This window comes from Sebastes fasciatus, chromosome 2 (genome assembly GCF_043250625.1).
Source record: "Sebastes fasciatus isolate fSebFas1 chromosome 2, fSebFas1.pri, whole genome shotgun sequence".
Lineage (NCBI taxonomy): Eukaryota > Metazoa > Chordata > Actinopteri > Perciformes > Sebastidae > Sebastes > Sebastes fasciatus.
The window spans coordinates 13,943,882-14,232,239 of NC_133796.1; the positions used below are offsets into that span (position 1 = coordinate 13,943,882).

The 288,358-nt window shown below is 42.0% G+C and overlaps 5 protein-coding genes and 1 long non-coding RNA gene across 35 annotated transcripts; 2 read left to right on the forward strand and 4 right to left on the reverse strand.

Annotated features, from left to right (window-relative positions):
• Window positions 1-9,722: 9,722 nt before the first annotated feature.
• On the reverse strand, window positions 9,723-172,387 carry celf6 (CUGBP Elav-like family member 6). 19 transcript variants are annotated; one of them, XR_012590264.1, is made up of 15 exons: window positions 171,432-172,386; window positions 160,037-160,119; window positions 66,311-66,359; window positions 53,359-53,487; window positions 49,383-49,462; window positions 37,903-38,076; window positions 36,832-36,979; window positions 35,403-35,552; window positions 34,534-34,596; window positions 33,868-33,948; window positions 31,733-31,789; window positions 29,583-29,726; window positions 24,022-24,171; window positions 19,691-19,765; window positions 9,723-17,353 (listed from the first exon to the last, which is right to left on the reverse strand). XR_012590264.1 is itself a non-coding variant. In XM_074610556.1 (14 exons), exons 1-13 carry the CDS (start codon window positions 171,679-171,681, stop codon window positions 24,044-24,046), a joined length of 1,500 nt encoding a protein of 499 aa, XP_074466657.1. In that variant the 5' UTR covers window positions 171,682-172,387; the 3' UTR covers window positions 9,723-17,353; window positions 24,022-24,043. The 19 variants fall into 19 exon arrangements, 18 of the variants coding, with proteins under 18 accessions (XP_074466657.1, XP_074466666.1, XP_074466651.1 ...); XM_074610556.1 differs by lacking the exon at window positions 19,691-19,765 and having other exon boundaries at window positions 36,832-36,976; window positions 37,933-38,076; window positions 53,359-53,484; window positions 171,432-172,387; XM_074610565.1 differs by lacking the exon at window positions 19,691-19,765 and having other exon boundaries at window positions 33,868-33,945; window positions 36,832-36,976; window positions 37,933-38,076; window positions 171,432-172,387.
• A 40,821-nt stretch (window positions 172,388-213,208) lies between these two features.
• LOC141752610 (protein mono-ADP-ribosyltransferase PARP6) lies at window positions 213,209-235,587 on the reverse strand. 7 transcript variants are annotated; one of them, XM_074610665.1, is made up of 23 exons: window positions 235,277-235,587; window positions 233,651-233,808; window positions 233,060-233,137; window positions 229,314-229,408; window positions 228,183-228,243; window positions 227,884-227,974; window positions 227,642-227,708; window positions 227,229-227,378; window positions 224,416-224,566; window positions 223,896-224,027; window positions 223,580-223,675; window positions 223,190-223,282; window positions 222,757-222,882; window positions 222,315-222,380; window positions 221,868-221,935; window positions 220,686-220,734; window positions 220,409-220,521; window positions 218,930-219,002; window positions 217,101-217,170; window positions 216,119-216,198; window positions 215,724-215,787; window positions 215,061-215,145; window positions 213,209-213,771 (listed from the first exon to the last, which is right to left on the reverse strand). In XM_074610665.1, the coding sequence occupies exons 2-23, from the start codon at window positions 233,651-233,653 to the stop codon at window positions 213,669-213,671; spliced, it is 1,914 nt and encodes a 637-aa protein (XP_074466766.1). In that variant the 5' UTR covers window positions 233,654-233,808; window positions 235,277-235,587; the 3' UTR covers window positions 213,209-213,668. The 7 variants fall into 7 exon arrangements, 6 of the variants coding, with proteins under 6 accessions (XP_074466766.1, XP_074466798.1, XP_074466788.1 ...); XM_074610697.1 differs by having other exon boundaries at window positions 222,315-222,377; window positions 223,896-223,949; window positions 235,277-235,584; XM_074610687.1 differs by having other exon boundaries at window positions 223,896-223,949; window positions 235,277-235,584.
• Window positions 235,588-237,478: 1,891 nt separating this feature from the next.
• Window positions 237,479-259,274, forward strand: pkma (pyruvate kinase M1/2a). Of its 6 annotated transcripts, none has more exons than XM_074610749.1 (11): window positions 237,479-237,534; window positions 247,756-247,940; window positions 248,071-248,162; window positions 252,527-252,658; window positions 252,775-252,961; window positions 253,074-253,344; window positions 253,578-253,728; window positions 253,975-254,127; window positions 255,791-255,957; window positions 257,698-257,879; window positions 257,987-259,274. In XM_074610749.1, exons 1-11 carry the CDS (start codon window positions 237,494-237,496, stop codon window positions 258,091-258,093), a joined length of 1,668 nt encoding a protein of 555 aa, XP_074466850.1. In that variant the 5' UTR covers window positions 237,479-237,493; the 3' UTR covers window positions 258,094-259,274. The 6 variants fall into 6 exon arrangements, with proteins under 6 accessions (XP_074466850.1, XP_074466858.1, XP_074466868.1 ...); XM_074610757.1 differs by lacking the exon at window positions 255,791-255,957 and adding an exon at window positions 256,397-256,563; XM_074610767.1 differs by lacking the exon at window positions 237,479-237,534 and adding an exon at window positions 240,741-240,880.
• On the forward strand, window positions 240,897-241,454 carry LOC141752684 (uncharacterized). The gene is made up of 3 exons (XR_012590289.1): window positions 240,897-240,996; window positions 241,145-241,210; window positions 241,326-241,454. It is a non-coding gene; the product is annotated as an uncharacterized LOC141752684 (long non-coding RNA).
• A 115-nt stretch (window positions 259,275-259,389) lies between the features above and the next one.
• On the reverse strand, window positions 259,390-263,646 carry dhdh.2 (dihydrodiol dehydrogenase, tandem duplicate 2). Its single transcript, XM_074610807.1, has 7 exons — window positions 263,491-263,646; window positions 262,493-262,604; window positions 262,037-262,200; window positions 261,255-261,507; window positions 260,476-260,600; window positions 260,052-260,202; window positions 259,390-259,783 (listed from the first exon to the last, which is right to left on the reverse strand). The coding sequence occupies exons 1-7, from the start codon at window positions 263,578-263,580 to the stop codon at window positions 259,674-259,676; spliced, it is 1,005 nt and encodes a 334-aa protein (XP_074466908.1). The 5' UTR covers window positions 263,581-263,646; the 3' UTR covers window positions 259,390-259,673.
• Window positions 263,647-267,986: 4,340 nt separating this feature from the next.
• Window positions 267,987-272,704, reverse strand: LOC141752639 (trans-1,2-dihydrobenzene-1,2-diol dehydrogenase-like). The gene is made up of 7 exons (XM_074610713.1): window positions 272,395-272,704; window positions 272,158-272,269; window positions 271,894-272,057; window positions 270,931-271,183; window positions 269,358-269,482; window positions 269,011-269,161; window positions 267,987-268,613 (listed from the first exon to the last, which is right to left on the reverse strand). The coding sequence occupies exons 1-7, from the start codon at window positions 272,482-272,484 to the stop codon at window positions 268,504-268,506; spliced, it is 1,005 nt and encodes a 334-aa protein (XP_074466814.1). The 5' UTR covers window positions 272,485-272,704; the 3' UTR covers window positions 267,987-268,503.
• Between the last annotated feature and the right edge of the window lie 15,654 nt (window positions 272,705-288,358).

Sequence of the window (288,358 nt, forward strand, 5' to 3'; positions counted from 1 at the left end):
TGGTGCTGAAGCTGCAGGGAGCCATCTGCCGCTCCCAGCGCCGATTATCCCCGGCCTCTCCCCCAGGGGGCAGTAGCACCGTGCACACCACCACCACTCGGCACACTTAACTCTGCCCCCAGATCAGAGACACAGTGCTTCTGCAAGCCCAAACAGCCGCCGTCGCCCCTCTCGACTGTCTACCTCAGGACAAGTTTTCAGCAGTTTTTATATATATTAAAAAAAAAAGGATATCAACATGGTGTCACAGAATGAGAAGCCGACCTCAAAAGCAAAGCTCTGCTTTGAGTAGGTAGTGCAGCTCCGCCGTGCCCATCGCTTCTGACAATGTTATTAGGAAGATAATTCTCGCAAGCAAATAAACAGTGTGCAACACCCCTGTGAATTTTCCTTTTAGGTTGGGTTATTGTGTGTGTATTTCACTGATATTGTGTCATCTGGTGAGGGAGCAAATATCAGGGTTAGTTAGAGGTGAGGCTTTTGATCTCCTTTGAGAGAACAACTGAGAAGGGTTTATACATGATCAGGAGCAACTCTTTACATTCAGTTGGAATTCACCTACATCAGTCACCGACTGACAGCAGGTGGAATATAAAAATGCAGCATTACATTTGCAGTTCATAAACACCTCATTTTGTCTAAGTTGCTTGAATACCTTATCTGCACCCTCATGTCTGTCAGTTTGACTTAATTTCTCTCCACAATTCAAGTAAGTAATTCAAGAATCACGACTTGTAAGAAGTATTAAAATGCTCTAAAATGTGTTATTATTAATGCAATTTAATGAATTTGAAATATCAATTGTTGGCTGCCTAGTGAGATTGCTTTGATGTCTTCATGTACCCAAACAAAAGGAAAGAAATGGAATAAAAGAGACATTAATTAAGTACTCATTAGATTGTGATTTGCACTTTTTTTTGCTGAAAGAAATAATCAAATTAAGAAAAGAAAATATGTAAAAATACAATAGACTGCTTTACTGCTTTTTGGTAAATTGCTTATTTATTTTTTTATCACTGTTGAAAATGCATTGTGAAAAGGTAATGTAACTAGCCTTGGATTAAAGCTGGACCTCTGGCTCAGTATCTGTCCTTCAGCTCAGCAGCCTCTTCACACTGTAGGCTTTGCTTTGAGCAGAGACCCCTGTTGGTTGATTGGAATGACTTCCCTAATTGGATTCAATTCCTAATTGAAACGTAATAAAAATGCATCAGTAGACGTGGCGCCAACAATTACCTCATGCAAATCTCCTGATGAATTGACGTGAGGGGCGTAATTGCAGCTGCTAAAAAAAAAAAAGAAAAAAAAATGCATTGATTTCTCCTGGAATAACATCAATTCAAATCAGCTCACACTCACGCTTCAGCCTGCGTGCGGAAAGCATTTGTCACCGCTCAGTGTCCCCGTTTGGAGGTATACAGGAAAAAATGGAAACATCTGCACCCTGTCACGCGGGTACCGTCAAAATGATTGTGCTTGTGCGAGGCTGTGTATCAAATGCGCTACATCTATGCATATGCAATAAAGTGTTCTCAACACTTGGAGGAGGGAAACAAAAGGAGAAAACGTCTTTGTTCTTTGCTTCTGTTTTCACTCACATGGTGCACGGGTTATGACTTTCTTTGGTTTGTAGAGCAAACATATTCTGCCGGGGATGTACCACACAGACACACACACGCACATACACACACACACACACAGGGTTGAATACAGCTGGAGTAACAAGAAATAAAATCAGATACACACAAAAAGGAACTATGACGGCTTTGATTCTTCCCTCCACCAAATGTTCTGAACATTATCCGTCTGTCTGCTGATCGGGGTTGGCAGTCTAGAGAGAAAGGGTTAAAGCATCTTCTGAGTTATTGCCTACCGCCGTAGTCATAGCAACAGGTTAATAAGTAGCTTCTCTGATCTCCCTCTGTTGCTGCACAGGTTGCTAAGATACAAATAGCATTGTGGACCCAGTGGACTGAACCGCGAACATCTTTTGATAAGAATGAACTTTAAACATTTAAAAGTAATGTGGAAAGCAAAGAGAACCTGTATGCACTAAGGGATGTAAAGGGAGGAAAACTCCAGCATTACACCTACAACCATAGTGATTGCATCTACCACATCTGACCTATCCGGGCCCGAGAAAAGGAACACAGCAAAACAAAATTGAACACTTGCTAAATCCAGCTACCTCATACCTCGGAGGCTAGTGGTTGGCCCGTGTCTAAAGGTAAACGGGCCAATCAGCTTCGGAAGAGAGTGGCTGTTCCTAGACGCGTGTGCGAAACCAAGGGCAAATTAAAGCATTGCCTCTGAGTTGCATCATTCTCCCCCCACAGCTCTATTAGTAGGCTAGCCACAATGTCTCTTTACGAGAGCTACTCTCAGAGCAGAATTAGGCACACTTCCCTGCAGTGATATGTCTTTTTATGAACCACACTGGCATCATGTGTGCCAGTCCCTACAGGAGCAAGCTGCGGTTGAATTACTGGGAGAAATGCACGTCTGGATGCCTCTATTCCTTCGAAAGTGACGTAATGGCAGAGCAGAGAGTAAGATGTTGAACTTGTTAATGTGATTCCGGCTTGATGAATTGCTCAGACATAAAGATAAATGGGAATCAGGATCTACAATGCTCATTTGAAAAGATGAAAAATAGGTGCTGTGATTTCCTCACCTTTTGTTATTATCTCAACTTTTTTTTTTGTCCTCTGCCCCGCGTCTCCTTTTCTCCCCGTCGAGTAATAGAAGCAGCAAAGTGCATTGATTCAAAAAGACGGACCATCCACACTGACACAACAAACGAACAAACAAACGGACAGCTTGACTGGAGGAAGCTGTGAGGCCGCAGTAGGGAGCACTGGAGTCGTTTTTGATGATAATGCTTGATCCCTCTGTTCTCTCCGTCACTGGGCCTCGTGCTTTCACTTCGGCTCAGCTCAGCTGTCAGCCAACAACGGCTACTCACTCAAGCGCCCGCCGTGCACACGCGCAAGCTCACGCACACACACACACAAACACACTACTCGCACAACATCCGAGGCGGCTGGATTGTGTCCGTGCTTGTACATAATCATTACAAACTGTGATGGAACATATGATATGATAGTCCAATAAAACGTGTGTGTATCATGTTTCAGAAATTAGTAACTATCCATGTGTGGTAATTTGGACGCTTATGAGGAGCAATAATTGTGTATTTGTGTGATTAAGACAGTAATCAGAAAGTAATGACACTTCAGTGTGATTTATGAGAACGGATGGAATTTCACAGCTGAAAGGTGGCAGGTTAAACAACATTGACCCGCCAAATACCAAGAGAGATTTAAACAAAGGCCAGGGCTAATGCATCAGCTAAACAAGGGGGGGCTGGAGAGGAGAGTGGGATGTGTGTGTGTGTGTGTGTGTGTGTGTGTCGCAGAGATCAGACAACGTGAAGTGTCTGGAGGTCATATAAACCCTTTTAGACAAGAGGGGATGATGAGGTTACTGTACTTACTTCTGGTGGGTTAAGAGCAAGTACATACGAGTGTTTCACTAAGGAAGAAAATGCTCTTGGTTTATTAAAATGATGCACTGGATTGTAACAGATTTTGACAGCATAAGGGTCATGAAACTCACCACATTAGTGAAGAAAAAAGAATGACCAAATGTGCAGTTACGTGGCTTTAACCACAACAGTATTATTCTGCGTCCATCTACAGATGAAAGCAACGCTCTCCCCAATACCGATTAAAGGCTCCTCGCTCCCACCGGGCTCCACGCTGGTTTGGGTTCATTCAATCTCAGCCTTGATTACTCGATTGGACTCATTGATTGAAGTGGAACTTTAATGACCTATTATCTCAAGTGTTAATCAGGTGTCGACAGACAGCTCTCTGTGGGACCGGGCAGGGCTGAGGGCCAGAACGGACAGAACTCGGCGGACTCCCGCCTCTCGGATGAGTCAAGGGGTCGAGCGGCACATGGCGCAGACGCGCCGCTCGACAAGTTTCCCTCTGGAGCGCAGTCTGTGCACCGCGGTGACATCATCTTCGGTTTGCCCCGGTCGTCTATGACTCAGATGTATTTGGTGCCTTTTTTTAAACGCCCTCATGTTATCTTCCCTTGTTACAGTTTTACCACCCTGTGAATTACCTCGCAATGAGACAGGAAGGAATTGAGATATAAAAATGTAAGCCTGTGCGAATGATGTGTTCTCCTTTCATTTTGTATCCATGGAATATAGTAACGTACATTTAGAGGAGCTGTGTTAACCTTGTGGAATATTACTCATTGGAAAGGCCAGTGGTTTTAATAAGAATAATGCCCACTTCATTTAGTAGTAGTGGTAGTACAAGTTGAGTTTCTGTTTGTAGTTTGGAATGAAATAGGGCTGCAACTAACAATTATTTTCATTGTCGATTAGTCTGTTAATTATTTGCTCAATTAATCGATTAGTTGTTTGGTCTATAAAATGTCAGGTCATGGTGCAACATGTTGATCAATGTTTCCCAGAGCCCAAGATGACATCCTCAAATGTCTTGTTTTGTCCACAACTTAAAAATATTCAGTTTACTGTCATAGAGGAGTAAAGAAACCAGAAAATATTCACATTTAAGAAGCTGGAATCAGAATTTTGACTTTTTTTCTTAAAAAAATACTCAAACTTTAATCAATTATCAAAATAATTGGTGATTAATTTAATAGTCCCATCTACCCCGACGTCCTCCCTACGCCGCTTTTTATACTTCCTTATGTGGATTGCACACAATTTGATTTTGTGGGATATATGTATTACAGTGCAGAGAACAGCCTGAATCAATTAATTGTTTCAGCTCTAGAATGAAATTACTTGTACACTAGTATTTGTGGTCAGCCATATCCTCATTATCTTATATTTCTCTAAACTGGCTTCATCACAAATTTAAATTATTTTAATTATGAGACTTTTCGAGGCAGATTCAATAAGGAACCTGTGTGTGCTTTGTTGATTCTTTGTTTATGTTATGTTATGTATATTTATTTTGCTGGTTTTTACCTGCATGTTTAATTGTTGCCATGTGTTGTTTTCTTTGTCAGGTTGCTCTTGAGAAATCAATTGAGTCGTGGTGTTAAAGTAAAGAAGGAAATCCTTGTAATTGCAAACCCTTAACTGTAATATGCAACTTTAATTTCACACTCAACTTAAATGTGTCTTTGTCTCTCCTGAGTTTTTCTGTTGATCTTAGCAAATGTACTTCCTGTGGAAAAGAGACGGTTACACCTGTCTGCATCACCTCCTGTATCTCCAACCTAAATCTCTTTTGTCCCCCCCTCCCCACTCGTCTCCCGCTGCGTCCCTCTCTCTTTAATTATCTCCCTTTTCAATCCCAGCATCTTCAACTCTCATCAATGCTTCTTAATTTCCATCAATACCACTGCAGCCTAAGCTCTCCCCACACCTGTCCAGTCACCATGGCAACCTCACCTCTGACAGCAAAGAGCTCTGTAAGACACGGCGTGCTGTATTCCCCTTGATTAGATATTGATTAAGCTTTTGTAATACATAATAGGATCAAAGGGATTGTGTAGCGTTGCTTACCCAGGTCTTCTTCACACTTTCATTTAGTTATAATCTTTTGTTATTTCAAAATCTGAATGTTAAGAGGGATGGGATTGAAATTTTCCCTTTGTCGTATAGCCATCCAGAGCCTCCTTCAGGAATCTTTTTTTTCATAATCATTTTTAAAACAGAAGTAGAGTCTTAAAGACACTTCTATGCAAATCTGCAATTTAAAGACAGCGTTGACAGCACATTCAGGTTTCTGAGTGGCGTAGCTTATGCTTAGTGTTTGCTATGTTTCCCATTAAAGAACATGCTAATAGGCCCGTTGGAGTGTGCAGAGGCTCCCGAATGCTTGAGTGTCCCTAATGGATGCATTGATAGATTAATGGACGATAAAAGTCAAATGCTAAATGCATGGTAAGTGACAAGTGATAAGTCAATATGGTAAATATTTGTGTAGGACACAGTTAAGGAGTTGAAAGGCCATTTTTCACGATTACCTACACACAAGCCATTCCTTGGTATAATAAATGCACATGGCATGAATTTATATGTGTGTTAAAGTGATGACCTAGAGTGCATCTCTGTCAATTATATATGTTATATAATAATGGTGTCAAAAGAATAAAGAAGACATGATAGAATATGTTTGCTTCATCATAAATCATTCAGTTGATATTTTCAAACAAATGTACCATGCAAAGAAAAATTGTATAATAATATTGTCATCTATTGATAATGATGAATGTTCACAGTTATGTTTTTATCTTGAGCTGCTAGATTTAAGGTACAGTTCGAAAAGATGTTTAACGTGTAACACAGAAATTAGATGGTAGAAAAGTTTTGTTGTCACTAATGGGTAGTACTTTTGGTTACCTGTGCAAGGCAGAGTTTGAAAAATCCAAATCCCTGTATGATATTTTCGCGTCGCATGAGGACGCATTTTAGGGTTTTCATGTGTCATTTGAACGCCTTTTTTTGCGTGTCATTTGTACGCCACGCAACAAAACTACGGTAACGTCTGCAGTTAGGTTGAGGCAACAAAACCACTCACTTAAGTTTAGGCAACAAAACCTTGGCCTTAATATAAGTACACAAACTAATGCACGGAAACAACATAAGTACAGAATACATGTTCCAAACGTCCCTAAAAAATTACAAAACAAAACACCAGTCACCTGGTTAAATGTTGTGTTTGTTGGACCCATCCACCTCCTCACCCACCTGCCATAAGCGGCTGTTCTCACTTTTGATTCTACGTCACTAGCTCTGAGCGTAACATATTTCCACGGATGCATTTACATTGCAGTCAGTACAGACTACATGGTGTTAAGGATGCACCAATACCGGATCGGATATTGGACCGATATTCACTCAAATAGCTGGATTGGTGACAGTGAAGGCAAACTATTCAATTCAATTATATTTTGATATACTACAATATACTGGAATTGTAATGCCTGCTTAAGATTTGACCAATTTGTTGCTGCATTATAAAGGTTTACATATCAATTGTAAATCCTGTTAATTTAGAAGATTTTTTACTTTATTTAATGATTTATTATTTTAATAATAATTAACAATTCAGTAAATGTATGTATGTATATATTTGTTAGGAAAGCAATGTTTAAGTCACACCTGATGTTGCCTTACACAATAAGAATTCCAGTCACTTCCACACAGTGAGGCATACAGTTTATTAATTAAACACTAGTATCGGATCGGTATTCAGTATCGGCTGATACCAAAAGCCCAGGTATCGTTATCGCTATCGGGACTGAAAAAGTTGTATCAATGCATCCCTACATGGCATACAAATGACATGCCAAAAGCAAGAAAGGCGTTCTTATTGCATGCTAAATGCCTTTCGCATTATCATGTCTTTCATACGCCTTTTTGTACGAACAGGCTGGATTTCTGAAATTCACTCACTGCCCTCAACACATAAAGTACATTTGTTGATGTGAATGATGTAATTCTAAAATCCTGCAGACACTTGCTTGAAGACACTAGAGGAATTGAGAAAGATCTTTTAAACACATATTTATTTTTCTAATGTTTGTCCGTGTTGTCAGCTGTAATATTTGAGCTTCATAAGACCACCCCATCCCAATCACCAGCACCAATAAAGTAAATACACACAAGAAAACACTCCAGCCAGACAGGAGGTTTGTGTTTGTGTCAAATTTACACTGAAGATTTAGAGGGATACAAGGTTGAGAGAAGTGAGAAAAACGATTTTTGCTTTCCCACACTGAGAGCAGGGGAGTCAGAATTGAGGATAAATCCAGGAACTGCAAAGAACCATGTTTGGAACAATCTGACCTTTTTTTTTAACAACTCAAACAAGGATAAAGACAACAAAATGTAATAACTTTCCCCCTATCCAATCCATACTTCATGATTATCCCTCACTCCAAAACATTGGAAAAAATGGAACTGTCAAAAGAGTCTTGTTGTTCCATTTTCTTTCCCTTGGCCCCCCTCCTGGAGACAAACAAACAAACCCCTGTTAGCACATTTCATTAGCTTTAGGGGTTACAGAACAGATTGAGTATCGACAACGGTGGCTGTCGAGGCTTATGGCTCAAAGGCAACAGTAGAGGGAAAATCTCAGGGGTAGGAGATGCAATCGAAAGGACCAAAATAATTCAGCAGGACTCACTCGAGGAACAATCCAGTTTGTCATGTGGAATCATGGAGTGTCTGCCGCACAATGAGAAAGGGTCCCCGGAGACTCGGCACGGGAGTCAACATGTGAATAGCCAAGAGTTAGTGCCCCAACTGGCCACTCGTTGCCTTTTTTATCACCGGCAAATTTAGCAACCATAAATCTGTTTCCACACCAATGCCACTACACGGACGCGCCAGAGAGGCCCATAAACAAGAAATGATGTTTGGTGTCTTGGGATGGTTCGGTCATTGATGTTCCCTCGGGTGTCATACTCTGCTCTGGGAACAATTACTGTCAGGGAGGTTTGATGTTTTCCCTCTGTTGTGATGGACAGTTGCGGATGCTGGCAATTGTTGAACCGTGTTGATTTACAAAGAAACAAGTTAAATCATCTCACCCACTGTTCACAGGGGGGTTCGGGTTAGTTGTGAGACGCACCATTGTGAGGACTTTTCAATCCGCCGTAATAGGTTTTGAGGCGCCTGGTGACTGCTGACCGACTCCGAGGGTTAACGAGGGGGGAGGAGACTCCGGGCCATAAAAAGGACACTGACCATAGGCTTCAATGTGACCTGAATCCTCCTTATCGTAACGTCTCTGTCGATAAAACGCACCACCAGGAAAACCTCTGATTAATCGATTGACCTCCTGTTTCTTATTCACAGACGATAACCAGCAGCACACATTGCACCTGATTTTGTTTCCACTGTAACACCTCCGCGAGACAAGAGCTGAATATCCATTTCCCTTTAATCAATTCACAATTTATTCCCCTCCCTCTTCCAATCTCCCTTCCATTTATTATGCATTATTCGCCCTTTTTAAACGATTTTCTACTAACCGTCTCATCTAATTTGGTATTCGGATATGGTTAGCGCTGTTAGCTCAATTAATACAATGACATGTCCTAAATGCATTCTCTCCACAAGCCAAGCGACAAGAGGACACCGCACACTTCACGTCTTTGCAAACGGGGGTCATGCATGCACCGCCGTGATAGATCCAAACCTTCAGGAATTATTTAATCAAGCTATGTGAATAGATTAAAAAAAAGGAAGGACAAAGCAGGCTCAATCTTCTACAGGACTGTGCTTTATTTTAGTCTAAGCAGAATATAATGAACTAGAGAACTACAGAGTTCAGGAGCACTAGGGGAGATATCACCCCGAATCAGGGTTAACGGACCCGAGCCAACGCTATTTCAAATTACATCTCTGTTTCAAACAAAAAAGAAAACAGTTTGTTCAAGTGAAATAATCAAAAAAAGAAATGATTATTCCATTCATTGTGAATTTAAATACCCAAATGTATTATGATTAATAATTTTGCATGAGAACAAATGAAGAGGATGGAATTAAGATAATGAAGCTGGGAATGCAATGAAGATCCATGGTGCAAAATCACCTCTGACTAAATGTGGATTCTTTAAAGGCTCTCATTGAATGCTTGATTGGAGCAAACTGCTCAGTTAGCTGAGTTTGTTTACATTTTGGTCCTTGTAACCAATGGAAATGGAGGTGGATGACCACGTCCGTATTTGTGTCAGAATGGGCTTGAGGCTAAAAACTGACTCTGGTGAAGTGTTTGTCTTTACAACAGATTTTTTTTTTTTTTTTTACCTTTTTGAAGATAGAGCATTTGGCATCCCCAGAATACAGTGTGTGTGACCACTGCTCACAGGTAGTACTGTCAGAGAGAACAGGCTGGGTTTAAGGCAGTATTCCCTCCTCACATTAACAAATCAACCTGACTGGAGTAAAGCAATGTGGCGCTATATACTACAATGTCTTCAGTGGATGGAGTCACATTAGATAACAAACCGTGGAAGAAACTTCCCATAGGTAAGAACAGAGAAGAAGAAAATCAGAGATATGTCAATGATTACAACCAACCCTTCAAAAAAACCAAAAAAAAAACAACAAAGTAGAAACAACATTATGACAGAGATAGACAAGAACAGCATTGCAGGAAACCATCCATGGCTTAAAGACAATGAGATATGACAGCATCGGTCTCAAAACCAATCTGACTGCAAAGTTTGATTTTTTTTTTTGTCTTTTTATGACTTTTTTATTTTTCTCAAAACAACAAAAGGCCTCAAATGAGATTTCTTTTTGAACATGCAATGCTGATTCATTTGAACTCAGTTGTGCAATGGACTCATTCTCTTCTGAATCCACATGACCGGTACCATCAATCATCCTTTTACAGTGCAGTTTTGTTAATTCTTGTATTGATTTAAGAGCTTTCAGTGAGCAAAAAAAAAAAAAATCACTTTGAATTTGCCCATCCACAAGGGATTTCATACAGGGATTGTGCGGACAAAAACAAATGATCAAAGTGTATCCGAATAAACCTCATGACAATGGGTCTATCCCAGCTTCAGCAGATAATAAGAAAACAAAAGAGAAAGTAAAGAAGCGTTTAACAACATGAGTATAAAATCCCATTTTTGAACATCAGTGCTTCACTATACAAGAAATAACATCATTTCATCTTCTCGTTTTGGATAAATTATTTCATAGGTTCCTTCTCTTAGTTTCACTGAAATATATTAACTATTTTAATTTTTTTTTTTTTAAACGTTTGAACATGATCTATTGTACGGCCTATAAAGAAAGTTCAACAGAATTGAAAAATAAGCTATATTGTATGTACAGGAGTAACGCAGCTGTGTGGTCAGGAGAGCTGTGGCAGATTGGGTCAAGCTGGCAGGGGGGTTCTGCTGGGTTCTCCAATAGTCGCTCACTTGTTCCTCCAATCTCGGCCCAACCGTGTACATGTGGGTTCTACCGTGTATGTATTAAATGTTTGATTCCAAAATGATTTATGTACATGTTGAACAAACTGTAACCTGGAGTTTCATTTTTGTAAAACTTCCTTAAATGTTGTAAATGCCAAAACTTTCACTTCTTCCAAAGAAAGTGTCATAGTGGCTGAAGCTTTTTTTTTTTTTTTTTTTTTTGTCGCACTGTCAAGCGGTAAGCATGCAGATGGATGAACTTTACTGTCACTGTCATATCTGTTCATCAGCCCCAATTGGACTAATCCAATTACCGCACAGGCGATCTTTCTTCTGTCAGAAAAAATCATGACATGTCGGTGTACACAGAATCTTAATTAACGGATCACTTCGGGGCTGTGGCTTAGGTTTGACACTAAGTCAAATACTCTGTAAGCCTCGGTCCGACGCTTAGGGTTGTAGGATGCATGTTCACAGCCCAAACTTAAGGGGCTTAAAAGAACTAAACCTCTCCTAGATCCCTGCACTGCTGTGGATACATTTTATAGTGACATCATTGTCCCACAGAGTTGGGCTTCTCAACACAAGCTGCTATACAACCGTCCTCTGTTTTTTTGTATTTTATAGGCTATTTACATTAAGGAATAAAAAAAGTCTTTGTCTTCATTATTGTCAGCCATGTTGTTAAGCATAATCGCACACCTCCAGCGATTCACTGTGCGTTGTCGGGTGAAAGATGGCATCTTTTTTTTTGTTTGTTTGCTTGTTACTTGTTGGAATTGGATGGTGATACTATAGATCCAAAGCACAATTTTGGGTGGTTCGTCAGCCCTTTTTGCTGGCTCAGCACTCCCCGCGGCGGGACGCGGTCTCACAGCACTGACCTCATGTTTGCGATTCTGCTCGACCTCCCTCAAGATCGGGGGTAAGGCAAGGCTCTGAACCTCTCCACTAATCATGACATCATGGCGCCTGATGCCCTGAGTATTGGGAGTGATTTTGTGGAGTTTCAGTTTAGCACACAGCACCCCCACCCCCACCACCACCACCCGGTGCCTATTTCCACCTCCACCTTTTTCCATACAAAATCCCATTTCCACAGCAAAACCCTCTCCGCGCTATAAAGTGAGATGACGGAAAAGCTCTCTCTCCCAAAGCAGCTATTAAATGAGAGGCATTAATTCCTTCCCTCCTGTCCAACAGGTTCCTTTAATTATCTCTCCACTTTCAGTCAATTACATTTCACTTCCTTTCCTTGACAATCACTGCTATTTTAGGGTGAGTGTTATGCACCCAGGGGGTTGGAGACTCGTAGACATGCTCTAGCAGTTCCCTGCTTGGCCCGCCACTGGCTGAGGCCCTCTAAGGATACGTGCTCCTCTAGAGGACTGACCTTATGAGCACTGGTTGTAGCGGCAACTGAGGAAATGGGTATACTACGCATATAACCCCCAATTTCTTATTTAATAATGATACAGGGTCAGAGTGGGTACATGCATCAGTAGCCGTGTTTCCATTCACATGTTTTTATGCACATTTGAAGTATCACATTAGAAAAGCAGCATGGAAACAAGAACATTTCGATAAAACACTCAATTGCAAAAAGCTTTACGCTCGCTTGAGGTGGTTTTTGCGTTAAATGGGTGATGGAAACGCCTTTGCCGAATAAATTCTGACGTAACGAACATTTAGCTCATATGACTGATCAGCTGTTTCCGCTGTCGGCATCTTCTCGGATATTCCCATAATGTGCAAATCCTTGTCTTCATCTTGAAACATGACCAATACTAGCTGACATGAAAGAATAATTAATACTCGCCCAATTCCTAAAACATCCTTCCATTTTTTCTCTGGTAGATGGTTGGATGCATGCATGGCCAAGCCGACTTGTTTTGTTTCCGGCTCACCCTATATCTGACCGAACCATGCCGACCAGCAGAGTTTATTTGCTACAAACCAGTCGATGCAAACGTGCCTAATTCGCCTTACTTTTTTTGCGACATTTCAAAAGTTTGCTTAAAATTCACTTGACAATTTAATGGAAACACGGCTAATGGCAGAGAAGGAGCATCCATATGCTTTTCGGGGTATGGACATAATGTTTGACATTGCCTTGTTGGTTTTGCCTGGCATGCTAAATGTTATTCTCTCACAATTAATTAGATTCATACTAATTCCTTTAGGATAAAATGCCAAGTTACATTTTCTATTTGCAAATTAGAGGACACAAATCAAATGGCATTTTGGCAACAGCTTGGCGAGTGCCTGCTGGGTCGACATTTGTCATTGCTCTTAGAGGTGAAACATGGCCTGGACTGAAAACCAGACCAGACTGGAGCCGGGAGCCGGGCAGGCAGAGACTCGATGTGTCAATAAGCAGGGGCAAGGGAAGATCTAAAAACAATCTTTTCTTGTTTTTCATAGTTCCGGAGCATGTCTCAGAGCTATTTCTGTTTTTAATGCACGTCCCTTCAGTAACAACCTCCCCGGGGTGTAAAAGCAATAACAGCAGCACCCTTGTTCAAAGTGTTGAAGTGCTGATTTCACATTGCCTAATTTAGCCCTGGCATAGCAAGAGATGCTACATGAACACTGCACTGTTAGCCAAGCAGACAGCAGGATACTAGGCTAGGCTGGGTTTTTGGCTCACTGGGGACTCAACCTGCCATTAGCAGTGGGAACTAGTACAGCATCTGATACGAGACGAGGTTCATGTTCAGCCCGACGGAGGCCCCCACCCCCACTCGCAGAACGTATTCTAAAGATGGCCGAGACAAGCGCAGGAAATTTCATTGCTCGTGGAACATTAGATTTCCCGTCGATTAGTTAGGCGTCAGATGAATAATGAGCACAAATGGTTTGCAGAACATGGCTTTGTTTTGACCTACTTCACTACAATTCACGTAGCTTCCTGTGTTTCCACCTAACGTCCGATCAAGGGCTGAGGAAGGAGGGCTGGGGTTTTATCCTACTTTTATTTGCTGTCATTTTTGATGGGCATCATTTTGAATCTGAAGAACTACTGTGCTTCACAAACATTCTTTCAGCATTGAACAATACTGCGCTTTGCAGGTGTCCCAGCAGGGATACAAGCAAGATAAAGCAAGATGTGTATTTTGTAAAATATTGTGGTGTCCGAAGAGATAGTTGAGACACAATTACATGCTGAAAGAAGAAGAAGCACAATAACACATGCCTCACTGCAGCTGCTTCTACAGAATTGAGGATTTCCAGCAAAATGGTTGGCCTGGACCCAATTTTCCGTTTGTGCTAAAGGAAAAAGGAAAGAGTTTCATACATTTTATCGTCCACTTTTCTCTTTTAATTTTTCGTAACGTCAATCTACTTTGCCGCATTAACACCTTGCCATGATACGGAAGGTTTTATCCCACATCCTCCGTCGCCTCTTCGGGTAAATTCAACGGTATTATTGGTGCCAGGTCAGCTGTCAGCAGCCTTGCCAGGGAGTAGGCACAGACATAATTCTCTCTAATCTTCCTTCTGTCATCCGTGTGCATGCAGGGGACCATCTCTCCCGTCATTTGGTCCAAGTGATTATCCCGGTGATTTTTCACTTGGTTGCTGCTAATGTATAGAGGCTGGTGATTACAGTGTGATTAGAGGGAAAGGTGAAATAGCATGTCTAATACGGTGCAGGCGATAATTGAAGGGTGGCGAGTGCAGACATTAGCCAGGTTCGAAAATGCTGCTCTGAGGGGAGAGCTGCAGAACAGTTGGGCTTAGGTTTGGAGAGGCATGGCTGCTCTTAGGACAGAGGGGGAAGAGAAGGGGGTGCATGGCACGCTGATATCAAATCGAGACCTTCTGCTTATTTAAATGAATTGTAGTGCATTAAAGAATCTGCTGGCACATTTTATCAGTGATTTGGAATAGGTCTGGGCTGCTTTTCTCTCTAAAGAAAGCTAGAGAAAGAGGGAGGAAACACTAAGGAGGAGAGTCAGGAACTGGTTGGACTGGAGCCTTCCAGACATATGTCCTATTTTAACCCTTTAATCCTGTTCTTAGAAAGCATATAGCACAGATATATTGCGTTTGTCACCAGGAGCTTGATTACAACTTCTAATTATCCGGACTAAGTCATTGGGCATCATCCTAGAAGCATCAGTTTCTCGAGGATCTTGATGTCATGTTTTGGTTGTTGACTTCCCCTCCTTCTTGCCTAGCCATGCCTCTTAACCGCCAGCTGCCAGTGCTCAAAGGGCTGGTGTACGGATGTGAGCTGGTGTTCGACAGAGAAAATTGGGAAGTGTTGCAGAGTGACTGAAACAGCATCGCTCCTCCCTCTAGACTCATTCCAAACATATTGATCTGCTTTTAGAGAAGAGCCTGCAATCCAGAGCTCTAAAACAGTCCAAAGAAAGGCTACGGGACTCTAAATCAAGACATGACAGTACCGGAGTGCTTTACTCCGTCCTGCCTGGCGTCAGCGTCAGAGAGGCTACAAGCGAGCTGAGCGATGGTTAAGGGTGACCGTTAGATCTAATTTAGATATAGTCTGTTTAAGCAGTAGCTTTTTTTTTCCATGTATAATATATGAAGAAAGCAGGTCAGGGAGCATGTTAATAGCGGGATTTACATTATATTTGACGGAGCTAAATGAGCTCTAAAAGCCTGCACTCCTTTGCCATCAATACAGTAAATCGAGTTTGTCCTCCGAGAAATGTTTGTTTGTATCTGCCAAGAGACAAGAGGCGATTTTTCTCAATCTGGAGTTTTGCAGCAGCTCCAGTGGACACACATATCCTTGGCATGTCACTTATATATAAGTCCTGCTTGTTTACAGCGGGCATACTTTGTTTTTTTGACACAACTCCAACGCCATAAGGGACATTTCATTTGTATGCTGAGTTCATTCTGCTGGCAGTTTCAGTAGCTGTCACCTTACTCCTCCTCCCTTCTTGTTGCCCTCACGACCATCCATTTGTCCGTCTCTCGTAGTAGAACCGTCACCTTTTAACAATTTGTGGCTTCATAATTCACACTCCTTGTTGCAATACAAAAGGTCAAGAAAGAAACAGAAGAAAAACAAAAAACAAACAAAAGACACCCCCCATGTCCATTTTGCTTGGTCTTTACAGTGGATTGTCGCTTGAACACAAAGGCTAGTGAGAAGCCTTAAACGTCTGCACCCTGTCCAGCACAGACATTATAATAAGTTCTGTCTTTTTTTTATCACTTGTCATTCTTTTTTTTTTTTCTTCCAGAACAGTCTGTTCATAGCTGTCAGAGAGTGCGGTGACTTATACATCATGATGAGCGAGATATCCAGTGGCTGATACCTTAACATCCAAGAAAAAGAGACTCGTTGCGTACAGGGGCAGATGAATGTTTTCCTTCCCCCTTCCCGTTCACCTTTTGCCCCCTTTTCATTACGACTTCAAGTATTTTTTTAAACAACAGCAAAAGTTAGCAAATCTACATTTTTTTTTTTCTAATCTACTTTACTATTCTACAACCTGGTGCTAAACCAGCATCCAGAGCAAAAGATCAGCCCCTACACTACGATGCCATGTCTTTTTTTTACACATTATTTCCATGTTCTTTTATTCATACTTACAGTAGGCCACTGGATATTGATTTAATGATTTTTTTGACTACGAGTAAATTGTAATACTTGCAGCTACAAGGTATGAGTTTTTAAATATATATTTATATATTTATATATTTATATTCTTTTAAAAAGCGTTAAGTCCTTTGGTCCCTATTTCCTAAGGAATGATGCATGTAAATTATCCTGGATTCTCCTCTTCTCTCCTCTTCTTCTTCATCTTCTTCTTCTTCTCGGTTTCTTCTTTGATCCAGAGCTTGCCCTGTCACAGAGCACAACACCTGTGTAGGCACAAAAACCAAAATGGCAGCAGGCTGGTGTGTGTGTTTGTGTGTATATGTATGTGTGTGCATGCGCACACGCACGTGTTTGCGTCAGTACTTGAGTTGGCATTTGCACGTATTTATACATGTACAAAGTATTTTTTTTTGTTTTTAATTTTTTAAAGTGTAGCATCTTTAAATGTGTATGTTTTGTTTGTTATATGTGTGTGTTTATCTATATCCTGTGTCAGTATGCATGCTTTGAGCATAATGAGTCTATAAAGGTTTTTTTTTTTTCCCCATCATGTCTAAAAAACAGCAGCAAAAAGTTGGTCTCTGCAAAAAATCTTCTTCCACAGACGCCAAAGCAAAACAGGGAAAAAAGAGGCATTTGCGAAGAAAGAAAAAACTAAAATTAAATAAAAAAAAAAAACTCTGGGATCCTTCTCTCAGTCTCCCAATCTTTCAGCGGGTTTCCAGCAGGATCAAGGGGCCACCCTTCCTTCATGATATGTAGCAGAGCAAGAAGTCTTTGTACTTTTACTGCACTTGTGGAAATAAGGTGTTGTGGCCCTTCATCCTGTGACACAGATAGAGAGAGAGAAAAAGAGAGGGGAGAATAAGGAGAGTGGATTCAGTGAGGTTGTGGCAAACATGCTCAGGGTTGCTGGCTCCTGGTTATCACACAGACTGACAGGCACAGCCAACAGCATGAGAAACAGACGGGGAGGAGAAGGGAAAAAAAAAGAGGAGTGTGTCAATCAAAACCAGAAATAAGTGGGCTAGAGGTGGGGTGGGAGATTTGTGTTTTAACCATATGGAACAGACATCTACACTGTGACAGCGCTAATCCAAGGAAGGCCTAATTTAAACTGACTACATCTCCCTGCATGAAAAGAAAATACAGCTGAATGTTGCCTGAGATGTCGCTGTCATTCATCTTATTGTTAATCCAATACAAAACAAACTACCAAAAGAACAAGAAGGAAACATAAAGAAAACAAGACAGTGTTGAAAAAGTGTAATGATTATATGACAGAAAAACGGATGGTTGTCCATTATGGGAAAAAAAATACATATTCCAAGAAATTGCCTCTAAATAGGATCCCGTGGAAAAAGCAACCTAGCATCTCCCCATCTTTTGTGTTGACTTAAAAATGCTGCGCTGTCACTAAATGTGTCCGCGCCGCCGAGCTGCAGATATAAAAGATCTAGTTTACAGCCTATCATCCCTAATATGTTCTGAGCTATGATGTGGGTGAAGAAAGGCTACGAAATCACAGCAAATCACTCTCCGGGAGCGAACATGAAAGGGACTGACTTTGCGATGGGAACACGCGTGCCCTAGACGCTCTTTGTTCTACCTTTCCATTCCTGTAAATGAGCTTGTTACCATTTCATAATAGGTCTGCTTTTTTCAACGTGAGAGCTGCGAGATTCTAGCTTATTTCCTACGTGTGCCTAAGCGAGCCCGGCCATTAGCGGCATAAAACAGTCCCGATTATAGATGCCCTCTTTCCTATAGCGCTATATACTACCGCAGAGCAGAAAAGCACACAATGGCTTTAAAATAGATTTTCTTTTTTTCTCCAAGTAAACAGCTTCTTTGAAAACATCACAAGTATTTCACCCTCCGACTTTGTCAGATAATAAAGAATTCATTTTCTCTTTTTCACTAGCTTTTTGCCCCATCGTTATGCCCTCCCACCACGCCGCCACCTACTTAGATGGTTCCATAAAAGACACCTGGCTGGCAGTTAAGAGGCATAGTTGTTGCCAGAAAGACCTCATCCCTCCCGGCTTGCCCGGCTAGACACCCCCCTGAGTTCATTGGATAGACTACGGGAGAGAGAGTCGCCTGCAGCTGCTTCTGAAAGAATAGGGCCGTACAGGTTCGATGGAAACGACTAACTCTTATCAGGGTTTGGCCTGGAGGGATGGAAACAACCTCGCTTGCAAAGAAAGGACCTTTTTCATTGTGTATCTGTTTTGCTGCCTTTTCTCTTCGCAGGCTGAGTAACAATTATCTCAGATACAAGCCACAAAAACACAATTTATCTGGTGGCATAATCCCACTAAAAAACAACAGTTAGCAGAAAATACTCCTCCCAGGTATTTGTATTTTGTCCCATTTCTGCGCCCTGCTTCTATGTGTACAGTACGGCTGTACGCTGGACCATATTTTGGCCATGTGGGTCGGCAGCGCTGCCTGCAGCTCTGCTATCACGGCGTAATTGGTTTGCACCCTCATAAATAAATAAATGGGAAGTGATTCTCATGTTAGGCAAACAAAACAATCTTGCAGAAGTACTCCCTGTGCAGACGGAATCCACGGAGAAGTGGAGTGTCAACATTTGCCTGTGCTCTCTGCGTGAACGTTGGGAGATTTAATTGGCTACACAAACATAGAGTCATCTTGGCCATCTCTCAACTAAACAGCTGTCGATCAGGGGAGCAGAAAAATTTCCTTTTTGCTAATATTCAGACTTTTATAAAAAAAAAAAAAAAAAATGTTTGCTGGAAAAACAATTGATGTGAATGTGAAGAAATAGAGAAATGAGAAAGAAAATACAGTACATCCATATACACATGAACCCCACGAGAGAAAGTAAAACATCACAAGGGCACACGGTACAATAGCACAAAGGGTTAAAGGCCACTTCCAGTTATAATCCACCAACCAGTCAGCACATCAGTTACATGTATGTACAACAGGTACCAGCCAAGAAAGGCGTCGTTTTACTGCACTCCACAAATTGCCAATATACAATATACAGTATATATATATATATAAAGGAGGGCAGAATATAAAGAGATAGAGTTGAGAGATATCAACCAACGCCACGTCATGCAACGCAGTCACAGTCCCACCACATGACGTCATCCAAAAGAAAATGACACCATGGGTTCAACTTACAGCTGTGGGAACCTGGCCCCATGACAGGTGTGGGGGGAAGGGGGTGTGGCTATAGCGGAGAAAGGCCACCTCACACTTTGATTGGCCGTGTCAGGTTGCCAGGTTGGTGGTGGGGGTGCAAAAGAAGGAAAGAAACAGTGGGATTTTCTTTTCCTTAAAGTCAGAATTCAAAGCACCCGTTTCCATATTTATTCCACACTCTCACGTACTCTGCCTGACAAATCAAATGAGGTTATTATGGTCATTACCATAAGAACTAACAAAAAAAATGACAAGTAAAACAGAAATAACAGAACAAATAATCGTCAACACAGCACAAAAGAAGGGCCTTTTCTTTTCTCAACGTTGTGATGAAATATTCTCAGGCTGACAACATTTGCAGGTTAAAAGGTTGAATTGATGTTTTTTATATTCACAAAGATAACCCTTAAGGCAGAAATGCATATTTCAGAAACGTGTCCTGTCTACAGTAATTGGATTTGCCTTGCATTGTTTGCTACGAGGGTGGCCGTACAGTGAGTGCTTCAGCTTTTTTTGCATTAAGTTTATCTTTAAGACACAGAACGCAATTTCAGAGTAGCAGGGCTCCTGAGACCAGCGGAAGAGAATGCTGTCTGATCGTGTTTTTAATTCAACTTCAAAGCGAAAAATCGTCAGTGTTGGAGAAAAAGAAAGGGGACTTCTGAAGTTATCTACATATTGAAGTTTTTACCTATAAGGAACAGACAAAAAAATCCATCATTCAAGTTTCATCAAAGTTTGACTTCGTTATATTGCAGTTGGATTTAGAAAATTAAACAGCTCCGGTTGAACTTTCGCTCAAGAACTCAATGTACTGTCTTCAACAATACAAGGCAATACAAGAAAAGGAAACAAAAAAGTTCTTTAAAGTAGATTGGTCAATTTTTTTTTTTTAAATCCAACTTCTTTATATAAGATCCCTCATGGTTTTTAAAAATCTATAAAGCAGGAGCTGGCTTCAGAAGCCCCACAAGGGTATTTTTTCTTTAATGTTTTCATGGGATTGCTCTTGGTTTTGGTCTATTGGTTTTCCTTAACTCAACAACAGAAGTGGTGTAATAACAGAAGAAAAACACAGAGATGGATTGAACCAGTCCAGAGACGAAGCAGGACATGAAAGCACACAGTCACACACACTCTCACGCACGCACAACACAGACAGACAGACAGACAGACACACACACACACACACACACCCTGACACACACACACTTCGTGATAAAATGACAGAATGTTATTGCGGGAAATGTCTGTACTTGGAGACATTCTGAGTACGTCTCAATGACCGTCTTGTCATTCAATGCTGTTGCAGGATATTTTCCATTTGTCCCTCATTGATGTGCCACAGTAAATCAAAACCCAAACCCTTAAAGGCCCCCCCCCCCGCCCCATCTTCTCAGGGTGTCTGCTTTGAAAGCCTCTCTTCAATTAGCAGGACACGGCTCTATTCAAACACTATCAGGAAAGAGATAAAGGGAGCATCTATCATTTGTATTGCATACCACCTTCCATTAATGCCATCTTGTGGCTTTTAAGGAGTCAAATCTAAAACAAACAAATGGTATTACTGTGCTTTTATTTATGGAGGAATATAATCCAGGCTTATGCTATTGTAATGAAAAGTTGTCTAGGCAATTGGGCGAAGAGAGCATGCATCTATATTATTTTTGCACTGGCAGCTGCACTTTGTAACAGATGGGTGATGATTCTTTGAATCAAGCCTGACACTGTGAAATTAGTCTTTATTGAAGGATGGTGCCACTTTAAGTAAACCCTCTTTTTATTATTTTGCATGAAAGCTCAGGCTTATTAAGGGTCCAAACAAGGAACTGTTAGATATTGAAGATATCTGGTGGCTGATTAACTGTCGGCACACGTACGTAACCGTACATTTGTAAGATCTATTGTTGGTTTTAATTTGTGAGTGCATACTTAATAAAAAGCAGCCATTATTAAAAAGTTAAAAACAGCAGATACATAGTTCACAACTATTTCACAATGGAAAAGCTTGATTTCAGTAGGTTATGTTTTAACTTAAAAATTTTCAGTATTAAATTAACACCGTTGCTGTGGATCTGTATACACTGGCATCGTTTAAAATGAACCCTTTCATATAGTTTTGAACACTTTCCCCAGCGCCACACAACGTTCACGCTAACAAGCTGTGGCCGTGCTTGGCTCGGGCTACCTCGATACCGCGGCTCCAGTCTCCAGATCACTACTGGCTCCAAATGGCTCCAAATGGCTCCAAATGACGTAAAAAGGTCAAGATGACAGCTCCCGTAACTGGGATATTGTGGCTTTTTTTTGTACAGTGGGAGGAAGTGGAGACATGTCGTCCATCTGTAAATACAGTCTATGGGTAAAATCATAAGCAGTCAAAGCATTCAGTTCTGCCTTCCTACAAAGTTACAGTTAATTAAAATGAGATATGAGGGCAAGCACTGCACTCACTGGATAACCAACTTAACATTTTAATACCACTACATTCCTATGCTATGTTTTTGCTATTTGTGAAAATTGACAAACAATAAATGACAAAATATGAAAATGTATTATGATTGTTTCAGTTGAGGGGAGATTGGTGAAGCATCACTTGAACTAACCAAATAGTGCTTAGTGGGGTTGGTGCTGTTCTCCACCATTATATAAATACGAGCCACTGCAGTGTGTAGGGTGAGTAAGTGCTTTTCCATTAAGTATCATTTGTTGATTTATTTTTGTGGGCACAAACTTTTCTTTCAAACGCCATACATTTACTCACGTTCATCAGTAGTCATGTAAAAGGTTGTTATACTATAAATCTGCTCTGTATTATTGTGCCATGAGTTCTCCTATACGTAAAGGTTGGACTGAAAGGGCCTCTAGGTTTTGCTAAGCAGCTGACAGAAATCTAATTCAGAGCTATTGTGGGAGAGAAATTACTGCTATCTGGTTTTATGAATTTGTAGCGCAGCAACTTGCATTGATTCTCAACGCCATCCTCAGTAGACGGGTAATTATGCACAGCTGGGTATTGATGATGTCATCAATTTGCAGTGGAGCGTCCTGCAGGTACAAATTAGATTTCAAACCCCGGAAGAAACAAAAACAATTCAGTGGAGCAGGGCAACCTGAGACAAATCTCAAGAGGCTGAGTCTGTGAAGAGGAAACTAGCGCCCTGATGCTTTCACAACTAATATGTTTAATAAAAAAAAAAAACACTTTGACCTCAAAAAATACAAATTTCACATCAGGACTCATGGGGAAAAAGTCAGTTAACGACTATAGAAATAGAATTTTAACTGTTTCCATAGTTGACTACATTTAATATTAAACTAGTTAATTCATACATTTTGCAGTTTTATTAATTTGTTGTATTGATATGTGTAAATTTCAACAAAGCGTATTTTTATGCAAATGATGTGTGATGGGGTGTCTACTGGTTGGAAGACTGGAGAGTTGTTGTAGTTGGATATAGTAGTCCACACACCACAAACAAGTTGCAAGTTATTTTTTTTAAGAAATAATAAGTGCTTTAAATTTGATTTTACGTTGTTAAGCTCTTAGTTATTAATGTTTGAACACAACTCTTTAAAGGGGGGAAAATAGAACCCAGTACCAAACTAGTATCGAAACTTCTCTAGTTACACGATACCTGCAACTGATCCTTTTTGTGCCCAGATCTAGTAAGAGAGGACTGTTTTGCTCACAGCCAATCACCGCGAGCGTTCTTCTATTTATTGTGACGTGTGATTGGCCCACTACCGCAGCAGCTGCAACACATACAGCCGAAATTGCCTGCTTGCACATGCCTCTGAACACGGAGATGTCTGAGCCAACAGCTAACGGTGCTTACAGCGCTAACAATGGCAACAAGTGCTGACAGAGCTAACACATAACATTGGGGGGAAACGGAGGGTGGCCGTTACCCTTCCATGACAACGCGTTCATGCAACCGTAGGCATTGTCAGTGGTAACCGATGTATGAGCGCCGTGCAGTGTGGTGGCGATTGGCTAGCTAGTGGGACACGCACACACAGCTTCCATTCACAAGATGGAATGAAGTACTCTATTGGTATCGGTATCACTTTAAGGGTACTGGTATTGGTGCTGGCGTTGTAATTTTTTGAACGATACCCAGCCCAAGGGAAAACATCTGACCAAAAATATTCAAAATTTTTGCATAAATTGAGATTTGAGCACTCTCAGACACTCACATCCACTGAAGCAACAAGATCTAAATTATCCCAGTGAAGTAGACAGGTTGGTTTGACAACAGGCATGGCATAGTATGGCACATTGTATTACGACATGGGTGTTAGTGTACCTGGGTATGGACAGCAGACGAGTCAGTAAGGTCGGTTGGCATCCTTTGGCCGCTTTAGCTGCACCTTCAGCCTCTTCATGCCTATCTGAAAGCCGTTCATGGCCTGGATAGCGGCTTGAGCACTGGACGGGTTATCAAAACTCACAAAGCCTGAGAAAAGAACGCAGAACGGGAGAGAGAGAGATGGGAGCAAAGAAAAATGGGAAAATGGAAAAAAAAGGAAGAACAGAAGAAGAATGGGGGAGAGATGAGAGAGAAACAGGAAGAGAAAGGGAGAAAAGACAGGCGAGATGAAAGAGAAAAAGAGGGGAGAAGAAGACCCTTTTTAGCTCTCGACAATGACACAACAATAGCTCTTTGTTTTCTCTTTTCAGCGGATTAATTGAAAATCTTTGAATTAAAAAGATTACACAAAATACCACAAAGGCTAATAACACAGATATTAAAAATCAAACGAAGAAGAGCTATTAGAAGTCGCGAGTTGGACTTGAACGGTGAACAAAAAAACACATGAAAAGGTGTTCAAAGATTAGAGAGAGAAAAAAAGGAGTCTCATGTTGTGTGTGGATTTTAAGAGCAAAGCCTGTAAATGTTACCTGAATGTTTGAGCCGTGCAAGAGTGGCAGGGCTGCGTGTGTGTGTGCGACTGAGCGTGTATCTGAGTAAAGAGTAAAGGGCACGGGGGTCGTGACGAGATGCTAGGAGCAAGGTGTGTAGGACGGAGGTGCCTGCTGCTCTGAGTTATCACCTGGGTGTCGAGGCGGAATGAGCCCACAGCTTTCCACACCGGGACTCCTTGCCTGGTCTTATCAGACACCTCCGTGATTGACGGCCCGAATTTTCCGCCTGCCAGCTGATTTGATCACACCGCTATGGGTCCAATTTAATTTGGGGGGAGAGGGCAGGCTTTTGTCAGTGCGGGTGAGATAAGGCTGCTGCTTTTACAAACCCTTTAAACAAACTGAGCAGGGAAGGGCCTGTCAGTTGGCAGAGATCCCCCTCCCAATCCCACAAATGCACACACACACACACACACACACACACACACACACACACACTATCCCTGACTTTAACGAATCTCCATTCCTCACATTTACATCCACATGCCAAAAAGGTGATGGGATGCTGGGGGTCAAAACACGAAAGGAGAGGACAAAGTCTGCACTGCAAACTTTAAGTGCTTGTACATCCCAATAATCTAAAACCAGAATGAGATATTTGAACACGTTTCCAGTTTTAGCGGTTTTCTCGAGACAAAGTAACTGGCTGGTGTTTCATATCTTTGATGCAGCACTGGTGCTGTGCAACTCAATACCCCGAACGCTACTAGTGGTTGAAGTATGGCTCTCAGAGCAGCCATCCATATAGGCACAATGTCTGTACGTGTTGTAATGTTATGCATTTTTAATAAAAACACACACAAAGTTGCAAACATTATTGGGTGACAATGGGGAAAATGTAAGTTGAGGACCAGGTTGAGAATGCTGCAGTATACTGTAAGTCTCACTTACTGTGTAGTGGTGCTGTGCACTGATGCTGTTTGGTACAATGGAAACACTTTTCTGCACTAATGCAGAAGTGGCTGTAGTCTAGAGATGAGGTCCAGATGTTGAAATACCCTCATAGGTTCTGTGCAACTACCTCTGAACTCCCTTGGAGCAAGTTAGTCAACCTCCAGGTGATCAGTTGAAGCTGCTTAGTAGCTAAAAAATTGCCTACAAACTTAACAGTTTTAATACATTTTTTATTCATTTATTTATTGTGATGATTAGCAAGTGTTGATTGGAGATTTGCTTGTTCTTTTATAGCAAATATATGGCTTTATGGTGGCTGTTAAACTACACTATGTAAAGGGAGGGTCCATTATTATTGGTCTTTTTGAGGTTTTTATATCATTCTGTAGCTTTACCAGTGGTCTTCCTTATGTATTCAAATCTGAACATTCACATTTTGGTCTAAGTACATATGTTATCGCGTCAAAATGCTATTTTTCCAAGCCCGACTAAAAAGATTTTCCCATGTGACCTGATGTATGTTTCTGCATGATGACGTTCTACATATATATATCTATCCTTATCTATACTCAGTGTGTATTACTTACAGTAACTTGGTTGGCTCCCGGTTGCTCCCAGTTTGGAGAAGCAGACAGGAGCACCGGCATGGAAGCTAAGCTGTATGTACTGCTGTGGACGCCATGTTAGTTCAGATACGAAAGTCACACAATAACACAAGCAAGCTATCTGATTGGTGCAGCGGTAGACCAACAACTCCCATGTTCTTTGAGGTAAAATTACTGTTTTTGTGAGTGAAATCTGGTGGCTTTGAATAGAGCGAAATAACGGCTTTTGTTCCGTGTCGGAAAGGGCTGTCTTGACCTACCCTTTATAAGGATGGTGAATCTGTGCACAGCAAATTTATGAATGTACAGATGAAATGAAAATGCACAGGCAACTTTCCCCGACCTAAAAGTGGGAAAGAAAAAAAGGTATATCCTGTTTTCAGAAGCCTTTTAGGTAAATTGCATCTCGGCGTGTATATTTTTTCTATCATATCTAAAAAGCAGTGGGCTTCCTATATTAGGTGTGTTTGTGTGTGTTTGTGTTATTCCATTCTCAGAAGACCTTTTGAAATTCATGTTCAAGCTAAATCCAGCTAATTCCACTTAACAAGGTAAGCTTTGAACACTTTTAAAAGTCAATATTGAGTGACTAAACGCAGAGGATTAAGACTAATGTTATATCCATAGAGTCCCAGGTTAGATTAAACACAACCATATAGCTCCTCAACAGTAGGTGTCTTTGGGGTGCACACATTTGCCTAATGGATGTTCTATACCTTTCAGTGACTCAATAATGCATCACTAACTAATAACACAGGCTGTATTAATAATACCTAAGTCACTTGTGCTTTCTCGTCATCTTAACTTTTCAAATTGCTTTGATGTGAAATGTTTTCTAAATCCCTAAGTCCTATCTTCATCTCACCCGCACAAGTGTCACATATTCATATCCGTTTTTATCGCTAAGCAAATAAAAATACTAAACTAAACAGACATCTGTCTGAATTGACAGTGATGCATCCCTTAAGAGTATACTCCAAATCCTACTCCAGAAATACATCCTTTATAAGAACATGCGTCGAGTGCTCCTCCGGTGACCTTTTCATCATATTCAAATTTCCAAGCTTCTCTGTAAACACTCCGTCTCAAAGAGTGACGTCTGGTTATCTCCTCTCCAAATCCCAAAATGTAGTTCACCTGTGCTGCTGCAGAGAAATCAGACCATGAAGCATACAGATGTTTCTGTTGAAACTCTCATGAATCATTCTGCAGCGGCAAGCGATTTTTCAGAGGTATTTTATTTAAATTTATTAATAACACTAACTAATTATTTAACATACTGTACCTACTAAGACACTGTGATATGCTGCTTTTTAAAATATTGTAGATAAGTTAACCTTTACATTAACAAACTTGACGTTTTTACAGAATGTAAGCTGTATTCGGATGATGAATTTGAGGTTATGCTTTTTAGATTTTAATTATAAAAAGAAAGAAAAAAGTGGATTATCTAAATTAGAAGATGGTGTGCTATGCAAATGAAAATGGGAAAATTAAAATCTTGGTTAACTAAATGCTGACATACTGACCGGATTGTTTGTATGTAATAGATATGAATGAATACCAAATAGATATGAATGATTACTGATAGTATTACTGATTTTTTTAATTTTGTCCTATTTGAGTACATACTATATATAGTCTTTGGCTTTCTAGTAGTTTGTATAAAATTTGTCTATTTGGCAGAGGTGTGCATTCGAGTCACATAACTTGGACTCAAGTCACAAGTACGATGACTTTAGACTTGACTCGACAAAATCAAAAAAGACTTGCAAGTCGACTTGGACTTTAATACCAATGACTCATGACTTCACTTGGACTTGAGCCTTTTGACTTAAAAATAATTTAAACCTTTCTCCAAGCCCAAAGATTAAAACGTATGTTATTTAAACAACGTGCCATAAATCAATTATTTTCCCTTCATTTCCTGAATCAATAAACGTTAACACTATTCATTCCCAGCAAGTTGACACCTAATACTCTAGATATTTTTCATTCACACTTGTCTTAACAAAATTGTGTTAATGAATGAATACAAATTTAAAAAAGCATTCATGATTGTTGTAAATGCAATATATTATTACTCTGTTGTAGGGCTCCAATTAACGATTATTTTCATTGTCGATTAATCTTTCGATTATTTTCTAGATTAATCGATTAGTATTTTGGTCTATAAAATGTCATAAAATGGTTAAAAATGTTAATCAGTGTTTCCCAAATAGGAATGCACTGATCCGACTTTTTCAGTCCCAATACCAATAGTGACACCGATCCGATATCAATGAATCAGTCCATCCATCTATCATAGTGTACTGTATATGGATATATATATACAGTCTATTATCTACACGTGTACAGTGTGTGAGTCTACAGTGCCCATTAACCACATCATCAAGGCTAAACTCACACATTTTTAAGATGAAGTGTTCCAAGTTCTTAGAGGCCTAATAACTTATCCCCCTTAATGCACAGCATCTTCTGCCTAATTTGTTCATGTCTTACAAAGGAGCCCTGGGGCTTCTGCTATAAAAAGGAGGGAGAAATCTAGTCAGAGAAAAAAAAAAAAATCCCCACAAAAGAATCACGGGTTAAATTGCTGTTTTTCAGCCAAGATCTTAATTACAAGCCGTGGAAAATAAGCCGGTGAGACTGATGAGGTCACCGCCCCTTTGTCCTTCCCCCTTGTTGACTGACGGATAGTGATAGCGAGAGGCATATGTTTAGAGGAGAGCACACAAAGGGAGAGAGAGATGGACAGAACGAGACAGACGAGGGGAAGAGAGGAAGAGGAAGCCTCATAGGCATGCCATGTTGAAGAGAAACTGAAAGAAAGCCAATGCTGGGACTCTCTCTCTCTCTCTCTCTCTCTCTCTCTCTCTCTCTCTCTCTCTCTCTCTTCTCTCTCTCTCTCTCTCTCTCTCTCTCTCTGCCTGCCTCCTGGGTGCTGCTGTCCAACTGAATCAACAGTAAGGCCCACACCAGTCTATTATTATCTCTTTAAGCCCATGGATTCCACCTGCACCGCCTCCACCCTGATGAACTGGTTTGCTGTGTGGGAGGTGAGAGAAGAGGAGGGGAGGGGGTGGCGGGATGCTGCCGGTTGCCCGGCTGGAGAACTGAGGGGGGGCGTCTGGGAAAATGCTTTTCTCTTGGGTAAAGGAGTCTGGGAACGGCAGAGAAGGGGAGATGGATCCTGATTGTATTAGGAATGCTATGATAGAGAGGGTGATGAATAGATGTGTGGGGCAAATGGCAATTGTGGGAAGATGTTTGGGTCAGTAGCTATATGATGGATTCATGGTGGGTTTGGCCTGTGTTATTGTAGGCGATTAGAGCGTCCCTCCCGTTTCAATTGCCGAGCCCCACCTTCTTACCCCACCTGTGCATTGCTCTGTTCATTTTCTTTCCCTTCCCTTCCCTTCACTGATGATTTTTGACTCACCGAAACATTTGCTCTGATTAGTCGCTCGGTCCACAAAGACTTTGGCGGAGATGACGTTGCCGAAAGGCAGGAACATTTGCATGAGCTCCGCGTCTCCGAACTCCTGGGGCAGGTGATAAATAAACAGGTTGCAACCTTCTGGCCCTGGTGATGAGAGGGAGACAACAGGAGGTTACGTGGGAGCATAAACAGCGAGAGAGAGGCTGACCATAATAATAACACGGCTGGAAAAATGACTCAATAAAGCCAATAATCCGAGGAACACAGGAGCCATGTAAACACCAAACTCTGGTTATGATACCTTTGGCACAAATATTGGTTGTATTAAATCTAGTTATTGTGGAGTACACACACACCATAATCCTATTTTTAAAGTGTTATAAGGTCACACGTGTCGTTTGGTCGTCTCTTTTTGTGGTTTCTATTTGAATCCCATTGCACATAATAACTTTAAAGATAGGTGGAACTTTAATAAAGAATATTAACACTTAAATGTGACTATTGTCTCAGAAAATGTGCCGGCAATTGCGGCACACATGTAAACAGCCGTAGCAAAACGGAGATAGAAGTAAGAGAGAGAAACAGCCAGAGATAAAAGGTAGAGACAACAGGAGGATGAAAAAACACAGAGGTTGATTGGAAAAGAAAGATAAAGACGGTTATATTGAGAGAAAGAAACACTGAGACACAGAGGAAGAGAAGAGGAGGAGGAGGAGGAGGAGGAGGAGGAGGAGGAGGAGGAGGAGGAGGAGGAGGAGGAGGAGGAGGAGGCAGAAGAGCATAAGCCAAGTTTTTGTCCCAATTACTCTGTGACAGTAGGACTGTCTTCCAATCTCTCTCCATCCCTCCACACTCATCCACCCAGCTGCCACATATTGTACAGGCCAATCTGGATAAAGGGAGGGATGAACTGGAGAGAGACAGGGAGAGAGAGAGAGAGAGAGAGAGAGAGAGAGAGAGAGAGAATCATGGAGAGAGGGAGAGAGAGACAGAGAGAGAGAGAGAGAGAGAGAGAGAGATGTGATGGACTCGGGGACAGTATGCTTGCAGCTGGCTGCCTGGCTAGCATTCTCTCCTGTCTCATTGCTCTGGGTGATAGCATGACGAGATGAGACTGGGGCTGGTGAGAAGGCTGATAAGAGGGCTGCAGTGGTGGCTGGCTGTACTGCTGCTATGCCTCGGCAAGATAGAGGACACACACACACACACACACAAACACACACACAGGTTGACAGAGTGGGGATTTTTTTTATTTATTTTTTGCAGTTAAAGGCTGAATCTCCGTTCTGTCTGTTTAGGTTTAGATGTCTTTAAAAAGAAGTGGTTTGTTTGAGGGAAAGAAATGTCCCCAACTGGTGTGTGAGGACGGTTGATGGGTTGGGTGAGCTGCACAGTTGTTTCACTACTCCTTGCAAACATAGCACCACTTTTTTTTTTGATGATTGCATGAAAACATTTCTGGCTTTTCCATGTATGCAAGTCTGTCCGTCCAGCTCTGTGGGGGGAAGGTTATTGAACTATTGCATGTCAAGTTAACTGTGACTGGATAAGCATGAGTATAAAATCATACAGTCATGCATCTTGTAGACCGCTTACACTCTCACCCAATAAAGAAGAAGAATGTTGCAAGCAGGGTTTTTTGTGACTCAAAAAACATTAATACACCAACCATGAATCTTAAATATAGATTTTTATTATATTTTTTATATATAAATTTATATATATGATATTTATTTTAATAGGAAAATACAGTTAAACATGTGCCAGGAAAGGAAATATTATAATTGATAATTTAAAAGAATATTAACATACTATTATAACATATTATGACTTATACGCACAGTTTAGGATGATAATTAGTTTGGTATGATTCACATTTGCAGAATTTATTATTATTTATCTTTGTAAGGGGAACCCCACCAATTTTACACATCAAAGTCGCTTTCTTGTGGAGTACTACTGCATGTGAAAAAAAGTTGTATAAAGCCTTTTGAGCTGCGCAAAGTCTGATAAATTGCCTCAAGTGATGTCACTTGAGTCAGGGTCAGTTAGAGCTGAAGCCTATATGTCTTAAAATGCTGTGTGGAGTTAGAAAGAAGTTAACTCACCGGACCTCTGTGGCTACATTAGCTGGTACTAGCATAACACACCTGAATCTCTGACCGAACTGTCGGCAGTTAGAGTTGGATTGTAGATAATGTAGGCACCTGGTTTTGACAAGAGAGAAGAATACGTAGAATTCACCTAAGATCACCTTGAAATTATTCTGTTCATGCAATTACAGTCGGCAGTGATGTATTCAACCGAGTGCTCTTGAAACGGGTCTTATTATTGCCGTCATGGACAGATATGATTGTAAAGTTGGCATGGACCTTGAGCAAAATTTTAAATGTTCTATGCAGGTAAAACCTTGAGAGTTTGCTGCACTTACTGAAAGCCTTTTTAAAATCCTTTTTAGTTTATCCACAACCATTTAACATTAATGCATTACTGGCATAACCATATGTTGATATTTGCTGTGTCAGTAAGTGTTGCTGTACAGTATTGACATGTAACGCATAGCTGTGCTGCCTAATGCCGCATTTCCACTGCATGGTACGGCACGGCTCTACTCAACTTGACTCGCTCTTTTTTGGTTTTCCATTAGCAAAAGTTGTGGATAGTACCTGATAGCCTGTGCTATTTTTGGTACAACGTTGGGCGCGGTTCCAAGCGAGCTGAGCCCATACTCGAAGGTGGAGTTAAAATACTGCAGACCACTGATTGGTCAGAGAGAATCATCAATTTTGCTACTGTCAATAACGAGAGCAATTTTTTTTTATTCGCTCAGCCCAGACTTTAAAAAATGTTAGCCCACTCCATTACGGCGTAAACTATACGGCTTACACTATACGGCTTACACTATACGGCGTACAACTGATAAAGTGCAGATGGTCCTCTGTTTGGTTGCAGATGAAAGGATTCATTGATTGTCACATTGAAGATGATGTCATGGCAGTTTCATGGGACGTCGCTACGGCGATCAGCTGAGAATCCTGCCTACACTGAGGGGGTACTATCCACAGCCAAAAACAAAATAGAGAAAAGGACCTGGTACCGAAAGTGACTTAAATCGAGTCGATTCGAGTAGAACCATGCAGTGGTAATGAGGCATAAGATGCTCCGCTGAAGTGAAGAGGACACATATTTTCAAAGAGTACAGTGAAGATCTGTCTGGTTAAAATAATATTTTTGGATTTGGGGGGATTTTCTTTGTTGACAGAGACACACACACACACAGACACAGACTGATGGATCGTATTGCTGCAATTGCTAGCTTTCAGAGGGAGGTTGAAGCTGAGGCTAGACTGTGCCTGTGTATTCCGGTTTAGGTGTCTCTCGTTAAATGGCAGGGCTGCAGACTGTGGCAGTGGACTGAGACAGGCTGGGAGTGTAGCCAAAACCCAGAGGAGGCCAGAACTCAGACAGGCCACTGGCTCAACCAAGAATAGCTCTATGTGTGTGTGTGTGGCTGTGTCTGAGTGTGTATGTGCAACCATGACTTCTATAATTCTTGCTAATGATGAAAATGTTCCAAGGTAGCCGTGAGAGATGAGTTGTCCTTAACGACTGTGTGTTTTTCCTATGGTGTGAAATTATGCCTGCATGTAAAGCCAATAAGCTGCTGACATGCGAGGACAAATTTGTGTCTGTCTATACTTTATTCATACACTTCTGCACTGTGACCCTGGCATGCACTCACTCTACCGAAAAATTGCAAACATACACTAACTTTTCCTCTCGGCAATGTTGGAGACACTCAATTCCAGAGTTCCTATATTGAATATTCATGCCACTCTATGCTGTCTCATACAATCATATAGATGAATAATTGAGACTGACGAATGGCGTCAGAAAGGGTGATTTACCATCACAGTATATCCTATGCTTTATTACATCTGATGCTGTGGCATAAGAACGAACACTACACTAGGAATGGTAATAAATGATTATGCATGCAGCTAATTAATCTGATGAATATTTATAACCACTTAAACACATTGTAATGGACTGATTAAGCAGTCCAACGCTGCGAGTTTGAATTAGTGCAGTTTTTGAATAATGACACTAGTAACTTTCCATCTCACTGCTAATGTTCTTCTCTTTAAATGGGGAGCCTTTTTCTCACATTTTCCCCAGCCAGCTTTCTCCCTCCCTCGCTAATTCAAAGCAGCACAGCTACATTAGAATGGAACATGGCAATTATCACCTTTTATCTTGGGTGGGCGCGCTTGCTCGCTCTTACCTTCCCTCTGTTGCTGGGGAATGATGGTTGGTTGCTGGGGGAACGCTTGGCTGATTGGCGCATAGGCGGCAGGGTAGGCTGCTGTTGCAAAGGGAGAACCAGAGTGGAATTTTTCACATCTCCATTTTCATATTTGACACAACAAAACTCAAATCATTATTCCATTGTTCATTTGCGTCCCCTAGACGTTGCATAAATAAATTGCATTACGACTGGGGAGCCCGGGCTCGTTCGGCTGGTGGATCACTACACAAAGAGTATGGCAAAAAGGGGGAGCAAAGTGCGGTTCAACTAAGCAGACGCACAAAGAAAGAGAGGGAGACGTACACCGTGTTAATGAGAGCTGATGTCAGGCAGAAAGCAGTGGTTATGAGAGGTCTGTCATCTCTCATGTAGGAGGCTGTGGCAGGTTCAGATCCTCAGCTCTCGGTGTACTTTTGGAATTAAGTTTTTTTTTTTGTGTGGGTGTATAATCAAGTCAACTGAAAATCCTTTTACAATCCTAATGTAAAGTAGCCTATAATCCGGGAGGAAATTGGCTGGTCGTCCGGCTATCTCTACCTGTCATAGTGTCTACTGATGTGGCAAACAGAAAGGGAGAGGGGAGAGGGAAAACGGACAGATGGAGGAAGTGAGAGAGCAGAGGAGGCAGGAGAGACAGATCACCTGCGTAGTGTTGGACGCCAGCATAAGCCTGTTGGAGAGGGTCGGTCACCGTTGGACTCTGTGCTGCAGAGAGACGAAAAGAGAGACAGAGAGAGGGGGGGGTGAAAGCAGGGAAAATTAAAGTAGACAGAGAATGGTCAAGACAGACACAAAGAAAGATATCGAGAGAATGTTAAAGAGCGAGACAGAAATTGGCTTAGCTGTAGAGAACCATCGGGGGGGGGTAAGATCACACAGGGAGTGGGAGAAATTTGGGTTGTCATATCTCAGTTCTTCAAAATGCCTGTTCGCCCCAGATGTTTGCATCAAATATTAACAACATGCCAAACAAACCACTTTGTAGTTCATTACAGTTGCAGCTGCCTCTGCATAATGCAGAAACGGGGGAGTGTGTGTCTGTCAATTCTTCAGGAATCATTCCCACACAACAGTGAGAAGCCGAGGACGGGCTGAGACGCATCAAATTAACCGTAATGGACTGATGGATGAACTGATGGATTCATCATGATACTAGCGCTGGCTGCTCAGAAATCTGCCAAAGACACTGTTGATTGACCCTCAAGCCTGAAACGCTTCAGTTCAAATCAGAAAAAAAGACTTAATGAGAGTGTGAAGTAATAAAAAAAAAAAAAAGGACTCGTCAACTTTTAAACAGTACCATGCGGTATAATTCAATTTGTCAACGCTGACATGTTGAACTTGCATCGTGGCAATTAGGTGATGTTCTTATTCAGATCAAGTGCAACACTAGAATAAATCACATACCAACGCCATCAGTACAAGCAAGCTAATCGTAGGTGACAGGGTCAGAGCTCTAGATACTACAAATGTAGCTCATGTTTCTTTTATGTAGACCTTGATTGGCTCACCTGGGTAAGGGTGAATACCATTGGTGTAGATGGGCTCGGAGTTGGGCTGTCCGTTGCTTTGAGGCGGGAGGGCGCTGAATCCGTTGACCCCGATAGTGGTGGCTATGCTGGGCACGGCTGTGGCAGAGATGCCAGGGGGTGTGCTGGTGCCTGCAAATAGATACAGAGTCATTACGGGAACTGCAGGGATTCACATGCTACGAGAGGAGTATATTTTTTTCACAATGTACTAGTGTATAACAGGCACATGATTGGCCCTCATGAGAACAAATTCATACCTTTTGACCCACCATGAAAGTGTAGTGTAGTTTGGTAGAAATTGGTACCAATTCAGCCTGGACTAAAGGTACAGGTACTAAAGGTAGCACACTGATTTAAGGTGCGAGTGTGACGCGTGGGAAAAGGCACTCATCCACCACTGTAATAGAACATAATGAAGGTAGCTGATTTTCTGAACATGTTCCCATTATATTAGCCTTGTTTAAAAGGTATATTTATGTCACTTGGGGTACATAACTGCACTTTTGAAGTTACAAAAAGTAGTGGTACAAACTTGACTCACAAGAAGAGATACCTAATGTACAGTATGTTGGATGTAGAGACCTTCTTCTAACTGCCTTTTCCTCCTTGTGGTGATATTCCAAGTCCATCACCTTGTCAGTGCCCTTTTGTGCTGATGGATTTTTATTATTTTTCTAATCCAGGTGAAGGGCATTTAAGTCGTGTAGGATTATGTTTGATAGGCATTACCCGGTGTATATGTAGGCCTCGTGGATTACAAATGCCAGGTACAGCGTCAAGCCACTTTATTTAATACATTTGCAATGACCCTGCCTTCAGGCGGGCCTGCCTACTTAGTGTCGAGCCATCAAAGCTCCTCGTGACAAGGGCCAAAAAGATAGTTCAGACCGGGGTCCGGGATTATCTCGCACAAATCTTTGCTCTTATATTGTATAAACCAAGGACTCTGCATCCAAAGTCATCGGATTGGCTGTGTTCCCGGAAAACACACACTGTCACAGAGGCACACTGAGGGAGAGAGCGACAGACAGACAGAGAGCGAGAGAGGGATAATGAGAGAGAGGAGGAGGAGGAGAGAGACACACTGTAATGTGGCTGCCAATGAGTGTCAAGGAATGCTGTACATCTTCTCCCATCATGCCCCATTCAATATAAGTCTCTGCCTCCTTTAATTCAACACTGGCGATGTCTGCTCCAGCCCTAGAGAATGGAGCCTACATCTTAAAAAATGTAACAAGGGCAAAAGCAGAAAGGCCTTGAATGAATACATTACTACTGCTTCTATAATTCTTACTAATGATGAAAATGTTCCAGGGCAGCAGTGAGAAATGGAGAGAGAAACCCTGCATGTGTGTGCTTCCTCTGCTCTTGCACCCGAGTCAGTTGGCGTGTGCTTATTAGTGTATACCTGAGGACGGTGTCATGGGAGTAGCCACCAGGCCGTTGACATTGAAAGCTGCCATTTGCTGCATTTGCGCGGCAGCGATGGCCGCCATGGGGTTCAGGTAGGACCCTTGTGTTGCCGCCATCAGGGCTGCTTGCTGTTGCATCATCTGCTGTAGGATTAAAGAGCAGTGGGGAGAGAGGCGAGTGGCGGGAGGGATGGAGGGAAAGGACAGAAAAAGGAAAGGAGGGTGAAATAGCCGCAGGACCAGAGCGTGTTTACTCTCACATCTCTGTTTGCTTGGCCCGTGCCTTGTTCTTGAACAGAGTGGTTCTGTGTTGCCCTGCAGCGTTGCTTCCCAGCTAGTGTAACACCGCTCTGGCCTTGTGCTCATTATACCGACACAAGATAAAGGCTATGTGGGGAGATGAGTTTAGCAAGCTGGAGACTATGTATATCTATATGTACTATATATGTAGAACTCCACCGAGTTAGAGGGGAGATTGTGCGTGAGTGGGCGATTCTCACCTGTCAGGGTGAGTTGTTAGCTACTGGGTGAGTGCAAAATCTCACAGACTCCTAACTCAGGCTGTGACTTTCATGTGTGAATATGAAATGGGGGATGGGGGTGGGTTGGCAGGGTAAGGGGTAGTGGGTGAGTGGGTTTGGGTTCTTGGTAATGAAGTGCCCCTCTGTTTGAGTGTTAAGGCGTAAAATGTGTAAGTAGATGAAACGTTAAAGCTCGGGTTGGCAGTTTAAATTCACAGGCCAAGTCCGGAAATGTAGGAAATGGAAAAGTGAATATGAAATGGACGCTCACAACTGTATGAAAGTAACACAGTGCAGTGCTGAGCATACATGATAAGCAGCTTCCCTGGACAAATGAAGGGATAAAAAAAACACAATGCAAAAAAGAAGCAGTGCATAATTTTCCGTAAAGCCTCTGTATATGTGTACTCAAACAGCCATTTAGCAGTGTGAATCACTTAAGGAGTTGTTTGCCGGGAGTGTCACATGCCTAGTGGGAGAAAGGGTGAATTCAGACCTCAAATCACAACAGTTTTCATTTTTCTTTTTCTTTTTTTTAAAGCTCACCGTCTCCTCCCCCGCCGGGCTGAGACTTACAGCATGAGAGTAGGCGCCATAGGCCCCAAACTGGATGGTCATGGGACTGAAGATGCCAAGCTGGCCCGCCATCTGGTGCATCCGGCGCAGGGTCCTCTCCTTATCGGTGTCTGCGAATTTGACCACCAGACTGGACGAGGCACCCTAGAGGGGCACGGATATTTACAAGGTTAGTGAAACTGAATTTCCTTATAAGTTTTGCAGATCATTTTTTTTTAAATTTCAATGTCTTCATAAAAATTGTTTAATGGACACTTTGCAGTATATTACCATGTTTTCCAATGGCTGCATGGAGATTAACAACACCAGATAAACAAAACAAGCAATATGGATATAGCTAAAATAAGTTGATTGTGCTGTCAAAGTTTCAACAAAGTAGGACAACTAATGATACAGACTTTTGAAACTACCATGGTTACTTTCAATCAGCAGTGTTTTGCAGATTGCACCTGCCACTTCAGCTGGCCAACCAGCTAATGAGCTTGTGTTTGTTACCCACAACTGTCTGTGAACATCCCTCGACTGCATAAATTGTTATTCACTGGGAAAAACTGAAAGAGGACAACAAGGCAGTAACATTCTGTAACTGCAGTCATTTGGAAAGCTCATATGAATTTCCTAAAGCTAAAGGCGAGCTTAAAGTGAAAATACTGATCTTATCAATACTGATGTCACTGACTGGCATTGTTACATATGCCTCACAAGTCTATTGCTCTTAATTATGTGATACTTTAACTGAACACTATCAGTCTGACCATAACCTAAATATAGGCCATTTAGAAACAAGGTTGCAGTACGTGCATTACTTTTGCATCTTTTGTTGTGTGGTTGAAAATAGCTTTCTCACAAAGTGTGTGTTTCCCTCGGGAAATTACCTACAACAAAATGCTGGCTCCATAATAAAAAAAGTTGTAGAGCTGATCTGTATCAGTGCATCAACCTTCTTTTATTAAAGGTGCACCGTGTTGGATTTGGCGGCATCTAGTGGTGTAACCCTTTGATCACTCCTCGCTTTCCAAGACTGTGGTAACCTGAGCCGCCGAGTGCAAAACCGTGGTGACACCGCCTCACTCAGAGGCCATCCTTACCATAATAACATTACTTTAGGAGCAATGGAAGTCAGACGGCGGTTGGCTGGCGGTACCAAGGTTTTGCACTCTGAGGCTCACGTTACCGCAGTTTCACAAGCGTGTCGGAGAACTACGGTGGCCTTCAGGTAACGTAAAAACGCAAAAGCCAGTGTTTGGTTTGTGTGTTTTGGGCTACTGTAGAAACATCGCAGACTCGTTGAAGAAGACCCGGCTCCCTACGTAGACACAGATTCTCACTCCCAACTCATCAAATACCGCTGCTTGGTCAGTGCTCCACAGCATCGGAGAACAGGTTGTTTGTAGATATGAAGGGCTCATTCTAACTTAACAAAAACACAGTGATTTTTAGTTTCAGGTGATTATACACTAATGAAAACATAGTTATAATATATTCAATTTCTGCTAATAGATCCCCCTAAATGTTACACACTGTTCCTTTTAAAATGTGATGTGAGCCCTCTACATCACCACGAAGGAGAAGCAGTGGTGAGCATGTCATTCTTTCTGTCATCGTGATGTCCAGTGTATGCACCATTCAAGCCTTCAAGACCTAACAACTCTACGCCAAGGCAGCTAGTGGCAGTGAATGTGCACCTCTCATGGCTGCAGTCATTTAGCTGTCAGCGTTAAATGGAAGAGAATAGTGAGTGATATTTGCTTTTGTGAACTTTCCAACTCCACTGTATACACTGGCAATGAACTGTGATCCTAACCAGATCCCACAGGAGTCCCAGTCCCCCAGTGGCGAAGCTCCACTGAATACAGTACTAGGTAATTAGGTCTGACAAAAGCCTTCGGCATGTGGAGGGCGAAGTATTGACTAATGGCTCTGCCTTATGGCAGATATAGTTCCGTATTGATGTCCGTGCTCCTGAGTTTGCATCCAATTAAATCATTTGAGAGACAGAGACCAGAGTCAGTTCCTCATGTGACATCCAGGCAAGGAGAGTGTCTCTGTGTGAGTGAAAGACAGAGAGATATATACAGAGAGAGAGAGGAGAGAGAAAAGCAGCCACAGACACTGTCAAGAGGACCAGGCTCCTATTTAATTACAGGCAATGCATGCTGGGAAAGAGCACGGAGCACCACCAGGACAGAAGGACACAGGCAGCCAGGGGGCAGTCAGGATATGATTAGTAAGATCATAAAAGCAAAGACATGGGGAGAAAAGGACTCCATAATCATAACTTGGATTCATCTTTCACAAAATGTCTCATCCTGACAGGGTCAGTACAAATGCAGGCTTTGATTTAGATTTCCATATTTTCGTTGGGTGTAGAAAGCGAAAATGCGAGTGCAGGGGACACGGTGACAGAGAAAGACGAGGCTGACCGGTGTGAGTGATGCACCTGTTTTTTTTTTTGTAGAAGTCAATGTGACTCTCAGCATAAGAAATTTAAATTGACAAAGCTCGAGTGCTTCCTACAGGAGGCACATTATTAAAGCAGAACTATCCAAACAGAAAATCATAGAAACAAACTTCAGCCCTGTGAAGCTGAATATGGCAACAGCACAGTAAGACCGTGTGTATTTGGCCGCTGAATAAACACAGTCTCAGTCTCACTGTTGTGTAGCCTAACTTCATGCTCTTTCATAGTAATTCATACTAAAAGTGTGCCCTATTTTCGTAAGCGCTTCATGAAATTTTAAACAGGAACAGCTAAGCGATATGCCATCGGGAGGGCAGTTTGACAGGGTGATCTGGTGCTCCGTGGTTTGGTTAGTCATGGCTGTTGCAACCAATCTTACATAATATCTAGTCATATATTTATCCTGCCAAAATGTATTGTTTTTTTCAGTCGTATCCTTCCCCCAGCTACTGGTTTTGTTTATCTTTTCTTCATAAAAAGGAAATATGCAATGGAATATTTTCTAAACGCAAAAAGCAAACAAGTTCTTTTTCAGAAGCTTTGCAAGTATTGACTAACTCATGTGGAAAGTGTCTTACACACGTTCTATTAACACAGCCGAGAGAATGTGCTGGCCGGAGATAACCGTGAGAAAGAGGCTGGGGAATGAAGGAAGGCATCAGCATGGACCCCAGGGACAGTGCGTCTCAGATGGGATCCTATCAGAGCCAGCCAGCACCCCACCTCAGGCCAGAGGAGACCCATCTGGTGTTTCTCCCTCGATGCCATTTCAATTAGCTAAATCAATATTCCGACGTGGCGGCGTTAACGGCACAGTTTTTTCCCCTTTCTAATTTCATTTCATCCCACCTCCTGACCTTTTTCAATTCTTTCTCAACTTTGCGGGCCAGTTGAAGGGACTGGGCTTTTGGGATTTAATGAGGCTGGCACTGAGCAAACATCCTCCTCCAGCATTGTTGCTTAAGCCTTCCCACAGCATGGGGGTCTGGCATTTAGATCACATTCATTTTCTGCTTTGAGTGTCTGCGTATTCTTACATTCATTTAATACCTCATGAAGAATGCATTGTGAGCATCGGGACTGTGAAAGCCCGAGGCTGCCTGTACTCGCTGCACCGTGACTCGAGATGAGGCGAGTCTGGCCCAGTCTGACTTCTCCCAGCAGAGAGCTCTGCTCGTAGACGACAGCACGGGAGGAGACCCAGTCTGCACTGTCTACACTGAACAGATTTGGCAGCAGCATTAAAGCACAACAACAGCCTCTGCGGGTGTTGTCAGCAGTGTCACTCATGTCAGAGCCTAGCATGTCTGACTTTCATAGCATAAAAGCCAAAATATTCACCACTAAAATAATAATAATAATAAAAAATCTCTCTCATCCTCACCCCTGAACAGGTGAATTTCATATCCTCACATCTCAAGCGGAGGTATTCTGACTAGATCCAAGGCCTAATCAGAAAAGACAGATTTCAGAGTGTGATTCCCCCCCTCACGGATCAAGAGTTTCCTATCCGCATAAAGAAAGAGTAATATGTGGCCAGGTAATGAAGGAACAGGTGGCAGCAGACAACAGGCACTGGATGCAAAGCAGCCACTCCTCACCGGTAGCAGAAAATCACAAGCTGACAAACAAACAGAATAATAACCTCCACCGGCATGACTCTCATACCTGGAGAGAAAATGAATTTGCTGAATTTGATAAGGGCCAACAGGGAGCCTTCACTTTTGACAGGTACAACTAAGGCATTTGTCACGGGTTCAAAAACTAATCTAATTCCTTGAGCAGCACACTTGACTTGTGAAAATCTCCCATATTGGATTTTGTATATGCCGCGAAATGTGTGGATAGAAAAATACACAACGGTAATTGAGGGATTAGAACTCAACTACACCAGTGAAATAGCATTACGCTTTTATCTCTGCATTACTGTGGTACAAAGACACTGGTGTTAAGTGTGTACTAACAGGTAAACAGACACTCATCTTCTATCCTCTACAGAGGCTTACAGCAATACAAAACAACGCCACACTCGTCGAAGGGAAAACTGTCATTTGGAACAGCATATTAATAATTGACACCAAAAGAACCTTCTTTCTCCCCCGTTCAGCAAACATATAACAGCTACTTTTAAATGACAAGTGAAACTTCCAAAATTTTCTCAGGTTTCTACAGACTCTAAAAGCGTTAATCGAGAATCTGTAAGAAATTAATTGAATACACCATAACAAGTTTGTTTGGTAATTGGATGAACCCCCCGTGGGCTCCACGTTCAACTCTCTGAACCTTGCTACATCTCTGCTAGCCTCATGGGAGGACTGTCTCTCATTAGCACTGGATGATGCTGTCTTGGTCTTGCCTCGCTGTCCACCACATACTGCTGCTGCTGCCGAGCACGCTGCATCAAGCCAAAATACGCGGAAGACCAATACTGTCATTCTTAACGGTATTTTACCGCATTTTGTAAATAACAGTTTCCACCAAAATATGTAACGTGCACAAAATTCCATGTAATATGTCCGCTACAAGCCTGCTGAGATCCTACAGTAGTTTCATGTGGCATTTGATGAATCATGTGTTACAATGACAACGCTCTCTGGCTTGGTCTTATCTCTCATTAATCCGGAACTATAGTATCACACACACGCACGCTCTTGTTGCTGCCAACACTGGCGAGCTCCACGGGCCCTGTCAGCCACGCTGTGACACCGAACATGACAGTGTCTGCAATTTGCCGGGTGCTGTCTGCCTGCCCCCGGCTCTGCCATTTGAAGTTTTGCCACCTGTGCCTCTACAGCCTTACTGTAATTCAACAGACGAACTGGTGAGAGCGCCTGTTTCGTGCCCAATCGCCTTTTAAGTTAATTTTGGAAGCACCTGCAATGTGCGATAAACATCAATTAAAGCTATGACCCGATATATCAGCTCATGCCCTTCGGTGGCATCCCTTGCCCTTAAGCTTCATTAAAGCCTTTCATTTTGGGCCAGCGTATATTTTGGTGCAGGTATTATTTATGGCATGTGTGCGTGTGCCAGGTAACACAGATGCTGGAGAGAGAACATTAAGAGGGAGAGAGAGACAGCGAGGGAGTGAGAGACAACTCTTTGTTCAAGGTTCATCCAGACCTCACAGCTGGCAGCAGGCAGTGAGCGGAGCAGCCCACTCTCTGAATCCTGCCTCCTGTTAGTCTGTTGTTGACGACATGTGGCAGTGATATTATCCAAATTAACTGCATCCCCCATCGGTATCAAAGCCTTAGTTGGATACTAATGGCCACCTTGCCTATTAATCTGAGAGGAAGTTGGATTTGGGGAGAGGAGGATAACAGGTGCAGGGATAGAGGGAGAGAGATATGGATAATATAGATTATTAATGAACTTTTGGATGGCTCTTGATCCGCCCCAGGTCTGTTTGGGGCTCCATATGTTGCCTTGGACAGTTCATCTGCAGCAGACCTCAGGTGGCTCAGTGGCCCAACCTAATGCGACTGTGCCTGGACTACAGCAACACAAGCATGCACAAAGTGCGCTAAAGTGGTCCGCATGAGCCAAATCTGTACAAGAAAGCAAAAAACAAACCCAGAGGAGTCCAATTATGTAAATCTTCTGAATGTAAACATATTCTGTTGATTGAGTCAACAAGATATTTTGAGTACAAGGTAAATATCTTGATTATAATCAAATTTCAGTAAGTGGCCTGTCATAATTGTTCGCGATCAGTGTGCAACATGATTATTCTTTGGCTCACGGCCCACTACTTATTACATTTTGCCCCCTTGTGGTTTACACACCAAAAAGTTTGGTCTTTACTGAGCGCAACAACCACACACACAGTTAAACCGACTCTACCACTTATTTCCCTCCCTCGCTACTTCAATGTAATGCAAAATGAGGCGGCATCAAAAAGATGTGTAAATTACATCTGGCTTCCAGGACACTATCTGGCTGCCAGGAAGCGTCCGTAAATATTTATTGCGGAACATCAGTGAAGTGTGTGAAGGTGCGGATGTCTGCCAGAAAGAGTGTGTGCTCGTGTGTGTGTGTCCAGCTGTGCAGTACTCAACATACACCCACCACTGGCAGGGAGATGCTTCGTAATTCATCATTTCTTTTACATAAGCCTTTTTGGTGGCCTTGTTCAAACCCGACAGAAGTATATCCAATGCATAATTAACTGCAGCTTGACAAGAGGTACAGGTTTGGTGGCCTCATTCTTCAACTAAACAAATCAACACCAACTAATGCTATTCCATGCATCTCATAACTACTGTATACCAACTACACAACAATAAAAAACTATATTCAACACCACTAAAAAGCACATTTAAATCCATTTAGTAGTGCAATACAGTCCACTGACCATAGAGATTATTGCACGATTCTTTTGCATTGCATGTGAAGTCCTCTCATTATGTCAACATGCTGTGTGATTCTGTGTAATGTGCATTGTGTTGTCACCAGAGCCATGGGAACAAACACCTGTATTTGTGTATTCCTATGCAATCCAATTTACAATTAGTAGTATTTACAGCTTAACATTATTTTACAACATATCAAGATAAATATCCCGGGTCTTGGATAGATGATACCCAGGCTATGCAGAATAAATGTAGAATAGATAAAAGTTAATGGGAGGCTGATAAACGGCAAGTGTCCAACAATATTACTGTGTGAAGGACTTAATGTTGAAATATCAGGAAGCAGTTAAGGAAGCAAAAGCGGCTTATTAATCTGACCTCATTTTGAAGATCCATCCTAACTCTAGGGTGCTTTTCAATATTATTGACTTACTTGTTAACCTCCCTTTTAGTCACTGTAATGAAGCCTCCCTTGATGAGTACTTTCAAGTGTTTTAAGTGTTTAATATTCTTGAACAAAAAGTAGCCTCTTGACAGGAGCCAAACTGCCACTGTTAATGATATGGCTGTGATGAGCTGTTTTTTAAGTCATTTCTCTCATGTTGTTGGAGGAGACTGGCTTGTACCAAGTCTACCTGTCCCAACCATATTACAAAATATTCAGAAGCCTGTATGTTATATATTATCTGTAGCACTCTTTCCACTGGTTTGATATATTTTTTTAAACATGCAGTTGGTCTAAGAGAAAGTTTTTACCTAGTTCTTCTCCTACCTCCTACCTACCTAACAATATCCACCCTTCATCTTTATACTCACTGGTTTATTTTTTTTTTACATTTACAGTATTCATGGATGTTTCTACTTGGACATGTGAAAAGCGAACAAAAAAATGTCACATTATGCTGATGACACACAATAATATCTAGGTGTACAGAATTCTAACACTACCTGTCTAGCCATTCCCATTAAGTGTCAAAAGTTAATTACACCAATTCTGAAATAATCTTTTTTTGGCCAACTACTTCAATTAAATTGCTTCACCATGGAGATGACACACTGTCTCCCAATGTAAAGCCACTAATTTCACGCAAATTTTCATTTTCAGGAACAGGTTAAGAGAGCTGTTCAAACTATTAACTTTTGACAGAGGACTATTTCCCCATGCAAAGAGAAACATTTAAATCCATAAGTAATCACAAAACAGTCATCCATGCTTTAGTTTGTTCTACTTTAGCTCAAATTATGTCTCCGACTTGCATTTTCAGAACTGAATTATCCTCAACTCTATCATTGTATCAGAGACATTTTATCCCATATTACCAGAGGTTTTGCTGCAGCTTCCTATTGGCTTTTTCACAGTCTGCTTAAAACCATTTGAGAGCTAGATTTTGAACAACCTGCCTGAAAACGCACACACATTAAATCAGTTGCACGATTCCTTAAAGCTACTTGTATGCGCTTGCATTTAATCAATTGTTTAACCTTACTTTAATGATTATTTTATTCATGTGACTTGTATGCCTCATATGTTTTACTTTTATTTATCTTTCTGATATTTCATCTTTTCTTTCTTTCAGCAGTTTGTGGACCAATCCAGGACTAAAATGCCAGTGAATATTGAATTACAGTCAACAGGTGGCCAGAAAAGTTTCTCCAATGGGATGCTGTGTTTCTTCTGGACATGTAAGTAGGACAATTGTTAGCTTATACTTTAGCTATAAGAACCTGATAAGCTTAAGGCTCTCTGAAAGTTTGTGTCAGGCACCTCTGGTTCTGAAAAGTGAAGCCAATGCAAAAGTGCCTTAAACTTGCATTCTTTCCACTAGCGATCAAGAGGCAACTCCTCTGGTTGCAAAAAAGAAGTCTGATTGTATATTAGTCTCTGAGAAAATGGACCTACTTCTCATTTGATTTATTACCTCAGTAAACATTGTAAACATGGTGTTCATTTAGTAAATTATGGTCCTATTTAGAGTCAAATAGACGATAAAACAGGGTATGCTTTAGGGCGTGGCTACCTTGGGATTTGACAGTTCTCTACCACGGCGTTGTGTGGTCTGGAAGTTGTCCGTGTTTTTGTCTTAGAACTTTAACCTTTTCAAAGTGTGTTTTCAGTCCATAAAGGTTAATTGTAATATTTTGGTTGCCTAAAAATGTCTTATTCAGCTTTCGATTGTACTTAGGTCCATCCTCTTGTGTCACTTCTGGTTCCAAGAATCCATAACTCTGTCATTACATTTTAAGAATGAGTTAATTAATTAATTGTAATGAAATAATTATTGGCTAGTTTTCCAATTAAAATGTTGTTTCTATTATAAACTGAAATGTTACAAAAAGCATTATGTGCCGTTTAATCGTTCGAAGTATCAATCGAAATGAACCAAAGAACAAACTCACACCTACAGTATAATTTTATGCTTTGCTTGAACTATACTGTATATAGTTCTTTCTCTTTTTTGGCCATTAGTCCACAATTTCAGTTTCAACTTTAGACGTACATAACATGATATTTACAATACAATGTCTCATGAAGACACATTCAAGGTTCATGTGCAGTGCACAGTAATCATATCTTTATAAGACTGTGAATGTAAACACTCTATCTGTCTGCTGAAAAGGTAGTGTGAATAGCAGGAGAAGGAAATGGATATTGAGTGAAAAGACAGATACAGAGTATGCAGCTGTGCGCTGTGAGGTGGCGGATGCTGACTGTGGGATTCTTTTGTGTGTGATAACACACGGGCGAGAATGTATGTGAGACTGTGGACTGTTGATGTGCTTTGAAAAGAGTCACTGTGGTGACTGTATGACTTTGTTCTTCTACCACTGCATGGGAATAGAAGCTGTGCATCTCAATAGACCTCCATTGTATTCAAGGTGTAACCCACCACTTAAGAATAGGGTCTGTTAATTGCAGCAGTTGGATTTAAGTGTGAAGAGGAGGCAACTTTATAATAGGGAACCTGTGGGTTAATACGTGTCAAACTACTAGTGAATTAGTTATGAGCAAGACCTCACTTTAGAATGGGGAACATATTCTGAGTTAGGAAAGAAGTAATTTAAAGTAGGGCTGTGCAATTAATCAAATTTCAATTACGATTTTGGCTTTCAACTATTAGGAATACAAGACAATCAACATAAAACGATTATTTTGCTGCATTCCGTTTCGAAATGATGCTCTCGTTTTGCGTTGTGTTATAAATCCAGCGCACCCCTTTCCTTTACAGCGGTGCGCTTTCGCCCGCTCGGCAAATCAGGGACGGCCGCTTGGTGTGGGAGGATCCCCTCGTGGGAACTCTCCCCAGTGGAGGCTATCCCTTGGTCGGCTTGGAAATGCCCGGGGTGAAGGTGGTGCTTTACAGCACCCCTCGCCCGGACCTTGCCGCTTCGTGCTCGCTGTCCCCTCTGTCCCTGCGGGGAAGGACGGAGCTCCCTGCTGCCGGGGTGACTGTCAGCGGCTGTGGCGTCTGCAACCCACCCGACCCATCTTGAAACACTGACCCCGTCTGTCTTCCCATGCTTTGTGGGTGTGACTTTTTTGCTTTGTCATCTTTGTCATCATCAACTAATGTCTTTATGATTAAATTGTTTACTAGAGCACAAAATTGATTACAAGAGCACACAGTTCTTCATAGATCTAGCCTCTTAATTTTGCTCTCAAAATCACCAGATTGATGCATTTGACTTTAAATGTAGGCTACAAAATGTTCTTTCTAAATGCCTGATGTCTCCAAAGTCAATGAGTAATCAAGTTAAATAATCGTGTTCTCAATATTGACCAAAATAATCGTGATTATGATTTTTGACATAAACGAGCAGCCCTAATTTAGCGTTATTTGAGCAATATTAACACTTGTTTGTGTTTTGTGACATAAGAGTAGATCATATTTTTTAAGTGTTATAAAGGGAGAATGACTATTCTTGTTGTACTACCACCTTATAAGGCTCATACTGAGCAAGGCTTATTAAGATCGTAATTCATGTACAATAACTTCCTGACTTACTATCAATAAACAGGAAATTATTTGGGGAAAACTCTTAGTTAATGGCCTAGTAGTTGTAGAATATTATCATGCAGAATAAGGCATTAATAAGTGTTTCACAATGACGAATAAAGAGCCGATATGCTACTAATATGCACTAGATGTACTAGTTAATGGTGAATGTGTGTACCTTAAATATAAAGACATACTACAGAGTAGTAGAGAGGACATTCTGATATATTTTGTCTGTATGTTTTTGTCTGAAATGTATGATTTTTTTTCCAAACACATTCAATATTGAATTTTAAAAAGAGTTATCCACCCTCCAGTGGCCGTATGCATGTGGAATAGAAAAAACGTAACTAAAGGGAGGCATAGTCAGTGTCTTTCTCTTGGCAGGATAGAAAACAGAATCAAAAACGTCCACTGATCTTTGTTGTAAACTTTTTCCCAGTCTACCTCAAACATTTCATAAAACTGGCACCACGGGCAAAACAGCTGGCATGAATAGACATCCAATTGACATCATATCACTTGGAAAACTTCCCTTACTACTGTCCATCAAGTGTGAAACTGTTTGCAACTATGTTGAAATACGCTTGACACCAAAGATTCAGCTGTCATGAGTATGTTTCAAAGTGTGTTACTTACAGGCATAGTCTGTCCACCATGCAAGCTGTTGATGGCGGCCTGCGCTTCTGCGTGGCTGGAGAACTTGACAAAGGCGCATCCTGTATGCACAGAAAACAAGAGAAATAGAAGGGAGGGGCACAACATCAGGGAATGGCCTTGAATATGGGGGAAAAAAAACACTATTCATTACCATTGTTTTCATGTTATCTGGTTTGTAAATATATTCTGCCATTTGTGTGTTCAGCGCATAACTCTGAATAAATCAGTCTAATTGTAGTGAAAGCATTAGCTGCGTGGAACATCCTGTCCCTCGCCCACTTCTAATTCCACCCCCTCCACTTCGGAGCATGGAGCCAAGGCATTTACTATCCTGACTTGTTTGTGATTATTAATCTGTTTAATATTTACACATTGTGATTTGTGTGCAGTCACTCATAAAAGAGATTATGATGACAAAGGCATAGTATTATAATCTGCCCATCTAACCGAATCTTTGCTCGCATGTAATTTCAGATGGAGGTGGGGGGGGCTTTGCTCAAGGGGCATTCAAATCATCTTAAATCTGTTGTGTAGTTAATGCACAAAAGGAAAAGTCAACAGAAAAAGTTGGCCGGAAGACAAGGGAGCGGGCGTTGGCAGCAGCGTTCTGGAGCCTCGTTGCATTAACATTTCAAATGAAGTTAGAAATGATTCAAGTGGATAATAATAATGCACAATATGTGTTTTGGGAGGTTGCGTATCCTAACCACATGATTAAATAGTGTATCAGTGTACTGTAGGTAAGAACGGGCACTAAATTACTACAACATAAAGAGAAGTGAAATACTGTGGAACTGAAATGTGGTAATTTTCCAAAAGCCGTTAAATTAAACAGGAGCTATTTCTCTAAGCTTTATGGTCGTTATAGACTGCACGAGGTATTCTGTTATGTCCTATTCTTATCCTTGCCTTCAGGTAGCTCATGTGTTAAGTCAAGAGATACCTAATTAACAAACTCGTGGATTAATTCTGCCCCCTTTTCATTAATCGAGAAGCACCGGTGTCTCAGGCTTTTCCTGAGTTCAATCCCTGGTTTCTTGAGAACTGCTGATACCTATTTAAAACGGTTACTTATGTTCATATACATTTATTCACTCTACATTCCCAACGGAGTCGTGATGATTCATTTAAATTATAAGCACTGATAGGTATGCTCAGTGGGTGTTCTGTGTCTAGCATTCACTTTTACATCTCAGGAGTCAGCTTTGCTTCCCAGACAAACAAATTAATAATTTCCTGACAAAAATAAAAAGAAGAAGAAGATTGAACTGAGGAACATGCAGTATGTGCACAATCAATGGAAGACAATTTCCACCTCTACCTGAGGCTTTCCGTCCACATTCCAGCCACACAATAAATGGTAGGCAGGTGAAACTGTTGTGTGCAGAAATGTGGTGAGTAGTAAAGGCCACAAGTTTCCTGTACTGTCAAATGTCCTCAAAGCTATACAGATCTACAGAGGCAAACAGATAAGTCAAAGAAGCCTTTGATTCTGTCACAGCACTCTAGCACCCTTTTACTTCACTTGAACGCCCCTCCGGGTAGAGGCAGGAAAGGTCTTCATTTGTCCAACTGAAATGTGTCAGCCTACAGTGTGCCATTTCACTGCGAGTCCGTCTTTGAAGGAACAAACGCATTTAACCTTTGTAGTTGAAATAATAAGGGGCAGTTTGTTCTCGCAAAAGCCTTTTTGTTTTGCAAGGCGAGATAACGTGCTGCTGGTTCCCTAACAAGGCTATCGAATATGTGCCAGAATCCCAGTGACCCCAGCAGCTCAGCCCAACCAGAAAGACCCTCAAAACTGCAGGGCTTGGCCGTACACCATCAACGGCAAAGTCATGTCAAACATACAATGTCCTCAAATTTCTCCACTGAAAAAAAACAATGTTGTAGCCTTGCTTTTCCTGACCTAGGAAAAAAAAAAGTTCAGGGACACGGAGCACAACATCTCAGAAGAATTGGAAGTGCTACAGCCTCATAAATTATAGTGCACATTTGAGTTTTTGAATTTGATGGCTCAGAATGAGTTGGGGGGAAAAAGAGAGATTGTATTGCTTTCAAGCGAGAGGATCTGCACTGCCTTTTGAATTCCCGGGGTAATAATATGTATGCATGAATTCCATCCCGCTGGATGGGTGACATTTATAACACAACTTAATTATAGACCTAAAAGCCATCTCTCTATTTTTCCTGACAATCCAGGGCTCCATTCAACTCTGGCAGCAAGTGTTGCACTTTGAAAGTACTTTGAGGAGCAGCGCCACAGAGAGATGGATGTTAAACTTCTCGGCCTTTTTATTGGGTGAAGAGGGGCGCTGAAAAGCTTCTGAGTAGCATAAATTTACATCAACAGGGGACAAAGCCTCCATCATGGAACAGATAGCACTGTCAATTTCAAGGTCTGTCTCATTCAAATTACAGGAACCTCATCCCAAGCGAGGCGGCTGGCAAAATAATTTGCCGTGACATCCCGTAATGATTGCGTGGGACTGTTGCACAGTGAGTGATACGACCAGATACCTATATATGAGACCTTTTGTCTGGTGCTAGCATTCATACTTAACATTGCTCTACAGTTTTTCTATTTCATGGCAGTGAGAACTTGAAGAAAAGGTAATGATGAAGCCAGTGATAATAGAGACAAATACCAACACAGGAAACGTATGGCATGTGAAGAGAGGAGAAAGAAAAAGAGATGGGGTGCAGGAGGGTGAAAAGGAGTGAAAGCGCGAATGAGGGAGAAAACTAGCTCCTGTCTGACACAGCAGCACCGGCCTTATTTCATTTCATGTGCTGTCAATCAGCTTGAGGCATCTGAGCAGACAGGAAGAGAGGGAGAGGCGGCAAAAGAGGAAACAAGCCAGGGAGAAAGAGAGGTAGTGGGCCGGTGGGGCGACGCAGAGCAATAGACCCGGGATTAACAGTGAGAGGAACAGATGTAGACACAGATAGGCGTGTGGTTCACTATAGCCAGCCTTTTCTCTTTGATATACTCAGAAGGCTCCCACATTATCAACCCCTCTCCCTTGCCTTCCCACACATCCTTTTCACACATCCAGATGCTTCATATAGGAGAATAAATCACAGTCAACAGACAGAGAGGAAAGGAAGGTAGAGGTTCCAAGCAATATCACCGCCGTTATCGCTCCAAATATGGCTGTGAGACCCATCAAAGGATGATGGGGGAGTCTCTCGCTCTCTCCGAACAATCCCACCTGCATCGCACATTTCACAGCCATCTTTAATTTGACCACGCTCTACTAACTAAATAGCACATATACGCCACAGACATGAATGCATAAGCTGTTCTAAATCTGCCGCACAGTGAGTGACAGCGGCGAAACCCCGAGCCCGGCTGCTTTATTTACAGTAGGACATTATCGTCCAATGGTGTCTCTGGGGAGGGATGACGGGAATGTGGGAAACAAACATGATTACACCCCTCCGCTTTTCAGATAACAGGAAGAGGAGGAGGAGGAGGGTGAGCTGAAAGACGAGGTGTTGTGTGATGGATTTGTTGAGTACAAGCCCAGGGTGAGAGGAGCTGCCGGGATGAAGAGACGACATAAGAGGGAGTTCGGGAGGGAGAGAAAAAAGGAGAGTGAGAACAAAAAAGGGAAGGGGAATACAGAGAGTAGTGAGAAAAAGGAAATTGGGAGGGGAGGAGGTGTCGGAGCACGGTGACAATGAGGTATGAAAGAAATGCGAGCGAGACACATAAGAGGTGGTGGAAAAAAAAGCAGAATAGCTGAAGGGGAGGATGAGTTATTCAGAAGAGGAGAGTGGATCGCAGACGATGTCAATGAGTGCACAGCAGGTGAAGCGTGGTTCTAAAAATGTAAGGAGCGGAAAGAGAGAGACAGCACATGTACAGACAGACAGACAGACAGACAGACGGAGGGATTAAGAGGGACAGACAGGGAAAAAAGAGAGTGGGAGGTGTGTGGGCTCTGACCCTTACTGGCCCCATCAGGCCCTCGCAGGACGGTGCACTCCTCGATCTGGCCGAAGGTCTCGAACAGCCGCCGGACGTCGTCCTCGCTCTGCTGCTTGCCGAGCATTCCCACAAACAGCTTCCTGTCTTCTAGATAGGAAGAGAGGAAGGGGGGAGGTAGGGAAGGAGGAAGGGTGGAAGAAAGGAGAGAACAGACAAATGCTACAGCTGATGGCACCGTTCTGCTGAGCTGAGAGGAACAACTCAAACCCCCCCTTTTTATCAGCAGTCTGCTGTGTTGAGCCTACGCTGCTGCTGCTGCTGTTGTTATTGTTGTTGATCTCACTGATGTGTGGTGTGCCACCCCACCCTGGTATGAGGGAGATATATTCCTGTTTCCAGTGAGTTATTCAAGTCTGCCGCGGTGACGTTTGATAGAGATGATGTTTGGAGCGCTGTGGGTTTCAGGTAAAGGAGCGGCAATATTTTGCACAGGTAGACAAACTGTTAGATCGTCTGGATGCTTAAGTCACTGAGTTGAAAGAGAACATGGAACAAGAACATGGTGTTACATTTCCTCATCACCAAAGGAGTAGGTATTATAATAAGCCAGAGTAAACTCTGCAGCACAATCCATCCCATGATAAACTAGGGAAAAAATAACAAAACTGTCTCAGCCAGTGTTAACCGGTTTGAATTAGTCAAGACTATACTTTCACATCCGCTCCACTTTCTGCTGACCGTATGTAAAATATGTTGCAAGGCGACAAACTTCAGGCACTCACATTTCTTCAGAATGTTTATGGAAATGTTGAAGTCGGGGAATAAATACTTTGGAAAGTAGTCAAGTAGAATTAAAAAATTAACATGATTATGCGCATTGCCCAGTGTTGGCCGCCCAGAAATAACAGATGAAGCTTTTCAGTGCAACGTTGTTTGTGGATAATTATCAGCCAAAGGTTTGCAGATTTGTCTTCTTTTTTTTTTCAACTCCAACAAACACAAACTTAAATTAAGCTATAGATTCACAATTCAGAGAATTTTTCTTCCTACTATTTTGTGCACACGCTGCATAATTCTATATAACTGTATACAAGTTAAAGGGTAAAGGAGATTTTTTTCTCTGCACAATGTAAGCTAAGTAACCATGACCTATAGTTTTCACAACCCAATGATGGAGAAGGATGTTTGCAGAGACTATGAAACTATGAAAGCTCAAAGGTCTAGTTCTCATGACTTGAAACAAAAGAATGGCAAAGCATCAGGTAGTTGTTATTGTGATGTATACTCCTGACTAAATACATCTGTTGAATTTGTGCTTTAGCTGTCTTATACTTTACACTACTAGGAATAGATTACCTCATTTTTTGGTGTCAAAATGTCGCTACGGTGCTTGTGGGCTGCTTAGAGCAGGATCTACTTATTAATGGCCATGTATTGGTGACCAATTCTATACAACAGGGGTCTTCAAACTTTCTTCCTCCAAGAGCTTATTTGACAAAATGAAAGTGGCTGAGAGCTACTCATACCACCAAGTTGTATATCGCCAATAGCAATTTATTTTTTTTTTTCTGTTTTGCTTATATGGTCCTCTAATAACTTTTCAGTCATCGCCTTACAGTCCCGCCATAGGCGAAGGGCTTTAGGGTTTTCTTTAGAATGGTTCTTTCTTTGGTGAAGTGTTAGAGACCCCTGCTATACAATAAGATGGGTGCACTTAAAAGCAATGCTAGGTATGAATCATGGAAATACCAGGGTTACATTCTGGCTATTAAACTGACATATTTTGTACACTGTATCCGTAGGAAAAGGTCAAGGGTAAGTGGTCAAGGAAAAATGTTAAAGTGAGGAAGCAGTCCCCTTTGTACAGTCTAAATATAAGCTGAATCTAGTGTGATTTAACATCTGTTTTGACGTTGAGTGCTGACTATATCAAAATTCATGACCAATATTCAACTGGAGTGAAGTTTGAAGGGCAGCTCCACCTACACTAATACCTCCACTGTCAGAGTTGCTTCCTGAGCTCCAGAGGGGGGCACTCTGGCTCAGACGTATGGCCTCTATACCTCTACATTTTGGCCAGCCAGAAAGCTGGATTTTTCTAATTAATCTTCCCAGTGCCCTGGCATTAGACAGTGCATTCATCTTCTTTACATCTTTTACATTATGCATCCCCTATTCCGCTGTGTTGTGGAATGAAATGGCTACTAGCAAGAACCCATCGCCAGAACTGATGGAAAGTGGCAGGAAGAGGAAGAAGAGTTTATTGGAAATGACACTGTTGATCTTCAGCGTGAGTCATTTGACTGGTAGGGAGCGGGCGAGGAGCGGAGGGCGAGAGCATCACCTGGGCCTCGACAGATGTGACGCCTCCTGTACCTGCCAGGCCCCATTAGACGCAGCTGTTCTAAAAATAAAGCGCCAGGGCTTCCTTTTTTTTTGCAGCGGGGAAATCAGATCCTGTTCCATTCCTGTAAAGTTCAAATGAGACACGTGCCTGCTACCCGCTTGGCCACACAAATGAGCACCTGCATAATCAATAAGGCCACGTTGCCCGGTCTCTACTGCCGGTGTTGTAGCTGTGGTGTCGGTCCGTGTTCCTGTAGTCACGCCTCACACAGCAGGGCTTCTCACACCCGCCAGCTGAGCCTGATGCTACTGCTCATTACTGTCCCTCCACCCCTCGGAGCTCCAAGGTTGGAAGTGAGCGAGAACCATGAGGAGATCGCCACACAGACAGCCACTTATACTGTCGACTGGGATTTAGCAAAGACCGACAGGAGGACAGACATCTAGCTGGATATCGGGCATCAGCGGAGGAGCTGCGTAGCTGTAAAGTCAGCCCTGAACAGGTGTTGGAGAGAAACGAGCCTGACCCCTGTCCATGGCAGCAAAGGTGAAACATGAAACGAGGCAACAGCCGCGTCCAGAGCACACATGACTTTGCCTTGATTGTCCCTCCATCTTTCAGCTTTTCACCAAGGTGTCACTGTTACAACTTAAACGGGCATGAGTGCGGTTTTACAGGCCTCCTGCAGCGTGTTAATGTTTTGGGACAAAAGTCTCATCTCGGTCCTGGCCCGAGGAGATCTAATGGCGGCTTTACAAGGCTAATTAACAAGCCATGAGCGAAGTAATGAACTTTCAAAATGTGCTGGCAAACGCAAAAATAAATTACACCCCAGTGAAGGCTTTAAAGGAAGTGCGAGTGTACTTGGGAGCCTTCCTTTGGGAGAGCCACGGTGAGAAAATGAATTTGGAGCTGCTATCTTTTCATTGCCTGACCTCAGGGCGTCTCAGTCGGCCCACTGCATGCCCTGGCCAGAGTATAGATTGCTATTAATTAGTCCACTTTGCACCTGTCTCCAAAGCAGCTCTTATTGGATTTTGCATGTTCTCGCTCATCTCCTATGGCCGCCTGCAAGCTTTAAATTAGCGTTTTATGAATATGAATAAATATCTTGTAATGCAATCTCTGCACAACGACTCCATTAAAAGTGGTTAGAGGAGAAAAAAAAAAGAATATTCTTTTAAGTGCAGTCATGTATTTGCATTAAGAGGGGTGAGGACCTTCATATGGAACTGTCTGAGGATACAGAAGTATGACAGAACTCATTGAGCCGACTGTTTGACCTCTTGGTACTTATCTCTCATTGAGAGGGGGCTCATCTTATCCCTCTAACAGAGCTGAGCCACACAGCTGGAGAACATTTGAGCTCTACAGCACTTCTGCGCTCTACTGTGAAGAGACCTTTGTAATCTGCACTTTCAAACCTTGCCACTACTTTAAAATAATAATGTGTGTGTGGTAGTTATGAAGCCTGGCTACATCATTTTGATGGTTTTTTTTTGTGTCATTGAATCCTCGCAACACCACTAATTAATCCCGGGACATATATTCTGTATACATTAATTTATAATTAGCAGATTCAAGGGTACATAGGCTTAAAGTTGCTTAAAGGGCTGTCAAAGTTAATGTGATAATAACTCGTTAACCACTAATTTCTTCAACGCATTAACGCAACTTGTGATTGTTAGGTTGTAGCGGGCTCAGTATTAAAGCTAGAGTGAACATACTGGTATCATATGAAACTAGAAAACCTAAGGAATTCATTGGTACCAACCATGTCATTTAGCCTGTCGAGAAGGAGGCTAAATAACGCTCCAAACGTCTGCTAAATTTTGGCAAGAAATAAAAATGTCATGGTCATTTTCAAGGGGGTCCCTTGACCTGAAAATGGGTTCTATGGGTACCCACGAATCCCCCCTTTACAGACACTTCCACTTTATGATAATCACATGCAGTTTGGGGCAAGTCATAGTCAAGACAGCTGTTGTTGCCTGAGCTTGAGTTTGCCATGTTATGATTTGACCATATTTTTTATGCTAAATGCAGTACCTCTGAGGGTTTCTGGACAATAGTTGTCATTGTTTTGTGTTGTTAATTGATTTCCGATAATAAATATATACATATATTTGCATAAAGCAAGTGTATTTGCCCACTCCCATGTTGATAAGAGTATTAAATACTTGAAAAATCTCCCTTTAAGGTACATTTTGAACAGATAAAAAAATGTGCGATTCATTTGTGATTAATCGGCATTAACTATGGACAATCATGCGATTAATCCCGTTTAAATATTTGAATCGATTGACAGCCCTACTTAAAATGGAAGAAGATATTTTTTATTATATGTACAGTACTGTATATGTGTACAGTATTAATGCCTGTATGCATGTGTGTGAAAACATATAATATTATGTTCAGGCCTTTGCCAGTGCACACTCACTTCCTTGTCATTTTTTCCTCATCTCCCGACTGAAGGTGGGAGCAATTGTGTGGAAAAATGGTTCCATGTCAGTCTCCAGCCATGTCCAAACCGAGGTGGCATGTGGACAGCACCGTTTTATGAATGCAAATAAAAAAAAAAGGAGATCAAAAAAGTTATCAAAACACTACTGACATCTGACAATTGCTTGTCTCAGGAAGCCTTTTCATTTCAGCGCCCGGTATATTAAAAATTAATGGATTTTGCACAGACGCCATATGCTGTCAAGATTGATGCTTCTCTCCCTGGAATAAAGTGCTACTTGCGTTGTAGGCTGCAGTATATGCATGCATATAGATTGTGCTTTTCCCTTCCTCTCATCTCCTTTTGTCTCTCTATTGCCCTCCCTGTATTGTTCTCTTTACCCTTTATTGTCATCCCTCACTCTACTCTTTCTACTCTTTCTCCAGGCAAGGAATCAGTTGCTGTGAAGTCTACTTTTCAAAAGTTTCTGCTTTTGTTTGGCAATAATGGGAATATTCTCTTTAAATAATTACTCCCCTTCTCCTGTGTTGTGGTAAATATTTATTTTTTATACATTTTTTTTTCATGATTCTATCATTTATTGCCCGCTGGCAGCAGTCAGGGAAACTTGGTAGTAGTAAGTGTTCAGAAAGCATGGACAGCTGCATCTAACGATAAAAGATGCCTGCTAGGCCGCTGGGTGCATTTCAAATGCAGAGTAATGTTCCAGGCAGCACAACAGAGAAGTTGTGCTTCTTATGGTCTCATTAGAAAAGCCTGATGCTGGTTGCGCTGCTGCCTGGCAGGCCTGCCACCAGACACGCTCACACATGTAGGCGTACAGAGCTTCTTAATATTGAGTTAGACTTTGTCTTTCACCATTTACTGTATATACTTTATGTGCCAGTTATGTAAAGGCAGGAGTCTGTTTGGAATCAAAAGGTGCCATTTGCTCTCAGAGTAGATAATGAGCATTATACATTTGCACATCATTGAGAGAGAAAACAGAAATCCTAGAATAGACACTTTTGGGATGATGTCAAAAACACTCTTTTGTGATCTAGCATTGTTATAATCTGGAGTTAATATTCCTCAGGCCATGAGACTTTTGCATCCTTAACAGACATTAATTTCCCTTGCCCCAATAACTTAAGGGGATAATTCACCTTTTACAAGCCTCATTTACTCCCAAAAACTTTACCTCAATGCCACTTTTTGTAGTAACATTAATAGATTATCTTTATCTTTCTTATGAAAGAAATGGCGAAAGCAGTTAATCAATTGATTCATTATTATACGTTCGACAAGTAATCACTGGCAGTCAGTTATATTTATTCATTAATAAAACTGACTAATTTGTGGGGTAGTTATTAATATAGAAAAAATGTTAGTTGCAGCCTTAAAAAGAAATCAACCGAGGGAAAGTAAGTGGAGGGAATAGCACTGTATCAAGTACAGTAAAAGGACTCGGAAAACAGAAGACAATGCTACACATCCACAAATTGAATTTCCCCTTAGGGATCAATAAACTGTTATATTTATGTTCTTTGCCAGCATATGCTACATTCTATTTACAATTAGTTTAGACATACCGCAGAACAAAAGTCACAGATATATAACATTTTTGATCATAAAACTTGCCAGATCACAAATTTTATTTCTTGTCATCTTAGAGTTATGGCATACTTTTTTGTTGTTGTTGTTTTGAATTAACTAAAGTATAGCAAAGAGAGGTTTGCAAAGTGAGTGAGGGACAATTACTTGTGATAATGGCAATGAGTGAAAAGGATTACTGAAAGCTATTGGGGATAAATGGCTTTCAGGATGGAGCGGAGAAAAACAACATACAGACAAATGGAAGCATTTTAACTTAAAAATAAAAGTTTACGATGCAGCATAGACATGTATCTCACATTTTGCAACTGCTGGTCAACATTAAAAATATGCCTACAACCTTTCCTTAGCATGGGAATTGGCCCACAGTGAGATGATTTCAGCCGGTACAGTATTTCAAAGTAAAGTTGGAGTTGTAGGGATTTTTTTTTTCAGTTTGATGCTCAGCAATGTACTCATGATCTCTGCACCTCCTGTTGTACATGCCGATGTTAGCAGGAGCTCCAGGGAGGTTGCCAGACATGGGTTACCTAAAAAACTCAGCTTGCTGACATTCTTAAGTTATGAACCTAGAAATATTAGCTGTTAGCAGGGGCGTGGGAGTGTAATATTCATTATCACTATCAGCAGTCTGAACAACTTTTAAATTACAGGGGATCATTTTAATTAATATTAATAATAACAAATAGTGCTTGATAGAGATTTAAGTACAACATGCCAGTAGAACACTGAAGAATTTCAGAGTTATGCACCCACTCAACCAATTTACAGAGTGAGACTGTTCATACAGTAAAGTGTCCTGTTGTATTACAGCAGCAACTGTATATTAGTAACAGTGACAGTAACAGTGTTTTATTTCAAATCGATATAATGTTAGAATTAAAAAAATGCTCAAACTTGATGTATTATTCACTGTCACTATGCAGATTTTAAGTTAATGTAGAAAGTGTAACAGGCCATTCTCATACACTGTCCGCAGCTATACCTACTTAAAGTTATGCACTGTAATACGTATAGATCCCATGAAATCAATTCATATGTAATCCACGTAATCATGAATCAAGAAGTATAAAGAGTGACAAACACTGCATAGGGAGGTGGTCAGGGTGGATGGGTGAGTAAAAAAAACAGACTTTTTTACCGCTGTTTGTACCTCGTGTGAAATAGAAGGCAACGTCACGTAACTTCCGACTTAAGTTACGCCACTAACGGAGTTATTTTAACCCAAAACATGATCTTTTCCTAAACCTAACTAAGTAGTTTTGTTGCCTAAACCTAACTAAATTGTTTCCTGTGAAGATGGAAATTTATTTTGAAAGGACTGTATAGACATGTAACGAGTGGAAATTTACACATGGACATTCGTAGGATAACAAACGAAAGACAAAGAATAACTTTTCGTAAGATATATGAACCGTTGTGTTAGGATACGTTGAAAGTAATGTAGTGAGGTCATTGTAAAACAACCTACATGATATATGTGTCTGTTCAGCTGCATTTTTCAACCCCCACAAGCATTCCTTTTGCCTTTACGCACCATCTTCAACCACTTAATAAGCCCCATTCTCCTTCTAACTCATGTTTAGTTCCTACCCAGCTAACAGAAGTAATTAAAACCCCATCCCAGTGAAAATGATGTGCAACCACACACTAAACCTTTCTGCTGCTGGTCCCAATCTGATGTATGCAAGTGGATTATCCAGTATAGTGAGGTGGTAAATGGAATAATCAGAGGAGAACAAACATTCACATTGTCAGTGTATCAGGCACGATGAGAGGATACAGGCGTCTTGTTTGTAAATGCATTACTTATACCACTAGAGCTGTCACATCCATTTACCCAGGGACGTGGGAGGGGAGCTTCAAACCTTCTGGTATTCATGATCAAAAACCAGCACTGAAAAATTGAGGAAACTTGTGAGAATTTGCCTGTTGCGGCTTACGTTCAAATATTTGAACTCCTTCTTTTTCTACATTAGAAACCTCTTCTCTGATGGCCCATTCGTGGATCTCTGCAACAAAGTAAATCAATGCCTTAAAACCTTAAATGTATACCCTGCAATGGTCACCGTTGGAAATCCTTGAATTATTTTAAGTGTCCCTATGTCTGTGTGCATTCCTCAGCACACACATATCCACCGCTACCAGGGGTTCTTCTTGACTTTTCCGAGTTTTGCAAGATCGTGTCCAGAGGCACAGAGGGATCTTTTGGCTTCATTTGCATGTAAAGTGGAGCGCGCTCTTCTGTGGGCATGAGGTGCCTCCAGACAGCCCCTCCTCCCCTGTGGCCTGCCAGACTGAGCCAGCCAGCAGCCCTCACTCTTCCCTACCTGCTGGGGTGGGGCATGACAGCACAGCGCGCAACATCTTAAGGTCCTGTCAATCTCTTCACTGCCCCGGCTGGGGTCAGCCTTCTGAAGAACAGCAGGTTGGCAAGGACAAACACGACCCATTCACAAAGACTTCCCCTCAGCCAGACGGACAAAAGGCATGGGTAAGATATTAAAAAGGCTCGCACAGGGCTGCCGAGTATAAAATGCAGGGATTGCAATGCTCCTGGCAGTCTATAAGCATCCAATAAAACAAAAGTATGGGGAGCTAATAAACAAGTAGGGTAAAGAGACTGTGTGCAGACAAATGCACTGAGAGTGGCACTTTGTGAAAAAGTCGATGTTGATGGAGGTTGCCGGGCATTTGGGGGGAGTGTTGAAACCATCTTATCAGAGTTAATAAAAGGAGAGGGTGTTGCCGGCTGACCCGTCATCTCTCTTCTCATCAGTGTGGTCTCCAGTCTCACAGCAGTGGCTCGAGGAGTGGGACCTGGCTCCAAGATTGTGTTTAGATAATGGCCATCTCCAATCATAGATAATCTGGCCCCATCTTTTCTTCACAGACACAGCGGCAGACAAGGTCAGGGGGAAAAAAAGATTCCTGGCGAGGCGAGGAGGAGATAGGGACGGGGCGGCTCTGAGATGATTTACTGCTGAGATTCACTCAGCTGCCTCCATCACCCTCCGTTAACTTTCTCATCCTGTCGTCTCTTCCCCTCTCGCTCTTTTTGTCTTCCATCTCTCACTCGCTCGCATTCCTCCATGGGCCTTGTACTGAATCCCCCACCTCTCTCACTATCACTCGCTCCATCTCTCCCTTTGCACATGCAGTACCAATGAGACTGAGAGATGGAGGAAGCGAGGGATGCAACAGAGAGAAAGAGCAACTTTTCCTCATTTCTGCCCCCTTTGGATTGAAGCAAATTGCTTGGGCTTCAAGTGGAGATATAGTAGCGTGTCTGTTCCTGCGCTGACCACAGAGCGAGTGAGCAGGAGACTCATGCCTTGATTGTGCCTCAGTATCGCTGAGTTGAACTCATGGTTTGATAGAATTGGGCAGGAAAAAAAAAGCGGTGGTAAGCGCATCAGATAAATGTGGACTTTGTGGGGAAGAGGTCGGCTGACTCAAGGAACAGAAATAGATTTAAAGGCTGTGAAGCTCCCCTCCCATGCTCCATTCTTTCTTGATAATCCACGGGAAAAAATAAAATAAGACATGAGTCATCGTAATAGACAGCCAGAGAATCAGCTCTGTTATCCACAATGGCAGCTGAGCGGGAGGATTGTGCGGCGCCGGGGCCCCCCTAGTCATTTTCTGAGCTCTGGTTTTACTTCTCCTCCTGACACTCCCATATCCCCAGAGAGAGGACGTCTCTCAGGGACACCGTGAACAAAAGAGGGGCTACCGTAGTCTCCAAATGGAGTAATGGGCCCTAATGCCTGCACAGGCACGTAATGGAGACCTCTGCACAAGTTCCCATGACAGATAATTGCTGATGTCTTGGTTGTGATAAATGTGACTCCATTCTAGAGGTACAAATGTCCCGGTGTAGCCCTGGGTTTGACAATCGAGAGGCCCCACTGGGACTGGTGTACCTGGCTGCTCCTCAGCCTTGCACAGATGAATCCCTCGCTCCTTTCTCTCCTTTAGTCAGTCCTAGCTGGGCTGTCTATTTTCCTTTAACCACAGGCCTTCATAGTAAATCTCATTTCATTGTCAGCCGTGACTGTGGTTTACTTCCCTGGCCTGCCTGCTGACTTCCTGTTGCCATTAACGCTCAATATCTCTGTTGGGGCCTGTCTGCTTGGTCTTATTTCATTCGGCGCTGTGTTCTATCCTGTCCTCCCATATAGAAAGTGCATCTGACAGACTAGCAGGGGCTGTGCCAGCCTAAGAGCTCTCTGTATTTCATTCACACTGCCCGTTCATCTCCCTTCTCTTTCTGCTGAAAAAAGGGTAGTAATTGATATTGGGACCCATCCATCCTCCCCTCTTAAGTCCAGAGATCCAATTTATCTTGGTGAGAATGCCGATTGGCTCTCGCCCAGGCCTTGTCGGTCAGACTTTGCCTGTTTTTAGATGGCCGTTAATTAAAGTGCCGCTATGACAAAAAATCGGATCTGCGCGGGGGTGTGTGTGGCAATAGAAATGGGCCATCTGATTCACACTTGACCACATAAATCAGCCAAGTGGCTCAGTCTAATCTGACCTAGGCAGTCTAAATCACCACTCTGAAACGCAAGCACAGGGCAGACACAGACCGGTCCAATTAGATCCAATTCCACCCATGTAAATCTTTAACAGGCTTAATCTGCATTAACCTCGGTGATGTTAGCCACAAATGGCTTCAGAATGATCTAGTCAATCACCATGTCAGTCAGACTAAAGATGGAGGGAGGGGGAAGCTGGGCAAGAGAATCTGTACAATGTCAAAGTACAATTGGTACAATTTAATGTCACGATTCTTGCCTTAAACGGGCGGGTTTACTTTTTAAAGAAGAACATTCTTCAATTTAACTGGTAGAATTGCCCCCATTGATGCATTTACAGTATGCCAATGGAGTTCAGCTTTCTCACGTCACATATTGAATTGAATCTGACTTGGATTTTCTGACTTTTAGATGATTCAACCTCTATTCAACAGTCTATATTATACTATATTATCCCAATGTAATCATGTGACAGTACTATTAATGAGGCAGACAGATAGATAGGCAGCTCGGTGGCTACCCGGTCTTATGGGAAGGCGTATAAATATCATGACCTTAAACGGACATTCAGCGTGTCATGAGTACGCATTTTAGCCATTTCACATGTCATTTGTTCGCCACACCAACATCCACAGTTAGGTTCAGGCAAGAAAACCACTTGATTAGGTTAAGGAAAAACATCATGGTTGGGCTTAAATGGACTTGCATTTACTGTATGTAGCGCCTTTCTTGTCTTCTGACCACTCAAAGCGCTTTACACTACATGTCAGCATTCACCCGTTCACACAAGCATTCATTCACTGATGGCAGAGGCTTCCATACAAGTTGCCAACCTGCCCATCAGGATCTATCTAGTCTAAATACTCATTCGTACGCCGATGGCACAGCATTCGGAAGTAATTTGGGGTTAAGTATCTTGACCAAAGACACTTCGACATTTGGACTGGAGGAGTCAGGGATCAAACTGATGGGTGGACGACCTGTTCTACCTCTGAGCCAAAGCCGCCCCAAATATGTGACAATCGTCATGTAACAAAACGTCACTAACGTAAATTACAGAACAAAACACTGGTCAACAACCAACAGTCTGGAACCCCAGCCTCTTGGTTAAAAGTCCGGTGTTTTGTTGGACCCGCCCACCGTAAGTGGTCTTTCTCGCTTTTTATACTATGTCACTAACTCATACCGTAGCATTTATACGCGGATGCATTTACATTGCAGTCACTACAGGATACTTGGCATACAAATACAAGCAGAAATCAAGGAAGACTTACTTATTGCACGCTAAATGCCTTTTGTGTGCGAACGGGCTGTAGGTGGACAGTTCGAGAAGTAGGTAGGTATGTGTACTATGGGTACATTTATAGTAGATATTGTATAGATATTGTAGATATCGACTCTTACTTCTAGACAAAAACAGATACTGCATATACCACAGCATACCGAGGTTCCTAACTCCTTACATAATGATACGGCCCACTTTGAGAGACTTATGCTGTCTTTTCCCGTCATATAGTGGCTATTAAATTAATACATTCACTCAAATTGATACTGCCTCTCTCCAAGCAATAGCTCTGGGATGTTTCTATAAGTTTGTGTGTTCGTTCTTATCTGTGTCTGTGTATGTTTGGAGTGTATTCCACTGCCTCTTATCTGTAAGCAGACTTTACTATCACTCCATGGAGATCAGGGGATGGAGATCCTCCACTCCCCATTATTTTCCGTTCCCTCTCTCTCTTTCTCTCCATGTCTCTCTGTCTTGTCTTTGAACCGCTCCCAGTGACTGTGAACCTGAAACAGCCCCTCTGCTGGCACAGATGGGAAGTCAATAGAAGCAAGTGACCTATATTACGGGCTACTCCACTAACTCCCAGTGTGTCTCAAGTGAGAGCAGAATATTAAGGATTGCGTGTGCGTTGTTCCAGTGTATTTGTGTGTTTGCATCTGTGTGTGTGTGTGTGTGTGTGTGTGTGTGTGTGTGTTTTAAGGGGTGTGTGCAATGGAGACCAGGAGAAGGTTAATTACCTCCTCGTCCTTCGCTGTCGGCTGGCTTCACCTGGATGGGCCGGTTCATCTGGAGAGAAAGAGAGAGAGAAGGAAGAGAAGGGAAATCCCAGGTTAGCACCAAACGATAGGAGCAACGGCTACAATATGTGAAGTGGGAAGTGAAATGTGGCCGTGTTCCCGGCGTTAATGTCTTGAGTTTGTCCTGCTCTGTGAGCTAAACGCACAAAATCAAACAGTGACGATGCCGTAAAAGAGATGAATCTGTTCGGTGCTCCATGCCAACGTGTTTAATTAATCCAGGGCACTGCCTCTAGAGATGCCTGAATTCCCCTCACAGTTCAGCAGAATTAGCACTTTTCAATGACGGAGCCACACTGGGTGTCAGATGGCACTTGGAGATTAATGCCATTACATCAGCCACTCCCAGCCCCACAGGGAGAGGTCCGTTCAGGCTGGCCCTTGCTCTTCCTGTCCCCTCCTGGCTCCAGACTCCCAGTCACCAGCTATATCCTGCTCATCCCTGACCCTCGGCAATTCCTCTTCCTCTGCCTCCATCCCTTCCACATCTCTACCCAGAGAGGTGGCCAATGTGCCACTGGTCTGGACAGCCAACCCCACCTTTCCCCAGCCTGCTCCTCCTGGAAGCCATTGAGAGCCACCGAGCAGCGTAGCCGTGAAACAGCTTGTGAAAGGTTAGCAGCAGGGAATCGATAAACGACCTTTGAAGAACCATTTTATAGTGAGGTGAAAGCAAAACGTCGCCAAGCTAACATAAAAAAACCCTTTTAAAAACTGCATGGCGTGAATAAAAACTCCCCTGGCTCTCTTTGCTCCCCTGTCTATATGGTTTCATTTTTTTCTCCCTCCCTGGAGTTTGAGGATGAAAACAGAAAAACACTCGATCTTGTAACTTCTCTGCAACAGGAATAATATCCCCATCTTTCCTTTTGTGAAAAGGGTAGGTGTTACGAGCCACCCTCGAAGACCCTTGCTTATTGCGGCTACCCACGCATGTCATATTGGGCTTTGTGTTTTATATTTGGCATGGTGTTTTTCTGGCTTCAGTCAGCAGTGGGCCTATCTTTCTAACTAGGCCACGCAGACAGGTCCAACATGCGAGTGCCAGTGAATGGCACACGGTACTGCCCCCTCAGATCAGTCAGCTAGGGCAGAACAGTGGGTGTTGGGCCCTCAGGCAACGCAGCACTTGACAGCAGTTGACCACGGCCAAATATAGACCTAAGACATGTATAGACAAGCGTATACATGGTGACACCCTGGGGGACGTAATGTACTCGCCTAGCAATATGCTGTGACACTGGAACAAAGCTTAGAGAGATGACGGACGCATCACAAAGACAAGCGAATGAAACTGCACACACACACAGAGACACAGACTTAAGTGCATACAAATGGACCCGCGCACACACACACACGGATGTAAATGCTAACTGTAACTTCTTCTGCTAATATGTGAAAATGTAGGTAAATATACACCATCATTGTCATTTTTCCTAAGGCGGACAATGTTGATAGTGTTCGACTTTGCAGAAAACTAACAAGCAAAAGCGATATCACGAGTCGTCACTAAATTTCCTTATGTTCTCAAGGGGGAAGGAGTCCAGATGTTTGAGCTACAGCCATTACTGTGTGTGTCGGAGACTGGCTTACTGAGGCTCTGGGAGAACAGAGTAGACATAGAGTCCTTTTGGTTTGTGTTTATAGTGTGGATCAAGGGCTGAAGGGGCCCTCAGCATCATTATTATCATCTTTGTATGGCATTAAACAGCCAGACGGGGACAGTATCATTCTTCACATGTTTACATTTGAGTCTTAGGCAAAGTTAAAGTAGGGTGAAACATTGCAGGCTGTTCTCATTCACTGTTCGTACTTAAAAGTAAAAGTAATGCACTCTCATTTGTATATAACCCACGCAATCGTGAGCCAGGACGTACAGGGCTGCATCTAAGATGTCAGGTGACTTATAAAGGCAACAAAGTTTGTATAAGGAGGTGGTTGATGTGGATGGTTGGGTCAAACAAACACAGGACTTTCTCCCAAGAGGCCGCTGTCAGTGTCCCGTGTGAAGCCAAAAGTCAACATTGACTTATTTTACCTAACCTTTTACATAACTTAACTCCACCTACTTAAGTTACGTAACAAGCGTAGGCCTACTTATTTTATGTAACAAACATTTATTTGAACCTAAACCATGATCTTTTTCTAAAACTAACCAGGTATAGTTTTGTTGCCGAAACAGGTTCTGCACTGCGGGGGCTTGTGCAGGCGCACTGATCGCTCATGTTGCTCGTCATTCGTATGAGAAGGCACCAAAAATGAGAAATAATTTTTCTTACAAACCTTTCAACTCTGTCTCCCATACAACTAAACAGCATCCTCAATCATGTTTTGAGTGAAACATATTTTCTGCCGTTTACAGTCGCAGTTTTAAACCATTTTCAACATGTGGTTAATGTTCTAAATTGAAACAAAACATAACAAAAAATGCAACAAACTAAGCTATGGACGTAAATTAAAATATGTGAACGTTGACATTTGGTTTCACACAGGACATGAACAGCGGCTTCCTGGGTGGAAGTCCTGTGTTTGTTTGACCCATCCACCACTCCGACTTCCTCCATACGCGGACTTCCGCAGACTATCATTATTTGTGATACGTAAAAACAGACGTTATCCGCGACAAAATACGTTTCCCTCGAAATGTAATTCACAATGCAGTTTCGTTGTATGGGAACATCATTTTTAGGAGACAGAGCTGAAACCGTCACATGAGGATACTTGGCCATTGATGTATGTGAGTATGGGGTGGAGAGAGTTAAGGTCAGTTGGAGCATTGTAAGCAGTTAGTTACTGTAAGGTGTGTTATGTGCACATATTGTATATGTGTGTGTGTGTGAGAGAGAGTGTCTTAACAGCAGCTCAGGTTTGGGGGAAGAATTTGTCTCACATAAGAGGTTTAGAGTAGCCCGAAGTCCCAAGATCCCTGTCCGGTGATCAGTCAGCTTCCAGGTCTTAAACGGCAGCGATTGGTCAGGAGGCTTCATTAGTAGCCCCTGAGCCACTGCAGCAACAAGAGTCATTAGACAACCCAAAAGTACACTTGTGGTTGCTAGGCAACCGAGCGGAGGTGACCGGCAGGCAGGCGAGGCAAGCTGGCCGTTGGTCCGTGGGCTGTTAGCCAACCAATTGGCACTCCTTTCTTTCTTCTTTCTTTCTTCTTTTTTTTCTTTACTTGGTCCAAGGAGGTCATAGTGAGAGGGGAGGAAAAAAAGATTCCTCAACTCCCACCTTCCAGCATGTCCCACTTTCATGTCCCTTTTTAGTGACTGTGACAATGAGTTTTCAGAGCGAGTCTGCAGCAGCGTCTGCTCCAGCTTCCTGCCAAATTATGGAGTTCAGCTTGATGCCAAACTATGGAGCTGTGAGCAGCGCTCACATGCATATGGCACCAGTTAAGATGTCTGCTTCTTTGAGCTACTCTACAGTGTCCTCTACATACATTTTCTCATGCAAACGGGAAATGTATCTACTGCACAGAAATCTTGAAGTTCACTTTACTTTCATGCTCTCTCTCTCTCACTGTCACACACACACACACACACACACACACACACACACACACACACACACACACACACACACACACACACAGACACAGAGGCACAAAAAGTCTAGGGGCTCAATAACAGCAGGTGGTTTAGGTGACATTTTAATCCCTTATTACTGAGTGCAGGATTAGCCAACAGATCAAGGCAGAGTTAATTATATGAATTCATCAGAGGCTGGGCAAAGAGGCAGCCTGCTTTCCCCTAGGGCCAGGACCCACCCCCACCTCCACCCCCTCACCACCCACCCTTTGCCTACACACATGCATACACACACTAAGGAAGAGGACAAGTGACATACTGTCCGTCTGAGAAGCTATAGCTACTTCCTTATTAGCATTGCAGCGGCAGAACGCTAAGATAACACATACAGTTGAGCTTCCAGAGATGCTGTAAGACAAATCGCATGTACTACCTTTCCGTTGGGCCCATGCAAAATGAACTGGATAGACATTGGAGAGATGGACTACAGGGGTTTTTCATCCTATAGACGTGTGGCTGCCGAGGCTGAAAGGAGTTCAACACAACCCCCCGTCTTGCTTTATCTTTGTCTCTCTCTGCCCCTTTGGCCTCCAAAACCAATATGCTTCCCACCACAGCCCCTTAATGGGTTGATCAATGCTGACAAATAGGCAGCTCATGCCGTCTTGCCTGGGAACTCACAGCTCTGTGCCTGTGTGCTGCTGCACCCAGAGAGGCCATCTCTCTTTCTCCTCATCTCTCCCTTTCTTTCTGTCTTTCTCTTTTCTTTCACTCACTTTTTTTCCCCTCTCCATATTTTCCCTTCCTTCATGCTCTATTTCCTTTATGTCTATACATTCATTTTTTTTTTCTTCTTTGCTCTAATCTCCAGAGGCAAATCTATATTTTTCATTCTGTTATGATGAATAAAAGTCAGCTGAAGTCACGGAGGGGTGGAGAGCCAACAGTGTGGAAGAGAGGAACTTGCTTACATTTTGCAGTAAAGGACTGTGTGTACATGTAAGTTTCAGAGTGTATGTCTATCTTTGGCTCGTCTGATTGATAACAGTTCAGTGGAGAGAAAGCGAGACAAGGACACCGCTGGCCTTTGACCGAGCTTGACCATGCTTTGTGAATACCACTGCTCACAAAGCCAGCAAGGAGAAATGCTATCTACCAGACACTCTAGATACAGAAAAATTTTCTCTGAGAACCATGACAGAAATGTCTTCGTCCACCGTTGAGTTTGGTTGTAACTCCAAGACGACTTCTTTTGTTTTTAGATCACTAGCAGTATCCATTGTGAAGATGAACTTTTTAGTGATCCAAGGTTGGGGAAGATCCTGATTTGTAAATTGAAATGCATTTATTTTTTCTAACTCTATGTCTATTGTTATCTCCTATTTCATCTACTAAACAAGTTGGTAACAATTAGTAATTCTCATTGCTGATTTTAGACTCATTTTAGGGGTGCTCAAGACCACATCAAACCCACTGACACCCGGGGGATCACCAGCAATCCCGGCTACTAGGCTGTCTTAAAGCTAGATATAGAGAGATATTGGTATCATATGAAACTAGAAAACCCAAGGAATCCACTTGACGAGGGAAAACTGGCATGGCGATTTTCAAAAGGGTCCCTTGACCTCTGACCTCAAGACATAAAGATTTCCACCATAACTTGATGCAGAAAAGGAAGAATTGGTGCATCAAAATTCACCGGAAGGCAGGAAATTAAGGGTATGACGCTCAAAATTTCCTGGCGACCCCCAAACCCCTCGCTGGATATGTGTCCCCCAAAATGTTGAGACGAAGCCTACGTCCTTGACCCCCGTATAGGTCTGATCCTAGAATCGCCCCTGGTTCTTCTCAATTTTAGGGACATGATAATCAACTATAATTTCTTAATATTCATGCTGTATGCTGATGTCCTCTGAGTAGATATTTGGTAAAGTGAGCACTGGGCTGAACCCACAAAAGTCCCGCTTGTGCAATAAATATCAAGTCACTCGGAAAAACACAGCGAGCTAAATGCGTACAATATAAAATGAAAGCTATTTCCAAACAATGGTTTAACAAGGCTCCAATGAAAATCAGCTTTGCCATATTGGGCCCTCTTTAAACTACACATTTACAACAATCCACACGACTTTTGTGAAATGCGCACATGATGCGCAATGAAGGCATATCCGGGCACACCTGCTATTTTTGTTCCTCAGTGAGCATCCACGCACGGCAGGCGTGTTGGGTGAAGTGGGATATTAATAGGAGAGCTTGGTGATGAATCATTACCTTCTCAGCCAGTCACATTACTTCATCTCATAACTTTTAAACAGCTGTGCCAATCACAGTGGCACACGACGAATATGGCTCACCAAATGGAGGGAAGAGTGTGCCAAAGGCTGATGATGAACTTCTCTAAGATTAATCTAATTTTGAGGGGATACTAAACGTCCGGTCACAGATTTTTCCATATGTTATATATTGTTTTATTGTGAAAGAGTCACTGATCCATTTAAAAGGATAGTTTGGGTGTTTTTGAAGTGGGGTTTTATGAGGTACTTATCCATATTAGGTGTATTACTTACAGTAGATGACAGTCAGCAAGCCCCCAGCATTGAGAAACAGACGGGAGCACCAGCGCCAGAGCAAGCAATACAGTGCTGTGGACGAGGACGGCAGAAGAATGTATTTTAGCCACTTAAAAAAAAGGCCCACAAAATGATATCCGTTTATCCGAAATAGCTGTCTAAATAAAGCGTGTACTTAAACTGATATTGATGTTTTTTTAGGTGAGCCTTTCTTTTAGGTGGTTAAAATTCGGTTTTCTGCCGTCCCCGTCCACAGTCCTGTATTGCTTTGTTCCAATGTCGGTGCTCCTGTCTGTTTCTCGATGCTGGGGGCACGCCAACCGTTATCTACTGTAAGTAACACACCTACTATGGATAAGTACCTCATACAACCACACTTCAAAACACCCAAACTATCCCTTTAATAGCCATATGTGCAGTGGAACTGTGCAGTACTTTAAAATTAGTACAATAAAAGTAAAAAAAGTAAAAGTAAATTGTCACATTGTCATTCTGGTCGCCTTTCGTTTAGTTTGTACTGAGGAAATTAATAAAGATAGACTCATTTAGTTTTGGCTGCATCGACATGCAACAACAAAGCCCCTACTGCCAAAACTGTGATTGAGCATTACTCTGTTTGAGCCCTGCATAAACTCACAATTCCCCAAAATATTCCTGCTTACATGACTTCCTCTGGAGAATTGTTGAATTGTATTTCCCTTCCAAAACAAATAACTTGTTTCCTGACTCGCCACTGTCAAATTTTTACTGAAACAGTTACAGCCATGTTTGCGCTCTACCACATCATGTTGCTCACCACAGCAACATATCAAGCTCTACTACTATTTGAAATGCATTGAAACATCCTGCTGCTGCTATTGCCTCACTGTGACCCAGTGATTGGTGAGAACTCATGTTACAAAGTATTGTGATGTAGTGAGACTATTTTTCCGATTTTTCATGAAACTTTAAACTAAGTAGACACATTTATTCTAAAGCTATGACCTTTTCAAATAACTAAATACCAAAAAAGGAATAATGGTAATTCATTTTCCTTTGTGTGTTATTTCATTTTTGCTGCTTTCATTTCATCTCACACATCAGATGCCGTTTGGTTTTCAAGTCATCAGGTACCATTCTCTTGATAAGCCATCCGTTGTTTGATGCCTCTCATTATCATTCTGCAGTTTCGCCGTCAGTGAATTCATTGGAGCTGTTGATGCCATTTACAACCTTTTAAGCTCAATTAAAGATTTTTATTGCAGACTAGCTTTTCTTAAAGAGCCAACAAAGAGCCGGTGGCGGTGCCTTAGATGGAGAAGCCTCATTCCAAAAGCAGATATATGGATGTTAAGACCCTGACCTTTGACAATTATAAGTGCCCTGACCTCTATCATTGTCATCAGTGCCTTTGGAGCTATAGGGAATTAAGATCATTGTGCTGTTTCATTGAATGGAATTGGCATTTTTGTCAATACTCACTTTAAAGTATCATGATAATCTTGTAATTGGTTTAACTGTTTTTTGTTGTTGTTGTTGCTGTTGTTGTTTTTTATTTAACTATGTCACACCAGCCCAAGTGAAAGGATAATACACTGTGATTCTACAGCAGCATACTGCTAAATCACAGTAATCAGATGGACAGTTACTGTGAAGTTACAGTTAAATACAGTGATTCTACAGCAGCATACTGATAAATCGCAGTAATCTGGACATTAACTGTGAAGTTACAGTTAAATGCAGTGATTCTACCGCGGCATACTGCTAAATCACAGTAATCGGATGGACATTTACCGTGAAGTTACTGTTAAATAAAGTGATTCTACAGCAGCATACTGCTAAATCACAGTAATCAGATGGACATTTACTGTGCAGTTACAGTTAAATACGGTGATTCTACAGCAGCATACTGTTAAATCACATTCATATATTGGCATAACTACTATGAGGTCACAGCATACAGCTGTCATTTCACAATAACTTACTGTAAAAATGATACAGTATCATGCTGTGAAAGTAATGCAACTAGTACAGTCAAATAATTTTCAGTTTAGTAAATTCAAACAGAGAAAATATTTCCTTGACAAAATGACACTTGTCCAGATTGGATCATTTATATATTGAAGATCTACTCAGGTAATACAGCAAAGAAAAAAAAACAGCATTTTGAAGTACAATTATCTCACTGTATAGCAGGCCTATCTCACTGGCGTGCAAGCTCCCGGATCCTGCACAGCCTGTACTGTACCAGCCCAAATTACTCTCTCCATCACCCATCGCTCACACGTCAGGACATCCTGCCCCTCATTTCTGTGTGGAAGAGAAACAGGGCCAGCGCAGCGGGAATGAGTCTTTCTCTCAAATTGGTGCGCGAGTTCACAAGCAGCCTCCCTGTGAGGCCAGCGGAGTCAGGAGAGGTGGGGCCATGCCGTGTGTGTTGGAGGAGATGGGTTAGAGCTGGAGTGATCACACGCTGCCTGTCTCCCTTCGAAAACACATGAAGGAGGGCTGTGTCTGCGTCGCTGTGAGGAAGAGGGAGAAGGGGCGCTGACAGCTCAGCAGAGGGTGGCTGGCGGTGAAATGCGGCCTATTTTTAGCTCTGAGACCGAGCTCCTATTTAAAGACTAGGTGCTGGGGGTCGGTTTGGGAAGGAGAGGGGGCCGGCAACAGCAAAAAAAATGTTGCTCGTAACCATCTAACACAGTTTTCCCTGGTGTGATGCTGCGGCGTCATAGGGGAGCATCTCTGTGTTTGTGTTTAGTCTCTGTAATCTCTGTCCCGTTCTCCATAATTACCTGGCAATTGATTCCCCCTGGAGCAGGATTTTGGCTTTTAATTTATCTCTATGAATCCGGTATTGGCTCTTTGGTCCTCTGAGAGGCCCAGCTGAGCCTCTGAACCAATCTACACCGCCCCACCCTGCTTGGCCCAGTCCAACCCAATCTAGTCTCAGGGACTGTAGCCCAGCCTGCATTCATAATGGCCCTACTCTCCCTTCCCATTTTTATTTTTACTCCACCGGTGCCCAGCAGGCCTCTTGTCGAGGTGGGACGGAGGCGGACAGAGACAGAAAGTGGATGAGAAATCGAGCCATCAAGTTATCCTCTGCTCCATAAAGCCTCTGTTCTTCCTCTGACTCTAGATGGATTGCTGTGTAGATCACTGCAACCAATGGCCAGTGCACTATATTACATTTATTGCCCCCTTTTTTTCCTCCCTATCGCCCTCCCTCCTCTTCCCGTGAATATGAGGGGGGGTGGAAAGAAGGACAGGGGGAGTCGGGGTAGAGGTGCATCAGGAGGGAAGAGGGGGGGGGGTGACGATTCGACACAGTGAGACAAGACTAACAAATTAGTCAAAGTGACAGGGAGTTTTATGAGGTCTGCTCTTGTGAGGCGACTGCTGCTCTCTCTCTCTTCTCTCTCTCTTTCTCTGGGCCACAGGGACACCGTGCCGGGGCCGTGTGTGTGTGTGTGTGTATGTGTGTGTGTGTGTGTGTGTGTGTAGGGGGGTACATATTTGTGCATTTGAAAAGGAGAAGAGTGAAGGAAGTCACGGAGAAAGGAAGGAATGGATAAAGGAGCACCTAGAAAGTGTAGGTAGAGAAAAAGAGAAGGGAAATATAATGGATATAAGAGGCTCAGGGATTAGGAAAGACGAAGGCAGAGGTTCTGCTTCGCTCTGACGTCTGCTTTTAATGTCATGATGTAACAGCCACTCTTGTCTTCAGTTTTAACATATTGAAAGGGGAGGAGAGGTATTTATGAAGTGACTATTTCTTGACTTTTCATGTTCATGTTTCAGGCCCTCCTGTGTGGAGTTTGCCTGTTCTCCCCGTGTTAGCGTGGGTTTTCTCCGGGTTCTCCGGCTTCCTCCCACAGTCCAAAGACATGCAGGTTAGGTTAATTGATGACTCTAAATTGCCCGTAGGTGTGAATGTGAAGGTGAATGGTTGTCTGTCTCTATGTGTCAGCACTGTCCAGGGCGTACCCCGCCTTCGCCCAATGTCAGCTGGGATCGGCTCCAGCCCCCCCGCGACCCTGAATAGGATAAGCGGTTACAGATAATGGATGGGTGGATGTTACAGGCAGAAGTACCTGGGTGTCCCATGTGTATTAACTGCTCTAAATTGCAAGTATTTAAATCCATTTGTGCCCGCAACTGAAATTTATAATGTGAAGAAATCAGCAAAATCTGTGAAATGGTTTTCCTGAAAAGTGAGTTTTTTCTTATCATACTATATCTAGTCTTTTGGGCACATGAGACTACTGTTTTTACAATAGACTCCATTCGATTTTAGGAAAAAACAGTAGTCCCATGTGCCTGAATACTAGATATAGTGCGATAAGAACATGGCTTTACCTCAGAAACTACAAGGAGCACAACCGTATCTATGAACTCATAATAAGTTCAATATCAAAGCTATGCACACATATGCATATGGAAAACATTTAATAGACACAATATGAGCGTTTTTCCTAATTTTTCAAAAATTCTGATTGACTATTAATAAAAGTGTTAATTTCTTTTTTTTCATTGGATCTAAAAATTTCAAAATTGTATTGTGGGATACTTGCCCAAAGTATGACTGTACCAAATTTCAAGACTTTAAACCAATCATAACAAATGTTGTGGCATATTTCCTTATCATACTAAATATAGTCTTTTGGTTTTTTAACATCAGTCGACGCTCCTACTATTTCAGGACAAAAAAACTGTGAGTATGTCTATGAGATCTTTGCAAAAACAATCCAAGTTGATAATAGTGTGCACACTCCGCTGCCGATGCATACACCCAAACACAGAAGGTTAAATGCTCCGCACACAAACAAAAAGCCAGAGCAGGAATCGCAACAGTAACCCAGTGGCTCCCCAGGAGCATCTATCACTCTGCAAGGCCACAGTACAAATGTTTCTGAGCCGGGCCGGGAAAACAGCTAAAGTGGCTCATGGTATAAAGAGGAGTGGGAGAATAATAATAAGTGGAGGGTAATGACACGCCATGCATCTGTCAGATTTATGAGTGTATATCCTGCATTGCTCCTCTCATATACCTGCCGGGCCGGGTCCCGTACACACACCACAATGCTGATGAGAGGAGTCAGCGGTGAGCAATCACACAGCGCAGAGCGAAGGGGAGAATGGAGCTGGACTCGCTCCGCTATGGGCAATGACAACATCCAACAATTGAGCACTAAGGGCCCAGAGTGCACACACACACACACACACACACACTAACACACACGTCAAAATGGCCTGCACAGAATCACAGAGAACAAACAGGCAGCCGTGGATGGGGCTCAGAGAAAAGAGCCTGTGAACCATATACCGTATCCGAATCTATAGATATAGAAAGATGTATATCCATTTAATCATCATTATGCTTAAAAACAGATGGCGGCGTCGTGCAGTGTTAACTAAACTGTTAATTCTGTTTCTGGAAGATGCAACAGTGCTTTTTTTATTCATCCGGCTATATGTTCTGCCACACTTCCTGGTTAGCTTCTGTTCTACTGTAAAAAAGGTAACATTGCACCAGTGAAGAGAACAATAACAATGCACTGTTAACAAATGCAAATTTCAAAATGTTTTATGAAGTAGGAAATGCATTTTTAAAATGTTTGTTTAGCCCTTAGGATACGCATAATCAACCCAATTTCTGTATTGTTTACAATAGAAAATTCCACAGCGTCTTTATGATGTAGCCAGAGGCTGATGACTGGTCCTTAAACACCATACTGTTTATACAGACTCACAGTCCGACTCTTATGTTCATGGCTATTTTTGTTGTTTAGAGAATAGACCTTTTTGTCTGCCAATGGTGGGTAAAGTTTCACATTTGGTGGCTATACATTGTGGTTCGGGGTTGGATGAGTTTGTCCAGGTGTTTAGTTTAATCGTTGGTAAAGTGATGTTTAAAATCATTCATTCAATGTTGTAAATTGAGATTTGTTTTATATTTTCATTCATATTAAAGACACAGATGAAAAACTAAACATTTTAAGAATTTACAAAATGAAATGACTTGATTAACTAGCCAGCAATAATCATCTAGCACATCACCATCAACACACATGCACATACACACAGCCTAAAAAACAAACAGCATATAGTGACCTTAATGTAAGGCGGGGGTCGCATAGTGTTCACACAGACATTCATTTTGGACTCAACGGAGCATACACACTCAAAAACAGAAAGCTATATGCAGCTTGGTGACACATACTCTCTTTTACCATCACAATGATACATAAGTTCACACACAAACACACATTAAGCCGTTTACCCGTACATTAGACAACCTGTGCCTCAGATCAGATCGACCCTGTATGATTTTATCACGATTCCCAGCAAGATCTAATTTTACAGTAAATATATCAGCATTACACGTGTCAGACACACATTGTGTAGGTAGTGTTGGGTTAATAATGCTGTCATGCTTATGTATTTAACTAAGAGAGGATGTCACCACATTGACAGCTCTCTCTTTTGTAGCAGGTGCATGTGTGAATTGCCTTAAAATAGCAGAACCAGGTGGTATTCCATGTAAAGCAAGTCAAACAGGTGCCATAGTTAGATGTTATTAAAGGTCCTCTATACGATATTCAGAGCATTAATATAGCAGCAAACAAAAATTTGCTATTTAAAGATATAGAGAGGTAATGTCTACCTGAGCAGAGAATGAAGTCACTGTTTGTGGTAATCCGTGCTTTTCCCTGCTATGTTGACATCGCCGAGCCGGCCACGTGTGCCTTTTAGTGCATGTTTTTGCATGTGAGCGTCCCCCACTGGCTAGCTCAAGGCCGCCGCTCTACACTGCTCTCATACGGCGGTTTCAGCTGATAAAGTTGTCCCGGCAGATGGCGCCGTCTCGTAAGCGTAGCACCCACCCTCCAGTTCTCCCTCAGGTAAACACTGTTAGCTCTGTCAGCACTGTTGCCGTTGTTTTCACTGTTAGCGATGTTAGCACCGTTAGCTGCGAGCCGCCGGTTCAGCTGTCGCCATGTTGAGAGCTTTGCAGAGGCAATAGATATGCTACCAATCTTGCATTTAGTGACTTTAAAATGAAAATAAAACAATCCAATACAAAAATATCTCCAATACATATATATCCTTATCTTTTTTTTCAGTTTCATTGCGATATTTGCCTCTTTTTGTTATTGATTTGTTGCACAATTAACTTGTGAACGTTTTCAAAGATAATAGAGTTTTGTTTGTTTTGGGCTGAGCTGCGTTTCAAGGCTGGCACACACTTTCAATTAAATGTGATTCTGTGTTTTTGGAGAAGATTTTTGACACTTCAGTTTTTGTTATTGCCACTGATTAGTTTTAGATATCTCCAGGGAGCCAGAAAAAGTCCTCTAACATGTTACCAAATGACTATTTTACATGTTGGGCTATTGATTCTATTAGGTTTAAGATAAAATCTCACACACACAGGCTGCTCATAATATGAGGAACGTAGCCTATTACACACATATCATGCACGTGGCAACACACACGGATTCATAAACACACACTCGCTGGCTGCTGATAGTAATGGAAGGCACAAGAGTGAAGACGCTCGTCAAACAAACACCATCATAGTCAAATGGTCTCGTAAATACACACAGCAGAGCAAACACAGAAATAAAACAATAATAATGGAACGGAAGATGTGTTTTTGTAATGAGCAATAGAAGACTGTTATTACACAAACAAATGCAGACATGAGGATAACTAAGCGCATGGAGGCATACGCACTAATGCATACTTGCTCAAACAAATGCAGACACTCACACATGCCGGCAAACTTGTCCAGAGATGCCTTTAGACGCATACTAGCACACACACACACACATGAGCACGCAGCCCTGGAAGTGTGTTCCAAGACGCCGTTAGCACAGAGGGCTGTTTGTGAAAATGATCACATCAATCGAAGTGATAGATAAAAGACTGGGAGCAATTGATAAAGTGCCACAATTATTTGGAAGATGAATGGCTGAATTTGCTTTTGAAATTGGACTGGATCTCAGTGCAATGGAACAGAACTCATCATCATCAATGAGCCTGCCATTAGATTGCTTTCTGTCACAGCCCAATATCAGCCCGGACAATTGGATCCATCTGCCAAATGGGATCAAATAGACCCACTCACACAACATCAGAGGTGATGTATAGTGACCGTGTGTAAAACATATTACACTGCAAATGCACAATACATCATTGTGTATGTTGTTGTGTGTGTATGTGTGTGTGCTTGGGTTTGCAGTCGTTGTGGACGAGCATGCTCAATAGAAATGATTTGAGATACATTAAGGGAGCACGAGTACGACATGGAGGGAAACGATGGCTCTGGCTATGCAAGGAGGTAAAGAAAATACATGATGCTTAAATGCCACAAATGAACCCATCAATTCATATAATGTGTGTGAGATGATTGTAAAGAAAAGGTATAGTGTGAATGGCTCGAGATAGATGTGCAGTTAAAGGCGGGCTTTAACAGTAGGGAGAGAGGGAATCATTTTCTCACATCCTCCAACAACACCAGGAAATTTTTTTTGCTTTCTTTTATTATTATTATTTAAAAGAATATTTGCAAAGTTGCAACTCATAAAACTTGCACTATCGTATCGCATAATTTATTTAAGCCTATAAATCCTTTGGCTTTTGCAGTTATACGCCTCATAATGATGCATTGGTTAACACGGCCTGAATATTTGAGCCACATAAAAATGGTAATAGATTAAACCAGGGGAGTGTGTGGAGCTGCAGTGTGTGTGTGTGTGTTTCTGTGTGTGTGCAAGTGTGTGAGCGGAGCTATCAGTAAAGAAGTATTACTGCAGCTTACGCGGGCCTTAGCGAACAGAAGGGAGCATCAGAATGCACTGTATCTTCCCCCCGCATACACGTGGACAAAGCAACAGAAGAGGGAGGAACGCAGCAGGGGGTTGGAGGGAAACATACTAAGTAATGTATTGTGCTGGGAGGGAGGTGACAGGGGTCCGACGATTCAGAGGAAGCGTGCAAATGGGCCGCTATTAAGGGAGAGGGAGGCTGAATGATTGTTTATGGCCACAGATCTGCCCAGAGAAGCCATCTTTGTGCCTAAAATCTGTTATTTACTTTTTCTGTCTTTACTGTCTGGGGGTATCTTTGGCATCTACTACATTGAATTCACATGCACTATAAATCACACACACACACACATCTGCTACAACCTGTAAATCTGTCAGTGAGGATGACACCGTAGTTTTGTCTTCTTTTTTTTTTGCTGTATTCTTTTCAATATGTTTCTCATGCTCTCTGACACACTTGTGTTATCTCCTGAATATTCAGTACTCTCTCTTCATATACTCTATATCTTTTATTTTTGCTTCATAATGACCTAATTACAAAATTAAATTATATTCTATTCTGTTGGCTTGTATTTGTTTGTATTATATTCTGTTGTGTTCTAGTCTACAGCCTGGAGCGGCTTTTGTAATTGTTTTAAATGAGAGAGAAGTGTTTTGCACGCTGCTTTTGCGTTGCTAAGCGCCTCACGTTTTTAGAGGAGCGCCCTGAACACCTCGAAAGCGGAAAAGCGTCCGACGTCATTAGTGTTTTGTTTTTTCATTGTGGTAACTTTTGCTGGATACCTCAAGCTTTATGACTTTACCAACCGTAGTTACCATGATCTGAACCAGTGGGCAACCTCTGGGTCTGAGAAGTGAAGCCAATGCAGAAGTGCCTTAAACTTACATTCTTTCTAATAGCCTGCAGGGGGCGACTCCTCTGGTTGCAAAAATAAGTCTGATTGTATCTATGAGAAAATGACCCCACTACTCACTTTTATTACTTGAGTAAACTTTGCAAGCATGAGTTTATGGTCTTAATCGCTATAGTATCAAGCCGTCCTCAATACAGCAGGATGTATTGATTAATTATAGTCCCATTTAGTGTAAAATAGACCATATAGCTGGGTATGATTTAGGGCGAGGCTACCTTGTGATTGACAGGTCGCTACCACAGTGTTGTCTGGTCTGGGAGTTGTCCGTGTTTTCGTCTAAGAACTTTAATCCTTTTACAGTGTGTTTTCAGTTCATGAAAGTTAACTATAACCTTTTTGGTCGCCTAAAAATGTCTTAATCAGTGTTCGGTTGTACTTAGATCCACCCTCTTGTGTCTCTTCTGTTTGTAAATAACCAAGATGGCGACGGCCAAAATGCTAAACTTGAGGCTTCAAAACCGCAGTCCACAATCCAATGGGTGACGTCACGGTGAATGCTTCTTTTATACAGTCTATGATCTGAACAGAAAACAGCAGGAGGCAAATTAGTGCGGTAATTGTTTTCATTAATTTTATACTGTACTTTTAACTATTGGGGTCGCGCATGGTTTGTATATAATGTTAGCACTCAGTTGGAGGTTGAGGTGATCAAGGCTTGTATCTGTCTAAAGCAGTGACAGGCAAAACTTAACTGGAATGTAATTTAACTTTTCCAAACACAGATACACATTCATACGCCTACACTGTACCTTTTTCCACCCACATATACAATAAAATGAGCTTCTTTCTGCTTGTCTGCGAGGGAGTATGTGTACACTACATCCTGATATACCCTTCACCATCAAGTCTTTTTTTAACTCTCATTGTATCTGTCAAACTCAAGCACACAAAAATGCCCACACAGACACACACACACCCACACACCCACACACAGACACGTATGCATGCACGCGCACATGCACTCGGAGCCCCGCGGTCAGTGTCTGGGGGAGCTCTGCGGGGACCTGTGCTGTCAGAGAGCAGACCACAGAGTGTCCCTGGTCCCTGCTCCACCTGCTGTGACAGCTAATTAGGCCCAGCCACAAAGGCTGGCCTGTCTGGGTGCTGGAGTGGGTGTCGTGGCATGGCATGGCAGGGCATGGCATGGGATGGCATGTGGGATAACGGGGCCAGCTGATGAGGTGCCCTGCCGTGTTGTCCGGGGACACGCTTAACCCGGGAACACCCACGACCACAGCGTTGTGTTCTCGTCTTCGTTAGGGTCCCCTTCAGTCATTAATTACGCTCACGCACTTCTATTAGTCCTCCATTTAGGCTAATCAACAAGCAGGGCCCTCCACTGACATCATTAGCTCGCATAACAAGCGGCAGCATTTGGGGAGGGGCCCTTCAGAGCCGTTTGTGAACATTAACCCTTTGTCGGCAGTAATGAGCCACCCTTATCTGGTGGTGCACCTCGGGGCCTTTTGTCCTGCTCCTGTTGTCCGACACCCTCCCAGCATGTTCTTCTTGCAGCGCTGTCATTAGGAGACAGCAGCATGCTAGTGCCAAAGCTGTGGTCGCTCCAGGCAGACAAGGAAGCTTAAATAGCATGGCAGGAAGTTAACACTGCAACGGGGCCAATGTATTTTTGGGAGGGTTTGGGGATCAAAGGCGCTGAGGAAATGGGATGAGACAGGGCAGTCTAAGCCCTTTGGGTGTGTGTGTGTGTGTGTGTGTTTCTTTGAGTGTGTGCGACTCATATTAGATATGAGGAAAGGAAAGAAACACAGGTTGGAGATGGTGACAGGGAGCTCAGCCGCTTGCCTGGACCAGCAGGGAGCATGGGCAGGGAGAGCGGCCCCCTGAGGGACTGTACAACCTCCTGGGGTGTGAGCTGCTGTTTGGACGCAAAATTAGACACACACACACACACACACACACACACAGATACACAGACTGAGTTCAAATTTGCCAGTTGTCCTCAAGGAATAAACATGCCTTAACTTAAAAGTGCGTTATCACTTTTTGATTGTCACACTCCAACACATCCTCATTCGTATGATATCCTATGAAAAGTTATTCCTCATTTTTCATGCGTTTTCCTTTGAATGTCCAGCAACACTCATTACTTGCATACAGTCATTTCAAAATAAAGTTACTTCCTCACGGGAAACAACTTGGTTAGGTTTAGGCAACAAAACTACTTAGTAAGGTTAAGGAAATATCATCTTGATTAGGTTTAGGCAATTTCCACTCGTTACATACACAGTCTTTTCAAAATAAACTTTTGTCTTCACAGGAAACAACTTGGTTAAGTTTAGGAAAAGGTTTGGGTTAAAATAACTACAGTGGTGGCGTTACTTAAGTACTGAATTTGCATGACAAATAAGTCAACGTTTGGGTTAAAAATGAGTAAGGAAGTTACGTGAAAAACAGCATTTACTTCTAGTTTCACAAAAGATACGAACACCGATCTCCTGGGCGAAAGTCCAGTGTTTTTTGACCCACCCATCAACCCTGACCTCCTTCCTACGCGAGAACAGCCTGCACACTCACGCCAATACAGGCATGTTAACACACACAAACCTAATCCTAACTTTCATGCTGCTGCACATATGTGACCCTTGCATCATAAATATACATGCTTCTGTGCACTTATGTATCAGGGTTTCAGAATACCAGATGCATGCACACACGTGCTTTTACATAACTATTGTATGCGGTAGCTGGTACTTGTCACCCTCCACATAGTGTCACCTATCACATACATTCACACCAGAACACACATCTAACTTGTGTTATCTAACATGCAACTGTGTATTTAATTAATGCCACCGCCCACACAGATGCACGTGTTCACCCTTATGTGACTTATGCGTCATAAGTCAGTACGTGTGGTAGAAAATCACCGCCTTGAACGTGTTTGTGACATTGACTATTCTGAGGCAGAGTGTCCATGTCGTCGGCACAATTTAGCTTCCATACACAAACACTGTTCACATTAATTTACCTTCAAGCTAACGTCTTAGGTGTCCCTTTTGCTTGCTGTAACTGCATCAAATTGTCTAACACATTGTTTGCTGTAACTAGCTTGTATAAAAGCCACGGGCAGCGCTGCTCTGTGCGGCAATTTGGATGTTGTGTTCAAAGTTGTAACTTTCCAGATCATCACACACATTCAAAACCACAGGATATTTTCATGTGAGCCGTGTGGGCGAGTTGTTGGCCATGCAGGGCCAAATACAGACACCAATGCATATGCATAATGGGCACAGAAGCAGGAAGCAAGACAAACTAACTGTACTGCATGTGCTTGGCAAGCAGCTTTCATTAGAATGAATGAGGCATGATGTTTGAATACGTCATCCATTGTTTAATACATCCATGGTAACTAATCACCTGTGGAGTATAGCTGGGAGCAAAGAACTTAGCAGGCATAGCCCAGCTTTAAGGACCACAGCCTATGTTCAATAATTCACCAGATGAGAGCCGTGGACCGCGCTAAAAGTAAGCAGAATGAAAAGTACAACAAAGTCAGAGAATCCTTCATTAGGCTCATCTGTGCGGCTTCAAGTTGAATCTGAAGGCACAATCCCCGCCAATTACTGCATCCCAAAACTTGTGCTCAGGGCAATGTGTAGCCCTCTCCGTCCTTTACTTATTAATCCCTGCCAGGCCTGCTGTATGGTGTCCTGATTGGCTGTTCATGGTGAAAAATTCATGTCATCTCATTGTCTTCCTGTCTCGCTCACCTCCCTTGTAACCATTGCTGACCAGCAACTGAATTTTCCTGTCTTCTAAGCTGTAATTTAGAAGGGTATGCATGCGCCGCTGCTCTCTGCAGGCTATTGAGGCAGAACCGTGAAAAACAAGGCTTTAAAGTTGCTACGGAATAATGTAGCCGTGTTGGTGAATGCTATGTGACACATAAGCCGCGGTGCAACTTTGAAGTGCGAGGCATTTTAAAGATGTCAGTAATGGCGAAAGCAGAACTTTTCCTCCTATTCTCCGAGTAAACACACAAACTGCAGAGCAATTTTCAGAAAAGGAAACTGTGGTGCACAATGTGAACAATACGGAAATATGTTAGCGTACCTATGTTTGTTTTGATTCATTTGTTGGTTCATTTTGCTCATTTGCAAACCCACAACAAACAAGCATAAGCACACATTCAATCATGCGTGCGCACGTGTAATTTGTGTCGAGAGGTTCGGTATGAAAGGGGTTAACACACTATTTTCTAGCTCTTATCGGCACTTGTAAAAGGATAAGGAGAGGAAAAGTGAGAGATGGAGGGAGGGGGGGAGCGAGAAAATGCCATTTGGGGGGAGAGCCAAGTGGGTCTGCTAAACGAGTGGATTCTTATGCAAATACATGCTAATTTATGCACACAAGGCAGTGGCAGCGCCCGAGGCTGCTTTGATTGGCAGTTGCAGGTCTGTGTGTGCTGAGGAGGGACGCTTGGCTCCGGGTGCTTCTGTGAAGTTGGGCACGGCTGCCGCTCCATGTTCTACATGCTCTGGATCCACCGTCTGCACACGTCTGTAGCCTTAGCCTCTCCACCGGACTATAGGCCCAGCAACCGGCAGGGCTCCCGTCCAAAAAACTCTCCACACACCAAGAGCTCGGCTCAGCCAGCTTCAATTCCTCCATGGCTGGAAGCAGCCAGGGCATCATTATAAAATCAATGCCCCAGCTTCAACTTGCCTGGCTGCGTTCGTGTGTGTGTGTGTGTGTGTGTGTGTGTGTGTGTGTGTGAGCAGGAGGGGCAGCGTTCTGGGCTTGTTTGTGTTGATTCTTCGGGGTGTTTGTGAGTGGCAGAACAGCAGAGGCGCCGATGCAATGCTCTCCACGCTCACTAATGGGCTGACAGAGAGGCTCTAGGTCAGGGCCTCCCATTACTTCAGGAGGCGAACTGGCTAAATGAATAGGAACCCGCACCTAGCTACCCACCCAGAGGAAATGTAAATGCCATTTGTTTCTGTGGCAAGGTGTTGTCATGCAGAGCAGTGGCACATCTTGATAATGTAAACATAAATTCCTGAATACGGTGATGCCAGAGTAATTGGGTGGCTGTTATTTATCATTTTTTTGGCAGTTTTTTTTGTATTTGCCATGCAGGAGGAAGAAAAACAAATTTAGCCAGGCGAGGATGAAGCCATTACTCTGTCTATTACTCATTCACAGAGGCCCCCAGGCCAATAGAAAAACACTTGGAAATCACCAACATAAAATAGAATATGTTTCCTAAAATATAGTGCATTTTACGCTACCTCATAAATATACTCTGCCATGATGAGGTTTCTTGGAATGAGACAATGGAGGCATTTTTTTCCCACTATTCCTCTACAATAATGTGCATGCATGGTAGTAGTCATGCATATGTGTTATAAGCATCTCATTCTAATGTGCAACCATGCTTGTCCAACACACACCACATTTTTCGCGTACATGACCAACACAATTCCTGCCTTTCCCCCCCAGCTTTTAACACGTGCCAAAGCAAAATGGGTATTTTTAAGGTCTGCAATTATATTCTCCGCAGTGTGTAGGCAGCGAAATTACTCGTTTGGCACCCCCAGCACCCCAATCCCACACTCCCCCATGCACCCTATCTCAATGGGAAATAAAGCAAAACCATTTAGACAGATCTGGAACAAACACATCCAAAACCTTTTGTTTGTCACACCTGGGGACCACAAATGGATTTCTCATCATACAGTAGATTGAAAATGTATGCTTATTTACACCAGCATCCCTCTCATTCCAAATAGGACGGCGATTTTGCCAGCCATGAAGTGGCCCCTGTATCTGTCCATGCTGTCCTCACTCAACTGATCTCCCCCGTTCCAGCTTTTGATGACACCAGAGACACAATGTGATGCTCCCTCATCACCCGTCACACGTCGCCCGGAGTTGGCTTTTTGAAATAGCACACGCGTCATATACATATTTCACCCCCCCCTCGCCGCTGTAGCAGCAATGAATAATACATCTTTTATGATATTATTGCAATAGATTTGTAACACTTGAAACAGAATGCAATATGCAGTTTATCTCCATGCATGGCGAACACAAGGTGCTTCCGTGGCGTCTGTCTGTGTCACCAGGCGAGAGGGGAAGAACAGAGGAAACAAGCTTGCGTTACTCCTGACAGTCCATCAGGTTCCCGGGGCAATTATTCTCCCGGCTGAGGGGTTGGATGCCGAGGCTGGTGACGGCCTTCGTGGCGTGTCTACACACTTAAACAAAGGATGTGTCATTTTTAACATGTCTGTGTGCTTTGTGCTACTCTTTTCAACTCCGCATATGTTAATAGCGGCTCATGTTGGAACACATTTGGTGTTTGTGTCAGCGGCCAAAATCCTGGCTGTAATACCAGCCATATCACTCTACAATATCTCGTCTATACTCGTACACAACAACACAACATCAGAAGATATTAGAATGTGGCAGTGGCTCCAGTAACTCTATTAAATACGCAAGATATCATCATTGGAAAAGTTTGCTCGCCATACTTTTTCAGGGCATTTTGTTCAAGTCACTAACCTTTCAAGACCTGCAAATTATTACATTCATTCCCCATATTCTGTGTTGAAAATCTGGCATTATTAAAATCCCCCTTTAATCATCAAGCGCCTTTTGTTTTGCTGCCGTAACTGTGGTCCATTTTGAAATTTAATTTCCTGAAGTAGAGGGTCGAGAGCCGATGCCATTTTAAATGGAATAATTGAAGTGGTTTTTTTTTTTCTTTCCCGCTTGTGTGAGCAGCGGTGTTTGTCGCCGGCCTGCCTCGTCCTCTTAAGAGATGGAAGGGTGAAAGCGTGCTGAAGGCCTCCAGAAATCCCTCCAGCCTCTGTCGTTTAATTTGACGAGGGGGGCGTGAGGTGAGCTGGAAGAGGAAATACGTCTCGCTGTAGCTGTGTACCACTTGAGAGCTCATTCACTGCCTGGGGCTATTGACCACACCGTGTCAGGTTCTGTGCTAGAAACGCGTCCCCACACAACACTTAAATTGCATTTGGACCTCGGCTGGGGTGAGCAAATGCCTGGCCAGAAATCAATGGGAGGATACAAGCCTCGGTGGACACGGGAAGGCGTTCGCTTTCATTCCAGCTATTGATGAATGCCAGGTACATTTCATCAAACTACTGTAGCTCACTGAGTTTTTGTTGACTGTACTCATGCAGAATTTGAGATAGGATAGAGAAATATTTATTGTCAAAAGTTGGGATATGATTTCAGTGTTTTTCTTTCAAATTCCAGGTGCTGATGAGCCTATAAACGTCTTGAGGGAGATGGGTTAAGCGTTTAAAAAAGAATAAGTAGATGGACAAATAAACATTGTATCCCAGCGTTGCTTCGCTGATCTGTGACTAACTGGATAGCCATTAAGGTTTAAAAATCCCAGAGTGTGAAACAGACTGGAACACATTGAGCTTCGGCTCAGCATAATAGATTTTCATTTCCTTAATCAACTTCCTTATTCATCCCTTTTTTTTTTCCAAGGAATTAATATAGATCAGTGTAAATGGGAGCCAAATACGTGAGTGGCAGCATGCTAGGGAGCAGGCTCAGTGGAGGAGAGCAGGCTTTTCTCCTTCACCAGGAGCAGCATCTGTTGCTCCCCTGCTCCAACGCTATTTACAGATAGCTGTCATTATTTACGCCTGATGAGATTCTATCCAATTTGCCAATCCGCGCTGTTCGCAGAGACGCGGACAACACGAGCGCTTAACAAGGAAGTATCACAGTGAGGCTTGTCAGTCGGTGAGGCATGCAGTTTTCCGATTCATTATTGGTCGAAACAAAACCATTTGTTTCTACGTAACAAACACAAAAGAATCATTAATATTTGTTTCTGTGAAGGAAAATGGCGGTGCATTCGCATGCCCGTGCGCTTACACATATGCCAGGTTTGATAAGTTAAATAGCAATTTCTAATATTGGTGGCTGTACCAAAAACATACACTCGGTATTTCCAACTGCTTAGTCACCGTTAGCATTCAGGAGACTGAAGCGCCCCAGTAAAGAGACAATATGCAAACTGAGATAAGGATTACACAAAGCTCTTAGGATAAAATTCTCTCGTCACCATGTAACAGCTCCCCCTTCACAGAGCCACCAGAGCCACATATTATGTACACCTCTGCCTAAATACTGTGCCTAAACCTCAGATGAATCCTTGGAAAGTTTGATGTGCCAGCTTTCAGCTCTAGGCTAGGTGGGCGAGTGCTATTTTTTCAAGTGAAATAATGCACTGTGAATATTATGCGCGAGTGACTTTTTTTGTGGATTTTGGGAATCATATTCTCTCTCTGACTTCAGGGACTTCACAGAAAGAGGATTTATTTATGTGTGTGTGCAGGCGTGTGTTTATGACGGTGTGCAAAAAGACAAGAAGGAAATGACAAAAAAACGCTGCAGTGAGAGGAAGTGACAACGAAACAAAAGAACAAGAGAAGACCAAGACAGAGAGGAGAAAGTGACAAAGGCGACGAGAATAAAATGAGGCGACAGAAAGAGAGAGAGAGAGAGAGAAAAAAAGGCATGTCGAAAGTAAAATAATAGAGGAAAGGAGAGAAAAAAGGGGGAGAAGGGAGGACACACAGTTCCAGACAGAGAGAGAAACTTTAAGGGGGATTGGCTTTGGCAACATAAACGATTTCTCTATGATTGCAGTTCTCTTTGCAAATAACATATAGTGTCAGTTTTAGTCTGCTCTGAGCTGCAGATGGATGTTTTTTTTTTCCCCACATAAGGACAATTCAGATGCCAGAAGAATAAAAAAAATATACTAAATTGTCAACTGTAAAGAAATAAGTTGACTTTTCAAACACTCTAAACTGTCATGTGTCAACCCATCAGACTGCAGGGAGATTAAAACAAAACATTTGGCTTTTAGAGGTAGAGATTCAGCGCTGTCCTCCATCAATACTGCCTGAAGAGATGTCAACAAAATATTCCTCTAAGATTACACCCACGGTGCCCCCACAACTTTTTGGGGTTGCTAACAAAGTTGCCCTTTGTATCACAGCATCTAGACTTTGCTGAGCGCTGAGAAAACATGCGTCTGTCTGTGAGCGATCTTTTAGCACCAGCTCACCTTTACTGAAAGGGAATGATTAATGCTGAGGTGTGCTCACAACGAATTGATTCCTCCAGAAGAACACACAAATAAGAGGAAAAGAAAAATAGTTATAGTTAGGGCTGTCAATGGATTAAAATATTTTATCACGATTAATCGCACATTTTTTATCTGTTCAACATGTACCTTAAAGGGAGATTTGGCCAGTATTTAATACTCTTATCAACATGGGAGTGAGCAAATATGCTTGCTTTATGCAAAGGTATGTATATACTGTATCTACTATTGCAAATCAATTAACAACACAGAACAATGACAAATATTGTCCAGAAACCCTCACAGGTACTGCATTTAACATAAAAAAATATTCTCAAACATGGCAAGCCCAACAGGCAACAACAGCAGTGTGCTGACTTGACTATGACTTACCCAAACTGCACGTGATTATCATAAAGTGAGCATGTCTGTAAAGGGGAGACTCGCGGGTACTCATAGAACCCATTTTATTCACATATCTTGAGGTCAGAGGTCAAGGGACCCCTTAGAAAATGGCCATGATAGTTTTTCCTCACCAAAATTGAGCATAAGTTTCGAGCATTATTTAGTCTCCTTGACGACAAGCTTGTATGACATGGTTGGTACTTATAAATTCGTTTTTTTAGTTTCATTTGATACCAGTATCTTCACTCTAGCTTCAAAACTGAGCCCGCTACAACCTAAAAATCGCAAGTTGCTGTAATTCCTTAAAGAAATTAGTGGCGTTAAAACGAATTTGCGTTAACACGTTATTATCACGTTAACTTTGACAGCCCTAGTTATAAGTTATATGAAGTAGTGACATAATTATTTCCTCTTCCCCCATGCTTGTCTGTCGGCAACCAAACACACACTACACATCCATCCCCCTTTACCAGAGGATAACCCTGTGATGTTATACCCTTGCAGGGTGCAGCATCTATAAGCTCCTTTTTTGTCTATTGAAGAAAAGCGTTCCACTCTGGTAGATTACGGTCAGGGGCGATTAAGATCTTTGCCTCACTGAAGCAGGAAAAAAAAAAAAAAAAGGGGGACGTGCTCTGTGTAACCTAAAAAAAAAGAAGACGGAGGAGATAAAACAGATGAAATCCTTCCTTCACTCCGGAGCCCCGGGCTGCTCGGTGGGCGTGGCGATACCAAAGCATGAGCGGCATCATTGGCTTCTCTCTCTTTGAATGACTCCGTCTTTCTCCTTGTCTCTTTTTTGTGTAACTGTCTCCCGACTGAATCTCCTCGTCTCTTTCCTCACCTTACTGTTCTCAAAAAAGAAAGAAAAAAGATCCCTCGTGTGTCTGTCCTTCACTCTGATCATTCGCCAGTCAGAATATTATCAGTGCACAGTGGCATCAGATGTTGCATTTCATCATGTTGGAAAGTTGACTTTTTGGAGATCTAATATGAGTTCAGTCTCTTGTTGCACTTGTTGTAAGTCAGTCTGAGTGAATTTATCAGCAATATGCCTCAAATGTCAAATGGGTCCTTCTCTTGACCACCAATTTTTATTAAAGTAGACCTATAGGATCAAAAAAACACCAGTCTTTCGCAGAGGAGACCGATGTTCGTATACGTGTGAAACCAGAAATCAACGTTGATTTATTTGTCACGCAACTTCCGTACTTAAGTAACGCTGCTTCTGGAATTACTTTAACCCAAACCACGATCTTTTCCTAAACCTAAGGAGTTTTGTTGCCTAAACCAAGTTGTTTCCTGTGAAGACGGAAGTTTATTTTGAAAAGACTGGAGCGGAAATTTGACATGTGCGTCACATGTTGCTGGACATTTGTAGGAAAACGCATGAAAAATGAGGATTCATATTTTCGTAAGATGTCATACAAACCGTTGTATGAGGATACATTGCTTAGTTTGCTAAACATGGAACTCTTGTTTTTAGACAATGTAAGTACTATGTCTTTTATAATTTATCCTGTACATATATAAACAATATATCATTTTTTAAATAACGCATGTATCATGTATCATCTCCAGGAACAAAAGTCACAGAATACAATTTAGATTACAAAATAGGCAACACCTTAAAAGGTTTCACAAATAGCCAGCTCAAAATAAAAGTCAGTGAATACATTTGGATTAAAATTTGGATTTTACAAGGATATCAGTTGTCAGCAAAATGTGTAGACACCAAAATGAAGCCTAATGAGTGAGGAGTAACTTTTTTTTTTTTTTTTAAGTCGAGGCAAACATTAAGATAAATAGTGCAGCCCTCCCTGCATATGAAAACCTCTCTTTGCTGATTTTATTGATCGAGAGCTGTGCAGACCCTGCTGCAGCTGCAGTGACTGATTTAAGTTATCTGATGACTGAATGTCAATTATTTAAAGCTGTGAGCCTCATCAAGTGATGGAATCAGCTGCTTTGCTGTCACAGCAAATTCCTCCAGTGACACCAACAGAGAACGAGCTCCTTTAACAACCTCATCATCTCGCTGAGGATGCTGAAATTTCCAAATCAAGAGGCAGTTGATTTTCAGCCCCTCCTAAAAGCCCATCATCACTATTTTGAAATGAGTTCTTAAGTCCCACGATACTTTTATCCCTGCTCCATAATTTCTTGTTAAGTTGATTCAAATGGTGTCACTCAAAAAAATGGACTCATAACGAAGCATAAATACTGCATGAGCAACAGAAATGGCTGTCTTGGTTGGTGTCTTGCTCTGCTTTTGATGGTGGGAAGCCAGAAACATTTTAAGCTAAGCTGCCTACTGGCATTATGGGTAAAGAAATCATTCTGCTCTGCTGACGTGATTGGAATAAGAGTCGAACTACAAGTACCACTGAATGAAGTTCATAGCAGAGGCCATCAACTTTTGAGCTCACCATGCCCGCTATTGTAGGAGCGCTGTCTTTTACCATTATTCGGATCTGTTCCATGTCCATGATTTCACTAGTTGTGTGTCCTTACTGGGGAATACACTGTAGACCAAGAGAGTCCTCCTGAAACCCCTGTTAAGTTCGTAGTCATTCCTTCATCATGGATCTTTCCTTGGCCGCCAGTCCTGCCTCTACTCTACAGTATTACCCCATTGCTGTTTTATTTCTATCCCGTCTACCTCTCTTTGTTTCTTCCTCACTTTGGTTACAAATATTACCTCATGTTAAAGGACCAGTGTTTAACAATTAGGGGGATCTACTGGCAGAAATGGAATATAATATTAATATGTTTTTTTTAGTGTATAATCACCTGAAAATAAGAATTGTTGTGTTTTCGTTACCTTAAGATGATCTGTTTATATAGGGAGAGGGTCCCCTCTCCACGGAGTCCGCCATGTTGCACTGCCATGCTTCTACAGTAGCCCAGAACGGACAAACCAAACACTGTTAACTTTTCCTGCTTGGGCCGTTACGAGCTCCCTTCACCGCCACTCTCCCTCTCTTGCTTCACCGCTCACTTCCCCAATACGCACACACTCTATGCACTGACTCTGCTCCAAATGGCTCTAGAGAGGGTCATTTACGTTTTTGAGTCAGCCACCGTAGCTCTCCAACACGCTTAGCACACGGGAGAGGCTTCAGTTGGTTGCAATCTCCTCACCTCACCGCTGGACCTTTAAGTGTCAAGGGGTTGTGGGAAGATGAATGACATTTCAGGACATTTAGTAAACAATCCACTAAAATACCTCAGGGGAGGTAGGAAAGTCACCAGCCGCCAAGTAAGTGATTGTAAATATGTTGTCAATCAGTTACTTTTGACAGGTCATCATCCATCATTTGTAGCTTCTCTATTGTTAAAAAAAAGCAAGCTGCTTGGTAAACTTGTAAAAATACCTGGTGAATTCACAGACATATCAGCCACCGTGCGGTAGTTGTATTCCTGTCCAGTATCACACAAGGAACGTCCATATTTTTAAAAAGTTCAAATCTACTGAGTCCCCCTTTCTCAAAGCTCCAGTGCTTTACTGTTGGCCTACATAGAGAGGCAGGGTTTTGGTAGGCATTACATCTTCCAGGCACGTTCTTGAAGCAAGGGAGAGATGGCATGATAAAAGGTATTTTTGTGGCTCCCACCCTGTGCTTGCCTCTCGTGCCCACACTGCAAAAAATAATCATATTAACAATTTAACTGGGGTTCTGTGTTTAACAAAAACCCTCGCTGGTTATTTTCCCAATCATTGCGTTTCAATTGTTTACAAATTTCATTTCAAGAAGGAGCTCATATTGTTACATATTGAAATGTAGCAGGATAATGTCAGCTTATTCAGAGAAGAGACATGCGATTGCATTGGAATCAAGTCAGATCATCTCGCAACAATGGTAGTTTTGCTCTCGAAGTTTAAAAAAAATAAGACTCAACGATCGAGATTAAATGACTTGTTAAAAACAGCCTGTTTTCTCTGCTTGTCTCTAGTGCCTACACTCTCTCTGCTCCTTTCTCTCAACCCGAGCAGGGAATCGGCCATATGGCAAAGCATCCCTTTACTCCCGCGTGCTCTCCATCCCACCTCCCATCTTCACTGCTCTCCAGCAACACACACACACTCATGCGTACAGGAAAAGAGTAGAGTAAACCACAGGGATGTTATGGGTCCCGGCACAATAGGGCATAGCAGGGTGGGTGACCAGAGCAGATGTCTCTCCCTTCCCCTCTGCCTCTCCTCTCTCACCCAACCCTCCTGGCAGTGCGTGGTATCAACCCATGCCGGGGCACTAGTCCGGGCACCGTGGCGCTCCACATTGACTAAAATGTATACAGAAGTTGTCCGTGGAGATTAAGCGTCTCTGCGGTGTCGGCAGGATGGGGTCAGAGTTGGCTGGTAACGAGGAGCGGCAGCACAAGCGCAGGGCAGACAATAAATCTTTCCTGTGTGCCAGCAGACCCGTGGACCTACAACTCACTGAATGCTTTGTTTTTTAAATGAGCCGAGTTGACCTTAGCGGTGCATTAATGCACATTTCAGATGCAAAGACATTCTCGCCCAGCAAAAAAAACAAAAAAACGCTCCTGGCTATATAAAAGGGAAAAACAGGGAGAGAGAGGAGAGCGAGAGAGGGTTTACTATTATGACTGTTCACCTTTTTACCCTGGCTGCAGAATTAATTTCAGCATTTGAATGGTAACGCTGGTGTTTGGCTGAAAGATACTGCCAGTGCAATGATCCTCAATAAAGAGCTATGAGTGCTTTACATGGGAAGAGACATTTGCCATTTGCAGTGGGAGGTCCATTGGATCACTTGCTGAGGGCTTAGGGGGAGAGAAAAAAAAACAGTAAGGCTTTCATAGGAAGCTGATAGAATAGCCTCAGCACATAAAAGCTCTGTCATACTAGGACAGAAAAAAAAACACTATTCTCTGTACTCAGATTATGGGTTGTTTATGCTCCATTTGGAATTCAAATGGTATTTCACACTGACAAAGAAACAAAGCTGCGGAGATAAAGGCAGCTGGTGTTAGAGTTGTCATTGTGGCAGTGATGTTGCTAATGTCTATGGCGGGTCCAGCCGTCACGGGCAGATGGCTGCTGTGCAGAAAACACAGCGTGAGCGCCCAGCACAGCGCCCCCTTCAGGCAAAGTCATCCATGCAGTTCCTCTAAAGAAGCAGAGACAGAATGGGAAATGTTCGCCAGGCTGAGCCAAGCTGTCGTTTTGTCATAAACAGATTATGATTGACAGTGATATAATTTCCTCCACCATGCTGCCTCCTACCCCCCAACACCACCCACCGCCCATCTTGAGATGTATGTCCGTCCTCCAATCAGCCGTGCTGACACTGCCTCATCAGGGCTCCCCGGCAAGGCCGGGAGTTCATATAGCCTTGCGAAACAGGATGCCAAGATGAAACGAGGGATGAAGGGGACACCAAAGGAGCACTAGCTGGGGCCAGATTAGCCATTATTTGCCACACAAACCCTCGTGATGCAAGGCCAAGGTCAGAGAAGCAGGCAGGCACAGCTGGGCGCAAAGACTGAGGCATCCCAGCGGCAAATGGCCAGCCTTTGATCAGGCGTGTCATTTTCTGTCACGAAGGTGACCCACACAATCAGACCATGTGGACTAGCCCAAGCCTGCGGCCGTGGCAACGAATGATGGCTAACATTCATACTCTCTAAGTAAAACTGAGAGGATATCTTTATTTAGTGTCCTCATAACAGAGGTCACGCTCTGAGAGAGATCTGAATGTCTTACCAAAGCCTGTTTTACTACATCTTCCCGTTTTCCACACCCTAGCCTCTGCTTTGTGAATGCTCATCACAGAGACAGACAAAAACAAACTGAGACACACTAACTGTGCCCCCTACAGTAGACTAGCAAGCATCCCATGATCCCCTCTGCCCTCAGTCTACCCTTCTTCGCCTTTTCAACTATAGGAAGGCAGACTGACACTCAAGTTAATTAAGATTTTAATCCAGGGTGAGAGTGTCAGTGGCATGCCACACAACAAAGGCAAACTCAGGCCTATCAAGACGGGACAGTGAAGGGAAAGGAGATTTGGATGTGCGCTTTACAACATGACAATATTCACCCTTCCTCTCAGAGGTCAGATGGAGTCGGTCACTTTGTAGAGCGATCAAAAGTCCTCAACATCTAGGTCTGTTTCTCCAGGCTGAGGCCTCTATGTCATCTAAGTTCTACGCCATCTACAGCTGAAATGATGAGTTCATTTCCAAACACAGAATGCATAATCAAAAGCCATGTCTGATGTTGTAAACATGAGGAAACAAATTACCCACGATGGTGGGGGAGCGACGATCCAGCACTGACTAGAGGAAAAGGAGGATGAAATTGACTTCGAGACATTTGAATGCCTCCGCTTCTTCAGAATTCTCTCGCAACTCCACTTCAAAACAGGACAGCTTGCGACAGTTGACGTGTTTTGGAGATGAAATATGAGCCTGCACAAAGGGCTGATTCATTCCTCATGTTTTTCCACTTAGTTCCGAATCGGATTTGAGGCCCTTTTCTCTATCAGTGTGCCCCCGGGTTCAGTATAGCCAAGAGTAAGGCCGTCTGGGAAATGTAGTTGGAGTGAAAATGCAAGCGAACCTTCCCACTGGCCTGATATCAGATCAAGCAGCGGGCTGCAGGAGAGTCAGGGGCCTATCCCATATTAGGAGGGTTCACCTACGTGGCACGGTGTGTATGGTGGAATAAGTGGGACAACTCCCGGCAGGCCGTGAGAGCACTGGCCAATAAATGATAAAAGAGCAGGACTAGTCCCCACGCCGCCTTATTGAAGTTTACCTTTGTACATTTACACTGAATTCCAATTTGCCCTCGCTGCATTTTTTAACTCGTACCATCTCACCTCCGGAAGTCTGGGGACCGTCAGACACATCCAGAACCGTTCTACCTCACTGGCCTTTGTCACAGTGAAGATAAAAGAGATCAAACTGATAACTACAACTATCCAGAAGCTGCTGTTGATAGAAAAACAGCATTTCCCCGAAGACATAGAAGTATTTGGCACAAGATTAAGTTGTTAACATATCTAGTTCTTACAGTTTTCTGGATCTCTGTAGACACAGATTGAGCAATTAAATGTTTGATAAAAAATTTTATTTGAGCCAAGCACACATTTTCAAAATATTTGAGAACAGAGAGGTGAGAAATTGATGCCATAGTTTTCCCTTTGAAAGACAGTTTTAGCTGCTAAGTGCCGCAAAACAGTCCTTTAACCCAAGATTAAAGGAACCAGACCCTCTTTAGTTACTGTATAGATTGCCCAATTCAGTGACATAACTTCTTGCCTATGTAAGAACTTTTTCATTTTGCACTGATGAGCAAAGTGTATTTACAGTATAGTGTTTTAAGCTATTAAGCTATTTTCAAAGGCGTTCCTTGACCTCTGACCTCAAGATCTGTGAATGAAAACTCTGAGATGAACAGAGTGAAAACCGTATCTTATTAGATAAAACAGATGTTGACAAACTCCATAATTTGCAGTTATAAGGTAATAAATTGCAATATATTGCAATATATCCTATCGCAATACTCAGTATATGGCTAAATATTTAAAATCACAATAAGATCATATTAAATGTTGTTTGTAACCCCATATACCCTGTAATTCAGTTTAGTTGAAATCCGTTTTTTAACCTTAAAAAAAACTAAATAAGAAATATAAGATATGTTTAAATATGCTGTTGAACATGTGAAATAGGCAAATTCAGTGCAGCAAATGTAAGTACACATCCCCCCTGCTTCATTAGACCTAAACAGACATAAGCCTGGTAATACTCTGACCCACTCGGCTGACCCGAAAAACTCTAATCATATTTGCACTGATTCCCAAACATAAGCACTTTACTCGGATATGCAAATATGACTCCATACGAGACAAACTCTCTGTGATTTTTTTTTTTTTTTGCTGTTCCAGCCAGCTCAATACCTTTCCACTTAATATGCTGCCAAGTTAATCAACGTTGGTTGAAATCCGAGAGATCACAGGCACTTTAGCTGCTGACGCGCCCGACGTTCCTCAAAGGCAACGGCTGATGGATCTCCTGTGTTCATTATGGAGAGAAAGAGCTCTCTTTAATCAGCCTGGGAGTCACTTATCATAAGGACGCCTTGCCGCACGCGCACGCACTCACGCGCTGAACGCAGACGGATGAACCTTCGTGTAGAAAATCACACATGCAAATACGCATACATCAAGATGCCTCGCCGCACACATACAGTAGGTTATCGAGACGCTTCCACCCGGGCATACAAAGGAGGCAAAGTGGCCCGGTGTGATCACAGAGCATAAATGTAGAGATACAGAATATGTGTCTCGTACTGTCACGTATACACACACTGACGTCTTTAAGGTCCTCCCAACCAGCAATCCAGGGCAGTTGAGGAAGATATACTGTATGTGCACATATCCTACAGGACCGAATGCTTAATTACAGTGCTACACACACACACACACACACACACACACACATACGGCTGTAAGTACAGCGAGTTAGCTGCCATACCCGGTCTCATGTGACAGGCTGCGAGAATGTGATCCTGTGGCACACCGTGTTCAAGACTGAATAAATATTTGAGATTTTGTGTTCAAATGCTTGTCAGCGGGATGTAGGTAAATATATATTTGGGTCTGTACTGTGTCACTGTGTGTAACCGCGTGTCTGTTTAGGTGACTGCGCGGGTGTTTGTGGTGTGTTTGTGTGTGTGTGTGTGTGTGTGTGCCAATCTCTTTGGATTGTGGACAGGCGTACACTGATTTAATCACTCCCCAGGCAGAGTGTGGGGGAGGCAGAGGAGGCTGTGAGGCAGATAGGAACAGACAAACGCGACAAGGCGAAAGAAGGAGAGAGCATGCTCGCCCCACGGGCCGGCTCTGCTGCACAATAAATACAGACTTGTACACATACTGCACTGAAGGTACACCTACATGGACACATAAATACATACATGTATGCATGCACTTCAACCTCTAGACCAATATTAAAGCACAAAATCATGCGTGTGTAGACGTGGTCGTCCGGTGTCGGCGCATGCATGTGGTTTATTGCATGCAACCTTGCCTTTGCGAGTGTGCATGTGTGTCTGTGTGCAGTCCGGATGCACGTACTGTATACGTTTAGTCCCAGGCAGAGGTCACTAATGGAGAACAGGGTGGTAATGGGCCTGGCAGTTCAGGTTGTTCTGTAATCGCATCACGCTTAACTCAATAAGGTAAAGGTCAGTCTGCCCCCCTGGTAGACGCCCTGTCCCTGCTCTGACCCGCTGAGAGACAGAAGGCATGGCACCGCAACCTCAGGGCCTCTGGAGGGGGGGCTGCATCAAGACTTATTCAGTTACAAACTCCCTTCAAAGGTCTGTCTCATTCTCTGGGATTTAAAGCTGCACAAGATGATTTAAAATGCAGGTAAACAGGTGAATAAAAATTTGATACCAATTAATCATGTAACATTGTGTCAATATACTCAGCCCAGTTGCCAGGGAAAAATGATGGCATTGTACGTTTCTGCAAATCACGGCTATGTTGAATGTCAACGTTTTTGCATTCAGGGAAAAGGGCGTATACTTAGAGACCGTTATTTAAAGTTACACGGTATAATAACGATTATAACAAGCGAGAAAGCCCACTAAGAGCGGGTTGGAGTGGAGGTGGATAGGTTAAACAAGCACAGGACTTCCACCTAGGAGACCAGTGTTTGTGTCCCGTTGACTTGATGCTTGTAACATAACAAAAGTCTGCAAGACTTCACAGACCGGAGGAAAACAACCAATCAGAGCCGAGCTGGAGTCTTACCGTCTCTGAGCAGCTGTCAATCACTCGCAAACTTCGATCAAACGGTCAAACTAGGCAGCGCTGATCAAATATAAATCAATATTCTGTTACTGTAATGCCTATTTCTCGCCTCAAATGTTTTCAGAAACATCTTGTAGTGTACTGTTCAGCTGTAAAATGAGAACGTTTGTGACCCGGCAGCCATGTTTAGATCAGTTGAAGAAATGCCAAGCACCGCCCACCAGTCAGAGCACAGCCAATAGGAACACTTAATAGAAACGCTCTCTCTGAAATAACCTCTGATTGGCCAAAGTCTTCCGGTTAGATTTTTTTAAAGCCTGAAAACAGAGCCATGAGGAGGTGCAGAAGTCTAGCTATCTCTCAGAACACTTGAATTACAATATGCTGAAAGGTTATTATGGAATTTTTGCCCAATGTTGCCAAAAACTTTCTGCCTACTGTAGCTTTAACTCTAGTGCAACTTTAAGATTAAATTGCACTGCAAAAATTAAGGTTCTTATTGGCCCACAATATGTACTGCTAAGATTAGACAAATCTTTACATATTCCTTTTCTCTTGCTTGAATAACCTGTTCAGTGAAGGAGATTTTACCCTCCGTTTACCTTTCGGTAGCTACTAAATTTGTTCCTGTTTGTGTTTGCTCGACTGAAAGATGTCGACAATACTGAACAACTTGTTCTGAGAACTTTTCAATCAGAAATACCAAGAGACTGTTTCTGTGTCTTCCTTGTTCTGTTCCCTCCCTCACTCTCTCCCTCTCCCTCACTCATCTCTCACCCATCCCTCTTTCTCACACACGTCATATCAACACTAGTCTCCCGCTCTGCTTTCTCTCTCTCTGCTATAGATTTCATTTAGCCTGTGAAACATAAAATATAGACTTCCAAAACTGCTTTGAAAAATAGGACGTTCTACGAGGAGCAAGCATCCATACAACACAGATTTGATAACTGTAAAATTGCAAAAACACACTGTTATATCAATGGAAATAGATTATTCTTCCTCCCTCTCTCACCGTCTTCCTTTCTCTCTCACAGCAGCAGTGAGTGGGTTGGTACCGGTGTTGACAGAATCAGACCATGTGATCAATCAGAGCACAGCGGTGACAATGAGGACCGACGGGTGAAAGATTACACACTCACACACACACATAGCGGAAACCTGAGACTAACGGCGGTAATTAATTCGGAACTTTCTGTAACACACACACACACACTTCATAATGGCTAAAAACAGGAGTAACTGGAAGGTAACAGCAGTAAAAAATATGTCATCTTCCTCAGGAGTCATCTCCCTGAGTCGCGGGTGTGTGACATGGCAGGCTTGCAGGTGGGGGAAGGAGCTTAAAGAGTGACCTGGGAGTCTCCCAGTGAAATGCCTCTAATCAGCCCCGGGGGATAACATCCTCTCTGGGCTTCGGCTGAGCTGGGAGCCGGGGGCAGGCAGGCACACGGCAAGTCTGACAGACTCTCTTGCCAGAGATCAATACCCAGACTCCTTTTAAAGTGTGACATGTTGAGAGGCAGACAAGGAATTCTACTTCTCAATTCCCAGGGAGGAGAGGTTTTTTTGTTTGTTTTTATTTTTTTTATTTTCTGGTGAAATTGCCTGACACATAGTAGGTGTGTGAACATCAGCATGTGGTTATCGGTGCTGTGTTGCTTTGGATTACATCAGCCTGATCTACATTGCGGAGTGTGAATGGGAGGGACCGTACATGTTCAATACTGGCACAGATAATGTGAATTGGGTGTCATTACTGTATTTGGGTTGAATCTTCAACAAACCAGTGTAATTCTTCACGTCTAATACATAAAACTTGTGTTTATGTGTTTCAGAGCAGTGTTGAGTGCTAAAGGTTAGCTTCCTATACAGACTGCAATACAATTTTAAACAATTTAAAACAACACATACATTTTACTTTTCAAATTAAGGTTCATTAACATGTGATGGAGTAAAAAATTAATTACTAGAATTACCACGTCTGCAGAGACGGTATTATCTGCATTACATACGTACATGTATCAAAAGCGACCGAACGACTGTTACTGGTACGTTAGTACTGACAATCTATAATAGGCAATAGCAGAAGCTTGTTCAGCTCACAACTAAACAGGAATGATGAAAAAGTCAATGTAGACAGCAGCTACTGCACTAATACCCAATGGTACAACTAAACAGTTCAAAAGCAACAGAGAAACACTGGCAACTCCGCCTTTTTTAAGTAATTCTGATGTTTATCCATGTTTTGTCTCAGAGATGTCTGCATTATTTTGAATATGCTTGCTTGAATCTGATCTTCATCTGTTTTTTTTTTGTTTTTTTTAAAGTTTGGTCTTTCTTTAGGTGCTGCATGTTTCTTTGTCTGTTCAGGCATGGTGGCTATTGCTGCTCATACAGTACCACCTAGTAGTTCATCTTCTCTTTTTCATATAACGCAATCTTGCTTCTTCCGTAGCTGTGAACCACATCAGCTCCTGGGATACGGAGGGTTTTACTATTCAAGTGGACTGGGTGTTTGGAACAGCAAATGCAAGCGCTCATGAACTTATTATACAGCATGTTTCATTGTTAGTGGATGTTTTAATTATAGTAACATAGTAGCAGGTGTTTACATGTCTTCAACTTTAATTAAATGTGTAAAAAGTGGACCCTAGGTCCAATAATTGAAATATTCAACAGTTAAATGCCGTAGTATTAAAAAGTCCATCAGGAGAATATAATGTCTGATCAGTGGTGCAAGAAGCACTCAGATATTTTACTCAAGTAAAGTATTATCCGCCGAATATACTTGTAATATCTATATATATATAGATAAGTATCAAAAGTAAAAGTACTCATCCCACAGGAAATTGGCCCCGTGTGAGTTATTAGATTATTCGATTGTTAATACTGATGCAACAATGGGTACGTAGCATTTTACTGTTGTAGCTGTTGAAGGTGATGCTTGGTTTAACTACTTTGTACATAGTTTGGTCATTTGTAGTCGGGTCGTCTCCCTCATAGGGTCACAAGGTCAATTTTGGGTGGGTCATGAGATGATTAATGGAGTAGGAAAGAAGAAAAAACTAAGTTCACCCGCACAAATTCATATTCACAAATTCTCAAATCTTTGTCTTTTTGTATAACTGAAACAGTTATGTAAATGATACCATATGATAAATTTAGACTGGATTTAGACTGGAGTATAAAGTAGCTTAAAATGGACATACTCAAGTACCTCAAGTACTGTACTTACTTGCTTTCCACCACTGGTAGTGATTTATCAGCCAAATATAAAGAAAAATGCATTTCAGGTCATTTCCTGCGGATGTTTCAACATTCTGACACTGATATTTGTTGTCTTATGTGGCAAACACCCATCTGGCTCCCGAGTAGGCAAACTGTAAAAAAGTCTTTGCCAATATTTCTACCTGATCCAGGCCCGCTTGTTCCCCTGCATAACTATCTCTGCCATCCATCCCATCTGACATCTGGCACCGGCTGACTGGGCACAACTCAGCCCAGCTCGACTCCACAGCTTTAGGGGAGGTCAGCGACTGGGGGCTGAGCGCTGGGGCCGTCAGGGAGATTGTTCTGCATACTGAGCAGCCTGATTAGGCAGAGGAGCACAGAGGGGCTCCAGCCCGAGAGGACCAGTGGGGAGACAGGCGTGACGGCACACAGTCCTACAGCTTCCTGCCACCACTGACCAGGTAACCGATGACAACTCACAGACCATCCTCCCTAGCACAGGAGATCAATCAGTGAAAACTTTCCCTCTACTCTGGTTTTTGGGTACCACCACTGTCATCGAGAGCTAAAACTCAAATTGATGGGGTAAAGTTTTGTGAAAGACAACTTTCTGATTGGTCACTATGATAAGAGACAAATGCATCTGCGGTTGTTTTATCTCTGCATGCAGAGGGCAAGAAAATATCAGCGCGTTAATGCATACATTTGCATATCCTAATAGAGGGGCCAGCGTATTTCGCTTATGAGTGATTTGTCTCCTAAAACACCGTCTACTCACCAGTGTCCCTATGGAAAGAGCAAATTGATAAAGATAATGAGCCCATGACAAGCTGGCTCACATCGAGCCCAGCACAGCTGACTGCCCAGAGCAATGCATCCCCTGCTCTGCCTCCACGGACACGTTGCCAGCGTGACGGATAATTTGCGTAATACCTCTCCATCCCACCTCACCCTACCGCTCCGTCTAATCGCACCAAAAAATCATCAGCATCTGCATGGAACATGCCCAGGTGCATTACGGTAACTGATGAGTGTTATCACGGTAAAAAAAATAAAATCAGAGAGATGTAAATCAGCCAATGATTGGGGAGAAATCGTTGCTGCAACACAGGGTTTATGAAGCGTCTCTGACGTACACTGATTTCTTTTGATTCTCTCCGCTGTGTCTTCTTTTCCCAATGAGGTGAACAATGGCAAAGGGGGGACTGGAGATGAGGGTTTGCATTTAATGGCTGATGTGAAAAATAGGTGTGCAGGGGACGACGCATGGTTTTCTCACATCGTTCCCCATGGCTCATTGTTGTTTGCACTTTGTCAGAAGGGCCTGTCATGCACAAGCACGCACACAAATATGCCAACATGAGCGAACATATGTGTATTTACGCACAACCATATAATACCTGAGCACCCACGCATTAGGGAGAAGAGGAAGAGCAAGAGAAGGAGAGCAACAGAGTGAGAGCAGGAGAGGTAGAGGGGTCAGCCATCCGCTGAGATGATAATGAAAGAATAATAATAGAGTACAGGATGAAATTACTGAGCTTTACCCACAATATCTTCTCTCATTAGCTCCAGCACTAATGTTGCCGTTTATGCTTGTGTTCTACACCAGCTCCCCCTAATTAGGCGTGGGCTTCTAAAAATAAACAGCAAACTAAATAGTGGCGTGAAAGTACATGCAAATCTGTTGATGTACAGGAATAATGGTGGCGGGGTAGAGGAGGGGTGGGGGTGGGGATTAGTGGTGCGCTGCAGACTAAAGTAATTGAGTTGGGTAGTGTTGACACCCGGTCGCAGTCAGAGTGCCCATGTTGTGGAACGTGCTGCGTGCGTGTGCGCTACAAGGCTCAGCCGGTGTTTTGTTTTGTGTGGCTGGTGTCGTGGTAAAGGTGTTAGCTCGGGATAAAAGGCTGGAGAGGATGCATAGATACTAATCCCTGTGTTACTTTGAACAGAGAGGAGCAGGGTGGAGTCTTCCTCCTGTGAAAACAGTGAGGACAATCTGTTGCAACACCTGAGCAGGGCAGAGAGAGGGCACAGGGCTTGGCACAGCGAGGACGAGTAACTGTCAGCCGTCACTCAGATCCAAGACCAGAAAACTCTGTTCAAGGGAAAGTTTGGGTGTTTTGAAGTGGGGTTGTATAAGGTACTTATCCATTAGTCCGTGTATTACCTACAGTAGATGGCGGTTGGCACGCCGCCAGTTTGGAGAAACAGACGGGAGTTACCACACGGAACCAAAGCAATGTACTGCTGTGTACGGGGCCGGCAGCGAAATGTATTTTAGTCACCTAAAACAAAGGCCCATTTAAAAAAAATCAATATCAGTTTAAATGTACGCTATATAGAATATTTTCACCATTTTACCTTGCCATCAGACAGCTAAACAGTCTTCTTCTGACGATAACTGAAGCCGTTATCTAAGCTCTTGCCAAAGCAACCAGACTCCATCGGGGGAAAAAAACAGCAACTAGCATCTCCCGTGTTCTGCGAGGTAAAATGACAGTTTTTGTCAATGGAGTCTGGTGGCTTTGGCGAGAGCATAGATGGATACAATGGCTGTGTGACGGCAAAATAAATTTGTGAAAATATTTTAAATATAGCGTACACTTAAACTGTTATTGATTATTTTAAGTAGGCCTTTCTTTTAGGTGACTAAAATATGTTTTGCCGCCGTCCCCGTCCGCAGCAGTATATTGCTTTGGTCCCGTGAAGTAACTCCTCTCTTTTTCTCCAAGCTGGGGGTGTGCCAACCATCCTCTACAGTAGGTAATACACTGACTATGGATAAGTACCTCATACAACCCCACATCGGAATTTTCAAACTATCCCTTTAAGAACAAAAAAAAAAAAAAGTTAATACTGCTGTTTCAATTCTGGGTCACAGGGGAATAAATCATATCCAGAAAGGCAGGAAAACACACAGCCAGTCCAAAAACTGTAATATTTCTTAGTCTTCAGTGTACCAACACCATGTTTTTGGCCTGTTGGAAGCACCCTGAGGTGCCTTGGCAAATACAATCAAAACATACAAGTGCCACATATAAAGTAACAGGGCACCTTCTTTTACCTCAAAGTGACAGTGCTTACTGTACCAGGGAGCCATTGTGCTGCCTTCCTGTGTAATTTTACTCAGATGAGTTTACTATAACACAGACTTTGAACCCTTACAAAACAAAGCTCATTCAGTAGCTCTCAAATGAAATCCAATATGAGTGAAAATGAGTAGAATGTTGACAGTTTTATGATATGTGTGAGATAAGGTAATACAGTGGCTTAGAGCAATTTTCACAGTAAAGTGCCTGTTTAAGCACGACGAGGGCAAAGTAGGGCCAGGCTCATCTTGATAATTCCTTTCTTAGCCTTGTCACTCCAGCTTTACGATTTAAAGGAATTCCTTGATCTCTCCACGTCGTCTTGGTTATTTTTTTTCTTCCGCTGGCATTTATCATATGTTTTTCACCTTCACTTAAATGGAGGTTTTATCATATAGAACATTTTCTCAAACATCGCTGACTTCTGCAGGGTGTAGCCGTCTGTACTGGTAGCAGTGTTTAGTTACTGTAGCATTGCTTACAGTAGTGAAATTGCTATTTCACACTGTAGTTTAGAGTAGCTGGAAGATGTGACAGCATCAAGTGTAGTACTTAAACACTACATTTAACTTTCATTCCCTAGTGTTGTGCTCACAGGATGCTATAGCACTATGTAGAACATTCACTGTGTACTATTTTCTCTATGTAGACAGCCAATATATATATAAAAAAATCCTGAATCATGAATGTATATATTATGTATATATGTGTATTGCTAGATTAGTGGCCGTGGTCAGTTTTGCAAAGAATGTCCTATAGTAAAAATAATCCAGGTACAATGCATGGCAGGTTGTACAACTGAAACTTTGAAAATATGGTTTCTCTCTGCCTTCAAAGCAGTCTGGCAGTCCAATAATGTAATAAATCTATGAAAGGCAAATTTATCTAAAGTTTGCAATAATCAAAAGTAGGGGGAGAGTGTTAATTAAAAATATAAGTGATCACACAACGACATAGAAATGTTGGTTTCTTTTATGGTTGTCAACGCAAATTTGTTTTAATGCAACTCATTTCTTGATGATTTTTAGGTTGTAGCGGGGTCCGTTTTAAAGCTAAAGTGAAGATACTGGCATCATATGAAACTAGAAAACCTAAGGAATCCATTGGTGTCAAATATGTCATACATTTTGGCGAGGAAATACTGGCCTGGCCATTTTCAAATGGGTCCCTTGACCTGAAAATGGGTTCTATGGGTACCCACCAGTCTCCCCTTTACAGACATGCTCACTTTATGATAATCACATGCAGTTTTGGGCAAGTCATAGTTAAGTCAGCACACTGACACACTGACAGCTGTTGTTACCTGTTGGGCTGCAGTTTGCCATGTTATGATTTGAGCATATTTTTTATGCTAAATACAGTACCTGTGAGGGTTTCTGGAAAATATTTGTCATTGTTGTGTGTTGTTAATTGATTTCCAATAATAAATATATACATATTTTTGCATAAAGCAGCATATTTGCCCACTGCTATGTTGATAATAGTATTAAATACTTAACAAATCTGCCTTTAAGGTACATTTTGAACAGATAAAAAATGTGCGATTAATCGTGGTTAATATGGACAATCATGTGATTCATCACGATTAAATACTATCAATCTAGTTTCTTTACATTACTTGTATTTATGAGAACTGATTATGTCCTTAGTCTGCGCTTCATAAGATGTTTTCTACAGTTCTTTAACACTAATAAGCCATTTTAGAAAACCTATAAAAGAGAAAACTTTTACACTCAATGTGACAAAGGAAGAGTTAAGCAACCAAAGGTCAGGGCTAACTGGAATGACAGGGTGACGATGAGTCTGTCACTGGTGTGCTTCTTCTGGTGCTTTAAAAGGCGCTTTGCTATGAAAATAGCTCTAATCCATGTGTATGTATTCTCTACCTTATCTGCTGCATATCATAAAGCTGTCAACATCCCGGCCAATTCTCATTTATATTAGATGTTATTTGAGAGCTATTGAGTTTGATTTTGTTCTCTGAGCAATGTCACCGGAGGACACCAAATCTTTGTTATGGTAATTACAGCTCAGTGACATTATGCAGATTAAACAAATGAATGGACCAAAGTTTCAGCATGCAATGCACTTGGGGAAATGCTGTGTTTTGTGGAGCGAGTACAGCTTGATCGGAATTCAAATCAAAGCAAAGCGTTATGACCAAGAAAATCACACCGCCTAAAAACTGTTATGAACGTCCTCCCAGGGAAATCTGTGACATCCCGGGTGGAGAAATACTGAGAAAATAATAACACTCAGGCACGTCAGGATAGGTGAAAAAGTCCTCTCACCTATCAAGAACAGCCTTTATCTTACCGCTGAGGCAAACATCTTTTTTACAAATCCTGCTCGGGTCAATAGGTAGTTGAAACCTCAAATGGATAAACTGTACTTTGTAGATTTACCAGCAGCATTACTCATTTCTCTCTGCAGAGGTAGTAGCACCATTGTGGAGAGTTCAAAGAGAGAGACGTGTGGTGACTAATTTCTGCCTTGAATGCGGTCCATTTGGCCTCGCTTCGAGCCTGTAGCTCTGTCCATTACTGCGGCTCTGAGTCACAAACCTCCACCCCGAGGCAAGAGTCACCCTGGTGGGTGGAGCGTTCAAACACACAGACAAGCAGGCATACATGTACTCGCATGCACACAAACACTTTTTGTCTACTTCTCACACCATCACACACACAAATCTCTCTCCCTTTCTTTCTTTCTGCTTCTCTCTCTCTCTCCCTCACACACACTCACAGCCTTACTTCCCCAGGAATCCGATCTTTTTATAGAGCGGCTGTGTGTGTTGGCGTGGGCGGCGGTATGGCCGTGCTGTTTCACCCAGCTCAGACTGGATCTCAGATCAATATCCTGTCCCCCGCCGGCCAGCTAGTTCAGGCCGGACAGACTGCTTCTGAAAACGTGTCCTTGTGGTTTCACGTCTGCCGTCTCTCATAAAAGAAGTCTGGTGGTTATTTATTTAGCCAGCTCTAATACATGCCAAATTGAAGGGACACAATTTTATCACATCTTGTTTGTGAATTATTGTTGCAGTGGTATTCAGCCACTCTGAATATGCGTAATAGTGACTAAAGTGTCTAAAGTGTAGCACATATGGAAACATGCTAGTAACAAAAACAAGTGCTGAATTCAGAATTCAGCTGTTTGCTAATCTGGTTCTTGTTGGTTTTTGCCTTAGTGGTGTTATCACCAACGTGGATGTGATGCATTACCTTGTCTGTGGTAAAATATGTCCCCTTTTTCTCCCCTCATGAATTATATTGTAACATGAACATGTAATCTTACAGGGAAATAATTGGATGTTTTATTTATCATGGGCACTTTGGTAGCACTAAATAAATTATCTTAGATATAATATTGCTGATTAGCTGTGGGTCTTTTGGCAAACCTTTTCACAGACTTTATATATGTTTAAATCCAAATCTGTTCTGGCTTATTATTTTATACAAAGATAACATCGTTAGGAGGGCCGAAGTATCCAACTAAAAGAAAAAACCCGGAGCAGAACCAGGACAGTGTCAAACAACGCAAGTGCAAATGCCACGGTAACCACGATAACCATTTCATGCAAAGGAAACCGTTCATCAGCTGCCCATGAACATTGCTTTGTTCACTTGAGGCGTAGTCCATAGTCACAGGGGCCGTATGAAGAGTATTTCCTTATCAGACTTGGGAAAGACACACTCACTGAACGAGATACAATAAATTCATGTGTCGTTATTCACTTTACGTACGCAGAGTAATTACAGAGGATGTTTTTATTTTGCTTTTTAACTCACATTTTGCACAATTCACATGACAAGTTCTCCATATATGAATTAATTTAGGAATCATTTCAAGTTTGTTTTTTTTAGTGAAGTATTAGTGTTTATACAATTTTTCGTAATTATTTTAGATAATTGTCACCTTGTGTATTGTAAACTTTGGTGAAGTGCTAAAAAAACATTTGGGTAGCTAAGGACAATAAAAAAAAAACTGTCCTGCTCATAAGACAACCCCGACAACACCATTTGCAACACCATTTTTCAACAAAGACTTTTTAAAGATAGATAAAACATTTGAATAAAACAACAATGCAACAAAATACTATATTTAAAATCGTTACTGCAATATAAACATGCAGATCAAGATAAAAAAATATAGATAAGATTAATTTCCATCATTCCATCAGGGAAAGAACTAATGTGACACCAAACAATGGTCCAAGCCTTCTATAACCAACATAATGTTTCCAGTTAAGTACAGAGACTTCAGCTTGATCACCATTGAAAAACAAACAAACTTAGCTACTTTACCAAAACCACATCTCAGCTCATATGAAGCACCTTTCAGTCTATGAGGCCTTTGAGGTTGCCAACATGGCCTCTGAGGCTCTAAAATCTCAACCCCTAGGGTTGGATAGATTGTGCAGCTAAGCTGAGCTGAGCTGCAGAGATCTCTGCGGCTAGTTGGGCCCTTTCACAACCCTGTCAGCCCCTGACGGCCCTTCATGATCAAGGTGACTTATGGGGGAGCGTCTGGCGCTGTGACGTTGCGGTCGGGATCTCATTCCCTGACAGATTACAGTGTTGGACAAGCTGCCACTCGGAGCAGTGTGGCTGTGATGGCTCTGATAATTGAAGTGCTCAAAGGTGGATGGGTTGGACAGATGAAGCGCAGCAAGTCAATGGATCAATACGTGAGCTCCAGGTGCTGGAGCTAAATGGGCCAGTTGGACTGGGCTCTAGCAGAAGCACGGGGCCTTTTCTGACCACATTGTGGCCTTTTTATTTAAAATCTATTTGTCACCCACCAAAGTTTGGTCCCATTATGTGAGTGAACAGCTCAGCGCTAACGCCCAGGCTACACTGCCTACCTCTACATGTGCGTGATGGCTACCACGCTGAACTGCTGCGACTCGCACGCGTGCGGTATCCATACAGACTGCTGCTGGTCTGCCCACCAGCCCTATGAGTTTCTACATTGAGTTTGCCTTTGATAATGGCCATAAATAATAGAATGTTTCATTTCATTATAAATGTTATTTGTATGTATTTTAGACAGAAAAAGGTCAAGAAGCATGCGCTCAATTTTAAATAACCTAACCCAAAGAGAGAGAGAGCCCTCCATGTGGAAAGCATAACCGAGGCTTTACCTGTTAACATGGACGCTGAAATGAAAAGCATACGCGCTGCTCAGGTAGGCTGTGTGGCCAAGTCGTGATAAATCCCATCAAGCCACATGTGCCCCAGGCAACATAAATGATGTACAGAAACTGACAGCAGAAAAAAATACACCTTTACAAATGATTTGACAGCCAATATCTTCCAGCCAGTATGTGGCATTTCTAGAAGTATTGGTCGGATTTAGCCTTTAGATTCTGCTATTATTGTTTTATCTCCCCCAGTCCCATTTCACTGATATAACCATCTATTTGCCTATCTCCTTCCTGGCAAATAGACAAACAGACTGCTCAACATTCATTGTGTGGCGGCAAACAGATTTCATAATCGTCACTGGCGTTGCTCACAAGTCAATAGCTATGACTTTATCAGCAGGAAAACACACAGAAGGTTTGTTCATGGACTTAATTGAATAGGAATAGCTGAGCCGGGGCGTCGTGCGCGCAAAGTCATTTTCATATCGCTGAAATGTCACCAGCCGATGGGGTGACAGGCTGCTCTGGCCACCTGTCAAGCCTCCCCCTTCGACAAGCGCCACCAAAGAAAACACCCTGAGCCCGGCATTAAAAACAGACTTCTGCACAGAATTGAGCATCAGAATCTCTGTATTCACCGACTATAAAGGCACACGTTTTTCTTTATGGCACTGACGAAACGTTATCAACTCGCACAGTTACAAATGCATTTGTCAGATGTTGCACAACAGCATTCGGTGCGAATGGACAGTGCAGGACAAACAATACATTGCACACTATAAATATCACTTTACAAACATGTCATTCAATCAGTAGGTGCGCTCAGGCAGAGTAAAATGAGAAATACTAGCTGTGCGGTCTGCCAAACGGAGGTGTGCATAGGGAGAGCAGCCGCAAGGATCCGTGGGTGCAGAGGGATGGCCGGGTGCGAGTGAGACAGAGATGATGATTTCTAATCTATACAGGTCTCTCGGGAATGAGAAGATCAGTCACCAGTAGGAGATGGGCCTAACCAACTAACCGTAGCCCTAATACACACCCCCACTGGTAATTTACACTCATCCATGCCATGACTGAGCCTGAATGAAGGTGAAATGCACGACGATGTGTATGAGAGGGAGATTTATCCCTGTCGTTAGATGTTAAGAAGATACTTGGGTGGAAGGACAAAGAATCACGTTTAACCTTTTACATTTACCTGCTGCTCTTAGCCAGGGCCACCTATCAGAATAGGCTTAAATTGTTATATCACCGACATGACAAGCAACCGATAATAAGTACAGTACGCGTATGTGAAAGGGTCAGAACCATATGGCAGGGCCCTAGGATGACAATATAAAAAGAGTTGCACAAGAAAGGGAAATAAAGAGGTAGAGGAAGAAGGAACTGACAGGGTCAGATGAAGATAAATGCCAGAAGCTGGAGGCCAGAGTTGTCGTCGGGCTCTACAAGAAGAAGAAGGAGCCCAGGGTGTATATAAAAGAGAGAGCCAGAAGGAGTTAAAGAAAGAAAGTAATAGAGAGTGAGGGTGAGAAACAATTTCCACAGTGGATGGGGAGCCATACGGAGGCAAAGAAAGAGAGGCGATCCAGGGAGGGGCTAAAAAGTTAAAGCAGAAACAGGGAAGTAGTGCGAAAAGAGAAACAGCCAATTAGCAGGAAGCCAGCAGGTGTGCTTTCTCTCCGGAGCCCCCCCACACCCTTACCCCCCATCCTTGGTATGGGGTAGGGGGGTGGGCTAATGCTGTGCGGGCCTTAAAGAGCAGGGAGTTGCTATGGCAACCGCCTGGCACGCTCTGTCTCCAGGGAAACGGAAATGTCACAGCTTAAGAGGTCTCACAGAAAGCAAGTGAGGAAGAGAGAAGCAGAGAGAGAGAGAGGCAGGGGGAAAAAAAGATACAGGTATGCGCGAGGAAACGCAGCGACGGGATCGATGCATTACTCCTTATCTTCGTGGCAAGGCTGTCACATTATCTATGGAGTTTCTCTACAATCAAATTAATCATCTGGCATCGCCCTCCGATCCTCCCACTCACCCCTTAACTTAGTTTACAGCCTGAACAGATGACAATGTAGAAATTGGGTAATTTAGAGACAGTCCCTTAGTAAGAAACCCAAGTCGCCCGCACCTGAGCACAATGCAGCCCATTGCCGGGGCCTTAGAGAGCCAATCAACCTTCATTTATTTAATCAAATATTTACTGTCATAAGCAGCCGAGGAGCCTGAGGGTGTGGTGGGAAAGCGAAAGCCTGCGTTGGCAGCGTGTGGCGAGGATGAATGTGACTTGTGTTTGCTGCTGAGCAATGGGCTGACCCTCCAAATCACACATTAGCCAGGGCCGACCAGCTGAAAGCCCATTAACCTGAATGGCCGCTGATTGCTCCACTATTAACACAGTCTGACTCCTCTCCTCCAGGGCTGTACCCACTTATACAGGTGCTTCAGCACCCTTCAAGGTCCTGGATTAATCAGGGTAAACAAATGTTGTTTCTTTGTCATGGCGGTGCCACTTTGTTTGATGTATGCCGCACATTACGACTCCAACTTTTCTCTCCAAATCCTTTTGAAAATGAATTTACTAATTGTGCCCATCTGGCATAATTGACCTTTTGTGTGTAGCCTGTCGTGATTCGAAAAGGTTGTTTCAATTGTATTGGAAAGTCACAGAATAAATGAGAGGTGTGTGTATGTGTGTGTGGGTTGGTGTTAGCGTGAGGACAGTGGGTTCTCGGGGAAAGGAGATGGCCAGCTAAATGGAGCATTTCTCCAGCATGCTGCTGCGTGCCTGAGAGTGTGGCCCGGCCATGCCTAATTTATTTCCTCTTTTGTCGTTGTTGTCTCCATTCCTCGGTTGATTAAACCAACCTCATGCAGCTATGCTCAACAAATAGCCTAATTGAGTACGACCTTGGCAAATGATATATCAGCCCTATCCTCCAAAAACACCACCTGCACCAGACGCCCATCTCCCCAGCCCATCGCTCTGCGGGCCGCCGCACCAAGCACAACAAACATAAACAGGGGATTCGCCTCCTCAGCCAAAGTCATTTCTTGCACGACCTTTCCCACAAATCACCGAGATGACACAGGGCTGGATGGATCACTGAAATGGGACACATTTGTATCACTTAGACCTTTCATCAGATGCAAGCAGATACTCATCTATTATTCCCCTTTTCCATTTGCAACTTTCACCCCACAGCCTGCACACGGAGGGCAAAATAAGTGAACAAAACATTCCTATCTCTTGCTCCATGCAGCAGCTGCAGCAGGCTTAAGCAGCACAGGATTCTCATTAAATTTCCATCCTGTCTCTGTGTTTAGATGGGAGCTGGAATGAGGGAAGGAAAGGAGAGGGGGCTGGTAGTTTGTGTTCAAAGGGGCCTGCTGTAGAAGATCTGATGGCTCTCTCAGTGCAGTCTCTGGTGGGATCTCTCACAGGATACAGATGCCTGCTCCGAGATGGCTTCATACCTAATGAGTCTGAGCTCCAGCAGGGCTGCACACAAAGCAGCGCTGCCCTCGATTCTCTGTTTGTTTGCCACCAGCCAGCCCCACCCTCGCTGCCGCGCTCGCTCGCTCGCTCACTCAGCACTGAGCGATGTGCCTGCCCACAGCTAGTGTGTGACACTGATGTGTTTCTCAGGAGGGATGCGTATCCTGCAGGTAAACACCTGGAGGCTGAAAAATCACCCTCCGAAAGCAGGCGACAGGGGCTGTGCTGTAGCCAGGGACTGTTAACAAAGTGAGACTCATCCCTCTGCCTGTCTCCGTGCCGGCTTCGGCCTCGGCACTGAAGCGCTGGACCACAGGACCGGGTTCTGTGTGGTGGAGTGAGGATGAGGGAAAGAATGCCTCAGATGCTCTGATCTGAATGGCTTTCAAGTTTTTTTGTTTTTTTTGTATTGTCCAATATCACAAATCACAAACTTGCCTCACAATCTGTACAGGATGCAACACCCTCTGTCCTTTACAGTACAACCCTCTCATCGGATAAGGAAAAACGCAACGAAAATAAAAACCTTTTTAACAGGAAAAAAAATGGAAGAAACCTCAGGAAGAGCAACAGAGTAGGGATCCCTCCTCCAGGACGGTCGGACAGACATGCAATAGATTTCTTTGAATTTCTTGTGCAGTTAAACTCACAAATCAGTAACCACAAATTAACAAGATGTGTTGGGAATATATAAATAAGTTAAGCACGAGTATGTGGTGGTAGGGCGTTCGCTAAATGGGATGATTCCTCACTCAGAGATCCCAATATCACTTTGACAAATTTACTTATTTTTGGAACAGGATTGCAAACAAAACATTGGTGTAAAGATCTAACTTACCTGTGAGTAAAACAAAAAGGCTTGTTAAAGCTTCAGTAGGCAGAACGTTTGTGGCATCATTGGGCAAAAATTCCATACTAACCTTTCAGCATATTGTAATTCAAGTGTCCTCAGAGAAAACTAGACTTCTGCACCTCCTCATGGCTCTGTTTTCAGGCTTTAAAGAATCTACTTTGACCAATCACGGGTCATTTCAGAGAGAGAGCGTTCCTATTGGCTGTGCTCCGGCTGGTGGGCGGTGCTTGGTATTTCTTCAACTGATCTCAACATGGCTGCCGGGTCACAAACTGTATCATTTTACAGCTAAACAGTACACTACAAGATGTTTCTGAAAAAAATTGAGGCGAGAAATAGGCATTACAGTAACAGAATATTGATACATATTTGATCAAAGCTGCCTAGTTTGACCGTTGATCGGAGTTTGTGAGTGATTGACAGCTGCTCAGAGACTGTAGGCTCCAGCTCGGCTCTGATTGGTTGTTTTCCGCCAGTCTGTGAAATCTTGCAGACGCCATTAGGAGCACCGGAGGACACTGGAGGACATCGGAGGACACAGAGGCACATGTTGATGTTTTTTCAGATTACCTTTCTCATGTCCTACTGTCAGGATATAGTGACTGTTTTATAAAATAACTTTTTGTTAATCCTATTTGCTCCATTTCTACCCACTGCAGCTTTAAGGGATTCATGTTAAAAAACAATTAAAAGCACATGGTCAATTTACGGACTGCATCTTCATTCATGTAGAAGAGATGTGTTGTCAGTACTTAGGTATGAGGAAATGTGTCCTTGCATGTTGGAAAGAGCGAGCTCATGCTGCGGTGACCTCTACTAAAGACACGGAGGGGACGGAGGCTCGGTAAACAGCAGATCTTCCTTCCAAGTCCCTCAGAGCCATGCCGCATCTGGCCTGGAGGTGGGATGGGGACGTGTTGATAAAAAATACTGTAGGTCACACTGCCAATATATAGCCTGAGAGGATGACAGGGAGGGTACCACAGCGAGGAGAGGAAAGGAACGGACGCGTCCGTCTGTCCATCATCCTCGTCCTGCTGGGAGATTAGAGGAGAGTCGTAGGAAAAACAAAAAGAAATCTGGTCCACTCTTGCCGTTACACAGAGGTCAGGCGCTGTTTTTGAACACTTGAGCTCTCTCTGCACTGCTGATCATTTCAATGACAGCATCCACAGGCATCCACTCTTAAAATCAAATGGGAAAATCACACCGGGGGGTAATGCATACTGTAGCTCATTAAAATTTCACTTTAGAGCTCTTTTGACGAGCTTCGAGCTCCAAGACAGCATGCCATCGAGGGTGTAAGAGAGTAAGTCCCTCAAGGCCACTCGCGCAAGACAAACTGCAGGGGGGTGTCTATGTTCTCTGCCATCCGGGCGATTGATGCATACCTCACTGAGGGTCCCATACAGTCCGCAGTCCCCGTGCCATTATTATAAGCCAGCCTAGAGTGAGTCATCATTATATAGGCGCCGGCTGTCCCAAGGCAGAATGGCTTTAATCAAAGCCTGTGAGGAGCCAGCAGTCACCGGGGACAAGTTTCATTGGGAGTTAAGTTATAAGAACGAAGGCGCCATGCAATCTCAACTCCTCCCAGATGGGATGAAGGGATTAAACAGTGAGGAAGTGGCGAAGATGGATGGAGAGGGAAGGACGTTTCTACATCGCCTCTCCTCGTCTTTACCTCGTGGAGCCGTCATGATAGCTGGCCCGGCCTGCTTATTTATTGAGAGCTTTCATTCATGAGCTGACTGACTGGGAGCATTTAAACAGACCTGCCCCTCGGCATGCCTTCGTAAACCCTTTTTTTTAAGCAGGCGCTCCTTCATAACCATCAATCAGTTGATAATTTCATCAAGCACCCCACCACGTCACTGACAGTCCACACAAGGCAACACAAGACCCAAGTAGTGTATCGCTTTCACCACTTCCCCTGAAAAATATGCCGGGGGATTTATTAAAAACACTTCCCGTGGTTAACAATTTACATATGGCCAATATCACAAGACTTCATTAAATGAATAATCTGGGATCACATCTCTCCTCAGATGTTTGTAAATCCAATTATTGCTTTATCAAATTGGATTTCGCTGTTATTATTTTTATTTTTCCAGGGTGTGGTGCCTGGCAGCGGGATGATGAAATTGGTGCAGTTTAATATCAGCGGCGCTGATAAATGTGTTTGGTTTCATCACTGCAGCTGTAGACAGTCCAAAGGGCAGGCGCGGTGCTCCAGAGCATGGGCCACTGCTGGGACGACTTCGGCGTTAATCATATTACAGCGCTGCTTCAAGGTGTGCAGAGGACATTTGCACACAAGGAAATGTGTGTAGGACAAAACGGATAGGCAAGACAGTACCCCAAGCCGCTGCAGGGAGGAGTGCTGCACAGACAGGACAGTTGTGTTTACTGTTTAAAGACGCGGAGAGACCATAACTTTCTACAGGGAGCGTAATTAGCTGTGAAGCGTCAAATAGACAACAAAGAGCCCAACATGAAACCGCCTCTGATGCGTATCCTTGAACTCTCAGCGAGGAGATGGTATCTTTGCAGAACAAAAAGATCCCACATCTCCGTCTCTCGTGTCCTCTGATCTCTTCTCTTTACACTACCATCTACATGTTTTCAAAATAAAAACAAAGGCAGTAGAAAAGGAAGGATTCTCCACGGGGCCAGCCTGATAAAATAGTTCCTCACAAGTTTTCCCTGGAAGTAGAGAGAGACAGTCCACAGAGTTGCTGTGTCCACTCTGAATGACACTCCGGGAGCCCTGCTCCCTGGGGAGGCTCTATACCACCAGGCACAGGAAAAAAGAAAGTGAAAACACCCTCCTGCTTTCTTTTCTGCTCGCATCTTTGATGCTCCCCTGGAACAAACCTGGGTTTTCTCTTTCTCTTTGTAGCACCACACAAATGAAAACATGTGAGGAGAAGCAGAGAAAAATGAGGCACCCTAAGGTGGAAAGAGAGAGTAGAGAGTGAATGGAGGAGCACCGGGGCTGTTTTTCGTACAAACAGCAAAGCCAGAGAGAGGAAAGTGGAACAACTTGTTAATGTGCTGCTGCCTACAGTACAACCTTGCCCTTATACCTAATATCCCCCAAAGTGTGAATGTGTGTCTTGCATACATAGGAGTGCATGCATGAGAGGGACCTGTCTAGTGACCCGCGCTGACCTATGCATGAACAAGCTTTACTTCAAATGGACAGGAGTGGTGGAAATATGGAGTATATGGCTGAACCCGGTATGGTATGTTAAATCCAGCGATACACGTTCACCAGGTCTGGCGAGGACACTAGGGGACGCGCTGCTCCACTCAAGTGGTGATGTACCCGATCGTGGAATGCTCCTGATTGGTCCCTAGTTTTCTGCTGGCTGTTTCAAACAGGAAACAACATGGCAGCTTGCTCATCAATTTTGTGTTATTCCGTCCTAACAATCCGCCAAAATCTACTTCTGAAAACATTTTAAGCAAGAAATAGGCGATGCCACTGCTGAATCGTGTTTAATTTTTGAATTAGATTGTATAGTTTGACAGCTTGGTCCAAGTTTCATGAGCCGGAGGCGTCGCGCTGGACAGGCTCATTTGCATAAAGAACTGTTACCCGTCTTTTCATTTTGAAAGCGCAACGGCTAATGAGGAAACACCAACACTCGGACGACGAATTGTGTAACTTTATCACTGACAGACTTTTGCGTTTGTAGGGTGGCCCTCTGTGGTCCAGCCAAAAACGTTGTCATTTCAAAGTTCCTTGCGAGTGAAGATAGATAGATAGATAGATAGATAGATAGATAGATAGATAGATAGATAGATAGATAGATAGATAGATAGATGGATTGTAACTTTATTGATCATGTGGGAAATTCAAGAGTGGACACACTAAATCGACATGGAACATCTTGCCGGCTAATTAGCTAGACATGGTAACAGCTCTCAACTGTTGTTTCTTACTATATGTTCTGTCCCTTGACTGCAGAAAACATTGAGTCTATGAAACATCATTATCCAAAAACAAGACAGAAATGAGATAATTCAGGAGAGAATAAGGCTGTAACCCTCTAATGTCTATTTTCAAATTATCTTCACCCCTACATGCCTCTCTGCATGTATCTGTCCTTGATGATTGTACTCTTTACTCCTCTGAACACAAAAAAGCAGGGTTCTGCTAATGCAGATAGCAGCTTAACGACTCCAAATCAGGGGAGAAGCAGTGCATCGGCCCGGGAGGTCGATAGTCTAGTCAGACCGAGCCATGGCAGCATCAACATCAATCGGATAGACCACTAAAACAGTGTCGTAAAGGATGCAGGCTGGGAATTAAACAGGGACAACAAGGTAATGGGCATGACAGTGAAGAGACTCTCTCACACTTCAGACTGCATGTACTGCTATGCAGTGATGTAATGTAACTTAAGTACTGTACTTGAATACAATGTTGAGGTACTTGTACTTTACTTGAGTGTTTCCATTTCCTGCTACCTTATACTTCTACTCCAGATTTAGATTAATAATACAAAATATAATCAACAACTAATTTATCATGTGTTATGTAAGGGACAATGTACAGCGAGCCGGTCATTGTTGTGAAATAATCCCAGACAGGGTGAAGCAGCACCTGCTAGCTATACATTATCCCACTTATTACACGGCTACTTACTTAAGAAATCAATAATTTGACACCAAAAACGGTTCGCTAGAGTCCATGTTCAGAACTGTCCCCATAGCAACGGTCTGTTATACATAGCAACGGTCTGCTATAAAGAAATAACAGATCGAAGAACGCTTGTGATTGACCAATCACAATCGAGTATTCAACAAAGCCGTGTTATAATATCAGTTAAGATAAAGCTTTATTGCTCCCTTGGTGAAATTCACAAGCTACCCAGCAAGTAATAAAACTAATCTCCTTCAACAGCTGCAACATTAAGGTGATGGACACAGTAATGCATCAATAATTGTAATGCAATAATATAATATATATATTATTCTGAAATGGGCCATTGAGAATCAGAATGGGTACTTTTTTTACTTTAAGTATATGTTGTACTTTTACTTAAGTCAAATTTTGAATGCAGGACTTTTACTTGTATTTGAGTATTTCTACACTGTGGTATTACTACTGAAGTAAATGATCTGGGTACTTCATCCACCATTGCTGCTATGGACTCACAACACAAAGATGGAAATAAAACATGGAAATATAATGCAAGCGGCACCCACGCTCATTCTGCCCTTGGATTTGCATCACCAAAATTTAAAGATTAAAATTTTTGACAGTTGAGACAGCGAAATGCAAAAGTTGACATAAAATAAATTATCACATGCAAAGTATACACAAACAACAAAAAGGACAAGAATTATGCCGTGAAGCTGACAGGCGCAAATATAGACTTGTTAAAGGGATAACACGTTACCAATACTCAAACACGCAGCAGCTCTATGCCATCTCCTGAGACCTGAGGGTGTTTATGATATAGGCGTTATATGTGTCCTCTCCTGCCTGGCAGAGGGAGCTGTGAAAACGGGGTTGGGGGCAAACAACAGGGAACAGTCTGTGCTGTATGGCCCACAGATGCCTCTACTCCCAGGCCCTCCTCCTGCCTGGCTGCCAGACATCCATAGAGCTCGGGGGCCTTATCCAAAGAGAGGCTCACAATGTTATCAGTGTCCTCTGCCTTCCCTGTGCCCAGTCCACCATTGTCTATTTATTTATCCTGATCCTGAAAATAAAGAGGGGAAATGAAAACACACCTTTTTTCATTATTTTTTTCTTCATTCAAGTGCTTTCCACCTGACTAAAATTCATATTTATGCTAATACGCGGCACCTCTTTTCCGCCTCTGCCTCACATGGGAGATGGGAGCCAGGCTAGAATTAATGACATTGCATCGGCGGTAATGTTTGCCGCGTTTCATTAGCTGGTATATCTTTAATTTCCAATAAACACAGTAATTAGGGAAGGTATCCGCGGAGACAGGCCCTGGCAGGCTGCTGCCGTGGTAACAGCTGTAACCGAATCTGCACCGAGGTAACAGCAGTCAAGGAGGACTTTCAGCTTAACCAAATCCTGCCTCGCAGTGGGAAGGGCCCCGATTCAATTATATGAAAATGAAGCCCACCGCAGATATCAGCCCGGCAGTTCACAGAAAAGTGAGAGGAAAGAGAAAAAAAACATATGCAAGAGCATCTGCAGAAAAGACGGACCCATCCATATGTATATAAACGTATATGGTATTCAAATAAAAAATAAATCCATATTTCAAAACTGATTTTTTTCCATTTATGTATAAAAAAATATCAAATGCCCACATAGGCGTAGTAGACTTTCATTCCATCTTTTTTTCTTTAAAACCCCTTTCAAAGCAGTATCTCCCTTTGCTTCAGCTTTCAAAAGCCTACTCTTTCAAAAAGCACTTAAGAGGGAGGGGAAAACATTCACAAAATGTTCCAAAAATCAGCCCCTCACATATTACACTGTCTCTGGCTCACTGTGAGCACAAAGGGCAGTAGAATGGATTAATCCTACACATTATAGTCAAAGGACTAGTGAGACTCATGTACAGAGAGGCAATTTACCATCCTGACCTTTCAATCTCTAAAATGTTCCACATATCCACCCCCACCCCACACACACACACACACACACACACACACACACACTTTTGAATGCTCAACTCCAACGCAAGTGCCGCAATCATCTGAGGATTTCTTCATCTCAACATGACTTGATGAACAGAGTGAGATAAAAATGGAGGAAGAAAGAACGTCACAGAGAGTAAAGCGAGGGACCAGATAGGAGAGAGATATAATGATAGAGACAAAGAAGTAAGAATTTCTCCCTGAGAAAGGATAGGGGCCATGTAGGTAACCGAGTGGCTGTGCCGCAGAGGAGAGGAGAGCTATGATTGAAGCTGACACCACCTGCATTCCCAGTTCTGACCTCCCAGTCAGAGTGTCCTGTTTATTTAGAGACAAACAAATAGTGAACCACAAAGAGCTAATAGGCTGTGCTAGGTACTCAAACTCAGTCACTCCAGTGTGAGGCGAGGATACTGAACACAAGCTGAATGGGACCGATCTCACAAGGGCTGAGATGTGTTACCTAATGAGTGTGGAATAATAGACGTGACTACATTTCAGCTATAAAGAACAAATTTCAGAATAGATCAGGTACAGTAAAACCTGTATTTAGATTTGAAGGTAAGGATGCAGCATTGCCACATACATTTAATCCATTGTGCATTTTGAGTCTTACAAGATAAGTCTGGCGATATTCATTTCAAATTGTTTTTTTATTATCAACAAATCCCATGAAAAGACCAAAGCCAACAATGAATTGATCCAACTAACAAAGACCCCCATTGTTGTCCAAAGCTGCACCCGATTCAACTGTTATCAGGCTATTAAAAAGGCATTATCAGTTGCTATAAACACCATAGATGTGGGTCAATACTACCCACTACGTTGTAAAAGTGAAAGCGAAACTTAAAAGCAACACGTTCTAACACGTAAAAAAACGTTACATTGTGAACACAAACAAAAAGGCTTCTTTACGTTTTGGCAACAAAACTACAGCCTCTTTAGGCTTTAGGTTTTTTTTTTTTAAGATTTACGACATCAGTAGGAATGAATTGGGAAAGTCAGAATGAACCAATGCTTAGTTGTTGTTGTTTTTTCTTGTCTTGGTGTTTGATTAACAATAAGAAACATTTAGAATAACGCCTTTAAATCTTAATCACACAAAACATTTTTTTCACTAGCGAGCTTTTTTTTTTCTTTCTTTCCCTTGCAGCTACCTCCTCTAGGTTGCACAATTGCTTTTTTTTGCCAGGTTTGACATCCTCTTGTCAGTTCCTGTGCCATCTCTACCTTTGTTCCTCAGATCCTGCCCCTCCCCTCCTCTGTTCCTCCTCCAAGAGCTGTACACCTCACCAGTATAGCAGATCAGACAGAGGCTATGGAAAGGTCACAGCTCAATGGTGGGTCCCTGGCAGCCTCTCCCGCTGCCCTCCACAGGATTAGTCTCTGCGTTGAGGTTATGAGGGCCCTGGAGCAGCCTTGCTTCCCAGTAGGCTCCCTGAAGCCCCGAGACTAGTCTGGTCTCCCAGCATGCGGGATCCATAATGTCAGACATCTCCATATCCCCAGTAATCACCAGATCAACTTAGGGAGCATGTGCTGGGCTGTGATTAGCGACAGTGGCTTACCAGTCCTGTTCAGACTTCGCACAGGAGAACAATAAGAGTTGACGTCTCCATCTGCTGCCATGAATTACTTCGGTGGCCTTCCTTCGCTCCCCTCGCTGGGAGAGATTCACAAGGAAGGGAAGAAGAGCTCACTCACTTTGGAAAAGCTCGCACCCTATAAGTCAGAAAGCAGCGGGCTCAAGCTGTGCCTCCTCACCCTCCCATCTCAGTTGATCTTTGGGTGAGCATATGGCCTGAGAGTCGGGAAAGTGCAGCATCTCGGCATGCTGGATTAGGGATGGAGTAACAGGCTGCGAGGGAGTGGTGATGGGCACTTTGGCTGGAGCGCGCCGTAATCTACCCAGCAAGGCAGAGCACAGATGCTGGGCCAGGCAGGAGGCTTACTCCTCGTTAAGGGTCCATTACAGAAAAGTCCTCGTTAAAGAAACACCACTGTGAGGAGAGACCGTCCGATAGATGAGCAGGAACGCAGAGAAGATTTGATTAAATATAAAATTAATCGCCCCACCATTTTTCAGTGGGAACATTTCCCTCTATTAAAAACACAGCAACCCGGGTGGGAGGACTAACTTAAATCAAAGCTCGTAAATGTGTTTCCTCAAAAACCTCCATGGTCTCTTTCCACCTTTTGTTTGACTAAGTTTCGCCTACCTTTTCCACCCGTGCTTTCTGACAGGCTCATTTGAGAAAATGCTCTTGGTGAGCAAAGCAAGGAGATGTGGCGAGGGAGGGAGAGAGGCCTGAGGAATTCTGCTCAATTGAGCACTGGGGAGGATGTTAACATGGGGCCCTGGCACCTCTGCCAAAATGAGTTAGCCGAACTTGATGTTTCAGGGTTGATTAAGAGACAGGGATGGGAATAGGTTTCAGCTCTGTTTAGTAAGGGAGCAGCAGGTGCAGGTTGGGTGATCGAGCCAAAGTGATGACGGTGTTGACTAGCGTCAGTTTGTACACTGCAAGAAATGTCTTCCCTAACAAAGGATCACCACAGCATTGTTGTCTAATAGTGAAATGCAGAGGAACTCTTCTTTTTATGCAAATTAACTCTTTACTGTAAACCGTATATTGGTTAAGGTTATTCATTGAGCATTAGCTACTATCTAACTATAAAGCAAGGAATCTCTGTCTGTGTGTGTGTGGGTGTCCTTTGCATATCTCAAGAAGCGTTCATCTGATCAACTTCACACTTGACTGTGGTATGTCTGGGGACCCAAGGCCATGCAGTGTCGAATTTAGTGCAGTTTGAACATGCGACACCTTCAGTATTGATAAACTTTGAATAAGCAAGCGAACAGCTCTTTGTTCAGCAGCGGGGGGCGGGGCCTCAGGGATCTGCAGATGGAGAGTCGAGCATGTTGTCTGCAGCAGGTAGACCGCGGCTCATTGACTACAGTTCACTTTTGCTGCTGGATGTTGATATACTAATGTTACAAACAAACTCTGCCTTACTTCCCTGGAGTCAACAAGCGATGAGCAGTTCCAACTCACACAGGCTCCACCCTCTGATGGACTCTAAGGGTAATACTACCCTCCGATCATGAGCACACATTCGCCCACATTACCGATTGAGTCCAGTAGAGGGCTCCGCCAGTGCTTATAGAACTAGGGTTACAATATCGTAACCTTCGTTCTCGACAACGTTACAAGCAGCACTTCTGGGGGCCAAGCAATCAGCCCGCTCCGAACAGGCAGGCGTTTCGAATTCCACGTGCTGCAAACGACCATGCCCTCCCTACAACGCTGCAAGCAGCAATACCGGGAGCCAAGCTCAGCACTGCACGAGTAACAAATAAAAGTTGAAAGTTGTTTTACTATGAAAATGCAATCTTAATACAGTAAGTAAATGGGTTTTGATGGAATCACATGACTCACTGCTCTTTGATCAGTTTGCACAAATTGTTGTAAATAAATAGATAATTGTATGGCAGCAAGACTTGTATTTTGGCAGGAATTATATAATTATTATAGCAACTCAAACAGCCCCCTTTTGCATGGTTGCCTGGTCTATAGAAAAGATGAATGTGGCTACATTGAGCAAACAGCCTTCTTCTGCCAGGACAGAAAGAAAGTTTGACTACATGCCCACTGTAATAATCAGTCGGAGGATTTTCACCAGAATAAAATCCTTGAACCTATTGAAGTGAAGTGATTGCATTGGAAGTTGAAAGTAATGCCACCCTACAATCCAAATGGTTCATTCATTTGACCAACAATGAGATTTAATGATCAAATGCGATTCAATAACATTTCATATAGACATTTTCTGCAGTGAGGAAGCTGAAAGAGATTCTCCACAGAAGCACGTAGGCCGAACTGATGTGAGGAAGATTATTCCTCTCCCTCTTTTTCACTGTAACAACCTCCCTGAGCATTTCATAGCTGCATATGCTGCTGCTTAAAGCACCGCTGAGATTTATGCCGTTGTCAGCTCACAAGGGTGCAATCAGGAATAAAGATCCCATAAACCCCTCTGATGTGTCCACAGGTACAGCAGTACTAGGTTATTGCTTATGGCGGATAAAAACCACGCAACTGTATGTTTGCTATTTTTCCTTTTTGTCTTATTTGAAGTGAAAGCTTACATAGTTACATACAAGTTTGGAGTGAGTTTCATGACCCCGTAGACTTTAGAATCCTGGTTAAACCTCATGGCACTGTTTCACCAATACATTGACGTCAACAAGAAAACAAGTTTAGCTCTTTCCTCTCCTTCATCCAACAACAGCTCTCTGCTAGTTGAGAACGAGGCGGGGACGGGGGAGAGAAAGAAGCCGTAAAGATTGCAGACTGTCAGAGAAAGAGAAAGAGATTAGGATGGACGAGAAAGCATGCACGTCACGTCAAAGCTTTAGGCCCCTTTGTTTTAATCCTAAGTAATGCTGATTTCCTCTGGGTTGCTGAGGTTGCCAAGAGTGCCACTGTGTGTGTGTGTGTGGGCGTGTGTGTGTGTGTGTGTGTATGTACAGTATGTGTGTGTGTTTAGATTGTCCACTCGTGAAGTCAAGCCAGGTTGGCATCTGCTGCATTGTGTATGATTCCAGTGTGAGTCCGCATGAATGTGTGTGAGTAACCCCACAGATTATCCACTGTGTCCTATGTGTTTGTGTATATATATGTGTGTGTGCCCACCTGGCTATCCCTCAACGGGTTACATAAGTATGTGCGAACCCTTCAGGGGACTCCCTAGCTCTGGGTCCAGCTGGCACCATGCACTCCCTCCTAGCGCCTAGCTCTTTTTCCTTTCAACTCCATCAAACACCTGTCTTTATGTGTATCTCTTCTTTCACCTGTACACTACAATGTTTTCTTTATTTTAATTGATTTATTTTGCTCTCCAGATAGTCTTAAATGGGGTGACTAACGGGGCTTAGCTGATACAAGCCCGCATCGCTGCCGAGACAATTCACTTTTCCATTCTGTGTTTTCATGGTGAGGTTGTCTGTTGTTACGGCTGGCTAGATAGCATCTACTCAATCCAAGCCTGGCTCAAATATGTGGTCAACACTGATATCTGTAGCTGTCCGTGTACCTGCACGGTTTGATGACTGATGGGAAAAGTATTTGCGTGAAGGCCGAGGTATGAGAGGTGTCTCGGCCCTGTCTGTGTGAGATTGCAGAGTAGTAATCAAAGAGGTGGCACGTCTTGGGCTGAGCAGGAGGTTGCACTGCAAACACCGCCCTCCACCCCCCAACCAAACCCCCCTCTGGGCCTCTCAAGGGCCGTCTATCCCACTCCGTCGCATCACCGTGGCGACAGCTCTCCCTCGCCTCCCCATCAATCCCCTGGCCGGTCGCAGCTACCCGATCTCGCTGCCAGCTCCTCAGCCAGTCAGCAGCTGCCCAACAACGCCAGGCCTGACAATCGCTTACCCTGCCGGCTTCAAGTCTGTCAACCCCGGGCCTGTCAAATTACTGTCAGCGTAAACAGTGGGGGAGGGCGGGAGAGAAGGGGAGAAAGAAAAGAGGAAGGGGTGAAAGTGGATGGGAAAGGAATGGAGAGAGCAGGGTGGGGCATGCTGGGTGGGATGAGATGGGGAGAGTGTCACACGTATACACACACACACACACAACGCTGACACATATATCACTCTTGGCCCATCTTCTTCTGATGCTGGCACTCGCTCACTCCCATCAACGTCCCCCTCCCCTCTCCTTTTCCCCATCTCTCTTTCAGGTAATTCCCTCGGTCACATCAGTCCTACTCATCTCTCCGCGCTTTTCCTCCTCCCATTCCTCCCCCCTCTGCCCCTCCGCCACACATGTCCCATCTCTATCCCCCCAGTCTCAAAGCACCAGCTCAACATCTCTTTGATTCAAAAAAAAAAAAAAAAAGAAGACGAAGAAGAAAGAAAAAGTAATGGGCAGAAAAATGAAATGACTTTCTGGGCCCTCACGTAAAAGCGTGGCTCGCTCTTCAAGACAGGCAATATTCCCTCAATTATTGCCACTCACAGAACCCCTCTTCGCCAGCGGATGAAGTTTTAATTCCGGGCCTCGAATAAAATGGATGCCCTAGATATAATGTGGAAATAACTCCTCAATGTTTCAGGATTTGCATGACAGTGCACTGTACATGTGAGTGCTATATATACACACATGCGCTGCACATACACGTGTGTGCGTGTGTGTTCTCACATACTATAAGTGAGAAGGAGATGATGTGGAAGCTTCATAATGATCTGACAACCAGCCGTGGGCTCTCAGCTGTGAACTCTGTCCTCACAACTGGAGTCTATCAACTCTCAGTCGTATTCACGTGTTCAACACCACATCTGGATAAGACTGGTCTGAACATACATTAGCAAATATATCAATAATATCTCAGTCAATCATGCGGCTACTTTTTAGATTATTACCTATTTATAAAATAAGAAATGCCCATAAACCAACTAGTTTGTCAATAAATACAATCAGTTTCCACTGTTTTCTGTGTGTTTAGTTTGCACGAGCATGTAAGTATGAATTCACACTATAGATTCTGGCATTTAACTGAACGAGTAATGTCTTACTGTAATTTGGCTTCCTATAATCTAGCTCTAGATCTATTTTAGTTCTACAAGTAGTTTCTGGTTCTCATTTGAGTTACATTTCCATTCTTGGTTCTAGTACTAGTACAAGTAGTTATATTTCTACTACTAGCTATTTCTAGTTATAGTTATTTGGAGTTATTTTTTTAGCTCTTAACTTCTTGTAATGTTTCTAGTGCTTGTAGTAATTATATTTCCATTTCTAGTTTGAGTTCCAGTTTTATGTCTAGTTCAAGCTTTAGCTCTAATTGTGGTATCATTTTTAGCTCTCGTTGTAATTATATTCTTTTGTAGTTTCAGCTCTAGTTCTAGGACTGGTTCTAGTTATATTCCTAGCTCTTGTTTTTTTTTCCATTTAGTTCTAGCACTAAATGCAGTTCAAGTTGTCATTTTAGTTATATATCTAGTTGTAGTAATATTCAAGCTCTTGTAGTAATTACTATATTTATATAATAATGCTAGTTCTAGTTAAATTTAGTTCAAGCTCTAGTTGTAGTTTAATACAAGTTCTAGTTTGAATTTTGTTTACAGTTCTACCATTTTTACTATATCTAGACATATTCATTTTTGATTTCTTATATTAATTCTAGTTATATTACTAGCTCTCATTCTAGCTGATTTCCACGTCTAGTTTTAGTTCAAGCTGTAGTCCTAGCTTTATTTGTATCAACGTATCCTCATACAACGGTTCGTATGATATCTTATGAAAAGTGAATCATTTTCCTACGAATGTCCAGCAACAGTGATGCATGCGTCAATTTCCGCTTGTTACATGCATAATCTTTTCAAAATAAACTGCTGTCTTCACAGGAAACAACTTGGTTAGGTTTAGGCAACAAAACTACTTAGTTAGGTTTAGGAAAAGATTGTGGTTTGGTTTAAAATAGCACTGGAAAAGTGGCGTTAAGTACGGAAGTTACAGATAAATCAACATTGACTTCTAGTTTCACACAGGACATGAACACCGGTCTCCTGTCTGGTGTTTTCTGACCCACCCATCCACCCCAACCTCTTCCCTATGCAGCGTTTGTCGCACTTTGTACTTCCTGATTCACCATTACATGGATTACATACATAATTATTTTGTGGGATATATACGAATCACAGTGCATTATTTGTCATAGGTATAGCTACCAATGGTGTAGAACCTCCTGCTTGTATATATCTAAGCCTTTTAGTGGATGTAGCTCCAGCTCTATATCTAGCTCTAGCTCTGTAGTATAGCAAAGTCCAGCCTCTTTACTCTATCGGACTGCCTTTTTATGTATTAAAACGCTGGTCTAATTTGCCATAGTGACTAACCTCAGGCACTCGGGTTTCTGATTGGTCAAGGGAGGGGAGTGGCCCCCGCTGTGCATAGATGAGTGCTCAGATAATTGGTTGAGAGAATTGGGAGTCGTCAGCGGCCACTCTACCAGAAATGGGTCTGGCCAGCTGAGCTCCCTGCTCCTTAAGTGCCATTTTAACACCGTCATTCCCCCCGCCTTTTAATTGCAACCCGACTTTTGAGGGCATAGACGTGGCCCTGGCCTTCCATCAATATCTGACGCGCACGTACGTAAGCAAACATACGCATTCAGGGGAAAGAATGTGTCAGACCTTTACTGATGATCCGCACAAGACACACATGCTGACAATAGAACAGAAATCTTTCAGATCCGCACCGCTGACACACCAGAGGGAATGAACATGGCAGAAAATTCAGCTTTGTCTCCGACTCATGGAGAGAGAGAGCAGGGAAGAAGACAGGCTTTGTCTTGGGTGTAGCTGTGTGGCTGTGGGGATCGATAGGTTTAACCAGCAGGGGCTTGGGTCTGTGGAGCAGGAAGAGACACAGGCAGGAGGTTAGGGCTGGGCAGAACAGCCTGGAAATGCTTTATCACCACTGCCAGCAAGGCACTGTCTCCCATCAGGGGCGCAAGAAGCTTAGGGGCTTGAGAGGCTATGTGTATGTGTGTGTGTGTGTGTGTGTGTGTGTGTGTGTGTGTGTGTGTGTGTGTGTGTGTGTGTGTGTGTGTGTGTGCCGTGCAGGAATATGTGTCTGCGTGAATGCATGAACTGTGCGTGACAAATATTACATTATCATCCGGGGTGTTTCACTCGCATGCTGATATTGTTTGATTCAACCTGGCATCTGTGAAAGACCTCAGGAAAGCCCTGTGCTATTGTTTCTGTTTTGCCCTCCCGTACTCAGCTTCAGATGGAGCTATCAGAGAGAAATGAATCTAAACTGTCTGGTACAGGAGGAGAAGAGGAGAGAGGAGGCAAGGGGAAACCAGGTGAAAGCTGTAATATCAGGCAAGGTGTGCTGCTTCTCCATGCTGACATTTGCCCAAAGACCAAAAAGTCATATTATTCTCCTATCTTTCTCCACTATTTGGATCAAAGAAGGAAGTTGTTCGAGAAGAGAAGGGTGGAACAAAAGGAATTTGAGGCGAGCTGACATGCAGAGAAAGGAGGATTAGACGTCTCCTACACAGGAGAGCAGAAAAGAAGAAATGAGAGTTGTGGAAGCAAGAAGAGGTTGACGCAACATGCTGACCTGTCACAGTTTAGTGCCCAGGGCCCCACTGGTGACAATGACATCACCCAGCTAAGGGCAAAGGGGTGCAGCTTGGTACAAATGCACTATTACTACTGCAGTGGGGCCAAGCTGTTGCACCAAAACAGTGCAGGCTGTAAAAACGGATGTACATATAGGGAAATTACACATACGAAAACTCTTCATAGATGTTATTGTGCATGCTCAGTTTGAGTTAGACGAGAAGATCACTGCATGCTAAAGAAACTCAAAGTGACAAATTAATCCCGTGTGAGTTATTCATCTCAAATACCGACAGTTTTGGTCTCTGACAATTTCATTCATTAAAGCCAGACAAGTCGTACAGTAATTGAGCTGAATAAGTTGGCCTAATGTCTCAGTCCTCCAAAACAAACAGCGCTGTCATAATTTGTTTTTAATCGGATTGCATTGTTTTGGCTGATAAATTTATGCTAACTTGCATTATTATGAGTAATGAGAGGAGCGGAACTTACTGAGCGGCGTTCCTCTCTCCCAAAACAGCAAAAGAGAGCGATTGTGATGCAAATCAGCCTGTCTCGCTGTTCGTTGATTTAGGGGACACCGTCTGATGTGGATGCTGCAGTCTTCCAGCGTGATTTCTACCTTTCACCTGAATCAGACTGCGTGTGTGTATCAGTGTTTTAATTAAAATGCGCTCCTCAGCTCAATATTTGGATTAGTTGAGGTTTAAGCGCAGACTGTGAAATTTAATTTGATGATATTTTCAGGTATAACAAATGAACAGGTAAACAACTACGAACCTTTCATGTAATCCTCTCTATTTCCAAGTGGCATTTGGGATGTTAAAATACCTTCAAGAAAGTATTCATATGTGCAATGTTGTGTATTCTCTGTAGTATACATCAGTGGACTGAATACTCCGTGAAACCATGTTTATTTTTCGTTCACTGAGTTTCTGTGTGTGCTGTGGAAATAAGCCTGGTAGATTAAAATGAGTCTAATATGAAATCAATCAACCACAATCCAATAACTGAATATGTTGCATTTATTTAATAAATTACAAATCAAACATATGCACTTAATGCTTATTCTAATTCTGCTAAGAAAGGCAAGCATTATTTTGTAATATCTAAGTGCATTAATAATAACAGGCTTAATTTTTAAACACAAAATATAGTTGGGATATGGCAACGGTTGCTGGGTCAAGTAATCACTTTATCCAATTTGCCGTAACTGTTGCAGTCTGTGTAATTTCTATTTTCATGGTAATTAGTAATGAAGATGCATAAAAACAGCTTTTCCTGAATAAAACAGAAGTCAGAAAATGTGCCTTACTTAACTTTAACACTGCAAAAAATAAATAAATAAATGGAATAAATGAATGTACATTGTGAGGCTCAGGCTCTTGTTCCACTTTTCCAAATCAGTCCACGCTGCGTTGGAAACAACTAAACAGTCGACTAAATGAGTGCAAATCAACAAGATGTCGGAGCTGTCAGACCTGCCTTATAACACCAGGAACCTGCTCAAACACTGACATGAATGACTTAAACAGTTTTGCGCTCCGCTCTAATTTCCCTATTTAACTCTGTGGGTAAAATGAGAGAACAGGATCAACTGCCAAGTGTCGTTCCTGTCTGTCTTAAAAAATTGGTACAAAACTAGATTCACAGATGTATGTAAAAAAAAAAAATGTCTTTTTAAAACATGTGCATGAGCAAAATGGTTTAAAGATCTGGTTCCATCCAAATAGTTTTGGCACTTGTAAAAAAATGTATGCACATTGAGGGGATGTTATTGTACAGCTGTTCCAATTCAGGACTAATCCAACAAGTGTTGGCGTCACAAAACTGCAAACTGAACATAAATGTATAGACTGTATAATTCTGCTCATACACACAAGCTATGAAAGTAACAGATTGAATGTATGGGGATTATCGTCATTTGCCCATAAATATCCCGTCAAATTTAGTTTTTCCTTTTAAGAAACACATCAGTTGAAAAATGTAACACCTAAAGCACTGCACAAAACCAAATTAAACTGTGCTGAAAGATGTAAATGGAAGGAAACCCAGACGCTCCAAAAATAAGGGTGACCTGTTTTGAGGCAAAATATAATTCTACTCCAAAGCACAAAGAGAGCAGGACAGCCTGTGCACTTATTTTACAATATAGTCCATAAAAAACATGTTTAAAAACTCTAAAATAAGATACCTTTTGGTGTTTTTGAGTAAAAGTCTTATCCTCATACCACTTACTATATGCACTGAGACCAAAGGACTGAGCTCGCACATTACATACATTCCACCTTCTTAAATGAAAATTAAACTATCAGCTAATTAATCAGCTGCAAAAAAAGAAATGAGATGATAATAAGACCTTTCCTGTGCCTGAATATTTGAAGCCAAAGTGGATCTAAATAACCCAGAGTTAAGGCAGCAATAGGACCCGGGCAGCTCAGAACCCTGATAAAGGTTTTACCTCCATTACGGGGGCTAAAACGAGGCTCGGGCCAACGCAGCTCTGGATTCCAAGCACGCCTCTGATTTGTCAGCTCTGGGAGAATGCTGTAATAGTGGACATAATGGCACAAGGAGGGTTGTTGTTGGAGTGTGTGTCTGTATGTGTGTGTGGAGAGGTGAGATGAGGTGTGTGTGTGGGGAGACAGAAGGAGTGAATGACGGTAGAAAAATGTCTGCAGATGGATGTTGAAACAGCCATACATCCTCGTTAGACCCCCTGTCTCCCAGCGGCCAGAACGGTCCCCTCATCTCCCCCACACACACACAAGTACACACAGTCACACACATACACACACTCACACAAACACAAGCATACACCATGCACAAACAGCCATCACTAGCTATACATACTGGATTGTTTTCAAAATTCCAGCGATGTTAAAGTAGACACACACACACACAGACAAACACATACTGTGTATACGGCTGGATATCAAACTTCATTACTGTTTATGTACCAACTAAAATGTGTCAAAAAAAGTGTTACGAACAAAAAGTTGCCGTTGCCTCATCAGATTGCTAGTCTTAGTTTACTTTTTCTTTGATTATTCTGATTTAAATTATAATTTTGCTGGTTTTAGACTATATTTCATTTGAAGTTCTTATACAATATTTTCATAATTAGAACAGAAGACTACAAGTCTGCAGCCATGAGCCATTAGCTAAATGCTAATGTCATCATGAGGCAGAAACCTCTGGGTCTGTAAAGTGAAGCCAATGTGGAAGTGCCTTAAACTTGCATTCGTTCTAATAGCCAGCAGGGGGCGACTCCTCTGGTTGCAGAAAGAAGTCTGATTGTATAGAAGTCTATGAGAAAATGACCCTACTTCTCACTTGATTTATTTCCTCAGTAAACATTGCAAAGATGAGTTTATGGTCTCAATCGCTAGTTTCAAGTCTTCTTCAATACAGCATGATGTTCATTTAGTAAATTCTAGTCCCATTTAGAGTCAAATAGACCATAAAGTTGGGTATGCTTTAGGGCGTGGCTACCTTGTGTGTTTTCAGTTCAAGAAAGTTAATTATAACATTTTGGCCCCCTAGAAATGTCTTATTCAGCATTCGGTTGTACTTGGCTCCATCCTCTCGTGTCACTTCTGGTTCCAAAAAACAAGATGGCAACAGCGAAAATGCCGAACTCGAGGCTTCAAAACCATAGTCCGCAAACTAATGGGTGATGTCATTATGACTATGTCCACTTCTTATATACAGTCTATGGTCAGCATGCTAACAGAAGTAAAGGGATCACCAGAGTGAGTAGGATTTATTCTAAGTGGAGCATGAATGTGTGTACCAAAAAAAATAAAAAATGTCATCCCACTGGTGGCACTAGAGGAAAAGTCAGGGGATCACTAAAGTCGGTAAGATTCATCCTCTGGGGACCATGAATGTCTGTACATCATTGCAAGGTAATCGACATGACGGTTGTTGAGATATTTCATTTTGCTCATTGATTGACGCTGTTTGTTGTGTGTGAGGGGTGCTTGTGTCGGTGCAGCGCTGTCCGTAGTGCTGAAAAAGAGCAGAGGAGGAGAGAGAGAGCTGCAAGCAGCAAACAGATGTTTCTACTTGCCTCCCCCTGTTGATTTTGACAGAGAATCGTTCATAAATTCAAAATATATTTAGCGCTCTGATAGTGTGTGAGGGCTCTGATTAATAAATGTATTCTTTGATTTTGAAACAGTAGCCTTATATTGTTGTTATTTTGCCTTTCTGAGTCCATCTCCAAAATGCTGCTCTGATGGGCCCACAAATTTGGATCGTGTCTACATGGTGATTCATTCACGCACATCAAGGAGATTGATTGAAAGCACATTAGTTATTTTAATTTTTGTTTTTAACAGTATTATTAATAGGCTGGTATTTCTACCAAAACAGACTATATATCATGATTTATTGGAATAAACCAAGCAATTATATTTACAATCAGACATCCAGCACCCCCAAATTGCCCGAATAGAATGATCCTTTGTTCATAACCACATTTAACCACAGCTGCAACAATTGGACTGTGAGATTGCCAGTCGAATCAGGCTCCTTAGATCGAATTGTCGAATAGTAGACTATTTGGGGTCACCCCCTAAAATATACATATATACTTTATATATACAGATAATGCATGTTCAAAGCCTCCAAAATGTTTTTTGCGACTCACATCAACACCATTGCAACTGCTTTATCTGTTTTTATCCTCACATATCCTCTATCCTATCCTCAAGGATACCAATCTGTCTGTTGTGAAACAAAGATGAGGAAAAAAGTGGCTTTGACACCAACTGCCACCCCTCTCTGTAGCCGGAGAGACACCACCCACCCGCCACCCGACAGTATCCACTGGATAACCCCCCCCCCAGCATCCCCATCAGCCTACCGAGTCATGTCCTTTCCCATGCTGTCACCCCCTCCTCCGTCCACCCCCAGCGCAAGTCACTTGCCCTAAAGAGAGCTGGCAGAACAACAGTGAAGCAAACAAAGATACAAATGGCCGCTGCCGACAGCTCGCACTCGCATCTGCATTCATTACCTCTCATTTTTCGCGGCGCACAAAAAAACGTCTCGCGGAGCCGCTGTTGTGCGCTCATGACGGGCTTCGCGGCGCCGTCACAGCACCGGCCTTCAGGGCTCACGGCTTCCACGGTTGAGACAGTCAGAGGTCAGTAATGAATATACATGTGTGGTCTGCAGCGGGGACGATACTGGGAGAAATAGAGCGAGGGAGGAAGATGAATATTGAGTTAACGTGCAGAGCAGAGTAGGGCTACATTCCCAGTTCCCCAGTCACAATGTCCTCTGCTGTTAGTCTCAGTCTGGCTTGTGAACATAAATATTTACACGGCTGTCACGATCAGGATTTATAGGACATCCTCTGCTCTTCCCGTAAGAGAAATATAAAGTGTGCTTTATTCCCTATTTTCTTTTGCAGAGGTAAAGTTTCCTTTTTGCACAATGGCAATGAAAGCCTCGCTCGCTCTGGGATGTCTATGCAACCCTGTTTTCTCATACTGAGCGCACAGGGTATGAATATTGTCTCATTATATTGACAGTTCTCATCCTTGCCAGTTTCAATAACCAGCATTCAGCAAAAGAACTGCTGTAATATAAACAGTTTGGATATTTCCAACTGATGGGCTGGTGAAGTGAGGGAGAGGCAACAGAGGCAATAAAAAACACAGACAATATACCTATTGTCTTTCTTTGTAATACTGGCTGCAATAACAATACTCCAGGCTAACCCGTCTGATGTTTATCTTTGTGTGAATGTATGTGTGTCCAGGCTAAATGTTTGTGACCATTACTGGAATATTCTCAATTGACGCAGCACCAATGCAAACACCTTTCTCTCTCTCTGTTTTTCTCTCTTTTTCCTCCTGATTCCATCCTAATCTGCCAATGCCAAATCTATTTTGTCATGTAACTCCTCTGATAGGTTGGCATGTAATTAACTCCTTGGCATGCACTGTGGGTTGTCATTTGCATGGTAATAAATCTCTGCTCCTTACTGTAGGCGGGGGAAGCATACAGAACTGTGTGCTTAGCTTCAGCAAACATCCCTGTCTAACCCTTATCAACTCCCCCTGTCTCCAACCTGTTTGGTCCGAGAGGAGTAATCGTCATTTCCAGGTGGCAGGCCATATTGATTAAACATTGCGGTTAGTTTTTTATGAATGTATTTAAGGGAGAGCGCTGGCAAATGAAGCTTTTGGACAACTGACTGCTATTAATCCGACGGAGCGTTTTGGAGCCTTGTATTTATTTGTTCCTACAAGCCTTCTGCCATCCATTACAAAGTCATTTCCTTTTGTCCACTTTATCAATTTTGAGGCTTCATCTTTCCTTGAGATCCCTGGCTCTCGCCCAGCTTATATATCTGCCAAAGCCACAAAGAAGAGGCCAAGCCAAAGAGTGTGTGTAAGTATTTGTGTCCCTGAGTGCACATGCACGCACACAAATAACAGGGCGAAGAGATGAGGCATTTGGGGCAAGAGAGGAGGAGTGTGTGTGTGTGTGTGTGTGTGTGGAGGGGGTGGGGGGGTGCGAGGTGATTATATGTGTGTGTTTTGAGAGATGGATGAACGGAGTAAAGATTGCACTCATCTGTCGTGGTACAGTGCTCCCATCAGGTCTAATGAGTGTGCCGGGGTGACCTCAGTCTCGTAGGTTCACAGGCCTGATTAAACATCGTCTCCGAGTCGGCTCAGGGGATGCCGGGCAGACCAGCGCCGGCTCCCCGCTCTCCTCTTCTCTCCCCTCTCTTTGCTCCCCTCCATCGTCCTAATGGCTCCTTCTGATCTAACCCCATTTATCTCCATCACCCCACCCCTCACACACACACACACCTCCTCACCCCTTGCTACCCTGTGCTTCACTCCACCAGCGATACTCCCTTTGTTTGACTGTCATCTGTCTTTATTAATATTTTCCCTTCTCTTGACTTGTGTGCGGTTATAGCGTATATGGTCGACAGTTACACGCTTTCTCTTGACTGTCATCAGTAAAGGTGTGTGCTGACTCTGACTTTTTCCTCATCCTTCTATGTTTATTCAGAGCTAGTACGCCATAATGAGGCTGAGGTTGATGATGATTAACTGCAACAGGATCCAGGAACTGGCGTAACTCACGATAAGACAGCTTTCTGTAGAGACTTTGATTTATTTGGCCGTAAGGTGCGGCAATATTGGGCGTTCCTCTGAGCCGGAGGCCGCGCGGGGTCACGAGTCGGAGACATGCAGTTAAGACGCAGCCAGCCAGCGCGTTTTAATCTTTCTCTCTTCACTTTGATCTCAGTAACTTCAGTCGAAGCTCGCTCAAATCATCGCCAAGACGTTTTAAAGAGTTGCAATTAGGGCCAAATAGCCCGCCATTTATCAAGCTCCTTTCATGTCCACCATTTTATTTTATGAAAGCAATCGATTGTCTGGCTTGGAGGCGCGCAGCCCCAACCTGTGCTTGTGCTCTATACAGTAGGTGAGAGCGATGAGCACAGTCAGGCCATCGCTCCGGCAGTGAGTGAGAGAGATGGAGGGGGATCTGGCTGGCTGGCTGGAACACCATGACCGACGCTCCTTTCGCATTTGCACCAGAGTAATCAGACAGCCTGGTCTGGTAAAAATACAGCAGCGAGTCAAAATGCCAGGAGCTCCGGGCATCTGTGTTTGCTTTCGGGGTGGGGCTCGGCTGTTTGAAGAGAGACAGAAGAAGAGAGGGTGAAAAACAGGCAGAGGTCAAAAGAAAGGAGAGAGGAAAGAGAGTACCAGTAAGAGAGCAAACAAAGCCAGCATGCGCTACAGTTGTGCGTTGTTTATTTACAGTTTTGTGTTATTTACATCACCGCTCCAGAGGAGTGCTCGGCTTCTTTGCAGACAGACGGCGAGGGAAAGATATGTGGCCGGCACAGACTTAGACAAAGAGAGAGGGAGGCTACACACACACACTCGCAAGCACACCAACACACAGCCGACTGGGATTTGTTCATCACAGCAGCAAAAGCCTATTCAGAAAAACGATGTACAAAATGAGCACCGTTCATCAATATTTAAATCCTCAAACTATGAAATGAAACGTATTTAATACATAAAATATGCATGTGTTCTTTAAAGATTTGGTCTGCGGGAGATGTGTGTGTGTGGTTTTTTTTTCATGGCAAGTAATACAACAGTCTTTTACATGCATATTTATTAGCAGCCTATATTAATGGATTAATGAGAGGAAGAGATTCAAGTGCATACGCAAATGTCCACGCACATACACAAAACGAGCAAATTATCTTATATCCACAAAGTGTGCACTTCCATCCACACACACAGTGAGACACACAGCAGCAGAGCAGAGCTCCAGCAGTGCGGGGCAGGAGAGGAGGCTGCAGGGCCCTGACCACATAATCATCTCCTAGAGAGTGATCATCAAGGCCTCCAACATCACTGCACAAATACACCAACCTTGGACCCCCTGGCATGATGGGAGGGAGGAGGGGGTGAAGACAAGAGTGTTTACAGGAAAAAAGGAAGGGAGGGAGAAAATAAAAAGAGAGGGGGAAAAAAAAAGGAAATTAAAAAGTGGACAGCTGAAAGAGAGAGGTGAGATGGGGTCTGTTTGCAGGGGGGGAAATGGAAGGAAGGCGGAAAATTAAGGAGAGAATATAAAGCACAACAAAGATAGAAAGGGAGAATGAATGGATAGCTGTTATATTGACAGGGAAGGGGAAAGAAGATGAGGAGGAAAAAGAGATATTATGGGTCTTCTTTGATGGGTTAGGTGGAGGAGAGGGAGAAAATTGGGAAGGGTGAAAGGCAGGAGAAGAAAGTGAAAGGGGGTCCGTGTTTACAGGAGAGGAGAAAGGAAAAAATAAAGTAAGAAAGAGACAGGCGAAGGAAAGAATTAGAGGTGAAAATGGGGCTGTGTTGACAGGAAATGGCCTAAGAGTAAAGAAAAGAGGAACATGATGAGAGAAAAAGAGCAAAGGGGAGCGAGAAAGAGGTGGGAAACAAACATAAAGAGAGAGGCAGAAATAACGGAGTGAGTGTATCTGTTTGCCACGCATGAATGTACAGCAGCGTTGCCCTGGAAACGGCAGCCGCTTGCATTATGAGCTGATTAGTTGCCCTCCTCCTCGAACTCCCCCCCCAACCGAGTTGTCTTACACAACAGGGTGTGTGCATGCTACCTGGGACACGGTCTGATGAACAATCTCACACACACAATAAACTCAGCCTTTACTCCTGGTTTCTGCCCATTGTATTCACTGTAGCCAATACCTTTCTACGTCGACATCTCAATCTTTCACTCTCCGCTGGACTCTCTGCCGCTCCGTCTCTCTCTGTGTGTGTGTGTGACGTGGCAGGGTGCTAATCTTGGCCCTTATCTTTGCCCGCAGCTCTGCTCACATTCCCTTCTCCACAAGCACCTTATCTGCCATCACTGTCAATCAGAGCAGATCAGGCTACCTACAGCTGAGTCTGCTCGACCACCCTCCTCCCCTCGCCACCCGCCGACCAGCCTTCCCTACATGTCCATTACCAACACTCGCACCACGCATCCCCCCCAGCATCTTTCTCACACACACACACACACACACACACACACACACACACACACGCGCACGTACACACACGCACGTACACATGCAAACTTAAAAAAAAAAAACATTATTAGGAGAAACACCAACACCGGCATCTGTTGTGCACTTAAATTGACTTCCTTTGTCAGAACCTGATTAGCATGTCTGACCACTAAACTCCTGCATCCTTACCAGCTAATTACCAGATCGGTTCTTGTACCAGCTCATAGCAAAAAACAAGGGTGAAATTTGATTTTGATTAGAATTTGCCTCAAGGGAGCAGAGCCAAAGTGCAGCAGTAATTCAGCAGCAAGCGTTGCAGCAAACAGAAGCTCTTTTGCAATCACCATTGGCTGTACATATATTGCAGGGTCACTAAACAAGTTTGCTTTTATTGTCAATTTCATACATCAAGTAAGAAGGAAATATAAATAAGAAAAAGTAAAATATTTAGGCATATTTAAAGTATGTTAGACTTGTCTGGGCTGATACAACATATACTACAGCAACCTATAACCTTATTATCATCATGTTTCACAGTAATGTAGTAAGTTTGATGAGGAAACTAGATAAATTAACAATATGTTTTATTGCTGTGTTCAATATTTTGATGAGGGACAATTTAGTATAAGAGTGTGTGTGGTGAAATGCAAAATTATTTTAGTTTAAATCACATTCTTTAACGCGTTAACACAAATTCATTTTAACGCCACTAATTTCTTTGAGGCATTAATGCAACTTAGCTTGTAGTGGGCTCAGTTTTAAAGCTAAAGTGAAGAAGACTAGCATCATATGAAACTAAAAAATCTAAGGAATCCATTGGTACCAACCATGTCATACTAGCTTGTCCCAAATAAAACTAAATAACGCAACGCTAAATTTTGGTAAGGAAAAAATGGCATGGCCATTTTCAAAGGGGTCCCTTGACCTCTGACCTCAAGATATGTGAATGAAAATGGGTTCTATGGGTACTCACGAGTCTCCTCTTTACAGACATGCCCACTTTATGATAATCACATGCAGTTTTGGGCAAGTCATAGTCGAGTCAGCACACTGACACACTGACAGCTGTTGTTGCCTGTTGGGATTGAGTTTGCCATGTTATGATTTGAGAATATTTTTATGACAAATGCAGTACCTGTGAGGGTTTCTGGACAATATGTGTCATTGTTTTGTGTTGTTAATTGATTTCCAATAAATATATACATACATTTGCATAAAGCAAGCATATTTGCCCTCTCCCATGTTGATAAGAGTATTAAATTCTTGACAAATCTCCCTTTAATGTACATTTTGAACAGATACATTTTTTTTTGTGATTAATCACAATAAGCTATGGACAATCGTGCAATTTATTGCAATTAAATATTTTCGATTGACAGCCCTATTCTGTGTAATGAAAGTTTTTGTTCTGTACTTAACTGCATCATCAGAATGTTGAACTTGTTAATGTAATACTGTTAACAATTACATTTTCCTGACTAATTCTCATTTTGCACGAAGCATGCTCAGAAAAGGCTCCATTATCCTACCCAAGGGAAAAGCCAGTATACATGTTGGATGGATAAGTGATGTTATTTGGTTTATGAAAGTGCACTCTCACAGAAAAAAATTCCCTGAAGTAACACTACGTTATATTTGTCGTAGCTGTGTAGTCATGTGCATGTACACAGTACAGCAATGACAGACATGCAAATGACCACACACACTCCAGCCCATCGGCACTCTCCTCCAATCAGGCAGGGCCGGTGACCTCCCACCGTGCGTTCACGCTGGGAAACCCACCCATCTAAATACTGTGCACACAGCCCACCATTCACCCACCCACCCACTAATCAGGAGCACTAATCCAGACCGCCGACATTTTTGGTTCACAAGCCTCGCCGTGAGGGCAGCCGCACCGCAGGTACTACAAAAAAGGAGAGAAAAATAAAATAGCACAAATCCCTTTTGGGCAGGTTTAATATTTTTAGGCGAGGGCACTTTTATGTGGGGGCAGGTGTGCTCCGGCTCCCTAATGCTGAAGTAATTGTAGATAATGGAGTTTTAAGGACAGCTGCTGATGCAGGTTTAAGTAGGATTTGGGTAGAGATTTATTGTGGAGGGGAAATGGGCGGAATGGGTGGAAAAGTTGGAGAGGTGCGAGCGCGAGGGAGTGAAGGAAGAGGTGGTAAAGGAGATGTAGAGGTTATGGGAGAGGGGGGTCTGCCTCGGCTTAGCCCAGCAAAGGTGAGAAGCAGGAGGAAAGGGAGGGGAGGTAGTAAAAAAAAAAGATATGGCTCTATCTTCTTGCAGAAAAAAAAGCTCTGGGAGTGAGAGGCAAAAAAAAAAATTAAAAATGAACTCATCCATAGTTTAGTGTGAAACGAGAGCCCGTCTGGCCCGGTGCTTCTCGAGAAAAGGGGGTTATAGAGGGCACAAGCTGGATGACTAATTGGGGAGGATACGAAATGAGGCTTGACTCAATCTACACCCTTGAATCAACTCTGCCCTACAGTATGCGTCAAATGGGCTCCCTAAGTGGTGCTTTTCCATTGATTATACCCTTTCAATGTTACGCTCCAACTCCTTGTTGGAAAAATTTGACAGAAAAAAAAGGGTGTGTGGGGGGGGGCAGTTGAAATACCGGTCAATACTTAACGGGGGCAAACCAGAAAAGTAGGAAAGCAGAGAGTGAGTAATATCATATAAACAGATAGCCGTGAAAGCGATTTGAGAGAAAGAGAGAGAGAGCGAGAGAGGACAGAGGTGTGTAAAAAAGTACGTTTGGCTTGCCGTAAACGCAGCGGTGCGTGGCACTTCGCCTGGCATGGTACTCACACTTTATGAGGTGTGGAGGGGCCGTCTCCCTCGCCTGTCTGCCCGTTTTAATGATACAGTTTAAATGGAAAAGCTGGAGCTTCAGTCGGCACCAAGGACTCCACTCCTTCTGGACCACACACACACACACACACGCACACACACACACACACCTAGATGGGCACGCATAAATACATACTCACACACACGCATACAAGTTGACCCATGCACACACATCAGCATGATCTCAGGGAATTTGTACTTATTTGTATAAATTAAGTAGGGCGGCCATCCATTAAAATATTTTATCACGATTATCACATCATTGTCCATAATCGTGATTAATCGCAAATTAATCTCACATTTTTTATCTGTTCAAAATGTATTTCGAAGGGAGATTTGTTAAGTATTTAATACTCTTATCAACATGGGAGTGGGCAAATATGCTTTCTTTATTCAAATGTATGTTTATATGTATTACTGGAAATCAATTAACAACATAAAAACAATGACAAATATTGTCCAGAAACCCTCACAGGTACTGCATTTAGCATAAAACATATGCTCAAATCATAACATTCCCAACAGTGAACAACATCTGTCAGTGTGTCAGTGTGCTGACTTGACTATGACTTGCCCCAAACTGCATGTGATTATCATAAAGTGGGCATGTCTGTAAAGGGGAGACTCGTGGGTACCCATAGAACCCATTTCATTCACACATCTTGAGGTCAGAGGTCAAGGGACCCCTTTGAAAATGCCCACGCCAGTTTTTCCTCCTTCCAAATTTAACGCAAGTTTGGAGCCTTATTTAGCTTCTTTCGTGACAAATGTTATTATCAACACAAAACAATGACAAATATTGATAACTTTGGCAGCCCTAAAATGAAGATTTTGTGGTCATTTTTTCTTAAGAAAAAGCAAAACCACGACCTAAACCTTACATTAACTTTAACCAAAATAACCTAACCTTAATCAAAATCAACATAAATAAAAAGAAAACAAGTAAATTAAAAGTTGATGTGGTGGCAGGTTTGTAAATGTTAAACAAATACAAATTAATAGTGATCTAATGAACAAAATGGCATTGTGTTTCCCATCGAAGATTGTTTGAACATCTGTAGATTTAACAGGACAAATAAGAATATTACTCACATTCCAACACAACACACACACACACACTCTGTACACCCTCCACATGTTGTATAGATCATCACAGGCCCGAGGTAGAGCCTCGGATGAGAGCAGGGAGCGACAGCGCTGAAGCCAGGAGGTGAAACTGGCTGTCAGAGCTGTGAAGTCTCCTCAGATCTGCCCCATGTGTCTGGCCACTGTACAGACAGAAGAGACGGTTTTTACCAACACCCCTCACCTATCACTGTAACCTCTCAGAGGAGAACATACCGCAGTAATGCAATATTGATTTGACAATGTAGTGTGTGTGTCCCTGCACAGGTGTGTGTGTGTTTGGGTGAGATGTGTGCTCGCCAGTCGTGTGTAGAAGTGACTAAGTTGTGTATTGTTTGTGTGTGTGTGTGTGTGTGTGTGTGTGTGATAGGAAGGCGGCTATGCGAGCGATGCATTAATAAGCAAGAGGTGAGGTGTTAGCCTTGGTGCTATTTCCGACACCTCGCTGTCAGAGCTTTCCTCTGCCATGGTGGGCCTGACTGAACAGAAACTAGCGGGGGGCCTGTGCACCCCCATTTCACCTTTCACTCCTCTGTATCGTCATCTTGCTTTCTCTCATTTTCCTTCTGTCTCACTGTCTACCTGTCTGTGATGAGGAAATCATTATTTTATTCTAGTATTGACAGCTACAGTTGCACTGAAAAGCGTATATTACCCAGTGAGTAAGCAATATGGGAATTAAGCCTTTGAATAGATGTATTTAAAGCTTCAGTATAGGCAGAAGGTTGTTGGCATCATTGGGCAAAAATCCCATAATAACCTTTCAGCATATTGTAATTCAAGTGTTCTGACAAACACAGGTCATTTCAGAGAGAGAGAGCATCTTCAGCTTGTGTTAACCACAGACCTTATTTTAGGCATCTAACCAAAAACCCATTCAATAAACCCATTGACCTCCAGACGAGAGAACTGGAAGTGCTAAACTGCTAACTCATTTCTGGGTTTTATGACTCATTTCTGTTTCACTCTATTCAAATTGATTTATTAGCCTTTATAGTTGCAATGTATTCAAATACTGTATATCTTAAGACATGAATGTATGAATGAATAATGGTATGAATAACTCAATGCATAGTTGCGGATAAGTTTTCAGTTTATTATGTTTGCCCTTTTCTTTTAGTTAGAATGATGAAATTCATCGATCACAAAAAAGAATTACTGTAACCACTGAATAATAATGAAATAATTTGCTATGTCATTGCAATTCACTGACTCTAGATGGCCAAAAAAAAGAAAATAATAAGAAAATAGAAATATCATGCCTACAAAATGTGTGTAGCGCTGCACATTATTGCAACAACAAAAGCAATTTGTGTTTGATTTGTAGGTATCTTTGTTTCTTTCATGTTATCAATAGAACCTAGGCATGAAATGGTATAACATGAGGTTGATGCAATACTTGTTCCTATCGAGCAAGCAGTCTGTCTCCATTGCTGTAATTCAAATTGTCCCCAGTAGATGTCCAGTAAGCCTTTTTAGAAATGTAGGACAAACATAGTGTAAGAAAGAGAAGGATAACAACTAGTGAATTAATATTCTGTATGTTCATAATGCTACTTCACTTCTTTTTTTTTCTCCTCACCCAGAGAACTTTCTTTTCCTGTCTGTGTGAGTCAGAGTCTGCAGAGGATAAAAGACCAATACTGTACTGACACGAGGAAAGGAGGCATGGCAGCACAAAGGGCTAAGCAATGAGAGAGAGAAAGAAAGACTGCAAAGAATATTTAGATTATCTTACTATACATCTGAGGACATTAAAGATAAGGTCACATTTTCTCTCTATCTTACTGACATTCCCTTAATGTACATTGAAACAATTTTCCAATGGGAATGGATGAGAGAGAAAATTCAGATCCAAATCCATTCTTGTTCTGTGTTGAAAATACTTTCCAAAGTTCAGCTGAAGTTAATGTGAGACTTCAGAGGTCTGAGTTAAAAGTGCGTATCTTCCAAAGTCAGTCTGTTGAGTACAAAATCCCCTATTTGCAGTGTTACTTTGCAGAGCTGTGGTGAAGAAAATGGTAACACAAAGAGGGAATTTCTTACAAAAAAGACTTTGGAAGCTACCCACTTGTACTTAGGAAAGGATCACCTCGAGACCAGTATGAACAGGAGGAAAGATTACAGCAAGCAAAACCTGTTTCAATGTTCATATACTCTCTACGGGCACACGACTACTGTTTTAAGACAGACAGAAAAAATGTGAACAGATCCATTAAATTTACCTATGATTACTGCACATTAACCATGACCCTTTCTTGATTAAGAGGAAGTCTGATCTAAACTATAAAATGAAGTCCTAACCCAGCATAACCTTTTTATCCTTCCAGATTCTCATTTTAATGCTGCTACATGCAGTTGTTAACATCAATTAATCGTTCATGATTGATAATTGCCAAAAATACTGACATCCTCTAATCCCCCTATGCTGCATTCTCACTGGCTGAGATTTAGTGGGTTTTATGGCAAAAAGAGGAGCAGCTATTCCAGTACTAAATGATAAAACACTGTTATCCTCTGAGGTAAAGCAAAAGTTTTGAGGAAACTTTTGAGGGAAAAGGAAAAAAGGAAAAAAACAAAAAGCAGGAGGGGTTACAGGATATAAACACAGCAATACCCTGGCTTAAAGGATCCAATTTTCCCATATTTGTGTGTCTAACTGACTAATAGGGACAACCGTTTCTGAAACTGGTCCAGTATTGAGGGAGAGCGCAGCAGCCGCCAACCGTTCATGGGCTGCAATATGGTGCTAGTGGGGCAAGCTGGCACCGTCATTTAAGTCCACTAAAAGTGAATGTTTTTGTCATGAAAGGCTCTGATTGTTATTATAAGTGTCTGACATCATGGTAGGAGTTTCGCTCAAGGAGAAGTCTCGTTCTGAAATCTGGCGAGGTGAAGTGTTGCCGGAAGACAACGGTGGAATAGTGAAATACATCGATGGTGGAAATGCGAGTACCAGCCGGGCAGAGTTTGTTGTGTTGGAGTACAGAAAGTTTAGCTTAGTGTTATCTAAAATATTTACAATGTCATGGCTGAATAGTATGAGTATATGGGCATTCAGTTTTCACAACAAGACTTATCCTTGAGCTGGACACAATAACAAACAGACCGGATCGAGCAAAAGGTAGGAAAAAGTTGTATTTCTCTGTAGGGTCCTTTCAATAATGTTATCACACACATAATAACAATCTGAGCCTGTCAGTGGCAAAAACAAGCACTTTTAGTGGACTGAACGTTACATTGACGCCGCTCACTGCCCTCACAGCCTGTTTAGCGGCTACCGGTTACAACATTATCCCTCAATACTGGACCAATTTCAAAAATTGTTGTCCCTATTAGACACAAAAACATGGTAAAATAGGGTCAGTTTGAAAAATACATTAGTTATCCTTTAAGATAGAGATACTTGTGAGTCTTAATCATAGTCTCAGTTCTTTATGTTGATTTTCCCAACAAATGAGAGACAGTAGCCTATGAAAAAAATACCAAACATAGCTCCCTTAATCCCAAACCAAAGAACCATAAACTGCCCTCTTGAAGAAGCCAAAATGACTGACCAAATGCCCCTTACTTCAAATGTCCATATTTCAAACTGGTTCTTATAAGAAAAGAAATACAAGAGCACTCACATGCACATCACTCGCACACACACACACGCACACACAGATAGTATAGTATATAGACTGACTCATAGGAGCCCAGAAACAGCAGTTGTTCCCAGTGCAATAAAACAGGCAGACCAACTAATGGAACCACCCACACACCAAACATACTTTTTATCACACACCACCTTCACAAACACACACGCACACACATATATACACACACACACTGTTTTTGTCCCAGCCCACTCATTGCTCGTTAGCTGCTGCTACATCGGGTGGTTGTTTTTTTGCGTTGCTGCTGTGACACAGTCTGGCTGCTGCTTCGCTCTGTCTGCTGCGAACGCACCACCCAAAAATACTTCACCTAACAAACTCTCCTGATTACAGTTTGACTTTCTCGCTGTCTCCTCCTCTCCCTCCTGTCTTTAATCAGCATGTAAACAAGCGCAAGGTCATTTTCTTTCTTAAACGAAATGGGGGAGATAAGAGGAGCGTGGCGTAGTTAATCCTTTGGACACGCTGATGGAGGAGTTTGTCCTGGTGATGCTCGGGTGTTAATTATGCAAGAATGCATCTCTCTCTCTCTCTCTCTCTCTCTCTCTCTCTCTCTCTCTCTCTCTCTCTCTCTTTCTCATGATGACTCATCAATTCATCTCTTTCCTTTTTTTACTCTCTTTTCCCTGTTTCACCCCATCCCCCATTTTTCTGTCCCCTCCTAAATATGTCAGATGTCCAATCGCATATTTTTCACCAGTCCTAAGAGGTGCCTCCAAGGTCCCCTCTCTCTCTCTCTCTCTCTCTCTCTCTCTCTCTCTCTCTCTCTCTCTCTCTCTCTCTCTCTCTCTCTCTCTCTCTCTCTCTCTCTCTCTCTCTCTCTCTCTCTCACTGTGTCACTATGTGTGGAGATCTTTTTCAAATCAGCACATAGTTTACACTAGTCCACATGATTAACTTCGGTGTTTGATAACTGGGCCTGCCAGAGTGATTTGCTGAACTCAGCAGCATCATGTTGTCTTTAGCCCTTGTTTCGTCTTTGAACAAATACATGCAGATTGCCTGGATGTCTTCGGTGATTGCCAGAGTGAGGTGTGAATTGCAATGAAAGGCTACTAATTTACTTGACAGGCAGGAGAGGGACGAAAAAGAGAGGGAAAGGGGGACAAACTAGCAGGGGGGGGGGGGTAGGAAAGAAAAGTAAGGACACGAGAAATGGTTCAGTTTTCGACACCGTTTCTCATTACCAACTCATTGTGGGGTGCCAACACCTGTTTCTATTGAGACATCATATTGTCTGAAACTAGATGGAGGCATCCCTTTGAATATCACACAACTTTAAAGGTAGATTTTACACCTTGATCTTCTCAAATTGAATGAGATGGGAAGTTAATTAGCCAAATCCACAGCAGTTTTTTGATGATTTGGAGTTAAAGATCCAGCCTCAAGTATTCGTTTTTGGTTCCTTTTTGATTTTTCCTCCCAATTGTTATTGCCAGACAGCCTGATCTTGATGCAGCGGAAAGTTTGATGTTTAATTGGTTTAGGAAATGCCATATTCCAGCGTGCAGCCTAACTGAGACAGCGATCCGACCCGAGTAAAAGACTAAAAGCATCATTCTCTGAGGTATGACAGCACCCGGGCCTCATTTCCATCCCTCTCCGCTATATTTCTCAGCCTTCTCCTCTTCCCCAGTGAAGCAGCAATGTTAACAATGCTGTCCCCACATTTACCAGTTCTGCCTCATTACAGCTAAAGAAGTGGATAAATTAGCACAGGAGAGCATGCATGGCGGAGTCTGACTCCACCTGTCAGAGAGGGAAAGATAGTGAATGTGTCGACGTGGAGGAAGGGTGTGAAGGAGCTGCTCAGCTTACACGCTTTCAACACACATTAAAACAAAACCCATCCAGTGTGGCTGACGCTAATCTTTCCAAAATCATTACCTGTGGTACACCTTTCAATATTTTAGAATACAGGCAATCATGCTCTGTAACGGTTTTCTCATTTGTCAATCAATGATTCATATTGCTGTATCTTTCATCTTAAAGAGCTATTGTTTTGTTTTAGCAATCATTGGGAGTGGTTTGACAAGTTCGGCTTGTTGCTTTCAGACATTTTGTTAGCACAGAATAAAAACTGACCTATGGGAGGGTCTCTCTAATTGGTCTGTGTATCATACGTTCTATTATACATAATGTGTTACGTGATGACATCACTAGGTTACCTTTAAGAAAAGGCATTACTTCAATCAAGGCAGTTCAGGAGCAGTGTTTCTGTGGGGCATAGTAAATCCCTTTGGTGTGGACTTTGGACTTTGTAACTTTGCAGATCTTTTACATGCACAAAAAACTATATACTGTAACGCACTAAAGGAAAGACAAAAAGTACAAAAGCATAACAGGTCCTCTTTAACCTTTACAGTCCGGTTCACCAGTGTTGACAGACGGCCTGTAGCCTGCGTAATAATCATAGAGGCATTATTGAACCAGAAATATTCCAAGTTACAGGTTAAAGCAGGCTGAGCATTGTAATGATAATAATAATGTAATGATAATTTAATAGAATGAGGAATCAGTTCTTCTTTGTATGTTGACTTTGTGATTTCCTCTATATATAGTAATGACATTTAATTATGTATTTACTAACTCGCCATATTCTCTTATTCCCATTAGGCTTCCTTCCTAAAATAATCCCCATACAGACTACTGCTACCTTATTGTAATGTATTTTTATGACCTTGTAATTTACATTATCCATTTTTAGTGTGGATCATGATGCTGCCTATTTGACCCCTTCCACCACTTACGTAAGGATGACCATTACTGGGGTTTTGTTGGTGTGATGTTTTCTCATGACTGAAAGTTGAGGCTATGGTTTGGTAAAATTGTATTAGTTATTATATTAGGTATTGAATTACTACTGGAGCTGCTTTGACTGCCACTAGATTTTACTGTATGATGTGAGTATATCAAATCAAATCAAAGAGTCAAAGAAACAAGAGCGTAATTGTCTCCTCCTACACTATATAGAATGAAACACATGGATGCTCTGCTTTCGCAGTGTTTTGCAAGAGTAGAATGCACTTTTACAAATGTTGGATCTCATTTTGAAGGAAAAGTTCCGACTAGCTTTGTTCATGACTCCATCTTTCAATAAACTGAGGAGCTGGGATTTTTCACTGTTATACTGTATTGCAGTACAAGTCCAAGATCAAGAGGACAAATGGGCCTGGTTGTTGGCATCCTCTGAACACCAAAACTCTCCTGCCCTGCAGCCTTTATAAAGCACTATCTCTCCTGCTCATTTGTCCGGCGCCTCTGGCCTGCCATCTTTATGGGCTGGTTAAGGGCTCTCTCACAATCAACTATGTTTTTCGCCCTGTCCACATTCGCCAGTAAAAAAAGCCAGGCGTTCCACGTTGTCCACCCGCCTGCCTGCCTGCCAGGATTAACATTTCGCACTCTCCAAGGTTGAAAATCCCATCAGATGGAACGAAATTAATTTTTGCACAATATTCAGGGCCACCAGCCACATAATAGGAGACAATGCCGAGTGCATCCCTCGATTGTGATTCCATTCACTCCCTAATCGGCAGGATGGCCGCGCACGGTGCAGCAGCGTAGTAAATGCTTTCATCCCAGGGGGATTAGAAAAACAATGGCCCTTTTTAATTTCTTTTCTAAAGCGGGCAGCAGAAAGAAAATGATATAGACGTAATTGATGATGAGGAGAGCAGCGGGAGCCTTAGCAGAGGTCTCACGTCCAGTGCCCAAGCATTTTTTTTTGCTTCATAATGGCAACTGCTCAGGGGCACTGGAGGTTGACAAATCTGGCACGAAGGACAAATTGATCGGCAACAGAACGCAATTTGTCCCTTAAAAGAATGGGTAAAGGCCCTGTGTGGCCTGAGTAATTAGTTTAAACTGCAGCATGTCTGTCCAGGAGTGGACCCGCTGGAGAGGAGCTCAGTGTGTCCTCTGATAAGACGCCCTGATGCTGCAACACACACTCACACAGCTCTCACCTGGAATACTCCACACAAAGCCCTTCCTACTGAATATATCAATTAGCACTTTTTCTTTTTTTAGATATATAGGAATAAAGGAAGGGTGTTAGGCATGTTAGTGCATTTAAAAGTGTGTTTTTTTTGCGTTTATTTATATGCATGTGTAGGTTTGCATATCTTACCACCTCATAAATTCCCTTGAGAAGTCACTGTAGAGAAGTCACTTTTACGTGAGGTAAAATCCGCTTTAATAAAGACTAAAATAAAGCAACAAACTTGGAGAATATTTACACATCAAACTTTTTTTTGCACTCATACTCACTGAATATCTGAGGCATGTGTGATTTTAAGAGAGTACAAATGTCAAGGGGGAAATATGCTGGTGGCTTGTTCTCACTGAGACACAGACAGAGACATATGGCAGGTCTACGGTGGCTGCATCTGTGGTGTGATGCGGGGAGAGAGAGTGTCAAGAACATGGATGCACTGGTCCATGGCAGTGTGCTTATTGACACATAATACTGGTATTGCACAATCTTCCCCCTGACCCATTTTTGTGCGACACGCACAGAAGTCAATTTTCTGCACTTTTCATGCACTGAAGAAGAAAAAAAAAAAGGGAGAAAGCCAAACATTTCGCTACTCACTTTGGTGGAAGCTTAAAGCTTACCCTTTCAAATTTGAAGAGAAACACTTCAGAAAGTAGGGGTTGTAACTTTTTTTTTCTCTCTCCTATCTTCTTCACTGTTGCGCTCGGCTGCCTCGTCATCAATACAGGGGTCAGGTGCTGCTGGTACTCAGAAAGCAAAAAAAAAAATGTGGATCCCTCCACAGAAACCTCTACCTAAAATGACAAGTATAAGGTTGGGGTGCACTCAACACCTTCCACAGAGAAATTGTGGAAAAACGGAGTGGGGGAATGAAAGCGGTAGAAATATGATTAGGCAGGAGAAGGCATTGGGGGGAGGGTAGGAAGAGAGCATAAGTGAATGAGAGACAAAGAGAAGCTGGATCTTTTTTTCCTAGAAAATTTTAATTGGCTTTCGGGCTTCAGTAGCACCCAATTAGCATGCTTGTTACATGCGAACACCAGGAGCTAATTGGCCTGAGAGGAGAAAGCGGCGTGGCCCTGAAAGGAGAGAACAGGATTCATTTGAAGGTTCGCGGCTCCAATAGCAGCATGCTGGGAGGCTACTTGGCAAACAGTCGTAAAAGACATTTTGGTGCAAATATTATTTATACATTTGTGCTGTTTTTATTGCCAGATGGTGTTGCAAAAAAATTGCCATAAAGTTTATAGACAGAACGACTTACCTGGATCTACACAAATTGTCTTGATGTTAGAAAGAAAATGTTCATAAACTACTCTTTGGCGCAACTCAGTATGTGAACGTCCTAGGAATTAATCAGATCCGGGGAGAAATCATTCACAGGCATGACCTAACCTGTCCACATGCGGTGCCACGCTGCCCTACATCGGGGGGATATGCTGAATGCGCACGTAAACACAACAGCACCAGAGCTCACCAAGGGCAAGAGGCTGAATCTCTGATTACATTTACTGTACAAACCGTAGCAGCGGGATCGGGTGCACGGGACATCAAGAGCTCATTACGCTCTTTACATGCAATTAATCAAACAATGTAAACACTGCTCGCCTCAGCCACAACACAGAGCCAGATTCTCTGGTGGCAAGGCGAATGCGGTACGCGCAGACTTAGTAAATAAAGGAATGTGAATTATGGAAAAAAATGTAAGATTCACAGCCAGTCTGGAGATGATGTAAGAGTCTGAGCTTCCTGCTGAGACCACACAAGCAGATATATCTGCCTCCTCTCTGTCACACTGCTACTGTAAGCCTTCAGTCTCCTCCTTTTGTGAAACGCACACAGCGTGTTAATATGAAAATATCCACGCTGCGGGAAAAGTGACACTTTGGAACAATGGAAGTATTACATGAAGGACTGAGGTACTTATGAGGCTGCGCATGTACATGTTCCTTCAGCTGTGATGATCTGGGATCAGTTGGAGAGACAATCTCTACTAAGTGAACTTTTCATTTTTAGAGTAAGAATTTGTTGCTTAAATTTAGCACTAAACTTTTTTAATAATAGATTATAATTTTTAAAAATTGAATTGTGAATTATATTTCGAAGGAAACATATTATGTCGTGAAATACATTTGTTTTTGACGTATTACAAATACGTTTGTCATGATAGTCTGAGGATAATCGGAGTGGTGGATGGGTCAAACAAACATAGGACTTTCACCCAGGAGATCTCTCTTTTGTGTCCCATGTGAGACTTAAAGTCAACGTTCACTTATTTAGATTTTCGTCCGTAGCTTAATGACGAAACAAACAGTAATTTTAAGCAGTGCCTGAAATGGACCGAAAAAGGTGCCAGTACCCAAATTCAGCAGTTGCATGACATGATCATTGCATGTGTCTTGGATATATTTATATGTATATCTTGGTAATATATACAATTTCAAATGTATTTTAGGTCTACACACGACATACATTTCCACAGTTTGTACACAAATGTATATTTGGTTAATAAAAACTTTTTATATAGCTATAAATAAAATTGTACACAAATATAATATTGCATATATGCTACAATAAAACCAACCTGAAATATGATATTTGTTGACCTACAGATTAAATTATATCATGAGAAGGAATACCAAAGACATTTTCAGCACTGTTTTCTCAACATTAAGTTGCGTGTGTTTAATGTGTTTACACAGAGACACAGTTACGTGGGTGTGCAGGGACGCACACCTAGACTCGCAATAAAAAGTAAGGGTACTCGTGGACAAAAATTAGAATTGCCGGTCTCAGTACTGGTACCGGCCTATTTCAAGCCCTGATTTTAAGGCAAAGTAGGATTTTTTTTACTAAACCTAACAATGTAGTTTTGTTGTAATTTTGTAGGAGACAGGGTTGGCCTGCACCCATTCTGCCCATGCAGTCATTGCGCGTCACCAGTGTTCCACAAGCTGTTAGCTAGACAGCTGTGAGTACTAACAATAACCATGTTGTTTATTACTGTCATAATGATAATAGCGGGGGAGTGGCTTTGGAGGACGGGCTGTCAGTGTTGCCAACTTGGTGACTTTCTCGCTAGATTTAGGACTTTCGGAGCTAGTGCTGCTAGCTACTTTCATCGGAAAATAGTTGGCAACACTGCGCTCGACTTTTCGGTTGGATCATTTTTAAACTCTTGCTAGTTTCTCAGGACAACCGACCTTAGCTCTAACTTGGTCTGTTCTCTCTCTGTCTCCGCTAACCAAGCTTCAGCAGAACCTACTTTAGCAGACAGGCAACAAAAATGGAGACATGGGACAAGAACTGTCCGGGAAGCTCTTATCACCTCTGCACTCTGCCCAGTAGAAACTACTTTCCTTTTGACAGATGTCAGAAGGAGAGTGAGTCAGGCCATGTTCAAAATGCTCTGGCTTTGTCTGTCGCAGACCAAAACCGAATGGTCACCGAGACAACGGTTCGTCAAATTCTCAACTCCCTTTCCCCATCCTCTTGATTTTTTTCCGTAACAGCCACATCTGTAGGCTCTATTTGAAGAAACCTTTGCAAAATATTATCGTCTGGATCAAACGTGGGAGTTAAATAAGTGAAATCCAGCATTTTCTTTGCTCCAGAGCTTTGCAGGAAAGTACATTGACTATAGGTCTAAGTAAGTGGGGAAGCCATACAGGGACTTCATGCTGGATAAACATGATGAAATAGGCTGAGGGCTGTCAGAGCTCCTTTAAAGCTACTTCAATTTGCATTTTTAACCTCACATGACTTAACTGTGCAGCTGCTATTGCAAATGTGATTTACCTGCGTCAAATACATTTCTAGGCATGTCTGTATTATTTTGTTCACCCAACATTTTATTGTGAGAGAACGACTTTTAAAGGAAGATATTTTTTTAATGGCAGATGTCTCATTGGAACAATATTTGCATGTAGGTAGCCTGACAGTCACAGCGCCATAGTCGGACTGCACAGTGATGTCTGCAACGCTGTGTGGAGGAGCCACTGAAAGGGCAGCATTATACGACAGAGCATCAGGCCATGACAATGACAATGAGGCTTGTCCAGAAGTGTCACCTCTCTCGGTTTTTATCTGTCTCTGTCTCCCTCCAACTCTCCTCGTTTTCTCTCTGTGTCTGTCTCATACACGCATCAACACCCACACACTGCCCCGCACACACACACAGAAAGACAGAACATCTTTATTAGCCCTCTGTATGCAGGCTGTGCTCAGCCCCAGATTGCAGGACTGACCCCTCGCTGTGAGCTGTACAGGGGAAATGTTTACCCAAACCCCACAGAACATGCCATTAACCTCTTTCTAGATGGAAGACAAACAAGAATCTCCCTCCGTGAGGGCAATAAAGACGGGAGCACCTATCCAGGACCATCACGACAATCGTCTCATTACGAAGCTGCGGAAGGCAGCAACGAGCCAGGGAGCCCGGTCTCCCGGGGACTCTTTCGCCGCGGTGTACCTATGTGCCTAACATTCAGCGAAGTACCTCTGAAATGCAGTGAAGTGCAAACAGCTGATTAACCCAACAGTGAGGAACAATATAAAGCCCCCCCTCCACAGTCCATCAGTCACCTCTGCCCCCCTCTTTTCAAACCAATCCCTGTCCCTACTATTCTTCCTCTCCTACTTCCTGTCTCTTCCTTCCTATCTTCTTCTGTCTCTCTGTACCCTCCCCAGAGATTAAGACGGATATCCTGAGGCTCTGATTAAAGCCCCAACTTGGGAGGGTGTCTTGGTTCATGGTGAAAGGAGATGGGGGATGGAGTGGGCAGCGAGGAGCCTGGGCACTAGAGCAGTTTCTCGTTCTTAGGGACCCGCGGGCGTAATTCAATCACACCTCGATAATTCCCCTGACGTGAGAGTCGAATCCCCCTCACGCACATCGAGTACAGATAGACACAACGAGCTCACGCTGATCCCAGATTGAGGGTCTCCTCCTGGGTGGGCTTAAGAGCCCACTACTGGGTACGTTTTACCTGTGTCGTTTGAAGAGGCCATTATTTTAATTGAAAAAGTTACCTGCCCGCCAAAGGCAACCGACGGAATACGGGGAAAAATAATCTTTAAAAAAAAAATTTAAAAACGGGAGAGAATTAAAACAAAAACACCAGATGGTGATATACATGGTAAAAATTATTGTTTATACTTACTGTTTGATTATATGTGATAATGAGAGTGGGATTCCTCAAGGCAATTAGTGTCTGCGGCAGCCATATTGTGAGAGGACAGGGGAAGGACGGCACAGGCTGTTATGAAGGAGCGCTTATCAAATATCTCCGCCGGGGTGATTAGTGTAATAAGACACTGCAAGGTGAGATAGGCCACTCACACTCTTTTAGTATGTCTGCTGGTGTGTGTGCATGTGTGTGTAGGCGGGGGAGCAAGAAAGAATGTGTGTGACGGCGAGCAAGAAAAAGAGGCTGAGAAAGTATGAGTGACTCTTTCCATCTGTTTCCATATCGGTGTGTGTGTGTGTGTGTGTGTGTGTGTGTGTGTGTGTGTGTGTGTGTGTGTGTGTATGTGTGTGTGTGTGTGTGTGTGTGTGTGTGTGTGTGTCTTAACGTATACTGTGTCCCCATGTGCCTTGGCGTGTGCATGTATGTGCGGGTGCGTGTGTGATATAATCCCTATGTTAATGTAGGTTCCCATGCCAGGCCGGCTGGCCCAGGGGCTTTAGCCTATGACAGAGGGCAGATCGGGGGCACTTACCCCTGGCAGAGTCTTCTGTTCATGGAGGGCGCTCTGGGCCTTCAGTGCTGACTCTCTGGCACAGTATGTTAGAAAGGCACATCCTAGACAATCAGGGAGGAGAAAGAAGAGAGATTATTCCACAAGAAATCACCAGTTATTAAAAAAAAACAGAAGAAAAAGTGTTACCGTGAATTAATGGCTATGTTTAAAGAAAGACTACATGTATAGTATAGTATAATCTTAAAGCTCGGGTTGGTTATCTTGAGAAACTAGCAAGAGTACGCTAGATCAGTCATTCCCAAAGACTGGTTCGGGGCCCACAGGTGGGTCACAGGAGATTTTTTTTTGGGTCACCAAATACATTTGCAGAATTACTTCCGTAGTCTTATATTTAACATTTATTTTAGTACTTTGAGCCACATGAGGGAGCCTGAACGTTCATATTATTCTGATAATTGTGGCCTACTTATAATATTGAATCTAATATGAAAGGCTATACATGCTGTTTGTTTTACTGATGAAAGAAAAAAAAAACAAGAGGCTATTAACGCTACCTAAATGCATGTATTTGGTCGCATTTATAAAGTATTTAAAGTGTATAATGTTTTCAATAACATGCATGAAACGAAGTTGTAATTTATCAAACGTATATCTCTTCAAAATAGCTTGTTTACCTATTCAAGATAAGTGGATAAGGTGATGCGGAAATGGCTGTAAAATGGTCAGGAACATTTATCTATGCACAAATTTGTCTGTTATGTTGTGTCATGATGGTTTGTCTTTTTTAAAAAGTGGGTCCCCAGAAAAAAAGTTTGTGAAATACTGCACTAGAATTTAAAAATTATCCAGCCGAAAAACCGAGCCCAGTGTTGCCAACTCTTTTCAGATGAAAGTAGCTAGAAGCATTAGCTCCAAAAGTCGCTAAATCTAGCGAGAAAGTCGCCAATTCAGCAACACTGAGCCCGTCGGTTAAAGCCTCCCTCCAAAGCCACTCCCTCAAAATTATCATCATGAATGTAAACAACAAACATGTCTATTGTTTGATTGGACGGGTTTATTACAGTCCTGCAACAGCCACAGATAACAGATTTTTTCTTTTTTTGTCAGAGCATTTGATTTATTGATTGCTGTCACATGTAAAGAGAATTTCAACAAATATAACAACAGATGTTTTTGAAGATTACCAACCCTAGCTTTAAGAACTTTATAGTAGACCACAAAACGTGAAATCCAAAACTCATATCCATGTCATTATGATGATCTAGGGATTTCAGCATAAAGTACGCAACAAATTACAATGTCTAAAATACAAAAAATACTGATTGTAAAAGCTAAGAGCAAAACAGATTAAACAAAGATAAACTCTAACTTTCTCCATCATCTTTACGTAAGTCCATTTAGATTGCACAAAACAGTCAAACACAGATCTTGATTTTCATTGGATAGCTCTACCATGAAAGTCCATTTCTAAATGCACCGTGTAAAGCCAGCCTAACACCTCTCCATTGATGTTTGTTCAGAGATTAAGCATCCCTACAGTCGACTTCCAAAAACCACATAGCAAACTTCCAAATGGACCCAGAGATTTGTGACTTCACTGGAGTAATTTCAATCTACGCAAGCCATAATATAAGACTTACTGGAGTTTTACAAGCTATTGCCAAAAACATGAATTATATTAAAATGGAATTCATATACTGCGCTGACAATTGGAATGTGGCTCTCTGAAGTTAATAGCTCTGTAGCCTCGGAGAAAATAACAGGCTGGTTGAGAAATAAGATTAAAATTTTACACGTTTCAAAATATGACGACCCCTTCAGATTAGATTTACTGAACTCATGCATATGTTCACTGTTTGAGAATAACATGTTTGCTATATTGTTTGTATTTTTGCAAAATGAAACGACAAAAATATTCAACATACAAGTGTAAAAACAGGTGTTGCTGGAGGTTAAGTCTAAATTGTGAGTGATGATGGAAAATGCTTAGTCACCCCAGATAGGGTGTTATTGCTTTCTTTTCATTAGTACAAAATATGCATAGTGCTTTCTGATGAATGATCACTTTCATAGTTATTGAGCCGGGCGCAGGAGGAAAAAGTCAAACATCTTTTTTTAGCTGCCAAGTAATTAAAATCCTCTGGTGATGAGCTGAAACTGTACCCCCGCAAATCTCTGGAGACTTTTCTTTAAGTTGGAAAATCCAGGAAAACAGAATGAATATGCATCGATAAATAAGTCCCTAACAAAAATGTGACAGCCTTCATTAAAGGGTGACTGGTTGCTCTGTTACGCGCTTGGCAGAGCTGACAGTGGGTGACCCCGTTCAGAAGAGGTTTTGCACTGTGCAGCATAATTTCCCATTACTGCATGTCACACCTGCTGCCAAGGATTCCCATGGGAGGAACGAGACACACACACACACACTCACACATACAGATGATACCCGGCATGCAGCACATAGCACCCATCGCCCCTAAAACCCAGCAACACACTCTGGCGCCCGGCCAAGAGAGCTCCCTTTCACGACAACCTTCACCCACCTCCACAACTAGGCAGTTACTCAGGAGGAAAAATCACCTAAACGACACTGATGAAACAGCACGCCACACAGCAAAGCAGAAAAGTTTGGGAGCCTGGGGGAACACTCTTCATCCTTTGTGACATTACAAAACTGTGGGACATGAGCCGAGGCCTCCCCGGGGTGGCATGTCCTAGCAAAGGCTTATGGGAATCGTAGGCTGTTGCTGACACGCTTCTCCTAACCTTTTTTGAGGGTATTGTTCACCGTGCCGCTTTGCTGCATATTGCCAAGAAATTTTGTAAACACCTTGAGAAGATTTCATCACATAAAATTTGCCCTACCACAATTTGGCATATAAACTCTGGTAAAGTTTTTCTCAACAAAGTTTAGCAGTAAAGTTTTTTTTTGTATTATTTGATCATTGTCCTTACAGGAAAGTAGCTTTGGTCCAATGAAACATAAACTTTGAAACAATCCCACTTTGGGGTGCAAGAATGAAAAACATAATTTATAAAAAAAATAAAAAATTTAATTTAACAAAATATTTTTATTATTTATCTTTTCACTTTTTAACTAAGTACATTAACACAAGTAAAATGTACATTTACTTAAGTACAATTTTTAGGTGGCTGTAGTTATTTTTTCTCCATTTTAAGCTACTTTACACTTCGACTTCACTACATTTATTTTACAACTGTAGTTACTAGTTATTTCAGATTAAGATTTGACATGCAAAAAAAAATCAGTTTATAAAATATGTTGCATGACATACCCATCAGTTTATGAAGTAATTCAAATCCACTTCTCCTAACCAACTATAACATTAGGACTTACATGTTAATGCATCAGTAATTCTATAATAAATAATATACTACTATTTAAGAACATTTTATTTCAGATCCTTGTGGACTTTTACTTATATTCCATACTTCATTGTAATGGATAATCTTTGTAGTGGTGCTTGATTTAATGATGTGAATATTTCAGGTCCAAAAACTGGACTAGTGTTGAGTTTCTATGCTTAAAGCAAGTGAAACTCCATCTGAAACAAGTGAAGCGATCTCTCGCCACTACAGATGTGTCTAGTTGCCTCAAGAAAAAAAAAGCATGTGATACTATTAGTTCAAATGATTTGTTAAACTGGACTTTTTGTGCAGTGTAGCCTTTAATATCCAGGCCAGCTGCGTGGCTGCCTCGGCTCCCTCGCGGTGGTGGAAAACCGGCGGGACTTTAGGAAAGCTTCATATCCAACAATGCTGGCTCAGGGGACATCTTAAGCCCAAAGGACTCAGTGACTGAGAAAGCCAGTTGTGGAACAGATGAGCATTCAGCTCGGAGAACATGAGGAGAGGCACCATGATACGGTTTGAGGGGAGGTAACAAGGACGTAGCAGCTGGTAGCAGGTTAGGGCTGTCAGCTTAAAATGTTAAATTGACTAATTGGCATGGGATTACATTCGCACTTGCAGGTTATCCCACATTGTTGTCCTCTTGGTGCAATCATACAAATGGAGCTTTCAAAAACATGCCACTTTCATTGGTCTGTGGTAATGTAGCAGCAAGTGATTTAGACTGTCAGCACAACATTACGACAAAACAACTTTGACATGTTTGCTGTGATGTATTACATAACTTTGATAACTTTTGAGTCTTTTAAATCTTGTAATTATTTAGCAATAATTTAAAGTGCAGATTATTTGTAGTTATAAGGATAAAATGTGAAAAAATACTAGTTTGGTCCTTTAATGCTTCAATGTTTCTCATTTCTGTTATGGTACTAGTGCTTAAAGGTGCAGTGTGTAGGATCTGGCGGCATCTAGTGGTGAGGTTGCAGATTGCAACCAATTTAAACTTCTCTCGTGTGCCGAACGTGTAGGAGAACTACAGTGTCCAACGTGTAAACACGAATGGCCCCATCTTGAGCCAGTTGTAAGAGTATAGCGTAGGTAATTTGGAGAATAGCAGAGTCAGTGGGTAGAGTGTGTGTGTGTACGTGGGAAGTGAATGGTGAAGCAAGAGAGAGAGAGTGGCGGCAAATGTGTGTGTGATGTGAGCGAAAAAGGTGAGTTAGTGGAGCAGAAGACAGAGTTAGTTTAGCTTTGAGAATATCAAGTGAATGTTCACTGGAAGTTCCAGTTTGTGCAGAAATAAATGCTGCAGCTCCTCAAAACCAACCGAGGTGAGGCGCCGTGGTAGCTCACCTGGTAGAGCAGGCGCCCCATGTACCAAGCCAATGCTGAGTCCTTATCGCAATGGCCCAGGGTTTAAATCTGACCCGCGGTCCTTTGCTGCATGTCATCCCCTCTCTCTGTCTCTCTCTCTGCCCCTTTCATGACTGTCACTGTCTCTATCCATTAAAGGCAAAAACGGCGGCTTAGTGGAGTGACAGGGGTTAATAGATCCCTAGCTAATAGATCCCCCTAAATGTTACACACTGTTCCTTTAAGATACCGTATTAATTTTCAGCAAATAACTCAAATAACATTTAAAGCTTCCATTGTGAATTAAAGTTTGAATTAACCATAGACTGCAGGAGAAAGCAGTTGCATTTATTAAATGGAAAGAAGAAGAAGAGTAGGAGAACGTGATTCTGCTGGTGGTTCAACAGAAGGACTGGTGGCTTCCTGTGATGAGCAGGTTAAGTGGGGTGAAAATAATACTTTGGTAATCAAAGACAATTTACCGCACTATAATTTCAGAGAAGGACAAAAGTTCAGCAAATTATGTTGAAGGCAAATGAAAAAGTAAACCCTGTAAACTAGTTCAAAGAGAAAGCAGGAAATGTGTCTTTGCGTTTGCGAGACACGTTTCGGGTAATTACTTAAAGAACCCCCCCCACCTCCCTCCCTTTGTAACGCTTCTTCTAACAGTTTGTTTTAAAATGGAAATTGCATGCATCCAGGCATTAAGAGTAAATTGTGCTTTTTTTAAGGCATCAGGTACCTGTAATTGAAATAACTCCAGAACAAATTTGTATAAAATTTCAATTCATTAGCAGCGAATTCATGAATCATGAGCAATTTGCTCTCCTCCAGTCTCCACGCACGTGTCTGATCCAAGAATGTTCATTAAAGTGGGAAAAAGAATGCAAATTAATTTCCAAAAAAGATGTGGGCACAAAAGAGTATGTAAAACAACTGGATGCTGCTGAGTGTGACAGCCTGACCCTCTCATGGGCACTGAGACAAATACGATGAGAGGATTCATCAAGCGCTTCATGTTTTCTGTGTTAAGCACGCTATTACCTGCTGAGCATCTTTCAGTCCATCTACATTCGGAGCGGTTAGCTGTCTGGTTCACACGCGGCCCCCTTTCTAATGATCAAAGAGGTCATCTGTAGACTTACGCTACACCTGTCACTCAACGTCCACAAAGTGTCAATCACTGTCCAACACTTCCTCTACAACACTGTAGATAAAAGCCAATACAAGCATGGATCTGTAACTCAGAGTAGCCGTGACTAAAAGTCGCAAAACATTATTTTTTTTTTTCAAGCAACAGAATTGAATTTCTTAGAAAACCACAAAAGTGTCTACGAATTGAAAAGTCACTTTCAAGGATTTGTTGTTACATCCTATGACTCATTTGCAATTAGATATTAGTGCCCTACTGTGGTTTACTTTTGACATCTCACTGCCTGAGAGGGTTTTTTATGTCAATTTGGCAGGCTATTTATAGCCAATTACACTGCATGGACCTACCGAGGAGAGGAGAATGGATGAGGATATTTAACATCTCTTTGTATCTCTTCCTCCTGGCTGTGTGGTGCAGCTCCGAGTCCCTCCTCTCAGCGCCGGAGACGGATTGATAGATAACGCTACTCAAGCAAAAGATTTGCCCCCCACCAACATTCAGCGTGTCTGAACAATGCATGCGTTCTGGCACTGACACTAAGTATTATGATAATGTAGTGCTCAGCGAAATGATGGATGTTAAACAGCACGACCTGGCTGCACGGCGCACCGACGAGCGCCGTGCCCGCCAATAGTGTCAAGTCATCCCACGCGCTGCATAAGGCTCCCTGACGACACACAAACTATCAACATTAAAGGCAACAGTGTCTAACAACTACGAGGCTAGGATATAATCATCTGTTAAAAGAAACGGATGAGAAAAAACGCTTTCTGAATAGACATCAGCTACACTAATCCACTGAAGTGTACAGGAAAATATAAAACACAAAATTCTCCAGATATTCAGACAAGTCCCTGGAGAAACCCGAAATGCCCAAAGTAAGAATTCACAAAGCACAAAACATCTGTTCAGACTGATGCATTACAATCCGCATGAATTAGTCATGAGCAAACATGACATGTTTTGATCTGCCCTTAAATCCATAATTATGGTGCAGTTCTGTGTCACAGGACTCGGGCTGCGATAAAAAAGGTAGTGCTGCAAATCATCCATTAGGTACGGTTTACTAACTGATGCCAACAGCCATATATATCATCTATCCGAAACAAATCAAATCTCCCTCAACCACGAACTGAGCTCAAAGAGGGATTTCAAAGTAGTAGTCAAACTAAATTCATGGCACTGCACTAAATCTTTATGAACTTTATGTTTTTAGGGTTCGTGGTGCCAAGCTGATTATATCCTCCCCCACTCTTCTGTCGCTCTGCTGTGACAAAATGTTTGTGTTACTGTTTATGATAAAAAAATGTGGATTGAATTTGTGACACTATAATAACATTGGGAGCCTCCCGGGCCTTTGGCATAATAGCTAGCCAATATCCATTGGCATATTATGCATTTTTGTGAACCAAACAGAACACAAACTTTTTAAACCACTATGCAATACATACTGTATAAGATTATTGCAAAACCTTATTGTATAGAGGTGGAGGAAATAACTCAAGCCCTATACTACTCTATTCTTGATGGTTGTTACACAGCTATGTGTACAACACTTGTCTGTATATTCATCGAAGTAGTACAACATCGGCTTGAAATTAAATTATTCACTGGACTGAAGAGTGTGTGAAGTTGTGAAGATGTTTCTCAACACCCATCCTAAGGATTTCTACTGGGTGGCAGACAGTAACCTGACATGTGACCCAAACATCTACAGGTATCTACCCTCATATGACATCATGATGTGAACAACCCAGAGAGGTTGAAATGTCAAGAACTCCCCACCAACCAGTAGAAATAATGAAACTTCTTGGATGAGTCACATAACGTCTTCAACTGTAAAACTATAGTCCAATGTATCATTCAATTTCAGCCTAATGCTAATACTTATACTAGGTGTGTTTTTTTCAATCGCGTTTTGAACTAATAGGATGTTTTACCGTATAAATATGATGAACCGCCAGCAAACTGAAAATCATTTCACTCTTTAGAGATCTTCTTTAAACCTGCTTTAACTATTTTATTTGGCCCTTGGCAGCAGCAAAAACAAACCGTTGTTTATTTACACGTTATGTTTCTGGCGTTTCTGACCACCTGATGAATGTAAGTCCAATATTTACTCTCCCTTTAGCTCTGCTTTTAGTCTCCACTATCTCTTTAGGGAAATGTATGGATGCTCTGATACGTTAAGCAGCTAGTCGCTAACATAGACTGTATATAAGAAGTGGATATAGTCACCGTGACGTCACCCATTGGTTTGTGGACTGCTGTTTTGAATCCTCGAGTTTGGCATTTTGGCCGTCGTCATCTTGTTTTTTGGAATCAGAAGTGACACGAGAGGGTGGAGCTAAGAATGCTGAATAAGACGTTTTTAGGCAACCAGAAAGGTTAGAATTAACTTTCATGAATTGAAAACACACTGTGAAAGGGTTAAAGTTCTAAGACGAAAACACTGACAACTCCCAGACCGGAGAACGCCCTAAAACTACCCTGCTTTATGGTCTATTTGATTCTACATGGGGACATAATTTACTAAATGAACATCATGCTGTATTGAAGAAGACTTGAAACTATCGATTGAGACCATAAACTCATGTTTACAATGTTTACTGAGGTAATAAATCAAGTGAGTAGTAGGGTCATTTTCTCATAGACTTCTACACAATCAGACTTCTTTTTGCAACCAAAGGCGTCGCCCCCTGCTGGCTGTTAGAAAGAATGCAAGTTTAAGGCACTTTCACATTGGCTTCACTTTTCAGACGCGGAGGTCGCTGCCTGGTCACCAACTTTGTCTGGAATTGTAACAAGTTGTGCTCTACCGTATACTATTTAATATAAAACTTTTACACAACTATAAACTTCACTGTCAAGTTTGGGTTTTATATCCTTATTGATTTCAGCCGGTAAATGAGGAGGAAAATGTTTAACAGTAAAGCAAGAACCAGCTTTCTTGTATTATTATTTTTTATTATTACATTTTGTTCACAGGCTTTTTTTAAAAGAGGAGTTATGTACAACTTGGTACTTTAATATACATTATTTCTGAAGCAATTAAATTTCACATTGATGAAGTCTGTGTAATACGGTTAAAGCTGCGGAAAATAGCCAGTAAACCTTGAGATGAGATTGCTTGTCAAATTAAATCACATAATGTATAAGTTAGAAGTCTACTGATATACAGTATAAGACTGATGTACTGACCTTGGTGTGTTGTTTGCAACAGAATTCAGTTTAAAGAAACCAAAGTACTTTCACAGTACAGTCAAAGTAATTAATTCTACATTCAATTCCTCTACAAAAGCTTTTCTCTGATTCAGGATGGGCATCCATTCAGTGCTTTAAAGTGCTCTCCTTGAGTGACACAGCAAATGATACACTATACTTCTGTTTTGTTAACGACACTAATCCCATTTTCTTACTCTAGTACTTTCTTGCTTCGGTCTACAGGTATCACACATCGACGCAGCGTGAGGCATGAACACGGTTTAGGTGAGTGGCCAATAAGAAAAACTCATCCATATAATGCATTGGTGAAATCTTATTAAAAGTGCACGCTTGTGCTCCCAAAGTGACTTTGAATGTCACGCGGGATGAAGTGGGCATAACGCATACATCAGAGTGGCCTTGGCGGAAGAAGATTTGAACGGGCACACAGTCTGGCTTTGGAACAGGATTATCCGTCCCGAGGCAACCATCCTCCAGAGTGTTGACATTCAGGGATAGTCGAGGACAGGCGTAAACAACATCAGAAATATTGTTTTAATCGATCATTGGGGCTCCAAAGAGGAGCACCGGAAAGAGGAGGAGCAGGTTTCAGCAACCGGCGATGCTGATGCTGTGCTGGAGGAACAGGTGGTGCACGGAGACCTTCAGGGTTTGCACACACACAAGAAAGCAACGCTGAGCCCACACTCATTTCTTTCCCCCCACAAGAGCGCTTTGACTTGCGCTGATCAATAAGATCATGAACTGTAGCCACTGACTAACATATCATACATAATTTGCCTGCCTTCTAATGAATAGATTATTTATTTATTTTTTACAGATTGTGAATTCAATGTGTGTGTGATTTAAAATTCCATCTAAAATTGCAGCATAATTAACAAAAATACTATCAATCACAAACAGCAGTGGCATAATAACACAAGCTGATAATAAACTAGGTAGGACAGCCGGCTTATGTGTGATGACACGGATAGTGCTGGAAGTGTGACCTTATTTTGGCTTTATTAATAAATGAAATAATAAAATGAAGAAATTAAATGATAAAATGAAAAACACTAGCAAATAAAGGTTTTAAAAGCCAGGAATTATAATAATAATAGTAATAATACTAACTTTTATTATTACATTTTTAGATTTCCCTTAGCCACGATAGAATGAGATTAAACACTAGTGGAAGGTGCAATTCAAGATTTGTAATAAAAAAATTAAAAATCTAAATGCAAATAGGAATAAAGCCACTGCCTTTTCAATAATGTATATATTATAAGTACATTAAATTCATATTATATTTGGTTGTACATTAAAATGTTCAAATATAATAAGATAAGTGCAATAAGTTGTGTTTAAAACCAGACTTTGAATTTTTGGGACTTTTATTTGTGCCAAGCAGCACCATTATAACTATCATTAGAAGTGATCGATCTCTGACTAATTACTAAGTGAATACTGATCGTGTTGGACAGTGAGTGCAGGGTGGTGAGAACAGAACAGAACAGAACAGAACAGAACAGAACAGAACAGAACAAGCGAGAGAGAGAGAGAGAGAGAGAGAGGACACGATGCATGCTGGATCTCAGCCTCTACTATTATCCTGCTTTTGTACTTCCTGACTGCAAACCCGCCCACGGAGCAGCAGCAGCAGCACAATACACAGCTGCCATGTAAATAGTATTTTCCACCCTCTAATGACGTCCGAAGAAGAAGAAGAGCAGGCTTACATACATATTATAGCCCTCTGAAAGGTCAAAGCAGCATGCCAGCACCACCTTAATCACGGATGCTGATTGCCTGATAATGGTTTGCACTTTCCGCTCTCCTCCTGAAAGCATTTTGTTTATTTCTTTCTCTCTGTGCTGCAAATGGACTCTGTGATGCAGAACAGTTTTTTTTTTTTTTTAGTTGTGAAGATTAATTTTTTTTGCAGCTGTATGAATAATAACACGGAGCTTCTTCTTTTGCCTGCTGTCCCGCCCCCCTTTTAAACAGCACATGAGAGTCAATGTAAACACACAAAGGCGTTTTTTCAGCTGTGTAGTATTCACGTGGATGGATGGTGATGGTGATGCTGCTGGACTCACTAACAATTAACCCTGAGCTCCACGTGTTCTCCCTCTCACACCTCACATATTTGTGTAGGCGTGTATGTATGCATGTGTGTGTGTGTGATGCTCTCACTCTGTCCCGAAACATCTGGAAAATTAACACACTTTTCCTCCTCTGCCCTCTGAATCAGGACGCTCTTTGATTCCTCTCCATCTCTTTCTATCTTAAAGGGACACAAAAGTATAAAGCATAAAAAAGAAAACCAACCTTTATGCATTCCCGTGAACCTGTCTTTCAGTACAGTGAGTTCGTATATCTTTCCGAATTCCTCAAACAGCGGTTTCAGGTCCTTTTCCTCCAGGTTTCTGGGAATCTGCCCGATGAAAAGCTTGATGGCGTCGTGGTCCTTCATTGGGATGGTGTTCTGGCCGATGGTGAGCCCGTTCATCCTGCCGGCGCTGTTCGTGGTGCTGAATCCATTCTCTTGCTGCACTCCGTTTGCAGTGACTGTAGCCATCTTTCCTCAATGGGGCCGGCGAGCTGCTCTCTCTCTCTCTCTCTCTCGCTCTCTCTCTCTCTCTCTCTGTGTAGTCAACTGCACACAGTGTGTCTCCCCTCCTCTTCCTCACTATCCCCACTACTCCTCCTCCTGGTTCTCCCTCCCTATACTCTCTCTCCTCTTCCCTTGTTTTTGGAATCAGCCCCTTATTTTTATTTTTTTTTTTCTTATGCTTTATGTCTTTTCATTTTTTAAAGCGCCTCTGCTGCCACTCTGACCGTGACGTCAGCTCGTACTCTTAAAGAGCAGGCAGGCCACGCCCCCCTTTCATCACCTCATTTGCATAATGAGCCCAGGCCAATGGGAGAGCAGGGATGACTGGAGGGTCCCTCAGGGTAGAGTAGGAATGCAAACATTTGTGTAAGAGTGGAAAAGCTTGGGACATTTAAACAGTGCCAAGGCAGCGTTTTGTGCTATTACAGTGTGTCCTGCTTATGTCAGGTCATTTAGTTTTAGTTTTAGCAACGAGGCACAATCGGGGGTCGGTTTTCGGGGGGAATAAAATGGTAAATGGACTTGCATTTATATAGCGCTTTTCTAGTCTTCCGACCACTCAAAGCGCTTTACACTACATGCCAGCATTCACACACTGATGGCAGAGGCTGCTAAGGTGCCACCTTTACCCATCAGGATCTAATCTAAATACTCATTCACATACCGATGGCTATGCCTTCAGGAGCAATTTGGGGTTTGCTCAAGGACACATCAACATGTGACCCGGAGCAGCCAGGGATCGAACCACCGACCTTGATTGGTGGACAACCTGCTCTACCCTCTGAGCCACAGCCGCCCTAAATAGCTTTGTAATGGCAACTCATAGCGTAGATGCTCTACATCAGTACTTTTAAATATTTAAATAAATCTGGTGAATCAGAATTTAAAACTGCGGTTATAAAGAATATGTCCTTTATTTTGGGTGATTTATATCTTTAATATATTTTAATTCTTGTATATTGTACATTGGAGGATTTACAATATGTAGACCGTGTCCTCATAACACTTCTGGTCTGCCGGACCCAGGTGTGCTGCTAAATAATTGCATTCATCTGGCATACTGGGCATAAAACAGTCCCTGTCAGATGTTTAGAAAGAAAACCAGCAGGGCTGTATAGGTCCCGAGGACTATTCATGAAAGACACGTGCTGTGAAGCCTCGCAGAGATGTTCTGTACAGCGGTGGTCCTCAATCCTGGACCTCAGGATCCAGGGCCCTGCTGGTTCTCATTCTAGCATCTAACAGGGACTATTTTACACCCGAGACGCCAGGTGAATGCTATTAACTACCTGGGAGGTTAGGAAACCAGCAGGGCTGGGATTTCTGTGGGATGAAAACCACTGCTCTAGGTATCAGGCTCTACTGGGCAAATATTCTTATATTTAATACTATATATTTTTCATAGGCCTAGTTAGGAGCTCTTTTAAGCATAAATACTTTATAAAATTTCAAATATCACATGAAATAAAAATTGTTCTGAGTTACTATTGCTCTAAATATAGCTTTAGCTATTGATCAAGAATTTAGCTTTAGCAGATTAAACTGTTCCCAACATGGAGTTTAAAGTGATAGTTTGGGTGTTTTGAAGTGGGGTTGTATGAGGTACCTATCCATGGTAGGTGTATTACTTAGAGTAGTAGATGTAGATGTAATAGATCTTACTGAAAGTGAAACTATGCTCTCTCCAAAGCCACCAGAATCCATTGACAAAAACAGTATAGATAAGTTTCACTTTCAGTTCAGTTTGCTGTCGGAAATTATTCTAAATATACACTTAGATGGATATCAATTGTATTAGGTTAGCCTTTCTTTTTGGTGGCTAAAATAAGTTTTTCTGCCGTCCCCGTCCACAGTAGTACACTGCTTTGCTCCGGTGCCGGTGCGCCTGTCTGTTTCTACAAACTGGGGTGTGCCGACCGTCATCTACTGTAAGTAATACACCTACTATGAATAAGTAACCCATACAAACCCCACTTCAAAACACCCAAACTATCCCTTTAAGTACAGATCCTCATGTTGAGGCAGGACTATCATCTTTTTCACAAGTCCTCATATGATCTCTCTTCATTTTTTACAGTATGCTCTTCTCCAACATAACAGTGGGGATTTTGTTAGCTCGCTGGTACTTTACAGACATCAAGCATATTCATCAACGGTCTCAAACCTCAGCTTCTTTCATTTAAAAGGACGATTTGGAAAGAAAACGGAAGCTTGGTCAGGTGCTCCGATCAAAGGCATATTTGGGTGAATAATTAAAAAGATAGCAGCATGCTGGAATGCAGCACGCAGCAGCCTTTGGAGTGTAGCACCATTTAAAAACAAACTCTCTCTCTCCGCTTCACGAAGACAATGTGAACAGATGGAGAGGACAAATAAGGAGAAAGCACAACACTGTAGTTTTGATGTCAGCTCAGACCTCAGGATTCAGTGCTGCCTTATGTGTCACTGTCCGTGGTGCTGAATCAACACTGCCATTCAGAGACCCGTGAAATAGATTGTTGGAGCTACAATTTTAACAGAATACATGTTTGCACTACAAATTGTCTAACACCCTCTCTATCTATCTGCTGTTTCCAAACTGGCCTGTCCTTTACTTCGCACAGGGAATGATGCATTCACCGCCACTCTTCAGAATAGTTTTGTTATTCATGCAAGTGAGCATGTGCACTGACAGTGTTGCATTGCTCGCACACAGAAAGGTCTAATTAGTGCAGATGGGAATATAACGTCAATACAAGGGCAGTCCGCCTCACACTGACATGAGTAATTATGCTTGATATGACGGCATTTATGTGGATCATATCGTGTATCAGTGATCAATTGGATGTGTGCAAATTGATTATGGGAATCGTTAATAAGGGCTGCACGCTAGCATGTAGAGTAATAAGATCTGCCCTGTTTAAGGGTCTTTGAGAAAGACATGGAGTCTGTGACACCTCCGGAGGTGTTGTTCTGTAACTGAGCGTGACCTCTGATCCCTTTGTGGATTTGGGCGAGAAAACGTGGTATCAGAAGAGGAACGCACAAAACTACGTGTCCAGTGTTGAAATGCATTGAACCGACACGCTTAACCTCTGTTAGGTCAGAATTAATTGGCTAGTAAGAAGATGTAATTAAATAGTAGTGATTATTTTGTTCTGTTGCTTCTGCTAATTAGGAGACTGCAGCTGCCTCGCAATAATATTTAACATTTGTAGTGCCACATGAGTATCTATCTGTATATCTATCCATATATCTATATATCTATCTGTATCTGTCTGTCTATCGACTCTAACAACCCTATTTCATGTCTGCAAAAGGTAGTAACTCACCCAAAACACTTTATTCATGCTTCAAAACCTTGTTTCTTTGTCAGCAAACTGGCCAATAGAACCAATATGAAAAGTTGTTTTGTCATTGTGTGAGCTGTACTGGGCAAAATATGTCAATGCTTTTTCACCATGGCAGTCAATCCTGGAAATGTTTCTTATATACAAGTTTCTGTTTTACTTGTTTGTTGACAGTAACTGTTTACTGTACTATACCAGAATGTCAGTCTTTTCTAGCCGAAGGCTATTGTAGCAGGTAAAAGTTTACTGGGAAAAGTCAATACTGTGCAATACCATCTACACAGAAAAAGGATATGCACATTTGTGTTTACAGTAAATGTATTTGTGTAGCAATGTGTTACATGAATTATGAACAGAAAATGCACCTTTGAGCTTTCATATATAGTCATATACAGTGAAGGGAAAATTTGCCATAAACAAAAAAACGCAACAATGAAAAAACCTGCGGTAGTTTAGTAAAAAAAAAAAAAATTGTACCTCCTCACAGTAGGCTATATGTATTACCATGTCATAGATATTTATGGAATATACATGTATGTCTGACAGATTGTAGTGTACAACAGTTTCACTGAGATTCAACTTTTGAGTTTTGATCAGCAAGACATGTGCGGTAAGTGGTTATTGTGCAAATTGTACTTACATGTGCCAAAACATGTGCAATTTGAATGAATGAGAAATTCTTATCTGTCATGAACAACAAACTAATTGTTCAGAGATTTGAGCTTATTGTTTTGAAAACATAATTCTCATTCGGGAATTGAGCCAAAGCGAATGAGGAAAAACTGTAAATGATTGATAACATCTTTGTCATGAAAAATTCAACAAAATCAGCATCTCCCATGAGTCAGTAATTGAGCTGACCAGTTTCTGCCCCCCGCCGATACCAAAGCAAATTTGACATTTAAATGCCTTCAGTGAGTTACTTAGTGTTTATGTTATCAGAGGATTCTTATCTACCATAAATAGACAACGGGGTGGCCACCTTTTTCAAAAAATATCTTACAGTATGATAAGCGCGTGCATTTGTAGGGTCACCCCCAGTGGGAAGTGTCGCGGTGTACCCGATGAACATGTTTGGTCACGAGGTAGTAGAGAAGTCAGCTTTGATGGATTATGAGGCCTGTGTGCGTGTGTGTGTGTGCGTTCACCCCCGATGCCTGTCAGAGTGAATGGTCTTTGGGGATAGTTGTATTCTGAGAGCAACTAACAGTAACATCTGGCACTGCATTGGCTTTGTTATGAATATTTATTTATTTCCTATTTAATCATGTCTTTGTAGACCATCTCAAAAAAATCCTGCCGAGTTTTTTTGCTCTGAGTGGGGATCAAAAACACAACGGGTCTCCCTCGTCAATACCATCAGGGCCATTCTTTCCCACAAAGACGAAGCTAATTCAGCCTCTGCTTATTGGCTTTGTGATTTTTTTTTTGTTTCCTTTTATTTTGTCATTTCTCTGCGGGATAGTTTGCCTGCACAGCTGTGAAGACTTGTGAAAGTGCCTGGCAGGAGGATATGCAGGTACTGCATGATCTCTTCAATTATGCCTGTCTGTAAGCATCCTCTTTGTTCGAACACAGGCAAGCGTATCAGAAAGGTTGACAGGGTTCTTCTTCTTGTCTGTGCCAAGCTCAGCACCTGGATGGTTGAACAGGGCACCTCTGCCGATTGCTCTCCTTTCAGACAAAAGCGCAGTCTGAACAGTTCCAGCTGTGTTTGTGAAGTGGCTGTGAACTTGCAAGAAGAACCAAACGGAGGGAAAGAAGTCCCTTAAGGATCTCGCGCACCTAGAGACGCATTTCCCTCAAATTATTCTCTTATTATTTCTGGATGGAAACTGTATTCGCCCATTAGCAATGAGCAAGGATTTTTTCCCTCAGTAGGCCGGCTAGAATTGGAATCGAGAGGGGGCGCGAACATGGTGAATGTGTCAGCACAATCATTTCCAGACTAATGCAAAAAATATTTACCCTGAGTATTTCACACAGTACAACTGCTATTTTCCAGTATTGAGTGAGTGCCGTTTCTGTTTTTATTACCAAAATTATTCACCCCGCTGTCAAGGTGACTTGTTGGAATGTCACAGACACACCACTTGAAACAGCTCCCAAAAAATATAGTCCCTTGAAGGAGCAAAAATCAGTGACATAAGTCATGCAATGTGCATAACAGCTTGGTGTCATGCACAATTCCTTTATACTGTGTGTTCATTATCCCATTAAAGTGGATATATGGAGTGGGCCAGGTGGAACGTAGTCATGCATGAACATTTTTCACTGTCTGTTCTGTAGAGTGAGTCCAAAAAGGAGAGCAACCATTGATATTCATGGCGCAGCCGGTATGAGGTGTGACAGTATTTTTTTGTGAATCTGCGAGTGTATATGGTAATACCAGAGCAGCCTCAAACCTCAACTGCAGTCTCTGCCTGAGGGAGGGGGTGCACTGTCCTCCCCCCTTACACACACGCGCACACACACACACACACACAGGCTCAGCAAGATAAAGAACCACTCACTCAGAAGCCATAATTTTCTCTTAAAACACAATTTCTTGCCAGTTCATTTGCTTCTGTGCTGTAGGGAAAATGCAGGAGTGATTGTTGATCCAGCCCCGAACAATGTTTTTGCTAAATTAAGTTTTGCTCATTTTTATTTTGAAAAGGCGGATTACATCTATATTTTCCCTTTTATGGGCGATGTTTCGTCTGTGCTGCTGTTGATGTTCCGTTGAATGATAAGCAGGCTTCTTGCTGCATGTTTTAAGTTCACTAGTGATGCAAGGTAGTGAATAAATGAGAGAAAAACAAAGAAGAGGTCAGAGAGACCACAATGAGTCATCCGCTTTCTGGCAGCTAATGAATCCCAGAATACTCTGTGCAGGCCTCCCATGAGTACAGCCACATAGGCATTGCTTCCATCGCTGTTGCATGTTTATGCAGTATTTTGCTTTCGCTTTTTGTTAAGTATTAACTGTAGATCAGTGTGTATGTATATTATGATTCTGCATCTTTGTAGGTGGTTGGTTGGAATGATCTCATTGGTTATCTCCGTAGACTGTATATAATCAAATTGACACATGTTCTATTACACAATCGTGACGGTTATGGAAGTTAAAGTTACATCTCCTCTCTTGTACAAATCCCGAGCCTCCGACTGTGTAACTACTTAACTCAGCAGCTGTCAGTCACAGCTGTCATCATGACGTCTCACCCCCTTTTTATAGCATCAAATAACTAATTAAAACCAAACTTATTAGAAAAATGAACACTTTAACAATATACATCAGCGTGATAAGAACTACCTAAAATGACAGAAACCATCTTTGGGAAAAATCTATTTGACGTGTACTTTGACTTTTTATTTTGGCCCATGTTCCATCCACTAACATGGAGGAGGCAGGCTTTATGAGCTATACTGCAGCCAGCCACCAGGGGGCAATCAAGATGTTTTGGCTTCACTTTTGGGGAGCTGTCATGTCGTTCATCTTTATATACAGTCTATGATGGAAACTATGACAATGCAGCTTTGTAGTTGGTTGGTTGAAATTATCTCATTGGTTATCCCTCAACATCTACTATAACGGTGCATTTTAAAAACAGGGCTATCCAGCGGCTGAGGTCATCTTATAATCTAAGACGATTGGAAAAGAAAAGACAAGTTGAATATATAAATACGTGGTGTTCAGGGAGTGGTTGCAAGTTCTTGCTAAGATTGCAAGTATTGCTGATGTGCCCATTGAAATTGCACCACAGTCCGACAGAAAACTGCAATACTACTGTGCAGCTCAGTAGTGATACTGTAATATAAGTGTTGTGTGTAAATATGTGGTGTACATACATGCACTCATTCCCTCTCCTCCTACTCCCCTTCCCTTAGGCTGTTGTTGCAAAACTGATGTCACTTTTCTGTCAACCTAGATTCCTCTGATATGGATTATAAAGGACCTACGGCTGTTTGAGAGAACCATCTCTTCCCAACAGTGGTTCATACAACTTTTTAAAACTTAAAAAAGTTACTGTGTGTACCGTGTAATAGCATTTACTGTAAACAAAAAAAACAGCTCTATCCCTAAAATAAAGATAGTTTATCGTTTATAACTTCAGTGGAAGTTGCAGTAGTGTGTCAGGGGTTTAGTATATCATTGTAGAGTATCCTTTTGATGCAAAATGTATCAAAGATCTTTTTCAAAGCCACTCAGAACTAGTATTGTTTCATGGCCTTACTTTGACAAGTTGACCTAGTTATTGTATCTTGCAAATGTTTTAAAAAGTTTAGCACACACTAAAACACACACACACACACACAAAAGTGCTTACGTGCACCAAAAGTTGAAAACAGTTGCAGGACAATTACATTGCAGTGGACTAACAAAGACCAAGCCTCAGCAGAATGCGGTGTAAAACTTTATTGCAATATGGATGGCGAAAGAAGCTGACTGGTGAGTAGAGGTGATGGGGTCAGGGGATGATGGGATCTGGTGGGGGGGTGAGACTCAGGGTGCAGGCAACTTCTCGGCTTGGAGTCTTCAGGCTACCCCTGAGGTTCCTCAGGAGAGAAGACTTTGGAAAGAGAGTCAAGAAACGGGGAGGGAGGAGGAGAGTTGTAAGAACTTGAAAAATCTGAGAAGCCTGCTCTCTGTTCCTTAACTTGCATTGGTTCAACATTTTGGGAAACTTGCCTAGTTGCTTTCTTCTTGGGAGTTTGATGAGAAAATCAACCATAAAGACTGGAAACAAGGAAACAGCTAGCCTGGCTCTGTCCGACGGTAACAAAATCTGCCTACCAGCACCTCTAAATCTCACTAATTAACACTTTATATCTGTTTTTTAATGGGTACAAAGACCAAAGTGTGAAAAACAACAAGTTTTGGGGTTTTCTTTGAACAGGAATGGTAAATTCCTGGAGCGTTGTCCTTTTGGTGAGATTGCACATAACACCCCTGAAAGCTACAACCTCTACTTTTTACACTTTGGTGTTTGTGTGGATTAAACTAACAAGATGCTATACATGTATTGATTAGTTAGAGGTGCTGGTAGGACAGAGCCAGGCTAGCTGTTTCCTCCAGTTTCCAGTCACTGTGCCAAGCTAACTGGCTACTGGCTCCAGCTTCATATTTACCATACTGACACAAGGTGATATTACTCTTCTTATCAAACTCTCAGCAAGAAAATTAATAAACTTATTTTCAAAATAGGAGACAGTGCAAGTTAGCCCCATTCTTCTGAAAAAAAGTTTCTTTATTCACTGCATCAGTAAATGTACAGGACTCTGTAACACATGCCACACATGTTAATGGAACAGGGCAGGCTGTTCTCATACACGGTTCGTAGCATACCTACGAAAAGTAATGCACTGTAATTTATATATGTATCCCACGAAATCAATTCGTATGTAATCCACATAATTGTGAGGCCACATAAGGGTGGAGGTTGGGGTGGATGGGTGGGTCAAAAAACACCGGACTTTTGTCCCAGGAGACCGGTGTTTGTAACCAGCATGAAACCAGAAGTCAACGTTTTTCAACGATTTATTTGTCACGTATCTTCCATAATTAAATTATACAACTTCCGGAGTTATTTTAACCCAAACCACAATCTTTTCCTAAAGCTAACTAAGTAGTTTTGTTCCTTAAACCTAGCCAAGTTGTTTCCTGTGATGACGGAAGTTTATTTTGAAAGAACTGGAGCAGAAATTGATAAGTGCAACATTCGCTTGAAAAATGAGGAATAACTTTTCGTAAGATATCATACGAACAGGATAACTCCAAATGTGATGACTAGCGGTACCTGTAACCATGTTATGAGTGACATTTATTTGAGTAGATAGACACTTGGGGGTTAAAAATGTTTTTCTTTTATAGATCAGGCAAAGGCATCATAATGACTACAGACTATAAAAGTTATTGGTATTTCAACAGCTTGGAAAGAGAAGACTTTTCAAAGCTGTAGTCATAAGTGCCTTTAAAATAAACACCCCTCTGAGCTTGTCATTACCAACAATAACATCAGCGCAATGTCATCAGCGTCTGAAAACATCAGAATGAAATTGCCGTTTCAATTTGCAGGAGTGTGGTTTGACAGATGTTTTTTGTATATATAAAATTAGAGCAGACTGAAATGTAGATGATCCGCAGTGTCCTTGAATTCCAAATCAACACTCTTTAATACCACCTAGCTAAGGAAGGGCCCCTGAAAGCATGGAAACCATTACTGTTACATTATGGAAATTGGCATCAGTTATCTGTTCATAATCATCATGACACAATAAAAAATCTAATTGTGAGGAGGCATGATTGAAAGATTAGCTTAGTAAAATGCCAATAAAGAGTCTGCCCTCACGCTTTAATGGTAAAAAATAAAATAAAGTAATGTTCTCACTAGTGGCTGCTTTTTTTCAGAATGCAGTAGACGTATACTGCAAATAAATGTACAGGGATTTGTCTTAGTGACATTGGCGCAGAGACATTGACAACTTACAGAGTTCCACAGTGCATACTGAAGCAACAATGGCACAAGGACAACCGGACTTTATGCACCATGCGATGCAAAAGACGATGAAATATGTACTTTAGAGAGTGGCATACAAATTCCTCAGCATAGTTTGTAAAGTAAAGAAATTGACCAAGAGATCACGCAAAACACAGTATAGTTATGGCGGGTATACAGCTGGTCAAATATAATACTCCATTCTAATTTGCAGTTGCATCAGTGAGATACTGCCTAATCTGAGGCTGCTCACATCTGTTAAGTAGCTTCAATAGCAGTGATGATGAGACCAGTGTACAGTTGGACTATCATGCTTAGTCAGTGATTGTGCAAATGACAAAGTCAACACAAAATGAAATTCCTTGCATAGACCCGTGCATACAAAGAAAGAAAGAGGCATGTATTAAAGGTTCTCTATAAGATATCCAGAGCATTAATATAGCAGCAAACAACTATATGCTATGTAAAGATATAGAGTAATGTCTACCTGAGCAGAGAATTAAGTCAATTTCCTCTGTGTGTGTTGTTACAATCCGAGTTTCTCTGTGCTTTGTTGACATCGTCGGGCCGGCCTTCGCGTGCCTTTTAGTGGACGTTCGTGCATGTGAGCATGGCTCGCTCGCTCTGGCACTGGCTCGCTCACGGCCGCCACTCTGCACTGCGCTCCTTTGGCGGTTACAGCGGATAACGCCGTCCTGATTGACAGCGCCATTGCAGAAGCGTAGCACCCACCCTCCAGTTACTGCTGTACAAAATTAAAACTAAATTATTTCTCTTCTATTGTCATATTCTACCGAAATGGCCGGTGTTGAACATTAAAATATTATAAATATAATAAGTGTTTTCAGTCCACAATGGCAGCAGCGTCTGTTGTCAAAATAACACTGAAGTTTTGTCTCTTTGCTTCTATACTCTTTGACAGAAATGCTCCCAGTCTCACATTTAGCCCCTTTAATGTTGAAGTAATAAAACAATTAAAAATCAACACTTTGTTATTGATGTGAATTCAAATGACTCAGCAATACAAAAAGTCCCCACTCCCAATACAGGTGTGGGTTTAACAACTTCTTGAATGGGGGGAGACCGCTAACCTTTCTGCCACTCACCCCACCACTGCATGATGTGATGCCCCTAATTTCCACAAAGTGTTGCCCACGCAGGCACAAATATATGCACATAAGTGCAAGTTCACCCTATATTTCTGAGAGTTAGACGAGGACACGGTGGACCCTCACGCTGTGCAGCGCGACAGAAAGAGCACAGTGGAGCTTACACAGCACTCAGCTATTGTCAGGCTCGATGCCATGCCTTGCACCAACAGCTTGCACTCTGTTTCCATCAGATGTAACACACACAGTCTGGCACTGCAGCCACTCAAACCTTGTTAGTTGCTTTAGCCCCTGTTTACAGAGACTGGGCATTTTGTCATGTTGGATTTTGTTCATCTTATATGCGGTAGGGATTGTTTGATCAAGGAGGGTATTTTGTTTTTTTGTTGTTGTTTTTCGCTGTAGGCTGCTTCGACAGCTTGAGGTGAGCTGATCTGGATCCTCCCTCGGCAGCACCAGAAACACACATTGTTAATGGGCGTCTTTATGGCGCCGCAGAGTTGTCATCACAGTCTGTTTTTACTTTGGTGGAGGCCCGGCAGGATCAGCCGTGTGGCATTTGAAGCTCACGCCGTTGACTCACAAACAGCGCTGCTTCACAGAGCCTACACAACTAGTTCACAAGCTGTTCTGTCGCACATGTTGCCTTCCATCACGCCGCTTTGGAGAGACCGAAATAAAGTAACGCGCTCCCTCCTAAATCTATTTTTCATTAGCTTTTAGCGCTGCGTTGTGCAAGCTGTTTGATTTCGGCAGTGCTGCCTTTAGAGCTTTGGCTCAACACATCAAAACTCCTACATCTCCTTGCAACTCCTAAAACCTTTGGAGGATCCTTTCTTGTTTTTGAGTCCAGAAATAGGAAACACATAGGCAAACACATATGCCAAAGAGGCATTTTAATAAAGTGTGTGCATGTTTTAGTTCACAGCTTCAACAGAAATAATTAAAGGGAGAATTATGTGTTTTGATAACATGTAAGCATACACTGCAATGGTATTAACATAAGAAGAAGAAGAAGAAGAAGAAAAAGAAAAAGAATAATAATGACACAATATTATTTCAAATGTTCTGCACCTGTAACTGTCCTTGCTCTCTTTCTTGTGCTGAATCCTTTTCAATTTCCCCACTGGGCTACGTATGTTGAAGCCACAGTGTGCATCTGAGTGTGTGTGCATGCATGAGTGTGTGTGCGTGTGTGTGTGTCTCTATATGATTCACACACCAGCCTGAGTATGTGGCGAATCGAAGCCCACCTCTCTTAAGATGTCGAGGACCTCAGGGGCTCAATATAATATTGTTGTTTTCTACTTATTTTCTAAGAATGTTCCATTCCCAATAGTGCGCTTCAATCCCGTATAATGCTGTTTATTGTGCTGGAAGGACAGGATATATTTGTTTTGCAGTCTAAAGGATGTATTTTGTGTCTCCAAGCACTGAAGGTTATACATTGAATACCGTATAACTGCGCTGACGCAGAGTACAAATAAAGGTCCAACCGCTAGATGTTTCAGTTCATAAACTTTTTATATATTTTACTCTTTATGAAACATTTTCTTTTTTCATATTCTGTAACCCTGATGAAGACTGCAGAGCGGAAGCATTCCGGTTTATTATTTAACTCCATTTGTCACCCAAGTGTTGCTGAATTACTTATTGCTGTTATAGTTTTCATATCCAAGCACCACTTTCAGAGGCAATTTGTTTCATCAAGTATTATATAAACCTATGAGCTAATGTTGACCTTAGGCTGAAACTACCTTAGAAATAACATGTAGTTATGTTTCATGAGTGGGTACAGTTAACAGTTGTTATTTGGTTCTGTAAACAGCAAGCCGCTGTGTATTCTTTCGGACAGTCTGTAGCTGCCTTGAACTTTTGCAGTGCAATTAATTTAACATGTATTTTACCTGTTCATCCTCTCAAAGAGGTGTTTTTATTTATTTATTTACCCATATGTCTGAGCATATTACACTACAGTATGTTGTAGCTGAGAGTACAGTGCATTAATTAGAACCATAACAAAGGGATAGGCACGGATGAAGGTTTTGGATAATTCACCTTTAGTTTAAAGGACCAGTGTGTAACAATTAGGGGGATCTTTTGGCAGAAATGGAGTAAATATATGAATAAGTATGTTTTCTTTAGAGTTAGAATTTTGTTTTGAAATAATAATTTTTGTGTTTTCATTACCTTTTTTCTACTAGCCCATTCACACGGAAAGGGGTATAAATGCCACGATAATGCGCAAGGCGTTTAGCGTGCAATAAGTACACCTTTCTTGATTTCCATGTGTCTTTTGTACACCATGTATCCTGTACTGACTGCAATGTAAACGCATCCATATATTATGCTACGGTAAGAGTTAGTGACGTAGTATAAAAAGCAAGAAAGACCACTTATGATGGGCGTGTGGGGAGGTGAATGGGCCCAACAAACTCTGGTCTTTTAACCAGCTGACCCTTGTTCGACTGGTGTGTTTTTTTTGTAAGTTACTTTAGTGATGTTTGTCATGTGAGTTTCTCATGTGACGATTGTCACGTGATTTTTTGGTGATGTTTGTGACGTGTTTTCCATAGTTGTTTCTGTACATATCTTACTTAGATTACTTCCTTATTTTAAGCCCAAACATGACATTTTCCTTACCCTAACTAAATGGTTCGGGTAAGGACGTTTGTGTGACGTACAAATGATGCACGAAAAGCGACCTAAAAATGACACTCGAAAACGGTAAAATACGTACTCATGACACGTGGAATGTCCGTGTAATGTCGTGGTATTTATACGACTTCCTGTGAGACCGGGTTGATATCTACATAGGGAGTGGGTCCTCTTCACATAACCAACCGCCATGTTGCACCACCATGTTTCTACAGTAGCCAAGAACAACAAACCAAACACTGTTAACTTTTCCTGCTTAGGCCGGAGTCGATAACGTTACTCACTGCCATTGCCGCCACTCTCTCTCTCTTGCTTCACCACTCTAAGCACAAGCTCTGCTCCAAAAAACCTACGCTACTCTTACAACAACTGGCTCAAGAGAGGGCCATTCGCGTTTTTGCATCAGCCACCGTAGTTCTTCTACACGCTTGGGAATGGCTTCACTTGGTTGCAATCTGCAACCTCACTGTGCCAGATCACTGATCCTTTAATATGTACAGGATGTTATGAAAGTTACAAAAGGAGAATTAAATTGTCAAAAACAGTGATGCTATTACAGCACTTTATATAATGCTGAAGGAGGTTATAGGAGAGGTATTATGGATGATTAAACTAACTTTTCAAAAAAAAAAAATGTCTCGCATAAAAACTCTTCTTTTGCTAACTAGTCGCGTACTTACACTTCAAAGGCATTAGGTGAAACCGTCAACCAGCGAGCTGGATTGCATCCATTGTTCTCCTCTGATGGATCATTTGCAACAATCCAGAGATAAATCTACTTTCTATTTTTGGGCTCTGACAGCCTCTACCTGTACCCAGCCGCCTGCTAGCCCCCACCCAGACAGTGACTGGCCTAATGTCTGGTCGCAGTGGCTTCCTTGAAGTGCTCCTGCAAGTTAATAAATTCTGGGCCATCTGTTTCCATACAGCCCCTTTCCATTACCAGGTGCCCCCCCTCCTTTACTTGGACCTCTATCTAATTAACTTTCCTCTCTCTGCCTCTCTTTGTGCCCACATTCAAACTGGGGGAAAGAGAGGTGGGGAGAGTGAAAGAGGGGAAAGGTAAATTTGTTTAACCTGATGTTTTGAGGCAAAGTAAACAGCGCGGTAACCTATTTAGCCACAATGCTATTTTGTGTGATTTAGCAATGATGTTATTAATAACCATGTGAGTCTGAAGGGTACTTAACCATGCAATAAAGAGATGGGGCATTGAGTGCCACCGCTCTGCCTTCGCTTTGGAGAGGAACACTAATTGCTAGTCGGGGAATCTAATGAAAACCCTCCAAACAAATAACAAAGCAGACAGTGAGGAGTGTATGAAGTAGAACAAAGGGAGGAGAGCAATGCAAGGAGAGAATATATGAAATGATGATAATAATAAACACTGTTGGTATAGCTATTAAATGCAGTTAATGCTTCACAGATGGTGAACCGACAGTGATTCAAAGTCACAAGGAGAAACGGTAAAAATGCCAGCCGTGAATTGAAAAAAGGTATTAGAGATCAATAAAAGAAGTATTTATAGTAAGGATAAGGTAGGTAAAAAACAAATAATATAAAAAGCCTTTCTGTGAAACATGTCTTGGGAAGAGATTCAAAAGCTGACCCAAAGGGACAGGAAATGATCTTATTTCATCATCGGATGGCTTTTTATCAAATAAACATGAGCAACAAGTTTCTGCTCCCACAGATTTTGTGTCCTTCCTTTGGATGAATGCTGTTGTTGAGAACAGAAATGGCAGCGGGAAGAAAAACGGCTCTCCGACGCTGAAAAGGACTAAGCAATGCCCACAGCGTATAACGCTTTTAACTACTTTTTGCTGTCACAATCTAACTGAAAGCATCAACCATCAAAGCCATTAGGGTGCCAGAGTGCCCCTGTGGTTTTGCCATTAGCCCGTAATATATTGGCAACAACATGCCACGGTGGCGCTACAGTATCAACATACATACGCTGAGGAAAAAAGGGTGGCACATAAATAGCGTAGCCAAAAGAGCACAACTCTCCGCACAAGGTTAGGATTCCCCATTGTGGAGGAAATGTAAGTTATGTGTCTACATTAAGCTGTAATGTTCTCGGGGAAGATGATGCCACTTTTTATAGCGAGGCTGTTGACTATTCATGAAAATCATGAAGGTGGCTGTAGGAGATTAGATTCCTGCTGTTTGCGGGAAACCCTCGTAAGTCCAACTAGTAATTTCCATGTTTCTACCTGAGCCGAAGGTTTATGTGGTTCTTTATAGGAAGTGCCAGCTGTGTGACCCCGAGGCCCACAAAATCTATTCATAAACTACAATAAGGATGCATGGTTGTCAGTGGGACAATACGGCTGCTTTTCAAAAGATACAAGGTTTCTACCCAGTGGCAGCGATATTTCTGACACATGTTCGAGGCATTTCATTTGCATGAATCCCATGCATATTACATCGCTCCGACCTGTTGGCTGCCACGGGAATTGTCATCATCGGTTGCAGGCAATAACAGTAAGTTACTGCTGCTTGTCATATGCCATCCTGCTTCTGCCATAATTTATGTGCATAGGACCATTGTCTTGCGGCCCAGGGGGCATTTTGTGTGCCGCCGATTTTCAGCTTTATGACGCAAGGAGCGGAGAGCCTCCACCAATTTCAAGTGTACCAAAACCTGGCGCATGAACGAGAAGCTCCTCTCCGTATGAACGTTTAACGTTATCTCCCCAAATTGAATCTGCGCGATGCAGAGGGAAATACATCGGCCTTGCTGTTGACAGAGCCAGAGAAGGCTACATACAGTGTGAATAAAATGGAAGGAGAGCGATCAGGATGGTTTACATCTCTGAGGAGCTCATCCGGAAGGGCATGTCCCTCATTACAGCTGTTTTGGAGAGAGGTCTCGTTTTGCCAACGCACTCTCCTCTGCGTCCTCCACCTGCAGCGGGTCAGGGAGGGAGGGAGGGAGAAGTCTCTGACATGACCTCCAGTGAAGTGAGCATGTCGGGAACCGCTGGAGATTGGAGGCGGAACCAATGGCGAGGAGGGAGAAACACATGCCTCGCAATCAGCCATGAAATGCAACCTGGCACCAATTGGACTGGGCCTGCAGGGATCCTCAATAGGCCTAAGCCTGCAGAACAACAGGGATGGAGGGACGGGTAGAGGGTGAGGGATGCGGAGGGTATGGAGAGGGTTGTGGGGTGCGAGGTCATTCTACCTCACAGGGTGTTTTATTAATGTAATTAAACACGGGCGAGCTCCCTGGCTCTGCATCATACCTGACCTCCACAGCAGAGGGAAGGAGGGGAGGGAGGGAGGAAAAAGAGGGAGAGACAGACAGGGAAAGGGAGGGCGAGGAAGGGAAGGGAGGGAGAGAGAGAGGGAGGGAGTGTGCAGGGGATAGAGGTAGGGATAACAAGGACATGAGATTGGCAGGATAAGGCAAGATGAAACAAGAGAGGACAGGGCTAAGCAAGAGGGATGAAAAAGAGATGGATGCAGCATGATGCATGAGTAGGAGGGAACGATTTGAATTTAGTCAGAGAATTAGTGCATGGGACAAGGCTACTGAGCCATAGAGGAGTCAAGGCCAGGGCATTTGAGGAAAGACAGGTCAACATGAGGGCAAACAACGGCCTCTGGGCCTGGTGCGAAACGTGGGGAATGTCATGTAATCATATTAGACACAGCTCACTGCTCTATCTAAACACAGGGCTGTGCACTCTCAGCATAATGATAATGTTGTAGAATATTTCCTTTTAATCGCGCTTAAGCTTAGTTTTCTTTAATTTTCCGATTTGTTTTTTCTTATTACGCATTTAGTTATTTCCTGTTAATAATTTAAATAGGGACTTTAAAGCCCCATGAAACTTGGAATCAAATATTAAGTATTTCGCTCTGACATTGAATATTCACAACTAAATAAGCACCTATCAACTTCTTAGCTATTGTTTATTATGAGTTTAAAAGCCTGTACACACCGGGGGCATGATGAATAAACAACATGAAAATGTGAAATACTCGCCTTCCAATATTATATGCCTAGGGCTTTTATTGTGAAAGGTAAGAATGGAAGGAGTGGATCTAGTCTGTGTTGCCCTTGTTGAGGTTGAAAGGAGTAATAAAGTTAGCCATCCTGGTTCGGACTACAGGGCCTCTGTGTTGTTTCATAAATATAGGTGCAACTCAACTGGTTCTGCACAACGTGATTGGTTGATGCCTTTATTCAGGGTCAGAAAATCAACCTTGTTCCGGAAAAAAATAAAACAAACAAAATTGCTTATTTCTAAATCACAAACCGTCTCTAAAGTCTTGGGCCTGTTATCAAAGAAAAAAAAGTTCAAATAAGTCTTTCATGCTTTTTCTTATCCGGAGTTGGCTCATACATAAAGGCCACGAGCCTTCAAACCGCAGTGTTACTGCTTTATTGTTCTGTTTGTTTGGCTGTTTCTTAATTCTGTGTTTCTCTACTTTCACATTGCAATAGCCATGTAGCTTTAACCATATTTTGGCCATGCTTAAAGGGCCAGTGTGTAGGATTTAGGGGGATCTATTGGCAGAAATGGAATATGATATTCATAACTATGTTTTCATTAGTGTATAATCACATGAAACTAAGAATTGTTGTGTTTTTGTTAGCTTAGAATCCACGATGTTGCTCCGCCATGTTTCTACCAGTGGGCTACCTCCGGATCTGAGAAGTGAAGTCAATGCGGAAGTGCCTTAAACTTGCATTCTTTCTAACAGCAAGCAGGGGGCGACTCCTCTAGTTGCAAAAAGAAGTCTGATTGTATAGAAGTCTATGAGAAAATGACCCTACTTCTCCCTTGATTTATTACCTCAGTAAACATTGTAAACATGAGTTTATGGTCTCAATCACTAGTTGCAAGTCTTCTTCAATACAGCATGATGTTCATTTAGTAAATTATGCTCCCATTTAGAGTCAAATAGATGACAAAGCATGGTATGCTTTAAGGTATGGCTACCTTATGATTGACAGGTTGCTACGAGGGCGTTGTCTGGTCTGAGAGTTGTCCGTGTTTTCGTCTTACAACTTTAACCCTTTCACAGTGTGTTTTCAGTTCATGAAAGTTAGTTATAACCTTTTTGGTTGCCTGAAAATGTCTTTTTCAGAGTTTCGTTGTATTTAGCTCCACCCTCTCGTGTCACTTCTGGTTGCAAAAAAACAACAACATGGTGACGGCCAAATACCAAGATGGCGACGGCCATAATGCCAATCTCGAGGCTTCAAAATGGCAGTCCACAAACCAATGGGTGACATCACGGTGACTACGTCCACTTCTTATATAGTCTATGGTTTCTACAGTAGCCCAGAATGGACAAACCGAACACTGACTCTAATGAGTGACTTTCTCATTTTTTCCATTACCTGAAGGCCATCGTAGGTTCTCCGACACACTTGGAAAGGGAGGGGTAAGCGGAGGGGTATTCAGTTGGTTGCAATCTGCAACCTCACCACTAGATGGCACTAAATCCTTCACACTGCTCCTTTAAGTTGCAACATAACTATAATATGCCTTGTTAGATTTGCAGGTAAATAAAACCTGATAGAAGATACTTGAAATGTTGATTCCAGCATCATTACTGTATGTTTTCACCCAAAAACTAAGCCCAGAGTTTATGTCTCTTCTGTTACTCCGTTGTAGGAGAACTCAGTCACATACAGTATTCAGGCAGATAGACGGACATGTACCTTGAAATATAGAGTAGAAGTATAGAGCTATGTACTTAGTCAGGTCTTCTGCAGAGTGGTGCTGTAGGGAAGGGTCGGCGAGAATTCACCACTGTATGTGACAGCTTGAAGTACACCCCGTCACAATCCATTCCTCATCTCCACGGCCCGCATTAGACGCCTTGTCACAATAATTACATTTCTCTGTATTAATTGATGACTTATAATGGAAATAAGAGCAGTCAGGGAATGTATCAAACCACAGCTACAATAATAGCGAAGGCAATAACCAAACAAATATCAAATGGACAAATGGGGGAGAGTGTTAGACGTGATGGATGAGGGGAGCAGGTCCAACCACACGCTGTGTATGTGGTGAGGAACTTCTGCTGCTCTGCATTTGACAGGCTTGTTTCACTGTGTGTGTGTGTGTATTTATATATTAAACGGGAAAATGCAAGAGTTTGTGTGTGTGGCCATGCACGCATCTAGAATTCACTGTTAGTATGGACTAGAGACTCTGCTTCGAGGGAAATTATAACAACTAATAGAGCAGGAATGAGGAATTTGTAATCCGTGTCAGAATTGAATTACCATCCAATAATGCTTATTTCAATACACAAAAAGCCATAATCCCATTCATCTCTGAGCTTTCCTATTGTCATCAGCGTTTACACAGCAGAATATCAATGCAGAAACGCGCAATCATTACATTATCGATATGAAAGCTCATTCGTCCTTTGCCCTCCAAGTTCAGCGCGGCTTAATGAGGTATGTCTGTTTTTTTCAGGTATAAATATTTACAACTGCTGCATAATGGCTATGCGCAAGATGTCATTAGAATGTATGCTTTCCTCAAGTGTAATGGACTGAGAAACCATCACACACAGTTAACGATGCGAGCACAAAGTGTGTCCACGTACACAATTAGTAATGCTACGATGTGCTGTAATCGTCTGTTTTGACTTTGCCATTTGTCTTATTTTGTCTTTCTGAGAAATGCTGTGCCACTGGCATGAAAAGAAGGTGGAGAGGCAGTGTAGTGGCGCAAAAGACTGAGAGTGAAAGTGGAACCTTGACCTTTTGTCACATCAGTCCCACAGCATCCTCCCATATACCTTCTCTTTTCATGCCATATTTTCTAAGAAAGCTCGGAGCAGCAGTCTTTGTGAAAAGGCTATGGCATACGGCATAATATGGAATATTATAGACTGCTGACATCTCACAATAATCATGTCAACTCAGATAAATAACTGATTTTAACCTTGGCTCTGGAACAGCCACGAGGACAGTATTGCTGGCATCTAGCAAAGACAGTTATTAGTCTCTGAATGACTTGTCCACTGGTTCTTTGTTGAAAGGAGTACAACATCCAGGATCCTGGGATAGTCCGGTAGATGCACCAACGTGTTCTCATCCCAACTCGTCACATAACAACGCTTTGTCAGACCCCTCAGCGTCACTCTTAAAGGCCGCAGTAAACACGTGCGTAATGTAGAGAACTAAACAAAAACACTTGCTTAGGTTCAGGCAATAAAACCACTATAGTTAGGTTTAGGAAAAAACAATATGATTGGCCTTAAAACTACTGTTATGTTTGTACAGTGAAAAAGACACTGAATGTTGTGAACACAGGAAACAAATTAACAGCTGATTGTAACGTGATGCACAGAACACGAACAGCGGTCTCCTGAATGAAAGCATTGTGTTTGTTGGCACCACACTCCCGGTGCACTATCCCTGAGCATTTAATATTGACGCGGTTGGGTTTACATTGTAGTTAATGGAAAGCCCAGTGCGTCTCATACCGTATCTAACGCCGACGGCTGTGACAAAGCGTCAGTATTTGACGCCCTGGGAATGAGAATGGGCTGGATGCACAGGTAGTTGTGGTAGTTGTGCTTACATACTATAGGACAGGTTGACTGCAGTTTTCCTCCAGCGAATGATAAAAGTGAGTGATGTGGCACCGACTACCAGGGAGCCTATCGTTGTTATAGTTCTGATCAATCAGGAACCAGAACCAATTACACATACAAATACAGAAACTGATACCTGGTGTAAACCATAAGTGATCTCTGTAGCTGATAAAATAAAACCATCAGTTAAGACAAAGAAAGAAAAGGTAGTGAATCAATTGAAGGCAATCCCAGAAGTACCCACCCACTGTCTTAATCTGTTGATTAGAGTGCCATGATCAATAGTGTGAAAGGTTGTACTAAAGTCATATAAGACCAATATGGTGCACTCTCCTGAATCAACAACTACCAATAAATCATTGATAACCCTCACAACAACATGTGAGAACGAAAACGGACTGAATCAGCTCTTCTAAAAGTAGTCGAAAAACAAGTTTTTGTCCATTGTAGGGATTTTAAGGTAATTTCAAAATTGGTCTAATTTCCTTTTTACTTACTGTAAGTACCAAGGCCAGACCATTTCAGCATCCCCTCCTAAAATATCTGGAACACATCCAGATAAAAGAGAGCTGTTTTGAATAGAAAGCAAACCAGGGCCTAAAGCCCTCATAACCTCTCTGAATAAATTTTGTGGAAATGCTTTCAAGGGGACCAGAGGAGGTCCTCATATGTGACGTGGAGAGTGTGTGAAGAAATCGGCCCAAAGCGATTCAACAAATTAGGGAATGGGCGAGGGAGGTCCGCACCAGAAATTAGAGGAGTTGGAGGAGCGATATTAGTCCTTCCTCAGACTGAGCAAACCTTGGGAAAATATTCCAATACTCTTTTCATGTCCATCAGATAATGCAAACATTTGGACGCCGTTTCAGGGTCCCAGTGATATCACCGATATTCTGCACTCTCCCTTCCAGGAAATTAAGCTCCATGTGTCACACAGTATGTTAGCACAGCCGTGACAGCTTCCTCTTGGGCTGAGTCTCTACCTCCTATCAAACTTGAAGAGATAGTTTTTTGACATAAGATGGTGGTATGAGTTGCTCACTGGTAGTGATATAAATGCATGGACATTAGCTTAGGTTGAGTATTCTCCGGAGAGATATTTATCTCAGCAAGCCAGCAGCTTGTCAGATGCAAATGAACTGCATCCAGTTAAAGGCAGGGTGGGTGATCTTGAGAAACTAGCAAAAGTACACTAGATTTTTAAAAAAAGGTTCAACCGAAAAACCGAGCCCAGTGTTGCCAACTCTTTTCCAATGAAAGTAGTTACCAGCACTAGCTCAAAAAGTTGCTAAATCTAGCGAGAAAGTCACCAAGTTGGCAACACTGACAGTCCATCGCTTCAGGCCTACCTCCAATGTCACTCCCCCAAAATTATCATAATTAATGTAAACGTATCATAACGAACGTAAACAATGAACATGGCTATTGTAGGTACTCACAGCTGCCAAGCAACAGCTTGTGGAAGACTCCGGGGACGCACAATGAGTGCACAGGCAGAGTGTGTGCAGGCAGGCTGGTAGGTAGATAGATAGCCCGTCCAATCATTACATTCGGACCAAGTGAAATGATTGACTGGGAGTCCAGATACCATATTATTATTTTTTGTTTTGTCAGAACATTTGATTTATTAATTGCTGTCAGGGTGTAATGAGAATTTCAACTAATGTAACAAAAATGTTTCTAAACTAACCCTACCTTTAAACATTTTAAACCGTTTTAAACTTCAACACAACACCCAACTAGGAAAAATAGCATTATAATTATTAAATAGCAATGTTTTAGTGATCAATAACTATGTTGTCTCTGGTGGTAATTGTGGATTCAGTGTTTTGTTTGAGGACAAATTCAAAGCTTTGTCATCGCACACAAGACCCGCTGTATTTCTGTCTACAAAGTATCTCCAGGATTTACTGTATGTTCATATTGGATGAATCCGCGGCGCACGATTCACGCCCAATGCCAGCGCTCTGTGCCATTGTATACTGACTTGGATAAAACACAAAATATGTCTTCTTGTTTTGCCAACATGAGTCAGCACGTCTTCAGCAAAGACATTATTATGGTTACTAACAATAGCACAGATAGCATTACTGTTGTTATCAGGATATACAGAGATGATGTGGCCATTTGCTTTTACATTGATGGCTGTTCTTAATAGTGGTATGGAAAGTTTCTTACAGGTTTTCATTTGATAAATACACATTTTCTTGTATATGTAACATTTTCAATGTGAGACATTTACGTCATACATTGAAAAATGAAACTCGTGGAGAGGGAAAAGTTAAAGTGTTTTTCAGAGTGAGGGAGTGAAATACGCAGTACACAGAGTGCAGGGCATTGACCGCCTACGTAGGTCAAGTTTTAGATTTCTTCACAGCACTCCAGGTGTGTGTACAGCATTAAGTATGCTCAGTGAATGCTGCCAAACACAGTTTTGATATCTGGGGGAGCACAAACCCATCACTATGCTTCATGTTAACATATTTAAACTTGATAATGGGGAATTTGGCAGTGCTAATTCGATATGCAATATTTTCTCGTCAAGCTTAGTAACAACGTTAGCTTCATGGAAGTCAAGCACAAATGAAACCACTATGACAGAGTTGGGATAGGTGTATAACATTTTGGGAATCTATTAGCAGAAATGGAATATAATATTCATAACTATGTTTTCATTAATGTATAATCACCTGAAACTAAGAATCGTTATGTTTTCGATAGCTTAGAATGAGCCCTGAGAAACTGCGGTAATGTGAGCCTCAGAGTGTAAAATCGTGAAACCGCCAGCCGCCGTTTGACTTCTGTTGCTCCTATAGTAGTGTTATTTAAGGTATGGATGGCCTCTGAGCGAGGTGAGCGGCGATACCACGGTTTTGCACTCGGCGGCTCACATTTACGCAGTCTTGGAAAGGGAGGAGTGAGCGGAGGGGTTCTCAGTTGGTTGCAATCTGCAACCACACCACTAGATGTTTCTAAATCCTACACAATGCACCTTTAATGGTAAATATGCTTTTCTTTACGTATTAATGTAATTAAGTGTTGATGCCACAGTTTGCAAAACATAAGTCAAAGTTTTAAGGTTGCCCGACTTGCAGGTGGTGAGCCCCATAATAATAAAACCTGCGTTGCATAATGTATATTGCTCCATTATTTAATCACCTTTCCTACCGTCACCATCCCATGTTGTTTTCTAAAATGCTTACTTACTACAGTGCTGCTAAACAATGACGCTGTTACACTGCATATATATAGTTGTTGTCAAGTTGTCGAATGTTAGCATTGCCACTAATGTAATGGCTTTTAATGGCTGAGGATTTATTGTAAAAGTGACAAACCCACAACACTGTATTACTGAAATTCTGCTGATATAAATGTTAGTAAGTCAATGATAAATGGTGGCAGCCTTTTCACTCAAAAATAAGCCATCAAGCCTCCAGTTACAAGTTTCAGTGAGTCATGGAAGGATCCTTTGTGATTAATTAAAGAGCGACCAAAAGAAACGGGGCAAACTGCTGGCAGAGAATCTAAATCCCCACTTAAATATGGCCTTACAACCTAAGTTTTTCTTTTATTTATACATTAAAAAGGCTTGAAAGGATAAATACATGATTTATTAACCATCAATAAAGTCACTGATGCTCAGTTTTGGAACCCTGTATGACTACGTCTTATTGCAGTGTTGAATACATTTGATGCATGTTTTACAACACATCCCTAAATGTGCAGTATATTAGAAGATGTGTGATGATCAAATGTTGTTTCGATTTTTGGCAATTTCAGATACCTGAGATTGCAGGTCATCAGGTTACCGGCATTAAAATTTAAGTAGCACAAAAACCCCACCATACAATTGGGAGACTGTAAGAATCGATATTTACATCAGGAAAATCAATTCAAAAAGAAACCAAGACGTTGGCAGGGGATACATAAACCCTCTAGTTGTGGCTTGCTAAAATTACACCACAATCCCAAAAAAAAGATTTTTTTATTACAAGGCACTTATTTATATTTCCTTTTCTAAACATGAAACCATAAATACTGCATGTTTGCCTCTGGTGATAACTCTGGCCTCGTTTTCTGTCTTTCCATATCCGTACGTTGCTGTCATTGCTGGAATATGAGTTCAAAATAACACATTTGCATGGGGTGCATGAATATTCTCTTGAGACTGGCGGGCCAGTACTCCACATAAAAATGGGAGATGACAAGTTGAACATCTGGAAGGAGGAAGGTGACAAGGAGACAAGTTAGGAGTTATAGGGGCATCTGTTCTGGCTCTCTTTCCTTCCCCAGCCTCTCTTGGAGCAGAATCGCTCCTTCTTCCTTGTTTCTGGCATCTTTATCCGAGAAAGACAGATGGATTTGCTTCTCCCTGGATACGCACTTAATCACACACACACACACGGACACACACCGATGCCCATGCATGCATGTACTGTATATACACACACATATAGATTGATACACAACCAAAGGCACAAATAACTTACAGAGCACAGGCATAGTGACTTTGACAAACAAATAGACTCCAGCGGGCACACACTCATATGTACACTCAGGGCTTGGGAGACAGACAGCTGCGCAAATACGCCCGGCCCTCATTCTTGGGATCTGAGTGGCGCTCCAACCACAACAGCAAATATTTCCCCTGCTGTCATCTTCTCTATTTTCTCTCCCTTATTCATCGGAAGTGTGCCCGGGAAGTGGCAGGAGAGGTTCTTGGTACGGCCAGGAACCACAGCATCCCTCTTTTTCCCCCCATTTCCCTCTTCTTCCTCCAGCAGCCAGATGCTGATTGGGGCGGGGGGGGGGACGAGGTGGCGAGGTGGGACCCTACCTGTCCCCTGGGGAAGATGAAATGTAAATTTTGCGACGTGGGCTCATTTGCTGCAGTCTGGAGCTGTCTGATAGGACCTGACTGGAGGCTTATTTGATTAGCTTAATTCCATCCTCGTGTGGACCACCGCAGCAATATTCCTGGAACATTTGTTAGAGCATTAGGCCCGAAGTTAATGAACAATTTGTTCCGTTGAGCAACGAACCACACGGGCCGTCGTGAGCCGTCCGCACGCTATGTGAAAAGGTTTTCGTACCTGGCCAAGAAATTAGATTGAACTTACGACAACTTATTTTATTTGTGTTCAAATGATAGAAAAACTGCTTCCTCTGTTCTTGGATGATGCCTTAATTTGATGGCAAGCACGGGTTGTGTACTATCCCAGGGTCCTACTGTGTTAACTTGTGAATTACATGTTGTCCACCGCTGTGCATACAAGCTGAATTCCCTCCTGGGACAATATATAGTATTTTATCTTACTGTACATGTTGCATATAAAGAGGTTTGTTGAAAGGTTCATAGCTTCTCAGCATGAGCTCAGACATTACTTGTGGCAAAGTCATTACACACACTCACCTTACATGGTGCATCGTTCACACCCTCTCCATATGTTACATTTTAGCATACATCTCCATGTGAGAAATAGCATGAGTCACAACACCATCTAAACAAGAGCAAGAACAGTCAAACATGGCAGTGTATGTCACAATCTCACACATATTAACAGTAGCAAGAACAGTTAACTATGGCAGTACGTGACATAATCCTACACAGATTTTAGTACATTAGGGGGCATATCATGCTCAATTTCAGGTTCATTTCACATCATTTCACTTGCATTTTGGGTTTCTAATAGAACATGTTTACATGCTTTAATGTTCAAGAAACACATTATTTTTTTTGTCTGTCTGAATATACCTGTATTCACCCTCTGTCTGAAATGCTCAGTTTTAGCGTCTGTCTCTTTAAGCCCCGCTCCATAAGGTCATGTCTAGAAGATAAGACGCAAACCTCTCGGGAGATGGTTAAGGCTAAGATAGGTCATCGGGCAACGAGTCTTGCAAGAGGTTTTTGAAGTTTGAGGGTTAACTTCTCGACACGACCCCTCCAGAAAAAGCCCAGTCTGCTCTGATTGGCTTGCAAGGAAAATATGGTGCACCTTTGCAAAGGTAGTTCTCAAGCCGAGGGTGGAGATACTCAGATGGGGGGGGCGGTATATTCTAATGAGCCAAATGTGAATGGCTTGTTGAATCACGCGTTTTCAGATCCACAAAAAACTGACTGTAAAATGTATGTGCACAAGCACTGAAAAAGTGAGTTTTTCATGATATGTCCCCTTTAAGAACTGAAGGAAAATACAGTCATATTGACAAAATATTTAATTTGATTACATTTTAAACCCATTTTATCCCAAAATAAGTGCAATTGGAGACCAGCAGCAGAATGTTCTTCACAGAAGGAATTTACAACCTTTAATATAAATGTAGCGTTACTTTTAAGAACAATTTGCACTAATGTCAGACCAGGTATAGGATCATTGTTATATGTTTACAGCAATTGTGAGTGTTACAGTGATGACATCTTTTTGAAGGCAGATTTTTACAGCTAATTTCAACAGAATATTTGTGTTTGATTTAGGATACATAACAAAAGCTGTGTTGTGAACAAAAGGCTTATATTCATTTGTGGTGTTGCTTCATGTCCCACTGATGATGCCAATGCTGCTAAAATGCATAATGTCAGTACATAACATACTGTACATATCTATATTGATGAACAGACGAAAGTTTCACTGTAGATCAACAACAATGAGCTTAAACCGCCTCACACAATGATACTTTGCTGATGTTTGGATGATTATGGATTGTAGCTCACATTCTGTGGCATCAGAATTCACGGTTGAGCTCTAACAGGTGTGATTTATATCACAGAACAAAACACGAAACTCCTGCAGGCTAACAGGTGTGTTGACTACAGACCTTGTTTTCTGCATAAATCAAAAATGAACAAAAGCATCTGGTGAGGGAGCCAATGGATCAAATAGTAATACTCTATTACTGTAATTGAATAGGATTTTTTTATGTTTAAAATTGAGCCATATATCAAACTTAAACCAGTATGTTGCTGTGTTTCGTCTTGATTTAGTTTGTTGGCAAGGGAGCTTTGCAAAGAAAAGAAAATCCAATGATATGATAATAATAAAAATGCATATTGCATATGAACTATTTGAATTCAGATAATCAATGAAATATGACCCAGAATGTCCAAGTTGAATAATACATCCATGAATTTGAAGGCTTATGAGAAGCCAAAACACTATGAGGAGCTATGGAAAGTTACCATAGCGACGATCATTTGTCCTCTGTCTCAGTGATTTTTTTAAGGTAAACAGTAGAATTATCATATTCATGGCACAAAGTAATCTCTTCAGGAATGTGCCAAAACAGTGCATTGCTGGATGACACTGCATTGTGTTGTGGCAACATTTGAGCCAGGTTAAACTTTCTTGCCAGCGTCCTCTACATTATTACCCCCACTCAACAAACCAGTCTCATTCAAATGAACGTGGCGGCTGCATGTTTTGATGGAACGCTAAAGACGGTCTGAAAACAGCCATAGTCTGGACCACTATAGCTGTTATGTTACACATTTAGATCATAATTGTAGTCTGTACTGTATATAGGCCTTTTACTGGCAATTCTATTTTGCAGACTGGAACAGTAAAGTGAGCTCTGCTTACCATGTGGCCAATATCAGAAACGGGAGCTTGTTAAATCGTAAACTGTTGTAGCAAAGAATAATCTTTGAAACAGCCAACAATTCATCGAACATTAGCCAGTGAAAGCAGGCTTTTTTTGCCTTCACTGCACTGAAACCATACCCAAACTTATTAAATAAAAACATATTTGTTCATCTTGGAATTCAATCTTTCACACTCAGCATTAGCATTTCCTTAAAAAAACAAAAATGGCACTCGGAGAGCGCAGACCTCCGCCAAGCTGCCCGAGTATGATTCCCCCCCCCCCTCTCCGTGCAGTTGCGCCATCATCCACGTGTAGTTTTGTTTACAATGAGATCAGCTGTACGTAGCAGAGCACCGTAAAACACTTCATTCAAACTGGACAGAAACAAAATAAAACTCACCTAAACCGTTGTCGTTACTCTTTCCAACAATCACCAAGTGTGCTTTGGTCGAACTCACCTGAAATTTCACAGAGTTTAATTTGAAAAAACACTGAATCTACAGGTGTCCCTTCCCCTCCCTCCACCCCCCACTCTCTCTCTGTCCCTCTCTCTGCTGGCAGAAGGAAAGAAGCTGGGTTATCAGTTACACTGCGCATTAGACTGTGGTGTTAATGCACAGGCTGAGCGGAGTTATTAAAAAAAACTCCTGAAGCTGGATCATGATCCGGATCGCCACCAAAATGTAATGGGTGGTGCATTTTGCCACACTCCACACCTCCAACAAATTTCATTCAAATCCATCACGGACTTTCAGAGTAATCCTGCAAACAGACAAACAAACAAACAAACCAACAAACCAACGCCGGTGAAAACTTAACCCTCCTTCCTAGGCCTTCGGCCTTGGCGGAGGTCAAAATCAAACAAAAAGTGTGTCTAACCATTTGATACCTTGCTTCCTTAATCACACAAGCATTCAGTCATATTTATCAACCTTGCCATGCCATACCACCGTGGGATCCAGCACTAACTAAAAATAAATCTTTCTGTCTCCCTCCTATGCCTCTCTCTCGTTTCCTCTCTCTACCACCATCTCTGCAACTCCTCCTCCGTTCTTCCCATCCATGCATGTGTTGCTCTCTCTCTCTCTCTCCTCTTTCTCTCTCTGCCCTTCCTCCTCCGGCCTGCCACGCTCTCATTTGTCACATTTACAATGGAAACATCCAAATTTACAGATGCTATCAATTAATCACCTCCGCTCTAATTACAATCCAATTAACCTCTGTTTCCATGCGCCATGCTGCAGGACGGCCAGCACCCTCCCTACTCAATCACACTGCTCAGAGAGAGACAGACAGAGAGACGGAGCGGGAGGGAGAGCAGAGTGAGATTTAATGGAAGAAATACGAGGGAGAGAGATACTGTAGATAGACAGATAGATATACTTTGTGGCCAAAAGTATGCGGACAGTTGAGCTTAAGGAAAGTCTTAATGCTACAGAATATAAAGATATTTTTGACCACAGTGTGCCTTTAACTTGGCGGCAACAGTTTGGTAAAGCACCTTTCTTGTTTCAACATGACAATGCCCCCAATCATCAGCGTAACATAATTAGGATTGGACCCGGTGCAAATTTTTTTCTTGGGCTCTCGCCCCAAACACAAGCACACACTTGTGCACATACACGCACGTACACACACACAACCACTCCAGACAATTGCTATGCCACCATGGAGAGGCTCACCATGCAGCTCCCATACTGCAAACCAGCCTTAGATCAGCACCACGGACAGCAGCCGAAGTGCCAAATTTATCAACACTAACATAACAGCCTGCCCGGGATTCAGCAGCCAAATGTTATCACAGACACATATATTTCAGTAGGTGCACATTTTCCAACATATGAGACATAACAATTACAGTGCTATAGATTTAAATCCCTGATGCCACTCCATAATAACAAAAATAAACCAGTACTCACCCATTAGAAGTCTATCCTACAGGCCATGTGCTCCGCAAAGTCATTAACAACACTGCTTAAGAACCATGTCCTTTTTTATTGGAATGTCCTGGCCGTGAGCATCGCAGCGCAACGTGGCATGCCGTTTTGAGCTCAACTTTTGTCAGACGCCCAGCTGTTTCTATTTATTCCTGTCGCTCACCTTGAAATCGCCTCACTGGACTAGGAGTGGCTGATTGGTGAAGTTGAAATGAGGAGTTAACTATATGATACCTCCTCATAACACTACAAAAACCTCAAGAGCTGAAAGTTTCCTTCTTGCTGTTGATTATATTGTATGTCATTTCCAGTAAATATCACAATATTAAACATGTGTTTTTTGATTAAAAAGAACAAACGAAGGAAGGTAAGTGGTTGCATCTCCAGTCTGATCTCGAGCGCATAGCTGATAGGTAGCCTACATGGTTTGTTTACATGACATAACAGAAGTTGTTGAGCTTGACTGGCCTGCACCTGCAGACCCTTGACCTCAACTTTATCCCACACTCTGAGATGAACTGGAACTCCAGCTGTGAGCCCATGATACATGCATGCATACACGTAGGTATAAACCTACATAGATGGAGCAAAAATGAGAGAAAGGGAGATAAGAGAGGAGACAGACAGTCATGGAAAAAAAATGAGAAATGATGGGAGGGGAAAGAGGAAAAAAAATTAAGCTCAGCTCAAGAGCTGATGTCTCAGCGGAGGATCACAGGTGCGACTTGTGCGGAGACAAAGGAAGAAGAGAAAGCTAGAGGAAGGTAGAGAGAGACGGAGGGAGAGGGAGACGGAGGGAGGGATGAAGAGCTGTTGCTGCTGTTGTCAGGAGGATTGAAGAAAGAGGAAGGATGTGTCCATTACAGACGAGACTGTTCTCCTGGTGCCGTGGGAGACCAGACTGTCACCATGAACCAGCTGTGTGTGAGTGAGTGTGTGTGTGGCGTCTATATGCATATGCACAGAAACACACACATAATATGCCCACACATATTTTTAATGCATTTGATTAAACAAACACATACAGGGCATCCATACAAAAACAGCACACACACACGCACATAAAACACTATAGTTCAAGTGTGTGCAAACACATTAAGATGCACACACACGTACCATACGTGCATTAACATCATGTCCGTGTGCACACATACAATAGAACACACACACACTCTCATCCAGCTCTAACACAGATGGATATACACCACCACTATTAGCAGCCCTGGATTTACAGTGGCCCGTCAGCCTTCAGCTTTTAATGCCACGTGGGGCCTGTTTTACAGCTCTGCCCCAGGGCCCCAATCGGCTTTCAATTAGCAGGTGAGCTGCAGCCCTGTTCCCAATCAATAGCCCAGTACAGGCAGGCTGCAGGCACCCTGGGGCCCCCAGCTTGGAGGGAGGAGAGAGGAGGAAGAGGAGGGGGGAGAGGAGAGAGGGGAGCTGGCAAGGAAGGCTGAGGAGGAATCATGCCATGCTGCCGGGCAAGAGGGCTGTTTGAAGGGGACGGACCTGTCACTTCCTTTCTTTCTACACACAAACACACAGCAAGAAATGCACAAAGGCACAATTATTTGTCTGCAAATTGAATCTTCAGATCTTGCTTTTCTTTAACAAAACCAGCCTAATAAACTCACTAAGCGAAGAGTGACGTTAACGCACTGTTGGCAACCTTGGAGGAGGAAGCTGCCCTCCAGTCCACAAGTTACATAAGTTGTAACAATGGATGTTTTGAATTCATTTCATTTAAAGGTCCAGTGTGTAGGATCTGGCGGTATCTAGCGGTGAGGTGAGATTACAACCAACTGAAGCCTCTCTTGTGTGCCAAGCGTGTTGGAGAGCTACGTGACCGATGCAAAAACGCAAATGGCCCTCTCTAGAGCCGGTTGTTGTGAGAGTAGCGTAGTTGATTTGGAGCAGAGCCAGTGCGTACGGAGTGTGTGTATGTGGGAAGTGAGTGGTGAAGCAAGAGAGAGAGAGTGGCGGCAACGGGAGCGAGTAATGTTATCGATTCCAGCCCAAGCAGGAATAGTTAACAGAGTTTGGTTTGTCTGTTCTGGGCTACTGTTGACCCGCTCCCTATGTAGATATAAACAGCTGATTCTAAGGTAACGATTCTTATTTTCAGGTGATTATACTCTAAAGGAAACATACTTATTAATATGATATTCCATTTCTGCCAATAGATTCCCCTAATTGTTACACACTGGTCCTTTAACAGAACCATTTTCAAAATCTGCAGTTCAGTTTGAAAATGCATAGGATTCATGCAAACGTTAGTTTTGCCGGCAATAATCTCTCTATACAGAGATAGTTTCTTGTGCAGTTTACCCTGGTTGAAGAGTTTCCCTCAAAATATGTGACGGTATCTTATCTCCAGAGATGGCGATTACTCTGCGCTTTTCAAGAAAATGTCAGTTAATTTAGGAAGGCACTTGAAAGTGACTGGGTTGTGTTAGATACAAGTGAATTTTTCTCACAAAAGCTATAGACTTTCACTGTGCGAGACGACTGATTTAAAGACAGATAATAGGATGAAATAATACGAGATGGACATTTTTGTCAGTATATCTTTCATCAAGGGGTCTGGGAAATCAGACTCATCCTTCTTTCCAGGAACATCAATAAAAGCAGCATGAGTCAAGTCAAACTCGGCTGATAAACTGCCTGACAAGAGCACCACAGTTTCTACACTTTGTGGTCAGGAAATTTTAATGCCTCTGTGTTGGAAAGTTACATTATTTATGACTACAGGACTGAATACAAATTAAGTGACTTATTACAATTTTTGCAGGGCTCACACACACACACACACACACACACACACACAAACACACACAAATATGCATCCGCCTGCATGCACAGCTGTCAAATCCGCACTCTCATCAGGGCTCAGCTCAGTCCAACTCCGCAGAGAGGAGGAACCGGGCGAAACAAAATTAAGTGTTTCAATTCTCGTCCACCTCCTCTCGGAGATGCCATGGCATGGCAAAATAGCCAAGTCATTTTAATTAGACTCACAGAGCACCACATGCTTTGGTCCCTACCTCCAACCACATGAAAAAGAAAAAAAAAATCCCATTTCCCTTAGTGACAGCAGAAAGAGAGGGAGAGAGAGAGGGGGGAATCTGCCAAAGCTGGCAGCTTGGCACACAACCGGCATTCACTGAATAACAGAACAGAGCGCCATTTTTACATCACGCCGTACTGATTGTCAGCAGAGCAACCCCCATCAAGCAATTTTCTGTCTCCATTTCTTTTGTTATTTATTTATATTTTCCTCCTCTGTGTTTTGTAACCTTGTGAGAAGCTGGTAACAAAGGCAGCATCGTGCACAGAGGAGAGGTTAGAGGAGATTGGAATGCATTGAGGAAGAAGAGGGAGGAGAGGAGCTACAGGGTTACTGGAGTGACATGGGTGTCTTTGAAGGCCTCACAGCAGGGGGAGTTGGGGGAGGTTGGCAAGGTGGAGGGGGGTTGGGTAGATAGGGAGAGAGGTGGGAGAGATAACCGGGTCCCCTCTCCAACACTCTGCCCCTGCGTCTCTCTCCCTGTGCCAGGTTTATCGGAGGGGAGCAATGAGGGTCTTTGAAGGCGTCCCAGCAGGAGGTGTGTGATTGTGTGTGTGTGCATGTGTTTTCACCTGAGTGCGCTTATGTACAGATGTATGCGTGTGAGATGTGTGCGGTAAATGAGGATAAGTAAATGAGTTCAGGTGTGTATACAACCCTATTCATGTGTGCCTGGCTGCATGTGTGATATGGGAGAGCAGCCCGCCACACTAGTAGCCTACATCTCACTCTGAGTGGTGGAGAGGCAGAGCTATAGAGCCGCTGGAAGGCGGAGAGAGACAGGCAGCTCTTCCCTCCACACATCTCTGTTCAAAGGCGCCATCAAAGTCTGGCAGAAATGTCAGTGCTGCAGGCAGGGGACCGGCCTCTGAATGTCAGTCCTTCTCAGGTCAACACCGAGAGCCAGCCTGCCTCGTACAGACAGAGAGAGAGAGAGAGAGGATGGTGGTGGGGGGTTAGACGGACACGGGCAGTAGATGAAGATAAAAAAGGGAAAACACGGCGACAGTGATTAGGGGGACATGATAAAATGATGGAGAGAGAGCGAGAGCGGGACGAAGTTATGGAAGGGAATGGAGTGATAAGAGGTAGATTGCAGGGCAAAATAATAACAGAGAGCATAAGAGAGCAAAATGTTGGCTTTGGCTGCTTGTAGCGAGACTTAGTTTCTTTCATTCTGTCAGTGTGTGTTTCGGCGGGTGCAGCAGGATGTCAAGTGACTTCAGGGCAGAGATCTTTGAGTGAGAGAAGTAATAAGGAAAGAAACGGAAAAGGAAAGCAAAGCAGACAATGCAAAAACGTCCTTGCTTCTGTGTGCATCTGAAATGCAGGAATACACTCGCAGAGACAGATATAATAGCAGACAGACACACAGAAATAGACACAGAGAGAGAGGCGCACACATACAGACACACACACACACACACACACACTCGCTAGTGATTGTCCCAGTGCAGGCCATGAGGAGCCTGTCAGATTACAGGAGGGTAATTGAATGGTAAGGGAGCAGACAACACATCTAGCGCAGCCGGACTCCAGAGGCGGCCGCCACCGTACCAGAGCTCAGGGGAAATTCAGGGCCCACTTAATAGTGAATTGGAGATGGGACATTGCATGTGTGTGTGTGTGTGTGTGTCTGGGTATGAGTTTGTGCGTGAGTGCTCGGTAGGTGCGGGACAAAGGAGAGAGCGCCCCATGGCAGCAGCGAAAATGGTCACTAAAAATCTGAAGAAGGCTGATTTTGAGAAACTACTTGACATGAGCAGAAGAAGAAAAACACTTTGAAAAAAAATAGACAAGTGTCACAAAGCAGAGAGAAAGAGACATGGAAAGAAAGAAAGATAGGCAGAGAAGAGAGACAGAAAGAAAGGCAGAATGGTGCAGATGAATAGAAAAGCATAGAGGGAGAAAGATAAGACAAAAGAGGAAGAGTTTGTGAAACGCAGAGGCAGAAAGACATGAAGGGGGAGATAGAAAAAGATAGAAGCAAGAAATGAAGGTTGAAGGAGAGCTGCTATATGATGAGCTTGAGTGTCCATCTGCCAGCGAGCGTCTCTAATAGCAGAGGAAATTGACAAGTGAGGGGAGTCAAAGAAAAGCACTGTGGAGCGCCACACGAGGAGAGGAAGACAAGTGACAAATGAATGAAGTTTCTTAGTTTTTCAGTATAATGGCAATGAACACTTGTTTTATTCCCATGTGAATAGGGAGAGACGAGCAGACATGACACACACACATATTTGGATACTGACTGAAGGAGGTGGGAAAGTGTGTGTGTGTGTGTGTGTGTGTGTGTGTGTGTGTGTGTGTGAGACAGCCAGGCAGCCGACTTCTGTTGGGTAGACGGGAGCCCAGACGGGAGCCCAGCGGCAGTTAGTGGGTAGAAACTAACTTCCCTCTGATGAGAAAGACAGAGTGGGGAGGATGTAGAGAATGGATAGAAAGAGAGAAAAAAGGAGTGGAAGCGAGACAACAGAGAGAAAGAGAGAGGGAGGAGGAGAGAGACGGGAGGAAAACAAGAAGGTCTGCTGGGTGTAAAGTTTCCCCTGGATATGATATGTGGATATGGGGATGTCATCAAGCCTGTGAAGTGGAAATAATAAAGAATTAGGATTGTCTCTGAAGACAGGGGAATTAATCCAAAATGAATTACGAAGGGGGGGAGAGAGGAGAGAGGAGAGGGAGGGGGAAAAAAATCAACATCAGCTATTTCCTTTTCCTCTGCTTCGAGGCAGATAGGGGGCGGTTTGTGCGAGTACTGTGAATCCCATAAAAATTAAATTAATAACAAAGGGAAAAACACACACACACACACAAATAGAAGCGGAAAAAATGAGTAGTACGGGGGTGGAGAGAGATAGTCGTATAGAGAGCAAGGGTACAGATGGAAAAAAAAAAAAAAAAAAGACAGAGATTTGAGGGAAGTGAGGGTGGGCACTGTTGCTGCCAGATTGCACTGCTCTTTTGTTCCCCCTCGTCTTTCTGGAAAGGGCTGCCGGTGTTAAAGAGGAGATGCCGCCGAGGCCATTGTAATAAATGCCACTTGTAAATTGCGGAGTGGAATTATACAGCGTGCAGATGGATCCATACGCCTGAACAAAACGTGGCCAAAAAACCGGGAGCGATAATTAAGACTTAGGGGGTGAATGACAGAGCCATTTGTGACGACGGAATATGGCGTCTCCGAGCTCTCTGGGAAACAGAAGGGCTCGGAGAGGCTCGGTGTCACAAAACATTACCCACACAGCTGTTGGCTTTATGAGCAGCAATGGTGTTCCTCCCTCCCTCTCCCTCTCATCCTACTCTCTATCTCTTTCTACCCTCTTCTTCTCCACCCCTACCCCCCTTATACACACACACACACACACACACACACACACACCAGTCTCACCTTGGTCACCACACTGTGGTGCTGTTCTTTCTCAGTTTGTGCCATTTTAAAAACAACCACCCCCTTCCTTCCCCCCCCAAAACACCACTACCATCATCTCTTCCATCCATCGCCACCCCCTGTTTTTCGCCTCACACCACCATCCTCGCCATCTCTGAGGGACTAGACAAGAACTTGTACTCCATCATTCATATCCAGGGAGAAGGAGGAGGAGGAGGCACTCGGCATGCACACAAATATAGAGTAACACCCGGGCTGAAAATTCAATAAAAGGCACCGACACTGACAGTGCTTGGTACTGTTTTGAATGGGAGTTGGGCTTACTGGGGCTCTGGGCTGACTGTAAAGTAGGAAAATCGAATTCTGTTGTTTTTCTTCTCGCTCTCTTTGTTAAAAAAAAAAAAATCATTTTTGTGTGCCATCTCCGCGCTCACAATGTCCACACAAGTCCTTGCATGCTACACTGCTTGTGAGGTTCAGGAATCATGTCTGTGCTTTGTTCCTACTGTAGCTCATTTCAAGCATTTCTCTTTAAAAAAGAAAAACCCCACTGGTTCCATTACACTCCTGGGAATTCACCACACCTCCCCGCTCAACAAGTGCAGCCGCACCTGAATACCTCTTTTGCTTTGTGTCACTGCATAAATTGCCGCCATATCTCTGCGCAAACGCACGAGAAACCCCTGCACATTTATCCTACTTTGGCGAATAAAGCGATTCTGATTCTGATGTGTCCCCCAAACTCTGCCCTCTATAGTCCCCGTCTCTCCGTTAAGTCCATCTATCTTTCTGCCTGGCTGGCCAGCCTGTCTTCTGGTCTCGTCTACCTCTTTGTCTCTGTCCCGGGGGCCTCCGCGGCGTGCAGAGTAGCCTGCGAAGTCTTAACTCAAACGAGACCCCTTCGCGCCCCGTTAAACCACCGACCTTCTCTGTCACTCCTGTCGCCCGCTGCTGCCGACGACGGGGGCCTGAGCTGCAAGCTAAGAGACCCCGAGCTCAATAAAAGTGTGGGTGATTAAACAACTCCCTGTAATTGCTCCTTTTGTGCCGAAATCAAACGGTCACACTTATTACGGAGGCAGGAGAGAGGGAGGCTGGGAGCAGCCGCTTCCGCCGAGGGCCAGACACCCTCCGTGACCTTCTGCCCTCCCGTCACTACTCCTTTATCTGACCAAACAACCACTGTGTGTGTTTACCGGCATGTGTGTCCTAATGTCCAGTGTGTGCACCATGTGTGTTAAGTATGCAAAGAAAGCCGTTGAAACCAGGCAAAGTAGAATAACACCAGAGCTCCCCTCAGTGGCGGATGAGTGAACTACACGAGAAGGATCTAAGCGATGTGCAGTTGTGTGCCACCAGCCAGCTGGCTTTGGTAATGGGGGACAAAGCCAAACCAGGGGACCGTGTCCAACATGAAGGCCGGGTTTCAGAGATCATAGCAACACGTGAACCATACACATCATCTGCTAGTCACACACATACACAGATATCGGTACACGGGCCCAGCCACAGGGCCCTGTCAAATGGGTCAGCTTACAAAGGGAGGGGCCCAATTACCGAAGCCACAAATACACACATAAAGTGCCTTTCAAGGGCCTGTGAGTGCTTCAGCTTCCCCATGATTATGCCCGCTCTCTACACACCCAGCACTTGTCGTACACATACAGGGCCTCCTTTGCCAAAACAGCCATCAGACTTGACTTTTTTTGCAGCGGAGTGGCGATGAGATGGTTTGAAAGAGGAGAGCTTTCTGTGGTCAGAGAGAGAGACAGAGAGAGGGGGGACAGAGTGAGCAATTGGCTGGTCAACAGCTATTAGTGATCTGCTCTCTCTGAGGTGAAAGCACACCCTGCCATATTTAACCAGGAGAGATTAGATTGGAGGAAATCAATGGAAACTTGAATGAATTTGTGACGCATGTGGTTTTAGCAAGCCTGTAGGTACTGCAGTATATAATGTCGGTGTATTGGTCTGGCCTGCTGCACTTCCTCCAGAACTAAATCGATGACTTTTAAAAAAGAAAATCTGTTTGATTGGGGAAGTCATGCCTAGGGACTGTGATGTTATGTTTCTTCCATTTACTTTTATTCTTTTTTTTAAGTTATATGACATGTTGTATGAACAATATAGTTCAGTTATCACTATACCCCTCCTTAAAATTCCCATAGACATATTTTGTTTATTATTCTTTCAAATATTTCTATTAGGAAGAATGTGCACATCAGTAATACAGACTTTTGTGAAGTGGATAGGCTAATTTCAGATATTTAACAACAAAAGACAAACAATACCAGGAAATAAAGGCAAAACAAGACAAAAAAAGAGCAAACGCATGCAAAAATAATTAATAAAAATAAAAGAAATAAACCCACATACAATGCCCAGGTATACTTTATAAAATAAATAAAAAAAAAAAAAAGCTTTTGGATGCTCCTAGTATAACCAAAATTGGATCTGGTCTTATTTGGACTTTAAAAATCTTCAAAAATCTTCAATAATTCCTGTATTTTAGGTCCATTTCGTATATTATTCATCCCATTTCCTTTCTTTAGGGGTAGCATTGAGGTATAGCATTTCCACACGGGAATCACTATAGGAGCAATTTTCTTAAATGCAGGACATAATGGCTCTATGAATAGAAGTGCTGATTGCAGATAATTGATTTACGTCACCACATGAACTTGAGAAGAAAATTTGATTTACATGGAAATGGTCCAGAAACTCCGATTATACAGAACATCATACTTCACCTGTTATTGCGTCAAACTTTTCAATTAATTATAAGTGTGAAAGTGTGGTTTGAGTTTCAGACTAGACTTCAAATGGAATAGAGAAGTCAGGTGTTCTGTCAGTGTATATGTCGGTGGAGTAATGGTGCCCCCTTGTGCCCGAAACGCTTCAGCCAAGATAGACACATTTAATGGTTGCACTCATTTTCCACAGAGACATCAAAGAAAAGGAGACCGTATGTAAAACTGTGCAAAATCAGGCTTTATTCTTTTTTTTTTTCTCCTGCATCGTCGCCTTTCATCATCATAATCACCATCATTGTCGTCAACATCATCTTTGAAAACATTACTCACCAGAGACAGACAGCCGGAGAATAGATTCTCAAAGAGACTCGCAGCTCAAGTCTCTTTGGCAAAGAAAAAAACAAACAGCCGTCAGCTATTAGCACAGTCCCCCGCAACACAATGAGTAAGCTGTACATGTCCACTTCTTTCAGGGCAATACATTTCAACGAGGTCTCCAATTGTCCTTATTTACAATTCGCTCTCTTTCGGTAACTCAAAGTCCATTCAGTAGTCCGAATTTTTTAGTTCCAGGAGACACTGAAAGCCCGTCTCAGTACAGACATGGTTAAGATGTTGGATATTATAGTCTTGCTGACTCCATAAATACTTTCTGCAGGTCCAAGGACAGTCCCATTTTCTCCAGTTTAGGCAAACGTTGAATAAGTGCAATGTCTAGTATAATGTCAAGAAAATACAAACCCACACGTACATACATACATACATACAGTACATGACTAACTGATAATCTTGATTAGCTATACAAGGTTGCCATTCTCCAAGGTGAAACCGTAGAGTTAATGCCGATCGATAGCATCCAGTGTCCATCAGGTAGGGGCTAGGAGGATGTGAGCTCACCCGGACTGGATACTGTCAGTAGATAGTTTGGTAAAGTTGTCCATGATTTTTCTGTACAGTGGATTTTGTAAATTGTGACTCCAATGAGAAGTATAGTTCATACACAAAGAGATTCATTTTGAAATGAGATATCCACCACTTAAAGAAAAAGTGAACAATATAATGGTGCGCTACAGATTATGGTAGTTTTTTGAAAACATAGAACATAGGCGACAGATATAACATGTCCACAGATTAAATCCACTGTTTGTTTTTTTATATTATTTTATGACCCTTGTTGTCACTTCCATCCAGTCAGATATTTTTTTTCTTTTTTAAATTCCCGTTTGTTTGACATTTGGGGGGCTGTGAGGTTTTGGAAGTGCATCGTCGATGACATCTGTCTTGATTCTGCAGTGAAAAATCACTGTTCTGTTAATGGCTGGATTTGTACATTTGATGATGTTATCAAAAACAAAGTGCCTACAGTGTATGTAGCGTGAGTTCAAGCCACACCTCGCTTATTGGATTCTGGGAGCGAACAAGGACAAAATGACAGAGCAGTGCTCGCCCCTCAGATAACCATGTCACAGACCTTAATTCATGTCATTAGTCAAAGAATATTAAATAAACGGATCGGAGATAATGCCTTTGCAAACACAATAAGAGAACAAACTTCTATGTGCGGGTAAATCCATCACTTATTTGCCACAAAGGAATGTAATTATCGTTTGGAATGATTCTTTTTTTTCTTTTTTTTACTAGATATTCACAAAGAGAAATGATAAATAGAGATAATTAGTCCAAAAGATCAGTGAAAGTGCTGCAAGAAATAAGAAATCCCAGTCGACCCAGGGGTTTGAAAGTGTGTGCATGTGTGGAGAGCCATACCAGTGGCTACTTTCTTTTTTTTTTCTTTAGCGGTGTGTTAACTGAGACTGACTTTAACCAGGTCAAACCTGAACTGAAGGTTAAATGAACATGTAATGTGTAACCACTCGGAGAAGAGGAACAAAGAAGGGAGAGGAAAATGAGAGGACCAGAACAAAACGACTTTTAGAAATAATGTGCTCAAGAGCTCCCTCGGCCTTCAGTTATCAGGCCTGAGGTCGGCTCGCCCAAACATTCGCTGTCTGCCTGCCTGTGTGCCTCCGCCAGAGAGAACGTATGGAGAACCGCCATTAGCTGGAGTAGATCTGGGTCCCAATCACACGCATGATCTCCTTTTGCACCTTAGGCTCCTGGGTGTTGATGTTGGCGTCTCCTACTTGGCCATCCTCATACCTGCACATATACAGTAGATGATTTGACATGTGGTTTCAACTTTTCATCAATAGCTGCTTAAGGGTGTTTTCACAAGCCAACATTCAGTCTGTTTATAACAAACTCTGGTGCGGTTCGTTTGGGCAGTCGTGAACACAGTAATCGTTCTCTGGTGCGGACCAAAACAAACGGTATGAGACCACTTGCGAGAGGTGTTCTCGGACCGTTTCCAAGCGACTGGTCCGGATGGACATACGGACGGACGGATAACCCGAAAACATAATGCCTCAGGCCACGGCTCTCACCAGAGCAGAGGCATAAAAACTTTGACAGCAATATATCAAAGTCTGCGATTCCCTGCATAGAAGTGGCAGGTCACGAAACGAAAAAGATTAATTTGTCCCTCAGCAAATACATGTTTTTATTTGGTCCGCTTTAATTTGTGCACTGTGAAACCGAACCAGACTAAATAGAAAACAAACGAGACTAGACAAATGGACTAGGCTTGTGTAAGCCCTCTTGCTCACTCCCTCAATTTTTCTGCTACTTAGTGGTATAATGGCCCCGGTAAAGATAAACCACTTTAGTTTATTGTAATCTCTTCAGCAAGACATAACACTGATGATAAAAAAGGTAATATTTCCATAAACAAACAAGCCTCTGTGAGTTGCTGTCATCTGTGAAAGCAAGTGAATTACAATAATTTTAGAACAGGCATTGTTAGGTCTGACACAACAGATCTTCCTGTTTTTATTCTAATCTCATCAACATTTCTTCAAGCTGAAAAAACACAACCATACGCCGAGCACAAGGTCAGAATTGAATTATATTTAGCTGTGATTTAAATTTGATTGCAGGCCATCTCAAATCTAATTTCCGACTCAGAAGACAGCAGTGGACACGATAATAGACTTTGCCATCTGGTGAATGCCCGTGTCCAAAGCCCTAACACCGGCAGCCAGCGTGGATGCCATGTGTTATTTGCTGAGCGACAAAACAGTTTTAAACATCATATTGAAAGGCTATGATCTGAGAGGAACCCAGTTGAGTGGAGCGGTAACACCACTCAGCCATCACTTATTCACTGCTTATTTAAAATGATGATGAAGGAAAGCTGCAGCATATACTACCATATTCTTCATTAAATCACCTTCATCATGTGTGGTTTAGCAGGAAAAAAAACAAGCAACCGGAGTGATGAACTATGTCTTTTAAGTGTGATGATTATTTTTAATATTTGCTGCCTGGCTGCTATGCCAACTACTTTGGTAATTATGCATTCTTTCAGTAAAAGTGTTGGTAATACTTACACAAAAAAGAAGCGAGTACAGACGTGGTCGGATACTGGACACACCCAGATGTTACCATGTTTCTGCAGATCCTTAGATGTGATAACTGTTGAAGAGAGAGAGAGAAGCAGGTTTCAACACAAAATGAGTGCTTATTCTATCATTACGATTATTATTGGTTGTAGTACTGTAGTGGTGTTGCTGTTACACAAGATGCACAACAGCTTAAGGGCTTTAACTCCGTTATTATCTGAACTGATGCACATTATTTCTTTTGTTTATCTTTAATTATTTTCTCCTATTATGATGATGATTATCATATTATGATAATTGCTATGACTTCTTTTTTTTGAACGGCACATTAATACAGTAGTCACATTACCCGGTTTTATTTAGATTTTAATGATCTAACTTAATGGCATTCTCTTCCTGTTTTGCTTTTCTTCTGTAAATGGTTTACGAGTTTGATAAAGGATTTATTAAAATGTGTGCATTAGGTCATTACTGTAATAATAACTTAATTAATATAATAATATCATTCTTTATATTTTTGTTTTCTTATTTAAATGTGTATTCATTTAGAGACAGAAACACATCAAAGTGTATTAATCGAATATACTAATGCAACATATTCACACATTATCTCAGCTTTAACACATATGATACCTTCTGCTTTGTGATTACCTTCGCACAGAGCGATGCAGTTCAGATTTCGACTCTGAAGAAACCTTGATTGTATTGGACGGCTCTATTGAAAAAAAGAGATGACAGTTAAGTCCCGCCAAGCTGCGACAGTAAACACCATGACCTCACTGAGCTGATGACGGTATCCATGGTAACACTGAGAATGACAAACACTGAAACTGCACAGAGTAATAGTGATGTAGTAAGCAGATGATAGTAATGTAATAGTCACAACTAAGGCACAGTGAATGCAGGAAACAATTGAACTCGGTATACAAAACATTCTAAAGTATGTTTATTTTTATTTGCATACTTTGTGCAGGATTCACAGTGGCCGACTATCTTTTAAAAAAGATATGGTATATCTTTATATGTAATATGTCCCGTTCCCTCACCTGTGGTATGGTGTTCATGCGGTTGTAACGCTGCACCAGTTCATCTTTGGTGGGCATGCGGTGCTGTCCTTTCCCCATTCCTGCAAGAAGCAGCACAAAGAGAGCAAACAACCCTGAGTCAGAACGACCTTACATCGAGTCACTCAAGCTGTGAAATCACCTTCCTCTAGTGGTCTTGAGCTCCTTGTACAGAGAAATTCTTACCCACAGTGCTAACCTTCATATGAAGGTTGGTCCAAAATACTACTGAATATTATCGACACAACAAGGTGATACAGCAAGCAAGCACTGCCATTATCAGAACTGCATGCTTTAGATTTTACCATTAGTTCTGATAAGTAATTATTGGTTTTGATTGAGCAAGAACAGACTAAGCCAAATGGATATACATCCATCATTTATTTGAAGTTTTTAGCTCGGAATAATTAATTCCACACCCATCTATAAAACTGGAAAACCATTGCTTAGAGGCTTGTTAATAATCCAAACCGGTGGGCCCCTTCGGCAACCTGCTGACCTCTTGTCCACGTGATCAGCACCAAATCCATATCGGAACCTCAAAACCAACCTATGAATATGTGTTTCAGTGAAAATACACAAGGGAAAGTAAGGTAAGGACTTAAATGCATCTTCACCCCCCACCCCATGAAAAGAAAATAATATAAAAAAAGCCAACAAAGTACAAAATATCACACACAGATCCACTGACAGCTCCATTTCACACAGCCACAACGTAATGTATGGTATGGTAGGCGGCACACAAGCTCAGAGAAAAAAGGCCCAAGGCCCAGCACCCCAATACGGACACACAACACAGAGCAGCACAATAGGATAGCATGGAAAGGTCCCGCAATGTGAAAATGAAGTGTTCCAGGATGATAATCAGGCCATGTTACACACATAGAGCAGTCAACATGGTGGAATAAAAGGGAGGAAGGGGGGCCGGAGGAGGGCTGAGTGGGGAGGAATGAGCCGTTCCTACCTGAGTATCCAAAAGATATGCTGGAGATGGGGCTCAGATAGATGCCCTTTCCATACGCTGCCCCATGCAGCTTGGGTTTGAAAAGAGCAGGAAGGAAGGAAGGGTCACTGAGCAGTTGCACAGGACAACCTCACACCCACACAAATGTACTCACACATACAGTGCAATACATACTAGTCCTAGTGTAGTTAAATCAAAGGAAAGCACGTATAAGTCAGTGTATTATATGTTTCTGTGACAGTTTATCTGGCAAACAACACCAACCAAGCAGGCTAAACACACACACACACATGTGAAAATCCAAAGACAGCGGATCGCAAAGAGCCAAAGACAAAAAAAAAAAAGATAGTTTTATTATTCCAGTGATCTGAAACAACACCTAGAACCCACACAATCACACCTTTAAACTGCCAACGCATTTTTCTCCTCACAACATAACGTAGTCTGGAGAAGATCACGTGATGCTCTTGAGTTTTGTGAATGAAATCTGTGTGTGAAATATTCAGGTATTCAAGCAATGCTGACATGAGCAATGAGGCCATGTATGCTGGCTTGAAGGTAAAGATGGTATGAGGTATGAGGATGACTGATAATGATGTTGAGCCTCCACACAAGAATGTCCGGAATGAGGGAAACGGAAAGGACCACAGGTGTAAGATGGACAAGTGTTCATACGCCACAGTGGAACCAGAGGAAGAACAAAGAGCAACTTGATAGTTTGGGAATGAAATGTGAGGGAGATGGAGGTCAGGACGTTGGAACGTCTGGAAGAAATCAAAAGGAACGATAGACGAGAGGTTTTGTGTGATGGTTGGAGCTGGAGGCAGACATATACTCAGTCCTCCTGTGAAACACAGTGACAGAGGAAGGCGGGGTGTCAATGCTCAAGGTGAGACGGAGAGGAGAAAGAGGAGGCGGATGAGCACTGAGGCGAGATCAAAGATGTAAAGTTCAAAAAAGTTGGAGAACAAAAGAAGGCATAAATGAAACGCATCAGCATGATAGAGCAATCACGGCCGACGTGAACGTCTCAAAAATCCTTGAGATTTCACATTTAATTGTTTTTCATCTATTCTCAAGACGTGCCGGTGTATCTCCGAGCAGTCATTATCTGCCGTATTGTGCAAATTAGACAATCCTGCGTTCTCTAGTGCTCGCTTCTTGATCTTTTTTTCTTTTTTTTATTATTATACAACAACCTTGGCATAACAATATAAAGATCCAGATGGATGCAGACCTGAGTAAAAACCGGAATACACTTATGGAAGAAAAGTATGGTTTTGCCTTGAAACTTTATGGTCCTGATTTGGTCACTTGTACCCATTTGGTATCAACTAAGTTTAAATGAGGCTACTATTTGACCCATAATGAGTGGTGCCAGTTACTGACCTTTTATGGAAGCCCTCCTCATTCACCCACAGGAAGTCTATACTCACTACCATGGAGCTTGTCCTTCGTATCCTTCAGCTTCAGACCTAGTCTACTCTGTGCTCTATGTGGTTAACCCCAACAAGGCACACAGTCAGCCTCCCGACATCACAGCCGACACCACGGCCTCCTCCCTTTGTCCCAGAAAGGGAAGAGACGTGCTGTCCGCTGCTGTCGGCGGCGGCAGCAGAAAAAGCCGCCGACATCGGCCGGGAGAATCTCCCAGTGTGCCCCGCTCGCTAAAATGCCAAATCGCAAAGCCGACGTAAGGGAAGCTGGCATCCATTAACTGCAAAAATGAATCAGCCGGACAGCGAGCCTGCTCTGTCAGAGAGCAGGTTCACTGTCCGAGAGGAGATGCATCGTAAATTCCAGCCAACTGCCAGGTTTACAGTACGTACCTGCAGTTTGGTATAAGAGGCATTGACTAGTCCATTTCTCAGAACAGAGTGCCAGTTCTCTATATGGGAACCACTAGAGCAAGTGTAGAGAGAGGGAGAGATGAGAAAGAAGAGATGACACAAAGTGCTGCGTGACTATAAACAGCGTGCGCAACCACTGATGTGTAGTGGGCCAGATCCATGCTGTTCAAAATAACACTGTGGCGCATTTTGTCTGAGGAAAGGATTATTTCATTTATTATTATATTACTTACTGTATTTGAAAATGTCATGACTTATTACTGTAAAGAAAATCAATGAAAGTTGTTACATTACCTTTACAGCTTTTTACTTTCTATTCTTACATAAGTATTTTGTGAAACCTACAATTAGAAATCCATGAAGAGAGAAGATTGAAGCTCTCTCCTGCCCACCACAAAGAGCTTCTGTAGTCGTCTATTTATACAATTTGTGCAAGGACATTTAGGGACATTCTGTTACATCATCATAGTTCTCCAAATTTATATCATTTAATACAAAAAAAAAAAAGTATTAACAGATGAAGATCAAAGATGACAACCCATCACTGCAGCACAGGATGGGTTTTTTGTCTCCCAGTGCAGGTATCTGGACTGTCTTAAAATAAAATACAACAGGAACAGAGAGTGGTGTCATGGGTGCTGTTATTTTTAACTCGTGTTGAAGCAGTATCAAGTTCTTGTTCCAACAGTCCAATAAATAAAACAGGGAAAAGTTATTTATTTCACGTATCAGCCGTTGAAGGATTCCCTCCTAAATCTTTCCATTTGTCATTAAACTGACTCTGAACATGTATTTATATTTTCTATGTTTCTATTTATATCAATATAAAATGATGGCAGCCAAGCTCACATACAAATTTGGCATTTCCTGCTCAGAATGATCAAATCTGTAGTATTAACCAGCATAAAGAGAGACTGTTAGCACTCCTCATGTGCCCAGATGGGCCGTGTGTATCTAAAATATTCAGCAAAGCCCCATCTGCTACAGTACAAATCTCGATCTCACAGATAGTGCTTGGCTCCATGTGCTGGCTTAGCGAGGTGGTTTCTCCGTCCAAGAGAACGGTCGCCGCTCTGTGCTGTTGTTTGTTACGGTTCCATAAAAATCTGCTATAGAGTGGCTCCTCCATCCGCAACAAAATGACCAGGTGTTACACACGAGACGTGTTCATGTTTGACAGTGTGCCCTGCTGTAATGCTAAATTATGCATGCATTTTAGTGACTATGCTTGATTTGAGATCAATTATTTACAGCGGGTGATTTCTCACATTATATTTGCCCAACAGCCAGAAGCTTAACAGTATAATAACTACAAATTATTCTCTGATATAATGATTTTAACTCTGTAACTGTAGCTTTACAAGCTATAAGCTCCGAAGTAGTCATTCGATTAAAACATAAGGAGTTTCGACTGTATGAATGCTGTGTCAGCTAATGAGAGGAGCAAAGTGGACTCACTGGAAGGCGAAGGTGCTGCCATAAAGCTTCTTGGCAGTGCGAAAACGAGCCTCCTTGGCCGGGGGGCTGCTGAGCAGCAGGAACTGGTGGGAGGTGTGCATGAATTTCAGTTGCTATCACAATGAGATCATAAGGGACGAGTGAGAGCAAGAGAGAGAGAGAGAGACAAACAGACAGATAGAGAGTGAGTATGAACCATTTATATGACATAATGTAGCAGTAATAAGAAACTAATTTGATATAGGACACTTGAGGCGATGTCATTCTGCTTCCCTACCCTACTCAGAGGCAGCTTGACGATATGAGACCTGTTACTGGAAATAATCCTGCGAAATAGACAGAGAGAAGATCGAAACATGAATGAAATAAGGTGAGACAGAATTGAATGGAGACATATCATGCTCATTTCCAGGTTCATACTCGTATTTTAGGTTTCTACTAGAACATGTTTACATGCTTTAATGTTCAAAAACGCATTATTTTTCTCATACTGTCTGTCTGAATATACCTGTATTCACCCTCTGTCTAAAAGATTTAGATGTTTTAGTGCCTGTCTCTTTAAGACCCTCTCCTGAAAAAGCCCAGTCTGCTCTGATTGGCTTGCGAGAAAAATATGGTGCACCTTTACAAAGGTAGTTCTCAAGCCGATATATTCTAATGAGCCTGCATGTGACATAGGAAGGGGAGCCAAATCTGAATGGCTTGTTGAATCACATGTTTTCTGATCTAGGCAGCCCACAAAAAAACTGACTGGGTGGTCTTATTTCACAGTTTGTGGGTTGGTTGACACTCCAGATACCTAAATGTATGAGATCAAGCACTGAAAAGCAAGCATTTTGACTTGTCAAAATAGGAAAAGCACTACTAATAACATTAACAATGGCTCCAGTCTATTCAAGTGTCCCAGTAAGCCATGACAGTGTGACAATTAATTTAACCATCATTATTTACAGCTGTGCTTTTCCTGCTGTGAAATGTCAAAATGTCTTTCATGAAAAAGGCCTATTGGCATAAGACCATCAGCATTATTGTGTTGTCCATGATCATTTATCTAATATGGTAAGTTTATTTCTGTTGTCATTATACTGAAATTTCTAACTTTGATACAATACTAAAGTATTGATATTCGATAGCATTGTCGATACAACAGGGAAAAATTGACAACATTGAGGGCATTTTTTTTTTTTTAAAAGACCAATAGCGTTGTTTGTGTTTACTCGTTGTCGGAGAGAAAAGAGAGCAGAAAGCACAGCTGATATCCGTGTATCTATACTGTCGAAAATTAGTATTGAAACCTTTTCAAATCTTCGGATCCATATGTATCGATACTTCGATATTTTTGACAACACTATTTGATACGCTCTCTACTGATACGTTGTGCTGTATGTTATTTTCTGAAATGAAGTCAACATGCAAAGCAGAATGAAACCCATTTTCCGAACAGATCCTCTCTACTCACCACTGTAGCAGGGGGTGGGCCAAAGGGTCAAGTTTGTCCATCTGTTTCTTGATCTCTAGATATGAGCCCTGAAAAAAAAAAAAACACACAAGCATGTGTTGTTTTCAGTTTTTTTTTTTTTTCCAAAGCCAAATGAGCCAGTGTTTGAATCTAGACATATTATGTGTTTTATACATAGTACAGATGCCGTCAAGCCACAGTGGGTAAACAAACAATAGAAACCAGAGCGATAGAGAAGATAAGCTAAGCAGTAACAACTGTCACTCTGATAAACAAAGACCCCACCCATGCTGCTCAAGGACTGTGCAATGGACATTTTCAGTCATGGGGTGGACATAGAGTGATGATCTAATATAAACTAAAAAAACCTTATTAGATCTTAAACATTATACATTAAAGCTAACTGTAGCCTAGATCTCTTTTTTCCCTCCCATCTCTTCCTTGTACCTGGGTCATTTCCCGAATGGACATGACGCTGTCCAATGCTTTCTGCAGTCTCTCATAATTCTTCTTCTGTGTTCATCGGTTGAGCCAAACATCCATTGTATGCAATGAGAGAGGGAACAACATACAGACATCTAAAATCACTTGTAGAGGTGAAAGTTGGCTATTCTAAATTCTTCCTATACATTTTATAAAAAAGAAAATTGCACTCATTGCACTATACAAAGATGCAACTAATAATATATAATAATAGAGCATCACAGTTACATAACATCATGCAATTATTTTGTGGATAATTACAATAATATTTTCTAGTTTTGTTCCGACAGCAGGAGTGGTTTTAATAGAGTAGGCGTTGTGTTTCACAAATGGATATGTCATCTCGGAATGAGATTTGTGTATTGATTTAGTTGGTAATCATGATTTTAGTAGTGAGGATGCTGACCTTTGGGTTGAAGGCCAGAGTCTTGGGGTCATTGGGGTCAACGACTGATGGGTAGGGCTCAAAGATGATGCTTTTACGGGGAGACTCGAGAGCAGCTCGACACATAGCCACAAGTAGGTCCACCACCTGCGGAGAGAGGGATTTTACATTTACATTTTCTTCCTTTGTGTGAAGCTGTTATCGACTGATTCTAATGCTTTTATCGACTAGTGCGTTACAACAGAAAAACCTGCCTCAGTTCCAAAAACACATATAAACTACAACTAATCAGAAATCATTATTATAGTCAAACACGTGCCAGTGTTTTATGCTTGTGTTTCGTTTGTCTTACATATATGTTACGCTTTTATTCATTAATCTAAAATAAGAAATTAGGAAAAAAAATACAAATAATCTGAATTATATCATATATTATCTGTTGTGTTGTTGTCACCTCTGCTCCGGTGGCCACTTCCTCTGCAGCTCCGGACATCACACCCAGAGTGTAGAAGGAGAACACACACAGCTCCCTGGTGCACACAGCCGGCTACATAAACAAACACACACACATACAGACAAAGAGGGATGAGAATACACTCGTTTCAATGTGCACTACATATCTACACAAAAACAAGTATGCTAATGCACACACATACGCACACACACTGTTGTTATCACTCTTTATCTTGCTGCCTCACTACTACAATTGTGGAAAATCCATTAACAGGTTCACATTACTAATAGAGAGAGAAAACATCACGAACATGCCATTCATGACTTTTCTTTTTAACCGTTATGTATTTCTAAATCTATACTGTATGTTTCTCTTTCTCATCTCCGATACCTTCAGCATGGATCCATTCTGAAAGACGTGCTGCTCGTCGCACACCACGCAGTACTCGTTGAGCGTAGGGATCCTCTGCTCTGAGTACTTCATTATCTGTTTGGAGAGAAGTTGTGTTCCCAGTTATCACTCCCACCTGAAGGACTGCCATATAAAGGCTAGTTTTGCAGCAGAAATGTCACCAAACAAAAATTTTGAACTGCAGTTACTAGTTAGACTGGCTCATCCTGTTATGAGACACAACAATGTAATGTGGGCCCCACCCCTTGTCACTGCCAGCTACCAGCAGATAGCTCATATCTCTGTGAGGTCTAACCTGCACTAAGAAGCCATACTCCAAGGTAGGGATGTTCTTGCAGTGGCCGCCCGCCTGGGATGAGAAAAACAATTCAATCAGCTGCCTCGTGGTAATCTGCGCAGGGGCCCTGGCCGCCGGGACAGCCACAGTCTGATGAGTCAAGTGAAGACAAAGCATTATGGGAAACGGCGCAGCAGCCATGTTACGGTAGGGGTAAGGAAAGGCTCAGGTGGGAACAGTGCAGGTGGCGGGTGACTGAGAAGAGGGTCAGAGTGGATCATCACAGTGGATTAAAACAGAAATATACATTACAATATCATGAGTTCATACATCAGCAGTGATACAAATGTAAGGAGTGTAAAGTTTAGAGCCTCAGAGTTGTGACAAAAACACTATGACCACAACTTGACATGTGAGTGAGACACGGTAAAGACAAATAAGTGGGAGGACAGTGGCATTTTGTTAATTCAAACTGAAAGATATCGGACTCCGAACCTAAGAGATGCATGGGTGCTGATTCGTTCAGACTGGCACTAACCTGGCTGTTTGGCGGATAGCTGAAGAGCTCCCCTTTGGGGTTCTTCATGGTACATGAGATAGAGCGGTTCATCAGGCGGGTCACTCTCAGCTCCGGGACGCTCAGCTTCCCTTTTAAAACTGTGTCTTGGATCAGAGGAAAACTCGGAGACCTAGAAAAAAAAGCAAGAAGCAATTCATGCGCATCACTTCATTGGGCATTTTATCTACAATGAGAAAATTATAATGTCATTGTGTGTGTGGAGGGTTTGGCTTCAAAGGCCAAATCAGGCCAATTTCAGAACTTATTATTGTAATGTTGCCTTGAGTAAAATCTTAAAGAGGATCTATTATGCTTTTGTGCTTTTTCCCTTTCCTTTAGTGTGTTATATAGTTTTTTGTGCATGTAAAATGTTTGCAAAGTGACGCCAAACGGAGTTATTCTCCCCCACAGAAACACTGCTCCTGAACTGTCTGAAACGCCTCACTTTATGTCCCGCCTTTTCTTCGGTAACGTGGTGATGTCACCAAGTAAAACATTTTCATAATACCTGCCTAGCGGCTAGTTTGGCACGCCCTCAAACAAAGCTAGTTATACGGAGCTGGAGCGGAGTCCGAAGAGTTTGGTTCGGTTGACCAATCACAACAGAATGGGCCAGCTGACCAATCTGAGCAGACTGGGCTTTTTCGAGAGAGCGAGACAGGAGCTTAAACAGAGTGTTTCAGACAGAGGGTGAAAAGAGGTGTTGCAGGACAGCCAGTATGAGAAAAATAAAGCGCTTTTTGAACATTAAAGCCTGTAAACATGTTCTAGTAGAAACCCAAAATATAAGTATGAACCTGAAAAAGAGCATAACAGGTCCTCTTTAATTATCAATGACATCATTTGCAACATCTCCTCAGCTGTAATCTTGCATGGTAAGACTGCAATGTGTTAACACAGTCAGTACCTGGCTAATTTTATAGCGACACGTGTTAAAGAAACTTACACTACTACTTCTACTAGCTCTGACAACTGAAATCAGTTTGGGCAGTAGCTCAAGTCACTACCTGTTAATATACGAGAACCAGTGTTCACTTCCACCATCACTCTCGCTACATTATCCATGTACACTCTTGACATGAGAACTCCTGTCACGTTGTGAGGATGTCAAGACAGCCTAGTAGTTAGCGAGGCTGACCTCCATCGAGTGGGCCGAGACTCAATCCCTGTGCACCCATAACTGTCAAAGCATCGCGGAATAAGACAAGAAGCCAAGAAGGGTACTTCCTTTTCCCTTGGGAAATCAAATTTTGAGTCGAAGTCAATCTGAAACATGCAGTGTCAGAGATTCCTTTTCCCTGCTTGTCTTCTTTTGCTACAGTTCATCTTTCACAGACAAAACCTTGTCAAAGTATTTCCATCACTATCCTCCAATAGAAATATCCAGTCTTGGGAAAATAGCTCACGTGTATGTAAGTAAGTAAATGTATTCATATAGCACCTTTTTAGATCAGACATCACAAAGTGCTTCACAAAAGAATGAAGGAGAAAGACAAAAGAAAGAAGTAGAGACACAATGTGGAAGTAATAAATACGTCTCCAGAATGAGGAGTTCAGAACATTTTGTGCCTAGGTGCAGATTGAATCTCTGAAGTTTAGGAGTGCACTATATACTGTTCTAATTCTTTAGAATTAAAAGTCCAATAATAAGCTATAATATGCTGTTTCTGAATGATAATTAACAATCATTTGTAAATGGATAAACTTAATCCACGGCCTTCTGTTACTTCCTAAAAACGTCTTTGACAACTGAAGAAAGACGAATTTTCTTCTAAAAATAGCTTTCACTTGAGTTACAGGAACACTTTCAAATATCTGTCTACCACGGGAAAAAAATGAAAGAACATACTGCAACTGTTGTGCCAAAATAACACCAAAATAGCCTGATTGTTTTCTGTACTTGAAGTTAATTCATCTGTGCTTTTCTACTTGACTGATTGCACTTGAAAACAGTGAAAATAGGACAATCAGGATGATAACTAATGTAACCGTGTTTTGTAAACATCAGCATCCAAACCAAGCATCACAATGACAGTATAACTGAGCTCCATTGCTGTATTATCACTGGCCAAAATTTTTGTTTAAAAATGATTTGATTTATTGGAGTGCCAGTAGAGTGCTGCAGGAATGAGCCATAAAACCTGGAAATGAGCTAACACATTAGCACTTCCAGTTCCCTCGTCTTGAAGTCAATGGGTTTTTTTGAATGGGCTTTTGGTTAGAAGCCTGAAATAAGATCTGTGGTTAACAGAAGCTGAAGAGATTTTAACATTTTGTTCTACGTCATAAAATACGTCAGCTGAAGCTTCTAGGTGTCTTAAAAAAGGCGGTTGCTAACAAGTGGCTAAATGAGACTACTAAACGTCCTCACGCCGAACACCAGTCCGCCTTCAGCTTAGTGGTGGTGATGTGAAGTCGTGCGACCGTGATGTAGTTCGTTTATAGCCTAGTGTTAGCTTTTTACTTCTGGCGATTGAAGATACGCTTCAAAAATCATAACAGTGGTGTTCATTTGTGAAGATTATCTTGCTGAACAAAACGTGTAAGTATCATAAATGTTTGTTTGCCACAGAGCTTATTTTCTGCAGTAATCCATAACCCAATGGAACAATCCAATTGGCTGTTTGTTGAGGGAACCAGGGCGATGCTAATTTCCTGCTTGGCCCATAAAAACACATCATCCCAGCATCAGTCTTTTACAAGCCTAAAATGTGTAGCATGCTGTATGTTACACAAAGGCATGGTTGAGTGGATGCCTTGATGGAGATGCACAGTGAGAGAGAGAGACCTACTTGGGTATGGGGGAGAAGATGCTGAGCCCGGCGCGGAACTTCTTGATGGTTCCTCCGGCTTTGAACCAGCTGTGCCTCTTCTCCTGCTGGGCCTTGAGGAACTCATTACTGAGGTGCTTCCACTGCTGCGAGGTGAACGTGCTCAGGATTCTGCCATGTTACAGATAAGGAGAGTCAAACAGGAAGATATGTGAGTGAACCTGGCAGATGGTGAATTATGCTTTAAATCTTGCTGTTGGTGTGCATTATTATTTGGTGTGAGTGGATTAGGCAACCAAAAAGCGAAAGATATATAATCTATGATTTGTTTTTCTGATGTTGCACATTTGGTTATGCAAAATCTGAGGTTAAAATAATGAAATCTACTATGTACAATTCCACTATAAAAGATTATAGGTGCTCAATCAACTTACTTTTTGAGCTGTAGGCCCAAGCTGAAGCCTTCTTTATTGGAGGGCTGGAACACTTCTACTGACGGCTCTGAGTAAAGATGACTAATATTATTACACAGTGCACAGATACACACAGCCTCTTTTCTTTCACTCTCCCTCTCGTGTAGCACATATTGTACTCACCTCCTACGCTCAGTGAGTGGCACAAATACCTAAAGTCCCTCCCAGAAAACCAAAATCCACACTGACTGATCTTTACTCACCAGGTCCATCGAGGTACTGAGAAAGAGAAAAGCGCAGTCTCAGAATAATGGGCTCTGTTCTGATAACTTTCCAAGCTGTTGCAACCTCCTCCTGAGTCAGACACACACACACATACACACATACACACAAATATACAGAGTTAGCATCCTAATTAGGGCCATTTCTCATTACATGAATAAATTATGAGCACACGATGCATTATAAATGATGTGTTACTTTGCAAAATGTCAACGTTGGAATAGTAATGGGCAAGGGAGGAGGAGGAGGTGTGTGCGGAGAGAGAAGAATGCTGACTCACATCTAAGAAACCGATGTTAATATGAAGATCGATGTCCACGTCATCAATGGTTCCATACTCCCTGTTCGGAGACACAACAACAGACACAGGTCATTTATCATAAGTAATGGGATGCATTACACTCCAACCCTTTCAACTGATTATCCCTTGAGGGAGAAAATAGGGGTTATTTTTTCCTATTTTACCAGACAGTGCCTAGTTAAAGGTTCCCTATACCATATTCAGAGCATTAATATTGCATCAACTATTAGCTATGTAAAGATATAGAGGAGTAATGTCTACCTGAGCAGAGAACGAAGTCGCTCTCCCTCTGTGTGTGTTGTAATCCGAGCTTTGCCTTGCTTTGTTGATGTAGCCGGGCCAGCCGTGTGCCTTTTTAGTGCATGTGAGCGTGCCCCACTGGCTAGCTCATGCTGGCCGCTCTGCACTGCACTCATACAGCAGTTATCGCTGATAACGCCATCCCAACCTATGGCACTATTGCGGAAGTGTAGCGCCCACCCTCCAGTTCCCCCCCCCTAGGTTAACACTGTTAGCTCCGTCAGCACTGTTGCTGTTGTTTGCACCGTTAGCGCTATTAGTACCGTTAGCTGCAAGCCATCTGCTCAGCTGTCGCCGTGTTGAGAACTGTGTGGCAGCACTAGATATGCTCTGAAGTTTGTATTGAGCACCTTTAAAATGAATACATAATATCTTTGAACTGTGCCCGTGTACGTTTTTTTTTCAAAATATGTCTCTAAAGCTGTGTTCACACTGTGAGCGACACCGCAACATTCTACAAGTCATTTTCAATGGAAGCACAGAAAGCTACAAACTGACGGCCGACACTTGTAGCTACGTGACGCGCTACAAATAAAGTTGAGCTGGTCTCAACTTTTTTCAGCGCTCCAATGATGCAGTGAAGCATCAACCAATTTTTGTTTCACCATGTTACGTTCCATCTAAAAAAAACAAAATGCCGTTAGCCAGTTCCCAGTGCTATTTAACAACACAACTACCCCAACGAACACTTCAACGCCTACTCGCCGACAATGTAGCCTGCCACGCTGGCCGTTTTGTTGCTTTTGTTGCTCGTGGTAAGAACATAGCACAACAGATGTGTGTGTGTGTTTCGATGTATCTGTGTTGTACCTAACAGAGACAGCACTGTCAGTGTAGATGTCTTTTACTGCCTCAATATCTGCATCCAGTTGAGGGTGGCGGTACAGGTCAGCAGCGCAGCTCCCCTGTAACAAGCATAACACTGGTCACAATTACAGCACAAGACACGCTACAGTGGTTTTGTCTGACGTAACCCCACAGCCCTCTCAGATGAACTCAAGCACCCTTACAATGACACCACCCGTCATGTTAACATCACTGTAAATGTGCCAGTGTTAGCCAAAAGGCTCATTTTCAACTGTTGTCCCTTGGCCAAATGTTAAAATAGACATTAAACAACAACAATTAACACAACATGTAAAAATTTGAACCGGATAATCAGAACACGGACAGCTGAACAGGATGAAAAGCTTGAAGAAGTAAAGCAAGCATCATTCAAAGTAGGAAATGTAAAATGCAGGCAACTAATACAAAACAATGTTAACATAATATCACATTACATTACTAAGACAGGTAAAACCAGAAAGGACATAATCTGACAAACACAGACAAAAAGCTAAGCAAATGTGAGCAGACAATACAAGGTCCAGCTGCTTTTTCTTTTTTAAGATTATATGCAAAGAGTCGCTCTGTCATATATTTAATGGAGGGATGTTCCAAAACTATAAACAACAACTAGGTCTCCCTCTTATTCTAGATCTGGTTAATCTCTCCACAACATGTTTCTGGAAGATGAATGTGGTAAATGGAGGAGGTGCTAATCCATTAAGAATTTTGAATATTAAATAAGCATTGTGAAATTGAATAAGATTTCCCTAGCAAAGGAGACCATTTTCATATCATCACCACAGGAAGTACATGTACATTACAGTAATAATGACAGCTTTTAGGTTTATGGTCCACGATCTAGAGAGCTTGTTTATATACAGATTGTAAAGGCTTTAGTATTGTATCAATGGTAAGAGAACAAGTGGTTATACAGTATGTATACAGTTAATGTGAGAGAATAACAGAATGGAAATAAATCTTAGTCGCTTCAAATTTGAATTTTAAGGTGATTTGAAATGGGATGTTATTTAAGACGATTTATTATATAAAAGTGTATATTGTTAGAATATTGTGTAATGAATGTTTCTATTCCAACCATTTATCCATTATAATTACCTAACTATTTGAACTGTTTATTCATTATTATTAGCTATCTATTTCAACCATCTATCCAGTGCTTTTAGCTGTCTATTCAGGCCTCTCTGCTCACTTACTAACTAGTTTTTTTAACCCACTCTTAATCGCAACACATACTGTAGCTTTTTTTTCAAATCAGCTCAGCTACTCAGTCTGTCACTTCTTCAACCACACTCCAGACCAGAGTCTCATGGCATTTGCACATCATGAAATGATGACATGACATGTTCCATTTAGTCAGCCTTTCCCAGCTCTGATCCAACATCAAGCACATCTTACATTTGCAATAAAATCAGAGAGTTACATAATGTGACATTTGATAAAGAGGAAGAAACAAAGAATTGTATTCAGGAAATAATTTGTACATGTGCATGTATTTTTTGGCATTTCACATCCTGTGATTTAGTACGTTCTGTGATTACATCAGCACCTGGTTCCTCCATGACTAGCATTTTCAAATACTAATAACTATAGTTTACCTAAGTCTGTCATACGTGTTCCTAGCGTCTAGACTTGAAGTCAGACTCTCGTCTCCTCAGCTCTGAGTGTGTAGAACAGATCCTACACTTTCATCCTTATCTTCACTACGCTGCTTTCATGTTCTCTGACTGCATAGCAATGAGCTTTAAGTCCCAGACTGGATTTACATTTCAATCACTAGGCTTGGAAGATAGCAGTAAAAAAAGGATGGCGAACAGATTAAGATCTTATATGGAAGTGAAGCACTGAACTTTACAAGATGAGATGATACATTAAATGAGGGCCACGGAAATGAATTTGACAGTGTTGCTTGGGATTGATACTTAAAGTGGCAGTCTCAAAGATTTTCATTTAAATTAATGTCTGTTAAGTCACTATCTATCGCTGAAGGAGGTAACACAATGGTGATTGAGCCTATGGCCTACTGATGAAAGTATTGCAATATTTATATATTGGCAGTATTACAAACTGGGTGACTGTGATGACATCCTTAAAGGAACAGTGTGTAACATTTCTGGAGATCTATTAGCAGAAATGGAATATAACATTCAGAACTATGTTTTCATTAGTGAATAATCACCTGAAACCAAGAATCGGTGTGTTTTCGTTAGCTTAGAATGAGCCCTTCATATCTACATAGGAAGCAGGTCCTCTTTTGCGTTTTTACGTCTCCTGAAGGCCACCGTAGTTCTCCGACACGCTTGTGAAACTGCGGTAGTGTGAGCCGCCAGCTGCCGTCGGACTTCCATTGCTCCTAAAATATTGTTATTATGGTAAAGATGGCCTCTAAGCAAGGTGAACGGCGTTACCACGGTTTTGCACTCGTCGGCTCACGTTACCGCAGTCGTGGAAAGGGAAGAGTGAGCGGAGGGGTACTCAGTTGGTTGCAATCTGCAACCACACCACTAGATGAAGCCAAATCCTGCACACAATTCTATTGGAGTGAAAAACAATGGACTAGTGCTCAGAGTTCAGCAGTCTGGAGTCTCTTTGTTGATACATAAGCTTCAAGTTTTCAGAATTGTGTGCATAGTTAAATTTTTTGTGTGCACACAATGGAGAAAAACTGTAATACAGCATTTTTTTCACCGGGAATGTCAACACAGACACCCAGTTTGTAATACTGCAAATATATAAATATTGCAATACTTTCATCAGTAGGCCCTTGGCTCAATCACCACTGTGTTACCTCCTTTGGTAATAGTGACTTAAAAGACATTTATTTAAATGAAAATCTTCAAGATTGCCACTTTAAGGTTGCATAGGGTGATAGTATTAAACCTGTATTGTACTTTGGTGGTAAATGTTATTAAACCTGTATTGTACTTTGGTGGTAAATGTCATTTGCTATTTTGCTATTATCAGTTGGCAAAAAGTCTTACTTGAGACCAAGCCCAGAACGCTGTCAAACATTGACATATTCTTACACTTTCATTCTAACTGAATATTCTGCTTCAGATTAATTAAAGTGTTTGCCCTGCCAGCAGTGAGACATTAAAATGGAAATGTCAGTCAGCCGGTCCATCTGTTCTGCACTACTAGAGCAAAATATCTGAACAACTATTCACTCAATGCCGTGACATTTGGTCAGAATATTCATTATCCCCCAAATGATTTTGGTGACCCCTGACTTATTATCTGGTGCCAACATCAGGTCAGAAATCCCCTTTGAACAACACCTAGGTCTATGACAATATCTCAAAAACTAGCAGCTGGTTTTCTGTGAAACTTGCAGTGGTTATTCATGGTTAAATGGTCCAATTATTGGTTGTTTTTTTTTGCTGCCAAACATATTACAGCAGAAGTAGCACTTACTACTACTACTACTATTACTACTACTACTACTACTACTACAACACTTACTACAAGTTGTTAGTCAGTAAAACACATCCTTTCAAAGCTCTTTTACAGTTTGTTGGGAGCTAAAATAATAGTATTTGTAAAAAAAATAATAATAAACTAGTTTGAGGTTATTGTAATGTCAAATTAAAACGATAATAACAATGCTGTCAAGCATAATTATTGAAAACAAAATGACATTGTCCTGACAAACACCAGATTAAACACAGAGATGTAATGTAGGAAGTGTAATACAGTAGCCTCTGCTGTACCTGAATGCCATACAGGAACTGTTCCGACTCGTTCTCCCCGTCCGACTCCTCATCTGTCCAACACTGGCCTTTGATGTCCTGTGGGCCCACACATTGTGAAAAGGCCATTATAGTGGAGCGGAAAGAAATTGCAACCTCTCTCTATCATCCTTTCATCTCACATCCGTTCTCACATCTCCCTATTTAGCCTAGCGTTCAAAACAACCGGCTTCAAAACACTGCTTTTTATAGCATCTCAAAGAGAGAGACGAAAAGGCGCGATTTATTTCCCAAAGACAAGATATTCTCTGAATTCAGCCTTCAAAAGAATACTCAGTTTACAATCAGAGTTTAGTTGATAAAATATATATATTTGTTTTCGTTAGAAAAATAACCATGTCTCATTTCCAGCAAAACAAACCTACAGTATTTAACTTGTTTAATATACTTAGATTAAGCCAATACAATATCTAAATGTCTATGGAAAGTTTGCACTTCTGTCCACAGGAATGTAGTTTTATTTAATTATAAATCTTAAACAAACCATGAATGGATGACAGGGCTTAATCGTATGCAGTGATTATTACGCCAATAGAATCCAAGCTGTCTTACCATTGGGTCTGCTGTTCATAGGGCTCACTCAGACAGGTTTAGGCCTTTGAATACTGCCAACCATTGCAGCGTATTTCCAGGTGGAAGGAACAAGAACAGAAAACCGGAGGGCTCTGGCTGACCACCTCTCTTTCTCGCACTCTTCAGAAGAGCAAAACCTGGGAGAAATAGAAATAGAAATTCAAATTCAGTAACGGAAGAAAACATGAAACAAAGAGGCCATTTCCAGTGATGCCATGCTTTGTAAATGGTGCCCTCCTCCTCTTTTCTTTAAATGGTCTGCACTTCACCTTGCCATGTATCCTAGCAACAGCCATCTCTGCCTCCTTTCAGAGTGGCATTAATCACCGTGGAGAGAATGTGTGGGAGATATGTGCTGTACGTTCAGTACCCAGGATGTCTCCATTTCATTGTTTTGTTTTGCTTTTTTTCCCAGGAACTTCATCTATTAATACCAAAGCACCAAAGGTTCGCACACCTTTTATAGACGCACACTGAATGATGTCAGTGCATTGTTAGACTGACGTCTTTGATTTGCTTAGCAAATAAATGGAAGGAAATCATTGAAACGCCATGTAATTTCCCGGGTTAGCATACAAGAGAGTACATTGTGGGCACATGGGCACAATTTAACATATTAAAATAATGGTTGCCTATAAATGAATAGTTACAGCGGTCATGATGAGGGAAAAAAAGATCTTTTTTAATTTCTATACGGTCCAGATTTAGAAATAAATTGTGACAAGATCAGATGAAAAACTGCGAGGGTAAACAACATTGCTGATATAACAGAGGCAGCTACAGCACACTGCATTTCATGGCGGCCCATCACATTTTGTGTCAGACATGTAAACAATGACATTCTTTCAACGAGACTCAAAGCTGCGGGATGCAGAGATGCATATTTCACACGGCAGCGTCAGAATAGAAATTTACAATTTGCATAGTCTGCTGCATGTCAAACCTAAATAATAAAGAATTTCTAATAGCACTGAATCCTGAGATGTGTGCAAACAAAGACTGGATGGCAATGGCTTGGCTACAAAACCAACCAGCATGAAGGCATCTATGCTACATATAGGTCAATATAATTAAATGAACACCAATTATTAATTTCCTCTTTGTTTTCTGGACTGACATAGGACACTGACATAGCCCATCTCTACCCTTAGACTGGGCCATTATCTATACGTCTACACACAAAATGTGTTTTTCTCTTCCTGATTGTGGATATCTGTCATTTTTCCTGTTAAGGTTTGGCTCCTTTCTTGTCTCCATCACCCTTCCAGACATCAACTGCATCCTATTAAACAAGGCTCCATCTTCCACTTCAGCTACTCTCCTTGCATCTATACGTCTGCTGCCCTGCCATGTCCTCAGCCCTGCTAGCATCTAAACCCCCCCCCCCCTCCCATCGCCCCCCACTGCTCGCCATTCTCATAGCCTCTGTCGTCTCACATACCAATAGAGTCGCCAGCAAACTGACCCCCCCAGACACACGCACATCCACCGCCATTGTCCCCATTCTGCTTTCTGATCATATTTAACGCAAACACAAATGCAGTCAGGCGGATTTTCCCATCCCCCCACGCTCTGCACCCCTACCCCATCCCCATCCACACTTACCTCCACAGAGGATGGAGACTCGGATGCTGTCCTTGCCTCAGCTGCTCCCCCTCTTAAAGGGCACACCTGCCTCTCCCTCTCTCGGTGGCTGTTTTCTACTGAAATGATAGATGACAAGAAGCCCATTAAAATAGGATTTTAGAGAAACCAGAGCCACGGTTCCCCAATTCTACGGCGTCTGTCTTCTTTGTGCTTTGTGGTGTGTGTGTCTGCGAGCGGCAATCCAGCTGGTGTGTGTGTGGGTCTGTGTGTTTATCTATTGCAGATCTCTGCTGCTGCTACTGCTGTCTTATATTTTGCCTGACAACACTGAGGGGTCTGAGCATGCTCAGTGAGCCCAGGCAAGCCAGTCATGTGACCTGCAGCTGACTGCACTGCTGCTGAGAAGAGGAAAAATGGAGGAAAAATGGCTCTGCTTGTGTATATGCGTCTGCCTGTGTGTTTGTGTGTGTGTGTGTGATTGCATAAGTCAGTGTCTGTTACTTTGCAATCAAGCTTTGAAGGCAGCTTCTGGTTGATATTCAAGAGCTTTCATGTCTTGTCTAAATGTATTTAAAGAAAATAAAGAAAGGAAGCATAAATATGCTTAATGCTACATTTGTGCTTTACACTTCAGCTGCACTGCATGCTGTATAGATGCAGAAAGGCATAGGCTTAATTGATCTAATATTCAAATTGCAATAGTGATTATATTTCAGTAACACTTTCAAAAAATCAATATAACATTACAAAAATATATCATATATTCTGTATCTATGATACACTGTGTCATTGTGTGCACGTGAGAGACAATGGCCATCAGGCTTTTGAGATAATCAGTCTTTACCCTCATTATCTCAAGGTGTTAGGCCAAGTATCTCATCAGTGTGTGGCTGTAGTCAGGAGAGGAAGAGAAAACTAACATCTCTCCAAACATTTATTTGGCACACAATAAGGCAAGATAAAGGACACTGGCCCTGGTGGCACAACATAAATATGGGGAATCGGTAGTTTGACATCATGCCATAGTTGTTTCGTCAACCACGGTTATACTGCCTGGTACTTCTTTTATATGAATAGGTGTTCCAGGTTAATAAAGAGTTAACTGTAGTAGTAGCCCCAGAACAATCCCCCATCTTCCACCTATAGTGCAACTGTCCATCGCTTATTATTTCTGGAAGGAGGTGAAAATGCTGATTGCAACTTAAAGGGGAACTACGCCCATTTTCAAAATTCAAACATGTTATTCCTATGGTCTAAGACAGTCCAAAACAATATTAGTAAACATGAACAACTTTCTCCCAAATCCAAAAACTATAGTGCTAAAACTCAAACTTGTGATGTCATAGGGTATAGAGTCTGGAACTGCTCCATTGACTATGCATGGGGAGAGATGTTATAGAGGATACTGAGAGCACGATGATCTGAGTATATGGGTACATTTTCTGTTTCACAACTGACAACACTACACTACAATAAAGCTCATTTGGGTATAGAAAAGAAAACAAACATTATGTGGGTCCACAAAATCAGCCTCCCATTCATCGTCTATGGAGCAGCTCCAGACTTCATACCCTATGACATGGCAAGTTTGAGTTTTACTTCTCTGGTTTCTGGTTTTGAGAGAAAGTAAATCATATTCACAAACAGTGATTGAACTTTACTAGGGCATGGAAATAACATGTTGGAATTAGTAATTTAGGTGGTGTTCTCCCTTTAAATGTTTCAGTTTACTTTTTAGCAGGACAATTTCTTTGTTCCATTTCAGCACATAGTGTAATTTCACATCCATTGTGTCTTTCTGTTTTTCTCTGTGGTATTATGATCAATGTAATCAATATGTAATTGAGCTATTTTAGGTTTTCTATGTGTGCCCTACTGGAGTTGTGTTTATTTCACTGTTTTTGTTTGATCGTTTTCCCCTTTTAGTTAAATTGATTTATTCCCAGGTAGCAGTTGCTGTACTCATGCAGTAGTAAGACACACCAAAGCATTAGGACGTCCTATCCGCTCATCTCTGAGATTTATCTGAGCATATTCCCACAGTGTCTTACTGTACCTCGTGGCCCAGGGGTTAGCAGCCATTAATACTGACTGACAGCCAGAGGCTTGGCCAGTGCACAGGGGGACTGAACGGTAGATCAGTCCGCCCACCTGGACAGGTGTGTCCATTGGCCTCAGAAAAGTGGAGTGGAGTGGATCCAGGCAGAGGCTGCCAGCAGCCAGTGAGACAGCAACATGGGCAGTGGAGGCAGCAGCGCTAACACAGCTGTGAACAGGTGAGGGCAAAATGGGACACAGTGGGAGGAGACCATGAAGAGGGCACCTTACAATAGGCCACAGGACTCAAGAAAAAAAAAAAGAAGGTCAGCAATAGTGTTTTCTGTATGTTAAGTAAAAAGTGATGAGTGTCTTTGCCTGATTGCTTTATCTAAGCTCTGTTGCAAAGTTTGAATGTTAAAATTTGAACCTGTTCGAGATATAGTAGGCAGTTGTGTCTGTGTCAAGGATTTAGTTTATGTCTGCCATCTCCTTGGCAGAGCTGATTAACACAACATCAGAGTTAATCATCCTGGGTAACACATTTGTGGCATAGCTGTCTAGAGTCTGCACTGGACAAACAACCATTATATCTGTGGTTACTGTCAGCCATTAATATACCACAGCTGATTAGCTGGTCACTGCAAGCTGAAGTTGTTTCAATTAAATAGCAATCACATGACCAACATGCTGCATTGTTAATGCACTGTTTAATGATGTAATGTATTTTGTCGTACCTATTGTTGCTGTTGTGATTCAATGTTGTCTTTATTTGTTGGATGCTGCTATTTGACCCTGTCTTGGCTAGGTCTCACTTGTAAAAGAGGTTTTAATCTCAATGTGACTTCCTAGTTAAATAAAGGTTATATATATATTAGCAAAGGGACGGCATTACACACACATACACAAATGTGGCTCACGTTAACAAAATGACTTAGATGAATCCTTCTAGAGATTTAATCTCCTTGTTTTTAGAGAACAATGCAGGTCTGAGCATTCGAGTCATATTAACCAAGTTAACCAAGTTGTTTACAACGGGGAGACCTGGATTTTTCTCTAATTTATTATGCCTTTCAAGTTTTTAAAATAATGCAAAAAAACGCTTAAATGTGTTTCCACACCTGAGCTGTTTGACATCTCTTGCTTCTCCAGCTCCAGCTGTTTGCAGGTCTTCATCCAAAGGGCCATCTTGCTCAGGGCAAAGTCCTTCTCTTTAGAAAGACGAGCGGCATGATGTTGTTGATGTTATAGCTCCGACACCTGAAATGTGAGGACAGAAACATTTAGTCATGTGGAAATAAAATAAAACAAGACATCATTCTCACTTATATCTGTCTTGTATGTAGGGTCATTTCAATTTTGATACATGCTGAGTGGTTGGCAATTTGGACAGTCGAAAAGTCCACACAACTCCAGCTTAAAAGGATGCCAGTGTATGTTATCATGTAGTTAATCATGTCGAGAAAAAAAAGTATAGCAATGTACTGTGTACCTCCAACAAAGTTTTTATGTAATGTGAAAATCAAATTGGTCTAATTGTTATTATTTGGTATTGAAAAAAGTGAATAGGCTAGTATTGGTAGGCTATAATACTAGTGGTAGATTTATTTGCATTTTGTGTAATGGTGTATTAATACAGAAATATTGGTTGTGTAAAAAAAAAAGTGTTTAGTAAATGATGTAAAAACTATACCTACTATTTATGAAAAGGCCCACTTAATATGAAGTCCCTAAACCTACATTGAAAATACATTATTATATACTGTATATATGCAGGTATAGTTCTTACATCATACACTTTTTTTACACAACCAATATTGCTGTATTAATACACCATTACACAAAATGCATATAAATCTACCACTAGTATTATAGCCTACCAATACTAGCCTATTCACTTTTTTCAATACCAAATAATAACAATTAGACCTCACCTATTTGATTTTCAAATTACATAAACACATTGTTGGATGTACACAGTACATTGCTATACTTTTTTTTCAACATGATTAACTACATGATAAACTACACTGGCATCCTTTTAAGCTGGAGTGGTGTGGCCTTGTCGACTGTCCAAATGTTGTGTAATGGTATGGTATTAATATAGCAATATTGGCTGTGTGGAAAAAGTGTATATAAAGTAAATGATGTAAGAACTACTATTTATGAAAAAACACGTTTTTTTATTATAGGCCCACTTAACCCTCCTGTTGTCGTCCCGTTGACCATGCAACTTTTGTTTTCCCGGGTCAAAATTGACCCAGTCTGGTTTGACTGTTTTTAAAGCATACATTATAAATTATCACCCAATTCTGTATTACACCTTTTTGGCCAAGTTCATTCCAACTCATTACCACAAGTTTTACACTTTTTTGGGTGAATTCATGGTCAATAAACCTAATTTAAATGAAATTAAACCACATTTTTTTAGGAAAAAAATGCAGAAATTATGAACAATTTGGACTTTACTCAAAATTGGATTGGTATATGTCAAAGTTTAGTCGGAATAAAATAAATATTAAAATATAAACACATTGCACCACCACAGGTGCTATAATTTTGAATAAAATTACCCATAATGCAACAAAAGTAGTGGTCTTTTTTTTTTTTGCAAAGACCATATAAGGGAACCATCCATGTTATTTTGGGGCAATTATGTGAAAGACATCCATATTTATGACATAATGAAGTTTGAAAAATGGTCAAATTTGACCGGAAGACAACAGGAGGGTTAATATGAAGTCCCTAAACCTACATTGAAAAGACATTATTATTTTTCATCACCAGATGGAGGTGTTGCATCAAACACTGCACAGTAGCATCTATAGCACCACGAGGGTCCTTAAGTTCATCACTCAACCACGTCTACTGATGCTATCGGTGCAATAACCAGTACAGTATATTTGGGTCTAATTATTGCATCAGTTTTTAAGAAAATAAACAGAAGGGAGTGAACAATATGTTGGGTATCTTACTATACAGTTACCGTATTATTGCACCACGTTTAATGATGCTTAATTCCCATGAACCATTTCTGCAGCCGATGATCTGCACATCCTTAGGATAATAATGGATCCAAAAACATATATGAATAATTACTCATTTGAATCTCTGAAAATGGACATAGGAAAGACAGTGAATATAGGAACTAAACCACTGCGTTTTTCAGGAAACTACAGCAGCACGCCATCATCTCCAGTCACATGCTCTTCTGATGCATTCATTGGCTCCCTAACTTTACCGAAGCACTTCCTCCGCGTATCTGCGTATCATTCCGCGTCGTTTCTAGTTTAATACCATTTTTTACCATTTCCTTATATTTCCAAAAAGAGTAATGCTAAAATAAAAATACATGTTTGCGTAGACTGCAGTGAGTGCGGTAGGTAGGTAGGTACACACGTGTTAAAACGGTGTATTATTTTGTCATTTATCTTTATTCTCTCGGATGGATATGACTCAGCATCCCTAGAAAGTAGTTCCACTGCTGAGTGAGAGGGACTAGAGGGAGAGATCACCTTGAAGCAGGCTTCAGTTCAGTGTAACGGCAATTACAACAAGACCAAGCAGGCTGTCCAGCTAGAAAAGGTTAGTATCCTCAACACGGGCTTTCAACCTATCATATGAAGTGACCTCGTGGGGACACTTGCGCTGTCACATAATTGTCTTTTATTATAATATCTGTAGCTACATCCTGCGAGCTGGTAAGTCAGAGCATGCATGTGTCTTTGTGGCGTTGTTTCCACTCTTTCACTTTATAGAAATCATGTTTTTTTTAATGCCAATACACCCTGGATGTGTGTGATAATCTTAGATTTTTAGTCCTGCTAAACTGTTTTTTGTATTTGTTAGACAACCTTGTGATTTTAAAATGCATCTAATACATGGATAAACTGAGATAATTCATCCGTGCACTAAGTAGGTATTTCTGTAACTATCTTTTCTAACACGTTGTAGTCTTGTTTCATCGCTAAACACGGTTAATATTATGTAAAATGATGATATTAAATATGATGCGTGTGTGGTGTTGGAGAATCGCTTCCTGTTGCCTCCTGCTGTGGGTGTGGCGGAGCTTGTCTTCTCGGCCTCCCATTGGTCAGTCTCTCTGTGACGTCTCCAGACCAGGAAAATGTGACGCAGGATGAGAACGTGATCTTTTTATTAGCGCATCATCGTCTGCAGGGTATTTATTGATTTATGTAACAGTTATATTATAACAAAATACAATTAATGCACCAGAGCTAAAACTATGTGCATTAAAGTTATTATGTGTCAGTAGATGAATTCATCATACTACCAATTATGGGTATCCCTTTGCCACTGCAGACACACTTGACTGCACTGACAAAACACGTTGTACACGTTGTATTTGATATAAGGTGCTTGGGTTAAACAATGTAGTCAGATGATGTAGCATGTGTATTTGAAATGCTTTGAATATGAACAGCATTCTGTACCTTTTATTGACTTAAACCCATGAGGTAGTCCATCTAAATCTATATTCTGTAACAGTTATATTATAACAAAATGCACCAGAGCTAAAACTACTTGCATTAAAGTTATTATGTGTCAGTAGATAAATTCATCATTTCCTTCCTTTTTTAATACATCAATACTTCCTGTCATATTTTCCTCAGAAACACAAAATAGGAAATAACTACCCTATGGTAATGTAGTAAATCTGTATTTGGCTTAGCAGCTTCACTGCAGTAGCTTGCTGCAGTGGTGCCACACATAACAGGCCTTGTTGTCACTTGATACATGATGGGGTGGAAATGCAGGTCTAACCCTCTCTGTCCTGGTTGTAAGTAGTTTTCAATTCCATTCAATTCATATAACTTTATTTGTCCCCGAGGGGCAATTGTAGAGGCTCGTAGAGAAGTACAATTAACAACACTATACAGGAACATTTTAAACATCTTGAAAGTTAAAAATAATGATACTAATACTAGAAAAAAATACTTAAAATAGTGCAGTATACACAGTATACGGTACATATGGATATAAAAAACTGAATGAAAAAGCAGTCCAGGGCCAAAGTTTTGGCTTTTAGCTCTCTGTCTGATAGCTTTGTCATCCTTGGTATGTGAATACTAAGTTGTTTTCCAGCCTGTTCCCAAAACAGCAGACAGAAGATGATTTGACAAAAATAAGGCAGAGCTTTGTCTAAAAGTGCATTTTGAAATTATAATGTCATATCCTACATCTATGATAACATTGGTGTACAGTAGGATATGCAAAGAGCCTTTCAATGTAGTCCACTTGTGTGGTGTTATGTTGTGAGGAATAATTGTTCTGGAGAACATTCTGGAGACACTGTCATTGCTATGTCCTTCCTGTCCCCTGTTACAAAATGGAGTCTTTTTCCCAGGAGACCCAGTCAGGTTATTATGTCAAGTCACGATGAATTCTGTTTAAGTGATGAGCTCGACGAAGGGAAGTGCTCAGTGTCTGCCTATCGCTTAAATATCAGTTTTGACCTTTTAATATTTGCCCCATGTGGGCTTAATTCTCAGTTGTCATAAATATATTTCCGCAAAATCACTGTTACTTAACAGATTTCATTGCTCTCGTGAGTCTATAAACTTCATCTAGAAGTCCAGACTCTGGAACTTATTCATCCACAGACATGAACTGCTGGTGAAAAAAAACAACAACATGTAATAAGTATACACTGTCAAATTGTAATTTTAGCTCTGGCTGATTTATATTTTTCTACTTTTAAGAAGCACTTTGGCAGGTAACTGGCCATTTGCAAGGATGACTAAGAATTGTGGAGTCCACCAGCTACTGCAGTTAGTGGATGGCAAAACTGTTGTTTTCTGTTTTGGATGGAAATGTCCTTGACCTGCTGTTGTGGTAAGGTAGTTCAGTTGCAGCTGAGCTGGTGGTCCAGTGCAGCAGACACGGCCTTTTGCAGCTGGCGCTGCTCCCATGCAGTCCCTCCCCACCATAGCCGCATGTTTGCTGACTGATGTAGACTGCCAATTACGGGTATCCCTTTGCTACTGCAGACACACTTGACAGCACTGACGAAACACGTTGCACTTAATTTCATATAAGGTGCTTGGGTTAAAAATGTAGCCAGATGATTTAGCATGTGTATTTGAAATGCTTTGAATATGCACAGCATTCTGTACCATTCATGAAGTTAAACCCATGAAGTAGTCCATCTAAGGTTTGTTTTGGAGTTTACAGACCTAGTTCACAGGCTGTACATGGTGTAAATACCATCGTACATTCTGAGTATTAGATTTCTACATACAGACATACTCTGCATGCTGTGCGTTATTATTAGCCAAGGCTCCAGCCTGGGGTTTTGACCTAGGTTGGTAGGAACATTGGTGTGACACGGCTTTGGTGTGTCGTGGTAGAAGTCGCATGTACATCTACTGTGTGCGTTCATGGCGATTGCCCGGTCACAGCAGGCACTCTCCATATCCTGCTTTATCCTCGTTGAAGGGATTTACTCTTGAGCACCTGAATGCGTCGTGTGTACGCACGTGCGCTGCGGCGGTCAGTTCTGCTTGGACTGCTGCAGCAGGGAGTGGTTCGCGCATTGGCATCGGAAGCTCCAACACAGTGGGGTTGTTGTGGAGGTCATTGGTTGCAACGTGCCTGTTTGTCCCCAGGAGGAACAGGAAGATCTACTGGGGGTATGTAGTGCAATCTGCAAGTGGTGCCCTAGTTGAGTGAGTGTGACTGATATAAACCGTCTACTGTCTCCGTGGGCCAACTTGGATTAGCCCAGTGTTATGTCACATCAATAGTAAATGTCATGCCACCCTGACAGCAATGCAACTAGGCTGCAGATTGCACAGGCATGTTTCACAGATAAGTGATAGGGGAATTGTTTAGAAAGATAGGGGAAGATAGTGACTGAGAGCATGTTATAACAAAAGAGTATCAAATGTCTCAAAGGTAGAAGTGTTGGGACGGGATTGGAGGGGATTATTAGCAGCCAGCTCTAAAGTTAGCCCTGCATCTGTGTCAGGGTTACTATGGCTGCTGTTGGCTTGGGGCGGCTGTCCTGTGGTCAGACACACTATCCATGTCTGTCAGTCAGCCAGCCATTCTTTCAATTATGTAATTTTGTCTTTCCATAGCAACCAGTAGTTGGTAAGCTGCAAACCCAAGACGTTACTGCACTTGGTGAAGGATAGTCACTATTACCGGATTTTCAAAAGTTATCTGAAGCACATGTTTATTTTGCCAGTCATATTTCCTCTGATAGCTCCGAAAATAGCACCTCAGCTGAGGATACAGGCAGTATTCAACTTGAATTGCCTGAGGAGGAAATTTCATTAAAGTGACTAAGATACAGACTATGACTTGTTCTCTAATGAAATTTGACCCCATGACAGTAATGCAAATTTGTCCAGGTTAGGCTAGCCAGGTTGCTTTAAAAACACGTTTACACAGTTGTCACTGTTCTGTTGCAATGGCATTTGAAGCCAGCCATGTTCTGTTGTATTAGGAATAAGATTTTGATTTATTACTATTACTACTGTTGGCCATAGCTATTTTTTTTCATGCATCTGATTTGTATTCCACGTATGTGGTCAAGTAGTAAAATGGCTTGTACAATGATCTGCCTAAAACTTGGTCTCAACCTTTCCCACACAGACAAATGTGCATCCCCTTTCAGTTTTGCAATTGCAACTGTCAGTGTTGCGTTGTCTGTAGTATTACATTAAACTGTGAAGTTGTGATATCTATATTGGCCATGCTCCAATTGCAGACTAGTTTAGAAATATATTGGCCTCCATCAGCATCTCTAGATAAATCATTGTCTATTGTTATTCTTGAAATGAAATTGTTAGTCAAATGTTCTTCATAAGTTACTATAACCCAAAACGCAATCTGATTTTTGTAATGGATAAACAATTAATTGAATATTGTCATCAGGTTTTTTCCCCCATCAGCAGTGTGCTAGATCTGGGAATGGTCCACCTCTGGTATTGTGCTATTTATATGAACATTTTGTGAAGAAATGCCAATGTAGCATACATTTTCTTTATTAAATTCTATTTCTTAAAAAAAAAGAAAATCCTCTTAAATGTATAAATGATGAATGAATAAACCAGGAAATTATTTTTTTAAACACAGCACTCTACAGTGACTGCCACTATTTCAGACTCTTTTCCCCCCTCTGCAGTCTTTCACAGTGGTTCAGCCCACTCGGATGTCTGCCCCCAGCCTTTTCATGGATCTGTGTGTTGCAGTAGTGGGATGTGACTGTGCTCACGTACATCACTGGTCTGCCCCATTGCCTGTTACATAATCAGCCAGCCGCTCCAGTTGAAGGAGCCAGTTGGTATAGTGGCTCTGCCTGGAATCCCCCACCATGGTGCATTTGTTATAAGGATGTGATGAGTAAGAGGAGGTCAGACCACTAGTGTGTTACTATCGAGTGCACCATGAACATGTCTTTAGTTGCAGTTGCACCACCCAAACTTGCAGCCATTGAAAATGTGCCATCCTTTGTATATGTTACAAATTGTTCTTTATTTCAGTAATTCAGGACAGACCTTGAGTCTGTGTAGACGTGATCAGAAAAGGATGAGAGGGTTTTCCCCTTAAAGACATATCAGTTTGTTATCCTGTTGCTCTGCCAAAGAAGCAACCAGTGAGAGTGTTCTTTGTTGAAGAGCACTTTGATGTATTATTCAAACAGAGGAAACTTAATCTCTTCACTGGGTGGTTTGGATTGTGGCCTGAGTTTGGACCTTGTAGGGAGTCATTATATTTTAAAAGTGATTGAGAAAAATGTTTTTTTTTGTAAAACAGTTTCTATCCTTGTTTGGAAAAGTGCCCTATAAGTTCAAAATGTATGATCATATACAGTATTATGCACAGTTTCCTCACGTTGTATTGAATTGATGGGGAATATCAATTGTGAAAAGTACAAAAGGTGGACAGTGTGCACATCTAACCCCACTTGGGTACAGATGCATCATCAGTTTATTGCAGTGGAAAAATATAGGTAGTCAGCACACTGAAGTATTTATTATTGAAGCAACATTTTGTTCAGCAAGGTTTTCACCTTAAGTCATTAAATGACCTTTGGTAATGCTGTATACCTGCTTGTTTTAGATCCCAGTTTCTGTAGAGAATTAAAATTCAGCCAATTTCTGACCACTTCATGAGGACTTAGTACTTAAATCTAACACATTTCTACTTCCTATCATATCACCAGATTGACTGCTCAACCAAACATTTCAGCCTTAGTCAGCTGGGCTGTAGTCATGTAACTACAACAACTAGAGCCATAGTATAAGCAACATTCCTCATATTTATAGCGTAGCCATGCTACACCTTGCTCAAATACACCTACCTTGTTGGCTGTTTGTCGAAACATGCCTTGATGTTAATGTGTTCATACAGGGTCGATGGGAAAAAAAAGGAAGTATCTCAGGCAAAGCACACATCCGTGCGTCCATGACAGTATTAAGCCATTTCCAAGTGCACAGGATTTCACATAACATCCCTTCTGTGCTACCATGTGCAGTGTACAGTATGTTTCACCCTTTTCTGGTTAGAAAGTAGTGATGAAAGCTTGGCAGTTCCAGCCCGGTAGATGTGCCTCGTGATGGTGTCGTTGCCATGGGTGACTCAGGGAGAAGTGGGTGGGAACAGAATGTACAATATGGCGTTGCAGCTGCATAAACTATACTACTCTACTCTGTGTGGAGTATGGCAGCATTGCAGAGGTACAAGTCTTAACATGTTACTGAGCATTGCAGACATTTCAGCTTTCATTTATCTGTGGTCAAATTGTAAACAATTGGAAGCTTACTGAAACGGTGGGAGTGTTTGTTTTTCTCTCAGTTGTCATAAGCATTCATTTATTCACTGAATAAGCTGTTGGTTGTGCAACCTGAAAGGAAACTAGTAACTCAAGAAAAGACAGTCTTGTGCAACGTAAATCACGAATCCTCTTTTATTTGAAAAGAATTGCAGTGGTGACATTTCATAACCCTAATCTTAGTCTTTATTGTCCTTCGTCTTGGTGGCTGAGGTTAGTCGAAAATAGATGTGCTGGAAGTGAAAAACAACCATTATCAGTCCCTGCACTGCATCAGCAATCATGAAGAATTGACTCCCACTGGGACATCCTCCTTTCCTTTGATTTCACTATCACAAGCTTAGCTACACAGCAGGATTAGGTACAGTATGTTGCTAAGGACACTCAGCAGGGCGGACACAGTGCCATTGCTTGCTGGCCAGTGTGACCACAGTGGGAAATAAAGCCTTCACCCTAGATCTCTCAGTCCATTGAGTTATACACAAATACAACCACAGTGTGAGATTCCGAGAGCGTGAGATTCAGTGAGAGTGTGACGGATAACTTTTGAAAAGAGTTCAGGAATCCTGGACCAAGTGTGGTAAAGCAAAGAAAGCTGCCAGTTGCCATTGCTGTGTCCTCTTATTAACTTGTTTTCTCCTATTTCTTTCTGCAGGACTTCTACAGTTACACAAGGGATTGCCATGCCTCAGTCAAAGTCTCCAGACATGGGTTCTGCCTTCATCCAGACACAGCAGCTCAACGCTGCAATGGCCGACACCTTCCTGGAACACATGTGCCTGCTGGACATCGACTCCGAGCCCACCACCGCACGCAACACTGGCATCATCTGCACCATTGGTTTGTCAACATTTTAGCTGCTGAGATAAACGGTTGCTACTAGGGCTGCACGGTGACGGTTAAATAGATAAATGTGACATTTTAAAAGCTACGCTGTGTCTCATGCTTTCCTTTCAATAACTGTCTGCAGGGCCAGCCTCCCGTTCTGTGGATATACTGAAGGAGATGATCAAGTCTGGAATGAACATTGCTCGCTTGAACTTTTCCCATGGCACACACGAGGTGGGTCTTTGCACAAACTGTGTAAATGAGTTGGGTCAGGTACAGCTAACCAGTCACATTGTTAAAAGTCACGTTTAAACAATGCTGATAATTTACACCAAACATGGCGCTGTGCTTTATCACAGAATGGTTGGTATGTTGATCTTTGTGGAAGTCTTTTTCTTTTTTTCAAGCAGTGTTGGTAACTCTTTGCATAGAATAACTATGGTGAAAGTATAGGGTCAACAGTGCTTACAGTGAAAAACCACGTAGTTCATTATGAACTACAATCAGCTTGGCACATTGAGCAAGACTAAGGCCAGCCAGCATGAATGGAAAAAATAGTATTGCTGCTAACTTACTTAAGATTAGAGTCTGGGCTAGCTAACCAAGTTCAATTCAAAGTGATGCAGCCTGATTAAGTCTTTGTGTCACACAAGGGCACATACTCTGTAAAGGAGGACAGTGGCATGATGTACATGTAGCTTATATCAGCTGCAGATATCATCTGAAAGCACCCAGCAAAAGTCAAATCCAACAGGTTTCACAAGTAAAACGTCTTCCTCTTGACTATACCTATTTGATCCTAAAAACAAACAAACAAGATAATTGGCTAATGAATCTTGTTATCTGTTAGTACAAGTTCTCATCTGAAAAGCCTGATAAGTTATATAATGTCACTTTAATTGCTTGTCTTGTCTAATGAAAAAGTCAGATCTATGAATGAGTTCATTGATCAGGCAAACTTAAGAAAGCATGGTCAGGTGAGTTGCTTTTATGCCTCAACCCCAAGCAGCTTCAACAACCTAATCAAACAAACCCAAGAGGTGGAAGCCAGGGGAGAGAGAGAGACTGGCTGACTGCCACCAGCTTCTAGTGGAATCAGGCAGACAGTCCAGGTGAGCAGAGAGTCTCACTGACAACCTGACTTTGCCCTCCTGGCAAAGAATTTAGAGAATCCCGTCTAGATGGTCATCATGTTTATCAACAGATTATCCACATGTGATGAGCGGGGCTTTTTGAATTCATTCAACTATTCTATTGTTCCAATTTAATTGGTTGTCATTATGACAATTTTCTATATGATGACCTTGTAGATTAAGAGTCTGCTCTTAATCTACATGATGCTCATAGAATTCTTTTTTTAGCTTTTACGACCTCCGCTCCACCATGTAATCTAAAAAGCGGACAGGCTACAAAAACACAAGAAGCAATCTCAAGCATATCATTCACACAGATAGGAGACAAACATACAAAAGCGAGAGACAATATTATCCTTGTATGCCATAAAGCATATTGAATTGTAATTGAGAGAGACAAGAGGAAAGGCTGAATCTCTGTGAGGACAGAAATGTGGAATGAGGCACCGACAGCCAGGAGAGGCACAGAAAGGTCCAGCACAGAGAAGCCTGAACTGAAAGAGAGTGAAGAGAGTAAAAGAAAAGGGAGAGAGAGAGAGAGACGGGGAGAAACAGAGAGAGGCACACAGCAGTGCTTGTGGGACACAAACAACAGAGGGTTATTGAGAAGCAGTGGTTTAAAGTTACTATTATTCTCGTCGAAAGGACTACTAGGCGTAGGTAATACATTGAAACTGAGACCAACCTGCCAGCCAGATAATAAAAGAATAAGTAACTAATTGAAAGTTGAGGCAAAAAGATGAGGTTTGAGCTTAGATTTAAAGGCCCCAACAGAATCAGACTGCCTTATGTCCATAGGGAGGTTATTCCAGAGGAAGGGGGCCTGATAGGGAAAGGTCCCTAGTGTAGATAAATAAAAATGGATTCATTCACAAATATTTAACTGTTTAAGAATAAAAAAAAGTAAAGTGAAAAGTATCTATGGTTTGTGTGGGTCTAGTTGTTTCAACAAGATCGACGGTTAGACTAGATTCGGAGAACAGCTACAGAAATCAGAGCTTTGTTGACCCGGGGTACTATAAATATGTCATCTATAGCTTCCTGCCGTGCCCTGCTCTTTATCTCCTCAGCAGGCAAGCACACCTAGACTCTGTAATTGTGTGTGTGTACACAAACCAACAGCAAGGTCAGTCCTCTATAAACTAAAATGGGAAGTGGAAAGTACATTAGAAGTACCAGTAGTACCAGAAAGTCACATTTCATAAAACCAGTATTGAAACCAGACAAAATGAGATCTAGCTGGGCTTCAACTGGAGTTTTACTTTACATTGTGTAGAAAAGGAATTACTAATGTATGGACCCTGACCTATAGAGTGCACATACATATATAAAGTCACCTGCTCTAAATTCAGTGTGCAACATTGATCATAAAACATCACACTGTCTGTCTCATTAACATGCTGCAGCACACTAGAGATTAACAGCAGCCGGCACATCATCCATAGATTTATTTTTAGCTTGACGTCATTTCAACTTTCTGAGGCGAACTTCTCAAAAGATTGCATTTCAAACTCCGTAGCCTCACTGCCTGACTATGGCATACTTAATCTTAATTGAGTAGGTTGTAAGTGTTTTGGCAACTTGTTTAAGAGTTTATCTTGGATTAGTTTTTTTTATTTTGCAGTTGGTGGTGAGACCATCCAGGTTTTCTTTTAGTCACAGTGCAGTGAGTGTAGTGTTAGCTCAATGTGTTTCTAGTACGAAAGGCAGCCAATGTGATTACCTGCCACTTAAGTTATTACTGAAAGCTCTGGCTACCCAGGTGGGCTGTTTAAGCCTTGTGCAGCACAGAGCTGTCTTCAAAGCCACAAACACTGTGCTACATGGTCATTAGTCTGCATGAGTGGGCCAAGATGGCTGCAACAGTAATGTGACAGTACTTAATTTCTCTGACGCTCTCTTCCGAAGCATTTTAGGGTCAAGGTCGGCCACAAGATTCTGTTGATGGTGTGAACAATATCAGACCACGTGTGTAATGATTTTACGCCAGTCTGTTTACATTTCTAATTGTGATAGGATTTATTGTGTCTATTGTTCGGCACCAACGTCACTGAGGAATTTCTTCCTGAGAAACACTGCACTTCCTCAGCTGACATACTCATAATACACTTGTGAGGCAAATGACATTGCAATCCTCAAGGACACCTGAGATGACCTTATTTATCGGTATAATGCTACTTTTTTTCCACAAAAAAATTGTATTGATTTTTTTGCAGACATGGCAAAGGTCATCTTATCAAAAGTAGAACATACTGTAACTCAGTGTCCGTGACATGAAATAAAATATAACTAAATCAATAAAAATAATAATAATAATAATAGTAATAAAATCAAATAATTTAAAAAAGTAAATAAATAGAAAAGAAAAGAAAATAATAAAAGAGAAAAAAATTCTATGAAATCAAAAAATGGATTTAGCTTTTTAAAAAAAAAGGAAATAAAGAGGGCTGTTGGAAAGAAGTAGTGAAGATCCCTCTCTCCCTTATGTGTTGGAGGGGAGGCATGTTTCCATTTAAGAAGGATGTATCATCTGGCTAAGAGGGTTATAAAAGCAATGACGTGTTGCATCGTAGTGGGCAAATTCTGAGATGAGGGGAGGCCAAATAAAGCAGCCATGGTGTTGGGCTCTATATTTATGTTGTAGGCAAAGTGCTCAATGTTTTAAATACCTTGAACCAAAAGTGACCAAAAAATGGTCAGCAGGGGAATACTTACATCTATTACAGGCGTCGCTTCTGTCAGGGTATATTTTTGCCAATTTAGCGTTGGTATAATGGGCTTTATGGAGCATCGTACACTGCATCAGGCACATATAGGAGGAGGAGGAATGCACCAGACCAATAATGTCACTCCACTGACTGTCAGATATGTCAGTCCCCAGATCGTGCTCCCAGGAGTCTTTAAGGGGTGTGGTGGGGGCCGGCTTCAGGGAATCAATTTTGCTGCATAATGCTAGTTTAAGTGATGATGTATGATATGTAATCTCTTAGGTCTCATTTAATTACATTATTTAATTACATTATTTACTGGCGCTTAATTTGCAAGGCATTTTATCTTAAAGGCTCTTTGCTATTGTTCTCGGTGCACCCACATTCCTCAGTGACAGTTAACATGTCAGTTAGGGTGGTGTGAAGAACTGTATGACCCCGTAGTGATTCTGCCGGTATGACTCATGTTTATGACTGGATGAGTTGTCAGACACACCTTATCTTTCAGTTGCCCTGGCCTAATTTTTATCTCTGCTGAATAAAACCTATATCTTACATATCAAATCAAATATCAGTGCCTCTGCCAAATTGGGTTTTCTTTTCATTCCAATGTGTGCGATACGATCAGAAGATGGGTTAGAAAGATAGGTTAGAGGTCACAGGTGTGATCAGAATCAATAACTGTGCAGGTCAGTATCTTGCTTAGTGTTTTCTCCTGAGGTATTTCAACGTGTTGTACTTCTCTTCCTTTCTGTAGTATCATTCACAGACCATCAAGAATATCCGTGAGGCATGCGAGAGCTTCGAGCCCGGCAGTATCCAATACAGGCCTGTCGGCATCGCCCTGGACACAAAGGGCCCAGAGATCAGGACTGGCCTCATCGCGGGAGTGAGTTTAGCATCGCCTAGTAGTCTTTAAAAAGGCTTTATGTTGTCAATCAAGAACATTTTGCATGAAAACAAACAAAACAGAAAGTGAAATGATGTCTGTTAATGATTTGACAGAGCGGCGAAGCTGAGGTGGAGCTGAAGAAGGGCAACATGATCAAGCTAACCTTGGACGATAGTTATCAAGAGAACTGCAGCGAGAATACCCTCTGGCTCGACTACAAGAACATCACCAATGTGGTGGAAATTGGCAGCAAGATCTACATTGACGACGGACTCGTATCCCTGCAGGTCAAGGAGATTGGTGAGTGGAGGACATAAATAAGATCTCTTGTGATCCATTAGAATGTTTAGAAAACCCTGATATGTATTAATACCCAATAAAAGGCCTCAGCCCATTCATTTATTGTCTCCAGGTTCTGATTTCCTCATGTGCGAGATTGAGAACGGTGGCACCCTGGGCAGCAAAAAGGGAGTGAACCTCCCCGGTGCTGCTGTGGACCTGCCTGCTGTTTCAGACAAGGACATCAAGGACCTGCAGTTCGGTGTGGATCACGGAGTCGACATGGTGTTTGCCTCCTTCATCCGCAAAGCAGCAGACGTACACGCCGTCAGAGCAGTGCTGGGAGAGAAAGGCAAAGAAATTAAGATCATCAGCAAGCTCGAGAACCACGAGGGTGTACGCAGGTGTGTGTGTGTGTGTGTGTGTTTGGACTGTGGATAAAATGTTTTCATCTTTTTTTATGTTAGGGGTCCAGAGCGGTGATTATAGTTTGTTTATCATACTTTATTTATTCTTTGGTAAGTTGTGTTTTATGAACCCACCCCTTTCACATGACCTTGAAACTTTTAACATCCTATGAGAATTTACTTTGTGATTTAAATTGTTTTTTTTTTGTAATTTTCCTTCTCCTGTGCAGATTTGATGAGATCATGGAGGCCAGCGATGGCATCATGGTTGCCCGTGGCGACCTGGGAATTGAGATCCCCACAGAAAAGGTCTTCCTAGCCCAGAAGATGATGATCGGTCGCTGCAACAGAGCTGGCAAGCCCATCACATGTGCCACTCAGGTTAGATAAAAGCTAAGGAAGTACTGTATTTTGTTTCAGCTATATTACCTCCAGGAGCGGAGGTTTATTTATTAAAGACTGGCTGCTCTGGGCATCTTATATGTGTCAACATCTGCAGGAGGGCAGTCTCAGTTTAATCTTCGTAAAACATATTGTTAGCATTCATTTTGTTCGTACCACTCAAAAGGCTGCCGTTTTGAGATCAGTGCATGTTACCTTCTAACACCTCACACAAACACCTTTCAGATGTTGGAGAGCATGATCAAGAAACCCAGACCCACCCGCGCTGAGGGCAGCGACGTAGCCAACGCCGTGTTGGACGGTGCCGACTGCATCATGCTGAGCGGAGAGACCGCCAAGGGAGATTACCCTCTGGAGGCAGTACGCACACAGCACATGGTGAGTTACTGCATTTCAATATAAATATTAGAAGAATTTATTCAAAACATAAAGAGTTATAACCTTAATAAGTACGGATTGGAGAAATTGTTTATGGGATCTTGCATGATTTGTCATTTCTAACATAAGCATGTTCTAAGGCTGGGAGACTGCTCTTTCTCGTTTCCTATTTTTAGTGTTCTTCTGAACACACCAATGACTTCGCAGCATCTCTCTTTTTCCACTTGGCTTAACAGTTGCTAAAGAAGGCGTCAGCAGGATTGTTAAGCCAACTGGAAATTCCTCTCCTTTATTAATTTTTCCATTCACGTATTTCCTGTTTAGACGTTAACTGCCTTTTAGTTATGCTAATGATTAATCAATGAATGATGAATCATCATTAAAAAATTGGATCAGTTAAAGATAATGGTATGATAACAAATTCACTGTGCTGCTCTTCTTCACCGTGTCTTAATTTGCCATGGTATCCCCAAACCGATCCACCCAATTGTTGTCAACAAGGATTTACAGTGCACATATGAGTCACATTCTTAAATATCAATAAGTCTGGTGAAGAGAGAGCAGGAACAGAGCTTTGAGTGAAAGAAAAAAAGAAGAAAAATCTGCACATAAGGGCTTCAAATAGTGCATTTATTGAGGAATTTGTATCTATACTACCTACATTTGTGTTTTTGTTGTTTCAGTCAGGGACAGACACATGTAAAAATAAATTTGGAAGACTTAGACCCAATATAGTTAATAATTAGGTCTGAATTCTTACATGAAAATCACAATTGGTATCAATTGCATGGATGGATAATGCACTTAATGCTGTCTTGCCTGTCTTTGGTTGAGGCCTTTCTTGGCTAACCTTCACTGTTCTCTGCTACACACGGTTTTTGCACTGCTATGCAGATGCAGGAGTGACTCAGCAGTACTGCCGTTCTGTGCCTTTGAGCTTGCTGCCCTTATGCTGAAGTTGCATGTGGTTCTTCACAATCCAAAATAAATGACAACTTCCACTGACCTTAAAGCCGTACTTTTATTAAGAAGACTTGTTTTCTTGTAACATCTCTGCTTCTAAGTCACTTTTGTTATCCGCCACTGACTTCTTGTCATTTACTTCAATCTTTCTAATATTTTTCTGTTTTTAACCATTTCTTCACATTTATGTGCAGCGTGGCATTTTAACTCCCATCTCTCTTTTTCAAATCCCAGTTGACTTAGATTTTATTTTCAATAGTTTTATTTATATTTCATTTATTTTGTAATTTTTTTTTTTTTCTAAGCTCGGCTCTGTCATTTTGAATTTTCATCACTTGTTTTAATCTTAAGGGTAAATGGTGCTTATTTAAAAGGTTATTCCAACAGTAAAGTTGCCTTAACTCCAGATTAGAGTGGGTACTGTTTTTTTTTATTCTAATACCCCATGTAAATAGTTTTGCCTCTTGGATATGTTTTAATGTTGATGCTTTCCCCCCACTAACTGCACACCAAACTCTTCTATTCACTGCCCCTCCTGTCCTCTATTTTGTTTACTTTTGTACTTGTGTGTCTCTAACATTGTCCTTCCCTGTTTCCCTTGTCCTTTCTCCTTTTTACCACCCATTTCCTCATTTGACATCTGTGTGTGCCTGGTGTGGGAATGCCTTTGCTTGATGCATCTTGCCCTCACTTGTGCCAGATTGCTCGTGAAGCCGAGGCAGCCATGTTCCACCGGCAGGTGTTTGAGGACCTGCGTCGTTCCACGCCATACTGCAAAGACCCCGCTGAAGCTATTGCGATCGGCGCTGTTGAGGCCTCTTTTAAGAGCTTAGCCTCTGCGATGATTGTGCTCACTGGCTCTGGAAGGTAGGCAGGTTATCTGGTCCTAGCAGGTTGAAGAGGACAATAATATTGGTATTTGATGAGTCTGAGAGAGGTAGTGTAGGGCCAGACAGGGACTGACTGAGGAAGTAACTGGGAGAGTCTGGCAAACGCCTCAAGTAGACTCATGGTTGATTGTTACCCATGTGGACAAATTTAAACACTTTTTAAAGCCCTGCAGTAAAAAGGCAGAAATGTACACATTAACCCAAAAGTTTGATGTCTTTTGGCCTCTTTAAATTTGATTCAGTGTTTAAAGCACCAATTAGCCCACCATTAAACCAACAACTAACCTTGTTTAACCAGGAGTCTAGCTACACGTTTGCCGGTCACTCCCAGTGGTGTGACGTGCAGTAGTGGTAGCGTGGGTGATTGAGATTAATTCCCCCCACCCCACCCTCCCTCGTGGTCCCTCTGAGCTCAGATAGCACGAGAGGCCGAGGCGGCCACCTTCCACAGACAGCTGTTTGACGAGCTGAGGAGACACTCCCAACTGACCAGAGACCCCTCCGAGGCTGTAGCTGTCGGTGCCGTCGAGTCAGCCTTCAAATGCTGCGCTAGTGCCATAATTGTTCTCACCAAGACTGGGAGGTAAGAAAAGACACAGGGAGAGGTGAAATGATCCTGGTCCTGAAGGTAAGGTGTCGCCAACACAGCTCCTGATTCTCCCTCCAACACTTAATGAGCTCTTACACGTCCCCTCACCTTTGATTTTGTGTGTATGCGTGTGTCTGAAGTGTGCTGCTACAGAGGGTGGGTGGAGATAGCAACAGAGATAGCAACAGATTGCAAGAGTGGGGGTTGCCAGTAGCCCAATCCCAATGTCCATCCTTCACATACTTTATTAAATATCACATGAGATTTAATCAAGTTGAGTGCTACTATAGAGCTTCATATGAACTCTTGTCGAATAGGAAAGATTATTGGAAACCATTAGTTGTATATGCTGTGCTACTATATTCAGTAACATACATGTAAACTTGTTCTTGCCAGCTGTTGTCCTCCACTGTGACATACATTGTGTGTTGTGTAATTTTCTTCAGCCCTGAGTCCTCACTGGTTGTGTGTGAGAGTATACATTTTGATTGGGCCACTGACGGTGACCTTAAGCCTCTTCAAACCCAGAAGTGTCACTTATTTTGACTGATTAGACCTCTCAGGACCGCGTGGCGGTTTTACTCTGCTCAGCTTTCCTGACTATCCTGTTAGTTGTGTTGCACCTGTTTTGGAAGGACAAACTCAATATCTTTGTGGTTATGGAATTTGTTGAGCTCAGCAAACACCTAGCATACAGCAGTTCCGCTGCAGTTTAAATCGGCCCAAATATCTGACAACACCTGCTGTATGTGGGGTGAATGCTGAATTGCTTCCTCCAAGCATCCGTCTGCATGGAGTTAATTTACAAAGAAAGTATTCAGGTTAATGGCTTATACAGTACCTACATGTGTTATTCAGCGTACGGTTTTATACGATATTTATATCCAAATTCTGCTTTTGAATGTATATCTGAATAATCTATACTCATTATGTAAACAACAACATACTGCCATGGTAACTGAGCCTCTTACTAACTTTTAAAAACAAGAGTAAAGACCTTTTTAGCATTGAACTTGCTCAGCTGTTTCCCTCCCTTTATATCATAATTATTTACTCATACTGATGCAATAGTGTAAGGTAAAACAATCAAAATGAGGTGAGGTAAACCGTGTGTTTTTGTGTGTGCAGGTCCGCCCACCTGATCTCCAGGTACAGGCCCCGTGCCCCCATCCTCGCCGTGACCCGTAACGCCCAGACGGCTCGCCAAGCTCACCTGTACCGCGGCATCTTCCCCGTCCTCTACACCAATGCCGCCCACGATGTGTGGGCAGAGGACGTCGACATGCGCGTCAACTTTGCCATGGATGTTGGTAAGTATCTACTAGTATGCCACATTCAGTATAATAAAGTTAAATTCCCTACCATTTTGGAGGGTCCACTAGGAAAAATCCAATTAATTTCTTTTTTTAATTTCCAGGCAAGGCCAGAGGCTTCTTCAAAGTGGGAGATGTTGTCATCGTCTTGACCGGCTGGCGCCCAGGCTCCGGTTTCACCAACACCATGCGCGTGGTTCCGGTGGCCTGATCAGCCAACAGGGCTGCTCTGCTTTCTCCCTCCACCTTCATCTATCTTTCATAGCTCTCCACGCCACTCCAGCTCACAGCCCTTCGTATCCAACACCCGGGCTCACAGACTCAACCCCTGAACAATTAATCATTTAGGCATTTAATAATGCAAAGCAATTAGAAAATAAATCGAGTATAGCCTTCATGGCCAAAGAGCTGTTTTTTGGGTGGGAGTGGAGGCTTGATTCGTACAATTCCACTTTATGTCTCCATTCCTTTCACATCGATTCTCTCAATCAAACCAGTCTGCAGGGCCTCAGATTAATACACCACGACCAGAAACTGCTGTATTTATTCACTCAAACACTTATATTATTATTAAAGGTGAACCAGTCTGAGAGTGAATGCACCCTGGTCTCTGTGCATGCGCATACTGGCTCCTGTTTAGGTGGAGTTGGCAGGTGGAGCAGGCTGATCTCAACAGAGCACCTTGAGCACTGTAACAGTTTACTGATCACACTCCTCTGCCGATATAACGAACAAACGTGGCATCCTAAATCAAAGGGCTCCTCCCGCAGAGCAGCCTCGGCTCCACCACTCCACCCAAACAGGTCCTTCCGTAGTGCTGTCTGTATGAAGTGTCCTCTCTTAAAGCCAGCTATCACTGTATTTAAGTGTTTCTGTAGTTGTTGCACTCCTAATCTCCTCAAAACAATGTTACATTCGATATTATACTTGACTTTTGTGAATGGTAAAGTTTTGTTTCTGGACATCCAATACTACTTATATTTTGTCTGACTATAGAGAAATGTTAGTTTTGGATGTCCACCTCAGAGGTGTTTGAGCTAGTTACTGTATTTGTGTTGTTAGATGTGACATAAAGCCTTTTACCTTTATTTGGATCATATCTAAGTTGGCACTTATGAATCATATATGGTTCACTAAAGTTAACCGATATAAATGAGCACTTTTAGGGGTTATTTTTCATAGGGGACCCGATGATGGGATGACACCCTGTCCCTCCCTTGTCCTTCTCCTTTTTTGTTGGTGACCTGCTGTAGCTGTCTAACATGCTTTTGAATGTAATGCTAGAGTGTAAGAACTAACTAAATGTAAAGGGGTATTGTAATGTTTAGCAGGTGTACTGAGCTGTCCCAAAAGACTGGATTTCCATCAATAAAAGAAGAGCACCTACCATAACTCTGTCTTTAAAGTGTTTTCTTTGACAATTAATAATCATGGATTTAAGTTCACGGGTGGTACTACAGTAGATTTACATGAAGTGAATGATGATTCAGGTGAAACACTCAAGGAAGTCATTGAAAATGTTTTATAAATGATCAAAGGGTTTACAGTTCTTCAATGTATGATTTGACCTAAAGTATTGAGCGAGTAGATTTATCATGTAACTTAAGAGCTTACAAATACCGACATACATTAACATACCAAAATACATCAACCATTCGTCCTCACAAAAGGGTAACATGTTCCTCACTGATAGTTTAATACTGTAAAGCCCTGTCAAAACATAAAGAACCATTTATTCCCCAAACTTGTTCTATTCAATAAGGGGAAAATATCCAGCTTCATGTTTAACATTTACTGGCAGTCCTGGCTGTACACCACCCCCACCTGCTTGCGAATCTCGTCCTCCACCTCAGCCAGCAGAAGAGAGTCCGCATGGGACATAACAGTACTCTCCTTCAGCCCTACATGGGAAAAATCACACTGTAAGAACAAGTACAGTACTGTTCAGTCTGCACGTAGGAACATAGTAAATGGTCATTAAGACTTCAGTGTTTCTGATGCCATCTTGTGTTGAAAGTGTGTATAACAAGTTTAATAACATGCCAGAACATTCAGAAATCAATGTTGATTAATCGCCTACTGGGTATGATCGTTTTAGTTATTTTGTTAATACGTTAATTAATTCTTGTGATATAGACACAGACTAAAATATGCTGAATGTCACAGTACCTTTGAGCAAACACTGTCGAACCTCCTCTGCTTCGTAACGCATCCCTGTACTGTTGAGGAAATTGAGAGGCAGACAGGGTTCTGGCACTGGGTACTGGGTCTCCTTCCCTTTCACCACTAATGATGTGGGGCACCACATATGCTCAGGGATCTAAAAAGCATGCAACAGGATATTTTCACAACATTAACAGCAGACCTACAATTCCGATATTATATACAGCATGTGCAGTGAAAATATGTCTGTCTTACACAACACTCATTTAACTTACAAATTTCCCTTCTACAGTGCTTCACATTTGACCTTGGTTCATTTACTAGCCTTTGATTTTATATTCAACATGCAAATGCATAGTGCAAACTGGTTCTGCATTTCAGACTATCTGAACTTTATTTGATTATGCGGCCCTGCTGTGAGATGACCTACCCTGATGGTGCCCTTTGTGCCCACAATAACGGCGTCATTAGGCAGCAGTAATCCCGCCGAGCAAGTAAACACTGCCATTCTGTTTTTGGAGAACTTCATAGTGACAACTACAGTCTCCTCCACTCCTGTAACAACATACAGATACATGATTCAAATTTGATAAAGTGATTTAAAAAAAAACCGCAAAGTCTGAATTTAGTGACATGGTTTAAAAAAAGTGCAACATAAATGACCGTTGCAGTGTCTCCCATGCGTCCTCTGCAAACAAAATGTTGAGTCAGTTAATTCCACTGTGCTTTATATTGAAGAAGAATGCTATATAGAAGAATGCAGGTCAACACTAAGTATCTGGACTATTAAACCTTAACTTTTATTGTGCCAGTTTACGCAGAAGAGGTGAAGTCTTATCAGACAGGAACACTCCCTTGGTTAAAAATTCTCAGTTCACATATAATAAGAATCATACTGGCAAAGATTTTACAAGCTCCAACTTATATTATCATATGAGGCAATGCAAATGAATGTATACAACTGAGGTCAATGGGTAACAATCTTGCTAGTGTTAACCTGCGTGGCCTGAGTGTGATGCGTTTAAAGTACAGAGAAATCAGGAGTGAGGAGGATGACTTGGCCATTACAACAAACTTCTTAATGACTTACATCACTCATGTCATGTGAACAAAGGATTGTTGTTTTTTTTAGGCAAATGTTTAGGCTATTTTTGCACTTCCCCACATGTTAAGCTTCAGAAATCACATCTGTGAGCTCTTTTTCATTACCTGTCTCTAGGCAGACCCCCGTGGCCTGGATGCACTCTGGCTTCTCTCCATTATACACCATGCATATGAACTGCAGGCAGTAGACGCCAATATCCAGCATTGCTCCTCCGCCCAGCTCCTTCTGCGCCGATCTTGGCACGTCCATCACCGGCACGCCAAACTCTGATCTCACCATCTTCACCTCTCCCACCTCCCCCTGGGCCAGCAGCCGTCTGATCTCCACAGAGGCCGGGAAGAATCGGGTCCAGACAGCCTAAAGCGAAGGGCAGGAGGTAGGTCATACGGAAACATCTAAGGTGCTTGGTGTTGTGTTATGCAGGTGTTGACTCACACTAGAGCTCAAACATTACAGGTCAAGATAAGTTGAAATTATTAACAAGGGTTTGCACACTAATTTGGTTATCACATCAAGTCATGTTCAAGGTCTTGTTTCTGTGCCTCATTTTTGACTTGTGATCTTGCACACTGACAAAATCATGATGAAACCACTTGTTTTAAACTTTGATTTTAAAAAAAAGTTATGAAATGAGTACTATTTTAAAAATTGCAGTATACACATTTTGCACAGATGCAACATATGATAAACCCTTCATTAGTAGTGTGAGAAAAACCTGTTTCTCACAAAAACAAAAATTACATTAAAAGAAGTATCACATAATGCTGCAATCACTTTTGCTGTCTCTTTGTACTCTCTCTCAGTGACTAACAAAGAATGCTGCAGATTAACTTCTAACTCCGACATCAGAATGATTTTGCAGGTGAAAAGTGGAGACAATCTGTACCTCCATGAGGAAGACGTCGTTCCTCTTGGCAGAGGCCAGGATCTCCTTCACCTCCTTGGTGTTCATGGCCAGCGGCTTCTCACACAGCACGTTCTTCTTGGCGTTCGTAAAGAGCAGGCAAGTGCTCAGATGGTAGGGGTGGATAACTCCAATATACACCACATCTGCACACACATAAACACACAAACCAGAGAGCATGCTGTCGGAAGAGAGATTGTTATGTCTGTCGAAATTCATGCAACAGTACACTTTCCACAGGACATGAAAACAGTTGTGGGTCAAACTGAACTGGAAATTAGTGGAGATGCAACAGATGGTTGAGGTTTGCTGTATTGTAAAGTTTCAGCTCACACTGAAACAACAAATCCCTTACACCTGGTGCTCAAAGTAATTCAAATAACAAATGCAAAGAACCATCAGTCAATGTAATTTGACCCAGGTCTGACAGAAACCAACCTATGTCTGGATCTCTGGCCAGCTCCTCATAGCCGCCGTATGCTCGGGAGATGCTGTGCTTTTTGGCAAACTCCTGTGCATCCTCTAACTTGCGAGCTGCCACAGCCACAACCTGTTAACACAGTTTCAGAATATTATTTATTGCAACACAGCGCTTCTGTTCCACCATAATGAAAGGCCCCAAGTTACAATCTAACTCGTTGCAGTCTGTATGGAATATGGACGAAGTATTACCATATTACATTTTCTGCATTACTAAATTACTTAATGTATCTCATGCTAGTAAATAACTGAGATTTGACTGTGAGGAATGCTCACAGTGACCCTGATGAAGACCTATGTTGGTCATTTTAAACAATTATTGCCATGTAAAATAAAGGCATTTTAATTTTGTTCAAACACTACAGTGTGCCTTGGATTATTTTTAAGGGAGACTTGCATTTTGTACTTTTTTCCACCCATGCAATGAGTTCTTACATTTTCTCCCACTTATATTCAGTTTGGAGAGTAAATATAAATATCTTGCCTTAAATGCAGCACTTTGTTCTTCTTAACATTAGATACAATTGTATCATCTGAAGCTGCTTTTGAATCTGTTTTGCCTCAATGTAATTATCAATGGAAAACCGTAATTCTTTATTACAGAGTGCATTGGGGTTATAGAGTGCAAAAAAAATGTAGATGCCCATTTAGTGCGTATTATACGGTAAAAAAGAAGGTGTGCCAAAGTGTTCGAAATGCTGCAAACTGCAGCTTGCATTGTATTTAAACTCACTGTTGTCTATTGTAGTGGAATTAAAGCTCGTTAAAGCTGCAGGTTGTAAATCTACAACATTTAATTAAGACCTTATTTAACAGTGTGAACTTCAGATCGTCAGAAACAGCAGATAAGCTGCAGTCAGTCTGCAAAGAGCGTCTGCTGAGTCCTGGAGTACTTCGTCTTGCAGTTGCAAACCAGATAAATATATTTGTGTGTACGCATCTGCTCATACTGATACCTGATGGTCTTCAGGAGGAAGAGTTTTCAAGGCCACAGTGAAGTCATGACTGATCTTCCCGGCGCTACAGATTCCCCACCTGGTTGCCATATTGGACAGGAAGAGACTGGCAGATTGACTTTATATCAACAGTGGCTCTTCTCTGCCACCAGGTGGAGGTACAGTATTAGTTTTAAGTGAGTGACGTTGCACAAAAATTGCATGACTATCTTTTATTTATGGTTATTATTTTGAATCTATATATTTTTTAAATCTACTATTTGACTATATATCTGTGACTATCTTATTTTTATGTGAAATGTTCTGTATAAAAACAAAACAAAACAAAAACTCTGGTAAGAGCTGAAATGTACAGGGACATTTTGTTAGCTATTGCTTGCTGTCTTTTTTTCAACATACTATACTTTGACTTTTTTACCACTTTTTCGACATACTATACTATGACTTTTTTATGACTTTTATTCACGTACCATACTTTGACTTTTATCACTTTTTTCGACATACTTAACTATGACTTTTTTCCGACGTACGATACTATGACTTTTTTAACACTTTTTTCGACATACTATGACTTTTTTATCACTTTTTTCGATGTACTATACTTTGACATTTTTACCACTTTGTTTGACATACTATATTATGACTTTTTTTCGACATACTATACTTTGACTTTTTTCCGACATACGATACTATGACTTTTTTATCACTTTTGTCGACATACTATACTATGATTTTTTTTCGATATACTAAACTATTATTTTTGTACCACTTTTTACGACATACTATATAATGACTTTTTTACCACTTTTTTCAACATACTATACTATGACTTTTTTTTCGATATACTAAACTATTATTTTTTTATCACTTTTTTTGACATACTATACTATGACTTTTTTTATCACTTTTTTTGACGTACTATACTATGATTTTTTTACCACTTTTTTCGACATACTATACTTTGACTGATGTCGAAAAAAATTTCATAATATAGTATGTCGAAAAAAGTGGTAAAAAATCTAAAAGTGAAGTACGTTGAAAAAGTGATAAAAAAGTCATAGTATAGTATGTCGAAAAAGTGATAAAAAAGTCATAGTATAGTATGTCGAAAAAGTGATAAAAAAGTCATAGTATAGTATGTCGAAAAAAGTGATAAAAAAGTCCTAGTATAGTATGTCTGTGAGTCATGTACTGTGATTTTTTTTTTAAACTTTTTTCGACATGCTATACTATGACTTTTTTTCATCAAATTTTTCGACATACTATACTATGACTCTTTTTTGGCATACTATACTATGACTTTTTAATTAAATTCTTCGGCATAAATAATATACTATGGGTATTTTTTCATGAAATTTTTTTACATACTATGCTATGACTTTTTTCGACATACTATACAATGACTCTTTTTCAACATATTATATTATGACTTTTTTCGACCAACTATACTGTGACTTTTTTCATGAAATTTTTCGATATACTATACTATGACTTTATTCAACATCATACATATGACTTTTTGTCCAGAAATATTTCCACATACTATCCTATGACTTTTTGGACATACTATACTATGACTTTTTTTCATGAAATCTTTCGACACACTACTATTATTTTTTTTCTACATACTATACTATGACTTTTTTTCATGAAATCTTTCGACACACTACTATTATTTTTTTTCTACATACTATAATATGACTTTTTTTCATGAAATTTTAATATACTGTAGTATGACTTATTTTCGTGACATTTTTTGACATACTATAGTATGATTTTTGTTCGACATACTATACCATAACTTTTTTTCGAAAAACGATAAAAAACATTTTGAGAAATTTTTCAACACAGTACACTATGAATTTATTTTCGATATATTATACTATGACTTTTTTCGACTTACTATACTATGACTTTTTTCCCAATTTTCTTTTAACAAACTATACTTTAACTTTTTTCAAAATACTATACTGTGACTTTTTCGCTTGTTGAATAAATATCTGCAAAATGTCAACATTATTCATTAACCAAGCAAAACAGTAGACAAAATAATGTTATTGCTTGAAAATGTGTCATTTTGCATCTATGGACTATATCCTGTATCAACAATGAGTTTTAAGTGGCCTAAAGTATGAGCCCAAAAGGTTGGAGAACAAGTATTAAATGAGCCATGTTCTTTGCTGACTCATGAAGGCCTTTCTCTGTCATAACCTTGAAAAGCCGACCGTGCAACCTAATTTTGTATGACGCTGTGAGCGTGAAGTTATTTTATCATGAGTTGAGTTGTATTCAGTGAAAGCCAAATTAACTGTCTGTTTCTTTTGTTTGTATATATTTTTGTTAGACGTGTAGCGTGGCACTGTAAATAAAACACCTTTTTTTCCCACAACTGGACAAAGTTTCCCGAGTCTGCTTCCTATACACTCTAAGCCACTTTGGTCAGGCTTCCTAACATGGCTGATGAGCTAAATGTGTTTTACTGCAGGTTCAATAAGCACACTCACAACCCGCACCCGCTCTGACATCAAACAACCACCTACACCCTCTGCCACCCACTGACCCCCCACCTGCACTCAGGATCTGTGAAGAGGATGTGTGTCAGCTCTTTAAAAGCCCAGAGACACCAAGCCGACATCAAAGAACTAGCGTCGATGAAGGCCGACTGTTCGCCTCGCGTCGCCTTTGACTTGGCCAACAAGTTACATTTGAACACGCTGCAAAGACTACAGTCGACGGCCAGTTAGCACGCTCGTTCGGTGCCTGCGTGAGAGGAAATAACGCTCTAAGCAGGCGGCGATAATCTATATTCTTCATTCAAAAAGGGATACCGGAAGACTGAGGACGGCAGATATGCAAGCCGTCGTTATGATACGTACAGTACATGAAACAAAGTGCCTTTTGTCAACCTATTTCGTACCACTCTCACTCACCACTTAGCTTCTATTCCAGATGCCCATGTTGTTCTGAAAATATCTGTGTATTGGAATGATCAAATGAGATAAAGATGAAAAATGAGAAGAGCCTTCTGTGTTTGCCCTCATAACTTTACTCACTTACTTGCTTCCGTTTGTCTTCTCGTGCACTGATTCGCTTAAAGCTGAACCGCCAGTGATTTCTCTCACAGACGAGCTCCGCTGCTGATTCTGAAAAACTTCTGACATGGGCAGACTAGAGCCGACGGTGCGGGACACGCTTCAAAAACTAGGCCGACAGACGCTCACCGACGGCCCCAAACTGCCTGACAGTGGATGATGCAGTCAACATGGGACTGCACTACATCCTGCAACACCTAGACTCCGCAGGGACATATGCAAGGTTTGTGGACTTCAGCTTGGCGTTCAACACCATCATCCCAGACATTCTTCACTCTAAACTCACTGAGGCTCACTGTCCCAGCCTCCACCTGTCAGTGGATCACAAACTTCCTGCCAGACCGGAGGCAGCAGGTGAGGCTGGGGAAAATCACATCCAGCACCCGGATCCATCAGCACTGGCACCCCACAGGGATGTGTTCTCTCCCCACTGCTCTTGTCCCTTCGCCCTTCTCCCCATACCAACAACTGCACCTCAGGAGACTCGTCTGTTAAACTCCTGAAATGAGACTGATAGATTGAGTTGCTATCAACAGTGGCACTTCTCTGCCACCGGGTGGAGGCACAGTATTATTTTTACTGTGTGACATTGCACAAAAATAACATGATTATTTTTTTCAAAAACGTGACCTCAAAATAGTGATAATTTTGACAAATATCACCTAAATAAAATACTTTTTCAATTTTGTTTTATATTATCTTATATCTTCTTTCTTCCCTGCTTGTACTCAGAGGGGCAACTTTATTTATTGTAATTTTTGATATATTTTTAAAAAAATCTACTATGACTATAAAATATGTCTTGTTACCTTATTCTGTATTTTATTTTGATGTGAAAAGTTGTGTATCAAAATGATCAGCCTTCTTGGTTCTAGTAAGAGCTGACATGGACAGGGACATTGTGTTAGGCCTGCTATCGTTATATTGCTTGAGGCAGAATGGTCCATTTATTTGACCTCTTCATTAAATCGGTAAATGCAATAGGTTAAAGTTGCGGCACAGAAACAGCACAAAATGTATAGAAAGAAATTGTTTATAATTTCTTCACAACTTTTTTTTCTCTTCTTGAATAAATATCTGCAAAATGTCAGCATTATTCATTAACCAAGAAAAACAGTAGGCAAAATAACATTACCGCATGAAAATGTGTCATTTTGCATTCATGGACTATATCAGGTATCAACAATGAGTTTTTAGGAGACCTACAGTATGCCCTTTGCTGACTCATAAAGGCCTTTCTCTGTCCTAACCTTGAAAAGCAGACCGTGCAGCCTATTTTTGTATGAAGAACGTGGGTCTATTTGTACATGGCTGCAAGGGTCAGACACAATGGAACACTTTGATTCAAATGTGCCACTCGAAGTCTCTTCTCTCCAGCGGATGATATTTGAAATGAAACAAGGCTTTCACAATCAATCCTTTATTTGATTCATCAATCACACACCCCACAGTGACAGCTGGGTTTGTCTTTAAAAGGCCTTGGACTTGATTACAGGACATTGTTGCTCTGTTTGTTTACATTGTGATTTATCTGGTTTAAGACATTTTTAATCTGACAGTATAAGTGTTTGTCCTGTACTGTATCATAAAGACATACAAGGCGTTTACTAGGTGACTCTAAGGTAGAATCTAGAGATCCAATGGGTCTATAAGATGCAAAAAAAGTAAATACAAAAACAGTAATAAATGTAACCAAGATTTGCATGTTCCAATAACTTGCAGATTGTATCTAATACAGTGGCAGCTCACTATGTTATCCGAGTCACAGTTGCCTCAGTGACACTGCGTCTGCTCAGGCTTTGTCACACAGTGCCATGAGGGATCTGCTTATATCAAAGATCCAAAGCCTGCCCCGAGCAGCTCCCTCTGTTCCATCTGAGTAGGTCTAAGTCAGGTGAAACAGCCCAGCTTTGGAGTGATGTCACTGGCTGTCCTGGCTGAAGGCAACTCCCACCTGTTTCCTGATTTCATCCATGATCTCTGTCAGTAAGACAGAGTCTGCCAGAGGCATCCGTGGGCTCTCCTTAAGTCCTGCAGATGAAGAGGAGTTTGACAGGAAAGGCAGACTGACTGAAAGACACGTCTGTTTATAACCACAGTTAAATTATGCACATATTCTCAATGAAGCATAAATTATGTCAAAGCAGGGATGTAAAGATTATGTAAATCCATATAGGAGGCAAAAAACAATAGGAGTGTAATACTGTTTAAGCTAGAGGACATTCCAAGGACTGATAACGGTATTGATTCTGAATCAATCTGATGAGTGCATTTGTGTATTCATGCAAATTCTCACAAGAACCTCCAGGAAAGCGACTGTTTTTCTTTCTTTCAAACTCACCTTATCTTTGAAACGGTGGTTTCGGCCGTTCAAACAACTTCCCCCCTTTGAAGACAAATACACAACTTTCCTTCTATCATGACCTACCTTTAAGCAGGCACTGCCTCACTTCCTCTGCCTCATAGCGAAGCCCAGTGCTGTTGGAGAAATACAGAGGGAGGCAGGGTTCAGGCAGAGGGTACTCCGTCTCCTTGTCGTTCACCACGAGCGTGGTGGGGCAGTGCATGGGGCAGAGAACCTGGAGGGCAAAGAGGAAATGCATTCTTGTATTAATCCAATCGCTCGAGTCGTAAATCATCAAATGCAGTGGATCCTTGTCTGAATACTTCAGTTTAATTAAATGTGAAAGCAATTAGCAGTCAACTCGGTTTTTGCGCGTCTCAATCATTTCTTAATTAAGTCAAATGTTCCTGTACAAGAGTAGCATAGCATACTTTAATGGAGCCCTTAGTGCCGCTGATGACAGCATCGTTCGGAAGTCGAGCAGCAATTGAACAGACGCAGAGGGCCATCCTGTTCCTGGAGAACTTCATCACCACAACCACTGACTCATCCACTCCTGTCAAACATTTTAAAACGTAAATCATCAAAACATTGGTGGACAGCAATTGGATTAATGAATGCTATCAATACTGCAGTTGATATCAGTTAAATTGCCTTTCGAGGTTCCACTCGGTTCAGTACACTTCAGGTCATTTCAATACACTGCTCATTAATGCTTCAATTAGGTCAAATCACTTCAATTCTATACAGCTTTATACTGGCATGACCTGATAAAAACTAGGTCACAAAAACTTTTTATTTCCTGTATAGTTATTAAAGCTGCAGTGGGTAGAAATGGAGCAAATATGATTAAAAAAAGGTTATTTTATAAAACGTTCACTATATCCTGACAGTAGTGCATGAGAAGTAATCTGAAAAAAAACAAAAACATGTGCCCCTGTGTCCTCCGGTGCTTCTAATGGCATCTGCAAGATTTCACATACCGGAGGAAAACAACCAATCAGAGCCGAGCTGGATCCTGCCGTCTCTGAGCAGCTGTCAATCACTCACGAATTCTGATAAATCAGTCAAACTAGGCAGCGCTGATCAAATATGAATCAATATTCTGTTACTGTAATGCCTATTTCTCGCCTCAAATGTTTTCAGAAATATCTTGTAGTGTACTGTTTAGCTGTAAAATAAAACAATTTGTTAACCGGCAACCATGTTGAGATCAGTTGAGGAAATACCAAGCTAAGCCAACCAGTCGGTGCAAACTTCCTCATTTTACAGCTTAACAGTACACTACAAGATGTTTCTGAAAACAGAAATAGGCATTACAGTAACAGAATATTGATTCATATTTGATCAGCGCTGCCTAGTTTGACCGTTTGATCGGAGTTTGCTAGTGATTGACAGCTGCCGCCGTTGAATGAACAGCCATTAGGAAAGCTCTCTCTGAAAAGTCTCCTGTCATGGTAGATTTTTTAAAGCCTGAAAATTATAGCCATGAGGAAGTCCTGATAAACACTTGAATTACAATATGCTGAAAGGTTATTATTGAATTTTTGCCCAATGATGCCAACAACATTCTGCCTACTGCAGGTTTAAATTGTCAAATTTGTTACAAAAAGGTAAGTAAAAGATAAGAAAATGCTCATTACATGTATAGTGTGATGTGACGTTCTTACACTGAAGGATATCTTGCTGTGAGACATGCAGTTACATATTCCCCAGTCAGTTTTACTGTATTACTGTATTCTCCGGGGAGGATTTGGATTAGTCTGACATTTTAAAGATAAGTCTGGGATTTTCTGTGTGTGAAGAATTCTTCCTGGAGGTGTTTACATTTTGGACAGTTCATTTAGAAAAAGTGATTCTCTGTCGTTTCTTGTGCGTCACACTAGGGATTCTTGTGTTTTTATGGTTTCAATAGCCAGTTTGTGATCACTGATTCATGCAGTGTGGATAATGATACTAATCTACATCCCACCTCTGCTGCGTGACCTGTGTGCTGAATCATACCTGAGTCAAGCAGCACCCCTGTGGCCTGGATGGACTCCGGCCTCTCTCCATTGAACACCATCAGCACAAACTGCAGGCAGTACACTCCGATATCCAGCAGCGCGCCACCGCCCAGCTCTTTCTCTACCGAGCGGTGGATGTGGAGCTGTGGGGAGCCGAAGTACGCCTTTACCAGCTTCAGCTCCCCTACCGCCTCCTCGGCCAGCAGCCTGCGTACCTCGGCGTACACGGGGAAACAGCGGGACCAGATGGCCTGAGAGGGACAGAGCAGACAACCTAGCACCACTGCAACAGTAAACAACTTATACTGAAGGTTCACCTGAGCAGCTGTTTATTACCACAACTCTCCACTTCTTCCTTCACCACCCGTGAGTGCTGTGGCAGATGCGCTGGTCAAACATGACGTGACAAGATGTTTTTGCTGCACAATGAGTCATATATATTCCCAGGACATTCAGGGTTTTGCTTCCTACATTAATCTCCTGCATGTGCTTAATAAATCTGCACTCAGGGCCTAAAATTCAATGGGAATTTTAACATACTTAGACCGCAATTCCACCTGCTATAATACTGTTTGTCACAGATTAAAGTTATGGAGAGACATTTTGGGAAATACACTTATTTGCTTTCTTGCAGAGAGTTAGATGAGAAGATCAATACTACTCTCAAGGTATCTACATTCTCATCTAATTCTTGGCAGGAAAGCAAATAAGTCTGTTTCCCAAAATGCAGGAAAAATTCATTTAACAGCAACATAAACAAACCTGTTTCTGCATTTTCTACAGTTGCATTTCACAAGATACTAAAGGAGAAGATATCTGTGTGTTAAGATTATTACCTTCCAGTTTTAATTTCTAAACACACCTTCATTTTTGTTGTTGTGTTGACACCAAACCTGCACCTGCAACGACCCCCTACTGCCAGCAAGTGGCCCCTTGGCAAAGGTCTACATGAATGACTTACCTCCATCAGGAAGACATTGTTCTTCTTGGCTGCAGCGACGAGGTCTTTCACCTGTCCGGCGTTCATAGCAAAAGGTTTCTCGCACAGCACGTTCTTCCCGGCCTCGAGGAACAGCAGGCCAACTCGCCAGTGCTCCGTGTGCAGCACTCCCACGTACACAATGTCTGTGAGCACACAGATGTTCCAGGCTCAGCTTCAAACGGCAACACCAACAAGCCATTATCTCTGCCTGTGCAGCCAGGCAGCTCACCGCTCTTAACTCACCAACGTCTGGGTCTCTAGCCAGCTCCTCATAGCTACCGTAAGCCTTAGGGACACCATGCCTCTTGGAAAACTCTTTGGCACGCTCCAAGCTCCTCGATGCAATGACTGTTATCTGTGTGAAAAAGGGAAAAAACACACACATTCATCACAGTGTCGCTCTGCCAGCCGCTCTGTTCAGTCCAACGGAGACACCTCTGTGTGACAATGAAGATGTAGAAGCTTGTTTGGATAGAGTACCTGGTGATCTCCAGGAGGCAGAGTCTTCATGGCCACGCTGAAATCGTGGCAGATTTTCCCCGCGCCACAGAGTCCCCATCGGGTTGCCATGTTGAATTGGATGGTAAGTGACAAATGAGCGGGATGGTGCTTCAGTAAAGATCTGAGCTGCTGGCGAGTTGTGACCTTGGGAGAGGTTGCACGTTCAGGGGAAGAAACGCACTAAAGTGTCATGCTTTAGAGCCAGCGGCACTTCAGCGAGAAGGCTCTTGAATTTATATGCTGGGGAGGCAGGATGTGTCACCTTCCTTCTGCTCCCACCCTGAGGTAGAGGGTGCAACACACACACACACACACACACACACACACACACACACACACACACACACACACACACATAAACACACACAAATGCTGTGTTGTTGTTTTGTTGCTGATACAGGCCTTTCAATCCGGGCTGAAGTGGTTTGCACCAGTTGTCTCTAACAATCTGTAACAGGACTATCAGTGGGGCTTTCATCATTAACACGCTGAAGAGGGTAAAGTGCACAGTTTAATGTGTACCGGTCGAGGGCTCACCTTGCTCCCAGATCAGCACTCTTCACAGTAATACAGGTCAAGTATTGGAACCAAGAGCTGCTTTGTTTCCCACTGAGAGAGGCACTGATTGGCCTGCGATGGTCCGCCAGCCGCACAGAAGCCAATGATTAAACCGGAGTCTCGTGGGAGTTGCTGGGATAAATAGATATGCTGGGTTCACAGAATGCTCATGGTGCCCACAGCAGGGCAATTTAACTGGCCAGTAAGCTGAGCCAGGATGACTATGGAAAAGCATCAGCTCAGTTGCCCTTGAGCTAAATATTATCCGTTTAGACAGACAGGCGGTTGTGTAAACTTCCTGCCACATGCTGCCAGTAGAGGACACTGTGTTGTCAGCGGAGTTTACTTTCTCTCTCTCTCTCTCTCTCGAGCTCTGAGGATTTGGCAGGGCTCATTGTGAGGAATTATATAAAGGTTTGCAAAATCAGGTGAACTAAGGAGAACACAGATGCACTCTGGAAAGTATCTGCCAGAGGTCATATCAGATTTGTTGAGTTTTTTGTACAGAAAAAAACAAGGATTTTCATGTCAGGATAGTTACATTCTTTGACAGTTGAAACATATTTGTTGTAAATATATATGGGTAAATATATATGTACATATATTAATATTGCAATAAATTTTACCTACATTTTAGTTATTATCTTGTCCAATAATTCCATCCTTGAGTATATGATTTCTTTCCTCATTTCCTGCAGGTACTACACGGTGATTGGATTTACATGAGAACACAGTGTCAGTGTCAGCAACGTCATCATTAGAAAAGAAAAGGAATTTTATCAATGACTCTCCTCGCTGGCTGCTTTCCTTTTGTATTTCACTTCCAAATGAATTCTGGGAGCTGTGTGCCGTTGTCATAACAACAAGGTGCCAGCTGGGCAATTTGTATGCAAATGGCATTGGGCTTGGCCCGATATCCCTGCCTATACCACAGGACCTGGTTGCCATGGGAATGCCCAACACCTCCTTGAGTAATTTGTACTTTTTTCTTTTTTTACTTTAAGGACACAAGCAGCATTTCTCTGGCAGGACTACATGGTGACATCACCACAGGTGTTAAGAAAAGAGGTAAAAGTGTGAGGGAGGAGGTGTAACCTGACAGGGCAAGTGCAACTAGATTTTGAATTGGTGTGAAGCAATGAATTGGTTCTGTGCTGCCTGACTTGACTGCCAGCAGACAGGCAGCACACAGCACAGAGGCTCAGGTGGTCAGAGAAGGGAGTTCTGGACAGGACTCGGACAGGGTCGCCCCGGCAGACGTGCACTGGGACCCCGCCGCTCTCACCCTCAGCTGAGCCATGGATGCCTACTTCTCAGCGGAGACTGAAAACTCAAAATGTACAGCCGAAAGCCTCCCTCCCTTTGCATGGGCTCAAGGTCATGAGGAGAACAAGCCGGTAAACTGATCGGTCTTTCAGTTTTAATGAAGAGTGGCTGAAGAGTGGATATCACAGGACGGAGTATGTTTGGGGCCCTGGGTTTCATGATCCTGGCCCACGGATGGAGGCGGATGGTCGGCTCCGGAAAGCGAACGGTGATGAGCCGAGTCATTCAGAAAGCTGGCATGCGGAAGGAAGCCAGCGCCTCATTAATTCAGCACGGTCAGGACGATTGCCTTCCACTCCTATCACTTCTCACTGTCTTCATTTGATTAAGAATGCATGCATCATCTCTTGCCTGCGTCCCTATTCCACCAGGACATGGAAGAATGGCATCCGATGGGTCATGTGGCCGGCGGTCACAACAGTTTCCTTTGAGGGGGTGGATCGTTTTGCCTGTGAAGGTGGTTGATCACAGCCGACAGTTTTGTTTCACACATTGTCACGTCATTTCATGTGTGTATCATGCTGTCAAAAAGACTCCCCTCCCCCCCCTATGTCATTGACAATGGCAATGTATCAATGTTACAATAAACACTCTAAATTATGTTATTGATCTTGTCTTGTAAAAAATATTATTTGGAAGGTAATAAAAGAGGGTTACAACCCAAACACTCAAAACTTGCAAATTAGTAGGATTCTTATAAAGCCAGTCTGTTATTTGATGTCGTTTAACTCTTTCTGATTTTAAAGTGGCAATAGGCAGTATATGTTTGGCATCATTGGGCAAAAATTCCATAATAACGTTTCAGCATATTGTAATCCAAGTGTTCTGAGAGATAACTAGACTACTGCCCCTCATCATAGCTCTGTTTTAGGCTTTAGAAAATCTAGCCCGTGACGGGAGACTTTGACCAATCACAGGTCATTTCATTGAGAGAGCATTCCTATTGGCTGTGCTCCGGTCATGTGACCAGAATTTGGCGTTCCTTTACCAGATTTCACAATGGCGGTGGCGTCATAAACTTTCTCATTTTACAGCTAAACCGTGAACCACAAGATGATTTTGAAAACATTTGAGGCGAGAAATAGGCATTAACGTAATATTGATTCATATTTGATCAGGGCGGCATAGTTTGACCGTTTGGTCGGAGTTTGTGAGTGATTGACAGCCGGCTCTCATAGACGGCACCTGGACAGCGGACCTCAGATCAGCTCTGATTGGTTGTTTTCCTCCGGTATGTGAAATCTTGCAGATGCCGTTAGGAGCACCGGAGGACACATGACTTTTTTAGGTTACCCTTTTCATGTACTACTGTCACGATATAGCGACCGTTCTCACCTACTTCAGCTTTAACGGAATTATTGAACAAGCTACATTGTGGCTCTGCAACCCCAGTTACCATGTAACAGCTCCGTATTTCATCAGCAACTTCAAGTTAATGGGAAATAAAAAGGACCAGAGAGAGGCACCCTAATCCTATTTTGATTGATGCGGATATGCAGAGGGCTTTTCCCCCCTTCCTCCAGCTGTCAGTGTAAGTGAGAGCCATCTTGCTGCTTTGTATTTTTTTTTTCAAAAGGGGGGAGAGGAACAGTATTGCAGCAGTAATGGGAGCACCATCATTCCTTCATCTCTGTCTCAAGGTCACTGCAGAGGAAGGGTGACAGGCTAGACAAGCGCCAGGAGGTGCCAGCCATTTTGAGGGGAGGTTGGGAGCTTGATGAATCCCACGGAGGGGAGAGGGAAGTGTGCAGCGAGGAGTAATAAGTCATTTTGTCAATGCTACAGCATGTTCTGATGTGTGGGCCGGGTTATTTTTTTTTCCATTAGAAAAAGTGTGATAGAGGGAGACTGAGAGGAGCGAGCAGAAATGGGAGCCTTTGAGCCGCCCAGCATTGTGCTGGCCCTTTGAGAGTCCTATCTTTGTCTGCAGCACACACACACTGGGAGGCTGAGCTGTGGAGCAAGAGCAGCCTGGACCAGAGCTGACTTAGCAGCCCTTCATCTGGATGCTAGTGCTGATAGGGAGGGGGGAGCAGGATGTAGAGAGAGTACAGACCAACATGGAGCTATTACAGCGAGCTACCGTTCTTCATTTCGACCCACTCTCCATGTGTTTTCATGGTTTTTGTCAACCAAATCCCCATTTGCCATGGTGAGGCGTGTTTGGCTGAAAATGTAAGTGGACAGGGAAGACACATTAGGCAGCGTGTCAGCAGGCTGGTTATTATATGGTTGATAGTTTTATTCTAGTCAGTATTGTGCATTTAGTCCCTGATGCTTGGTTGCCTGTTGAAGGTCCAATTTTTGCACTGTTAATGGCACAGCGCAGAATAAGCTATCACTGGTACCAACTGGGCACATTGCTACCCAAATGCCCCTGAGCAATATGACCTTATCCTCACATCTGCGAACCAACACACTCCAAGCACATTCAAAATTTACTTTGCCAGGCTATTAAAAAGGCATTATCGGTCGCAATAAGCACCATAAATGTGGGTCAATAGGGGCCTACTACACCCAATATTAGGTTATATTATCTATTCACATGGTAGATCACTGAAAGGAGGTATAGGTGTTGCTTTTATGTTTTGCTTTCACTTTTACAACGTAGTAGGCTCCTAATGTCCCACATCTATAGTGCTTATAGCGACCGATAATGCCTATTTAATGGCCTGATCCCAGTCGAATTGGGTGAATCTTTATACAAACTAAGTAATACCAGTTATTTCTTACGCTGACCAAAGTTGCAGGAAGAAGTTCAAGGAGAATGGGTTTACCAAGGTGACTTTTCAGGATTACGAATGTGCCAAAAATACGTCTCCTCTTTTCTATAATGTTTACACCTAATGGGGCTGAAAGAGGTTTTTCCAACCAACAAATAAAGCCCTTTGAGAGGAGGTTTTGCCCCTGTGGTGAATGTTTATTTCTGTTTGAGTGCTAAACAAGGTGTCTAGTCTATCAGTGCTGTTGTTCCACTGGAGTAAGTCCTATCTGTCTCCATTAACTGCAGCCTGAATCTAGGGAACATGGGACACACACTGTCTCTCTCTGTCTCACACACACACACACAAAACCAAAAAGAAGTTGCGTCTCTATATCCAAGTCCACTGTGGTGCAACCCTGTATCGACTGGCTGAGATTGTGTGAGGCGATATGGAGTCCATCACGGAGCCCCTGCTGAGGTGAGAGTGGTAGACATGCCAGGAGCCAAGACATAGGGCAGATACCAAACTCTATCACCCAGCTGATAATGTCCATTATGGATTGTAGATCCATCGCCTCCATGATGTTCTGCATTTCTCGAGGTGACGCAGGATCAGGGATATGACCACTATATATATGACAGCTCCACAAAAGTGAAGCCAAAACATCTTGATTGCCCCCTGGTGGCTGGCTGCAGTATAGGTCATAAATCCCGCCCTCTCTATGTTAGCGGATGGGACATGGGCCAAACTAAAAAGTCAAAGTACACGTCAAATACATTTTCCCAAAGATGGTTTCCATCACGCTGATGTAAATTGTTAAAGTGTTCATTTTTCTGATAAGTTTGGTTTTAATTAGTTATTTAGATTAGTATATTAGATCTGGTTCCAAATGAGGTTAAAATCTCAAGATGGCAGGTCCGGTTTCTGGATATCTGTACAGTGGGAGGAAGTGGAGACGCATCGTCCATCTATATACACAGTATACGGGTTATCCAGAGACATCAGACTGTGGTGTTGGATACAGAGCCGCAGCATCAGAGCTGCTATTAATGGCTTATTACAAATCTTTAAGGTATTGATAAATGACTTATTAACTATTAATAAACCCATTAGTTACAACTTACCATTTGTAAAGAGCTACAAATAAGCGAAAAAAACAAAGACTCTTATGAGGATGTGCACCAGCCAAAAGTATTTTTCACAACCTGGCAACCCAAGCGTCCTCATTAATGGCTTATTATGTATACATAAGGCATTGCCAAATGATTCATTAACCATTTATAAACCCACTATTTGAGAATGTATACATGATGACTCATTGTTATTTGTACAACTCAAAAGTTGCTACTTTTTTCCCCCATGAACACTTCCTTAGTACATGGTAAAACCTCCCTGAGCCCACTTCTTCTACAAAAACTGTTCACTGAAACCAATGTAGCTGCTTCACCCACCTTTTTGATTTCCCACTCCATCAGTGGTCTGTATCCCCCCTGTTGGCCAGCCACACTGGCTCCTCTGCGGGGAGGCCGAAGCCATTAAGCAGCCAACACACTCCGCTGCATCCCCCTGTTTAATTGCCTGATAGGGCTTCTGATATTTTTATCAGCCGTCCTGTGGCGGACGGCTGCCGGGAGGGGAGATGTGTGTGTGTCTTTATGTGTCATGCCTCGGTACACCTCTGACAAGAGAGCTGCCTGCTTGATGCAGGAAACCCGGGGCTTCTGTGCACCTGCATATCAAACTGTGTGACCCAGCCTCTCAGCCGTGACATAGCACAGAACGTCCATACCTAAATTCGGCTTTGGCTTTGACGCCTCATCATCACTGTGCTACAGATAATGAACCATGTGTTCAACACTTTGGAGCTGAAGACATAAATTTCCCACATGCAGTTGTTCCTCCACTGTGACAATAGGAGGATGTTTTGTGAGGTTTAAAGGTAGCTCTGGAAAATATGGTGGATGGATTTATCACTCGAAGCTGCTATCGGTATCAGATGTGCTGCTTTTTTCCTGCCTAGAGACTTTATATATAGATGCAGTACAAAGGTTGCTCTGGCCCTCTCTCACATGCAAACACACACATGCACACAATGCTAGCACTTCCCTGCCGGCTGTTAGGTTTATCAACTGCATGCTCATCCACAGTCAGAGTGATTTAGGGCTTCGGAGGGAGGTGAAGGAAGGAAGAAGTGTCAGTGGGCGAGCCAGAGAGAGAGACATCCTTATTGGAGCTCCGGAGCCTACTAACTGCCGACCAACATAAAACCAGGGGAAAACCAATTTACTCATTTTTCCAGCTGAGTTTTTGGCAGGGGATTAGGAAGTGGATTTCACCTCTTTGAGTGCAAGCTCTGTCTCATGTGGGAATTATTGAATTCGTTCAGCAACTCCCTCAATGCGGTTTAAGACATTTCACTGCGGTCACTCCACACACTGATTGGATACAGCCAGTTAGTCACACTATCTCACACAGCAAGCACAATTTCTCCCAAAACAGGTTAAGTGTAAAACTCTGAATCCTTGGATAAATACATGAAAGAGTAATATGCACCACATTTCATTGTCAGTCATTGATTTTTCTTTACCATATTTTCTCAGTGGACAGCAATGTTAGCGATCTTAGACGACAAAATCAATTAGAATCCTAAGTTACTGTTGCTACACCTGTCAAGCTATCCTTTCTTGCATGGCACATATGCAGTTTACAATGTTAAGATTTTCCCACTCAAAAGCTGGCTTCTCGTTTCTAGCTGGTGACCCAAGACGTTCTCATCCCACCTCGTCAAATACTGACACTTTAACAGATCCCCGAACGCCGACGGCCGTGATTAAGGGTTGGTTGGTTTAAGTTGGTTTAAAACGCTGTCTCCAGCGGACTTTCCAATGGTTCTAGCTGACTCGTTTTTATACAAGAATCTTGTGAAAGGGGTGTTAAATCTGCACTTGATGGCTACATACCGTATATGATATAATGTTATTTATGACTGAGGCGAAAGCTGCGTGTTCCAAACAAAAAGTCCAGCATCCTTACCAGTTAATGATCCATGTAGAAGACACCGCTACAAAAAGAAAACAGAATTGTTATATTGCAGTGCAGAGACAGTTAGTCTTGGTATTATGAGTACAATAAGTAAAGATATAATAAATAAATAAATAAAAGAATAAATATCACTCTACAGCTGCCTTCAAATGATAAGAAATTAGCTTTTCACTCACCATGAGGTAGGGCGCGGAGCTTTGGAGAGGCAAAGCGCAGCGCAAGTATAATACGCCATCAAAAAGTGTGCAAGGAACGGCATCCACTGCTTCTAGGCAACAACAACAGTTGCAGCTGTTATCTCATTGGTTGTGCTTTGAAAGGTCAGTGGCAACAGAGGTCAAAGTTCAAATAATTTTAACCTTGAGTGCAGCGCTGGGTGGCGATTTTGAGAAGAGCACCACGCCAGGGGTATGCTTCCACCTAGTCAGGTGGCACTGCTCTCCCGACAGGAAAAAATGTCACAGCCAGCGCAGAGCGATTTTACCGCTGATCATGTGTAGGTGGAGGGATGGGTTTAGCGAATGGTCAATTGGGGCGAAAAGAAAACAGGAGATATAGAAAAACAACAAACACTTCTGACTCTTCTAATCATCACAACAGAAAGGAGCATGCTAATTCTCTAAATTAGTTTGTGGTTGACACAAAAATCATGAAATATTCAGAGTTTAACAGCCTCCTTTAATCCCGATGGCGTTGCCAGGATTAGAAAGGAAGCAGAACTGGGTGTTCAAAAACACCGCCTCTTTCTCTTCCTGTTCGTCCGTCTCTTCCTCACACTCTTCAGAGAACACACACACACACACCTACAGGGCGCTCACCGTGGCCACAGACACACTCCATCGCTCGCCCATCACCTCACAGGTCTTTTCCTCTCCCCTGCACAACTCTCTCACATCCTCCTCTTCCTCCCCCTTCCTACACTATCTCTACTCTGGGTTCTCTCCTCCCCCCCCCTTCCTCCATCCTTCTTATCACACACAATACACACATATTGCACATACTGACATACTTGCAGCTACCTACACACACACTCAGAGGCACAGTCACACGTATAAGAAAACACACACATTCACACAATACAATTTACCCCACTCCTCCCTCTTGTTGTTTTTTTCTCAGATTTGCTCTAGGGAAGTTGGCACCGTACTGTAACTGTCTATTGTATCCACTGCTGTGAGCTATGTGGTTACACGCTCACACATACGCAGACAGACAATTACATGCAATATAAACCTTGCACATTTTGCAAATAAAAAACGAATCCCTGTGAAACACCTGAGGAGGAAACATCAAAGGTACAATAGCTGAGAAGGATCCACCTCTGCTAATGAAAGTGAGTCATCCTTTACACAAATTAGCATCTGCTTCCTTCATGTTATATAAAGACTCTATAGCCTCTGTGAGACCGGCTTCATAGATGGTTGTTGGAAATGATACAGACAGGTAGATCAAGTTTTGGAGGAGATACCTGACTCTCAACCATGTCAGTTTTTTAGAAAAACAACAGAAAATACCCCAAAACTACATTATGTTTACGTTCAAGGGACATACTGTAGCCTTCTAGTGGCCGTACGAATTATTACTGTTGTATGTCGGGAGAAAAGAGGAAGTTATGTGATAATGTTCTTCAGCCATAAATTCCACAGACTTTGACACAACTATTAATTTTCCTGTTTTCTATCGACATCCCGATCATTCCCTAACTTAAACAAAGAAGTATCTGTGACCTCAACACTCCGTGAGCTACATCGCTCTGGTGTTCGGCTCATATTTGTTTTCTACTCAACCCTTAGGGGAAATGTCAAAAGTTATTTTTAATCTGTTATAAGGCAGAGTGAGTAACGTCTTCCCAGGTACTTCACCGATCCCACATGTCTCCTTACATTAAGTAGCCTATTCCATGCTGATCTATGGAACACCGTTGATGGATAACATGTGTGTAAGTAGGGAATACTATATGACTAAATCAAGTAATGTATGCAGTAGTGAGATCACAGATGGGACTAGATGTTTCCTTCAAGTGCCTATAATCAATCAATCTCATCAAATGACAACATAAAAACAATGTGACTATGTGAAATGGCTTGTAATGACGAACCAGCAGATAATAATCTTGCAAGTCTGCAGCTCTCCACGGCTTTACAGAGCTTTGTAGCAAGTTTCAGCTAATTGTTCATCTGTTCAACCAACAACCTTATTGTTTTCTTGTTCACCGCTCTCATAGATTTTTTGGCCGCAACAGGCAGCTGTTTTCAGCAAAGCTGCTAAAATCCAACCCTGTCTCCTACAAAATGATGTTCCCATGCAACTAAACTGCATTCTCAATTACGTTTCGAGGGAAATGTATTTTGTCGCAGATTTAAACAGTGAATAAATAAATGAACGATGAACAGTGGTCTCCTGGGAGAAAGTCCTGTGTTTGTTTGACCCGCCCAACACCTCTCCCGCACGCCTATCCGTCCGTAGTGGACTTTCTGGCTTGTTATACTCATTATTACATGTAACTTTCTTTAACGGTCGCTCTCGATATACTGCATCACCTGCTCTGTGAGTTGCTCGTTGTACTACGTCACTTGCTGCGGCCTTCCACAGACTATTTGTGATATGTCAAAGATAAACATAATCCGCAACAAAATACGTAATTGGGAATGCAGTTTAGTTGTATGGGAAAATACATTTTAGGAGACAAGGCTGCTAAAAACCCACAGCAGAGAGACACAATTAGCAACTAGCTGGTGAACATAGTGGAGCATTTAGCAGCTAAAGGGCCAGATATTTCCCTCAGGAGTGGGTGGTGACCAAAAACAGAGCTAAAAGATTGAATATTGGACTTATATTCACAGGGTGGACAAGTTGGATGCTAAAGGTGCTCTGTAACGGCTGGATGTGTAAATAAGGAATTGTTTGCAATATGTCAATGTTGTGTTCACGACTTGTTTCAGCTACTCCAAAGTGACCTAAAGTATGCTATTGCAGGTTTAACCTTATTCAAGTAGTTATTTAAATGTAAACCATGATCTTTCCCGAACCAAGTCGTTTTTGTACCTAAACGTAACCAAACCGTAACCACAGCCGCGTAAGGTCAGTAAGTGGTTTATTTTTTGCAACAGTGATTTTGAAATGATATTGGGAAGCGCGGATTCGTTGCACATTTTATTTTCAATGAATACAACTTGAATATTCCTCAGTCAGTCACATGGTAGTTTATTATTTTTATTTTTACACATGTAGCTCTCTCTGTTGCCAAGGAACTGACATAAATGGTACAACTTTGCAGTGCTGACAGGCAGGAGAGAATGGCAGCATCACTAAATGCCTGAATGACCTACACATCTCCTAAAGCGCCGTGTGACTTGATTCTTTCTGAAGTCATATTGGCAAAAGCTCAGAAATCATTTCAAAGTGCCCTTTGCAACGGCGGCCAAAAGAGGACTAGACCTGGTCAATAAGGAATGTCAATCAAGTCTAGGTGTTTCATAATTTAGACCATGTAGCCATTGTGTTAAAATTGATTAATTTTGCTCGAGGTCTCTCTTTTCTCACGCCTCTCATTCTCCTGTCTCCTCTGCCTCACCTCCTTCCTCACCCACCCCTCTCCTCCTCCTCCTCCTCCCACCACAGCCCTCTCTTTGTGAATGTGCAGCTGATTGTTCGACGGTCCTTTAAGCCATATGGTGAGCTCTATTTCTGACTCTTGAGCACTCCAGAGGTGGTCAGCAAGAGGGAATTTTTATGTTCCATAATGGGAAAAGAAATGATTCAGTGAAAGGCCTTTCAGGCTGCCATTGTACTAAGGTCTAACAATCACAGCTGATTCAGACTTCACTCAGTGCTGGTATATGTAACAGCTCTCCTGGGCTATATGACATAACATTACAGGCCACTTGACATAAGGAGGATCATCGCAATGTTGGCTGTGACTCTTTCGCCATCTGTTACCGTGTTGTTGAGAAACATTTTGTTTGTGGATTTGGTGCATGCACCAAGATGCCCACCGCAGGAACGCCTGTTTGTTTTGTTTTCAAACGATAAAGACTCCAGTGCATTGACGCAGTGGATTCCAGTCACATTTGATATGGGCCTGGAATCCACATACATTAACGGGCTGCATCCTCCCTCCTCCCACCAGTAGGTAAGACATTCATTTGCAGGTGAGATGAAGCATGGAGGTCAGCAGTGTGACATTCACTTCATTGGCTGGCTGACTCCAAAATTGCTCCTCTTCTCCGTTCCCCTCCGATAGTGCTTCTGCTGAGCAGACTCTTCTGCAAAGTTATAACTATGGGAGTCTGTAATGACACACCTTAATTACTGAACAATGGCTAGGTATAATTAAGCCTTTCTAGATGATAATTTGATCCTCCAGCTCTCACATCGACTTGATTTTAACCCACAACATATTGTGTTGCTAATATTTTTTTAGTTTTAGTCAAAATGATAAAAGGACAGTGTTTTTCTGATTCTCTCAAGGCTGGAAGAGGAGCCATGGCAGGAACACAAGCCTACCACCACAGCCAATCAAGATGCTCCATTCTGAAGCCTGGCGACGGTTTAGTACAAGGCCATTTACTGTCAGAATTTAAACCCACATGATTTATGGTATGGTCTGCTTTCTCTCCTTAGTTCAAAGGATGAGTCTGGCTGCAAAATGCTCAAGGGCACGGGCTAATATGATAAACAGGGAACAGAGACTGCAGGCTTGGGGGTGGGGGGGAGGTATCTGCACACTACAGTTTACCCTCACCCTGTGAAAAAGCAAGCGCTGGTGCATGTTGAGGGATGCAGCATCTCCGGGGAAGAGGGATGAGATCTTTTCCCCCCTATCAACTCTCACTGGGGGAGAGGATGAGGAGGAGGAGGAGGAGGAGGAAGTGGAGGAGGATGGTATTGCAGGGATCACCAGTCATGGAGGATTACCATTGCTAAAAATAAGGAAATGGTATTTTCCTCTCTTTCAAATGAGTTCCTCTGGGTTTCTTTCTCTATTATTATTTTTAGAAGAGAGAGAGAGGGGGGTTTTATGAAATATGCAGGAATCATCCACTGAACGATACAGCATGCTAATATATTGAAATGTATTTGGTTTCTTTGCAAACGGCTGTTTGTTGTTCAGAGAAAACTATATCAGCTTACTGTTCAGAATTTTAAAAAAAAAACAGCATACTCTCCGTTAAATTGAAAGCCCGAAAATATCCACTGGATATATTTTACTCTCATGACAGCAATCAGTTAAGCAGAGTAGGGGTCATATTTTGGAAATAGCGGATATCACATTTTGGAATTAATCTCTGCAATTCAATCTCAAGGGCCAATTCAATAAACAGTATTTAAACATTTTATGAGCATTGCAAGACGGATTTAAGCCTCCCTAGTCAGAAATAGGCAGCTAACTGTATCAGCCTCTGAGGGTTCGTCTGGAGGGGGGATTGGCTGTGCTTAGAAACAGACATTTAGGACGGACTGTTAGCAGATGGCAGGGTGACAACTTGAGCTGCTGGTTCTTGTGTAGACGTATCACAGTGAGGTCGCAGCTCAAGGCAGCACATCATCACATCAAAGTCTGTCTCTCAGTTCCGATTAACACCCAGCCGATAACACGGAAATGGCCAAAAAAAGGTTAAGGAAACGAGTGGATTTTATGGGATATGCTTTCAATCTACATCACAGTATGAATACAATATGAACAGCAGTGGTAGAAGAGGTACTCAGATCCTTTACTTAAGTAAAACAACCAATATCACAATGTAAGAATAATCTATTACATGTAGACGTCCTTAATTTAAAATCATAGTTTAAGCTGCAGTTGGTAACTTTGAGCAAATATGATAAAATGTTATTTTTATAAAACAGTCACTATTTCCTGACAGTAGTGCATGAGACAGATAATCTGTGGAAAAAAAATCATGTTCCTCTGTGTCCTCCTGTGCTCCTAATAGAGAGGCAAAGTCCTGCTCTTCCGGTGGACCACCATAGGACCTTATTTTGTACAAATATGAACGGTAGTCTACGTGCGAGAGACATATATATATATTTTTTATCCCGTTTGAATTGCTCCATGAATCACACATATGATGTTTGTCAATTTAAAACATAATTTTGCAAGTCAAGAAAGTGGCAGTTTGTTATAAAACTGTTGAAGTGTCAAACTGTGAAAATATGTCATTAGAAAGACTACACACCCAAAAGTTGCGTAAGTGACGTCTCTCGCTGAAGCTACGATGCCTGTGTGTTTCGTACTTGGATGTCCTGGCACGAGCATCAGGTCTCGCTTATTCTTTCTCTTCCCGGCTGATAAAAGGACCAGGAGTCGCTGGATAAAACACATCAGCTAAGATAACGTGACATTTGTTAACCAGCTAGCTTGTTGGTGATGTATATTGTGCGAGACGAGAGATGTAGTTCACCGAGCGGTTTCACACAAAACGTAATGATACTACGACAAACCTACGACAAACTTTGACTTTCTTGACTTGTAAAATGATGTTTTCAATTGACAAAGTGTGATTCATGGCGCAATTCTGACGAGGTCCCGTGGGTCCATCGGAAGGAGAGGGACTTCGCCTCTGTGACATTTGCAAGGTTACACCACGCCTGGAGGAAAACAACCAATCAGAGCTGCAGTCTCTAGGGCAGCTGTCAATCACTGCTTGCAAAACTCGCAAACTCCGATCAAACGGTCAAACTAGGCAGCGCTGATCAAATATGAATCAAGATTCTGTAACTTATGCCTATTTCTCACCTCAAATGTTTTCTGAAACTTATTTTAGTGTACTGTTTAGCTGTAAAATGAGAAAGTTTGCACCTCCAGCCGGAGCAAACATTCTCATTTTACAGCTGAACAGTAAATTAAAATGTTTGCCAACTTAGCACAGATTTTTTGTGAGGGTTCACAACATGCCAAAAAAAGCTGGTTTAATCTTTCATTTCTACTTTAACAATACTGTATTTCATAATTTTATTTTTCTTAATTAAAAATCCTAATCTGAAAAGTAGAAGCCCCACTTGTCAAATAAATATAGTGGAGTAAAAAGTACAATATTTCCCTCTGAAATGTAGTGGTATAGTTGTATTAAGTAGAATAAGATGTAAATACTAAAGTAGCTTGAAATTGTGCTTAAGTACTGTTAATGTACATGTTACTTTCCACCACTGGAATATAGTGTTTCCTCCATGTCCATGTTACTCATGGACAAGGAAATCCAATTTGACAGGCGTGCATTCACCGCTGGGCTAATCACATTTCACATGTCTTCTCCTGATGATGGGAGCTATCAGCTTAGACCTTAGCAGCCTTTTATTTCGAATACTACCCCACACACAGTTCAGTCATTTTGTCAGCGTTTGCCTCTACCTCTAAGTAGGGCACATATGGCCCATTTCTGACCATCATGATATTTCAGCAAGGGAGGGAAGGAGCGACCAGAGGACCTGGGCTTTTTGGGCGGGGGTTTGGCAGAGCAAGAGGCAGAGTGGGGACATCAGGTTGGCAACCTGTGGCCATCTTTCTGATGTTATCCATGCGTATGCTTTCATGAACTTAATCCCAGGAGGCATACACAAGTACACAGAGTCACCCACATGGAAACACACATTGACACAAAAAAAGAAAACTTTCAGTCGTGCGAATCAAAAGCTGGAGCATCGCAGAGTTGGCATTTGGACAAAATTTGTGAACAAACTGGCACATGTCAAAAGGCTTTGACGGCAGGGTTTTAGAGGGAAAAAAATGCACTAATACGGATATGTGCGGTAGTTACTGTGTGTGTTTCTGAGTGCTCTGGGCCCTGGGCTGCCAAAAAATATAGTGCCAGCCAGCCAGGCCTGCATGCTACGAGCGTGAGAAGATGTGGGGAAAGTAGAAGCATGTTCCTTAAAAACGAACTTAGAAATATAAAAGTCAGATAAAGAAAAAGAAAGGACGTGATAACAAGATAATGGCACTTTTTATGTACTGACTTTAAGTAACAACTCCACTTTTGATGCTCTGTAAGCTACAGATCTTAGACTTTCAAGACACTCAAGTTTCCCTGAAATCCACCCTAATCCCCATGTCCCTCTCAAATGCCATTATTAAAACATTTTAATTTATGTAAAAGTCGAGGCTTTCTCCCTCTTCCAGTGCCAGCGTGGAGTTGAAAGGGGCTATCTGGAAACACTTGAGACACACGCATATACAGTGCTTTAACCCCGAGGCCTGCAGGGTAATGGTAAGATTAATTACTGTTGAGTTTGACCCAAGGAGAACTAGAGCAGATTATCCCAGATGCTGCAGAGGAAGGCATTAGTGCTGGTCGTCCCTCTATGGCAGCAGA

Bases quoted from the DNA above. Each gene is read 5' to 3' on its own strand.
- celf6 (XM_074610500.1), bottom strand. From the start codon at position 171,681: ATGGCTACAGTCACTGCAAACGGAGTGCAGCAAGAGAATGGATTCAGC. The intron at 36,980-37,902 runs GTGAGCTTTAAA...TTAATCCTACAG, and splicing joins GCCCGGCGGGGGAGGAGACG to CAGATGATGCAACAGCAAGC. The intron at 31,790-33,867 runs GTAAGAGCGAGC...TGTCAAAACCAG, and splicing joins TCCCCAGCAACAGAGGGAAG to GTGCCTACATTATCTACAAT.
- dhdh.2 (XM_074610807.1), bottom strand. From the start codon at position 263,580: ATGGCAACCAGGTGGGGAATCTGTAGCGCCGGGAAGATCAGTCATGAC. The intron at 262,201-262,492 runs GTTGGTTTCTGT...ATGTGTGTGCAG, and splicing joins GGCCAGAGATCCAGACATAG to ATGTGGTGTATATTGGAGTT. The intron at 259,784-260,051 runs GTACTGTGACAT...TTTCCCATGTAG, and splicing joins TCGACAGTGTTTGCTCAAAG to GGCTGAAGGAGAGTACTGTT.
- pkma (XM_074610749.1), top strand. From the start codon at position 237,494: ATGGGCAGTGGAGGCAGCAGCGCTAACACAGCTGTGAACAG. The intron at 252,659-252,774 runs GTGAGTTTAGCA...ATGATTTGACAG, and splicing joins GGACTGGCCTCATCGCGGGA to AGCGGCGAAGCTGAGGTGGA. The intron at 255,958-257,697 runs GTAGGCAGGTTA...TTGTGTGTGCAG, and splicing joins GTGCTCACTGGCTCTGGAAG to GTCCGCCCACCTGATCTCCA.
- LOC141752639 (XM_074610713.1), bottom strand. From the start codon at position 272,484: ATGGCAACCCGATGGGGACTCTGTGGCGCGGGGAAAATCTGCCACGAT. The intron at 269,162-269,357 runs GTATGCTATGCT...TTTGCCCTCCAG, and splicing joins GCACTAAGGGCTCCATTAAA to GTTCTCTGCCCCATGCACTG. The intron at 268,614-269,010 runs GTAGGTCATGAT...CTTCATCTGCAG, and splicing joins GAGGCAGTGCCTGCTTAAAG to GACTTAAGGAGAGCCCACGG.
- LOC141752610 (XM_074610657.1), bottom strand. From the start codon at position 233,167: ATGGCCTTTTCACAATGTGTGGGCCCACAGGACATCAAAGGCCAGTGT. The intron at 220,735-221,867 runs GTGAGTAGAGAG...TCTATTTCGCAG, and splicing joins GCCCACCCCCTGCTACAGTG to GATTATTTCCAGTAACAGGT. The intron at 215,146-215,723 runs GTAATCACAAAG...TCTCTTCAACAG, and splicing joins CTGCATCGCTCTGTGCGAAG to TTATCACATCTAAGGATCTG.